Source organism: Pan troglodytes, chromosome 15, assembly GCF_028858775.2.
Source record: "Pan troglodytes isolate AG18354 chromosome 15, NHGRI_mPanTro3-v2.0_pri, whole genome shotgun sequence".
In the NCBI taxonomy this organism is placed as follows: domain Eukaryota; kingdom Metazoa; phylum Chordata; class Mammalia; order Primates; family Hominidae; genus Pan; species Pan troglodytes.
The window spans coordinates 100,327,058-100,602,644 of record NC_072413.2 but is presented as its reverse complement, the minus strand read 5'-3'; the positions used below and the strand labels follow the sequence as shown (position 1 = coordinate 100,602,644).

The following is a 275,587-nucleotide window of genomic DNA, read 5'->3' as shown; positions in this document are numbered from 1 at the left end:
CATCCTAAGAGTTCTGAACCTGGAATCCATGGATAGAATTCTGGAGACCATGAACCAGAGCTGGTAAATACATCTTTATTTAAATTAACCTTTAACACCAGGTGCGGTGGCACTCACTTATAATCCCAGGTACTCTGAGGCCTCCAGCAAGACCGCTGTCTCAAAAAAAAATCAACCTCTAACCAAAATCCAGCATTTTCTTCACTTATGAATGTAGGTGATATTCCATCTCAACACATTGCAGTCACTGGAAATATCTCAAAATAGCATTTATTTATTTATTTTATTTTTATTTTATTTTTTGAGACAGTCTTGTTCTGTCGCCCAGGCTGGAGTGCAGTGGCGTGATCTCAGCTCAGTGCAGCCTCCCGGGTTCCAACTATTTTCCTCCCTCAGGCTCTGAGTAGCTGGGATTACAGGCACGCACCACCACGCCCAGCTAATTTTTGTATTTTTAGTAGAGATGGGGTTTCACCATGTTGGCCAGACTGGTGTCGAACTCCTGACGTCGTGATCCGCCCACTTTGGCCTCCCAAAGTGCTGGGATTACAGGCATGAGCCACCGCGCCCAGCCTCAAAATAGCACGTATACTCATCCCAAAATCACAGAAGTTATTAGACCCACCGCTAGAACTTCTTACTTAATATGTTAATAACTAAGCAAGTAAATCATAGACCTAATTGTAAGACCTAATTGTAAAACTACAAAACTGTCAGATGAAAACCCAAATCTCTGTGACCATGAGGTAGGCAAAGTCTTCTTGATTACGATGCCAAAAGGATAAGGAACAAAAGAGAAAAATTGGAATTCATAAAAATTAAAACTTGTCTGGGTGAGCGTGGTGGCTCACGCCTGTAATCCCAGCACTTTGGGAGGCTGAAGCGGATGGATCACCTGAGGTCGGGAGTTCGAGACCAGCCTAACCAACATGGTGAAACCCCGTCTCTACTAAATACAAAAAATGAAAACTTGTCCTGCAAATTATACCATTTAAAAATTGCAAAGACAATCCACATAATGAGACAGGATATTTGAAAATCATATGTCTGATAAGAGACATTAAACCTGGCCAGTGTGGTGGCTCATGCCTGTAATCCCAGCACTTTGGGAGGCAAAGGCAGGCAGATCATGAGGTTAAGAGATTGAGACCATCCTGGCCAACATGGTGAAACTCTGTCTCTACTAAAAGTACAAAGAAATTAGCTGGGTGTGGTGGCAAGCACCTGTAATCCCAGCTACTCGGGAGGCTGAGGCAGGAGAATCACTTGAACCCAGAAGGCGGAGGTTGCAGTGAGCCAAGATCGTGCCACTGCACTCCAGCCTGGCGAAAGAGCAAGACTGCATCTCAAAAAAAAAAAAAGGAGGTTGGATGTGGTGACTCACACCTGTAATCCCAGCACTTTGGGAGGCTAAGGTGGGAGGATCACTTGAGGCCAAGCATTGGAAACTGCAGTGAGCTCTGATGGCACCTATGCACCCCAGCCTGGCCAACAGAGTGAGACTCCATCTCAAAGTAATAATAAAAAGATAACCTGATTTTTAAAGGGGTAAAATGTCTGAATAGACATTTCTTCAAAGAAAAGATACAAATGGCCAAGAAGGATCAGGCATGGTGGCTCACACCTGTAATTTCAGCATTTTGGGAGGCTGAGGCAAGGGGGATGGATCACTTGAGGTCAGGAGTTGGAGATGAGCCTGGCTAACATGATGAAACTCCGTCTCTACTGAAAATACAAAAAAGGCCGGGCACGGTGGCTCACACCTGTAATCCCAACACTTTGGGAGGCCGAGGAGGATGGATCACCTGATGTCAGCAGTTCAAGACCAGCCTGACCAACATGGTGAAACCCCTTCTCTATTAAAAATACAAAAAAAAAATAGCTGGGCGTGGTGGCTCACGCCTGTAATCCCAGCACTTTGGGAGGCCAAGGCAGGCGGATCACCTGAGGTCAGGAGTTCGAGACCAGCCTGACCAACATGGAGAAACCCCGTCTCTCCTACAGATATAAATTTTGCTGCAGATGGTGGCGGGCGCCTGTAATCCCAGCTACTCGGGAGGCTGAGGCAGGAGAATCACATGAATACAGGAGGCGGAGGTTGCAGTGAGCAGAGATTACGCCATTGCACTCCAGCCTGGGCGACAAGAGGAAAAACTCCGTCTCAAAAAAACAAACAAAAAAAAGATTAGCTGTGGCTGGATGCGGTGGCTCACGCCTGTAATCCCAGCACTTTGGGAGGCCAAAGCGGGCAGATCACGAGGTCAGAAGATCAAGGCCATCCTGGCCAACATGGTGAACCCCATCTCTACTAAAAATACAAAAATTAGCTGGGTATGGTGGTGCATTCCTGTAATCCCAGCTATGGGGTGGCTGAGGCAGGATAATCTCTTGAACCAGGTAGTCGGAAGTTGCAGTGAGCGGAGATCACGCCACGGCACTCTAGCCTGGCAACAGAGTGAGACTCCGTCTCAAAAAAAAAAAAAAAAAAGATTAGCCGGGCGCGGTGGTGGGTGCCTGTAATCCCAGCTACCTGGAGGCTGAGGCAGGAGCATCACTTGAACCTGGGAGGCAGAGGTTGCAGTGAGCCAATATCGCCCCCATTGCAGCCTGGGCAACAGAGCGAGACTCCTGTCTCAAAAAAAAAAAAAAAAGGCCAAGAAACTCATGCAAAGATGCTCAATGTTAGCCGTCAGGGAAATGAAAAAACCACAAAGAGATGCCACTTCTTGCCCACCAGGATAGCACTCATCAAAAAGATACAGTAACAAGTGCTGGAAGCCACTGCTGGTGGGAATGTAAAATGGTGCAGCTGCTTTGGAAAATAGTCTGGCAGTTTCTCAAGAAGTTAAACATAGAGTTGCCATTTGACCCAGAAATCCCACTCAGAGATATATACCCGAAACAACTGAAAACATATGTCCACACAAAAACTTGTGGGCAAATGTTCATAGCAGTATTATTCATACTTAATGTCCCTCATCTGATGAATGTTTAAACAAAGTGTGGTCTATCCACACTGGAATATGGGTCAGCCATAAAAAGGATGCTACAACATGGATGAATCCTGAACAGGTTAAATGAAGAAGCTAGTCACAAAAGACCACATAGTGTATGATTCCATTTCTATGAAATGTCCACAACAGGCAGAAAGCAGACTGTTGGTTGCTGAGGGAGAGAGGAATGTGGAGTGACTGCAAATGGGTACAGGGTTTCTTTCTGAGGTAATGAGATGTTCTTTTTTTTGTTGTTTTTTGTTTTTTTGTTTGTATGAGACAGAGTCTCACTCTGTCGCCAGGCTGGCGTACAGTGGCGCGTTCTCAGGGTGTGATTTCGACTCACTGCAACCTCCACTTCCTGGGTTCAAGCGATCCTCCTGCCTCAGTCTCTCAAGTAGCTGGGAATACAGGTGCGCACCACCATGCCCAGCTAATTTTTTGTAGAGACAGGGTTTCACCATGTTGGCCAGGATGGTCTCGATCTCTTGACCTCGTGATTCACCTCCCTCAGCTTCCCAAAGTGATGGGATTACAACCGTGAGCCACTTCACCCGGCGAGATGTTCTAACATTGATTGTGGTGATGGTTGCATGACTCTGGATATACTAAAACTGCTGTATCGGACACTTCCCATGGGTGAATTGTATGGCATGTACTATGAATTATATCTCAAGGAAGCTGTTTGGAAAATAGAGATAATTAAATAACAGAAAGAATGAGGAGGAAGAAGACACAGAAGAACACATCATTCAGGGTCTCCGTGTTTCTGTAGATTTCGCTTCCTTTGCATCCTTCATTTGCCAGGGTGTTGGAGGAGATGGCCTCCCTGCCAGGCCTTGAGACTTCAGGCCTGGCTTTCCACACCCACACCCACACCTTGGCTAGGGTGCCAAGGCCAGTGTGGGTGCCCCACCCCGTTCCCACAAGGCCACCCCGAGGAGTCCTCATCCCCATGCTCCTGGTGGGTCACGTCCGCACTTTACAGTTATGTCAATCCTAACTCCAGCCTTGCAGCCAGGGCACCCTCCCAGTCCAGATGAACAAATGGAGGCCAGGCTGGGAGCTTGTCATCGCGATAAGATTATCGAGGGGAAGTGTGGGCCAGGCCCTTTCCTGCCCAGCCGCCCCGCCCTTTCTTTACATTCCCTTAGGAATGCTTTTCACTCTGTCTAAGAAGCTTCCCGTGAGGCATGGGCGGACGGCAGCAGCAGGCCTGGGACCAGTGTGAGGCCTCCCTCAAGGGGCCGCAGGCATGTGGGAAGACCAGCTCGGGCAGAGCTCAGACCTAGGCTGAAGCAGGTCTCTGCCCAGGAGAGGAGAGGGCCTCCTGCCTAAGCTGGCCTCAAGATTCCCCACTTTTGGGACCTCTCTTCCCAGGATTGCCCAGGGGTGAGGCTCCCACCAGGCCACGCGACCCAGATCATGCCCCTTGGCCTTCACAGCTCAGCTCGCAGGCCCCCTTCTCCAGGGAGCCCTTCTGAACCTCCTGACTGCCTCAGCCCCCTGTCCCAGGCCCTGGTGTCCCCACTCCTGGCACTGATGACAGTTGTCATGAGCCATGCTTAGGGCTACTTGTGTTTCCCTCCCCCCTGCCCCCACCCCGAATTGTAAGCTCTGCAAGATAGAGTCTCACTCTTGTGTGTCTGGAATCCTGTGCCCAGCACAGAGCCTGCCACGCAGCAAGGGCTGCTTCAGTCACCACTGCTGACTTTGTCTTGGGGTCAGGCTGGGACATTTAAACCAGACCCCAGTAAGAGTGTAGATAATATTGGCAGGGATATAGATAATGAGCAGAGCACTGGCTTCCCAGCAGCCTCGCAGCAGACAGATACCGGCTACACCAACATTTAGACTCTCAGAGAAAAGGGTGTTCTTTTCTCTGTCTAGAAACTGCCTTCCAAGAGTGGTTTCCTGGGCTGGGCACAGTGGCTCACACCTGTAATCCTAGCATTTTGGGAGGCCGAGTCGGGCGGATCACTTGAGGTCAGGAGTTCGGGGTCAGCCTGGCCAACATGGTAAAGCCCCGTCTCTACTAAAAATACAAAAATTAGCCAGGCGTGATGGTGGGCGCCTGTCTTCCCAGCTACTCAGGAGGCTGAGGCAGGAGAATCGCTTGAACCCGAGAGGGGGAGGTTGCAATGAGCCTAGATCGTGCCACTGTACTCCAGCCTGGCGGACAGAACAAGACTCCATCTCAAAAAAAAAAAAAAGAAAGGTTTCCTGGCTGAGGACCTACCCCTTGTCCACAAGAGTGACAACTAGCCCTCCCCTCCCCCAGGATCTTTCAGTAAAAGACAAACCAGGGAACTCTCCCTGGGACAGACAAACAGAGACAGATGGCCCTAGTGGGCAGGGGTGGGATGTGGAAAGTCTTGCTGGCATTCAGTCCTGCGGATGGTCAGGCCTGGCCCAGCTAGATGGGCCTCCATTCACCTCTCGTTCACAGATAAGAGACACATGGGGCTTTTCCCCAGGACACTGCAAGTACTGGGCCAGTCAAGAGTGACACGAGGGTGCCCTGGGAGGTGGGATACCTGGGCTGTACTCTTTCCTCTACCAGCTTAGATACCACGACACCCTTCCAACTGCCATCCCCTAATCACATGACAGCCAGAGATCATCTTTCAAACAAGGGCTGGATCACTTCCTTCCTGGCTTACAACCCCCGCCACCCCCACCCCCACCCCCACCCCCGGTCCCTACCGGGATTTCCTGTGGGCCAAGGATGAAATTCCAAACACTCCACAGCTGGCCCCAGGCACATGAGGCATGGCCCTGCCTCCAGCCTCCACTTCGACTCCTGGCCTCATGTCTCCCCTCCCCTTCACACCCTGCACCTGCCTCAGGGCCTTTGCATAAGAGCGACAACTAGCCCTCCCCTCCTGCAGGATCTTTCAGTAAAAGACAAACCGGGGAACTCTCCCTGGAACAGACAGACAGACAGATGGATGGCCCTAGCAGGCAGGGGTGTGACACGGAGAGGCCTGCTGGCATTCGGCTGTTTCTAGGCCGGGAACACCTTTCCCCCCAATCTTCCCAGGCTTCCTCTGCCTTACCCCACCTACATGTCACCTCCTCCAGGAGCCTTCTGACCATCCCATCCATGGGAGGTCCCCACCCCTGCCCCCTCCGGGGCTGTGCCTCATTACCAGCCCTGTCTCAGCTGCAGCCCTGGGACTCTTGGTTCTTGTATCTCTCTCCCTCCCCAGACCCCACCCCGCCCAGGACCTCTTGGTGATGCCGTCCTGCTTGCACTGCTCCAGTGTTCAGCAGTGCCTGGTATAGAGGAGAATGTGTCTCAGAGTCTCCTCTGCTGCGCACACATCTTGGGGCTCCTGGGAGTGACACAGGGGATAGCCGAAGACCCGCTTCTCCTCCAGCCATCTCCCTCAACTTCCCCTAGCATCTGCCTTGCTGGCAGCCCCATATCATGTCTCTCCCTGCACTGGCCTAGCACACGGAGGGGAGAAGGGAGTGCCTGCTTCATGGACATGGGTTTCCTGCTGGAACTTCACTGTGGAGATGGTTGTGCAACATCGTGAATGTACTGTATGTCCCTGAATTGTACATTTGAAAATGATTTAAATGGCCAGGCATGCTGGCTCACACAGCTTTGGGAGGCTGAGGCAAGAGGATAGCTTGAGCCCAGGAGTTCTGGGCTGTAGTGCGCTATGCCGAGAGGGTGTCCGCACTAACTTTGGCATTAATATGGTGACTTCCCAGGAGCAGGGGACCACCACCTTGCTTAAGGAGGGGTGAACCAGCCCAGGTCGGAAATGGAGCAGGTCAAAACTCCCAGGCTGATCAGTAGCGGAACTGTGCCTGTGAATAGCCACTGCACTCCAGCCTGGGCAATACAGCAAGACCCTGTCTCTCTTTTTTCTTTTCTTTTTTTTTTTTTTTTTTTGAGACGGAGTCTCACTGTCACCCAGGCTGGAGTGCAGTGGTGCAATCTCGGCTCACTGCAACCTCCGCCCCCTGGGTTCAAGCAATTCTCCTGCCTCAGCCTCCCGAGTAGTTGGGATTACAGGGGTCTGCCACCTCACCCCTAAAATGTATGTAAAAATACAATACTAATCATTGTATTTTTAGTAGAGTTGGGGTTTCACCATCTTGACCAGGCTGGTCTTGAACTCCTGACCTCGTGATCCACCCGCCTCGGCCTCCCAAAGTGCTGGGATTACAGGCGTGAGCCACCGCGCCTGACAACACTGTCTCTTAAAAAAAAAAAAAAAAAATTATAGGCTGGGCGCGGTGGCTCACGCCCGTAATCCCGGCACTTTGGGAAGCCGAGGCGGGCGGATCACCTGAGGTCAGGAGTTCGAGACCAGCCTCAACATGGAGAAACCCTGTCTCTACTAAAAATACAAAATTAGCCGGGCGTGGTGGCGCATGCCTGTAATCCCAGCTACTCGGGAGGCTGAGGCAGGAGAATTGCTTGAACCCGGGAGGCAGAGGTTGCGGTGAGCCGAGATCACGCCATTGCACTCCAGCCTGGGCAACAAGAGTGAAACTCTGTCTCAAAAAAAATAATAAAGTAAAATAAAATAAATTACAGGGATGAGGCAGGGAGGACAAAAAAAAGAAAAATTTATTATTATTATTGTTGTTGTTGTTGAGATGGAGTCTCGCTCTGTCGCCCAGGCTGGAGTGCAGTGGTGCAATCTCAGCTCACTTCAAGCTCTGCCTCCCAGGTTCACGCATTTCTCCTGCCTCAGCCTCCCTAGTAGCTGGGACTACAGGCGCCTGCCACCATACCCGGCTAATCTTGTTTTTTGTATTTTTAGTAGAGACAGGGTTTCACCATGTTAGCCAGGATGGTCTCGATCTCCTGACCCCGTGATCCATCCGCCTCAGCCTCCCAAAGTGGTGGGATTACAGGCGTGAGCCACCGCACCCGGCCAACAAATTATTTTTTACAATTCCACACCCAATGTCAACTCTGCCTCCAGACACATCTGGAGTCCAGTCCTCTCTCGTTCCCCCACTGTCCCCACCATGGGGCAGGCCTCATCACATCTCACCTGTTCTCCTCGCTTCTATCTTTGAAGCATGGGGCACAGAAGAATACGGCTAATACAGAAACCATATCACGTCTGGTCCTGCTCTAGACCGTCACCCAGAACAAAAACATAGGCTTGGTCGGGCACAGTGGCTCTCTTTGGGAGGCTGAGGCGGGTGGATTGCCTGAGCTCAGGAGTTGAAGACCAGCCTGGGCAACAACGGTAAAACCCCGTCTCTGCTAAGATACAAAAAATTAGCCAGGCATGGCAGCATGCGCCTGTAATCCCAGCTACTCGGGAGGCAGAGACAGGAGAATTGCTTGATCCTGAAAGGCGGAGGTTGCAGTGAGCCGAGATATTGCGCCACTGAATTCCAGTCCAGGCGACAGAGCAAGAATCCATCTCAAAAAAGAAAAAACAAAACAACACCACCAAAAAAAAAACCATAGGTTTGGCTGGGTGTCATGGCTCACACCTGTAAGTCCAGTACTTTGGGAGGCTGAGGCAGACAAATCACTTGAGGCTATGAGTTCAAGACCTGTCTGGACAACATAGGGAGACTCCATTTCTGCAACAACAACAACAACAAAAATTTTAAATTAAATTTAAAAATTAAGGCCAGGTGCAGCTCACGCCTGTAATCCCAGCACTTTGGGAGGCGGGCGGATCACCTGAGGTCAGGGGCTCAAGACGAGCCTGGCCAACATAGCGCAATCCTGTCTTTACTAAAAATACAAAAAAAATTACCCGTGCAGGTGGCAGGCAGCTTTAATCCCAGCTACTCAGGAGGCTGAGGCAGGAGAATCGCTTGAACCCAGGAGGCGGAGGTTGCAGTGAGCAGAGATGGCGCCATTGCACTCCAGCCTGGGTGCAGAGCATGGTGGCACACACTTGAGCCCAGGAGTTTGAAGTAACAGCAAGCTCCAGCCACTGCACTCCAGCCTGGGAGATAGAGGGAGACCCTGTCAACAACAACAACAACAAAAATAGAAAGAAAAGAAAGGCTTTCCAGCAGTTTACAAGGCCCTCCACAAGCAGCAAGCAGGCCTCCAGTGGCCTTTTGTGACCCAGTCTTGTCATGTTGCCTCCCTGAGTCACCACCTGCTCTAGCCCGCCTGGCCTCCCTGATGCTCCTGGAACAACCCAGTCCTGCCCGAGTGCAGGGCCTTTGTGCCTGCCGCTCCCTGTGCTGGAGGGCTCTTCCCCTGACACCCCTTGGGCTCCCTCCTGCCCCCTTCAAATTCTCACTCGCATGTCACCTTCTCAGCAAGGCCATCCCTGACAGCCCCACCCCTGGGCTCTCCCTTCTATGTGTCACCCCTGGTGTATCTGATTTGATTTCTATGGTATGGCCCCCCTGGGGATGGCAGCCTGTGAGAGCAGAGATTTTTGTCTGTTTTGCTCCCCAGAGCCTACAGCAGTGCGTGGCACATAGCAACTTCATGCACACCTGAGAAATGAATGAGCCATTTTCCAGGGGAGGACACTGAGGCCCAGGGGGCCAGAGCCCTGTCTCGCAGGTCACACAGCTGTGACAGGCAGCGCGCGGGACTCCTCCGGCATCTCTCCCGGCTCCCAGGTCCTTCCAGCTCAAGCTGCTTGTGATTTTTGTTAGTATCCACCCCGTGGAAGACTGAGTGTCCTCACAGCTTTCTCATCTTCTTGCTGAGAAGGCAAATATTCAAAAATACTTTGACAATGACATTCTCCAGTTCCCGAGGCTGTGCGCGATGCCAAAAATGATGTGACTAATTAGCAGACCACGGGGCCCAGCAGCCCAAGAAGGGCGCCAATCCACACATCCTGGCATCTGTGCTCCCGGGGAAGGGGGCCTGGGCCAGGTCAGGTGCTGCCTCTGGCTGCCTGAGAGCCCCTGGACCTCTCAGGGCCTCAGTTTCCTTTTTTTTTTTTTTTTTTTTTGGGACAAGAGTTTCACTCTTGTTGCCCAGGCTGGAGTGCAATGACGCAATCCCGGCTCACCACAACCTCCGCCTCCCAGGTTCAAGCGATTTTCCTGCCTCAGCCTCCGAGTAGCTGGGATTACAGGCATGCGCCACCATGCCTGGCTGATTTTGTATTTTTAGTAGAGACAAGGTTTCTCCGTGTTGGTTAGGCTGGTCTCAAACTCCCAACCTCAGGTGATCCACCCGCCTCAGCCTCCCAAAGTGCTGGGATTACAGGCACGAGCCACTGCGCCTGGCCTGTTTTTATTTTTTATTTTTATTTTTTATTTTTGGATCAATGTGAGGTCATGTTTCCCCATTTATAAATGAGGGGGCTTTTGGCTCAGATCCAGATCCAAATTTTGTCTGCTGCAGGAAGCTTCAGTGCCCAGTCCCTAGAGGACAATGCGGTAACTCAGGGCAGGGTTTGGTGTTAATGTCATTCTTCCTGACAGTCTGGGAGCTCCCAGACACCTGAGGTTCATCTAGGTTCCTCGAGTCATCTCCAATACCCCCAAGTCTCATTTTGTCCCAGGTGCTGGGGACGCAGCAACAGGATTTTATGTCCCCACGCTGCATCCCCCTCTCAGCAGGGCCTGGGCTTTCTGCTCTTGGTCACTTCTGAAGGTGCCTAGCACAGGATGAGTGCCCCAAAACGAAATTCCAGTGGTGTCAGCCATTATCCTCCAAGGTCAGCTCTCTGCTGGTCATGGTTCCTTTGGGGCCAGCCTTATTCAACCCTCAGAACAACCTCAGGAGGCATCCAGGGCGGGAGACATTGCTCCCATCTGACAGACGTGGAGACTGAGGTCCCGAGAGAGGAAGTAACTTTTTCATTTTATTTTTTATTTTTATTTTTGAGAAGGGGTCTCATTTTGTCATCCAGGCTGGAGTGCAGTGGTGTGATCATGGCTCCTGGCAACCTCGACCTCCCAGGCTCAAGCAATCCTCCCTCCTCAGCTTCCCGAGTAGCTGAGACTACAGGTGCACATCATCACTCCCAGCTAATTTTTTGATTTTTAGTAAAGATCTTGTCTCACTATGTTACCCAGGATGGTCTCAAACTCTTGGACTCAAGTGATCCTCCCAGTCTTGGCCTCCCAAAATGCTATCACAGGCACGAGCCACCACACCCAGCCAGAAGTGACTTTTGCAACACCCCACGGGAACTAGTGTGTTATATGCTGATGTAACTGAATACCTGATATGCGTAACTTACAAAGAACAGAAATTTATTTCTCACTGCTCTGGAGGCTGAAAGTCCAAAATAGAGGGGCCTGCATCTGGTAAGACTTTGCACTTCATGAAGGGTGCAAAGAAGAGAAAAAGAGAGAGAAAGAAGGGGACTGAATGCGCCCTTATATCATGAACCCTCTCCCACAATAAAAAACCCACTCACTCAAAAATGGCATTAAACTATTCCCGAGAGCAAAGGCCTGTTGATCTGAACACTTCCCATTAGGCCCCATGTCCTAACACTGCTGCACTGGGGATCAAGTTTCTACACATGTGTTTCGGGGAATGTATTCAAACCCTAGCATTTCATCCCTGGAATTCATGCTCCAAATTCATGTCTTTCTCACATTCAAAATACATTCCATCCCGATAGCCCCAAAGTCATAGCTTGCTCCAGCACCAATTCAAAAGTTGAGACTTCAGAGTCTCACCTAAATCAGAGATGGGTGAGACGCAGGCACCGTTCATCCTGAGGTCAATTCTCTCCAGCCCCAAGCCTGTGAAATCAAAGAAGTTATCTACTTCCAAAATACAGGCATAGGCTAGACATTCCCATTCCAAGAGGGAGAAACAGGAAAGAAAGAAGAAGTAACTGGTCCTAAGTAAATCCAAAGCCGAGTAGGCAGACAACATTAAATCTTTTTTTTTTTTTTTTTTTTTTTGAGGCAGGGTTTCACTCCCGTTGCCTAGGCTAGAGTGCAATGGCATGATCACGGCTCACTGCAGCCTCTGCCTCCCAGGCTCAAGGAATCCTCTCCCACCTCAGCCTCCTCAGTAGTTGGGATTACAGGTGCCTGCCACCATGCCCAGCTAATTTTTTGTATTTTTTTTGTAGAGACTAGCTTTTGCCATGCTGCCCAGGCTGGTCTCAAACTCGTGAGCTCACGCCATCGACCCGCCTCTTCTGCCCAAAGTGTTGGGATTACAGGCATGAGCCACCGGGCCCAGCCTACAGTTCTTGTTTTGGGGACAGCCTCACTGTCCTCCATCTCCACAAGGCACTGCCCTGGTAGGGGTTCTCTGCAGTGGCTCCACCTCAACAAAATGTCTCTGCCTGGGCCCCCAGGCTGTAGGTAACATCCTTTGAAATCTCGGTGGAGGAGACCATGGCCCCGCAGCTCTTGCAATCTGCACCTGCAGAATTAGCAGCACATGGTTGCCACTAAGGTTTACAGGTTGTACTTTCCAGAGCAGTGAGTCGAGCGGCACCCGGGCCAGCCTGGGAGGCTGAGACAACCAGATCACGAGGTCAAGAGATGGAGACCATCCTGGTTAACATAGTGAAACCCCATCTCTACTAAAAATACAAAAAGTTAGCCAGTCATGGTGGCATGGTCCTATAGTCCCAGCTACTCGGGAGGCTGAGGCAGGAGAATTGCTTGAACCCAAGAGGTGGAGGTTGCAGGGCCCGAGAATATGCCACTGTACTCCAGCCTGGGCGACAGAGTGAGACTCCATCTCAAAAAAAAAAAAAAAAAAAAAAAAAAACCCGAAAGTGGCGGCTTGGCCACAGCCTTGATTTGCTCTCCTAAACATGCCTTTCATGCTTTATATGGCCAGGCTGCAAATTTTCCAAATCTCCCCATTTGGCTTCCCTGTTCATTATAATTTCATCTTTAAATCATTTTTCAGCTGGGCAGGGTGGCTCACGCCTGTAATCCCAGCACTTTGGGAGGCCGATGCAGGTGGATTACCTGAGGTCGGGAGTTCGAGACCAGCCTGACCAACATGGAGAAACACCATCTATACTAAAAATACAAAAAATTAGCCTGGCGTGGTGGCACATGCCTGTAATCCCAGCTACTCAGGAGGCTAAGGCAGGAGAATCGCTTGAACCCAAGAGGCAGAGGTTGCAGTGTGCCAAGATCATGCCACTGCACTCCAACGTGGGCGACAAGAGCAAAACCCTGTCAAAAAAAAAAAAAAAAAATCGGGCTGGGCGCATTGGCTCACGCCTGTAATCCCAGCACTTTGGGAGGCCGAGGCAGGCGGATCACATGAGGTCGGGAGTTCAAGACCAGCCTGACCAACGTGGAGAAACCCCATCTCTACTAAAAATACAAAATTAGCGGGGCGTGGTGGCACATGCCTGTAATCCCAACTACTCAGGAGGCTGAGGCTGGGAATTGCTTGAACCTGGGAGGCAGAGGTTGCCGTGAGCTGAGATCTCGCCATCGCACTCTACAGCCTGGGCAACAAAAGCGAAACTCTGTCTCAAAAAAAAAAAAAAAAAAAAAAAAACCCTTTCTCTTTTCTCTAATTTTGCTGTCCACAGTTAAAAGAAGCCAAGTGTCTCTTTCAGTGCTTTGCTGCGTAGAGATTTCAGTTCAAGGCTCTTCAATTCTGCCTTCCGGGTGGGCTTGGTGACTCATGCTTATAATCTCAGCACTTTGGGAGGCTTAGGTGGGAGGATTGTTTGAGCCCAGGAGTTTGAGACCAGCCTCGGCAACATAGGGAGACCCCAGTCTCTAAAGCAATACAAAAATTAGCTGGGCATGGTGGTGTGTACCTGTAGTCCCAGCTACTCGGGAGGCTGAGGTGGGAGGATCACCTGAACCAGGGAGGTCGAGAATGCAGTGAGCCATGATCGCACCACTGCACTCCAGCCTGGGCAATGGAGCGAGACCCTATCTCAAAAAAAAAAAAAAAAAGGAAAAATAATTCTGCCTTTCATAAAATCATCAGGCATAGACACAATATGGCCAAGTTTGTTGCCACTTTATATAATAACAAGGATGACCCCTCCTCTAATATCTAATACCTTGTTTCTCATTTTCATCTGAGACCTGTCAGAAGACTCCACTGTCCACATTCCCGCCAGCATTCTGGTCATTATCACTTAAGCAATCTCTAAGAAGTTTTCCACTCTCCCTGTAGCTGTTCTCTTCTGAGCCCTCACCAGAATCCTCCGAATGCTCCCTTTATGGCAATGTCGGCGGTTTCTAGCCTGCTCCTCCGAATTCTTCCAGGCTTAACCCATCACCCAGTTCCAAAGCCCTTCCACATATTCAGGTGTTTGTGACAGCAGCAGCCCCAGTTCTCCATACCAATTTTCTGTCTGAGTCAATGGTGTGTTGCTGTAACAGAATACCTGAGATGGGTAATTAATAAAGAACAGAAATAAATTTATTTTATTTTATTTTTTAATTTTTTTTCGAGATGGAGTTTCGCTCTTGTTACCCAGGTTGGAGTGCAGTGGCGCGATCTTGGCTCACTGCAACCTCCGCCTCCCGGTTTCAAGCGATTCTCCTGCCTCAGCCTCCAGAGTAACTGGGATTACAGGCACCCGCCACCACGCCCAGCTAATTTTTTTTCACGAGGGCAGAGCCCTCACGGCCTAAACACCTCTCATCAGGCCCCACGACCCAACACTGTTCCACTGGAAATTCAGTTTCCAACTTGTGCTTTTTTGGGGAAACATTCCAACGATAGCAGGCCTGGGGGATCAGAACTCAGGAGGCCAAGGTCCCCACCCTCCAGAAGCTCATGGTATGGCTGGGGAAGCAAACACATCTACAGAGCTCCAGAACACAGCACGGGGGTGGGGGGGCGGGGGGGCCGACTCTGCAGCGCCAGGAAGTGAGGGAGCCACCAGTGTCAGAAGCTCCAGATTCCTCCCAGATCAAGGGAGGCCCCACTGTTCCCAAGCAAAGCTGGGGACAGAAGAGCTGGAAGGACATTCCAGAAGGGGGAACAGACTGGGAAAAGGCCCCGAGAGTGAAAGAGTGTGATTTGATCCTAGAAAAACATCTGCCATGGCCATGCTTGAGCTCTGTGCGGAGACGTAGTAGACGATGGAACTGGGGAAGGTGACGGGGCTGGAATGCCAGGCAAAGGTGCTGGGACTCTGTCCTCTAGGACAAGGTGAGCAACCCACGGCTTGTGGGCCAAATCTCACCCACCACTTGTTTCTGTACAGTCCATGAGCTAAGAATGGTTTTTCACATTTATAAATGGTTGGAAAAAAATCAAAAGAAAAATAATATTTTGTGACACAGAAAAATTGTATGAAATTCACATTTTAGTGTCTATAAATAAAATGTTATTGGAACACAGGCACACCCATTCATTTACATATTACATACGGCGGCTCTTGCACTACAACAGCAGAATCGAGTAATTGGTCCATATGGTCTGAAAAACCTAAAATATTTACTTACTGGGCCGTTCCAAAAAGTTTGTCAACCCCTCCTTTAGGAAGTAGCCACCAGCCAAGACAGTGGGATTCCAGAGAACACATGTCCCATGAGATGCTCTAGGAGAAAAGGGTCCCCCAGGCTGGGCGCGGTGGCTCACGCTGGTAATCCCAGCACTTTGGGAAACCGAGGCGAGCGGATCATGAGGTCAGGCGATGAAGACCATATGGGCTAACACGGTGAAACCCCATCTCTACTAAAAATACAAAAAATTAGCCGGGCATGGTGGCGTGCGCCTGTAATCCCAGCTACTCAGGAGGCCGAGGCAGGAGAATCACTTGAACCCAGAAGGCAGAGGTGCAGTGAGCCGAGATCCCGCCACTGCACTCCAGCCTAGGTGACAGAGCGATACTCCATCTCAAAAAAAAAAGGAAAGAAAAAAAAGAGAAGGGTTCCCCAGTCAAGTATGTCGGCGCTACTCCAACTGCCGCCTGCCAGGTGGCCCAGGAAATGCAGTGACAAGTCCTGCACAAAAGAACCTTATTTAACTCCCGTGAGTCTTTAGGGGTGGCCACATATATTCAGACCCTCTCCTCCAGGTTCACGGGAGAATTTCACACCCCCTTAAAGTTAGGAATTGCTGAATGACTTGCTTTGCGACTGAAATGTGAGTAGAGGCGACCTGTTATCTCTGGCTGAAGGCTTAAAGAGTCAGTGGGGAACCTGCCACTTCCTCTTTCTCTTCCCCATACCATAGAAGAGAAACTTCATCAGCGTGTGTCCCGGAGTGAGGACGTTTGGAGCAGGAGCACTCACTGCCACCTGTGATGGGCATGAAGCTAGCATCCATGACCAGAGTTTTGTGCTGTGGCACCATTACAAAATGAGCACAGGAGGGTGGACGGGAGCTCTCTGTACCCTCCACGCAATTTTGCCGTGAACCTAAAACTGCTCTAAAAATAAAGTCTATTGAAAAAAAAAAAAAGAGCAGAGGATCCAAATTGACATTCTCCAAAGAAGATATACAAATGGCTAATAAACACATCAAAAGATATTCACCATTATTAGTCATCACAGAAATGCAAATAAAACCACAATGAGATACCACTTCGCACCCACTAGGATGGCTATTAGCAAAAAGACAGACGATAAGAAATATTGGGTCAGCCGGGCGCAGTGGCTCATGCCTGTAATCCCAGCACTTTGGGAGTCCAAGGCAGGAGGATCATGAGGTCAGGAGATCGAGACCATCCTGGCTAACACGGTGAAACCCTGTCTCTACTAAAAATACAAAAAAATTAGCCGAGCGTGATGGCGGGCGCCTGTAGTCCCAGCCACTGGGGAGGCTGAGGCAGGAGAATGGCGTGAACCCGGGAGGCGGAGCTTGCAGTGAGCCAAGATCGCGCCACTGCACTCCAGCCTGGGCGACAGAGCAAGACTCCGTCTCATAAATAAATAAATAAATAAATAAATAATAAAACATGCCCAGCCAGCTGTGGTGGCTGACACCTGTAATCCTAGCACTTTGGGAGGCCAAGATGGGAGGTTATCTTGAGCTCAGGAGTTCAACACCAGCCTGGGTGACATGGCAAGACCCCCATCTCTACAAAAAATACAAAAATTCCCTGGGCATGGTTGCTGTGCCTGTAGTCCAGCTACTCAGATGGCTGAGGTGGGAGGAATGCTTGAGCCTGGGAGGCAGGGCTGCAGTGAGCTGTGACCGTGTCCCTGCACTACAGCCTGGGTGACAGAGTGAGACTGTGTCTCAAAAAAAAAAAAAAGTCTGGGCACAGTGGTTCACTCCTCTCCTGTAATCCTAGCACTCTGGGAGGTTGAGGTGAGATCACTTGAGCCCAGGAGTTCCAGACCAGCAGGAGGCTGAGGTGGGAGGATTGTCTGAATCAAGGAAGCTGAGGCTGTAGCTTGCCATGATCACACCACTGCACTCCAGCCTCGGTAACAGTGAGACCTTGTCTCAAAACAAACAAACAAACAAACAAAAACAAACTGGCCAGGCACAGTGGCTCACACCTGTAATCCCAGCACTTTGGGAGACCGAGGGGTGGATCACGAGGTCAGGAGATCCAGACCATCCTGGCTAACATGGTGAAACCCCGTCTCTACTAAAAATACAAAAAACAAGGCCGAGCACAGTGGCTCACGCCTGTAATCCCAGCACTTTGAGAGGCTGAGGCGGGCAGATCACGAGGTCAGGAGTTCGAGACCAGCCTGGCCAATGCGGTGAAACCCCATCTCTACTAAAAAATACAAAAATTATCTGGGCATGGTGGTGGGTGCCTGTAATCCCAGCTACTCAGGAGGCTGAGGCAGGAGAATCACTTGAAACCAGAAGGTAGAGGTTGCAGTGAGCCGAGATCACGCCACTGCACTGTAACCTAGGAGCAAAAGCGAAACTCTCTCAAAAAAAAAAAAAATACAAAAAACATTAGCCGGGCACGGTGGCACGCGCCTGTTGTCCCAGCTACTCGGGAGGCTGAGGAGGGGGAATCACTTGAACCCGGGAGGTGGAGGTTGCAGTGAGCTGAGATCATGCCACTGTACTCCAGCCTGGGCCGCAGAGCGAGACCCCGTCTCAAAAATAAATAAATAAATAAATAAATAAATAAATAAAACAAGAAAACACATGTCCACAATTCACACAAAAATATATACACAAATGTTCATAGCTGCATTCATAACAGCCAAAAAGTAGAAACAACTTATGATCCATCAGCTGATGAATGATTAAACAAAATGTGGTATATGGATACAATTGGAACACTATTCAGCTATGAAAAGTAATGAAGGGCAATATGGATAAATCTTGAAAACATTATGCTAAAAAATATAATTGCTAAGCTGGCCTCCATTAAAAATAACCCCCACAAATCAATCAATCAATCAATAAAAACTGCTCTGCAAAAGATAATATCAAGATGGCAGAGAAGGAAACATCAGGAAATGGTCTTCCTGCCTAAACAATTACACTGGCAGAATCTGCCTGATGTGACTATTTTGAAACTCTGGAGTCTACTGAAGGCTTGTAACTTCCAGGGGAAGGCTTGGATGGTAAAGTGCAGTTAATTTTGCTCAATTTCAGCTCTTAGCAGTTTGGCAGCTACCCATTTCCCAGCCCAGCCTGCAAAGCAGGCAGTAGATGCAGGTGGTCCTGGACCGGCTTGCACACAGCTTGCAGGAGCCAGAGTGGGCAAATGCAGCCTGTCCTCCAGATAACAGGCATCTGTGCTGTGATAACTGACTGCTGCCTGTGGGGTTAGGATATATATTTGTGCACAGATCCTGGTTGATAACTCCCAAAGACCTTGTTATAGTCTCTTTTCAAATTTTTTTGTGACAGGGTCTGGCTCTGTCCAACAGGCTGGAGTGCAGTCGCAGAATGGGTCAAGGCAATCTCTGCCTCCCAGGCTCAAGCGATTGATCCTCCCACCTCAGCCTCCTGAGTAGCTGAAACTACAGGTACATGCCACCACACCTGGCTACTGTTTGTATTTTTTGTAGCTACAGGGTCTCACTTTATTGCCCAGGCTGGTCTTGAATTCCGGGATTCAAGTGATCCACCTGACTCGCTGTCTCAAAGCATTGGGATTACAGGCTGTGAGCTACTGAGACTGGCCTTTTATTTATTTATTTATTTATTTTAAATTTGAGATGAGATCTCCCTATCTTGCCTAGGCTGGTCTCGAACTGCTGGGCTGAGGGATTCTCCCTCAGTGCTAGGGTTACAAGCATGAGATACTGCAAAGTCCAGTCTTTTCATACAATGTTGGGAGTGTTCAGCCTCAAGGACAGACCTCTGACCTTCTCCTTCCCTCCTTTCATCTGCCCCAAGGCAGGACTTTAATCCTCCCCACCCTTCTCACTGTGAGGCTTTGGACCCTCCCCAGAGAGGCCCTATACCCTGGGGGAAGGAATGCTGAACTCTGAAGCTTCCATATGCTAACACTTTGGGAGGCCAGGTGGGGCAGATCACTTGAGGCCAGGAGCCTGGCTAACATACCAAAACCTTGTCTCTACTAAAAATACAAAAATAAGGCGGGGCATGATGGCTCACGCTTGTAATCCCAGCACTTTGGGAGGCCAAGGTGGGCACGTCACGAGGTCAAGAGATCGAAACCATCCTGGCCAAAATGGTGAAACCCCGTCTCTACTAAAAATACAAAAATTAGCTGGGCATGGTGGGGCACACCTGTAGTCCCAGCTACTCGGGAGGCTGAGGCCGGAGAATCTCTTGAACCCAGGAGGTGGAGGTTGCAGTGAGCCGAGATCGCGCCATTGCGCTCCAGCCTGGGTGACAGAGCGAGACTCCGTCTCAAAAATAAATAAATAAATAAGAGGGGCGTGGTGGTGTGCACCTATAATCCCAGCTACTCAGGTGGCTGAGGCAGGAGAATCGCGTGAGCCTGGGAGGCTGAGGTTGCAGTAAGCTGAGATCGCGCCACTGTTATCCACTATGGGTGACAGAGCCAGACCGTGTCTCAAAAACAAACGGCCAGGCGCCGTGGCTCATGCCTGTAATCCCAGCACTTTGGGAGGCAGAGGTGGGCGGATCACCAGGTCAGGAGTTCGAGACCAGCCTGGCCAACATGGTGAAACCCCGTCTCTACTAAAAATACAAAAAAAATTAGCTGGGCATAGTGGTGCGCGCCTATAGTGCCAGCTACTCAGGAGGCTGAGGCAGGAGAATCGCTTGAAACAGGGAGGCGGAGGTTGCAGTGAGCCGAGATAGCGCCACTGCATTCCAGCCTGGGCGACAGAGTGAGACTCCGTCTCAAAAAAAAATTAAAATTAAAATTAAAAAAACCCTAAGGACAAGATTCACAGAACTTCAACCCCTGGGGTAGGGCATGGAAGTGCCATACGTGTTCCCTATAGCTGTATTTATAGCTCTATAGCTATAGCTCTCTTTATCTGTATCCTCCTTTGTAATATGTATGAGGCTTGACTCTGAGACCTAACACACTCAACAGTCTTTTTTTTTTTTTTTTGAGACAGAGTCTCACTCTGCTGCCCAGGCTGGAGTCCAATGGCATGGCCCGATCTCGGCTCACTGCAACCTCTGCCTCCTGGGTTCAAGTGATTCTTCTGCCTCAGCCTCCCCAGTAGCTGGGATTACAGGCACACGCCACCATGCCTGACTAATTTTGTGTTTTTAGTAGAGATGGGGTTTCACCATGTTGGTCAGGCTGCTCTTGAACTCCTGACCTTAGATAATGATCTGCCTGCCTCGGCCTCCCAAAGTGCTGGGATTACAGGCGTGAGCCACCACGCCTGGCCCATTCTTTTATTTTTGAGACAGGGTCTGGCTGTATCGCCCAGGCTGGAGTGTAGTGGCTCGATCTCAGCTCACTGAAGCCTCCACCTCCCAGACTCAAGTGATCCTCCAGCCTCAGCCTCCCGAGTAGCTGGGATTAGAGGAGTGCACCACCACGCCGTGCCAGTTTTTGTATTTTTTGTAGAGACCGTGTTTTTCCAAGTTGCCCAGGCTGTCTCGAACTCCTGAGGTCAAGCAATCCACCAGCCTAGGCTTCCCAAAGTGCTGGAATTACAGGCATGAGCCACTGCGCCTGGCCACACCCAACATTCTATCCAAAGACTGTAACAAGGGCTATGGGAACTAAGAGCCAGGAACCAAGGATGAAACCCAAAATATATATATAATACCACAGATGTCTCCATCTGTATCCATTACAATGAACCAGTATATGTAAGGAAGTGTGTCTTCGTGTTCTGTGAGCTGCCCCAGTAAATTAACAGAACCCAAAGAGGGGGATGTGGGAACCCCAACTTGAAGCTTGTAGGTCACAAGTTCCAGGGGCCCCGACGTGGGACTGGTGTGTGGGGCTGTGACGGGGGAGGTTTGGGAAGTGCGCCCTCACTCCATGGGATCTGATGCTATCTCCAGTTAGCCTCAGAACTGGACTAGGGGACGCTCAACTGGCTCTTCTGCTTGGTGTATGGGGAAAACCCCACAAATTTGGCCACAGAAGCTTTCTTCTGTGTTGATGATTGTGGTGGTGGTATGAGAGGAGAGGACAAACAGGGTTTGAGAGACTTTCCGGAAACACTGCTTCAGATCCTGGAGGTGCAGAGGAAGAGGCAAGAAGCCACGGAGGTTGTGCTCCTCCCCACCTGGGGTAGGCTCCTCCCCTTCCAACTCAAGCCACCACCTGGTGATTTAAAGGGCCAGTGCCCTGCCCCCACTACTTCTTTTTTTTCCTTTTTGGGAGCCAGACATTAAAGATTAGAACATTCGGCCAGGCATGATGACTCACGCCTATAATACCAGCACTTTGGGAGGCCAAGGGAGATGGATCACCTGAGACCAGGAGTTCAACAGCCTCCTGGCTAACATGGTGAAACCCCCATCTCTACTAAAAATACAAAAATTAGCCAGGAGTGGTGGCAGACGCCTGTAATCCCAGTTACTAGAAGCAGGAGAATTGCTGCAACCTGGGAGGTGGAGGTTGCAGTGAACCGAGATTGCGCCACTGCACTCCAGCCTGGGACACAAAGCGAGACCTTGTCTCCAAAACAAAAAAAAGATTAGAAACTCAAAAAAAAAAACGCACATACAAGGAAAATTAGAAAGTGACTGCACAGTGCATGGCCAGAGAAAGGCACAGACTCAGAAAAGCCAGAGGGTTCATTAAGATGGTATTTCAGGCTGATCTTTGGCACAGAGACAGCTTACAAAAACAATAAACACAAATGCAAACAAACAAAAACAATAACAAAAAACTCCATGGAGCCCGTCGGGTGGCTCACGCCTGTAATCTCAGCACTGTGGGAGGCTGAGGTGGGCGGATCTGCAGGATCACCTGAGGTCGGGAGTTTGAGACCAGCCTGGCCAATGTGGAGAAACCCCATCTCTACTAAAAATAACAAAATTAGCCAGATGTGGTGGCACATGCCTGTAATCCCAGCTACTTGGGAGGCTGAGGCAGGAGAATGGCTTGAACCCGGGAGGCGGAGGCTGTGGTGAACTGAGATCATGCCACTGCACTCCAGCCTGGGCAACAAGAGTGAAACTCCATCTCAAAAAAACAAAACAAAACAAAACAAAAACAAAAAAAAACCATGGAAAAAGAGAAGAATCGGCCGGGCGCAGTGGCTCATGCCTGTAATCCCAGCACTTTGGGAGGCCGAGGCAGGCAGATCACGAGGTCAGGAGTTCGAGCTACTTGAGAGACTGAGGTGAGATGGTGGCTTGAGCCCAGAAAACAGGGGTTGCAGTGAGCTGAGATTGTGCCACTGCACTCCAGCCTGGGCAATAGAGCCAAACCCACCAAACCCTGTCCCAAAAAAGAAAAAAATAAATAAATTTACAAATTAGCTGTACATGGTGGTACACAGCTGTAATCCCAGCTTCTCAGAAGGCTGAGGTAGGAAAATCACTGGAGCCCAGGAATTTGAGGCAGCAGTGAGCTATGATCATGTCACTGCACCCTAGCCTGGGTGACAGAGGGAACCCTGTCTCATAAGAAAAAAAAAAAAACAGGCTGGGCACAGTGGCTCACGCCTGTAATCCCAGCACTTTGGGAGGCCGAGGCAGGCGGATCATGAGGTCAGGAAATTGAGACCATCTTGGCTAACACAGTGAAACCCTGTCTCTATTAAAAATACAAAAAAAAGAAAATTAGCCTGGCGTGGTGGCAGGCGCCTGTAGTCCCAGCTACATGGGAGGCTGAGGCAGGAGAATGGCATGAACCCTGGAGGTGGAGCTTGCAGTGAGCCGAGATCACCCACTGCACTCTAGCCTGGGCGACAGAGCGAGACTCTGTCTCAAAAAAGAAAAGAAAAAAAACAACAAAAAAAGAAAATTTCGCTAAAAGGATTCGAAGGTAGATTTGAGGAGGCAGAAGAATCAGTGAACTTGAATAAAGGACAGTGGGGCTGGGCATAGTGGCTCATGCCTGTAATCACAGAACTTTGGGAGGCTAAGGTGGGTGGATCACTTGAGGCCAGGAATTTGAGACCAGCCTGGTTAACATGGTGAAACCCCATCTCTATTACAAATATAAAAATTAGCTGGGCGTGGTGATGGGCGCCTATAATCCCAGCTACTCAAGAGGCTGCGGCAGGAGAATCGCTTGAACCTGGGAGGCGGAGTTTGCAGTGAGCTGAGATCTCAACACTGCACTCCGGCCTGGGCAACAGGGTGAGACTCCATCTCAAAAAAAAAATTAGCCAGGCTTGGTGGCACAGGCCCCAGCTACTTGAGGGGCCTAGGTGGATGATCATTTGAGCCTGGGAGGTCAAGGCTGCAGTGAGCTGTGGTGACACCTCTGCACTCCAGCGTGGGCAACAGAGCGGGAGACTGTATCTCAAAAACAAAACAAAACAAAAAATTTTTAAAAAGTCACAAGAGACATAGGACATTATATAGTAACAAAAGGTTTAACACAGCAAGAAAATATAACAATTCTATACATTTATGGACTGTGATGACTATTTTTAGGTGTCAATTTGACTGGATTAAGGGATTTCTAAATAGCTGATAAAGTATCATTTCTGGGTCTGTCTGTGATAGTATTTCCCCAGAAACTAGAGGAGGTTGGTAGTGAGTCAGTGGACTGAGTGGGGAAGATCTATCTACCTTCGATACAGGGTCGGGAGAGGGCACCATCCAATTGTCTGAAGGCCAGATGGGACCAGAGATGGATGACGGGTGTATTAGTCCATTCTCACTGCTATAAAGAAATACCTGAGACTGGGTAATTTATAAAGGAAAGAAGTGTAATTGATTCACAGTTCCGCCTGGCTGGGAAGCCACAGGAAACTTACAGTCATAGTGGAAGGCAAAGGGGAAGGAAGCTTGGACCTTCTCACATGGCGGCAAGAGAGAGAGGAGTGAGGAGCAAAGGGGGAAGAGCCCCTTGTGAAACCATCACCTCTCATTAGAACTCACTCACTATCTTTTTTTTTTTTTTGAGACGGAGGCTTGCTCTTTTGCCCAGGCTGGAGTGAAGTGGCGCAATCTCGGCTCACTGCAACCTCCGCCCTCCCCCGTGTTCAAGCTATTCTCCTGCCTCAGCCTACCAAGTAGCTGGGATTACAGGCACCCACCACCAAGCTTGGCTAACTTTCCTATTTTTAGTAGAGACAGGGTTTTGCCATGTTGGCCAGACTGATCTCAAACTCCTGACCTCAGGAGATCCACCCACCTCGGCCTCCCAAAGTGCTGGGATTACAGGCGTGAGCCACTGTGCCCAATCATCTGGGGCTAGGAGTTTGAGCCCGGCCAACATGGCAAACCCCATCTCTAATAAAAATACAAAAATTAGGCTCACGCCTGTAATCCCAGCCCTTTGGGAGGCCGAGGTGGGCAGATCACGAGGTCAGGAGTTGGAAACCAGCCTGGCCAACATGGTAAAACCCCATCTCTACTAAAAACACAAAACATTAGCTGGGTGTGGTGGTGGGCGCCTGTAATCCCAGCTACTTGGGAGTCTGAGGCAGGAGAATCACTTGAACCCGGGAGGCAGAAGTTGCAGTGAGCTGAGATTGTGCCACTCCACTCCAGCCTGGGCAACAGAGCGAGACTCCATCTCAAAAAAAAAAAAAAATTAGCCAGGCATGGTGGCACGCACCTGTGGTCCCAGCTACTTGGGAGGCTGAAGCAGGAGAATTGCTTGAGCCTGGGAAGCAGAAGTTGCAGTGAGCTGAGATCACACCACTGCATTCCAGCCTGGGCGAAAGAGCAAGACTGTTAAAAAAAGGATGGAAGGAAGGAAGGAAGGAAGGAAATCATTATCAGAAGGAAAACTGGAAAACTTACAAAACTCTGGAAATTAAACAACATACATCAAAGAAGAAATAACAAGGGACATTAGAAAATGTTTAGAGACAAATGAAAATAAAAACACACCCAGACATGGTGGCTCATGCCTGTAATCTCAACACTTTGGGAGGCTGAGAGGGGAGGATCACTTGAGGCCAGGAGTTTGAGACTGGCCTGGGCAATGAGGCAAGACCCTATCTCTATAAGAAATAAAGTAAAATAATAAACAACAACATAGGCGGGGTGCGGTGGCTCATGCGTGTAATCCCAGCACTTTGGGAGGCCAAGGCAAGCGGATTACAAGGTCAGGAGATCCAGACCATCCTGGTCAACATGGTGAAACTCTCTCTACTAAAAATACAAAATTAGCTGTGCGTGGTAGCACATGCCTGTAGTCTCAGCTATTTGGGAGGCTGAGAGGAAAATCGCTTGAACCTGGGAGGCAGAGGCTGCAGTGAGCCAAGATGATACCAGTGCACTCCAACCTGGGCGAGATAAAGCGAGACTCCATCTCGAAAAAAGAAAAAAAGAAAACAAATAACTTGATTGAGAAATGGACCAAAAACCTTAACAGATTTCTCAAGAAAAGATACACAGGTGGGCATACAAGCAAACGAAAAGACGTTCCACATTATATGTCATCAGGGAAATGCAAATTAAAACAACCGTAACACCACACACCTATTAGAGTGGCCAAAATTCAGAACATTGACAACACCAAATGCTGACAAGGAAGTGGAGCAACAGGAATTCTCATTCCCTGCTGGTGGGAATGCAAAATGGTCCAGCCACTCTTGAAGACAGTTTGACAGTTTCTTACAGAACGAAACTTACTCTCACTGGGCACGGTGGCTCACGCCTGTAATCCCAGCACTTTGGGAGGCCAAGGCAGGCAGATCACGAGGTCAGGAGTTTGAGACCAGCCTGACCAACATGGTGAAACCGTGTCTCTACTAAAAATACAAAAATTAGCCAGGTCTAGTGGCCGGCACCTGTAATCCCTGCTACTCATGAGGCTGAGGCAGGAGAATTGCTTGAACCTGGGAGGCGGAGGTTGCAGGGAGCCAAGATCACGCCACCGCCCTCCAGCCAGGGTGACAGAGCAAGACTCCGTCTCAAAATAAACAAACAAACAAACAAAAAACTAAACATACTCTTACCGTGTAGTCTAGCAACGGTGCTCCTTGGTATTCACCCAAAGGAGTGAAATATTTATGTTCACACAACCAAAGCACGTCTATTCATAACTGTCAAAACCTGGAAGCAACCAAGATGTCCTTTAGTAGTCAAATGGATAAATAACTCTAGGCCAGGTGTGGTGGCTTATGCCTGTAATCCCAGCACTTTGGGAGGCCGAGGCAGGTGGATCACTTGAGCTCAGGAGTTTGAGACCAGCCTGGCCAACATGGTGAAACCCCATCTCTGCTAAAAATACAAAAATTAGCCAGATGTGGGGGCGCACCCCTGTAGTCCCAGCTACTCAGGAGGCTGAGGCAGGAGGATCGCTTGAACCCAGGAGGCGGAGGTTGCAGTGAGCCATGATTGTGCCACTGCACTCCAGCCTGGGCGACAGAGCGAGACTCCGTCTCAAAAACAAAACAAAACAAAACAAAACAAAAACTATTCTGCATAAAACCCTAATGGTGGAGACAAGTCATTATACATTCGCCCGAATGCGTGAAGCATCCGGCAGGAAGAGGGAACCCTCATGGAAACCCTGGACTTCCGGTGATGATGTGGCCGTGTAGGTTCCTCAGTTGTAACAAATGTGCGGCTCCAGCGGGGGATGTTGATTGTGAGGGAGGCTGTGCATGTGTGGGGGCAGAAGTACATGGGAACTCTCTGTACCTTCTGCTTAATTTGGCCGTGAACCTCAGGCAGCTCTGAAAAAAAAAAGCTTTCTTTTTTTTTTTTGAGACGGAGTCTCGCTCTGTCCCCAGGCTGGTGCAATCTGGGCTCACTACAAACTCCGCCTCCCGGGTTCACACTATTCTCCCGCCTCAGCCTCCCAAATAGCTGGGACTACAGGCACCTGCCACCACGCCTGGATAATTTTTTGTATTTTGGTAGAGACGGGGTTTCACCATGTTAGCCAGGATGGTCTTGATCTCCTGACCTTGTGATCCACCCGCCTCGGCCTCCCAAAATGCTGGGATTACAGGCGTGAACCACCGCGCCCAGCCAGCTTTCTTTTTCTTTGAGACGGAGTCTCGCTCTGTCTCTAGGCTGGAGTGCAGTGGTGAGCTCTCGGCTCACTGCAACCTCCAACTCCCTGGTTCAAGCAATTCTCCTTCCTCAGCCTCCTGAGTAGCTGGGATTACAGGCATGCACCACCACGCCCGGATAATTTTTGTGCTTTTAGTAGAGACGGGGTTTCATCATGTTGGCCAGGATGTTCTGGATCTCCTGACCTCGTGATCGGCCCGCCTCGGCCTCCCAAAGTGCTGGGATTACAGGCACAAACAACTGCACCCAGCCAATAAAAGCTATTTTTAAAAAGTTTTGCTAAGTGAAAGAAGTCAGTCACAAAAGGCGGCGTCATATGGTTTCATTTATATGAAATGTCCAGAACACACAAACCCATAGAGATGGAAAGTGTGTGAGTGGTTGCCAGGGGCTGGGCAGAGCAGGTAAATGGAGAGTGGTTACTAATGGGTACATGGTGTGTTTGGAGGGTGATTAAAATGTTCTTTTTTTTTTTTTCTGAGACAGAGTCTCACTCTGTCGCCCAGGCTGGAGTGCCGTGGTGCAATCTCGGCTCACTGCAACCTCTGCCTCCTGGGTTCAAGCGATTCTCCTGCCTCAGCCTCCAGAGTAGCTGGGATTACAGGCGCCCTCCACCATGCCCAGCTAATTTTTGTATTTTTAGTAGAGGGGGGTTTCACCATGTTGCCCAGGCTGGTCTCAAACTCCTGACTTCAGGTGATCTGCCCGCCTTGGCCTCCCAAAGTGCTGGGATTACAGGCGTGAGCCACCGCGCCCGGCTCGAAAATGTTCTAAAATTGATTGTCGTGATGGTTGCACAACTCTGTGAATATTCCATCCACCACAGAGAGCTGCACGCTTTAAAATGAATTGTGTGATATGTGAATTAGATCTCAATAAAGCTGTTTTATCTAAAAAAATCTACAGGTTGGCCGGGTGCGGTGGCTCATGCCTGTAATCCCAACACTTTGGGAGGCCGAGGCGGGCGGATCACTTGAGGTCAGGAGTTCGAGACCAGCCTGGCCAATATGATGAAACCCCATCTCTACTAAAAGTACAAAAATTAGCCAGGTTTGGTGGTGCACGCCTGTAATCCCAGCTACTTGGGAGGCTGAGGCAAGAGAATAACTTGAACCTGGGAGGTGGGGGTTGCAGTGAGTTGAGATAGCACCACTGTGCTCCAGCCTTAGCAATTGAGCGATACTCTGCCTCAACAAGAACAAAAAAAAGTCTGTAGGAAATTATAAAAAAAGAGACTGGAGTTGTTTGTTACCACCACATATCCTAGTCCATCCTGCCTCACCTCACTCAGGGAAGAGGAAGAGACTTGCCCAGACCACGTGACTAGTGAGCAGCAAGGCTGGGTGTCCACCCCGGCTGCAGTGCCCCTGTCGTGGAGTGGGGACACTGGCCCTGGTGGGCCTGGGACTGGGGTGCCTCCTTGGCGGGGGTTCTGGCATCTGAGTGAGCTCCTGCATGAGCCGCTGGTGCATCTCCTCTACTGCACCTGGCCCCCTGCCTCCCAGAGGGCAGCTGTGGCTTCCTGGAGACATTGCTCAGCAGCTGGTGTGCAGGGCACAGCTGAATCCCCAAATAAAACCGCAGCCACCCCCAATGAGTTCCTAACTCGTCCAAGGACATAGAGCCAGCTTCCCCTTGGGGTCCGGCCTGGGGCAAGGCCCTTCTGGAGGTCATCTCAGCCAACCTCCTAGGTGACTCCAATCGGAGTACAGGCCTCAGTCAGCCACGCATCCTGTGCCTGCTTGCTGCAGTCCTGGGCTGGGTGCAGTCCTGGGTGCTGGGACCCACAGCGAGGGCTGCAGCTCACACCGGTGTCTCACTCTCCACCAGATGCTCCGGCCCAGCCCCCAAGCTAACTGACTGCACCCAACCTGGCTCCAAAACTTCAGTGAAAGACTGAAGCTTCTTAGTCAGGCATTTAGGGCCTTGCGGGCTGGTTTTCGCCAGCCTCTCCTATCTCTTCTCCCACCACCCATGTGCCTTGGACTCTGGAGAAGGGAGAGTGACCCCAGCCTGTTCCTGGAACAAGCCCTGCCCCATCCCATCCTCTTGTTGGCTCACTGTGTTCCCTCCTCTGGAACACCTTTCCCCCGCATGGCTAGTTTGTCCCAGTCTCCAAATCCCTGAGGCTGGACAATGGGGAGCCAGGGTTGGGGAAGCTGAGAGACCCCTGGCTCTGTCTCCACTGGGGGAGGGTGTGTGGCATTCGAGGTGGTGACCAAGGTGCAGTGCTAGTCAGAGCGAACCCAGCTGAGCACCAGCCACGAGCCAGGGGATTGCCAAGGACTTCCCACGGCTGAAGCTATCCACTGCCACGGAGCCGACATCTCGTGGCAAGCAGCTTGCTCAGGGTCACTGAGTGAGAAGGCGGCACGGCAGGGACTCCGACCAGGACCCAGAGCTGTCCTGTGAATCTTGGTGCCGCTTTCCCTCCAACTGAGGCAGCCACCCTGGCTTCTGCCCCATTACTTACCAGCACAGGGCCTCTGTTTCCCCATGCACAATGGGATTGAAGAACCTAAAGTTTTTTCCTACTTAGACACTCCCAAGTTACATTATCCCACAAATACCCCAGGCCCGCTCACTCGGAGCCAGCCCCAGCCTTTGTGTAGGAATTTATTTTATTTTATTTTTGAGACGGAGTCTCACTCTGTCTCTCAGGCTGAAGTGCAGTGGCTCAATCTTGGCTCACTGCAACCTCCACCTCCCGGGTTCAAGCGATTCTCCTGCCTCAGCCTCCTGAGTAGCTGGATTACAGGCACATGACACCATGCTCAGCTAACCTTTTGTGTTTTTAGTAGAGAGGGGGTTTCACCATGTTGGCCAGGATGGTCTCGATCTCTTGACCTCGTGATCTGCTCGTCTCAGCCTCCCAAAGTGCTGGGATTACAGGCTTGAGCCACTGCGCCTGGCCTCGTGTAGGAATTTAAAGCTGAAGGAGGCGACATGTGAACCGAGAGGTGAAGAACAATTTGCCAGGCATGTGAGGGTGGGAAGGGTGTTCCAGGCACTAGGAACAGGATATGCCTAGGCAGGGGAGAGACCAGTGTCAGCACAGTCCCCAGCCCTCAGGACCCTGCAGTGGGGAGAGACAAGCTCACTCCCTGTCCTCCTGGGCCACTTAAGAAGCAGGCAGGGCTGGGCACGGTGGCTCACGCCTGTAATCCCAGCACTTTGGGAGGCCGAGGCGGGCGGATCACGAGGTCAGGAGATCGAGACTATCCTGGCTAACATGCTGAAACCCCGTCTCTACTAAAAATACAAAAAAAAAAAAAAAAAAACTAGCCCGGCGTGGTGGCGGGCGCCTGTAGTCCCAGCTACTCAGGAGGCTGAGGCAGGAGAATGGCGTGAACCCAGGAGGCGGAGCTTGCAGTGAGCCGAGATTGCGCCACTGCACTCCAGACTGGGTGACAGAGCGAGATTCCATCTCAAAAAAAAAAAAAAAGAAGAAGCAGGCAGTGGGTGGGGAGCCAGGGTGAGGCTGGCAGGGCAGCCTTCCTCATGACCTGCCACTGAGGTCTTGAGCCCCTGTGACCCAGAGAGTTGGGTTAGCCTTGGCCCAGAGGCCCAGAGAGGGCAAGACACCCTGGAGCCACTCAACAGGCAGGGCCCTGAGGGTGCAGGCCCAGCTCACAGCCATCTCTGTCCTCCCGGCCCTGATGGCCTGTTTCCAGAGGCCACCACAGAACATGCCTGCTGCCTGAGGCTTGGGTATATAAGTGAGGGCCTCCTGGCTGCCTGATATACTCCGCTGTGATCACACAGTGAAGTTCCATAGTCCATTCTCATACCCTTCATGCCTCGACTGCCAGGAAACTCATAGCTAAGTTTTTGGGGTTTTTTTTTAATACGGGGCCTCACTGTGTCACTCAGGCTGGAGTGCAGTGGTGCAATCGCCGCTCACTGCAGCCTCGACCTCCGGCGTAAGCGATCCTTCCACCTCAGGCTCCCTGGTAGGTAGCTGGGACCACAGGCTAATTTGTTTATTTTATTTTATTTTTATTTTTTGTAGAGACAGGGTTTCACTCTGTTGCCCAGGCTGGTCTAGAACTCCTGGACTCAAGGGAGCCTTCTGTCTTGGCCTCCCAAAGTGCTGGGATTTCAGGTGTGAGCCACCATGGCTGACCACAGCTATGTCTGATGCCTGATTACTAATCATTAATGTCCTAGAATTGGGTAAATGCCTATCTCCCACTAATCTTGGTTGTTCAAAATTATCTATGTCTATTCTTACAAATTGATTGTTTCTGAATTTCTGTAGACTGCATCTTTCTGGAAGACTGAGAGGTATGAATCACAAATTATACGTAAGGCAGACCCAGCATATTCCTGTGACCTGTGTGAACAGGTCTTGGGCCTGTTTATTATGGCCGGGCAGGAGACCCCGCCACGCCCTTCTGTGCTCCTGCTGTCTAGAGGCTGAGCCCTACAGCCCAGGTCCTGACTGCACTCAATGCAGCCTCCCTTTCAGGTGGGCCCATCTTCCCGCAGCTGCCAAAGGTCAGGGCCCCGTTGCCCAGGCTGTGTCCCTACCTGAATGCCCTTCTACCCCTTCCAGTCTAGCTCGGTCTGGGCTGCAGGCTCGGCTGGAGGGCACTCTAACCACAACCCCCAGGTGACCAGGGTGCTCCCTCCATCCCCGTGTGAATGGGGTGGTCAGGCCATATCGTGGGCATTTCCTGAGCTTCCACAGAAGCAATGCCAAGGTTTGGTCTTCCACCTCAAAGCTGGGCCCCGCACACGTGATGTGAGTCCAGGGGTTCACAGAGAGGCTGGCCCTAGGTGAGAGTGGGGCTGGGGGCCCTAGGGCTACCCCTGATGGGGAGGGAACTCCCATCCCTGGGAGAGGGGCATGAGGATCTCTGAGCATGGAGGACCACACACATCTCCCCATTGTGTGGCCCTCCCTGCCTCCCGGCACCCACATCCATGAGCTGGGTGATCCCTGCGGTTTGTTGATTGGCTGACTGATCCTTGGCAGGGCTGACACCGATGCCCCCCACGGCTGGGCAGGGGATGCTGGGACCAATAGAGGTCCCCATGGTGTCACAGGCAGCTCCTTAGACACTCCAAGCGAGTTCAGGTGCCAAGGTACCAAGGAAAAAGGAGACAGCAGGCCGAGAGACCAGAATCTGGGGGGTCTGAGGGCTGCCAGGGAGAGGGGAGGCTTCAGGGCAGGAGGACGCCCACTGTCTGACAGGTTTTATCCACACCATGTCCCAGCTGCAGCGGACAAGGTCCTGTCTCCTGGCAAGAGAAAGCAGGCTCAGAGTGGCAGGCTTTACCTCAGGACACCGCAGGGAGGGCACTACACCTGGGGCCGGTCGTAGCACTCTCAGTGAACCCGTCAAGTCAACCAGTCTGTCCCCTGAGGGGTGGGCTGGACCAGCGGAGCCATCCGGACTCCCCACTCCTCTGCCTTTTTTGTTGTTGTTTTGGAGACAGTCTCGCTCTGTCACCCAGGCTAGAGTGCAATGGCATAATCTTGGCTCATTGCAACCTCCGCCTCCTGGGTTTGAGCAATTCTCCTGCCTCAGCCTCCCGAGTAGCTGGGATTACAGGTGCAAACCACCATGCCTGGCTAATTTTTGTATTTTTAGTAGAGATGGGGTTTTACCATGTTGGCCAGGCTGATCTTGAGCCCCTGACCTCAAGTGATCCACCTGCCTTGGCCTCCCAAAGTGCTGGGATTACAGGTGTGAGCCACCGTGCCCGGCCAAGCAATGTCCCTTCCACCTCACCCCATCCCCACTGGTCAGAACTGCAGGGAAACCCAGTCTCTGGCAGTGTGGTGGTTCTGACCAGTGGAGGTGGGGTGGTGAGGGGCGCCGGGGCCAGCAGCTGTAGAGAAGCCACTGACCCTATGCCTGCGACACGCCTGGTGGGCCCAGTCCTGGGTCCATGGGCTCTGGGGGGCAGAGATCAGGCCCAATCCTCCTTGGGCCCCACTGCACCCTAGAGCAGCTGATGGTGACTGAGACGAGGCCTTGGAGATCCTAGGCTGGGAGGGCCCAGGTTGGACCTGCCAGGTTCGCTGTCCTCAGCCAGGCCAGGTGTAGGGCTAACCACAGCACTGGCGGGATCATGGCCCTGCCCCACTGCCCAGCCCAAGCTGGGAGCAGCCAACCTGGGCCTGGACAGGTGCGGGTCACCCACCCTCACCCTCACCTCAGCCTCAGCCTCCTCCTCCAGATGCCAGATGCTGGAGGGGGAGGCGGCCCCTCACAACTCCTCAGGCCCCTCCGGGACACTGTGGGTTTTTTTTTTTTTTTTTCTTTTTTTGAGACGGAGTCTCCCTCTGTCGCCCAGGCTGGAGTGCAGTGGCACGATCTCGGCTCACTGACCTTAGCCTCCCGGGTCCAAGCAATTCTCCTATCTCAGCCTACCGAGTAGCTGGGATTACAGGCGCCGGCCACCACGTCCAGCTAATTTTTGTATTTTTAGTAGAGACGGGGTTTCACCAAGTTGGTAAGGCTGGTCTCGAACTCCTGACCTCAGGTGATCCACCTGCCTCGGCCTCCCAAAGTGCTGGGATTACAGGCGTGAGCCACCGCGCCCTGCCCTGTGGGGTTTTTTATTTTGGCAGAGGGAGGAGATTTAAGGAAAGAACAACCCGGCTATAAGCCCGAGGGGCTGCTGTGACCCCGCCCCCGTTGTCCAAATAAGGAAAATGAGGTCCCGGGAGAGCGGACCAGCACCAGGTCTTCCAGAGAAGCTTCCCTGGGGTCTCCGCGCTGGCGGGGTCTCTCCGCCGCCTCCCCCGCCGCCTCCCCCGCCGCCGGGTCTTTGTCTCGCGGTCACTATGGCTGCGCTTCCGCGCTCTCGCGGCCGCCGGCGGGGCTTTTCCCGGGGGAGCGAGGGCCAGGCCCGGCGTGGGTGGGCGCGGAGGCAGGGGCCGCGGCCTGGACGCCAATGTCAGCGCGAGGGTCGTCCCCGGGACCCGTAGGGCGGGACCGGCCTAGGCCTCCCGCAGGCTCTGCCGTCACCTTCAGGTCGGAGCACGGGGTCCCCTCCCGGCAAATGGGCGCGGAGGAAAGCGAAACGGCCTCGGCGCTGTCCTGCTGTTCCTCACGGGGCGGGGGCAGGACCCGGAAGCCTGGCGCCCCCCGCCCCCCGAGTCTGCGGCCCCACCGGCCGATCGTCCTGGGGGGTCCGAGCCTTTCTGCTGCGGCCCCGCCGGGCACGTGGATGCGAGTCCACGCGGTTGGGGAGGTCGCTGGAAACGGGGCGCAGCAGGTGCTGGTTGCCTGGGAGCGACTGTCGGTGTTCTGAACACAACGTGGCGGCCCGGGTTGAGTCGATTCATTCATCTAACGCCCAGGAGCCAGTCCATGGCAAGCCCGGGCTGGCGCTGGCCTGGGCGGACAAGACCCAAAGCGAGGTGGCCTCGCCCCAGCCAAGTGGCTGCCCCAGTGACTACCCGGTCCCGGATTTAAGCAGAACTCAGCCGGGATCCGAAGATGTAGGAGGCCACCAGGAAGGGCACCGAGCGCTGAGGGAACGTCCTGGACAAAGGCCCAGAGGTCCGAAGTCTGCGGCCTTTCACCAGCTGAAAGAAAAGCTCATCGCAGGAGTGAGGGGCCAGGAGACAAGTCCCAGAGAGGGAAGGGGCTGCGACCTGTGCAATCGCACAGGGTCCTGAGCCTAGAAGAGACCACACTTGGTTGTAATATGCTGCTGTTGCCATCTTGAAATTCTTAATAATTTTTTAACAAGAGTCCCTGTAGTTTCTTTCTCTCTCTTTCTTTCCTTCCTTCCTTTCTTCCTTTTTTTTTTTTTTTTGTGAGACAGAGTTTCGCTCTCGTCCCCCAGGCTGGAGTGCAATGGCATGCTATGATCTCGGCTCAACTGCAACCTCCGACTCCTGGGTTCAAGTGATTCTCCTGCCTCAGCCTCCCAAGTAGCTGGGATTACAGGCATGTGCCACCACACCCGACTAAATTTGTATTTTTAGTAGAGACGGGGTTTCTCCATATTGGTCAGGCTGGTCTCGAACTCCCGACCTCAGGTGATCCCCCATCTTGGCCTCCCAAAGTGCTGGGATTACAGGCATGAGCCACCGTGCCTGGCCCTGTAGTTTCATTTTACAGTGGGCCCTGCAAATTTTGTAGCCTGCCCTATAAGGAGCATGGCAGAGCCAAGGGAGAGTTTGTTATGTTTTTTTTAAAACACTGATAAAAATATACATAGCAAAATTTACGATTATAGTTTTTTTTTTCTTTTTTTTTGAGACAGTCTTGCTCTGTCGCCCAGGCTGGAACACAGTGGCATAAACTCGGTTTACTTTGCAACCTCTGCCTCCCAGTTTCAAGCAATTCTCGTGATTCAGCCTCCCGAGTAGCTGAGATTACAGGCGTGCGCCACCACGCATGGCTAACTTTTGTATTTTTAGTAGAGACAGGGTTTCACCATGTTGGCCAGGCTGATATTGAACTCCTGACCTCAGGTGATCCATCCACCTTGGCCTCCCAAAGTGTTGGGATTACAGACAGGCATGAGCCACCACACCTGGCCAGCATTCCTTTTAAATAATATACCACATTCAATTAAAAAAAAAAATTAGCCAGGTGTGCCTGAGGTGGGAAGATCACTTGAGCCCAAGAGGTTTAGGCTGTAGTTACCTGTGATCTCTCCACTGTACTCCAGCCTGGGCGACAGAGTGGGACCCTGTCTCAAAATTAAATAAACAAACAAAGATAACACATTAGTTTATTCCTTTACCAGTTGATGGATAATTGGGTTGTTTCTAGTTTGGGACAATTGTGCATAAAACAGCTGGCATTTAAAAAAATAAGACAGCCGGGTGTGGTGGCTCATGCCTGTAATCCCAACACTTTGGGAGGCCGAAGCGGGCAGATCATGAGGTCAGGAGTTCGAGACTAGCCTGACCAACATGGTGAAACCCTTTCTCTACTAAAAATAGAAAAACTAGCCGGGCATGGTGCTGTGTGCCTGTAATCCCAGCTACTCAGGAGGCTGAGGCGGGAGAATCGCTTGAACCTGGAAGGCAGAGGTTGCAGTGAGCCAAGATTGCACCACTGCACTCCAGCCTGGGCAATAGGGCAAGACTCCGTCTCAAAACAAAAACAAAAACGAAAACAAAAAACATAAGGAAGACTAAACAAGAGCATGGTGTGCTGTAAGGGCAGGCCTGTTCGTGGAGCCTTTGTTTCAGGTGTGTGTGTTTGAGCGTGCAGTGCTGGATGGAGCACAGTCTGTCCTGTGGCCACGTGGAGAAGCCCTCTCAAGAGTGCTTGCTCCGGGAGGCCTGCAGGACCCTGTGTCCCTGGTCTGGAACAAGTGGGAGTTCACCTTAGAACTCAGCAAGACTTGCTCTGGGCAAGGCTGGGAGTGGGGAAGTCACTCTGGGCTTAGAGAGAAAACCCCACCTGGCCCCAGACACCTGGAACCCGGTGGCTGGGACAACCAAGTGGTCTCAGAGTGGGTGTCTGTGCTGCCCCTGCTCTCAGGCCCCCACACTCTCAGACCCCACCCTTCCTTTAGGGCCAGGGAAAGCCAGAGTGGGGCCCCAGCCTCTGCTCCAGAGTCCTCAGCTGCCCTCCCCACCCCTGCCATCCATGTCAGAACTTCCTCCCATAGGCCGGGCGCGGTGGCTCATGCCTGTAATCCCAGCACTTTGGGAGGCCGAGGCGGGCGGATCATGAGGTCAGGAGTTCAGCCTGGCTAACACAGTGAAACCTCATCTCTACTAAAAAATACAAAAATTAGCCTGTGTAGTGACACGTACCTGTAGTCCCAGCAACTCGCAAGGCTGAGGCGGGAGAATCGCTTGAACCCAGGAGAGGGAGGTTGCAGTGAGCCGAGATCGTGCCACTGCACTCCAGCCTTGGTGACAGTGAGATGAGACTTCGTCTCAAAACAAAACAAAACAAAAAACTTCCTCCCCTGCTAAGTCCCAAGAGCCAGGGCTGAGGGAGGCAAGGGGCCTCCAGGAAGGGACCCAGACACCCGCTAGGGCCTCAGACCGGGCACCCACCTTGGCTCTGGAAATACACCAGTGCCAAAATCAGGCTCCCTGGCAGAAGAGCAAGTGGGACTTGGTCAGGCTGCTCCAGCCGGAAGAGAGGTGTGGCTTGACTTGGCCCATCTCAGGACTGCAGGGGCCCCTGGGCGTGGGAGGTGGGGAGTGAGTCAGGGTCATTAGACAATATGTCACTCCAAGGTTGGGGCTGCCATGCCCATTGCTGAGTCGAGGAAACTGAGGCTTGGAGGCCAGGTGCCTGGGCCCTGCCACGGGAGGGCCTGGAGTCATGGGGCAGGCAGCTCAGACCAGAATTCTGACCCATACCCTGTCCCACTCAATTCCTGAAGCCTTTCCTTCATAGCCCCTCCCCGGGATCCCCAGATGGGCTCTCTGCCCTGTCCAGCTGTTCCCTGCCTCTTCTCCTAGGAGAGGGGCTTTCGTTATCCCCATTTTTTAGAGGAGGAAACTGAGGCCCAGAGATGTAATGTAAGTTGCCCAAGGCCACCTTAAGGTATACCAAGGGGGTAAGAGGCCATATTACCAGAAAGGGGTCCTCATCCAGACCCCAAGAGAGGGAGGATTCTTGGATCTCACACAAGAAAGAATTCCAGGCGAGTCCATAGAGTAAACTGAAAGCAAGTTGATTAGGAAAAAAGAATTGCTACTTCACATACAGAGCAGCCCTGAGGGCTGCTGGTTGCCCTTTTTTTCTTTCTTTGAGACAGAGTTTCACTCTTGTTGCCCAGGCTGGAGTGCAATGGCACGGTCTCGGCTCACCACAACCTCCACCTCCTGGGTTCAAGCGATTCTCCTGACTTAGCCTCCCAAGTAGCTGGGATCAAACCTGGCTAATTTTTATATTTTTAGTAGAGACGGGGTTTCACCATGTTGGCCAGGCTGGTCTCTAACTCCTGGCCTCAAGTGATCCACCCACCTCAGCCTCCCAAAATGCTGGGATTATAGGCATGAGCCACCACACCCAAAGGTTATTTCTTGATTATATGCAAAACAAGGGGTGGATTATTCATGCCTCCCCTTTTCAGACCATACAGGGTAACTTCCTAACGTTGCCATGGCATTTGTAAATTGTTATGGTGCTGGTGGGAGTGTAGCAGTGAGGATGACCAGAGGTCACTCTTGTCACCATCTTGGTTTTGGTGGGTGTTGGCCGGCTTGTTTACTCCAAGTTGTTTTATCAGCAAGGTCTTTATGACCTGTATCTTGTGCCGACCTCCTATCTCATCCTGTCTTAGAATGCCTTAACCCTCTGGGAGTGCAGCCCATCTAGGTCTCAGCCTCACTTTACCCAGCCCCTATTCAAAATGGAGTTGTTCTGGTTCAAATGCCTCTGACAGCCAGAATCACCTTCCAGCCAGGGACTGTGCTCCAGACAGGGACTCTCAGCCATCTCCCCACCCCCCATCACCAGTGCCCAGGCCCACAGTGGCAGCCCCAGAGATAGCCCTGTGCCCTTGGGGAGTGCCACAACCAAGGAACCCCCAGAAGTCCCTTTCTTCTTCTTCTTTTTTTGAGACAGGGTCTCGCTATGTTCCCCAGGCTGGTCTTGAACTCCTAGGCTCAAGTGATTCCCCGCCTCAGCCTTCCAAAGTGCTGGGATTACAGGTGTGGGTCACTGCACCCAGCCCAGAAATCCCTTTCTGACCCAAAGTCACCAGCATTCTTCCTCCTTACTCTCCTTTCCTCACAGCTGTCCACACAGCTGCTGGGGCCTGGGACACCTGGCCTATGACGAGTGTACCTAGACGGACCTGGCATCCCAGGGCAGGTTCCCAGGGCATCCCAGGGCAAAAGAAAGCCTCGTAGGATGTGCTGAGGGGTTCCATCTGTCGCATAATTAATAAAAGCAAAGTTCTGCACCAAACTGAGCACCCATCACGGGGGACCAGGTGCAGGGGGTTCCTGCACAGGGGCCTGGAAAAGGAGGAAGACAGATCTTTCTGGATGTCTTGACATTGAAGGAGCTCCTGGACAGATTGCTGAGTGAGTGAAGCAGGGTGCAGACTTGGGTGCTGCGAGAGATCATTCCGTGGAGGAGAGAGGAAGGCAGGGAGAAAGTGACAGAGATAGGCTGGGGCGCAGTGGCTCATGCCTGTAATACCAGCCCTTTGGGAAGCCAAAGAGGGTGGACTGTCTGAGCTCAGGAGTTTGAAACCAGCCTGGCCAACAGGGCAAAACGCCATCTCTGCTAAGAATACAAAAAGTTAGCCAGGCATGGTGGTGCATGCCTGTGGTCCCAGCTACTTGGGAGGCTGAGGCGGGAGAATCACCTGAGCCTGGGAGGCAGAGGTTGCAGTGAGCTGAGATCACACCACTGCACTCCAATCTGAGTGAACGAGTGAGATCCCGTCTCAAAAAAAAAAAAAAAAAAAAAAAAGGCCAGGCACGGTGGCTCACACCTGTAATCCCAGCACTCTGGGAGGCTGAGGCGGGTGGATCACCTGAGGTCAGGAGTTTGAGACCGGCCTGGCCAACATGGTGAAACCCCGCTTCTACTAAAAATACAAAAAAAATTAGCTGGGCATGGTGGCAGGCACCTGTAATCCCAGCTACTCAGGAGGCTGAGGCAGGAGAATCACTTGAACCCAGGAGGTGGAGGTTGCAGTGAGCCGAGATCCTGCCACTGCACTCCAGCCTGGGTGAGGGAGTGAGACTGTTAAAAAAAAAAAATGAAACAAAATAGCCAGGCATGGTGGCAGGCACCTACAGTCCCAGCTACTCGGGAGGTTGAGGCAGAAGAATCGCTTGAACCCGGGAGGTGGAGGTTGCAGTGAGCTGAGATCGTGCCATTGCACTCCAGCCTGGGCGACAGAGTGAGACTCCGTCTGCCAAAAAAAAAAAAAAAAAAGCCAGGTGCTGCAGTGGTGCATGCCTGTAGTTCCAGCTACTTGAGAGACTGAAGTGGGAGGATCATGAGCCCAGGATTTCGTGGCTGCAGTGAGCTATGATCATGCCTGTGAATAGCCATTGTACTCCAGCCTGGGCAACATAGCGAGACCCCCTTTCTAACAACAAAACAAAACCTGGTCAGAGCCTTCAGAGTATCCCCAAGAAATGTCTATGGAGATGGGAGACTCCTAGGGTGGGGGAAACCCACTCTGGGCTTGGGGCTCCTTCTCCACCCCAAGGAGGATCCAAGCTCACCCCCACCACTATCCTCTCAAATGCCCCCAGCCCCAGGAACGCCCACCTCCCCCAGGCCCCAGGCAGTTACTATATTCTCCTGGTGCAAGCTCTGGTTACTGTAATTTCTGGTGTATGAGCCCCTGAGGGTTCCCAGGGGATATTGTTCCTCCCCCATCTCTGCCTCTAAATGGGAGCCTGTCCCCCAAGGAACTTCACTGTTCACTCTTCAAGGATGCTTCTCCTCCCCTACCCCTTTCTCTATTAATTACTGTATATTTTTATCCAAGTAATGCAATAAAGTATAGGCACATGATATGCATAGAATTTTAAAAGGCAAATAGACATAGTGAAAAGCAGCAGCCCCTCCCCACCTATCCCACTCTTAATCCTCCCCAGAGACAGCCACATTCAACTTTTTTGGCTTCTTTTTCTGGATTTTATCTCCATGTTTATAAATAACATTCTTGTGCTGCTGTTACTTGATTTAACAACCCAGCCATTATCTACTGGCTTTCCCTTACAGAAGATGAGTTTCACATTTTTTACACTCTTCCATGCAACACCCCCCCCCCCCCATACTCTCCCTGTGTCACCTCTCATTATCAATATAGAGCAATTTTGGATCAAATCAATATTCAGTTTCATTATAATGATTATATAAACATTGTTTGCTACTGAGCCAACTAATGCACTGTGGTTAAGTTTCCTTTCTGGTTTAACTTTCAGTTTTTCATGAAGTTAATAATTGCCTTTCATTTTAGTTGCTTAGTGTAGTTAGGCTCCTTCCAAAATAACTCCCAGGCTGGAGGCAGTGGCTTACGCCTATCATCTTAGCACTTTCGGAGGCTGAGGAGGGTGGATTGCCTGAGCTCAGGAGTTCGAGGTCAGCCTGGGCAACACGGTGAAATCTGTCTCTATTAAAATACAAAAAAAATTTAGCTGGGCGTGGTGGCATGTGCCTGTAGTCTCAGCTATGCGAGAGACTGAGGCAGGAGAATCGCTCGAACCCGGGAGGCAGAGGTTGCAGTGAGCCAAGATCACACCACTGCACTCCAGCCTGGGCGACAGAGCGAGACTCTGTCTCAAAAAAAAAAAAAAAAAAAAAAGTAGCTCCCAAAGGTCCCTGCCCTCGGTGTTTGCACCGTTTTGTAGTCCCTCCTGTTGAGTGTGGGAATGACCTGTGACTCGCTGGAACCAACAGGACAAACGTGATGGAATATATGGGATTCCATGACATAAGACTGTTGTGCCTATCTCGCTTGAGTCTCTTCCCCTCTCACTGGCTTAGAAGAAGGAAGCTGCTGCCGGGCGTGGTGGCTCACACCTGTAATCCCAGCACTTTGGGAGGCCGAGGTGGGTGGGTTGCCGGAGGTCAGGAGTTTGAGACCAGCCTGACCATCATGGAGAAACCCCGTCTCTACTAAAGATACAAAACTAGCCAGGCGTGGTGGCACATGCCTGTAATCCCAGCTACTTGGGAGGCTGAGGCAGGAGAATCACTTGAACCCAGAAGGCAGAGGTTTCGGTGAGCTGAGATCTCTCCACTGCACTCCAGCCTGGGTGACAGAGTGAGACTCTGTCTCAAAAAAAGAAAAAGAAGGAAGCTGCCATGCTGTTACACTGAAAGGCCCCCATGGCAAGGAACTGCCATGTGGAGATAACAGCTTGCCTCTAGGATCTAAGGACAGCCTCTAAATCCAATAGTTGGCAAAAAACAAACAAACAAAACAGAACTGAAGCCCTCAGTCCTACAGCAGCAAATAACTGAACTCCACCAGCAACTTCGGTGGCTCAGAAGGGTATCCTTCCCCAGCCAAATTCAACTGAAATCCCAGTGGGACACTTGATTGCAGCTTTGTGAGACCCTAAGCAAATGACCAGCTTAATCACGCGCAGACTCCTGATGTGGAGAAACTGTAAGATAAATATGTGTTCAGTTATTTATTTTTCTCCTTCCTTCCTCCCTCCCTTCCTTCCTTTCTCTCTCTCTCTCTTTCTTTCTTTCTTTCTTTCTCTCTTTTTTTCTTTCCAGTCTTGCTCTCTTGCCCAGGCTGGAGTGCAGTGGTGTGATCTCGGCTCACTGGCACCTCCGCCTCCCAGGCTCAAGCAATCCTCCTACCTCAACCTCCCGAGCCAGCTGGGACTACAGGTGCACACCACCATGCCTGGCTAGTTTTTGTATTTTTTTGTAGAGATTTTTTTTTTCAAGATGGAGTCCTGCTCTGTCGCCCAGGCTGGAGTGCAGTAGTGGAATTTCAGCTCACTGCAAACCTCCGCACCCCAGGTTCCAGCGATTCTCCTGCCTCAGCCTCCCAAGTAGCTGGGATTACAGGCGCCCACCACCACACCTGGCTAATTTTTGTATTTTTAATAAAGATGAGGTTTCACCACGTTGCCCAGGCTGCTCTTGAACTCCTGGACTCAAGCGATCCACCTGCCTCCGTCTCCCAAAGTGCTGGGATTACAGGCGTGAGCCACCATGCCCTACCCTGGTAATTTCTTTTTTTTTTTTTTTTGAGACAGAGTCTCACTCTGTCACCCAGGCTGGAGTGCACGATCTCGGCTCACTGCAACCTCTGCCTCTCAGGTTCAAGCAATTCTGCTGCCTCAGCCTCCCGAGTAGCTGGGACTACAGGCGCCTGCCACCACGCCCGGCTAATTTTTGTGTTTTTAGTAGAGACGGGGTTTCACCATATTGGCCAGGCTGGTCTCAAACTCCTGACCTTGTGATCTGCCTGCCTCGGCCTCCCAAAGTGCTGGGATTTACAGGCATGAGCCACTGTGCCCGGCCAGCGTGAGGTTTAGACTCAGAGTTTAACCAGATTCCCCCACTGTCCGCCGGTGAAGCCTGTCCATAGGACAGGTCCTAGTTTTCATAGGGTCTTCCCTGCCCCGTCGCCTGCCTGCCCCCCACCATCCGCCTCCTCCACCCATACACAGAGGCCCCTGACCGCTTCCTATCTGCACCTTAGCAGCCCCCAGCAGAGAGAGACGCTGGCAGACAGGTCGGGATGCCTTACACTCAGACTCCCATGGAGAGGGTGCTGGGCTCACTGCTGTCCCCTCTCTCGAGACTTCCTCCTCTACTGGCTCATCCCCAGCCTGGGCCACCTCGCCTAGGCAGTCTTCCTTAAGCGGCCCCGGCAGAATTCGGTTCTTCGTTCTGTTCGGCTCATCCCAGCCAAGAATCTTACTGTATTCCACAAACAACTGCAAAGCAGGCCTCACAACCACCTCCCTCCTCCTCCTCACCACCCGCACCAGGGTCGGGAAGCACCGTCTGGGAGTTGCAGGATGAAGCAACGATTCTTTTCTTCCCCGGCTTGCAGAGCCCTGGGAAGGCACAGAGGCCCGAGGGATCTAGTAAAATACGAATGAGCCACTCTGCACCCAGCTGTGGCTCCTCGGGCTGCTGGGCTGAGATCCAGAGGCTGCATGTGGCCCGCAGGCCTCCTTTCTGCTCCCCACCCCCACCCCGCTGTTCTTTCAAGGGAGCCCTGGAATCCTCTCTCAGGGCCAACCGCTGGGGGCACTTTCTTCCCCCAGCCCTGCCCCCTCCTCTAGTCCCGTCCAAACTCACCCTGCAGGTCTCCCCGTGTCTCCTACTGGGAATCTCTGGATACCCGCTTCCCCACAGTTCTGTGGCACATGTCACCCTTGGAACTGGCTCAGGTGTGGTTCCTGGCTGTAAACGCGGGGCAGACAGTGGGGCTGTGTCACCCCCGCCAGGCACCAGGCTGTCTCACAGAGCCCTGGAAGAGTCAGGCGCCTGGTCTCTGGTTAAAGCACTGCCCCGACCCTATGTGCCGTCTGTAAAATGCGTCAAGGATTCCCCCTTCCCCACAAGGCCGGGGGCTTGAAGGGGAGACGAGGCCCAGAGGCGGCGGCGGCCCGGCCGTCGGGGTGGGTTGGGGGTGGACAAGTTTGCAAGGCGAGGCCGGGTTTGGAAAGCAATCGGATTACTCCTCCCCATCAGGGCTGCAGACAGGGTTCAGAGTCCCCACTTAATCTCCTGGGGGAGGAGAGGTGCGCACGCGCGGGGTGGGGAACCGTCCGCACGCGACCCCCCTACCCCCCGCCCGGGGAGCCGGGACGCGGTGGGGAGGGGCGGGGAAGCCACTGAGGCCCGTCCGGGAGCCTTGAAGGGGCGCAGGCGGAACGGAGGCCGTCGGGTTCGGGTTCCCATCTCGGGGACACCCCGCCCCGGAGGCCTCGGGCCGCGCCTTCCTCCTGAACCTGCGGGGTGTGGGATCCCGGGGAGGAGACGGCGGGGCCGCCTCCGGGTGTTTCTGCGCCTCCCCTAGCTGTGTCCTCGACGACCGCGCCCGCCGGCAGCGGACGAGAACTCGCCGCCACGCCCAGGCCGTCGCCCCATTTCACAGACTGGAAGGCGAGGCGGGGCCTCCTGGGGCTGCGCGCAGGTCCTCCAGCCCCGACCCGGCAGGCGCCCCCCTCCCCGGCCGCGCAGCAGGAGGAGCCCGGGCCTCTCGGATTTCGCCCGCCGCGGCCCCCGGCCCCCGGCCCCCAGCCCCCGGCCCCCAGCCCCCGGCGCAGATGTTCTCCCGCGGGGCCTTCCAGGCAGCGTTTCAGGGGCCCCTAGCTGGTTTTGCGGGGCGGGAATGGGCCGCCCAAGGAGCCGTCACCACCTGGCAAGGCTTAGGGAGCCACTGGCCGGGATGGGGAGCCCCGCGGGCTGGGCGGATGCGGGGAGCCAGGCTCCCCACGGCCGCACCCTTTTCCCTCCTCCCAGTTCCCTGGCAAGGGAGGGGGGGAACTGAGGCTCAAAGAGGTTGGGTCACTTTCTCAGACTCAGCTATCCGGCTTTGAGCAGAGCCCTAAAGGATGGGAAAGATCTGGACGTTTGGAGAAGGGAGAGGGGCAGGTTAGGCAGGAGAATGACTCGGACAAAGGCTGGAAATGCGGGTGGAGGCCTGTGGCCAGCTAGACTGGACTAGGTGGTGGGGACGGCACACCCGCCCCTCTGGGGGGTGGTCAGTGGAGCCTTTGCTGGCATCTGGGGGCTGGGTGGATACATGCAGCTGGGAAGAGCCGGGCAGAGTGGTCCAGTGTTTAATGGAGAGATTCCGAGGCTGGTCGGGAGGGACAGAGACAGACACTGGGACAGGCAGACAGGCCTTGGCCAGGGCTTGTGGCCCCTGGAGAGTGCTGGACATTGATTCTGGGGAGACACCAAATATCTGCATTTGTTGGGTGGTGGTGGGGGCGGGGGAGGGCGGAGTAGGCAGGATTCTTGCGGCCCTCTGCAAAAAATTCCTCATCTGCACTCTCAAAGGTATGAGAGGCCAAATGCCGTGGCTCACGCCTGTAATCCCAGCACTTTGGGAGGCCGATGTGAGAGGACCGCTTGAGGCCAGGAGTTCAAGACCAACCTGGCCAACATAGCAAGACCCCATCTCTAATACGTGCATATATATATTTTTAAATAGAAAAAAAAAAAAGGTCTGGGAAAGGTTAGGATGCCTGTTGGGCTCCCTGGAGAGGGAGGTGCCCAGCAGTGTGACAGCCTGGCCTAAGGGTCAGGTTGCTTCATGAAGAGTGATGGCTCCCAGGGGCTGAGGGCAGAGGCTAGAGGGCAGGGTGCTGGGCACATAGGCTGGACTAGCTGGGGCAATGGATGGGGGGCACCGCCCCGGGTGGGGCACCTGGGACACGTGGCCTCAGGGCTGGTGAGCTGGCAGGCCACATCTGGGGCATCAGCCCAGACAGGGTCTGGGGCAGCACTGGCCCAATGAGAGGGTAAAGAATGTGGCCATGCTCCCACCCAGCCACCAGAACGGAAAGCTTGACCCCCGTGGGCCTTGACCCCACGCTGCCCTGCTCCTGTGCCATCACATGGCCAGGCCGCTCCCGCAGAGGAGTCCGCACCACTGCAGCCTCCCTTCCTGGCCTCCCCCACATTCCAGCTGACTCCCTCTTCTCCCGCAGAGGAGTCCACACCACTGCAGCCTCCCTTCCTGGCCTCCCCCACATTCCAGCTGACTCCCTCTTCTCCCGCAGAGGAGTCCGCACCACTGCAGCCTCCCTTCCTGGCCTCCCCCACATTCCAGCTGACTCCCTTTTCTCCTGCAGAGGAGTCCACACCACTGCAGCCTCCCTTCCTGGCCTCCCCCACACTCTAGCTGACTCCCTCTTCCCTGGGCCATCTTTAGACACAGAGCCCTTGGTCCCTGACCTTAGCCCTCTTCTGTCTAACCTCCAAACCCTCTCCTGGGGGTGAGCTCCTCTCCCCAGCCCTCTACCCTCCACCCCTGGCTTAGGCACCCACAGAGCCTCTTCTGATGTCACCTTTTCCTGAACTGATCCAATATCAGCTCCCATGGGGGACATAGTGCCATATCTTGCAGGCTCTGAGGCACAGCCTGCCCAGCCCAGCTTCCTCCTTGGGTACAAACCCATGTAGACTGGAATCCCAGCCAGCTCCAGAGCTCTTATGGGCTGAGGGATTTGAGAACAAGATACTTTTCCTCTCTCTCTCTTTTTTTAATTTTATTTATTTATTTATTTATTTTTGAGATAGAGTCTCGCTCTGTCACCCAGGCTGGAGTGCAGTGGCACGATCTTGGCTCACTGCAACCTCCATCTCTTGGATTCAGGCAGTTTTCTGCCTCTGCCTCCTGAGTAGCTGGGATTATAGGCGCCCGCCACCACGCCCCGCTAATTTTTGCATTTTTAGTAGAGACGGGGATTCACCTTGTTGGCCAGGCTAGTCTCGAACTCCTGACCTCACGATCCACCCACCTCGGCCTCCCAAAGTGCTGGGATTACAGGCGTGAACCACTGTGCCTGGCCACTTCTCTTCTCTTTAGTATTCCATAAAGTGAGGCTCACATGCCGAGCCCAAGGTGGTAGTGAGGGCTCAACATAAAGTTCTTGGAGCAGTGCCTGGACAGAGTAAGTGTTCAAGTATGACTACGATCCATTCCAAGAGCGGACCCCTTATCAACTTTGTAGGACTCCTCACCGGGCGCTCATCATACTCAGCCTCCAGGAAGGCCCCCAGCAATCCCTGCCTCCTGCTGTCTGTTCCCTTGTGTACTTCCCTGAGTGTGGGTAGGACTGGGTGACTTAGGAATAGAATACGACCCACATGGCCCAGCACAGTGGCTCACGCCTGTAATCCCAGAACTTTGGGAGGCTGAGATGGGCAGATCACAAGGTCAGGAGATTGAGACCAGCCTGGCCAACATGGTGAAACCATGTCTCTACTAAAAATACAAAAATCAGCCTGGGCGTGGTGGCAGGCGCCTGGACTCCCAGCTACTCGGGGGGCTGAGGCAGGAGAATCGCTGGGATTACAGGCGTGAGTCACCGCACCTGGCCAAAAAAAGACCAACTTTTGTTTTGGGTAGTGGTGGCCCCCCCTTCTTGCTCTCTTGCCCTGGGGAGAGTCAGCTGTCCCAGGCCGGAGAGGCGAAGGTGGCCAGGAGCTGAAGGCTTCCCCCTGTGGGTGAGCTTGGAAGAAATCCCTCCAAGTCACTGCTGTCCCCTCTGCAGCCTGCTGGAGACCCTGGGCCAGAGCCATGGGCTGGGCCACTTCTGAATTTCTAACCCACCTATGCTGCGAGATGGCGTTTGGTTTTCAGTTGCTAAGCTTTGAGGTAATTGACTATGCAGTAGTAAATAGACACCTAATACCAAAGTTGATTGAAAAAGCCTTTTACAGTAGAAAACAGTCTACTGTAAATGGGAGGCCGAGGTGGGCGGATCACAAGGTCAGGAGTTCGAGACCATCCTGGCTAACACAGTGAAACCCCGTCTCTACTAAAAATAAAAAAATTAGCTGGTCGTGGTGGCAGGTGCCTGGACTCCCAGCTACTCGGGAGGCTGAGGCAGGAGAATCGCTGGAACCCAGGAGGTGGAGGTTGCAGCAACTTGAGATCACGCCACTGCACTCCAGCCTGGGTGACATTGCTAGACTCCGTCTCAAAAAAAAAAAAAAGACCAGCCTGGATAACATGGCGAAACCCCATCTCTACAAAATATTAAAAAATTAGCCGGGTGTGGTGGTGCACACCTGTAGTAGTCTCAGCTACTTGGGAGGCTGAGGTGGGAGGATCGCTTGAGCCGAGGAGGTCGAGGCTACAGTGAGCTGTGATTGTGCCACTACACTCCAGCCTGGGTGACAGAGCGAGACTGTGGCTCATGCGTATAATCCCAGCACCTTGGGAGGCCGAGGCAGGCAGACCACCTGAGGTCAGGAGTTCAAGACCAGCCTGGCCAACGTGGTGAAACCCCGACGGAGGCTCTGTCCACAGAGCTGTCTGCCAGGTCCTTGCAACTGTACAGCGCAGCCAGCCCAGCCTCCAGGCCTAGTGCCTGGGTTAGTCATGGCCCCTCCATCACAGGCAACGCGTGGCTCTACCGGGAAGGTGCTCAGGTGGAGGAATTTCACACAAGGTGACGGGTGCCAGGGCATGCTTCCGGCAGGAAGTCAGCCCTGGAGATCTCAATACTCACATGTGTGTCTCAGTCACACTGTGTGTTTGTGTGTGCGGAACGTAGAGAGCTGATCACCTCAAGGGACATCCCAGCCCATAGCCCCCCACCGCACACACACCCCCAACGCACACACACAAACATGTTCCCAATGCAAAGCATGCAGTGTTGCCCAATGCGCTCATCCCGGAGGCAGGTGTCCGCTTCGACACCATGTGGTGACACATGCACGACGGGGGCAGATCCCCAGCACCCGCCTTCTCATTGTGAGCCGCCTTTGTTTTGCATTCAGACACATGGAGCCCCGGGAACCAAGCTGCAGGGCCAGTGCCTTCCAGCCTTCCAGGCCCGAAGCCTCCAGTCCCTCAGGAGCTCCTCAGGCCTTCAGGAGCCCCGGCAAGCACCCTCCGGCTCCCAAGCCCTTCCGGGCCTGCCAGCGGCCTGCTGTAGAGTGGGGTGGGAAGCCGTTGAGAGGGAGGAGCAGAGGAGTTCTGGTCTCCCCTAGCCGGGCCTCCTGCCGGGACACCTGCCAGCTGCTCCCCACCCCCGGCCTTGGCTCCAGGCCTGGCAGCCCCCGATTCCTCCCCTTCACACACTCAGGACTGCAAAGAAGGCCGGGGGAAGCCCCACTAAAGCACAGCCTCCAAGGTACACCTGGAGACTCAGGGACCTTGGGCGCCCTCAATCCCTCTGGGCCTCAGTTTCCCCCAGAAAGACAGGCCCAGAATCAAGAGGGATCTATGACAATGGGGGTGGGATTAGGCGTGTGTGTGCTTCCTGCGCATCCTGGCAGGCTGTGGGCGTTCTTGGCAGGCATCCACCAGTCCCCAGGCTCTGGAGGAGGAGGCCGGATGGGGGTGGGAGGCTGGGAGCCCCGGGGGAATGAGCTGCACCGCCCACACCGCCGTAGGAGCGGCCTCCACACACCCAGCCCAGAGAGGCTGGACCCACAGGACAGTGGCCTCAGAGGAGATGCTGGGCTCCCTTGCTGGTGTTGGGGAGGGTCGTCTTGGGTGGTCTTCCCCCTACCCTTCGCCCAAAGGTGCTCTGGGACAGACCCCTGACCACCTCCAAAGACTTGGGCCTCAGTCTCCATAGAACGAGGGGTTTCTGGACCACCTGCCAGCTGCCTGGGCAGGGCTGAGCACCAGCACTTTAGGTCCATTGAACTTTGGGGGCTGCCCAGTCCACCCCACTGCTTTCACCTCTGTCCCGGGTTACAAGAGGGGCTTCAAACCACAGACCCTACAACCCAAGACCTCAAAACCCAGATCCTGGAATCCTAGACTCCAGAACCCCCAGACAGGAACCCGGACCAAGAATGTTCCCCAGAGCTGCTCAGGGGCCATGTAGGGCCTTTCTGTCCTTCTGTGACAAAGACACTTGTCACTTGTGCTCCAGGGATGGGGCATGGAGTGCCTGCCTTCAGAATCTGAAAGGCCTTCTCCAGAAACTCCCGGTCTGCACCCCCGGCCCGCCGAGGGGCGGGTGCATCCCACCTGCTGTGGGCTGAACCTAGTCCTGGTGGCTCTTATCAGTGCCCTGAGAGGTCCCCGGGAGGGAGCCGCCTCCCACCAATGGATGAGGACACAGGAGCCCCACGGAGCTCACCCCCAACCCGGCCTTCCCAGAACAGAAAGATGGCAGCCCCCAGGAGGCCCTCCTGGCCCTGGCCCGGGTCGGCTGAGAGCAGGGCCTCGTAACAGTTTCTGGTGTGTCCTCTGCAACAGCCTTCTCAGGCTCTCACCCTCACCCCACCCCAGAGTCTCTGTACACCCCTGCTTGGACAGCTGGGGGGCACATAGAGCATGACCCCGGCCCACCAGGGCCAGGGTGGGGGCTGCACCCCAAATGCCTTTGGCCTGAGTCCTCTAGCGGTTGGGAGGAGCCACCCTGACAGGGGCATCAGGTGATGTCCTAATTGCATCCAGTTAGGATCCAGTAGGCCTCAGTGGGCTCCACATAGCAGCTGGGGCCAGGCCTGGAGGAGGGGATCTGAGCCCTCGGCTGGCCGGGCAGCTACACAGGACCCTGCGGGCCGGGCACGGCCTGGCGTTTCCCACGACCCAGTCCCATCCCTGGGCCTCAGTCTTCTGTGTGTGGAACAGGAACACCCCCTTGAGGGCTGTGGTGAGGACCCGATGATACTGGCGAAGTGCCCTGGGCCCAGCTGGCCCTCCTGTCTTGGTCCTGGGGCATGGTGGGAAGGGAGCTGGGGGGCAGAGTGTGGCAGAGTCATCCCCCTCCTGACTTCCTGGCGTGGCATTGAGTTGGGAAAGGTTGCAAAGGGGTGAGCTCTCCTGAACCGGTGGCCCAGGCAGCTGGGGAGGGGCAGCACAGACTGCCCCTGCTGGGTGCTGGGTGGGGCACCAGTGTCCAGAACGCTCAACACAGCCCTCCCCTTGGGGCTGCAAGGCCCCCACCCCATATTAGCCTGGCAGCACTGGGGATGTGGCACCAACACCTTCCAGTGGAAGTGTCTGTGATGGGAGGTGAAGGCTGGGTATTTAAACATCTGGAACCAGCTCTGAAGGCCAGGCCCGCTGTGGGGGGTTTGGGTTCCAGCCAGCCGCGCAGCGTGGGAAGGATCACAGCAGTGTGGGCCAGTGGAGAGTGGTGGCTGGCTCCAAGTACAGATTCTGCCTCAGTTTCTCCATGGGTGTCTTGGGGGCTGGTCTTCCTCAGCCCCAGCTGCCTGCCCTTCTCGCCCCCCCACAGCTCATTTCTGCAGGTGGCCCTCCCTCCAGCCCCGGCTGGGCCCCTTCCCTGTGGCTGAGTTACCCCCGGCCTGCCCCTGCCAGTGGGGCTCCTGCTCCCACGGGGGCATCCTTCACACATTTTTTCCCAAACCGCCCCTCTCCCGCGTCATCACAGCTCCTTGGATTTACATCGGCCAGAGCAGCAGGCCTGGGCCTCCTGTTCACCAGCCATCCCTGTCACTGAAGCTGGTGTGCCCTGGGGCAGGGTCAGGGATGTGGCACAGAAGGCTGCCCGGCAAGTGCCTGAGGAAAGAGGGAAAGTCTGAATGCACAGAAACAAACACATCAACAGATGCTATTCACAGCTCACGAGAATTCCATGATATCCCCATTTACAGAAGTAGTGGGCACAGAGAGGTTAAGCAACTTGCCTGGAGTCACACAGCCTGGAAGTGGCAGAGCTGGGATTTGAAGTCAGATGAGTGACAGCCTTCAGCAGCAGGCCCTTTCCCTGAAAAATGGGACCTCCTGGAGGCTGGATAAGGCCTCAGTGGAGACACTGTGGCCCTCACAGCAAGTCTGACAGACACACAAACAGAGACTTCAGGTCTTGCCCTGGGAGGAGAAGGAGCTGGCCCTGCTTCCTCTCCTGCCTGGGGAAGGATGTGCACACACCAGGAAGCCACCAAGAGGGGCTCAGATCCCAGCAGGTTTGCCCTTGGCCTGGGCCCCAGACCCCCCTGTGGTCCTAGGTCTGAGGACCTGCCTGGGGACAGGGCTGGGCTGCTGGTCCCAGGGCCTTGCAGCCCCAAGGGGAGGGCTGTGTTGGGCATCCCTGAAACTGGTGCCCCACCCAACACCCTGACGTACTCCCCTGGGGGTCAGCTCTCCACAGCCGCTGAGGTTGGAGGGCTTAGGGGCCCCAGAAGTGCCTTGCCGGTCAGTCACCCTCAGAGCACCAGGGAGGACTCTCCCAGGAGCTTATTAGAAATGGAGGGTCCAGCCGGGCGCGGTGGCTCACACCTGTAATCCCAGCACTTTGGGAGGCCGAGGCGGGAGGATCACGAGGTCAGGAAATCAAGAACATCCTGGCTAATACGGTGAAACCCCGTCTCTACTAAAAATACAAAAAATTAGCCGGGTGTGGTGGCAGGCGACTGTAGTCCCAGCTACTCGAGAGGCTGAGGCAGGAGAATGGCGTGAACCCGGGAGGCGGAGCTTGCAGTGAGCCGAGATCGCACCACTGCACTCCAGCCTGGGTGACAGAGCGAGACTCTATCTCAAAAAAAAAAAAAAAAAAAAAAAGAAATGGAGGGTCCTGGCCAGGCACCGTGGCTCACGCCTGTAATCCCAGCACTTTGGGAGGCCAAGGAGGGCAGATTACAAGGTCAGGAGTTCGAGACCAGCCTGGGCAACATGGTGAAACCCGTCTCTACTAAAAATACAAAAATTAGCCAGGCATGGTGGCGCAGGCCTGTAATCCCAGCTACTCAGGAGACTGAGGCAGGAGAATCACTTGAACCTGGGAGGCAGAGGTTGCAGTGAGCCGAGATTGCGCCACTGCACTCCAGCCTGGGCAACAGAATCGAAACTCCATCTCAAAAAGAAAAGAAAGAAAGAAACAAGCCCCTGAACTCTGCTCCCTCTCCTGTCTCCAACTCACGAGGAGGAACAGGCAGGCTCGTGGCTTATCTGCAAGGCTGTTGTAGTCGGGCGGGTCGGGGGACACAGGGTAATCCCTCCAGCGTCCTATCGATGTCCCTGGTCACCCTCCGCAGTGATTGCACGAAGAGCTTTCACTGAGCACTCCAGCTGTCCTGAGAGCTGTCAGGGGATCTCACCTGCTCAGGACTCCTCGTTTTGCAGTGGAGGAAAGTGAGGCACAGAGAAGTTATGTAATTTGTCTAGAAGTATGTAACACAGCTGGCATGCATAGGAGCCGGGATTCGAACCCAAGCCATCAGGCCCAGAACCCCTGCTCTTAACCATGAAAGTTATATGTCTTCTTGTGTAAAACAGCTGGAGCCCCCATCACGCGACAGGGAGAATGGCCATCTTTCTTCCCTGGGTCCTACAGGAAGTCCAGGCACCCCAGGGGCTCCCTCCATTCTGAAGAAAGACTAGGAAAACCTCTGTCCCAGGACACCCTTCTCTGCCGCCCACTGCCCGGCTGCTGGGGCTGCCTCACTGAGGTAGGTGTCAAGGGCACGGGAGGGGAGGGGTGCTCCCAGGGCTTGGCTGCCAGGGAATTTACATGCCCTAGAGTCACAATGCTTCATCTGGCTGGGAGCAGTGGCTCACGCCTGTAATCCCAGCACTTTGGGAGGCCGAGGCAGGTGGATCACGAGGTCAGGAGATCGAGACCATCCTGGCTAACAGGGTGAAACCCCGTCTCTACTAAAAATACAAAAAATTAGCCGGGCGTGATGGTGGGCGCCTGTAGTCCCAGCTACTTGGGAAGCTGAGGCAGGAGAATGGCATGAACCTGGGAGGCAGAGCTTGCAGTGAACTGAGATCATGCCACTGCACTCCAGCCTGGGCAACAGGGCGAGACTCCATCGCAAAAAAACAAAAAAAAAAAAAGAAAAGAAAAAAGGAAAAAACAATGCTTCATCTGCCCTTGCTGAAGTCTCCCCTTCCCCAGCACTCCCTCCACAGGCCTGGATCACAACCACATCTCCCTGCAGTTTCCCCAGTGCCTCTCCCCTCCCTGCCTGCCCCTCAGAGGGGTCAGGGCAGCAAGTAGCCTTGCAGGAAGGAACAGGGTGGCCTGGGGGCTCCTAGAGAGTCTCCCCCGAGCCACAGACTATCCACTCCAGCAAGGCATCCAGGCTCCCCTGTCACCAGAGGACAGATCGTTTTTTGTTTGTTTGTTTGAGACAAAGTCTTGTTCTGTCACCCAGGCTGGAGTGCAGTGGCGCAATCTCAGCTCACCGCAACCTCTGCCTCCTGGGTTCAAATGATTCTCCTGCCTCAGCCTCCCGAGTAGCTGGGATTACAGGCATGGGCCACCACACCTGGCTAATTTTTGTATTTTTAGTAGACACGGGGGTTTCACCATGTCGCCCAGGCTGGTCTCGAACTCCTGACCTTGTGATCTGCCCGCCTCGGCTTCCCAAAGTGCTGGGATTACAGGCGTGAGACAAAACACCTGCCCCCCCCCTTTCTTTTTTCTCTGAGATACAGTCTCTGTTGCCCAGGATGGAGTGCAGTGGTGCCATCTCGGCTCACTGCAACCTCCACCTCCCGGTTCAAGTGATTCTCCTGCCTCAGCCTCAAAAATAGCTGGGATTACAGGCACCTGCCACCATGCCCAGCTAATTTTTGTATTTTTAGTAGATACGGGGTTTCACCATGTTGGGCAGGCTGGTCTCGAACTCCCGACCTCAGGTGGGCCCACCTCAGCCTCACAAAGTGCTGGGATTACAGGCTAAGCCACCGCGTCTGGCCCAGTTTTTATGTTTGTTTGCTTTTGTTTTTGAGACTGAGTCTCACTCTGTCGCCCAGGCTGGAGCGCAGTGGCGCGATCTTGGCTCACTGCAAGATCTGCCTCCTGGGTTCACGCCATTCTCTTGCCTCAGTCTCCCGAGTAGCTGGGACTACATGTGTCCGCCACCACATCCGGCGAATTTTTTTTTTGTATTATTAGTAGAGACGGGGTTTCACTGTGTTAGCCAGGATGGTCTCGATCTGCTGACCTTGTGATCTACCCGTCTTGGCCTCCCAAAGTGCTGGGATTACAGGCGTGAGCCACCGCGCCCAGCCTGGCCCGGTTTTTGTAAATAAATAAATATACATTTTTTTTTTTTTTTTTTTGAGACAGAGTCTCGCTCTGTCGCCCAGGCTGGAGTGCAGTGGCGCGATCTCAACTCACCACAAGCTCTGCCTCCTGGGTTCACGCCATTCTCCTGCCTCAGCCTCCTGAGTAGCTGGGACTACAGGTGCCCGCCACCACGCCGGGCTGAGTTTTTGTATTTTTAGTAGAGACGGGGTTTCACCGTGTTAGCCAAGGTGGTCTCGATCTCCCGACCTTGTGATCCTCCCGCCTTGGCCTCCCAAAGTGCTGGGATTACAGGCCACCGTGCCCGGCAATTTACATATATTTTTTGCAGAGAGGGAGTATCGCCATGTTGCCCAGGCTGGTCTTGAACTCCTGTGCTGAAGGGATCCTCCCATCTCAGTCTCCCAAAGTGTTGAGTTGTATGAATCAGAGCAACTCCATCTTGAGCAGGGGCTGAGTAAAATGAAGCTGAGACCTACTGGGCTGCAATCCCAGGAGGTTAAGACATTCTAAGTCACAGGATGAGATAGGAGGTCGGCACAAGATACAGGTCACAAAGACTTTGCTGATGAAACAGGCTGCAGTAAAGAAGCTGGCCAACACCCACCAAAACCAAGATGGCGATTAAGAGTGACCTCAGGGCGTCCTCACTGCTACACTCCCACCAGCACCATGAAAGTTTACAAATGCCATGGCAACGTCAGGAAGTTACCCTATATGGTCTAAAATGGGGAGGCATGAATAATACACCCCCTATTTAGCATGTAATCAAGAAATAACCTTAAAAATGGGCAAGCTTGGCCAGGCATGGTGGCTCAGGCCTGTAATCCCAGCACTTTGGGAGGCCAAGGCAGGGAGATCATCTGAGGTCAGGAGTTCTAGACCAGACAGGCCAACATGGGGAAACCCCGTCTCTACTAAAAATACAAAAAGTTAGCCGGGCGTGGTGGCTCATGCCTGTAATCCCAACTGCTCTGGAGGCTGAGGCAGGAGAATCGCTTGAATACGGCAGGCAGAGGTTGCAGTGAGCCAAGATCATGCCACTGCACTCCAGCCTGGGAAACAGAGGGAGACTCCGTCTCAGAAACAAACAAACAAAAGGGCAACTAGCTGCCTTCAGACCTGCTCTGCCTACGGAGTAGCCATTCTTTTTTCTTTTTGAGATGGAGTCTTGGTCTGTTGCCCAGTCTGGAGTGCAGTGGCACAGTCTGGGCTCACTGCAACCTCTGTCCCTTGGGTTCAAGAGATTCTCCTGCCTCAGCCTCCCGAGTAGCTGGGATTACAGGTGCCTGCCACCATGCCCGGCTAATTTTTTGTATTTTTAGCAGAGGCATGATTTCTCCATGTTGGCCAGGCTCGTCTTGAACTCCTGACCTCGTGATCTGCCTGCCTCAGCCTCCCAAATTGTTAGGATTATAGGCATGAGCCACCGCGCCCAGCCCAGAACAGGCAACATTTTTTTTTTTTTGAGACGGAGTCTCACTCTGTCGCCAGGGCTGGAGTGCAGTGGCGCGATCTTGGCTCACTGCAACCTCCGCCTCTTGGGTTCAAGCGATTCTCCTGCCTCAGCCTCCCAAGTTGCTGGGATTACATGTGCCTGTCATTATGCCCAGGTAATTTTTTTGTATTTTTAGTAGAGACGGGGTTTCACCGTGTTGGCCAGGCTGCTCTCGAACTCCTGACCTGGAGATTCACTCGCCTCGGCCTCCTAAAGTGCTGGGATTACAGGCGTTAGCCACCGTGCCTGGCCAGGCAACTTTTAAACCCAAGCAGCTTCTGTTCTTGTCTTTGACCACCCTGGGCTCCCTGCGCCAGAGTCTCAAAATGTCAAGGCAGGGAGTGTCCTTGGAGATGATCTTTCTACATCCTCATTTCAAAGACAGGCAGGAGCTCAGAGAGGTGAAGGGATTTGCCCAAGGACACACAGCTTCTCAGTGATTACATCAGCTATTGCTCACGGTCCTCCACTTCCACTCCCCACCTCCACCTCCCACAGAGATCCAAGGGATTAGAAGCTGATATTTTATCAGGGCATTTGCTGCCTGGAATTAAGACATTTCCCAGCCTCCCTTACACATAGGTGTGGCCATGTGACTAATTTTTGGCCTCAATGTAAGGAGTGTGTTTGACTTCATAAAGAGTTCTTAAAGGGAAAGGCACACTCTACTCCCTTCTCACTTCTGGGAATGCAGATAAAATGGCAGGAGTTTCAGCAACCATTTTGAACACGAAGTGATCTCAGAAATGAAAACTATTCATGTGGCCCAGTGCAGTGGCTCATGCCTGTAATCCCAGCACTTTGGGAGGCTGAGGCGGGCGGATCACCTGAGGTCAGGAGTTCAAGACCAGCCTGGCCAACATGGCGAAACCCCGTCTCTACTAAAAATACAAAAATTAGCCGGGCATGGTGGTGGGCGCCTATAATCCCAGCTACTTGGGAGGCTGAGGCAGGAGAAACCCTTGAACCTGGGAGACAGAGGTTGCAGTGAAGCCTCGGCGACAGAGTGAGACTCCGTCTTAAAAAAGAAAACTAGGCCGGGCACGGTGGCTCACGCCTGTAATCCCAGCACTTTGGGAGGCCGAGGCGGGCGGATCATGAGGTCAGGAGATGGAGACCATCCTGGCTAACATGGTGAAATCCAGTCTCTACTAAAAATACAAAAAAATTAGCCAGGCGTAGTGGCAGGCGCCTGTAGTCCCAGCTACTCGGGAGGCTGAGGCAGGACAATGGCGTGAACCCGGGAGGCGGAGCTTGCAGTGAGCCAACATAGAGCCACTGCCCTCCAGCCTTGGCGACAGAGCGAGACTCTGTCTCAAAAAAAAAAAGAAATGGAGGGTCCAGGCCAGGCGCGGTGGTTCACACCTGTAATCCCAACACTTTGGGAGGCTGAGGCGGGCGGATCACAAGGTCAGGCGTTCCAGACCAGCCTGGGAAACCGAGGGAGACCTCCATCTCTACAAAAAGCACGAAAATCAGCCGGGCATGGCGGTGTGGGCCTGTAGTCCCAGCTACTTGAGAGGCTGAGGTGGGAGGATCACCTGGGCCCAGGAGAGGCTGCAGTGAGTTGTGATCGTGCCACTGTTAGTGTTGGAGGGTTTCCAGGATCTTGGTGTCTTGAACAAAGAATTGGACAAAACGTATAAACAAATCAAGGAAAGAATGAAGAAACAAAAGCAGAGTTTTATCGAAAACAAAAGTACAGTCGACTGCACAGAGTGGGAGCGGCCGGAGCACGTTGGCTCAAGAGCCCGTCACAGAATTTTCTGGAGTTTAAATACTCTCTAGAGGTTTCCATTGGTTATTTGGTGTGCACCCTATGTAAATGAAGAGGCTTAAAGTGAGTTACCGAAGTGAAGTTACAAAGCTATTTGCTGGGTGTACACCCTATGTAAATGAAGAGGATGAAGTTACAAAGTCATTTACTTGGTGAACGCCCTATGCAAATGAAGAGGATATTTCCTGTCGTAGCTGAAATGCCTCCTCTCTCCTCTCCATCTGATTTAGTTCTGGGAAGTCCTCAGGTTCCCTTCCTCCAGGACTTATTCTCCCGTCTCACCACTGCACTCAAGCCTGGGCCACAGAGCCAGACTCTGTGTCTAAAAAAAAGAAAAAAAGAGGCCAGGCACAGTGGCTCACACCTGTAATCCCAGTACTTTGGGAGGCTGAGGCAGGTGGATCACCTGAGGTCAGGAGTTGGAGACCAGCCTGGCCAACATGGTGAAACCCCGTCTCTACTAAAAATACAAAAAATCAGCCAGGCGTGGTGGCGTGCGCCTGTAGTCCCAGCTACTCTGGAGGCTGAGGCAGGAAAATCACTTGAACCCAGGAGGCAGAGGTTGCAGTGAGCCAAGATTGCGCCATTGCACTCCAGCCTGGGCTACAGGGCAAAACTCCATCTCAAAAAACAACAGCAAACAAAAAGAAAAAAAATAAAACTAGGTACGGCAGAGCCACAGGATGAAAGGAGTAAAGGCAGCCCAGGTTCCTGACACTGTGACACTCCTTGCCATACAAGCCCTGGGCCCCTCTAAACAGATTTTGTTTTTGTTTTTGAGACAGCATTTTGCTCTGTTGCCCAGGCTGGAGTGCAGTGGCACAATTCAGCTCACTGCAACCTCCACCTCCCGGGTTCAAGTGATTCTCCTGCCTCAGCCTCCCAAGTAGCTGGGATTACAGGCGCCTGCCACCACGCCCAGCTAATTTTTTTGTATTTTTAGTAGAGACGGGGTTTCACCATGTTGGCCAGGCTGGTCTCGAACTCCTGACCTCAAGCGATTCACTCCCCTTGGCCTCCCAAAGTACTGAGATTACAGGTGTGAGCCACCGCGCCCGGCCGACATCTTCACAATGAGAGAAAAATAAGCTTCCATTGAGTCTGAGCTGTCCTTTTCTGGGGTTTTCTACTGGGTCCGCTTGACTCTGAGTCTAACACTTTTCTTGCTCTTCCAGAGTTTCTTCTCTGAGGAGGTACAGTGAGGAACACAGAGGTCTTGGTTCAGAGTAGGCCCTGGGGTTTATGATTTGACATTTTATGTAGGGTGCAGGGACCCCAAATGATTTCTATCTTCATTATTCTATTTATTTATTTTTTGGGATCAGTTTCGCTCTGTCACCCAGACTGGAGTGTAGTGGCGCCATCTTGACTCACTGCAATCTCCGCCTCCCGGGTTCAAGCGATTCTCCTGCCTCAGCCTCCTGAGTAGCTGGGACTATAGGGGCGTGCAATCACGCCCGACTAATTTTCGTATTTTTAGTAGAGATGAGGTTTCACCATGTTGGTCAGGCTGGTCTCGAACTCCTGACCTTGTGATCTGCCTGCCTTGGCCTCCCAAGGTGCTGGGATTACAGGTGTGAGCCACAGCGCCCGGCTATTTTTTAATTTTATTTTATTTTTGAGATGGAGTTTCGCTTTTCTTGCCCAGGCTAGAGTGCAATGGCACGATCTTGGCTCACCACAGCCTCTGCCTCCCAGCTTCAAGCGATTCTCCTGCTTCAGCTCCCTGAGTAGCTGGAATTACAGGCATGTGCCACCACGCCTGGCTAATTTTGTATTTTTAGTAGAGACCGGGTTTCTCCATGTTGGTCAGGCTGGTCTCGAACTCTTGACTTCAGGTGATCCGACCACCTAGGCCTCCCAAAGTGCTGGGATTACAGGCATGATCCACTGCACCCGGGCTTTATTTTTAATTTATTATATTTTTTTCAGACAGGGTGTTGCTCCATTGTCCAGGCTGGAGTGCAGTGGCGTGATCACAGCTCACTGCAGACTTCACCTACAGAACTCAAATGATCCTCCCAACTCAGCCTCCAGAGTAGCTGGGACTCTGCCATTGCACCTGGCCCAGAAATGATTTTTAGTAGTTAACTCCTTTTTCTTTCTTTTTTTAATTTTTGTTTTTTTGAGACAATGTCTTGCTCTCTCACCCAGGTTGTAGTCCAATGGTGTGATCACCATTCACTGCAGCCTCAACCTCGTGGGCTCAAGTGATCCTCCCACCTCAGCCTCCCGAGTAGCTGAGACTACAGGTGCACGCCACAACCCCCAGCTAAATTTTTTTTTTTTTTTTTTGTAGAGAAGGTTTCACCATGCTGCCCTGACTGGTCTTGAACTCCTGGGTTCAAGCGATCCTCCTGCCTTGACCTCTCAAAGTGGTAGGATTACAGGCTTGAGCCACTGCGCCCGGCTGCTAAACCCCTTTTCACAGGAAATTTTACTCAGAAGCTCAACAACAACAATAACAAAATCACTTCCTGAACTGAGAATGTCCAGTTGAAGTGAGTGGGGTGGGAGCCCTACCCACGTGGCCTCCCCTCCTAGGTCCCCAGTTCCCTAAGACTCTCCCAGTTCCCTAAGCCTCTGGCACAGCTACGTATTTATTTATTTATTTATTATTTATTTATTTATGAGACAGAGTCTCGCTCTGTCTCCCAGACTGGAGTACAGTGGCACGATTTCAGCTCACTGCATCCTCTACCTCCCAGGTTCAAGCGATTCTCCCGCCTGAGCCTCTGAAGCAGCTGGGATTACAGGTGTGCACCACCACGCTCAGCTAATTTTTGTATTTTTAGTACTTTTTGTATTTAGTATTTTTTTTATTTAGTAATTTAGTATTTGTTGTATTTTTAGTGGTTTCACCATGTTGGCCAGGTTGGTCTCAAACTCCTGACCTCAGGTGATCTGCCCACCTCTGCCTCCCAAAGTGCTGGGATTACAGGCGTGAGCCACTGTGCCCGGCCAGGGCTACATTCTCGAAAGGACCTTCCTGCCCCCTGCCTTACCCCAGGATGGCAGGACCCAGTCTCTGGGTGTCAGAGAGAGTGACGGGAAGGCTACAGTGACTCAGCCTGGGAGCCACCAACAGCCATCACCCCTGGGCCTGAGGTCGGGCAGGGCTGCTTGTCACCCTCGGGAGTCTTTGGCTCCAGGGACTCAGGGCATAGCAGCACCTTCCCCAAGCCCTCCCCATCCCACAGGGCAGGCGTGGGAAGCAGCAGGTCCCACCTTTCCCCAGGATACTGCCTGGCAATGCCTGGGTAGCTGGAGTCCGGGTCAAACCCAGGGGAGCAGGAAGGCCCAGAGCCTCAGTCCCGCTGCCAGGCCCCTCAGGCTCCTCCTTCATCAACAAAGCAAATGAAGGCAACAAACTCAGAGTGCACCTCTCCACCCTTCCCTCTGCTCCATGAGTGGCCACGCCACACCCGGCCCTGCCCTGCCCTGCCCTGCCCTGCCCTGCCCCACGTCTTCCTCCCCACCGCTCTGTGACTCAGAGTTAAGAGATGAGACACTCTGAAATCACTCTAGGGTGAGGGGCTGGCATTTGTGTTGCCAACCTGATGTTCCCAGGAGGCACCCACAAACTACACCCTTGGTGGCTGAGGGTGCATCCTTCTGTTCAGCGAGTCATCAGGAAGCATGTCACAGTGGAGTGGTGCTTTCTCCATTGGTGGCAGGTGGAACACAAGCTTCTCGAAGTTTTCCACCATTGTTTCCCTAATTGTGCAGGCCAGTTGACCAGGATAATGGAGGCCTGCTGCTATCACAGAAGAACCTTGCTTTATCAAAAATCCACGTGAGGCTGGGTGTGGTGGCTCACGCCTGTAATCCTAGCACTTTGGGAGGCCAAAACAGGGAGATCACTTGAGGTCAGGAGTTCAAGACAAGCCTGGCCAACATGATGAAACCCCGTCTCTACTAAAAATACAAAATTAGCTGGGTCTGGTGGTGCAGGCCTGTAATCCCAGCTACTTGGGAGGCTGAGGCAGGAGAATCGCTTGAACTCGGGAGGCAGAGGTTGTAGTGAGCCGAGATCACGCCACTGCACTCCAGCCTGAGCAACAAGAGCGAAACTCTGTCTCAAAAAAAAAAAAAAAGAAAAAAAAAAAGAGCAAAACTCTGTCTCAACAAAACAAAACAAAACAAAAAAACAAAAAACCCAAACCAAAAAACTCCATGCGAGTGTTACGCTGTACCCCTGCAACATGGGAATCCTTGTGTGATGCAAAAGTTAGGTTTTATGCATTTGCTCAATTTTGCACCTCCCACTCCAAATGGCCACGGAAGGCTGGTGCGCCGGAAGCTGTTCTGTGTCTGTCCGGTGGCCTCTCCTCAACCTAGCCTGCACTCGCCAGGCTCTCATTCTTGTAGTTCAGAAGCAAAGTTTTAGAGAGAGTATGGATTTTGCCATTGGAATTGCTGGCTTCCGGTTGTGGCTGTGTGACCTTGGGCATGTCACTCGACCTCTCTAAGCCTCCATTTCCTCTCTGCTTTTAGTCCCCACTAAGGCCAACGTGTGTATGGAAGTGGGGGTGGGGGCTGGGGGTTGGGATGGCATTTTCTTCCTTGGCAGACAGGGCCCTTGAGAGCCTTAAAGAGGGGCCGGGCGCGTTGGCTCATGCCTGTAATCGCAGCACTTTGGGAAGCCAAGGCGGGTAGATCACCTGAGGTCAGGAGTTCAAGACCAGCCTGACCAACATGGTGAATCCCAGTCTCTACCAAAAATACTAAAATTAGCTGGGCATGGTGGCACATGCCTGTAGTCCCAGCTACTCAAGAGGCTGAGGCAGAGGCAGGAGAATCGCTTGAACCCGGGAGGCAGAGGTTGCAGTGAGCTGAGATGGCGCTACTACACTCCAGGCTGGGTGACAGAGTGAGACATGGTCTCAAAAAAAAAAAAAAAAAAAAAAAGAACCTTAAAGAGGACTGCTATGAGTTCTCCTTGCAGACGAGGAAAGTACCCCAGTTTGACCTGTCAGTCTCTTGCTCTGGCTGGGTAGGGCCATCCTGGCTTGGTACTTTTGCCCTAGCTCAGGCCACAGTGAGCCCCCCGGTGAGCAAATGCTCTTGGTCATGCCATGCAGAGGCTGGGCTGGGCGCTCTGTGGATCCCCAAGCAGGATGGGTTCTGGGGTGCACAGAAGAACCTTTTTCAAACATGGTGGTAAAACGCACATCACATAACACTTACCGTTTAAACCATGCTTAAGTGTACAGTTCACGTCCTTGCCATGGTCAGGGGAAAGAAGGAGGGAGGAATGGAAAGAAAGAAAAGAAAAAGAAAGAAAGAGAAAGAAAGGAAGAAAGGAAGGGAGGAAGGGAGGGAGGAAGGGAGGGAGGAAGGGAGGGAGGAAGGGAGGGAGGAAGGAAGGGAGGGAGGAAGGAAGGAAGGGAGGGAGGAAGGGAGGAAGGGAGGAAGGAAGGAAGGGAGGAAGGAAGGAAGGGAGGGAGGAAGGAAGGAAGGGAGGAAGGAAGGGAGGGAGGGAGGAAGGAAGGAAGGAAGGAAGGGAGGAAGGAAGGGAGGGAGGAAGGAAGGAAGGGAGGAAGGGAGGAAGGGAGGGAGGAAGGAAGGAAGGGAGGAAGGAAGGAAGGGAGGAAGGGAGGAAGGAAGGAAGGGAGGAAGGGAGGAAGGGAGGAAGGAAGGGAGGGAGGAAGGAAGGGAGGGAGGAAGGAAGGAAGGGAGGAAGGAAGGGAGGGAGGAAGGAAGGAAGGGAGGGAGGAAGGGAGGAAGGGAGGAAGGAAGGAAGGAAGGGAGGGAGGAAGGAAGGGAGGGAGGAAGGAAGGAAGGGAGGAAGGAAGGGAGGGAGGAAGGAAGGAAGGGAGGGAGGAAGGGAGGAAGGGAGGAAGGAAGGAAGGAAGGAAGGGAGGAAGGAAGGGAGGGAGGAAGGAAGGAAGGGAGGAAGGGAGGAAGGGAGGGAGGAAGGAAGGAAGGGAGGAAGGAAGGAAGGGAGGAAGGGAGGAAGGGAGGAAGGAAGGAAGGAAGGAAGGGAGGGAGGAAGGAAGGAAAAAAAAAGCGTACAGTTCAATCTTTCTAAGCCGAAACTCCATACCCATTAAACAATACCTCCCCATTCACGGCTCCTCCCAGCCCCTGGCAACCACTATTCTACTTCCTGTCTCTCTGAATTTGACTACTCTGGACACAGAATATAAGTGGAATCCTACAGTATTTGTCTTTTTGTGACTAGCTTATTGCACTCCGCATAATGTCAGGGTTCACCTTTCATCCGTGTTGCAGCATATGCAGAATTTCCTTCTTTCTGCGGTTAAAGAGCTCTCCACTGTCCGTATAGACTGTTTGCTCACCCCTTCACCCGTCCGTGGACCCGTGGGCTGCTCCCACCTTTTGGCTGTTGGGAACGCTGCTGCTGTGAAAGTGGGTGTGCAAATGGAAGAACATTATTTTGATGGTGTTGAATTTGGTTTAACCCATATTAGAGCAAACATAAGGAGCACAGCAAACATCACAGATATGAGATGAATGCTTAGGGTGCGGCTGCAGTGACGAAGTGATTTCAGGTCAATCACGAAAGGGTGACAGCGGACAGGATGAGAGTCGCCAGGAGCCAGCGAGAATGACTTCGGTTTGAGAAGGTCTAAGCTGGGTCAAGCCAAGGAGGAGCCCAGGCCTCTCGCCCCGCGTCTCCCTCGCCGGGATCCCCTCCTCGGACCTCCCCCTCCTGTCTCCGGGCTGGCCCTTCTGCCTGCGGCTACCACACCCCCCTGGGGCAGCTTTGGCCCCGGGTTCCAGGAAAGCATCTGATTGGCCGTGTTCTCACTAGGCCAGCCCTGATAGATCACTGGCCAGCCTATGGATAGGCTTCCCTCAGTCAGATGCCCATGCCTGGTCCAATCAGCGGTGGGAAGCCGGGAGGGTCGGGGAAGTAGCTGTGGCTGGCGGGGCTCCCAACTCCTGCAGGGACTCCTGGCGGGTCCAAGGTGAAGCCCGGCCAGTCTCAGGCTTCACAGCGCCCCCTGGTGGTCCGGGGCGGAGGCGGGGAGGAGCCCAGGCAGCCGCAGGGCCGAGGCTCAGGGCAGGCGTGGAGGCTCAGATCCGTAATCTCAGCACTTTGGAAGCCAAGGGGGGAGGATCGCTTGAGATTGGGAGTTTGAGACTAGCCTGGGCAACATAGTGAGAACCCCTATCTCTACTAAAAATTAAATTTAAAAAAAGGGGGTCAAGGTCTGAGGATGGCTGACTCCACTCTGGACTCCATACCTGAGGGTAACCAAGGGAAGGGTGTTGGGGAGCGGTCCTGCCTGGGGCTGACCCCCCAGAACCTGCCCAGCTCCCCTTCTATCTGGGGCTGGGGGAGTTGGTTAGTGCGGGGTGGGGTGCGGGGACCCAGAACCCCCCAAAGCTGCTCTTCTCTCCCGGGCAGCCTCTGCCTTCTCCCAGTCCCCCTTTCATCACTCAGGGAGCCCTGAAAGTGAGGACCGCAGGTACTGTGCGTTTCCTAACCTCGCCTCAATCCTGGGTGTCCTGTTTGGACTCTGGGGCCCTCTGCGCGGCTCTCAGCGAATCTCTCAGCACAGGGGTGCGTGGGTACCCCGCCCTTTGGTTCCAGGCTCAAGTCAGTGGCACCGTGTCCCCTCCAGGCCAGAGAGAGGGGTCTGCTCCCAGCGGTTCGTGGGCGGCTGGGGCTGGCGCACACCCTCTCTGCCTTTCCCTCCCGAAGCGCTGCCCTGGGCCAGGCCCCACCCGAACGGGGAGCGTCCCTAATTGCCCTGCACTAATTGCAGCTTCACCTGCGCAGCTGGGCTGGCCTCCCCTGAGCCTGGAGCTTGTTATTGGAAATAAGCCGATTTCTCCAGTTTGGGAGAATTCAGACTTGGGGGTTGAACTACTTGTGATTTGGGGCATTTATCATTGAAAATAGGCCTCGTTCCCTCACGGAGAGTTTTCTGTAAACAACTCGGCGCCACACATCCAGGCTCGCGTATCCGTGTGGGGTTTACAACCTAAGAAACACGAGGCGGCACCCCAGGGCCCTGGGACCACACACAGGCCCCAAGGGTTTGGGGGCTGAAACCGGGAAGGTTCAGGGCTCCTCAGCATTGACCGGGTCTCAGCTGAGCCACAGCCCATCTGAAGGCTTAACGCAAGCTCTGGCTCTTTTTCTCTCTCTCCCTTCCCTTCCCTTCCTTCCTCCCTCCGTCCCTCCCTTCCTTCCTTCTCTTTTTTTCTTTCTCCTTTCCTTCCTTCCTTCCTTCCTTCCAGCCACAGCCCATCTGAAGGCTTAGCCCAAGCTCTGGCTCTTTTTTTCTCTCTCCTTCCTTCCTTCCTTCCTTCCTTCCCCTCCCCTTTCCTTTCTTTTTGACAGAGTTTCACTCTTTCACCCAGGCTGGAGGGAAGTGGCTCACTGCCTCCCGGGCTCAGGCAATTCTGCCTCAGCCTCTCGAGTAGTTGGGATTACAGGCACCCACCACCACACCCAGCTAATTTTTTGGTACTTTTTAGTAGAGATGGGGTTTCACCATGTTGGCCAGGCTGGTCTCAAACTCCTGACGTCAAGTGATCCACCAGCCCCGGCCTCCCAAAGTGCTAGGATTACAGGCGTGAATCACAACACCTGGCCCTTTTTTTCTGTTTTTGAGATAGAGTCTCCCTCTGTCACCCAGGCTGGAGTGCAGTGGTGTGATCACAGCTCACTGAAGCCTCAAACTCCTGGGCTCAAGCGGTCCTCCCACCTCAGCCTTCCGAGTAGCTGGGACCACAGGCACGTGCCACTATGCCTGGCTAATTTTTAAAATTTTTGTAGAGAAGAGGTTGTGCCATGTTTCTCAGGCTGGCCTGGGACTCTTGGGCTCAAGTGATCCTCCTGTCTTAACCTCCCAAAGTGCTGGGATTCCAGGTGTGAGCCACCCACACCTGGCCTTCTCTGAGAGTTTTATTGATGTAGGCCATGAGTGGTGGCTCACACCTGGAATCCCAGCACTTTGGGAGGCTGAGGCAGGTGGGTCACTTGAGACAAGCCTGGGCAGATGGCGAGAATAATTATTGCTGAATAATTTCCATTGTATGGAAATCCCACACTTTATACATCTATTCACCAGTTAATGGATATGTCTTTCCATTTTGAGGGTATTATGAATAATGCTGCTATGGATGTTGACTAAAGAAATAAAATGCAGCTGGGCATGGTGGCTCACACCTGTAATCCCAGCACGTTGGGAGGCCGAGGTGGGCGAATCAAGAGGTCAGGAGTTTGAGTCCAGCCTGGCCAATATGGTGAAACCCCGTCTCCACTTAAAAAAAAAAAAAAAAAAAAGGGCTGGGCGCAGTGGCTCACGCCCGTAATCCCAGCACTTTGGGAGGCCAAGATGGGCAGATCATGAGGTCAGGAGATCAAGACCATCCTGGCTAACACGGTGAAACCCTGTCTCTACTAAAAATACAAAAAATTACCCGGGCATGGTGGTGGACACCCGAGGCTGAGGCAGGAGAATGGCGTGAACCTGGGAGGTGGAGCTTGCAGTGAACCGAGATCACGCCACTGCACTCCAACCTGGGTGACAGAGGGAGACTCCATCTCAAAAAATAAAAACAAAAACAAACAAAAAAGCCAGGCCTGGTGGCGCACACCTGTAGTACCAGTTACTTGGGAGGCTGAGGCAGAAGAATGGCTTGAACCTGGGAGGTGGAGGTTGAGGTGAGCCAAGATGACACCACTGCACTCCAGCCTGGGTGACAGAGCGAGACTCCGTCTCAAAAAAAAAAAAAAAAGAAAAAAAAAAAAAGGCTGAGTGCAGTGGCTCATGCCTGTAATCCATCCCAGCACTTTGGGAGGCTGAGGCAGGTGGATCACCTGAGGTCAGGGGTTCGAGATCAGCCTGGCCAACATGGTGAAATCCCGTCTTTACTAAAAATAGAAAAATTAGCTGGATGCAGTGGTGAATGCCTGTAATCCCAGCTACTCAGGAGGCTGAGGCTGGAGAATAGCTTGAACCTGGCAGGCAGAGGTTGCAGTGAGCCGAGATCGCACCACTGCACTCCAGACCAGGCAACAGAGCGAGACTCCATCTCAAAAAAAAAAAAAAAAAAAAAAAGAAAGAAAAAAAGAAATAAAGCTTTTAAAGATATGAGTTTGGGCCGGGCGCGGTGGCTCACGCCTGTAATCCCAGCACTTTGGGAGGCCGAGGCAGGTGGATCACGAAGTCAGGAGATCGAGACCATCCTGGCTAACATGGTGAAACCCCGTCTCTACTAAAAATACAAAAATTAGCCGGGTGTGGTGGCAGGTACCTGTAGTCCCAGCTACTCAGGAGGCTGAGGCAGGAGAATGGTGTGAACCCGGGAGGTGGAGATTGCAGTGAGCCAAGATAGCGCCACTGCACTCCAGCCTGGGCGACAGAGCAAGATTCCGTCTCAAAAAAAAAAAAAAAAAAAAAAAAAGATATGAGTTTGATGGCTGGGCACCATGGCTCACGCCTGTAATCCCAGCACTTTGGAAGGCCGAGGTGGGCGGATCACCTGAGGTCGGGAGTTCAAGACCAGCCTGACCAACATGGAGAAACCCCATCTCTACTAAAAATACAAAAATCAGCCGGGCGTGGTTTCGCATGCCTGTAATCACAACTACTCAAGAGGCTGAGGCAGGAGAATCACTTGAACCCGGGAGGCAGAGGTTGTGGTGAGTCGAGATCGTGCCATTGTACTCCAGCCTGGGCAACAAGAGTGAAACTCCGTCTCAAAAAACAAAAAAGAGTGAGTTTGATTCAGAAGCCTCCTGAGGACATTACCCAGAGGCTGATAGCCCAGAACATTTCCTTGGTGAGGTTTTCTTAGATTGCTCCAAAATAGTTTCAGCTCACAGTTATACATGAATTGTGGGAGTTCAATACGTGCAAAATCACATCAGACTTGCTCAGAAGTTACACTGAGGCAGAGTTACATCAAGGTTTGGGTAAGAATACATCTGGTTATAGATCACAGAAGCATCATCACTAACCAGATGTTTTTTTTTTTTTTTTGAGACAGAGTCTCGCTCTGTCGCCCAGGCTGGAGTGCAGTGGCGCGATCTCGGCTCACTGCAAGCTCCGCCTCCCAGGTTCACGCCATTCTCCTGCCTCAGCCTCTCGAGTAGCTGGGACCACAGGCGCCCGCCACCACGCCCGGCTACTTTTTTTGTATTTTTAGTAGAGACGGGGTTTCACCATGTTAGCCAGGATGGTCTGGATCTCCTGGCCTCGTGATCCGCCTGCCTCGGCCTCCCAAAGTGCTGGGATTACAGGCGTGAGCCACCACGCCCGGCCCTAACCAGATGTTATGAGGAGGGAAAGGCAAGGCTAGGGTCATGGATCTTTCAGAGAATGTAGCAACTCAAACCAGAGGCGTGGGGATGGGGACTGTGTGCTCTGTCGCGTTTTGTCTTCAAAGCAACTTTCTGGAGAGCTGCAGGTGGTCACAGAGGTAGGGCTTTGTGAAACTGTGCTGCAAACAGAAACGAGCATGCATGGCTTCCTAGGTGTGCTACTTTATCTCACAGAACGTTCACATACAGATCTTTGTGTTAGAGATGTTTTCAGGCCAGGCATGGTGGCTCACGCTTGTAATCCCAGCATTTTGGGAGGCTGAGGCGGGAGGATTGCTTGAACCCAGTTCGAGTCAGCCTGGGCAACATAGTGAGACCCTGTTTCCACAAAAATAAAAATAAAAAAATCAGCCAGGTGTTGTGTCGCTCCCTGTAGTCCCAGCTACTTGAGAGGCTGAGGTGGAAGGATCACTTGAGCCTGGGAGGTTGAGGCTGCAGTGAGCTGTGATCATGCCACTGCACTCTAGCCTGGGTGACAGAGCGAGATCCTAACTCTAAGAAAATAAAAGAAAAAAAAAGAATATTGTTTTCATTTCTTGGGCAGGTACCTAGGAGTGGAACTGCTGGTTCCTATGATGAGTTTAGGAAATGGCCAAGCTTTTCCAAGTTGTTGCATCATTTTGCATTCCCACTGGGGGATTGTATGAGAGTTCCAGTTGCTCCATGTTCTTGTCAACAGTCGGTATGTTGGGATTTTTTTCTTTTCTTTTTTTTGTGAGACAGGGTCTTGCTCTGTCACCCAGACTGGAGTGCAGTGGCATGATCACGGCTCATTGCAACCTTGACCTCCCAGGCTCAGGTGATCCATTCACCTCAGCCTTCTGAGTATCTGGGACCACAGGCAGGCACCATCATGCCCGGCTAATTTATTTTATTTTATTTTATTTTTGAGATGGAGTTTCACTCTGTCACTCAGGCTGGAGTGCAATGGCACCATCTCGGCTCACTGCAACCTCTGCCTCCCGGGTTCAAGCAATTCTCCTGCCCCAGCCTCCCGAGTAGCTGGGATTACAGGCACCTGCTATCAAGCCCAGCTAATTTTTTTTTTTTTTTTTTTTTTTTGTATTTTTTGCAGAGATGGGGTTTCACCACGTTGGCCAGGCTGGTCTCAAACTCCTAACCTCAGGCAATCTGCCTGTCTTGGGCTTCCAAGGTGCTGGGATTACAGGCATGAGCCACCGCGCCTGGCCACGCCCGGCTAACTTTTTTATTTTTATTTTTTGTAGAGATGAGGTCTCACTATATTTCCCAGGCTGGTCTCAAACTCCTGAACTCAGGTGATCCGCCTTGAGTTCAGGAGTTTGAGCCTTGAGCGTTTGTATCTTGATTTAGTGGTTGGTGCTCCTCCAACCTCCCCAGGGCCCTGAGGATTTGGAGCTTCAGGGAGAAGGAAGAGAGTTCCCAGCCCCTCCTTAGCCAGTCCCATCCTCCTCCAGTAGCCTTCCCTGCTTGTTCTGGCCCTGGAAGGTCTGCTGTCTACCATCTGTCCCCACTGCTTCCCCATCATTGTGCTAAGCTGTGATGCCCATAATAATAAACCAGGCTTCCTGAGATTCATGCCTTTGTGAGTCTCATTCCACGTGAACTCTGGGCTTGTCTTGGAGAATGAGGTATTAGAAAGCATGATGGAAGCAGAGGTTTAATGAGCTCTTGCACATTGGGGCTTGTCCTGCCATGCTGTGAGGAAGACCAAGTTAGCCACGTGGAGAAGCCAAGCAAAGGAGCACCGAAGTAGGGTGGCAGCCCATGCTGGAGGCAGCCGAGCTCCCACTGGCAACCAGCACCAACTGTAGCCATGTGGATGAACCACTTGGACATTTCACTCCAGTTGGGCCTCCAGATCCCTACAGCTGTAGAGTGATCCCAGCGGACACCACAGGAAGCAAAAGAGCCATCCAGTCAATCCAGAGAACCGCAAACAATCCTACATCGTTGCTGTTTAAAGCCACCCTGGCAGGGTTGTTTGTTGCACAGCAGAAGAGAACTGATACACTGTGGAGATCTCCTTGTCTCTCAGGGGTCACCGGCATAACCTGCAGCTCCTCCACCCTCCACCTTTCCCCTTCCTGTCCATCACTTTTGAAGGGTGGGCAGTTTACCTAATCACTGCCCTCCTGGGGCCAGGAAGCCCCTTCCAGTTCAGCCCTCTGCTCCCTTCACAATGGGCATTGAGGAAAGCATCTCCTGGCAGGGCCTCCGCACCCCTCCAGGCCCTCAGCTCCCTGCTGGACATACGGACATAGGGTGGCATAGTGAGGGGTGGCTCCTGGGAATCCTGATGCCGCCACCTGGACAGCACTGGACCCTCAGTGGGCTCTGCTGACAGTGTCCTGGGGGTTCCTGGATGGGGACAGATGACAGGCCGAGGGGGTGGCGCAGCAGGGATAGGAGCTGCAATGGAAGGCTAGGCCGAGTCCCTCCCCACACTGCCCGCACGCTCTCCCCTGCATCCAGCTCCTGAGGCGCTCTGGCCTCAGCATCTGCACCTGTGAAGTGGGCCTGGAGTATGCGGAAGTCCCAGCCAGGCAGACACACAGGAGCCTGGTAGACGTGCGGCTGGGGAAGGCAAGGGAAGTGGCAGTTGGGACGCGCGAGCAGGCCGGGCTGCGTGGACGGCCACCAGGTGGAGGGTACAGGAGCGCTGGGGTCCGCTCTCCTAGGGAGATGGGGCTCGGACCGGGGACCCTGTCACCCGCAGTCCGCGGGCCGCGGGCGGGCAGAAGCAGAGCCTGGGACCTTGAGGGCGTCTCCCGACTGGGCGGGGGTCGGCGCTCGTCCCCGCTGGGAAGGCCGGGAAGCGGAGGAGCGCACAGCCCCCTCCCTGCGCCCAGCGCGGTCCGCGGACTCCGGCTGGGGGAGGGGAACCCGGAAGGGGCCCGCCGGACCACCTGCCTCGCCCGCCCCGCTGGGACCTCCGATCGGCCCAGCCAGGGGCAGGCGCAGTGGCCGCGGCGCGGATGGCGGGACTGTGGCCATTTCACCCGGGGGGAGGTGGAGACCCTGGTGGGCGGGGGGCCCGCCGAGGCCGCGGGGCGAGGGGAGAGCGGAGTGGGCACTCAGCCCGCGAACCCCGCCCCCGGGGCCAGGGCGCTGGGCGTCCCCGCCCCCGCAGCCTGGTGCGCCCGGGTCGGGGGTCCCTCGCCCGGCTTCGGCGGAGGCTGCGGGTCGCAGTGACGTCCGCGGCCGCCAGGGGGCGGTGTCGGGCCGCGCTGGGCGCTGGGCGCTGGGGTCGGGCTCCGGGCTGCCGCCCGCTTTCCCCTGAGCGGATGGGGATACTGAGGCCCGGACCCAGCCGTCACGGGCCAGGGCCTCGCCTCTCCCCGAGGGCGGTCGGCAGGGTCCGACCAGGGAACACCTCCGCCCCTGCAAACTCTCTCCGACCATGGCGCAGTTCAGCGGTGCTCAGTCCCCAACCCATGTCCCGGCCCCTTCCCCGCCTCGGGCCCGGAAAGTGATCTTGCGGACGCAGGGACCCGGCGGGTCGGGCATGTGGGTAGAGGGCGCGCCCGCGCACTGGCCGCTGTCACCCTTGGGACTGCCCTGCACTGTGCGACCTGGGCCGGGCCAGGCCCTCCGGTCTCCGTTGCCCCTTCTGACTCACTGCTCTTCAAGCTGCAGCAAAGTCACAGCAGGCTTCGCCATGACCATGTCAGCCATACCCCTTCTGATGGTCACCTAGGTAGTTTCCAGCTTTTCCTTATTAAAGATGCAGCAGTGACTCTATCTCCCTAGTACTTGGTATGCACTTGTATTCTCTTCAAAGCTTTAATAATGAAATAGACATGAAATATAAGGCTGGGCGCGGTGACTCGCGCCTGTAATCCCAGCACTTTGGGAGGCCTAGGCGGGCGGATCACGAGGTCAGGAGATCGAGACCATCCTGGTTAACATGGTGAAACCCCGTCTCTACTAAAAATACAAAAAAAATTAGCCGGGCGTGGTGGCGGGCGCCTGTAGTCCCAGCTACTCGGGAGGCTGAGGCAGGAGAATGGCGTGACCCGGGGAGGCAGAGCTTCCAGCCTGGGCGACTCCGTCTCAAAAAAAAAAGAAAGAAAGAAAGAAAGAAAATACAAAATTCAGCTAAATTCTTTTTTTTTTTTTTTTTGAGATGGAGTCTCGTTCTGTCACCCAGGCTGGAGTGCAGTAGCGCCATCTCGGCTCACTGCAACCTCTGCCTCCCGGGTGCAGGTGATTCTCCTGCTTCAGCCTCCCGAGTAGCTGGGATTACAGGTGCCCACCACCATGCCTGGCTAATTTTTTTTTTGTATTTTTAGTAAAGACGGGGTTTCACCATGTTGGCCAGGCTGGTCTCAAACTCCTGACCTCAGGTGACCTGCCTGTCTCAGCCTACCGAAGTGCTGGGATTCCAGGTGTGAGCCACTGCCCCCGGCTGCTAAATTATTTTATGAAACATTAAAGAATTAGGTCAGTTGAGGTGGCTCACACCTGTAATTCCAGCACTTTGGGAGGTTGAGGCAGGAGGATCGCTTAAGCTCAGGAGTTCAAGACCAGCCTGAGCAACATAGCAAGACCTGGTGTCATGTCTACAAAAATAAAAATTAAAAAATTTATTTTTTGTGTGTGGTGGCCATGTGCCTATAGTCCCAGCTACCTGGGAGGCTGAGGTGAGAGGATCACTTGAGCCCAGGAGAGTGAGCCTGCAGTGAGCTATGATTGCACCACTGCACTCCAGCCTGGGCAACAGAGCAAGACCCTGTCTCAAAAAAAAAAAAAAAAAGCAAGAGAACAAAATCCACAGCAGTGAGCATTGTATTGTATATGTAACTTAGTACACAGGCAGGTATTCACCTGTGATAAGATGCCTACAGAAGGATCTGCCGGGCCCCCAAGCATGCGAGTTTTCCCTGCCGGTGGGGCAAGTGCCTGAGTCCTAACCCGGCCAGCACAGGCTTTCCCAGGCTACTCAGTTTTCACCAGGAGCCTGTACACGTGCTGATTCCTGGCAAAGCTGAATGTCTATCTCCACGTGTCTGTTGGCCAGCATGTGGATAACCTATGGTGCCCTCGCCCATCTTCCCCCGGGCCGATCTTCCAGCTATGTTGGGGGCTCCCTGCACACTTGAGACGCCACTCCTTGGCTGTACATGCTGGACCCTTCGGCTCCCAGGATGTCCCTTGTCTCCACTGGTTTTGTCCTGTCTTTGGTCTGTACTGGCATCCCAAAGCTAAGCCTTGAGAGACCAGCTGATGGGGCTGCAGACGCGGTGGGGCAGAGCCCAGCCTGCCACCGTAGGAGGGAGTAGTAGTGGCTCCTGGTGCAGGTGCCAGTCTTAAAGGCCAGGTGAGCTTTGGTCTGGTCTGGCCAGGCAGTGGAAGGACAGAACCTGCATGAGGTGGGGCAAGTGTTGGGACACCCCCAGGCTCTCACCCGGTCCTAGCCACTCCGCATGCTGGCCTTGCCAGTCTTGCCACATGAAACACCTTCCCTCTGACACCCAAAATCCACCTGACCCATGTCACAGATAAGTGACTGGTGCTCAGCCCAGTCCCACCACTGGTGGGTGGCTGATTAGGGGGGATCCAGCATGTCTGGTGCCAGCCCCTCCCTGAGGAAGCTGCCTGCCCTCCTGCCTGCACCTGTGGTGCCTTCCTGGCCGCGGCCACCTGTCCCATCCCAGTTGCGCAGATGGCAGGCTCCGCAGGCCTGGCTGGGTGGCAGGGGCTCAGGTCAGAGAGGATCTCAGTATAGTCAGCAAATGAAGCCCTCTCCTCCAGCCCCCTCCCCACCCTCCACCCCTTCCTATTCTCAGCAGATGGCCTTGAAAATAGAAGCCACCAGAGCAGATGTCTCCGAGCACCTTTACCTGTGCCCTCCTCTGTGTCTGTGCCCAACATGCTGCCCCCCCCAAGAAGAACTGCCCATGCCGCCAGCCCAGGGTACCCCTCACGTGTGGCAGGCCCCACTCCAGCCGGCCTCCTCCAGGTTATCAGCTGGCCTGCATCGTCAGTGTTTTTGCCCATCAGCGCACTGCACACATAATGGACACACAGGACACACAAATGCAGGCTGCAGCATGCTGCCCACGCACACGCATGCACACACAGCGTGCTGCCCATGATGCACAGATGTATGTGTGGGCCTACCCACGTGTCTGAGTGCACATACATGCATGTGCACGTGTGTTACCTCCACCGTTTCATTCTTTAAGCCTGCCCCTTCCTCTCCTGTCCTCACAGCTCTATCCCGCTCCCTGCTTGCTCCTGAACTCTCTCCAAACAGGTTTCTCCCCTAACCCCATGACATTCTGTAAAGGGCACTGTGACCTATGTGTTGCCACATCTGAATCTGTCCCAGCTGACCGCTCCCTTATTTTTGGGACACCTTGGCTTCGGGGAGCCCTGTGCCTTCTTGGCCCCAAGACCCTCTCCCACCTCCTTTCCTGGAAGCCCCGGCTGGGGCCTCGGGCCTCTCACCTCCCATCCCTGGTGCCTCACACTCCAAGCGCCCTCTTTATACTCATGCCCCCCATCTCCAGGGCCATGGACACCTCTTGGCTCTGCCATCTTCCAGGTGCTCAGCTTTCCCCTAATACCCGGGAGGCCTCCTAGATTCTCCTCTTCTGCTCACACCCTCACCTATAGGTCAGGGGCCTGGCAGGAGGCGGCACTTCTCTCCAGGGACCCCTGGTGCCCTCCGCCTGCTCCAGCACAGTTGGCTTCAGTGGCTGCGGCCTCTCAGTCTCCCTGCAGTGCATTCTCAACTAGAGTTGCGGAGAAAACCTAAGCCGGCCATACCACCCCTCCGAGGGCCCTTCCCACTCCCCAGCGTCCTCACACACTTTCCGGGGCCTCTGTGCTTGCAGCCCCAGCCTCCCCCTACTGCCTGTGGCTCCCTGCCTGGGCACACACAGACCCCTGCCCTGGTGGGACAAGCCCTCCCAGAGGAAGAGGAGTGTGCCTGGGTCAGGTCCCAGCAGGAGCATGATGGGGTCAAAGGTCAACTCCCATCCCAAGATGGCAAGACCCCCCTCCGCCCTCCACCTGGGGCTTCCTAGGTGTTTGGAAGTCATGCTCTGCCCATTCCCCTGCCCCAGCCACCCTCCCCGCAGCCCATCCTCCCTCCCTGAGGAACCTGCCCCTTCACAGCTGTTCACACGTCCCTGGGCAGCCTCTAGTGCAGCAGCGATGCCATGAAACCACCGTGGAGGGCACCATCAGCCTTGGCACTGCTGCCTTAGGAGGTGCAGCATGTCCACACTCGTGCCCACAGGGGACAGCTTTCATCAGAAGACACTGCAGCAGAGATGGCAGCTGCAACCCAAAGCAGGGGGTTCCCCTGGGGCTGGATCTAAAAGTGACCTCAGGAGAAAAAGGCAAGAGGCTGAGGTGAGGCAGTGCTGTGGAGCCCCATGGCAGGGAGTGTTACTATGTCTGCTGCCACTTGCACTTACAGTGGGAAAGACGCATGCGGACTCACACTGAGGCTGGCTGGGGAGGGAGGGGACAGGCACGCAGGGCTTCCGATCTCCCGTGTGTTGCTCCTTCAACTGGGTCCCGGGCTCCCAGGCATCATGATGCTCTTTGTATGTGTGTCTAAAATAATTCACTAGTGAAACCACTTCCCAACCCCTCCACTTGGGCCTCAGGGGAAAATCCAGGATCCTTGCCGGGCATTCCAGGCCCCATGGGACCTGGCCAGTCAGGTGGCCTCTGCAGCCTTTGTGTCACACTCCAGACCTTGGCCCCTGCTTTGCCCTCTGCCAGAAATGCCTCTTTCTGCCCATCTGGACTTTGTGGCTATGTCCATGTCCACAGGAAGCTTCTAGGCAGCAGAGAAACAGGGTCAGACTTGGCTTTTAGAAAAAGGTCTCTGGGGCAGGCAGATCACTTGAGGCCAAGAGTTCGAGACCAGCCTGGCCAACATGGCAAAACCCCGTCTCTACTAAAAATACAAAAACTAGCTGTGAGTGCTGGTGCATGCCTGTAATTGCAGCTACTTGGGAGGCTGCGGCATGACAATTGCTTGAACCTGGGAAGTGGAGGTTGCAGTGAGCTGAGATTGCGCCACTGCACTCCAGTCTGGGTGACAGAATGAGACTTTGTCTTGGGAAAAAAAAAAACCCTCTGGGATCCCCAGTGAGGAGGGCAGGTCAGGGCACGGGGGCAGGGAAGACATCAAGGGGTGGAGAGAGACCCGCCCTGAGGCCCAGTGCACAGCCTGGCATCCACTGGTGCCCTTTCACCCTCATTCCACCAGTAGCCATGGAGACGGCTGTATCTCAACTCCAGCCTTCGAAGAGGGCAAGAGAGCAGGGGAGCCTTGAGCCACAGACAGCCCACCTGGGCACCATCTCCCCAAGATGTCCCCCAGGGTCTGGGGCTCCCAAAGGCCGATTGTTGACTCCAGGACCTTCACTCACTTTGCTCTCCCCGCCATCGTACTCAGAGGCATCCAGAACTGGCAGATGGGAGAAGCCCTAGGGAGATAGGCCTAGATACAGGAGGAGACATGTGGAGCTGAGGCAAAGGCGGGTGCGGATGCCAGGCCCAGTGCCCTCTGTACCCCTACTCCTGCTGACAACCTGGCTGCTGTAAGCTTGGCAGTTGCCATGGACTCCCTGGGAGAGATGGCGTGGCCTGGAACGTCCCCCGCCCTGAGGTGGGGCAGGGCTGGTGGGGTCTGGTCATCCCCCTGGTGGGTCCATGCATGGCAGCCTGGGCAGGATACATGTGAGTGCCTACCTGCGCTGGGGTGGCCTGACCCTCTCTGGGCCTCACAGCTTTGTCTGCCTCATGGTACTGTCCACCTGGCCTCTCAGGACTGCTCTGTGGCGTGTGTGCTTAAGGGATTGAGCTCGTTGGGCTGGGGACAGGGGCCTGCCTAGGTCTGTTGAGAGGGCCCAGGTAAGACTTCCACCCAGACTGACTGGCTGGGGCACACAGAGAAGCCAGGACAGGGCTGATTGTGTGTGCAGGGGCGTGCCCTCTGGACGAGGCCCCTCCCACCGGGGCGAGGCAGAGGCCTTGCTTGGTTGGAGCGGAGTGGGGGAGTGGGAGGGTCTCCCTGGTGAGATAGTACTGGAAGGGCAGGGACAGCATTCTAGGGAAGGAACCAGAAAGAGCCCCTGCATGGAATGTGGGGATTTCACCATGAGACCCCGGCTGCCTGGCCTCTGAGAACGTGTGTGCGGGGATTCCAGGTGGCAGGTCGTGTCTGGGAGGATGGGTGGGGGGCTGAGCAGTCATTGCCCCTCTCCAGATCTGCGTCCACATCTGTAAAATGGGCCTAGAATTCCCAGCCGCTGGGGGCGAGTGAGGCCATAAATTAGTTGAGATGGACCCAGGCTCCTAAGCCCCCTAGGTCATGACCCCAAACCTTGGAACCCCCGACGGAGACGGTGGGGGTGGCCGAGGCCCAATCGAATCTATCCCGCCCAGATGTGGGAAGAACCGCAGGGCAAACCCCCGGCTTCCCTCCTGGCCGCTCCTCTCTTTGAGGCCACCTCTCTGAGCCCTGATTTCCTGGCGGGTGAACTGGGGATCATCGTGTCCACTGTGGCTGGTGGTCGTGAAACGAAGTGGAAACATGAGTGTTGAGGCCGAGATGGGCGCAGTGCGCGCTCCTAAACAGCTGTCCCCATCCGTCCGCCCCTCCCTCCCTTGCGCGGGTCAGCTGGAGCGGGGGCGCGCCAGGCACGACCCTGGCCGGGCAGAAGGCGGTGGAGCCCTTAGGGGTCGCGGCTCCTACCCCCGGCCCTCCCATGTGCAGATGGGGTAGCAGCCCGGAGGTTTTTCCCAAGGTCACGGAAGGTCAGAGAAAAGGGGAGCTGGACGCGACGAGGAAAGTCACGCACGGCGGAGGGCGGGCCACCTACGCGCGCGCCCGAGTTCGCAGAGCAGCGGCGCCCTCCCGGGCTGGGGCAGCTCGGAGCTCGGAGCCTTTCTTCGCCCGCAGCTCGGGTTCCGGGAGCCCCGCCCCCGCCCATCAACGCCCCGCCCCTTTCGCCACGGCCCCGCCCCTCCTCTCCGTTCTCCCCGCCGGCGCTCCCTCAAGTTTCTCCGAAGTTTTCCGCGGGTCCAGCGGTGCGCCCCGCCCGCCGGCCGGTGACGTAACAATGGTGCAGCGCGGCGGCCAATGGGTGGTGGCGGGGGCCGGCGGCGCGGGCCAATGGCGGCGGCGGACGGTCCCGCTGTCCTGCCTGGCCGGGGCCGCACTGCGCCGCCCGCCGCCCGCCGCCCGCCCGCCCGCCCGCCGCCGGCGACGGCACCGCCGCCCTGCGATCCGGCCGCGGCGGCTCAGAGCGCGGCTGCGGCGGGCGCGGGCGGCGGTGGCTCCCTCCCGTGCGTCCGTCGTGGGACCTTTGCCCGCTCGCCCGCGGGGGACAGCGCGCGCTCCGGTCCGCGGCAGGGGCGGGGACGCCCGGCCTGTGGCCCCGCGCCCCCCATGGTGAGTCCCCGTCCCCCGCGCCGCGCCCGCGGCCGCCGCCCCCTCCTCCTCCGGCACACGCGCACGCAGGTGCAGCCCTCGCTGCGCCGGCCACCTGCGCACGGACGCCCCGCTCGGCCCCGCGACCCTCCGCCGCCCGACGTCTGGCCGTGCAGGCCGGGAGGGGACGGGTAGGAGGTGGGGGGTGGCCCCGGGCGCGGCGCTGCCTTCGATGGCCCAACCCCCTTATTCACGAGCCGCGGCCGTGACTCTGCCCGGTGACGTGGGGAGGCCGAACTTTACGTAACCCGCCCGGCGCCCCACGCGTGCCGGCACAGGGCATATCTGGGGCCCGGAGGCCCAGGCTTGGGGAAGGGGCTCCAGTCACGGTGTTGCCCACGGGCCACAGCCTACCCGCACCGCGCCGCTCTCTTTAACTCAGTTACTGCCAGTGATAGTGACCCAGTCAGTGTGTGTGGACGCGGCCTGCCTTCTGTCCCAGGCCCCTTGTGACCAAGGGCTTACCCTTGAAAGAAGGCAGTAGGGAGGCTGGGACGGAGCCAGAGGTCAGACGCCTAGGCTCAGGTCGGGGCTGGGGACTCAGAGGGCAGGGTCAGGGCTCAAGCTCGATTGCCTGTGGGCTGGGGGTCCCCACCAATTCTGGAATGAGCCCAAACTGAGACGCAGGGGACCTGAGTTCTAGGCCTGGCTCTGCCGTGGCTTGCTGACCTTGGAGAATTGGAGAAGCTTGTGCCCTGCTGGAAAGTGGGATGGCAGTACCCGCTTCATCTAGTAGTCGGGGAGATCAAGAGAGGTATGGGACCTGAAGAGGATGGCAGACTGTGCAGTGCGGTGCACACCGGTCTCCAGGTTGTTTTCACCCTCCTGTCTCCTCCTAGGAGCTAACGTGTAAGCAAACATGTTTGGATAGAGGGCTGGTGCCACGCCCCAGGCTCACCCCGCCCGCACAGCCGTCGTCCACCCCTCCCCTTTCTTACAGATGAAGCTGAGGCTCGGCCAGGGACTGTGATATACCCACATCCCCGGAACTAGGTGATCGCGGTGCAGGAACCAGGTAGGTCTGAGTCTGGATCATGCCTCTGAACAGCCCAGGAAGAGGCTCCAGGGGCCTCCAAGTGGTCTGGGGTCGGAGGTCAGGGTCAGGGTTGCGCTTGGGCTGGAGAGTGGATTTGCCTCAGCTTGAGATGTGGGCCCAAGCTTTCTGATCCCCTCCCTGGCCTTTTCTTTATTTGGGGTCGTATGAACCTGGCTTAGGTGGGAACAGAAGCTCTTCCAGTGGGTCCCTGGGTTGGAGAGGGGAGGGGAGATTTGAGGGCATGGGCAGCAAGGGCATTTCCAGCAGAGGTGCCAGAGAGCAAGTCAGTTTCAAGGAGGGAGAACAGGTACAGCTAGATCAAGGATGGAGGCGGTGGTTCTGGGCGTCGGAGAGATGGAGCTCTGTAGGGTGACTGGAAGGGCCTGGCCGAGGCTGGAGGTAGGTACGAAGGCCTGGTGGGCCAGGACCAGAGGGGCTGTGTGAGGGGCAGAGGGGAGTCCCCGGGCCTCCCCAGTTTCCCCGCGCCTCACCGTGGCCTCTTCCTTTCCCCGCAGGTGTGCCTTCGCGGGATCCATGCCTTGAGGCCCAGGAACGCCCCGCCGACAGCATGCCGTGGGACGCGCGGCGGCCTGGGGGTGGCGCGGACGGCGGGCCCGAGGGCTCGGGCGCGGCGCGCTCGCGAGCGCAGAAGCAGTGCCGCAAGTCGTCGTTCGCCTTCTACCAGGCGGTGCGCGACCTGCTACCCGTGTGGCTGCTGGAGGATATGCGCGCCAGCGAGGCCTTCCACTGGGACGAGCGCGGGCGCGCCGCCGCCTACTCGCCCTCTGAGGCGCTGCTCTACGCGCTCGTGCACGACCACCAAGCGTACGCTCATTACCTGCTGGCCACGTTCCCGCGGCGCGCGCTCGCACCGCCCAGTGCCGGCTTCCGCTGCTGCGCGGCTCCCGGGCCGCACGTGGCGCTGGCAGTGCGCTACAACCGCGTGGGCATTCTGCGCCGCATCCTGCGCACCTTGCGCGACTTCCCGGCCGAGGAGCGGGCGCGCGTGCTGGACCGGCGTGGCTGCAGCCGCGTGGAGGGCGGTGGCACGTCGCTGCACGTGGCGTGTGAGCTGGCGCGCCCCGAGTGCCTCTTCCTGCTGCTGGGCCACGGCGCCTCGCCCGGTCTGCGCGACGGCGGCGGCCTCACGCCTCTCGAGCTGCTGCTGCGCCAGCTGGGCCGCGACGCCGGGGCCACTCCCTCCGCCGCCGGAGACCCCGCCTCAGCTCCAGGGGAGCCGCGCCAGCGCCGCCTGCTGCTGCTGGACCTCCTGGCGCTGTACACCCCGGTGGGTGCCGCCGGCTCGGCCCGCCAGGAGCTGCTGGGCGACCGGCCGCGCTGGCAGCGGCTGCTGGGTGAGGACAAGTTCCAGTGGCTGGCGGGCCTGGCGCCGCCCTCGCTCTTCGCGCGCGCTATGCAGGTGCTGGTCACCGCCATCTCTCCAGGCCGCTTCCCCGAGGCCCTGGACGAGCTGCCGCTGCCCCCATTCCTGCAGCCGTTGGACCTCACTGGCAAAGGCTAGGCCCGGAGCACCCTAGGCGCTGGATTTTGGGACAAAACTATTTTTCAGAGCGTTGTACCGGCACTTTATATATATTGATCTCTGTACGGCACAATCTCTGCCTCATCTGTCGCATGCACTGGGGGCTGGGCTTGGATGGTCAGGTGAGTTCCAAATGGCAGGTTTTCTGGGTGCAGCTGGGCTCGGGCCTTCAGCTCGCTGTCCAGCCCCTGAAAGGAGTGAGGACTAACCTCCCACCTTGATCTAGAGCCTCGGACAGGTGTGCGTCCCAGATGGGTGACAGCTGAGTGCCGCAGGAGCTGGGTAGGTGCAGGGGTGGGGACTGGCATGTCCAAGCAGCAGGACAGCGTATAAAAAGGCCTGGAAGCCAAGAGAACGAGCTCTGCAGCGTAGGGTTCTCACGGGAGGTCCTGTGCGGTCAGCCTTTTGCGCCCTGTGGACTCCGGGCCAGGGAGGGCACACAGGGCTGGCAGGCCCGCGGTGGCTGGTGTTGAGGCATGAACAAATTGCACCGGGTGTCCCCCACCCCACTCTGACCACCAGTTCCTCCTTGGATATCACTCCCCCTGACAGGCAGCCCACCCAGGCCTGGATTTGTCCCTGTCTCCCCCTTTTGCTTTTCCCCCATGACTAATGGGCACCAGGTCTTGCTGCTCCTGCTTCTCACCTCTGCAGTGGCAGCAGGCCCCTGGCCCCAGGTGCATGCCGGTCAGTGGGGTTGGATGTGCCTTCCTCCAGGCCTGCCCTCTATCCAAGCCCGGAGTGGGCTTGGTGGGCTCCCTGGTGGCCCCCAGTGGGTGCCAGGTGGTGCCCGGGGTTATTGAGGGGTGGTTGTATCACTGTAGGGACAGGCTTCTTGCCCCATCCTGGAGAGCTGTTTTCTTCAGGAAGGTTCTGGAGATGGAGACTTGTTCGTGAATTCACCACAACTCCAGGCTGAGAGGCTGGGTCTATGCTCTCAGAGCCGAGAGAGCAGGGAGGATAGCCAGGCTGCCCTGCCTGGGAATTCTGCTGGGCCGTGAAATTCAACTCGCACCAACGTGGGCAGGAGGGCCACAGTGTCCTGCCAGGAGCAGAGGGCTGAAGGTCTGCCGGAGGAAGAGCCACTATCCTGGCGGGGGGCACCTGCTGCCCACCCTGCCCCCAGCGTGCCTGGGGGGAGCACACCTGGGCATGGAGGAGTCCAGGGTGCTGGGCCACACGAGAGGTGGGGGAGAGGCCTGGACAGTAGGAAGATCTTGCCCAGGGTCCTGGATCTGCCACTCTGGGGGTGACCTTGGACAAACCTCTGCCTTGGCCCTCAGTCTCCCCATCAAGGTTTTTCCATTCAGGAGGTTTTGGGCCATCTTCAGCCACCCTACCAGCCCTGAAAAGGATGTGACTCCTGTTTCTGGGAAGTGTGTGGTGTGTTAGGTGGGCACACAGCCCTGGTTGTGGGGAGGGAAAGATGGAGAGACAGCACAGTGACAGAGCCCAGACTGCAGGCTGGAGTGAGGGCTCCACTTCCCCGCTGCTGTGTGTCCTGGACTAGTGCCTCTGAACCTTGGCACTTGGGGCAGTGGATATTAACCTCTTTCCAAGCCCAATTCTTGGGGCATCAGGGCCTCCGGTCCTCTGGGAGGTGGCAGGTCCTCAGATCGGAGATGCCATGGGACGGGGGAGGTGCCTCTCCTTTGGATGGTATGGAAGTGGAGACAGGAGTGGCCTGGCGCAGCTGCCGTGGTTCTTAGGGGCTGGGCCCGGGGAGCCCATGGGGCTTGTGCCTAGAAAGCCTGGGCTCCTCACTGGGGTCTAGACGTGCAGACTTCATGTCTCCCCAGCTCCAGCTCTGTTCTCTATAGGTCAGCCTCCACAATGCCAGAGGCCCAGGGCTAGCCCCCTCCACGTCCCTCCTAGATCTACAGCTGCCCCTTTGATGACAGCGCCATTGAGTCCCCTGGGCTGGGGGGTCATGCAGGGGTGAGGCAGCTGCCTGTCGCCGGTACTCATTGCCTGGCCAGGCAGGACACAGGCTGGCGGGCACTGAGAGTGGGCCCCACGAAATCCATTGTCAGGTTACCAGGATGAGGAACCCAGGCTGGTCGTGGAGTGCAGGGCGGGGCCTGCCGGAAGAATTATGGGCACTGCAGCAGGAGGGCAGCCTGGGCCATTAGCTCCTGATGTCATCGATTTGGGTGAGGGGACAGGGAAGTCAGAGGAAGCTGGCCAGTGGCTCTCACGTAGACTTACGGCAGCGGAGTGGTGCCTGATTCCTGGTACAGCTGCTCCCACTGAGTCTCCAGGGATCTGTGGTTCAGGACCCCCTGCAACCCCCTCCCAGACCCCTGTACTGGTGGGAGAAGAGGACCTAGAGGAAAGGTGCCGGGCAGATAAGCAGCCGAGGGCGGCCCTGGGTTTGGCTTATCAGTCTTCTGGGCCCTCCTGCCCCAGGAAGGGCAGCGAGGACCATGGTGTTGCCCCTGTCATCGTTATCGTCCTGGCCATGAGCTTGCAGGACTGGGAGGGCCGGAGTCAGCCAGGCAGACGGCAGCACAGCATTTGCCTGTTGGCAGGTGGCCTTGGTGGCTTCCCAAAGGCAATCGCTCCAGGCAGAACAAAACTCACTTTTTTGGGGGGTGAAGCACCTTGGTTCATTTGTTTAGTTCGTTAATTCCAGCAGTCTGTTTCTAAGGGAAACATGGCTGCGGCCGGTCCTGCCCCTCCACCCACACACCAGGTGCCCAGTGTTCCCAAGGGCCCCGAATCCCAACCTTATTCAGGCGTCAGCATCTCTGCACCCCAAATGCCTGTTAGGGAGGATAGTGAAGGCTGAGCCCTCCTGGGCTCATCAAAAGCCAGCAGTGAGAGACCACCCCCATCTCTCTGAGGTGACCTTGTAGGGCAGTCCGTGCTGTCTGGCTGGCCTGGGTGAGGTGGGCAGGGACCAAGGCCTGGCGCCTGGGCCTCGCTGGCCTTGCTCTGCGTGCTGACTTCATCCCGATAGTACCTTGATTTTCCTACTGTGACTTCCCCTTCTGTCGACTTCCTCACCAACTTTAAAATTCCATATTGAGAGCAGTTTCCTAAGTTACCTCAAATCCTATTCAGAAGAAGCTTCTTCCTGGAAGTTGGGAGGGCGGAAAACAAGTTTAGTCACAGAAGACTACTCCATGTTTGAGCTTCTGTTTCAAGGGAAGTGAGTAACTGCCGGAGGAGCCCTGCCCCTCTGCAGTGTGTGGTGTTGCCCTGATACTTTTCAGATTGAGGTGTTACTTACATGTAATAAAATGCACAGACTTAAGTGTATACTTTGATGAGTTCTGATGAATGTCTACATGTGTGTAATCACCACTGCAATCAAGATGGAAGGAAAGGCTGGGCGCGGTGGCTCACACCTGTAATCCCAGCACTTTGGGAGGCCAAGGTGGGTGGATCATGAGGTCAGGAGTTCAAGACCAGCCTGACCAACATGATGAAACCCCGTCTCTACTAAAAATAAAAAAATTAGCCAGGCGTGGTGGCAGGCACCTGTACTCCCAGCTACTCAGGAGGCTGAGGCAGGAGAATTGCTTGAACCCAGGAGGCGGAGGTTGCAGTGAGCCAAGATTGCACCATTGCACTCCAGCCTGGGCGACAGAGCAAGACTCTGTCTCAAAAAAAAAAAAAAAAAAGATGGAAAGACAGATTTCTATTGGTGATTCTTAAAAGTAATTTATTTATTTATGTATTTATTTATTTATTTGAGATGTAGTCTCGCTCTGTCATCCAGACTGGAGTGCAATGGTGTGGTCTCAGCTCACTGTAACTTCCGCCTCCCGGGTTCAAGCGATTCTCCTGCCTCAGCCTCTGGAATAGCTGGGATTACAGGCGCTCGCCACCACGCCCGGCTAATTTTTGTATTTGTAGTAGAGACTGGGTTTCAGCATGTTGGCCAGGCAGGTCTCGAACTCCTGACCTTGTGATCCGCCTGCCTCAGCCTCCCAAAGTGCTGGGGTTACAAGTGTGAGCCACTGCGCCTGGCTCTTGAAAGTAATTTCTTTCTGCTTATAAAATTCATGCTCACTGTAGAACACTGGGGATTGAGTAGAGAGGTCCGGCCACGATGCAGGGAAACACTGTCTCAAGCGCCCCACCGCCCCACGTGGTCCCCGGAGACAGGGCCCCTAAGCGCTCACATACAAGTAAAGGCGCTGACTGACTGCGTCATCTGCACACATACAAGCACTGCTAGCATTCTGGCATGTTTCTTTCAGGTTTTTTCTGTGCAGATATATATTACATTTTTTTCTGTGCATATTTATATATATATGAAACCAGATCAGTTACACAATTTATTTTTTTAACCTTACTGTAGTATAAGCATTTCCCCCATTGTACTTTGTAAATATGATTTTTAAGAAGTCATTGGTGTCTACTTTGTGATATTTGACTCAACCAGCCTTGATAACAAAGAGTAGTTAGAGACAACTGAATTTTTAAAATGTAAATCTGATTTATTTTTGGAATAAATAATACATTTACATGGCTGGAAATTCAAAGGATACAAAAAGGCATATACTCCAGGCAACCACTATGACCAGCTGCTGATCACAAGTAGAGAACTTGTTTCTTTTCACCCCTCTTGCTCCTCCCCGGAGTTATGAAAAATTTCAAACCTGCCAAAAGTTTGAAGTTTACAACAAATACCCTCCAACCTTTGGGTTGTCTCCCTCCCCCTTCTCTCCCTCTCTCCCTCTGATTTCTTACAGAACCACGCTTTCATGACCATGCCCGGGAACTTCACGCTGGCGCGGTGAGGTCCTGCGCCTCCGCTTCCTGCACACACGTGCTTCTTAATAGCTGCAGGCTATTTCATGAGAGGAATTTGCTCACGTTAACATGGCTGTTCCCAAATGCCAGGCTGTTTTAAGTGTTTCCTAATTATAAACAGGCTGTGCTGTTTCCCTTGACCTAGGACTTGTTCTTGAGGACAGAAGTGGAGGTGGCGAGATGCAAAGCCTACGTACGGACCGGCTTCCCCAGTAGGGCGGCGCCAATGGGCGGCTCCCAAGCTGCTCCCGTCTCACCTCTGCTTCCGGGGTGCTGGGGGTTTGGGCCAGTGTTCCTTCTGCTTTTGTGAAGGGCCCTTACACTCGACTCGAAGTGCTCCTCCTATTGGTTTTTAATAAATATATTTATGGAAAGCTTTATGAATTTGCGAGTCATCCTTGTGCAGGGGCCATGCTAATCTCTGTATCGTTGCAATTTTTGTATACATGCTGCTGAAGGGCGCACTCCTCTTATTGTTGTATAAGTTTTTAAGGTAAATATTCAACATCAATTCCCATTTGTTGCAATTATTTCCCTTCTTTGAGGTTTTTAATTTGCAGCATTTTTACATTTATTTCCTTCTATTTATTTATTTTTGAGAAACAAGGTCTTGCTCTGTCGCCGAGGCTGGAGTGCAGTGGTGTGATCATAGTTCATTGCAGCCTCAAACTCCTGGGCTCAAGTAATCCTCCTGCCTTGGCCTCCCAAGTAGCTGGGACTATAACTGCACATCACTGTGCCCAGCAGCATTTCTATATTTTGGAGAAATCAAATCTATGTACTTATTTTCCTCTGTAGCTTGTCCTATCACTTTTGAGTTTAGAAAGCCTTTGCCATCCAGAAATCAGACAGTTTTCCCACTGGTTTTAGATTCTTTAATCCATTTAATATTATTTTGCCCAGAGAATGAAGCAGTGGCCACATTAGTTGTGACACCCCCCATGCCCCGCCCCCGCCGCTCCTTAAGTGCATCTGAGATACCCTCTCCATTCTGCTCCCTCCCTGTGGGCCTTGCTAGGCTGCTGCCTGGCCCTCCGAGGGTCTGGGCCATGCCATTCAATAGAGTGGCCCCTGCTGGGGCTCCACCTGTCATCACTTAGCAGTTCTCACCCGTTTCTTCTTCCCAGGAGTGACGGGACAGTGAGGAGGCATCAAACAGCACAGGTCTGCAGTTCTACAGAGCTGGCTTCCAGTCCCAGTGCTGTGTGACCTTGAGCAAGTTACCTAACCTCTCTGAGTCTCAAGGGGCTAATGAGACTTCACCTTGCAGGGCTCTGGTGAGAAGCACATTGGGCACAGTCATGGGCATTTGTGGGTACTAACATTATTCCTCCCTGCCTGCCCCAACAAAACAATCCCAGTGGGGATTTGAACTGAAATCAAGCTACACCTATAAATTCCTTTGGAAAGAATGAGGTCTTTCCATAATGTGTGTAGTCCTCCATCCAGGAATGTGGAACATATCTTCCTTTATTAAAGTTTCCTTTTATGCCTTCTGGAAAGCTTTGCCGCTCTTCACACGGCCTGAGGTTTCTTGCTGAGGTCATTTCCTGGCACATGGTGTGTCTGTCCTGCTGCTGTGCTGGGCGTCATCTTTTGCGTGTGCTGGTTTCCAGCAGGGCACTTCTGCGATATGGTTTCGTTTGCTGGCTGAAGATACAGAACCAGGGGCTCGAACCCCTCCAACGCCTGCTCACACACAGCTCCATGAGGAGGCAGCCCTGGACCTCACCCCACAGTGTCCTCCTCAGAGGCTACCATGGGGTGCAGCCAGCTCTGGAGTGGCCATTCCCCCATAACAGCCACTTGGGCAAACCAGTGTGTATTTCAACACCAGCCAGGCCAAGACAGGTCTGCTGACGCACTCTCCCTGTGGTGGGGCTGGGCTGGCAGGTTCTCCCTTGCACTGCCCTCGTGAGTGTCAGCTGAGGGCACTTCTCACAGCTCAGGCACCACACTCGGCCAGGTTTGGAAAAAGTCTAGTTTATTGCACTGACTCAAAGCACAACTAAAAATTAAAACCAGAAAGAAAACTGTACAAAGCATGAAGCTACAAGTTTAAAAGCATCACCTAGACGCGGGTTTAATTGCACTACAGTCCCATGGGTGAGGAGAGCTTTGCCATCCGTGAGGCGCCGGGCAAGGCACAACAGACACAGAGAGATGCAGCCCGGCCTGGGGCTGCCTCTACTGCCACCAACTTTTACAAAAGGTTCTAGAAAAGGGAAGTGTGAAGTCAGATCTGGGATTTCGGCATCTTGACCTCATTTGGACATGGAAAACCTCCACCTATGTGGCTGGCTGGGTCCTGTCAGAGAACATATTTTATCACCCTCCACCTGCGGCCTGGGGGCTCCCTGACACCAAGGCCTGGGCCTGGGCCAGAGGCAGGCTAAAAAAAGCAGCCAGCCTGGTGTCCTGTCCTGAAGCTGCCTCCGGGAGGGGGCGGGATGTGTGGCAGGGCGGCCTAGCCCTCACACGCAGATGCCAGTGGGCGGGGTGGGCACTGCCCATTGTCTGAAGGGGCCACAGCAGCCGTCCATAGAGGCACTGGTTTCAACCTGTCGAGTGTCAACCCATACCCTGCAGAAGGCATGGGCTGCCACTCAGAGCCAGCCCACAGGTCCCGTGACCGCCCTGCCAGTCAAGTCTGTGCGGGGATGCCTGCCCCTCTGAGGCTGCAGGCGAGGACAGTGCAGGCTCAGGACAAACCCGGGAAGGAACAAAGGCCTTCCACTGTTTTCGGAAAACACATATCTCTTCTAAATTTGTAAGATTTGATTTGAAATGAGGTATTTTATGCAGATTTGTAATACAACAAAAAAGGCAATAATTAGTAGACTCGTCCTCTGAGGATGCATCTGGTTTTAGGATGTCCGCCAGCAGCATTAGTTAAATACCATTCCAAAGACATTTCTAAGGGAGCGACCCTTGCTCAGCTCCCCCACGCCCCATGCACCCTCCTGTGCCGTCCCTACCTGGGACACACGTGCACACATCCAGGTTCCATTTGCACCCATCAGGCTTTACTGTTTCAGCTGAAGTGTGCTCTCCAGGAGGCGGGCAGCCTGCGCCGTGTGTGGGCAGTGAGGTGTGGTGTGGTGTGGTGAGATGTGGCGAGGTACGGTACGGTGCGGTGCGGTGCGGTGCGGTGTGGGGTGTGGTGTGTTGTGTGGTGCGGTGCGGTGTGGTGTGGTGAGGTGCAGTGCGGTGTGGGGTGTGGTGTATTGTGTGGTGCGGTGTGGTGAGGTGAGGTGCGGTGCGGTGTGGTGTGGTGAGGTGTGCTGTGCTGTGGTGTGGTGAGGTGTGGGGTGTGTTGTGTGGTGAGGTGTGCTGTGGTGTGGTGAGGTGTGGTGAGGTATGGTGCAGTGCGGTGTGCTGTGCTGTGGTGAGGTGTACTGTGGTGTGGTGAGGTGAGGTGTGTTGTGGTGTGCATGTGCGTGGGTTCTCTCCTGGCATGGCCAGTGCTCTCCTCTCAAGCCCGGCCTCGGCTTGCTGGCCAGAGCGTCTGGCGTGGAATGTGCTCTGCAGCTTTGTCTCTGGGGGGACACCCCCCTATGATGGGACAAAGCCATCACCGAGCACATCCCGCGCTGCAGAGAGCTGACCTTTGGCTCCATCTGGCCCTGGGGCTACTAATGTGGAAGGAGGCCCTGGGCCAAACCAGCTGCCCGGCTACCCTTGGTTCTGGGAGGCCTCCGGAGACCACTCCCACCAACAAAAGCTGGAGCTATCTGTGGATGAGACCAGGACGGCAGCACGTGGGTAATCGGAGTGCATGCAGCCGGGCGGTCGCCACTGTCCTGAGCTAGGAGGCGCCACTGCTGCAGCAATCACGCCAGCCACGGGTGGAGGCTGTGGGTTCTGGAACGAGACAGAAACCAACATAGATGAAAGTAAGTGTGCGGGTCCAACCTGGCCAGAGGTGTCTGGACACGTGTGGAGGCAGCACGTCCACCAGGGAGTGACTCCGAAGCCACTGTGCCCACCACAGACGCCGGGCCCCTCCGCGTGACTCTGCCAGGGCTCCTTCAGATGACCTCCCACTCGTCCTCCAGGTCCTCAGGGTGGGGCATGGCGGCCTGGCTGCTCTTCTGGGTGCCGTGCGAGTGGCTGAACGTCTTCCTCAGCCGTTGGAGGAGGTAGCCGGGCGGGCCCACAGCCCACAGCTCATCTGACGCAGTCACTGCAGGGACAAGAGCCAATCACATACTTGTCAATCACACAGCCTGTGGGGTGGCCACAGATGGAGCTGGGAGCTTGGGCACAGGTCTGGGCTTGCCACATTCTAGGTGGGGGACACTGGACAAGCCACCATCTCCATGTGAACTTCGTACCCTCAGCTGTAAGTGGATGTCAACAGCACCTTGTCCTTGCCCAGGAGACTCTGGCAGAGCCCAGGTGTCCAGCCCCTTCCCTCCCTGGAACACACTCCTGGCTTTGCCCTCAGTTCTTGCTTTGAGAGATTGGAGCCCAGTGGGGTCGGCTTCTTTGAGAGCCCCCCGACATGGTCCACAGGAGCCCTGGGAACCCCAAGGGGCCTTAAGCCCACTGGCCCCAGGCACCTGCCTGTGAAACACGACACGCTGCCGGGAATTTTCTTCCAGTAGTCCCCGGCGGGGTTCTTGTCTGTGACGCCGTACCGCCGGGCGAGGTCTCCGTTTGGACAGCGGGCCCACACGGTCCTGGTGCTCAGCGCCAGCTGGCAGGCCTGCAACCCTGTGGGCAGACAGGGTCCCTCCTGAGCCCCTGCCATGGACGGGATGGGCCGCTGCTTCCCGAGCCCACTCTTGTGACGCTGCACACCTCCACCAGGGTCCCTGCGGGGACGGAGTGCCCATGATGGACTGGGCTTGGGGCAGGAGCCGAGGGAAAGGACGCCCAGTTGGCAGGGCCAGCAAAGCCACCGAAAGCCAGAAGTCAAAGGACAGAAGGGCCTGGGCAGTGTGCAAACTGCCCTCCCACAAAAGCACCAGCAGGACGGCCTGGGTTCCCCTAACAAGGAACATGACGGGAGGCTTGTCCCCTGGCCCAGGAAGCAGCGGCGACAGCACAGCCCCAGCACAAAGGCTGCCTCACAGACAGCAGCCTGGAGGGAGCGCCCAGCAGCCCCCAGTGATGGTAGCCCCGGCTGGCCGGCACCACAGGCCCTGTCTGCAGGCTCCTACCTGGCACATGCTCCCAGGCGGTCCCCACAGGCATCTCCTCGGTGATCCCGGTCCGCACGTGCACGTTCCACCTGCTGTCAAGCACCCACAGCATCTGGTCGTTGGGGCTGGAATGGACGCTGACCAAGCTGACCCCGGCGGGCTGGAAGCGGGAAGGGACTTTCAGGGAAGGCAGGAGTTGGGTGACAAGAGAAAGGACAGGAGACTTCCGGAACTGGGGACATGTTAGTGGCAGCATGCAGCAGCCAGTGTGGGCCCCGCAGGAGGCAGAGAGGCCACGTCCTGCCCCTGGTGCCAGTCTCACGGGGGAGATGGTCACTTGTCTCCAGAATGTCAGGTGGGCCAGACTGAGGGACAGCCCAGCAGATACCAGCATGGACTCCAGCAGGCGGCCAAGAAGGGCAGGGATGGCCCAGGTGAACAGAGAGTGGAGGAATGAGACGAGAGGTGCGGCGGACCTGGCTGTGAAGGACCATGGTGGGCACTGTGAGAAACAAAAACGCCAGCCCAGGAGCCCCCGCCACCTGCCTGTGCTGCTCTCACCATCCTGGCTCAGCTGAGGCCCCTCTCCTCTAGGCACAGCTGTCCTCCTGAATGTGCTGCCGGGCAGGCAACATCTGCGTTGACCAGGCCGCGGCACAAGACTGCCGCCCTGCCCTGGTCCTTGGGCAGCCTCTGTCCATGCTCAGCATCTCCAGTCCTTTGTCTGCTCTTCACAGGACAGGAGGAAGTCCCTCCAGTGTCCTGTTTGCTGTCTACCGGCAACTCCAGTTTGCCTCAGGGCTGCCCACCCCTCAGTTGAACCAGGCCTCCGTGCCCGAGAGCACAGCACTGTCTGGAGGATCTGGGCCTCTGGTCACCAGCAGTGCTGGTGGGTGACCCGAGCCCCGAGGGGCTGGCTGTCCCCCACTGCCTGGCACTGCCTGCTTTTCTGGAACCCACAGTCTTCCCTGCTACATCTGTGGTCTTGGGTCCCTGCCCTCCTGGTCGGCCTCCATGGGACCGAGTGGGCCACCCAGTGGAAACTGGCAGATCCCTCGCTGCCGCCACACATCTCCTGCTCCTTGCTTTGTGCTCAGGGCTGCCGTGAATACAATCACACTGGATGCCCTGTGCCACACTCTGGCCGCACAGTGCTCCTGTCATAGTGCCCGTGTCACACACTTGCCGGGGCCACTCTCAGGGCCGTCAGGCAGTGGGACCTCCCTCCACCTGCACCTCCCCGATCGAGGTGCCCTCTCCAGGCTGCCCGCATCCTCACCCGCCGGCTGCTCTGGGCAGGGGCCCCTAACTGTGGGCTGATGAACACATGTATGAAATGCCTCCCGTGGGCACCAAGTCTCACACCTCAGCCCCAGGGCCAGTCCCAGTGGATCAGGACATGGAGGATGGAGAGACAGAGCAGCAAGGAGGACGGGGCGGTGGCCGCTCTTGTTGGCACATCACCACCAGTCACCACCGCCTGAGCCAGTGTTTGCCTTTGCTGCTGCTAGGTCCTCTAAGGACCAACCGGTCTTCCCAGACATGGCAGGCTTCTTCCCCAGCCGCCCGCCCTCCCCACCCAGCCCTGCTTTGCAGAGTGATCACAGGCCTCTCCCCTCCCTTCCCTGGAGTCCCTGCATCCCCCTGGAATGGGGGCTTAGCCTAGAACAGTGCTTCCCCAAATCTGCGCCTCTGAATCCCAGGTCCATGGAATGGAAATAGGTGTGATGTATAGAAAGGGGGTTCCATAGCCAAACAAGTTAAGCTAAGCTCAGAGGGAAGGTGGTGAATAGAAATCCCAAACACATCCAGACTTGGTTGCAGCTCCACAGCTAAAACACTGACAGGCACAGGGCCACCCCCTCCCTCCTGCCCCCACCTGATTCTGGCTGTCAGAAAGTTCTCTTTTAAAAAAATTTTTTTAAGACAGGGTCTCGCTCTGTCACCCAGGCTGGAGTGCCCTGGCACAATCCCGGCTCACTGCAACCTCCATCTCCCTGGCTCAAGTGATCCTCCCACCTCAGCTTCCCAAGAATCTGGGACTACAGGTGCACACCACCACAACCACACCAGGCTAATTTCTGTATTTTGTTGTAGACACTGGGTTTCACCATGTTGCCCAGGCTGGTCTTGAACTCCTGGGTTCAAGTGAGCCATTCCCCTTGGCCTCCCAAAGTGCTGAGATTACAGGCGTGAGCCACCGTGCCTGCAAAGTTCTCTCTTGTGTGAGCTCACTCAGGGTGCCGCTGGAGTGACTGCAGGTCTCAGCCTGCCAGTGAGGTGAATGAGCTAGTTTAGTTTTTTTTTTTTTTTTTTTTTTTGAGACGGAGTTTCGCTCTTGTTACCCAGGCTGGAGTGCAATGGTGTGATCTTGGCTCACCGCAACCTCCGCCTCCCAGGTTCAAGCAATTCTCCTGCCTCAGCCTCCCGAGTAGCTGAGATTACAGGCATGCACCACCACGCCAGGCTAATTTTGTATTTTTAGTAGTGACGGGGTTTCTCCATGTTGAGGCTGCTCTCGAACTCCTGACCTCAGGTGATCTGCCCACCTCGGCCTCCCAAAAGTGCTGGGATTACAGGCGTGAGCCACCGCACCCGGCCGAGCTAGTTTTTTTTTGAGTCTCACTGTGTCTGGAGTGCAGTGGCGTGATCTTGGCTCACTGCAACCTCTCCTTCCGGTTTCAAGGGATTCTCCTGCCTCAGCCTCCCAAGTAGCTGGGATTACGGGTGCCCACCTCCAAGCCCAGCTAATTTTTGTATTTTTAGTAGACACGGGGTTTCACCATGTTGGCCAGGCTGATCTAGAACTCCTGACCTCCAGCGATCTGCCTGCCTCGGCTTCCCAAGGTGCTGGGATTACAGGTGTGAGCCACTGCGCCCAGCCATGAGTGAGCTATTTTAAGAGACACAGAGAGAACAGAGTCCTAGAGTCCTAGCGAGGGGCTCCCTTCGCTGCTCCCTCAGCCCTTTGGTCGCTCACTCCACACATTCGCCCAAGTTACAGGCACAGGCTCTGGAAGCCTTCGTGAGTGGGCTGGATGGGGCTCTTAGCACCAGAGCAGGCAATTGGACGTAAGCACCAGGCTAGGTTCAGATATGGGAGGCACCACCAGGAAATAAAATGAGCAACTGGCAGTGGGTGGTCAGGTGAGGAGGTGGCATTAGGGTTGATGCCCAGAGGACACAGGGCCGCTGAGGGGAGAGAGGGAAGGGTTGGATGGCAGATGCCAGAAGGCTGGGCACCACCCTGGACAGCGGTCCCAGCTTAAAGCAGAGCGGCACTGGAAGCCCGAGCCACTTTCCACGCAGAACCCCAGATGCACCGGTGAGATCCGAGGGATCCGAGGGAGCCGCGCCTGTGCTGCAGGGTCACCGCAGCCCCTGCCCCTGTCACAGCAGGGAGGCTGGGGCGGGGCGGCCAGCAGGGCTGTGGGATGCAATCCAGGAGGGCAGGGGTGCCAGGACCGAGTCCCAGGGACCACCTGGAGCGCACTCAGGCAGGTCCCCACCGCTGGCTGTGCTGGGATCAGATGTTTGGGATTTCTATTCACCACCTTCCCTCTGAGCTTAGCTTAACTTGTTTGGCTATGGAACCCCCTTTCCATACATCACATCCATTTCCATTCCATGGACCTGGGGTTCAGAGGTGCAGATTTGGGGAAGCGCTGCTCTAGGCTAAGCCCCCATTCCAGGGGATGCAGGGGCTCCAGGGAAGGGAGGGGAGAGGCCTGCTAGCTGAGGCCGAGGCTGAGGCCACCAGGCTGTGTGGAGGAGAGGCTCCCGCCAGGCTCCCGCCTTCCCCACTCAGAAGGCCGCGTGGAGGAGACAGAAAAGCGGCCCAGGCCTCGCCATTCAGCCCGCTGGCCACGGCCCCGACGTGGTGGAGCAGAGCCAGGACTCCCCCACACACTGCCCGTAGTCCTGGTCCAGAGCTGAGACGCGCTGTGGTTTGAAGCAGCTAGCTTTTGAATAGTAAGTCAAGGACAACGGGAATGATGGAGAGAGGAGGAGACGACTGTGCTTCAGGGGAAGGGCAAGAACAGCAAGGACCAAAGTGGAGTCTCTGAGGGGTCTCCAGATAGAGAAAGATGGGCGCTGGAAGCAGCACGGTGGCAGGCGGAGAAGTGCTCGTGAGCGGGCAGAGGACGGCTACCCCGCATCCCTTTCCTCTTCTCTCCATCACCTCGCAACGTCTCTGGAACATAAAACTTCCCTGTCTCCCTTGGCTCTCTCGCTTCCGGGCTCTGCCCCCTGACGTGAGCCTCCGCCCATTAACAGCCTTTACTAGAAGCCGCTAGAACAGAACATGGTGGGAAGAGCAAGCGGGGCCCAGCCTCACCCTGGCCTTGCCAGTCGTCCCTTCCGGACACACACGCCCCCTCACGCGTTGCTCACCTGGCACGCTGCTGCCCACCCTTCACAACCCCACTCACGCTGCCTGCCAGGCCTCTGGGAAGGGCCCCTGTGCTGCCTGGGAGCTCCCTGCAGGAGGAGGCCACGTCTGCCCAGCTCCAGCCCAGCCCGATGCTGAGGAGGTGCATGGAGGATGGACCCTGGCCACCTGCTTCCCTCAGAAACATTCTGCGTCCCCAGCCCCTCACCCACTTTTATCCAATAAAAAGAAACTCTATTTTGTATTACTGGAGGAAAATATACATTTGAAAACTACACAAATCCTAAGTGCACAGCATGACAGAGCTTCCCAATTTGAGCGCACCTGTGTGACCAGTGGCTGGCCCAAGAAGGAGAAGGAGAGCCCCGGCCCTGGCTGCTGCCACACTCCTGACACCAGGGCCTGGGCTGTCTGGGTCTGACTTTACACGACGGAAGCTCATGGCATAGTGGCTTCTCTCCGAAAGGAGGACTGGCACTCCCTGGCAGGGCCCTCACTCTAGGTGGGAGGCCAGCCTGCAGACAGCCCAGGAGGGCTTCAGGAAGGGGTAGGGATGGAGGCCAGGTCTCAGAGGGTGGGAGAGCACAGTCTGACGAAAAGCACATGGGGACACCAGTAAATGCTCTTTAAAAGAGGAAGAGGAAGTCACTCTGGACACATCTTTCCGGGTTTATCATCTTGCCTCATGCCTTTACCCAGTATTTCCCAGACTGGGTTCCATGGTACACCATACCACCCCTACCACTGGCAGGGCTCATGTGGCCCAAGGCCTCGCACCAGCTGTCTCCTGGACACCTCTAATTGGAGGCATGTGATCATTTGTTCGACAAATGAGCACCCACACATGCTGGGTTTTGGGGAAACCTCAACTGCAAACAAAACACTTGTTTCTGCCCACCCAGAGCTGCCATCCTACTGGGGAGGGTGGGGCACAACCCGGACAAACCAATGCCATACTGCGTAACAGAGAGAAGGGCCAGAGGGACACCCTGACTCTGCCCGGAGTGGAGGGGCAGTGATCCTGCCAACACCTAGGGAAGGTACCCAGCAGCCCCAGCAAGTGTAGAACTGAGGGTAGCTCAGGGTTGCAGCAAGGAGGCTGGGAGGCTGCAGCCCAGTGGTGAGGCCAGAGTGGCTGCTAGGGCTGATGGCAGGCTTCAGGCTGAGGGAAGAAGTATGATTTCATTCTGAGTGACGTGGGAAGCTGCCAGAAGGGTGTGAAAAGAGGAAAGGGCTGGGCATGGTGTCTCACACCTGTAATGCCAGCACTTTGGAAGACCAAGGAGGGAGGACTGCTTGAGCCAAGGAGTTTGAGACGAGCCTGGGCAACAGCAAGACCTTGTCTCTACCAAAATTTAAAAAATTATCTGGGCATGGTGGCATGTGCCTATAGTCCCAGCTACTTAGGAATCTCAGGCAGGAGGATTACTTGAGCACAGGAGTTTGAGGCTGCAGTAAGCCATATTCGTGCCATTGCACTCTAGCTTGGGCAACAGAGCAAGACCCTCTGTAATAATAAACAAAATAAAAGTAAAAAAAGAGGAGAGATGTGGGCTGAGCGCGGTGGCTCACACCTGTAATCCCAGCACTTTGGGAGGCCCAGGCGTGCGGATCATCTGAGGTCAGGAGTTTGAGACCAGCCTGACCAATATGATGAAACCCCATCTCTACTAAAAGTACAAAATTAATCGGGCATGGTGGCATGCGCCTGTAATTCCAGCAACTTGGGAGGCTGAGACAGGAGAATCACTTGAACCCAGGAGGCAGAGGTTGCAGAGGGCTGAGATCGTGCCATTGCACTCTAGCCTGGGCAATAAGAGTGAGACTCTGTCTCAAAAAAAAAAAACCCAAAAAAACAAAAAAAAGAGGAGAGATGTGAACTAGCGCATGTCGTCTGAGGACCCTTCTGGCTGCAGTGAGGACAAGCTGCAGGGAAGGGCAGGTAGAACAAGAACCCCGTTCCGGATGCTGGTGCAATAAGCCAGGGGCTGGTGGTACAGGCAGGCCCTAAGAGGCCGATGGAACAGGCTTTGGAGGAGGAGCCCATGGCGCCTGCTGAAGGACTGGCAAAGTGGCCCTGGGGTGTCTGCTCTGCCTGAGTCCGGACCTTTTCAGAGCAGACGCCAGGCCGGGGCGGAGCTCAGCACCCCGGGTGGTCGCAGCAATCATGACCCCGAGCCACAGATGTCGGGTGACTCGGGAAGGCGCCTCTGCTAAAATACACCGAGGTTTCAACAGACAAAAAAACCAACGCTTGAAAAGCTGGCAAACTCGGGGGTTGCTTTGCTGACTGCTCTCTAGGTTAGTAACAGAGAGGCCTGGTCCTAGCCCTGCCTGGCAGTCCTGCCTGCTGGGGCTCTGGGCACACCCTGGGTGTCATGACATGATGCCTGTGAGGGGCTTCGAGACCAGCAGGGCTGGGCATCAGTGAGGGATGATTTTCTATTAGGTCAGAAACAATGATAATCACTGGACCTCAAAGCAAACGACTTCATCATCTTCCTCTGGAGCAAACCGATTTCTTACGGTCTGAGAGTGGTGCCAGTGGGAAGCAGCACAGGATCTTGGGAGCAGGGAATTCCACTGTTTGCTCACAGTGAGCAAGGAAGGTGCCGCGTGGGGTTAACACTCAGACCTGCTGCGCGGCTTTCATCACAGTGACCTGATTCACTGGCGGTCTCAACACACCTTTGCTGTATTTATTTTATAAACTCACTGTATTTTTTTTTTTGTAACTGTCACCTGGATTTGCTTGTTTTTGCTTTATTTTTAGTGGAGGCACTGATGTAAGTGCCTCCACTAAAGTTAGTGTAGATTCTTCTCGAGCCTTTCTTTGGAGGCAAAAGAACTCCCGGCTGAGCCTGGCACTGCTGGTTTGTTAGCTGTGCTGAGTGCAAGAGCAGCTAGCTGTCCCCTGGTTTGTACCAGAAGTCTGGGGCTGAATAAACCCTCATTTAAACAGACAAAACCCAGACACACTCAGGGGCTGTCAGAGAGAGCACGTATGACTCAGGGCCACACACTGTAGGATTCCTTTTTTTTTTTTTTTTTGACACAGTTTTGCTCTTGTCGCCCGGGCTGGAGTGTAATGGTGTGATGTTGGCTCACTGCAACCACTGCCTCTCAGGTTCAAGTGATTCTCCTGCCTCAGCCTCCCGAGTAGCTGGGATTACAGGGGCCTGCCACCATGCCCGGCTAATTTTTGTATTTTTAGTAGAGACAAGGTTTCACCATCTTGGCCAGGCTGGTCTTGAACTCCTGACCTTGTGATCCACCCGCCTTGGCCTCCCAAAGTACTGGGATAGAGACAGGGTTTCACCATTTTGGCCAGGCTGGTTTTGAACTCCTGACCTTGTGACCCACCCACCTCAGCCTCCCAAAGTACTGGGATTACAGGTGTGAGCCACTGCGCCCAGCCAGGATTCCATTTCTATGAAACATCCAGAAGAGGAAAATCCCAGGTAGAAATCAGGTGAGCAGCTGCTACAGGCTGGGAGAGAGGAGGAGGGAGGAGGAATGGGGAGTGGCTTCGCATTGGTAGGGGCTTTCTTGAGGGATAAGAATGTTCTGGAACTAGGTTGGGCACGGTGGCTCATGCCTGTAATCCCAGCACTTTGGGAGGCCGAGGTGGGCAGATCACTTGAGGTTAGGAGTTTGAGACCAGCCTGGCCAACATGGTGAAACTCCATCTGTACTAAAAATACAAAATTAGCCGGGCATGGTGGCGCATGCCTGTAGTCCTAGTGTCTCGGGAGGCTGAGGCAGGAGAATCACTTGAACCTGGGAGGCGGAGGTTGCAGTGAGCCCAGATTGTGCCACTGCATTCCAGCCTGGGCAACAAGAGCAAAACTCCATCTCAAAAAAGAAAAAAAAAAAAAGAATGTTCTGGAACTATATAGTGACAATGGTTGCACAACATTGCAAATGTACTGTCACTAGCAGTCAATCTCATGTGTATTTTATCACAATTTAGAAAAAAAGAAAAAGTAGACAAGCCTTGGTTGTGACAGTGTACTATAGTTTTGCAGTTACCATTGCGGTGAACTGGGTAAAGGGTACTCAGGATTTCTTATAAATACAAGTGCAGTGACCATTATCTCAATAAAAATTTCAATTAGGCCGGGCACAGTGGCTCATGCCTGTAATCCCAGCACTTCGGGAGGCTGAGGCAGGCGGACCACCTGAGGTCGGGAGTTTGAGACCAGCCTGACCAATATGGAGAAACCTCGTCTCTACTAAAAAAAAGTACAAAATTAGCCGGACGTGGTGGCGGGCGCCTGTAATCCCAGCTACTCAGGAGGCTGAGGCAGAAGAATTGCTTGAACCCAGGAGGCAGAGGTTGTGGTGAGACAAGATTGCGCCATTGAGCTCCAGCCTGGGCAACAAGAGTGAAACTATGTATCAAAAAAACAAAAAAAAATTCAATTAAAAAAAAAAAAGCAGGCCGAGCACAGTGGCTTACACCTATAATCCCAGCTCTATGAGAGACGGAGGCAGGAGAATTGCCTGAGCCCAGTAGCTCGAGACCTAATTTCTACTAAAAAAACAAAAAAAAAGTAGTAGGTGATCTAAAATTTTGGCTTATTCACATTAAAAACTTCATAAAAATGCAAAAGAGGCTGGGCGTGGTGGCTCACACCTGTAATCCCAGCCCTTTGGGAGGCTGAGGCAGGCCTATCACCTGAGGTCCGGAGTTCAAGACAAGCCTGACCAAGATGGAGAAACCCCGTCTCTACTAAAAAAAATACAAAATTAGCCAGGTGTGGTGGCTCATGCCTGTAATCCCAGCTACTCAGGAGGCTGAGGCAGGAGAATCGCTTGAACCCGGGAGGCAGAGGTTGTGGTGAGCCGAGATCACGCCATTGCACTCCAGCCTTGGCAACAAGAGTGAAACTCCATATCAAAAACAAACAAACAAACAGGCCGGGCGCGGTGGCTCATGCCTGTAATCACAGCAGTTTGGGAGGCCGAGGTGGGCGGATCACGAGGTCAGGAGATTGAGACCATCCTGGCTAACACGGTGAAACCCCGTCTCTACTAAAAATACAAAAAATTAGCCGGGCATGGTGGTGGGCGCCTGTAGTCCCAGCTACTTGGAAGGCTGAGGCAGGAGAATGGTGTGAACCTGGGAGGCGGAGCTTGCAGTGAGCCCAGATTGCGCCACTGCACTCCAGCCTCGGGGACAGAGCGAGACTCCGTCTCAAAAAAAATAAACAAAAACAAAACAAAAAACAAAAAACAAACAAACAAACAAAAAAGTAGGCCAGGCACAGTGGCTTACACCTGTAATCCCAGCACTATAGGAGGCTGAGGCAGGAGAATTGCCTAAGCCCAGGAGCTCGAGACCTAATCTCTACTAAAAAAACAAAAAAGTAGTAGTAGGTGGTCTAAAATTTTGGCTTATTCATATTCAAAACTTCATAAAAATGCAAAAGAGGCTGGGCGTGGTGGCTCACACCTGTAATCCCAGCACTTTGGGAGGCCCGAGGCAGGCGGATCACGAGGTCAGAAGTTCAAGACCAGCCTGGCCAATATGGTGAAACCCCGTCTTTACTAAAAAAATACAAAAATTAGCCAGGCATGGTGGCACACGCCTTTAGTCCCAGCTACTCGGGAGGCTGAGGCAGGAGAATGGTGTGAACCTGGGAGGCAGAGCTTGCAGTGAGTGGAGATCGCGCCACTGCACTCTGGCCTGGGTGACAGAGTGAAACTCCGTCTCGAAAAAAAAAAAAAAGAAATGAAGGATGCAACTTGTAAGATGGAATAAATAAGGAATTTGAGAGTTAAAATGCTTTGGAAATGCTAAAAAAAATACACAAAGTTTGGTGAGCTGAAAGAGAGAGGAGATAGGGAGGGAGGGAGGAAGTATGTGTGTGTGTGCACAGCAGGCAAATGGTGTGTGCTTGTTTTTTTGTTTTTAAGTTCAAAATCCAGCTCCTGCAAGAAGGTTTGCTTTTTGTTTTTGGGGCAGGGTCTTGCTGTGCTGCCCAAGCTGGAGTGCAGCGGTGCGATCACAGGTCACTGCAGCCTCGACCTCTTGGGGCTCAAGTGATCCTCCCACCTTATCTTCCTGAATAGCTGGGACTATAGGTGAATGCTACCACACCTGGCTAATTAATTTTTTTTTTTTGGTAGAGATGGGGTCTCACTATGTTGCCCAGGCTGGTCTCAAACTCCTGGGCTTAACTGATCCTCCTGCCTCGGCTTCCCAAAATGCTGGGATTACAGGTGTGAGCCACCACACCTGGCCTAAGTGTCCTTTAAAGATGGTTTGCAGGGTGGTGATGGGGAGGGAGCCACGCTTCCTTTCTGGGAGTGCCCAAATTATTTAATTATAACTCTTGGATACTTACTGACCAAAGGGGCTGCTCAGGGCTGTAAAGTTTCCCTTAAGCAAGACCTCATGCGGGAAGAGACAAGCTGCTATCCTATGTCCTCAAAAGGCAACAGCTCCAGGATCATTCCTGATTATTATGAACACCTAAGGCTGTGTTTTCTTTCTTTTTTTTTTAACCCCTGAGACGGAGTCTTGCTCTGTCGCCCAGGCTGGAGTGCAGTGGTGTGATCTCGGCTTACTGTAACCTCCTGCCTCCCGGGTTCATGCCATTCTCCTGCCTCAGCCTCTTGAGTAGCTGAGATTAAAGGCACATGCCACCACGCCCGGCTAACTTTTGTATTCTTAGTAGAGATGGGGTTTCACCATGTGGGCCAGGCTGGTCATGAACTCTTGACCTCATGATCCGCCCGCCTCGCCCTCCTAAAGTGCTGGGATTATAGGCGTGAGCCACCGCACCTGGCCCAGGCTGTGTTTTCTTTACTCCAAGCTGCCAACATTACAGGATAAACCATTTCTCCTTTCCAGTGTCGAGAGACTCTCTTGACAGAATGTATTGAGACCTGACTAGACATAAAATTCAAGTTAAGAAGCAAAGTTTTCATGGACGACTTCAATACAGGGTGCTGATGCTGTGGGCAGCCCCCTGCTCAGGGCCCTGAGTGGCTGTTCTCAGGTGCAGGGATTCCTTTCAGCAGTCAGGCGCAGTGACAGCACTGCCTCATTGAGACAATGTGACCTACACACATGACACGTTGTTTCCTGGGATCAAGGCAACCTTGTTTTTGGGTCACTATTCAGTACTTGTGAATTCTGACTCCAATGTGCTCATCCCGTCTACTCCCCAAGAAGAACTCCGTGTGACCACCACCCTGAGATTAGCGTAAGCCCCTGCATTCCTAGGAGAAGCGAGTTGGTTACCTGCAGACACTGGGAAGACTGTAGCCAGCACCTCTGCTGCCTCGTGCTGAGGACACACACTGCCACCTTTGCTAGAGGAACTGTGTACAATCCAGAAGTCGTCCCAGCCCCACTCACCCAGCGATTTTCACTCCAGTCCACTTTCTGTTTTTACCAGACTGCAAGTTCCATGAGGGCAGAACTGTGCTTGCCTCATCTAGTGCCACACCTGGAGCCTGGTGCACAGTAGGTCTTTTATATCTATTCATTCAGGGGCTAGGCTGCTCCAGGGATCTAGCCCCATGCCTAACCACCCTATGTGGGGCTGCCAGAATCATCTGCACCAGGCACTGCACCTCCACACCCACTCTTTCTAGGCTGGGTGGGCTCGGAGGGAAAACATGGTGCTTTCCATTCTCACCACCCTTGGAGCGCCAAGTGCTGTGGGTTTTCAAAGTCACCACTCAATAAATGTAAATGGCCGGGACTGGTGGCTCACGCCTGTAATCCCAACGCTGTGGAGGCCGAGGCGGGCGGATCACCTGAGGTCAGGAGTTTGAGACCAGCTTGGCCAACATGATGAAACCCCATCTCTACTAAAAATACAAAAATTAGCCAGGCGTGGTGGTGGGCGCCTGTAGTCCCAGCTACTCAGGAGGCTCAGGCAGGAGAATCGCTTGAACCCAGGAGGCGGAGGTTGTAGTGAGCTGAGATCGCACCATTGCACTCCAGCCTAGGCAACAGAGCAAGGCTCTGTCTCAAAAAAAAATAAAAAGAGGTCGGGTGCAGTGGCTCACGCCTGTAATCGCAGCACTTTGGGAGGCCAAGGCGGGCAGATCACGAGGTCAGGAGATCGAGACCATCCTGGCTAACACGTTGAAACCCCATCTCTACTAAAAATACAAAAAAATTAGCTGCGTGTGGTGGCGGGCGCCTGTAGTCCCAGCTACTCGGGAGGCTGAGGCAGGAGAATGGCGTGAACCCGGGAGGCGGAGCTTGCAGTGAGCCCAGATCGCGCCACTGCACTCCAGCCTGGGGGAGAGAGCGAGACTCCATCTCAAAAAAAAGAAAAGAAAAGAAAAAGAAAACACAAATGTCTGGGGCTCAGATCACAGTTCTTCAAACTTCTTGTAGCTGAGCTTTTATCATAGCTTTTATCAACACACGTGTGCGCACGCACACACACACTCACACATGTTCCTCAGTCAGAATGTGGTAAACCCAGGCTGAAAAACAAAAACATGCTGAAGATTTCACAGCCAAAGGAAACATGTATCTAGACAGACCATTTTGGCATGGACTTATCAGAACTTGGAAGAAATTCAGCAGGAATGTTTCAGGAATACCAGGGTGGACCGAGGGTTTTTGAAGCGGCAGCACAAATCCCCCAGGAAAGACGCCTCTGGAAATAATTCTAACCCAAACAAACCACGGTTATCCAGGCGGCCGTTTGTGCTTTCCACACTGCCTTTTCTTTTCCCTCCAAGTCTCTCTCCCTCCGTTTTAACCTTGAATCCCCGTAAAGGCTGACACATGCTGAGCTTTACTTTCCCTCAAGGATTCATGGTGCTGCTGTGTGTCTGTCCGTCTATCCGTGCAGCCTCAGGGGCCGCTGGGGCGTGTGGGTTGGTTGGGCTATTTGTCACATGGCCCCATGGTAGCTGTACTTTCTGACTTCTGTTTGGTCTTTCTAGTTCTTTTTTCCCTGTAGCAGACCCTCTTCCTGCTTCTGGTCTATTCTTCCCAATTTCAGATGGGCTTAAAAACCCGATACCCATGTTAATAGGTCTAGAATTAAATTAAAGGTAAATTCTCAGGGCCAGGGCTGACACACTAGGAGGGCCTCCTCTTCGTGGTCTGTGTCCTTAGCTGGAGGAGCCGGGGACCATGATCTCTGAGGCTCCTCGAGACTCTGACCCCAGTACGAGGTGGGTATGGCTGCCCGGGGCCTGCTGTGTTGAGCTCTCTCTCTGTCCTCACTGGCCTGAAGACCAGCAGTTTTCCAGCAGCGCCTGTGGGGCCCTGGCCTTGCAGAGGTGCCTCAGGGCCCCTGTGGAAGGGGCAGTTTCATGGGACCAGTTTTGCTGTTACTTGTTGAACACATCTGGCTTATGTACAAGATTTTATTTAAGGCTGGACAGCTGGGAGTGTTTTTTGTATTTTGTACACACACCTGTAGTCCCAGGTACTCAGGAGGATGAGGTAAGAGGATCACTTGAGCCCAGGAGGTCGAGGTTACAGTGAACTGAGATTGTGTCACTGCACTCCAGCCTGGGTGACGGAACAAGAGCCTAACTTAAAAAAATTTTTTTTAATTTGAAGAATGGGTCCCACTGCTAAAAAACATTTGGAAACTTCTGGCTCAGCAGAGCAGGGCTCCAGACGCTGGGCTCTGGACAGAAACAGGCTCCACTGCTGCTCTCTTCTGGCCTGTCAGAGGCCTCTCCCTCTCCCTGGTGGGTCCTTCTGCACTGACTCCAGATACTGCTGGGCCTCTGCATCTGGTCTGAGGTGTGACCTCAGAATCCAGCAAGAAGCTGCATCTGCTAATTGTAGGGGGTGTGCTAAAGAAAACGCTCAGAAGCAGGTTTCCTGGGTGCCTGTCACATTCTGTCCTTCCTGAGCAGGGGCTGGTGGAGCCAACTGGCCACTCTTCCTGTCCTACCCTCCAGACCTTGTCACTGATACCAGCCCAATGACTGCGCCATGGCTAGCACCAGGACTCAAACATTGCTGTGAGACAAGAAGAGCAGAAGCTGGACCCGGTGGCACACACCCTGGTCTCTGATAGCTCATCGCTCTGCTCTGTGGCTGACTCAACAGACAGGCTCTGGGAAGCACCTTCTGGATGAGTGCAGCCCAGAGGGAGAGGTCCCTAAAGATGATCTCTGGGCTCTGCTCCTCTAGGGTCACGGCAAGCATCGCAAGGGGCTCCCCTTCCTGCCGCTCATGGTTTTACTGGGGGCACACGCAGGGCAGGCTGGGACAAGCTTCCCTAGGTCGTTGTTTAAACTACTGGGTCATAAGTTGTTAAAGCATGATGAGGGGACTGCTGCAGGACCCAGGGCACCCCGTTAGAACCCTGTGGTCTACTTCTAGGTATCATGGCCTTCCAGAATGAGAGAAAAGACTTAGAGTTCAGTATGGTGAAGAGGGGTAATAGTTCCTAGAAGCAAGTTTTGAAGAAGAGAGCTCAAAAACAATAGATGTTTAAATGGAGGTATAGGAAAAAAAAGGCAACATGGAAAAAATTAAAGGAAGTGGCAAAAAACAATTTAGTTTCCCTCAAAGGGAGCTGGTTCCATCCCACACCATTAGACAGCAGTCTGGGGAGGTTTCATACCTTCATTTGCAGGCAGCATAGTTGTGCTGACGGAACAACTTACAGTGTAACAGGCAGCCCCACCAGCACCTAAATACCACTCAAAGATGTTCAGAGGCTTAGAGGAAAATAGTGGCTATACTCTGAAGACTGTGATACCAGAACCGAGGAGGTGAAGGGGATGAGCTGCACCATGGTGCTCAGCGCTGGGTATGTGCAAGAGTCACCTGCAGGGCACTGAAGAAGCCAGAAGCTTCTGGGCGGTGATGATAATGAGCACACAATTACTCTTTCACTCCCTTCTCAAGCACCACTACCATGAGAGGGAATGGGTTAAACAAAGAAAAACCGGGCGGGCGCAGTGGCTCGCGCCTGTAATCCCAGCACTTTGGGAAGCCGAGGCAGACCGGATCACCTGAGGCCAGGAGTTCGAGACCAGCCTGACTAACATGGCGAAACCCTGTCTCTACCAAAAATACAAAAATTAGCCAGGCATGGTGGCATGCGCCTGTAATCCCAGCTACTCGGGAGGCTGAGGCAGAGAATTGCTTGAACACAGGAGGGGGAGGCTGCAGTGAGCTGAGATCGGGCCACTGCACTCCAGCCTGGGTGACAAAGCAAGACTCCATCTCAAAGAAAAAAGGTTCAAATCTCCTAAGGACAGAGAGAATGAGGGGAGGAAGCAGCCATACAATTCTGGAAGCTGGAAAGTGGGGGATGCATGGCAAGGACTCAGCGGGCCCTGGAAGGCTAAAAGCAACGACTCCCCACCCAGCAGCCCAGCCAGATTGCTGTCAGAGACCCGCGGGGCCCACAGGCTCCATGCATGTGCTCAGGGCTTCCAGTCAGCCTTGCTGGGCCTCACTCTTCCAACCAGGGGACTGCCAACATCTGAAGAAAGCCTCTGCCATGTAAAAGGCGAACTAGACAGAAAACACACAACTTGGGACACACAAAGACCAGGCAGGGAGAAGAAACTTCCAAAACATCCTTAGGGAGATGAGAGAAGACTGACTCTACAGCCATCAAACAACAACAGGAACTTTCAGAAATTAAACATGTGATCATGGAAATAATCTGACAGAGGGTTGGAGAAATAAGGTTGAGAATGTCTTCTAGAAAGTAGGATAAAAGCATAAAAAGACAGAAACAGGAGAGAAAAGAAAAGTGGAGGCCAGCTTAGAAAGTCCACAATACAAAAGGAAGCCTCCAGGCTGGGCACAGTAGCTAATGCCTGTAATCCCAGCACTTTGGGAGGCCAAGGCAGGTGGATCACCTGAGGTCAGGAGTTCGAAACCAGCCTGACCAACATGGTGAAACCCCATTTCTACCAAAAATACAAAATTAGCCGGGTGTGGTGGTGGGTGCCTGTAATCCCAGCTACTTGGGAGGCTGAGGCAGGAGAATCGCTTGAACCCAGGGGGCAGAGGCTGTAGTGAGCCCAGATTGCACCACTGCACTCTAGCCTGGGCAACAAGGGCAAAAACACCAACTCAAAAAAAAAAAAAAAAAAAAAAAAGAAAAGAAAAAGGAGGCCTTCAGCCAGAGCAAACAGAAAACAGGAGGGGCGCCAGGTGCAGTGGCTCATGCCTGGAATCCAGCACTTTGGGAGGCCAAGGTGGCAGGATTGCTGGAGCCCAGGAGTTCAAAAGCAGCCTGGGCAATATAGTGAGACTCCATCTCTACAAAAAATAATAAAAAAATTAGCTGAACATGGTGCATATGCCTGTGGTCTCAGCTACTTGGGAGGCTGTGGTGGGAGGATTGCTTGAGCCCAGAAGTTTAAAGCTACAATGAGCTGTGATTGCACCATTGTGCTCCAGCCTGGGTGACAGAGTGAGAGACCCTGTCTCAAAAAAAAAAAAAAACAACAAAACCCCACAACAACAAAAAACCCTACAACAACAACAACAACAACAACACACAAAAACATAACAACAAAAAAAGGAAAACAAGAGAGGCGGGGCAGAAGAGGACCCCAGCAGAGGACCCAGACACCCACCAGCACATAGGCTGCAACCACCTGGCTGCAAGGATGAACACAGCCCTCACCAAGGCATACCACTATGTATCTGTTCTTATAACACTAGGAACAAAGAGACCTTACAAACTTTCAGAAAGAAAAACAGGTCAAGTATCAAGGATCAGGTGTTAGAATGGCTTCTGGGCCGGGCGCGGTGGCTCACGCCTGTAATTCCAGCACTTTGAGAGGCCGAGACGGGCAGATCACAAGGTCAGGAGATCGAGACCATCCTGGCTAACACGGTGAAACCCCATCTCTACTAAAAGTACAAAAAAAAAAAAATTAGCCAGGCGCGGTGGCGGGCGCCTGTAGTCCCAGCTACTCGGGAGGCTGAGGCAGGAGAATGGCGTGAACCTGGGAGGCAGAGCTTGCAGTGAGCCGAGATCGTGCCACTGCACTCCAGCCTGGGCGACAGAGCGAGACTCCGTCTCAAAAAAAAAAGAAAGGCTTCTGGCTTCTCAGTAGCAATCCTGGAAGCTGAGAGACAATGGAGGAAGACCCTCAAAATCCTAAAGGAAAATGGTTTCCAACCTAGACTGCTATATCCAGCAAGGTCAAGGGTGAACACAGATGAAAGACTTTTCAGACATGCAATACCTCCAAAAAGTCACCAACCATGAACCCTTCCTTGGGAACCGACTGGAAGATAAACTCCACCCAAACAAACACAGACACAGAGAGAGGAAGACCCGGGATCCGGGAGAAAGGGGCTCTAACATGAGGGGAGGTCAGAGGTGACGCTAGGACAACAGCTGGGTCCTGGGTAGAGAGAGGAATGAGGCCAGACTGGAGCTGGCCAAGAGGGTGCAGGAGAGATCTCTGCAGGGGGAAGAAATGGAGAGGACACATTCCTAATGTGTGAGACAACTGGCAGAGAGTTTGGGATTGAATGTGTGGAACTGCACTTAGAAAACTAGATGAGCAGGCTGGGTGTAGTGGCTCATGCCTGTAATCCCAGCACTTTGGGAGGCCAAGGCAGGTGGCTCACCTGAGGTCAGGAGTTTGAGACCAGGCTGGCCAATGTGGTGAAACCCCGTCTCTATTAAAAATACAAAAAATTAGCTGGGCGTGGTGGCACACGCCTGTTAAGCCCAGCTACTCGGGAGGCTGAGGCAGAAGAATCACTTGGACCCAGGAGTTGGAGGTTGCAGTGAGCAGAGATTGATCGCACCATTGCACACCAGCCTGGGCAACAGAGCAAGGCTCTGTCTCAAAAAAAAAAAAAAAAAAAAAAAAACTAGATGAGCAAACAAGATGATTATCAAGTCCAGGGAAAACAAAGAGTCACACAGACAAGGAACTGCAGGTGTGATTCATCCCCTGCCTCCGCTGTGAAGAGCTCCTCTGTCCTCACAGCAAGGCCCGTGCCCAGGAAGCGCTGCAGCTCTGGCAGGGTGGAAGCAGGAAGGGAGGTGGGTGGCTGGGGGAATGGGGGACGGGGGATGCAAGAGCTCTGCATGCTTCTCTTCCCGCAGAGAGTCAACCAGAAACACCTGAAGTCAGGGGACCAAACACAGCTCCCGAAGCAGCATTCAGAGACAGGCAGCGAAAAGAACTGAAAGGAGCTCTCCAGAGAGGGCAAAATTGGTAGGAGAGACATGTTTCTTACAGCACATCTTACAGAACCCACTGACATGTCAACCTACTGATTTTCACATGTGACTCTGTTTTCTTTCTTTTACAGACGGAGGCTCACTCTGTTGCCCAGGCTGGCGTGCGGTGGATGATCCTGGTCTCCAGTGATCCTCCCACCCAGCCTCCTGAGTAGGTGGGACTAGAGGCACATACCACCACACTTGGCATTTCATGTATGACTTTCATGAAAAATAAAAACCAGGCTCGGTGTGGTGGCTCCTATCTGAAATCCCAACACTTTGGGATGCCAAGACAGGTGGATCACTTGAGGTCAGGAGTTCCAGACCAGCCTGGCCAACACAGTGAAACCCCATCTCTACTAAAAATACAAAAATTAGCTGGGTGTGGCTGGGCACAGTGGCTCACGCATGCAATCCCAGCACTTTGGCAGGCCGAGGCGGGCAGATCACCTGAGATCAGGAGTTCGAGACCAGCCTGGCCAACATGGAGAAACCCTGTCTCTACTAAAAATACAAATACATAGTGGCACTCACCTGTAGCCCCAGCTACTCAAGAGGCTGAGGTGGGAGGATCACTTGAACCCAGGAGGCAGAGGTTGTAGTGAGCTGATATTGTGCCACTGCACTACAGCCTGGGTGACAGAGTGAGACCCTGTCTCAAAAAAAAAAAAAAAAATTAGCCAGGCGTGGTGGCGGGTGCCTGTATTCCCAGCTACTCAGGAGGCTGAGGCAGGAGAATCACTTGAACCCAAGAGGCGGGGGTTGCAGTGAGCCAAGATCACCCCACTGAACTCCAGTGGGCGACAGAGCAAGACTCCATCTCAAAAAAAAAAAAACAAAAAAAAACACCCAAAACCAAAAAACAAAACTGGCCGGGCACAGTGGCACACGCCCGCAATCCCAGCACTTTGGGAGGCTGAGGGGTGGGAGGATCACTTGAGACCAGTAGTTTGACACCAGCCTGGACAACACAGCAAGACCTCATCTCTACAAAATAAAAATTAAAAAATGAGCCAGGTGTGATGGTGCATACCCCTAGCCATTTTGGAGGCTGAGGCAGGAGTATTGTTTGAGCCCAGGGGTTTGTGGTTATAGTGAGCTATGATCGCACCACTGCACTTCAGCTTGAATGACAGACTGAGACTCTGTCTCAAAAATAAAAAATAGGCCGGGCATGGTGGCTCACGCCTGTAATCCCAGCACTTTGGGAGGCCAAGGCAGGCGGATCACAAGGTCAGGAGATCGAGACCATCCTGGCTAACACAGTGAAAACCCATCTCTACTAAAAACACAAAACATTAGCCAGGTGTGGTGGTGGGCGCCTGTAGTCCCAGCTACTCGGGAGGCTGAGGCAGGAGAATGGCGTGAACCCGGGAGGTGGAGCTTGCAGTGAGCCGAGATCATGCCACTGCACTCCAGCCTGGGCGACAGAGCGAGACTCCGTCTCAAATAAATCAATAAAAAAAAAAAAAAAAAAAAAACCAACCAAGATGCCTGGGCCTCACCCCAGACCTGCTGAATTCATATCTCCAGGGAGGGCCGAGGCCTGGACATTTTTAATAAGCTCCTCTGATGGCTCTAATGTGGATATGACCCTTCACTTTACTGATAGGAAAATGAAAGTGAAAGGCGAGTTTAAGCAACATTCCCAAGGTCAATTGAATTCACAGGCAAAAAACAAGTATTAGTTGAAGTTCTTCTGATTGCAAGTAACAGATTCTGCCCGCAATGGGAACAGTCCCTCCTGGCTGGCAGGGCTCCAGGATGCTGCAGTCTCCCTGAGCACTGTGCCCCACTGCTGGAAATGGCCACGTGCCATCTGCCCAATGCCTCTCCAAGGCACCTGCGTGCAGGCCAGCTGGGAAGGAAGTCTTGCAGTTATCATGCATACAAGCGACGCTGGCTCAGTGAGGTTGGATCAAGGAGACCAAGAGGCACTTGTACAGGCAACTGGTCCAGTCACCAAAAGGAGATTAATGAGATTACAGACCCAGGCTGGGACGCCAGCATGGATTGGCTTCCTCTGCCCCAAAACAATCCATGTCAGAGTCCCCATGTCCACTCCATCCCAATCTCACATCTCACAGATGTGCACCACAAATCCAGCGAATCAGGCCAAAGAATTTCCACAGCTCACTGCAGACCTTCCCCATTTGGGTCCTGTCCGGCCCTGCTCAAGAGCCTCCAACAGCCCCCACTGCCCATGGAATTAGCCACAAACCCTCCAGCCTCAGAGTCAAGATCCTCCAAAGATGACCCAAAGGACATCTCAGATCTTCTCTTTCCCACAACATCCTTTGTGCATCCTTCACTCCCAGAGGTTCACTGCCAGGAGCCTAGAAGCCCACGGAGCTAATGTCTCACAGTCCTCAGGGTGGTCCAGCAGCAGATAGTCCTCCCAAGGCAGCAGGGAGGAGCACTCTTCCCTACTCAGAAACACTAGGCCAAGCCTCTTTACCTGCTGGTCACTGAAAATGCCCATTGAGTCTCAAGTCCAAGTTCAAACACTACCCATCCTCGGAAACCAGGTTTGGGACCCTGGGGATCTGTATTTTTTTCATGATTGCTTCTATAACCTCCTGCCTCGCTCTTCTTTTAGTCATTTAACTTTTGGTCAGTTAACTCCAAAAACAGCTTCACTCATTTCCTTTTTTTTTTTTTTTTTTTTTTTGAGACAGGGCCTTACTCTTTCGCCCAGGCTGGAGTGCAGTGGCATGATCTCAGCCCACTGCAACCTCCGCCTCCTGGGCTCAAGCAATCCTCCCATCTCAGCCTCCCGAGTAGCTGAAATTACAGGCATGTGCCACCATGCCCAGCTAATTTTTTGTATTTTTGGTAGAGATGGGGTTTTACCATGTTTCTCAGGCTGGTCCTGAACTCCTGAGCTCAGGTGATCCACCTGCCTCGGCCTCCCATAGTGCTGGGATTACAGGTGTGAGCCACCATGCTTAGGCAGCTTCACTCATTTCTGTTCCCTCTGCAAACCAAACACAATGTAGGGTACCCTATAATCTTCATTTAAAACTTCTTTTTTTTTTTTGTTTTTGAGACAGGGTCTCATTCTGTCACCCAGGCTGGAGCGCACTGACATGATCACAGCTCACTGCAGCCTCAACCTCCCTAGTAGCTGGAACTACAGGCACATGCCACCACACCTGGCTAACTTTTGTATTTTTCATAGAGATGGGATTTCACAATAATACCCAGGCTGGTCTTGAACTCCTGAGCTCAAGCAATCTACCCGCCTCGACCTCCCAAAGTGCTGGGATTATAGGCATGAGCCACCACACCCGGCTCATTAAAATTTTTTTTTTTTACACTTTAATATTTAAAACAACTCTACAGAGGCCAGGCATGGTGGCTCACATCTGTAATCCCAGTACTTTGGGAGGCTAAGGTGGGAGGCTTGCTTGAGGCCAGGAGTCCAAGACCAGCCTGGGCAACATAGCAAGACTATGCCTCTACAAATTTTTTTAAAAATTAGCTAGGTGCGGTGGTGCATGCCTGTAGTGTCCTAGCTGGTTGGGAGGCTGAGGTGGGAGGATGGCTTGACCCAGGGGTTTGAGGTTACAGTGAGCCACGATCACTCCACTGCACTCCAGCATGGGCAATGGAGTGAGACTCTGTCTCTAAAAAACAAAAACAGGCCGGGTGCGGTGGCTCACGCCTGTAATCCCAGCACTTTGGGAGGTGGGCAGATCACGAGGCCAGGAGATCTAGACCGTCCTGGTTACCTCTTTTTTTTTTTTTTTTTTTTTTGAGACGGAGTCTCGCTCTGTCACCCAGGCTGGAGTGCAGTGGTGCGATCTCGGCTCACTGCAAGTTCCGCCTCCTGGGTTCACACCATTCTCCTGCCTCGGCCTCCTGAGTAGCTGGGACTACAGGCGCCCGCCACCACGCCTGGCTAATGTTTTGTATGTCCTGGCTAACATGGTAAAACCCTGTCTCTACAAAAAATACAAAAAAAAAAAAAAAAAATTTGCCGGGCATGGTGGCGGGCGCCTGTAGTCCCAGCTACTTGGGAGGCTGAGGCAGGAGAATGGTATGAACCCAGGAGGCGGAGCTTGCAGTGAGCCGAGATCGCGCCACTGTACCCCAGCCTGGGCTACAGAGCAAGATTCTGTCTCAAAAAAAAAAAACCCCAGCTCTACAGGGGTATGTTGACATACAATGAAATGCACACATTTAAAGTACATAATTGGGTAAGCTTTGACATATGCATACACTCTTGAAGCCACTGCCACACCTCCCCTTTGAAATTTCTGCCAGGCCTTGAGTAAGCACTGATCTGTGTTAGCATTTTCTTTCCTTTTTTTTTTTTTTGAGACGGAGTCTCGCTCTGTTGCCCAGGCTGGAGTGCAATGGCGTCATCACGGTTCACCACAACCTCTGCCTCTCAGGTTCAAGCAATTCTCCTGCTTCAGCTTCCCAAGTAGCTGGGATTACAGGTGTGCACCACCACACTCAGCTGACTTTTGTAGTTTTAATAGAGACGGGGTTTCACCACGTTGGCCAGGCTGGTCTTGAACTACTGACCTCAGGTCATCCACCTGCCCTGGCCTCCCAAAGTGCTAGGATTACAGGCATGAGCCACAGCACCTGGCCTGTGTTAGCATTTTCTAGTATTTTATATAAATAAGTTTGTTTTTGAGACAGGGTCCCGCTCTATCACCCAGGCTGGAGTGAGGTGGCAGCCATCATGGCTCACTGCAGCCTCTGCCTCCTGGGCTCAAGGGATCCTCCCACCTCAGCTTCTTGAGCAGCTGGGACTACAGGTGTGCACCATCACACCCAGCTAATTTTTGTATTTTTTGTACAGACGGGGTTTTGCCATGTTGCTTAGGCTGGTCTTGAACTCCTGGGCTCAGGCAATCTGCTCGCCTCAGCCTCCTAAAGTGTTGGGATTACAGGCATGAGCCACTGTACCTGGCCAAATTTTATATAAATGAAATGATAACAGTATGTATTCTTTGGCTTCTTGACTCAGCCTAATTATTTCATCAAATTTGGACAACTTTCAGCTGTATTTCTTCTTCACATCTTTTTTTCCTGTCACCCTTCTTCCCTCTTCTTTTAAGACTTGGATTTCATTTCCGTGAGGCCACTTGAAGGGGTCTGTGCTCACTGATTCTCTGAACATTTTCCAGCCTGTTTTCCCTCTGGGCTTCAGTGTGGATGGTTTTTCACTGCTGTGTCTTCAAGCTCACTAGTCTTTTCTTCTGCAATTTCTATGCTGCCATTAATCTCATCCAGTGTATTTTTCAGCTCAGACATTGCAATTTTAATCCCTACAAATTTGATTTGAGTTGTTGTTTTTTTGTTTTTTATTTTTGTTTTTTTTTTTTTTAGAGGCAGGGTCTTGCCATCTTGCCCAGGCTCATCTTGAACTCCTAAGCTTAAGCAATTCTCCCAGCTCAGCGTCCCAAAGTTCTGGGATTGCAGGCGCGAGCCACCACACCCAGCCTGGAGTTTTTTGTTATTGTTTTTTTTTTGTTTTTTTTTTTTGAGACAGAGTCTGGCTCTGTTGCCCAGGCTGGAGTGCAGTGGTGCAATCTTTGCTCACTGCAACCTTCACCTCCCAGGTTCAAGTGATTCTCCTGCCTCAGCCTCCTGAGTAGCTACGATTACAGGTGTGTGCCACCACACTTGGCTAATTTTTGTATTTTTAGTAGAGATGAGGTTTTGCCATGTTGGCCAGGCAACTCCTGACCTCAGGTGGTCTGCCCACCTCAGCCTCCCAATGTGCTGGGATTACAGGTGTATGTGCTGGGATTACAGGTGTGAGCCGTTGCATGCCTGGCCTAGCCTGGAGTTTTTATATCTCTCATTTTCTACTTAACAGGCTGAATCTCTCTACTAGCTTCTTGAACACATAAAGGTGTGACAACTGTTTTAATGTCCTGTCTATGAATTTTACCATCTGTATCATTTCTGGGTCAGCTCCTATTGATGGATTTCTTCCCCTTTCATTGCAGGTTGTATTTTCCTGCTTCTCTGCTTGTTGGGTAAATGTTAATTGGTTGCCCATGTGAATTTTATCTTGCTGATGTTGGATATTTTTGCAATCTGTAAATATTCTTGAGCTTTGTTCTAAGATGCTGGTAAGTTACTCTGAAACAGTTTGATTCTTCGGAGTCTTGCTTTAAGCTCTAGTAGGTAGGACCAGAGCTGCATTTAGTGTCAGGCTAATTTTGCTCCATATCTGAGGCAAAACACTTCTGGGCATCTGACCAACTTATGGGTGCATGTGATCTGTCCAGCAGAAGACCCTCTGACTGGTCACAGGGAATTGTGACACAGGCTCCTTCCTCAAACATGGTCTGACCAGGCCACCTGCCTGGCTTCAAACTCTCCAAGAACGATGCCAATGCCTTAGCCCAGCCCTCCCTGCCCCGGCCTGTGCCAGTCTCCCAATACAGCCCCTTTCTGCACCCTGGGCAAGGGTGCCTTCTGCTCAGTGCCTATACTTCATGTCCCCTCTGCTTAGAACACCCTCTGTCCTGCCTGCCTGCCACACTCCTACTTGCCTTTCTTGTACCAGTGCCACCTCTTGTGAGATCCTCTGACCACTCCAAGGCCCTGACAGCACTTCCCTCTCCAGCTGGCTCCATGGCACTCTGCCCACAGCTCTGGAAGCACAGGCGCCAGTGGTTTGCGTGTGTCTCTACGGTAGCCTGTGAGTGTCCCTGGATGGGACTGTTCTTGCCGCTGCTCTGTTGTGGGCCTTGAGGATGAGGGGCTGAGGAGGCCCGGCACAACCACTGACTACCCTGAGACCAGGAACCTTGCTTTTGCCAGGCCTTGCTTTCCTCATCTGCAGAAGGAAGTGGCAAGGTTATGTGTTTTCCAGTCTCCTTCTAGCTCTAAAATCTTTGTGTGGGGCAGGGGGAAGGGGGGACAACCTACTGGGGTTCAGATTTATATGGGCTGGGTAGGTCAGAGACGTGCCTCGGAGAAGAAAGGTTGCTCACTGACCCACAAAAGATGGGTCCCTTGTAAAATATACCTATTTTTCTCCCTGATCATGAAAAAGTTTTCCTACCCATTATGGGAAAACATGGTAAATTTTAATCACTTATAATCCCTGGATCAAAATAGTCTTTTTTTTGAGATGGAGTTTCGCTCTTGTTGTCCAGGCTAGAGTGCAATGGCGCGATCTCGGCTCATCACAACCTCCGCCTCCCGGGTTTAAGCAATTCTCCTGCCTCAGCCTCCTGAGTAGCTGGGATTACAGGCATGCACCACCACACCCAGCTAATTTTGTATTTTTAGTAGAGACGGGGTTTCTCCATATTGGTCAGGCTGGTCTTGAACTCCCGACCTCAGGTGATCTGCCCACATGGGCCTCCCAAAGTGCTGGCATTACAGGCATGAGCCACCGTGCCCGGCCCCATAACAGTCACCTTTGTTGTAGTTTCTTCTAGGTTTTCAGTGGGAAATTATTTTTTATTTTTATTAATTGATTAAGACAGGGTCTTGCTCTGTTGCCCAGTCTGGAGTGCAGTGGTACAAACATGGCTCACTGCAGCCTTGACCTCCTGGGCTCAAGTGATCCTCCCACCTCAGCCTCCTGAGTAGCTGGAGTAGCTGAGACCACAGGTGCACGCCACCACACCTGGCTAATTTTAAAAATTACCTGTAGAGACGGGGTCTCACTATGCTGCCTAGGCTGATTTTGAACTCCTGGGTTCAAGTGATCCTCCCACTTTGGCCTCCCAAAGTGCTGGGATTATAGGCATGAGCCACTGCACCCAGCCTAGTGGGATTTTATAGTTTTGTTTTACAAAACTGGAACCACACCATAGACACCATTTCAGAGTCCACTGTAAGCACAGTAAGAACAGACACCTCTTCTACTCAAGCACATGGGGCACACAGAATGTGAAACTTCACACCAACTATGCTTGCGTTAGAGGTACCTCTAACACAGACAGAAAATTCTCTAACTCAAACAGCAAACTCCAGACTATGAAGATGCTAAACACAACTATAAATATTTTCTCCAAACCCTTGCAAGTGTTAGCAAATCTGAAAACTGAGTCATTTGTTTTGAGTACTTTGTTAAAACTTTACCGCAAAACTACTACAGGAGGGGTATCTTCCCAGAGAAGAGAATAGGACAACAGAACTAAATAGAGAAGCTGATGCTAATTTTAAAAGATTTCTGTGGCTTCACTTCATGTGCCCTTGAGCATCTATCCCCTGCCTCCATTTCCTTTTCCACTGCAAATACATCCTCTACGCAGATGAAGAAGCTCAAGTCGAAGAACAAATAAAACAAAGTGGAAAGATGTACAACATAATCAAAATACATAAACCCCGCTTGTTCTCCAATTCTCAGCTTCAACCAACTCTTCTGACGTTCCAGTCCTCAGAGTGAACCCCCGTCTCCCCTCACTCCTGGGCTCATTTGCAGGACCCTCTGCAATTTAAAGATTCGTATGTGTAGGCTTTGTCCTAAAATACGACGTGTGAGGCCACTAAGCCTATGACATGTCGCCACAACCTGGTGCTTGCTGCCATCCTGCAGTTGGTCCTGGCCCAGGCTTTGGACCTCAGAGCCACAGGAGAGGCAGAGGCGGGTGTCACACACCTGGGTCTATGTCCCACCCCTGCCGCCTGCCCGCTATGAGGCCTCAGGCAACTTTCTGAACCTCTGAGCCAGGGTTTTCTCCTCTGTCAAATGGGGAAAGACGCAGTCACTTCCCAGGTTGTTGTGAGGACTGAGGGAAAGATGTGCTTCAGGCATTAGCCTGGCACAAGGCGAGCGCCTGGCAGCAGAGCTTGTCTTCACTTCTGATCTCAGCAAACAATCGTCAGTGCCAGCAGCCCGGGAGAAGCGCCTTCCTCAGCCCAGGGGAGCCTCGGCAGGGGCAGCACCTGGGAGCTGGGGGCCTGGGTCCCCGCCTGGGCTTGGCACACACCAGAGTTGGGATCCTGGGCAAATTGCTCAACTGTTCTGGGTAACAGATTTCCTCGTAAAGTAGGGGGAACTACGGACTTTTCTATTTCCTGGGGCAATAAAAGGGTTAAGGATAAGGCAGTGCTTGGCAAAGTGCAGTAGAAAGGCCTGTGTACATGTGAAGCCTGATTTCTTTCCCACAGAAACCAACTTGAAAAGCATTTTGTATCTACAGAATCCATGGCAAACTGAATGTCTTCCATAGCATACTAAAAGCTAACTCAATGAGAAAATGTGGCTCTATTCAGCAGAACTACTTGAAATAGTTCATGCTTAACATCCCATTTAGCAATCACTACTTTATTCAGAGCAGAGCTTTGAGGTCCTTTCATGTGAATTTGTTCTATTTTGGCCATTTTCCTGGCAAAGCTGTTGATCACCACAGTCAATAGAGCACTTTAAGCAAAGCTCTCTTCCCCATTTTAGCTTTGCTTCCTAGAGGTTATTCTAGAGTCTACATGGAGACAGGAACAGGAAATTGTGGTTGCACACCGTTCTCCATGTAACCCTTTTGCCAGGTACCTGTGTGGCCCCATGGCTGCAGAGAGGTGCACACAGCAGAGGCAAGGGTGGCTCCAGCCCCACTGAGGACTGAGCCCGGCAGCTTCCTGCTTGCCCTACTCTCCAGCATCCTGGCCTCTGGCTTGCTGGGAAAAGGAGGAGGCAAGGCACATGGGCGCTCAACCCACTCAAGGACGTTCTTTCCACAACACATCCTGCAAATCTCGCTCTTGCACTCAGCAGCCCTTTACTAACACCGGCCTGCCTCTGCACTGGGATCCTACAAACTTTACAGTCCAGTGTTACCACAGGTCTTCCACATGTACGTGATAATTGTGACAAATATTCCTTGGAGCTACCAGAGGAATATCACTATCAAGCAATGCACTGTGCACAAGAATGTGTGGAGGAAGTAACAGACTGGAAATAGAAGAAATAGAGGATAGAAAAACAACAGAGAAAAAGCAAGAAAACCAAAAGGAGGTGTTTTGAAAAGAGCAACAAAACTGACAAACCTTTAGCTAGACTGACTAAGAAAAAATGAGAGAAGATTCAAATTATTATTATTATTATTATTATTATTATTAGAGTTGTGCTCTGTTGCCCAGGCTGGAGTATAGTGGCAATTGGCAATAAAACTGGCAATCATAGCTCACTGCAGCCTTGAACTCCTGGGCTCAAGCAATTCTCCTACCTGAGTCTTCTGAGTAGCTGGGACTACAGGTGCACTACCAGGTCCAGGTAATTTTTTTTTTTTTGGTAGAGATGATGTCTTGCTATGTTGCCCAGGCTGGTCTTGAACTCCTAGGCTCAAGTGGTCTTCCTGCCTCAACCTTCCAAAGTGGGATTACAGACATGAGCCACTGTGCCCAGCCAATTCAAATTATAAAATCAGAAAGAGGAGACATTACTACCAATTTCACAGAAATAAAAAGTATTACAGAAGAATACTGTGAACAATTGGATGCCAACAAATTAGATAAAATAGATGAAATGAACAAATTCCTAGAAAGAATAAACTACTTAGATTGAATCAAGAAGAAAGAGAGGCAGGGTGCAGTGGCTCACACCTGTAATCCCAGCACTTTGGGAGGCCGAGGTGGGAAGATCACTTGAGGTCAGGAGTTCGAGACCAGCCTGGCCAACACAGTGAAACCCCATCTCTACTAAAAATATAAAATTAGGCTGGGCACAGTGATTCACGTCTGTAATCCCAGCACTTTGGGAGGCCGAGGCAGGTGGATCACGAGGTCAGGAGATCAAGACCATCCTATTCAACATAGTGAAACCCCATCTCTACTAAAAATACAAAAATTAGCTGGGTGTGGCGGTGCATGCCTGTAATCCCAGCTACTCATGAGGCTGAGGCAGGAGAACTGCTTGAACCCAGGAGGCGGAGGCTGCAGTGAGCTGAGATCGTGCCACTGCACTCCAGCCTGGGCGACAGAGCGAGACTCCGTCTCAAAAAAAAAAAAAACCACAAGAAACAAAATTAGCTGGGCATGGTGGTGCACGCCTGTAACCCCAGTTACTTGGGAGGCTGAGGCAGGAGAATTGCTTGAACCTGGGAGGTGGAGGTTTCAGTGAGCTGAGATTGTGCCATTGCCCTCCAGTCTGGGCAACAAGAGCAAAACTCCGTCTCAAAAAAAAAAAAAAAGAAGAAGAAGAAATAGAAAATTCTGAATAGGCTGGGTGCAGTGGCTCATGCCTGTAATCCTAGCACTTTGGGAGGCTGTGGAGGGTGGATCATTTGAGGTCAGGAGTTCAAGACAAGCCTGGCCAACATGGTGAAACCTCGTCTCTACTAAAAATAGAAAAATTAGCTGCGTGTGGTGGTACGTGCCTGTAGTCCCAGCTACTAGGGAGGCCAAGGCAGGAGAATTGCAAGAACCCAGGAGACGGAGGTTGCAGTGGGCCGAGATCGCACCAACATCCTCTAGCCTGGGTGACAGAGTGAGACTCCATGTCAGAAAAAAAAAAAAAAATTCTGAATAGACCTATAATGAATAAAGAGATTGAACCAGTAGTCAAAAAAACTTCCCACAAAAAAAGTTCAGGCCTACATGGCTACATGAATTCATGGATGGGATGACGAATTCTAACAAATGGGGTGTAAAAAATAAAACCAATCTTTCAAAAACTCTTCCAAAAAGTAGAAAAGAAGAAAACACTTCCCAGTGCATTCTATGAGGCCAGCAGCATTCCCTTGATACCAAATCCAGACAAACACATGACAAGAAAACCAAAGACCAATATCTCTCATGAATATAGACACAAAAATCCTCAACAAAACTTTAGCAAACCAAATCCAGCAACATATACACACAAAGGATTTCACATCATGACCAACTGGGATTTAACCCAGGAATGAAACTGTGTTTCAACATATAAAACTCCATCAGTATAATGTATCATATTAATAAAGGAAAAAAACCAGATGACCGTCTCAATAGGCATAGAAAAAGCATTTGACAAAACCCAACACTCTTTCATCATAACAAACACTGAACAAACTAGGAACAGAAAGAACTCCTAGAATTCCTTCTAGGAATAGAAGGGAAGTTCAACCTAATAAAGGGAGCCTAAGAAAACACAAAGCTCACATCATATTTAATGGTAAAAGACTGAATGCCTTCCCCTTAAGATCAGAAACAAGACTAGGAGGCCCATTCTCGTCACTTCTACTCAACATTTTACTAGAAGTTCCAGCCAGGGCAATCAGGCAAGACAGTAGAATAAAAGACATACAGATAGAAAGGAAGAAGTAAAATTATCTCTATTGGCAGACCATGTCAGAAGCCATGATCTCATCTATAGAAAATGCAAAAGAATCTACAAAAACCTGTTAGACCCAATAAACAAGTTTAGCAAGGTTGCCAGACACAAGATCAATATACAAAAATCTATACTAGCAATGGGCAATCTGAAAATGAAGAAAACAGCTCCATTTACAATAGTATCAAAGGGAATACAGAACTTAGAAATAAACCTAACAAAAGCAGTATAAAACATATACTCTGAAAACTACAAAACATTGGTGAAGGAAAGTAAAGAAGATCTAAATAAATGGGAAGACATCCCATGTTCACAGACTGGAAGATTTTCCAAATTTATCTACTGATTCGACACAATTCCTTTCAAAATTCCAGTTAGTATTTTTTTTTGCAGAAATTGACATACTTATCCTAAAATTCACATGGATGTAGGAGGGGCTCCATGTAGCTGAAAAAATCTTGAAAAAGAAAAAGTTAGAGGATTCATACTTCCTGATTTCAAAATTTACGACAAAGCTAAGTAATCAGGACAGTGTAGTTTAAGGATAGATACACAGATCACTGGGATATAACTAAGAGTCCAGTAGCAACCCTTTATATTTACAATCAATTGATTTTGACAAGGGTGTTGAAATAATTTAATGTGGACAGAATAGTCTTTTCAATAAATGGTGCTGGTACAATTGGATACCCACATGTAAAAGAATGCATTTGGACACCTATCTCATACCATATTCAAAAATCAACTCAAAATGGATGAAGCACTTAATGTAAGAGCTAAAACTACAAAACTGCTAGAAGAAAACATAGAGGTAAATCTTTGTGACCTTGGATTAGGCAACTAAAAGCAGAAGCAAATGAATAAAAAATTAATAAACTGGACTTCATCAAAATAAAAATATTTGTGCATCAAAGAACATCATAAAGAAAGTAAAAGACAATGCACAGAATGGAAGAAAATACTTGTAAATCATGTGTCTGATAAAGGTCTAGTACCCAGAATACATAAAGAACTCATATATAAAACTCAACAGGCTGGGCACGGTGGCTCACATCTGTAATCTCAGCACTTTGAGAGACTCAGGTAGGCGGATCACAAGGTCAGGAGTTCGAGACCAGCCTGGCCAACATGGTGAAACCCCCATCTCTACTAAAAATACAAAAATTAGCCAGGCATGGTGGCGCATGCCTGTAATCCTAGCTACTCAGGAGACTGAGGCAGTAGAATCACTTGAATCCAGGAGGCAGAAGTTGCAGTGAGCTGAGATCATGCCACTGCACTCCAGCCTGGGCGACAGAGCAAGACTCCATCTCAAAACAAACAAACAAACTCAGTAAAAGATAACACAATTTAAAAATGAGCAAAAGATTTGAGGCTGGGCGTGGTGGCACACGCCTGTAATCCAAGCACTTTGGGAGGCCGAGGTGGGCGGATCACCTGAGGCCAGGAGTTTGAGACCAGCCTGGCCAACATGGTGAAACCCTGCCTCTACTAAAAAAAATATGGAAAAAAAAAATAGCCAGGCGTGGAGGCACATGTCTGTAATTCCAGCTACTCAGGAGGCTGAGGCAAGAGAATCGCTTGAACCCAGGAGGCAGAGATTGCAGTGAGCAGAGATTGCGCCACTGCACTCCAGCCTGGGCAACAGAGTGAGACTCCATCTTAAAAAAAAAAAAAAGGAACACACAGTTCTTGAAAGAAGATACACAAATAACCAATAAACACATGAAAAGAGGGATGTTCAATATCATTAGTTGTTAGGTCAATGCAAATCAAACCCACAGTGAGATACCACTTTCCAACTACTATGATGACTAGTATTAAAAAATTAGACATATGAGGCAGTTTCTGAGACCAGAAAAATAAAATAACAACAAAAAATTGGAAAGGCCAGGCGCAGTGGCTCATGCCTATAATCCCAGCACTTTGGGAGGCCAGGGTAGGGTGGATTACCTGAGGTCAGGAGTTCGAGACCAGCCTGACCAATATGGTGAAACTCCGTCTCTACTAAAAATACAAAAATCACCTGGGCATGGTGGTGCATGCCTGTAATCTCAGCTACTCAGGAGGCTGAGGCAGGATAATTGCTTGAACCCGGTAGGCGGAGGTTGTAGTGAGCCAAGATGGCGCCATTGCACTCCAGACTAGGCAATAAGAGCGAAACTCTGGCTCAAAAAAAAAAAAAAAAAAAAAATTGGTGAGGATGGGAAAAACTAGAACCCTCATATCTTGCTGGTGGAACACAAATGGTGCAGCCACTGTGAAAAACACTTTGACATCCTTAAAAAGTTCAACACAGAATCGCCACATGACCTGCAGTTCCACTTACAGACAGATACCCAATAGAACTGGGAACACACATCCTCCCTAAAGACTTGCACACATATGTTGACAGCAGCATTATTCACAGTAGCCAATAAGCAGAAACAATCCAAATGTCCATCCACTGGTGAAATGATAAACCGATGTGGCCTATCCATACAACAGAGCTGTGATGTAGTCGTAAAAAGGAATTAAGAACTGATACACCTACAACGTGGATGAACTCCGAAACATGATACAAAGTGAAAGATGTCAGATAAAAAAGGCCACATATTATATGATCCAATTTATATAAAATGTCCAGAATAGGCAAAGCCATAGAAACAGAAAGCAGATGAGTGGCTGCCATGGGCGGAGGGGCTGGTTCTGTGAGAACAGGAAGTGACTGCTAATGGGTAAGGGTGTTCTCTCTGTTTTGGAGTGATGGAAACCCTCTGGAATTGGATGGTGCTAACTGCTGCTAACTGATGCTAAAGCCACTGAGCTGCACACTGTAGAAGGCTGAAATTTTATGTTATGCGGGTTGTAACTTAAAAGGAAAAATATAAAGTTGTTAGAAGGAAAAAAGGAACGTATTGACAGTGGTGTGTCAAAGGAGTCCACCTGGGTGCGGGCAACCAGAGAATTTAAGGACAATAATGAAACTAATGACAGGCGGCTTGCTTTTCATAATCACTGTGCCCCAGCAGTGCTAAACATGGCAGTGAGGAAGGCTCCTCTCTGCAGGGTGGACTCTCCCTCTGTGCCACTATGAGTACGTCACCGTGTGCAGAGGGAAAACAGAGCATGTGTTATAATTCGTTATGTGCAACCTCATGTTTGACAGTGCCGTATCATTCACAAAGTGTTGTCATAGACAATATCATCCCCATCACCCTCTGGAGGAGGAAGACCCACCAAGGAGGACGAGAAGCCTCCCTGTGGCCATGACCGCTAGTGGTGGCCTCCACAGAGCTCTGGAGCCAAATGCTGATTTCAGTAAAGGTTCTCCCACCACCACACTCCCCAGGGCTGGTGGACACCACTGGTGTCCTCATCCTTGAGGCCTCACCATGACCAAAATGTAGACAGTTATGCACAGAGGCATTTACCCTACTCTTTACCTCTTTCCTGACTCCACTGAAGGTTTCTCTGCCCAACAACGAACCATCCCCCCTGCCCCACTGCTGCCTCCACAATTGGCAACTTCACCTGTTTCCCAACAGAGTCACCAAATGGGGGCTGGCAGGAGTCTGGGCAAATAAGTCTCAAAAAACTACAGCCCCCAGTTATAAACTTCAACAGAAATCTATTCAGCACAGGAACCAAGCCTGTGGGATCTTTAAGGGTAACTAGATAGTACATTCAAATCAGACTTCTCCTTGTGAGCTGAGTGCTGGAGGTCAGGAGAACACAGACTCTGTGTTGGGATGCACGGTCAGCTGAAACATGGCAGGAGCTGGCCAGCAGTGGGCTGGACAGGAAACGGAATTTCTTCAACAAACCAGGAGAGGTACTCAGCATTTTCTCCATGACAAGATTCAAAGTAACTTTTACCTTCTTTATACTTCTGGGTACTGATTTATTATCATTATTATTATAAAATAGAGGTTCCAATATATAGGCAGATTTAAAAGATAATATTCACTTAGTAAAAAGTCAAAAACGAAATATTATTATTTTGAAAGAGAAAATATACGTGTTGACTCATAATCTGTAACAGTCTGTTCAGCTCTAAACTTCACAAATCCCGAATTCCAGTTGTGATGTTGATGAATGAGAGTGTGTAGACCCTCGGGGCATGGCTCCCCGCATTTGCTGGGAGGCCTCTAGAGGCTGTGCGGATCCTTTTTCCCAGTACCAGCATCCTCACAGTTTCTGTCTTACTGAAGAGTGAGTTCCACCAGCTAACTTCTGCTTACCTGGACAGGTGGCTCAATCATTATCCAGGCTGGAAGCATGAGACTGGGATTGAGAGGCTGAGTCCCTACACGGAAGTAAACTCCACCCCTGGAATCACAGGCCCAGATGTGCTGATTTCCACATGCCAAGCTTGTCAATTTTACAGCTCCTGTAGACAAAGAAAAGTACACACACTATAATTACTTTTGTACAATGACTATTCTTTCATCTAATCTATGAACTTTGATTTTCTACTTCAAAGAAAGAAATGAGGCTGCATTTGCAACTGAACTTGGACGCTGAGTCATCGGATCTGTCCTAGTCCGTCCACATCGGCTGTGTGGACTCAGCTGGGCTTGAGAACACCGTAACTCAAGAGAGTAATAATGGCCTCTGGCCACTCTGCCACCTGCCAGGCGCCACACGGCACCCCTTCCAGGCAACAGGCAAAGCAGTCAAGATGCTGTCAGTACAGTGCCCTGAACCACCAAGCCCTGGGATTAGTATCTCAATGTGGGTCCCATCGTCAGCTTCCTCAGACATGTGACTAATGCCAGCAAATTCTAGATTTGGAGAGAGGGAACTCGTATTTACAGATAATCTTGATCTTAATTAGAATTAAACTGACTGGGCACAGTGGCACACACCTGTAATCTTAGCACTTTCAGAGGCCATGGCGGGTGGATCGGTTGAGCCCAGAAGTTCAAGACCAGCTTGGGCAGCATAGTGAGACCCTGTCTCTACAAAATACACAGAAATTAGTTGGGTGTGGTGGCACACACCTGTAGTCCCAGCTACTCGGGAGGCTGAGATCGCTTGGGCCCAGGAAGTCGAGGTTGCAGTGACCCGTGATGGTGCCACTGCACTCCAGCCTGGGCAACAGAGCGAGGCCCCATCTCAAAAAAAACAACAAAAAACAAAACTAAGTCTCCCAAAGAATCTTCATTTTTATTTATTTCTTACTGCTATTGAGACTGATTGCAAGAGGAAAGGAAATGAGAAGAGTTTTTTAAAAATAGAAATTACATTTGATAATAGTCTGGCTAAAAGAACAGCAGTCAACAGTTCCTGAGCAGCTGCTGTGGACAGGCTGTCAGCCAGGTCTTCATATACTCATCTCAAACCCACAACAATGATACACGATTAGTATCATCCCACTTCACCCATGAGACCATCGGGACTCAGCCAGAAAGAGATCTGCTGAGGGCCACACAGCAGGAGGTGGCCAGGCCAGGAGGCAAAGGAGGATCTAAGGTTTGGACCTGGGTCGGCCTGGGTCCTCTGCATCAGCAACCTCTGACCTCTGAGACTTTACCTACAGCACAATGCACAGATCTTCAGGGCTAAGTTGAATTGTTTGTTTTTGTTTTTTGTTCTGTTTGTTTTTGAGATGGAGTCTCGCTCTGTCATCCAGGCTGGTGTACAGGGGTGCAATCTTGGCTCACTGCAACCTCTGCCTCCTGGGTTCAAGTGATTCTCGTGCCTCAGCCTCCTGAGTAGCTGGGATTACAGGCGCGTGCCACCACGCCCAGCTAATTTTTGTATTTTTAGTAGAGATGGAGTTTAATCATGTTGGCCAGGCTGATCTCGAACTCCTGACCTCAAGTGATCCACCCACCTCAGCCTCCCGAAGTGCTGAGATTACAGGTGTGAGCCACTGCGCCTGTCCCAATTGGTTTTAAACAACTTAGTCACCCCAAAAAGTTCCCTCAACTCCCTTCTGGCCAATGCCCTCTACCCTGAGGTAACTGCTGAACTGACTTCTTTTTTATTTTTTTTGAGACAGAATCTCGTTCTGTTGCCCAGGCTGGAGTGCAGTGGCGTGATCTTGGCTCACTGCAACCTCTGCCTCCTGTTTTTTTGTTTTTTTCTTTTCTTTTTTTTTTTTTTTTTAAGACAGAGTCTAGCTCTGTCACCCAGGCTGGAGTGCAATGGTACAATCTCGGTTCACTGCAACCTCTGTCTCCCAGCTTCAAGCAATTCTCCTGCTTCAGCCTTCCAAGTAGCTGGGATTACAGGCACCTGCTACCACGTCCAGCTAATTTTTGTATTTTTAGTAGAGACGGGGTTTTGCCATGTTGGCCAAGCTGGTCTTGAACTCCTGACCTCAGGTGATCCGTCTCGGCCTCCCAAAGTGCTGGGATTACAGGCGTGAGCCACTGCGCCGTGCCTGTTTCATTTTTAAAGAAACCGCCAGTTTCCCCAGTGGAGATCCTGTGCTCCACACCCACAGCCGTGTCTGCGGGTTCTGGCTGCCCGCACCCCTGAACCTTTTCCACGACAGCCATTCTAGGAGAGGTGAAGTTGTATCATGTCGTGGCTTTAATTTGTATTTCCTGCTAAGGAATGACGCTGGGAATCTTTTAATATGCTTATGGGCATCTGTATATCTTCTTTTGTGAAGTGCCTGTTCAAGTCTTGCTCATTTTAAAATGAACTGTCTCCTGACTGCTGAGTTAGAGGAGTTCTCTGCACATTGTAGGTACTAGTCTTTTGTCAGATACGTGCATTGTAAATCTAGTCTGTGGTTTGCTTTTTCATTTTCCTAATAGTGTTTTTGGATGAGAAGTTTTTAATTTTGATGGGTTATTTTGACTTTCAACCGGGGAATAAAAGGTGTGCAGCTCCATTAGCTGGTGGTGCTGCTGGAGAGGGGCAGGTGGAGGACGCCCCACACTGGGTGCAGAATCGGGAGGTACCGCCCTTGCACAGTTGTCACTGGTATCAGATGACAGCCCACGGAGTGTAGCAAAACACAGAGGCATGACTCTGCCATGTGAAAATCTCATGTGTCTTCAGTTATGACATCAACTTAAAGCTATTCATTCACTGCTACACAAAAAATTATCATTATTCCTCTTTGCATTTTCTAAAGATGACAATTTCTCTATTCCAAAAATTCACTGTATTTTCTCCTTCCTTGATCTTGTACAGAATGTTTTACCGGGGAGTTTAAACAGAATTCCCTGGAACTCTAACATTACATATGCAAAGATCTGTACCAGTCAAAATAAAGTACCTTCAACAGTAACTCTAGAAATAGCTGAGAAACAAATGCTAATTAAAAGACAATTTTACATTAGAGTCTTCAACCTGCCTCTAAGAGAAACTACAGGCAGCAGTGATCATGCTAACAGAGTCACATGGTGACAAAAACACACCAGGCCAGCATCTCAGAGTTGGCAGCAACAACAATGCTCACAGAACACGGAGTTCACATTACACAGTGAACAACCTTTCAGAACACATATAAAAGACTGCTAGATGATGTACTTCCAGTGCATAAACCAGCTTATTCCGAATTGAAGAGACAGGTGAAAGATGACAAAGTTGAACTGAGGGCTTTCCTGCAGACTTTTACCCCAGAGTGTCACCCAGGCCGCCTGGATGAATGAGGTTTGTGAACCTGTTCCATGGAAGAAGTGGTCAGGATGTGGTGAACGCGGTGGCAGAGACCACAGCCCTCCCCAAGCACTCCATGGCTCCCTCACATTCCCTTAGAGTTAGGCAGGACCCACGACCAGTTCTGGCAACAGGCTCTGAGCAGAAGGAACCGAGATGGTGGAGACGCAGAGCAAAGCAAGCGGGATCAGGAAGCCACCACCTGGAGGACCACTGCCCAAGAAGAGGACAGATGCAGGGCCAGCTGCGTGGAGCGGGGGCCACGGTTCACTGTGTGAAGTCGCTGATATCTGGGGCTTGCTACCGAAGCACAGCCCAGCCTGGCTGATGCAAACACACTGACATTTTCCTGTCTGTCCCTGCTTTGTCCTTATTTTTTTCTCTTGTTTTTAAAAAATGCTTTAATTACTTTATTCGACAAAGCAGACATTTTCCCTTTAGGATTATTTCTTAAACATATTATTTTAAAACAAAAAGTGGCATTTATTTGACGTTTTATTTATAAAATACTTTTCTGTATAAATTACTGCATAACATAATCCTGTTTGTTACCTAACAGCATAAAGTGACACTGAATAGTTCTTCATTAAATGCTGTGACCTGATAAATTAAATTACAAATTTCATTAGTTTGCTAAACATTCCAATGCCTGACATAATGCATATTTATGTGTACTGGGAAATGAAATGTTACAAGCATCTTAAATATCTGCTAAGTGATGCAAATTTTCTTCCAAAAACTAGGATTATAATAAATCACTACAAAATTCCATATTCAACTGCTACAACTTGGTTCAGCAGCCAACCATTTAATTTAAGAATTCCTTTAATTTAATCCTATAGCAGTAATTGCTCTGGTAATTTGTATAGGGACAGAAAGAAGAGGGAAGCTGTATTTTAAAAAAAAATTGAAGCTGGGCGCGGTGGCTCACACCTGTAATCCCAGCACTTTGGGAGGCTGAGGCAGGTGGATCACAAGATCAGGAGATCGAGATCATCCTGGCTAACACGGTGAAGCCCCGTCTCTACTAAAAATACAAAAAAATTAGCTGGGCATGGCAGCGGGCGCCTGTAGTCCCAGCTACTCAGGAGGCTGAGGCAGGAGGATGGCGTGAAGCTGGGAGGTGGAGCTTGCAGTGAGCGGAGATCGTGCCACTGCACTCCAGCCTGGGCGACAGAGCGAGACTCTGTCTCAAAAAAAAAAAAAAAAAAAAAAAAGAGCGAGAGGGAAACAGGAACAAGTCCACCCTGAGTCCAAGATGGCCTCGGGCCCTCCAGTGTTCAGCAGATACTCGTTGACGGGATGGGTGCATGTGCAGAGGAACAGCCTGGGAGTCCTGGTCGCCTGTTCACCTCCCTTGCCCCAACACAAAGCTGCCAACCCTGGACTTGCTGCATTTTCTCAGGATGTGTAGGAAACAGGAAAGGAGTCTTAATCTGACATTTCAAGATCAACCAGATAACTCAAATAAACAAAATCTAAAGTTCAGGGCAGGATAAGGACTAAGCGAGGTGGTGCTTTAACAAGAGATGCTGGATTTGCCCTCCCTGTGGCACAAACTGGGGCAACACAAGCAAAAGCCCCACCACCAGCAGCTAACAAAGACTAGAGAGCACCCCCGAGCAAGACGTGTCACAGCCTTAGGATGACCACACCGCCCGGAGATGGCCGACATTTAGACGGGATACCCCGTGCATCCTCCAGGGGGTTGGGCTTGGGGGTTGCTGCTCCCATTAGAAAGGAGAGGAAACCAAGGCCGGGCATGGTGGCTCACACTTGTAATCCCAGCACGTTGGGAGGACAAGGCAGGTGGATCACTTGAGGTCAGGAGTTCAAGACTAGCCTGGCCAACATGATAAAACCCCATCTCTACCCAAAATACAAAAGTTAGCAGGGACTGTACGTGGTGGCTCACGCCTGTAATCCCAGCACTTTGGGAGGCGGAGGCAGGCGGACCACCTGAGGTCAGGAGTTCAGGACCAGACTGGCCAACATGGCGAAACCCTGTCTCTACTAAAAATACAAAAAATTAGCCAGGTGTGGTGGTGGGTGCCTGTAATCTCAGCTACTCGGGAGGTTGAGACAGGGAGAATTGCTTGAACCTGGGAGGCAGAGGCTGCAGTGAGCTGAGATCGTGCCACTGCACTCCAGCCTGGGCGACAGAGCGAAACTCCGTCTCAAAAAACAAAAAAATTAGGTGGGCATGGTGGCACATGTCTGTGGTCCCAGCTACTTGGGAGGCTGAGGTGCGAGGATTGCTTAAGCCTGGGAAGGCAGAGGTTGCAGTGAGCCAAGATCGTGCCACTGCACTCTAGCCTGGATGACAGAGTGAGACCCCACCTGGAAAAAAAAGAAAGGAGAGGAAATTGCGGTTCAAGGTGACAGCAGCTTGCCCAGAGTCCAGAGCCCGCCTGGGGCCCAGCTCTGTCCTGCCTCTGCCATGAGTCCCCACACCTCTGCCTGTGACCTCCTTGCACCCACTGCTGTCTGATTCATTTCGGGGTCAGCCAGATACTGACATTGATTTGCTAATGATTTTGCAGGCAGAACACAGGAGGTCAGTGAAAACCTGCCCATCCACAGCGACCAGGATCCCCAGGCCATCCCTCTGTTCACACACCCAACCCCTCAATGAGTATCTGCTGAACACCAGACGGCCCAAGGCCATCTTGGACTCAGGATGGACTTGTTCCTGTTTCCCTCACACTCTTGAGACTCAATCCCACTCAAGCCAGGTTTCTCCCCTAGAGAAACCTCCCAGTGAAGCCCAAATACACACCTTAGAGACCTGCACCACTTTGGCCAGCTAGCCGGTGCTGGGAGAACTGGATCGAGCCAGGAGGGAGGCATGGGCTGTGCTGGAGGCAGGAGGCCCAGGCAGGGCTGGCTCCAGCAGTGCAGAACCTGGCATGATGCCCATTCACTCTGAATCCCACCACGGTGCAGCAGCCTTCCTGGAGGGGCTGGGAAGGGGATGTGCAAGGGAAGCAGTTCTGCTTCTCACCCAAATGGTGCAGGTGAACACAGCCTCCCACAGTGCTCAAGATTCAGGAACAGGGAGAATACACACCAAGCCCTGGACTTTTTACCCTCAGAGGGAACTAGCGGCATTTTCCAGTTAGTCTGGTTAGGAGCTGCTGGAGAACGGCTCAGGACCAGTAGGGTCTCTGAACAAATGAAAGGCTTTCCAGGGCAGGCGGCAGGTCAGCCAGCACCAATGTTCAGGCCACTCTCAGCCTCAGCCTTGTCTATCAGTCACTGTCAGTGATGTGGAGAGGCGGGTATTCTCAAAAAGCTAGATGGTAACTGGTGGGTCCAAAAGGCAGGTGGGGAGGCCCAAAGCATAAAGAACAAAAGTTGCCCTGGACAAACCTTCAGTCCCCAAGCCTTGGAACAGAACTTGCTTCTTCAGCTGAGTTAGTGTTCAGGGGCCTTTTCAGGCAAAAGAATGGGTGATGTCTACTCAGCACCCTGTAGGAGCCCCCGGGGCTGAGCACGCCAACCACCACCAGGCGGCCTAGGACGATGCTTGCTTCACGGAATGGCAAAAGGCTCTCATCAGCTGGTAGCATACAGACTGCAATGCAGCCAGGGGCTTGGGGAGAAGGGGTTAAGCCCTTCTCTTCCTGCTTTCTTTTTTTTTTTTTTTCTTTTGAGACAGAGTCTTGCTCTGTCACCCAGGCTGGAGTGCAATGGCATGGATCTCAGCTCAAGGCAACCTCTGCCTACCAAGTTCAAGTGATTCTCGTGCCTCAGCCTCCCAACCAACTAGCTGGGATTACAGGCATGTGCCACCACACCCAGGTAATTTTTGTATTTTTAGTAAAGACGGGGTTTCACCATGTTGGCCAGGCTGGTCTTGAACTCCTGACCTCAGGTGATCCGCCCTCCTTGGCCTCCCAAAGTGCTGGGATTATAGGCATTAGCCACTGTGCCCAGCCCTCTTCTTGCTTTCTTTCTCCCCATCCTTTTTTTTTTTTTTTGGTGAGTACATGTGGTTGAGTTCTCAAACATTAAATGCTTATACAATTCAAGTCTACCACATAACCAAATGCTGGTTCTAAGTTAAAAAAACTGGGAAGCCTTGCAGCCAGGAAGTTCCTAAGTCAGTCCTGCTGCAAGTGCAGGGCTCATCCGGGCCCTGGGGGCCATCTGCACAACTCCACCTTCAGGCAAACCACACCTATGCTGCCTGATCCACCAAGAATCTACTTAGAGAGAAATCTAATGTTGTGGGCTTATGTTATTATTTCTTGGAACATGAATGAATTATTTACAAATAGCAGCACTACATTTCTTTCTTTCTTCTTCTTTTTTTTTTTTTTTTGAAACAGAATCTCGCTCTCTTGCCTGGGCTGGAGTGCAATGGCATGATCTCGGCTCACTGCAACCCCTGCCTCCCGGGTTCAAGCAATTCTCCTGCCTCAGCCTCCCGAGTAGCTGAGACTACAGGCGTGCACTGCCATGCCCACCTAATTTTTTTTTGTATTTTTAGTAGAGACAGGGTGTCACCATGTTGGCCAGGCTGGTCTCGAACTCTTGATCTCAGGTGATCCACCCACCTCAGCCTCCTAAAGTGCTGGGATGACAAGTGTGAGCCACTGCGCCCGGCCTACAAATAGCACTACATTTCTTAGCCTACTCCACAGCTTTTGATAGAAGATTCAGAGAAAAGCAGGAGCTAGTGGATGCAGGTCCACCTATATCTGGCTGAGCTGAAGGAGAGCTAGCACCTGTGTGCTGAGCCACTCTCCTCCGCCAGGTACTGTCCTGAGGAGATGGACAAACGTGGCACTGATCCTGTCATAGGGAACACCCAGCTTTTCAGCTTTTCAGGTCATAAAGCTATGTTCCATATTCAGAAAGACTGACGGGGCAGCTGCATCACCAGTATCCTTCAAGCCGCTCACAGCGAGTGGCCCCTTGACCTGAGGACGCACACCCTCCTCGGGTTCTGACAGCCCTGCAAACTCTAAGGGGCAGGAGAAGGGACAAAATCCAGAGCCTGTCTAGTCTGAAAGAGTGGCCAACTGAGCTCCTGAAATTCAGCAGCTTATAAACACCCCCTCAGAACTCTTACAGGTTGGACACAGGCCGGGCAGTTTTGTCCGACGTCACGTTGTGATGCGGGTTTAGGGCAGTCAGGGCACCAGCAGGTGTACTCACGAGGTGGCCATACCTAGCTGGGAGAGGTCCAGCCTGGTCCAGTGCATGCCCGTGGGGCAGCTCTTGGAGAGCGTCCTGATGAACACCTGGCCGAGGCTGTCCAGCGCCCACAGCGCATCCTGGCAGGCGGCATAGGCGCGCATCTCGGCGTCAGGAGGCAGCTGCACCGTGGAGGGCCGCGACTGTGCGCTCTGGGCGCTGACGCTGCACAGGTCCTTGCTGCTCTGGCACAGCCACAGGAAGCTTCCTGCAGAAGGGGGTCATGTTTGTCATCGAGGTGTTGTCTGCACCGAGCCGCCTGCCCTAAACGCACAAGGCAGCCTTTGCCTTTCGGCAGACGCCAGCCACCTGGCCACAGATGCCAGCTCACTCACCCGCCCATTCCCACACGGGCAGGAGCGGTGTAGCACTTTAAGGTAGAAGGCAGAGGGAAACACCGTGACTAAAAAGAAACACACCTGAGATGTTGGAAAGAAATGGAAAGAAGGCAAGGCTTAGGAGATTTTATGAAGGCCATAATGTTGGCTTAGTGGCTTTGACCTCCCGTTTTTCATGGGCTGGGAAGTTTTTCACTTGAACAAAGGCACCAAAGCATTTTTAATATAGAAAGTTAATTTTACCAAGAGGAGAAGACTATCAACTCAGCGCCCTGGAGGGAGGGAGGGTTGGCAGTTCCTAGGAAGGGTGGCGCCATGGTGCTCTCCCGGGCCTTCTGGGGATGGGGCCGGGGGGTGGGGCAGCTGCTGGAGAAGGCTTAGGAAGCTGGAAGTGCTTCTCTTCCCACCCTTGCCTCAAAATCATGTCCTTTCATTCCCTACAGCATTTTTAAAAAGTCTTTTAGGTTTAACAGATTCTGTTTAAAATGCAAATAATCCTTAGGGCAGTTAAAATCTTGGTCACAGTACGTTATATGAAATATTATCTACAACTTGTGGCCACGTTTTGGAATTCAAACTTTTTCTGGATTTTTGAAAACTTAAGCAAATGGGTATGCCAGAGGTTTACAAAACAACCACGGAGGGGCCAGGCGCTCCCCGGTGAAGTGCGGTAACATCCCTGCAACATGGATGCGGTCACAGCCAACAGATCAACCAAGGCTGGAGGCAGCTATGTGAGATCCGGTCAGGTTTTGCTGCCAAATTAATTTATGCCAGACTCAAGAAATAACATTGTTTTCAGAGATTTCTGGGTTCCAGAACTGTGGTCCGAACAATCTGGTGAGTAAGAAGTTATTGTACTGACCCAGTCACCCGCATCCTAGTGGGACTAATGGTTTGAACTAAGCAAACGATTCCCTCTTCACCACAGATTTCACAGCATCTTTGCGTTTCATCCTCATGCAATCCTGGGAGGAGGTACAGCTACTTCCCAGAGAGGTCACCTGACTGCCGGGGCTCCCAGCTAAGCGGGTGGGGGAAGTGCCCCTCCTGGCCACAGATGCCAGCTCCCTCACCCTCTGGTGCCCTGGCTCCCTCACAAACCCTGTGCTCCGCAGGGACACTGAGTTCTGCCCAGAATGTGGTTGGCAGGAGCACCCCGCTGCAGGGCAGGTCTGCCTAATGGGGTGCAAATGTGGGACTTAGGTTATCCGGAGGCTGTGAACAAGACAAGGAAGCTGCTGGGAGGTGACAGAAGGATTCTCGAGGGGAGATGGGAAGGTGCCCAAAGAAGCTGTGGCCCCTGCCATGTGCCACTGGAAGTCACCAGCTGCCAGCCCCGGTAGCTGCACTGTGTGAGCCCCTCCTTCAGAAGGACACTTTCCCTCATCTTCACCACGCTCGGTCCCTCTCAGAGGCTCTCCTGGTCAGGCCTATCCCGATTCAGGGCCCTCGGCTCAGCTAACAAGGGCTACTGGCCTCTGACACCCTCATGTGGTCAGTCTCCGAGGCATGCCCCATAATCAACGAGGCCACAGTCCGACTGTGGTTTGAACCTTTCCAATGGCCAAGCTGTGCTCTAGATTCTTCAGTGAGGCTAAGACTGACCCACCTTCCTTCGTGGGAGCCGCAGAAGCCAACACAAAGGCCCATTTTGTAGCAGAAGCTGTCCCACGGGGAACCACATGATTCCAGTAGGTGCCTGGAAAGAGTAAATAGGAAGAATGTGTTAAAGAAAGAAAACATAGACAAAACCACTTCAGATCTTAGTTCTGGATGACAGCTGGCCTTCAAACCCTTTCTCCAGATAATTCTAGAGTGTCCCTAAATAAAGCGACATGAGCAATCACAGCCTGCCATTCATCTCCCTCTGAATACTGCCAGGCAGAGCCACACCCAGTCCAGGGTCGTGGAGGCCATGCAGCAGGGAGAGGGCTGGAGAAAAGCAAGGGGTTCACTCACAGAAACAAACCCCAGGATGTGTAGACTGGCATCTACATTCACAGACCTGGCCAGAGCCTTGCATTTCCAACAGTGGCGATCACCTTCCCTCCAGGAAGTGGACCATTCTCTCTCACTAGGTTTGGGTGGATTTTTTCATTTAAAATGTGAAATTGTTAACATAAAAATGACCTCCATTTGCTTTTCTTATGTCATAAAAGGTTTCCAGGGGAAACACTATCCAGAAACAGGGATACGAGTTTTAGGAATGACAGATTTTTTAAAAAGGAGAGAAACTGATCACAAAGCATAGAATGCCTCCACTAGACACTTCATACCGCTGGCACTAAATTATCTTTTCAAGTTGAGATCTTAAAGCTTTTCTTTAAATGTTGGCTTTAAAGTGAGGCTGCCTATAAAGCCAGTGTGAAAATTACAGCAATTCACCCACCTATGAGACTTCCCTTAGCGACGTGGAATTCATTCTTGCCCGAGGAGATCCAGACACCGCTGTTATTGACCCCGAGAAGGCTTGGCTGGCACTGAAGCTGCTGGGACCAAAACGCCATGCGCAGCTTATCTGCCACCTTTTCTACGGGGGCTTGGGCTGCTGTGGCCACCGAGTGAGTGGCATGGATTATCGTCTGAAATAAGCTGCACTGGTCAAACACCACATAGTCTGTGATGCTCACCTGGAAGGAGGAGACAAGCAAAAGCCCTGCTGTCAGAGCAGTTACAAGTGTAGACTCTCCGCCTTGAGGGAAGGTTCTAGCTCAGGTCCACACCTCTGCATTTCTAGTAACAAGATGACCATCCAAACACAAATGTGCACGTGTGCGCTTGTGAAAGGACCAAAAAAATGCGGCAGGATGCCATCAAACTGCTAATGCTAACTCCAGCTCCTTCATAGGGTTGGATTTAAAGGTATGGAAGAATATATTCACATTTTATACACTTTTATACAACATGGATCTGTTACAAGCATGTATTACTTTTGTGATTAAGTATCACCCCCTCACACCCCTTCTAAGAAGACTTTCATTCTAATCAGAGTGAGAAAGAATAATTTTGCCATCTTTTCTGAGACAGTCTTGCTCTGGCATCCAGGCTGGAATGCAGTGGCACAATCATACTCAGCCTTGACTTCCAGGATCAAGCAATCCTCCCACCTCAGCCTCCCAAATACAGGCGAATGCTACTACATGTAGCCAATTTTTAAATTTTTTGTAGAGACAGGTCTCCCTATGTTGCCCAGGCTGGTCTTGAACTTCTGGGCTCAAGTGATCTCCCTGCCTTGGCCTCCCAAAGTGTTGGGATTACCGGCATGAACCACTATGCCCGGCTTTAATTTTGCTTTTAAATCAGGTATTTCCAATGGACAATAGTATACGGTACTTAGAAACATAATATGCATTTAAAAAGGTATCACAAGTAGAGTGATGAACTTTTTTGTTTTTGAGACATAGTCTTGCCCTGCCACCCAGGCTGGAGTGCAGTGGTGCAATTTTGGCTCACCACAACCTCTGCCTCCTGGGTTCAAGAGATTCTCGTGCCTCAGCCTCCCGAGTAGCTGGGACTACAGGCGCACGCCACAACACCCGGCTAATTTTTTATATTTTTAGTAAAGATGGGGTTTCACCATGTTGGCCAGGCTGGTCTTGAACTCCTGACCTCAGGTGATCCGCCCGCCCAGGCCTCCCAAAGTGCTGGGATTACAGGTGTGAGCCACCATGCAAGGCTGTGATGAACTAATTTATGATCTGAATTGGGACTACTAATAATTACTCCAGGGCAAGAGCATCAACTAGGACCATCCTGGGTATCTAGACTCTAACCCTAGCTCAGAAGAGTAGCTTGCTTCTATAACATTCCTGAAAAGCATTCATATACCTCAGACATTTCTCCAACCACCCCTCCCTGCAGGAAGCTCTTCTCTTCTTGGGCAGCTTGATGTAAGGCAAATTCTTTATGAGTGAAAATCTGATTCTCCATGATGTTCACTCACATTTCTTCCCTGCTGGGTTTGATTACATAAAACATCACTGGCATAAATGCCCTACTCCTGGTCGGGCACAGTGGCTCACGCCTGTAATCCCAGCACTTTGGGAGGCCAAGGCAGGTGGATTACTTGAGGTCAGGAGTTCCAGATCAGCCTGCCAACATGGTGAAACCCTGTCTCTACAAAAATACATATATGTGTATTTTTACATGTATATGTATATATATGGTTACAAGTACACAAAAGGTATTTTAAAATCATTTGCATGACTATCAAATATTACCTAGTATATAAATTAGATACATCTGTATACAATGTACACATTATATAGAATACATATTTTATCAAAGAGTAAACACAACTCATTTTTCTACATTCTCATCGGAAAGACCTCAGAGCAGTCAATGCAAGACAAGCCTTCAACAAAGCAAGTCTGAGGTGACAATAAAACATAAACCAATGGGACAAGATACTTCAGAAACATCAAATACTGGCCGGGCGCGGTGGTTCACGCCTATAATCCCAGCACTTTGGGAGGCTGAGGCAGGCAGATCACAAGGTCAAGACATTGAGACCAACCTGGCCAACATGGTGAAACCCTGTCTCTACCAAAAATACACAAATTAGCTGGGCCTGGTGGTGCGTGCCTGTAGTCCCAGCTACTCAGGAGGCTGAGGCAGGAGAATTGCTTGAACCCAGGAGGCGGAGGTTGCAGTGTGCCGAGATTGCGCCATTGCACTCCAGACTGGGTGACAGAGCAAGACTCTGTCTCAAAAAAAAGAAACATCAAATATTTCATGACCATCGACTATCAGTGCAATCTTACCTACCACAGTGGGAGACTGTGGGAGCAACACTAACACTAAACTATACCAAAGAAGGGGAAAGTAGACACTCCTTTGAAAATCCATTCTAGGGCCGAGGGTGGTGGTTCACACCTGTAATCCCAGTGCTTTGGGAGGTCAAGGTGGGAGGATTGCTTGAGCCAAGGAGTTCAAGACCAGCCTGGGTAACAGCAAGACCTTGTCTCTATCAAAATAATTAGCCGGGCATGGTGGCATGTGCCTGTGGTCCCAGCTACTTGGGAGGCTGAGGTGGGTCGTGATCCTGCCACCACACTCCAGTGTGGGCAAAAGAGTGAGACCCTGCCCCAGAAAAAAAAGAAAAGAGAAATTCATTCTAGGTGCTCTTGCTGGGACCAAATCACACACAGTGAACTTGATTATACCCTCATCCTGTTTCTTAAAGTGTTTCCTTTTCTGGAAGCACGTGGGAAAATTCTCCTATCTTTGCTGAAATACCATCTACTTAGAGGCCTTCTGAATAAGCAGAGACAGCTCAATTTTAATTCTGGGTTGGGCTTTCAAACCTATTATCTGGGCTCTTTTCTCAGCACATTTGTTCATAATTAAACATCATTATTACCTAGGTCTTCAAATGGATGTCACTGGGTTTATTTAGCCTATAATAATAAATATATAAACAATATCAAAATAAATAAATTAAGTGCATTATTTACACAAAGAGTTTTGCAAATTATTTCCTATGATGAAAAGTCCTTTATGTTTCTAATGTACTCAAACACAGCAAAGTCTAATCCATCAAATAGAAAAAAGGAATACTATTGGCTGGGAGTGGTAGCTCCACTTGTAATCCCAGCACTTTGGGAGGCGGAGCAGGTGGATTTCTCTCTCTCTCTCTTTTTTATTTTTATTTATTTTGAGACAAGGTCTAGCTCTGTTGCCCAGGTTGGAGTGTGGTGGTGTGATCTTGGCTGAAACCTTTGTCTCCTGGGCTCAAACTATTCTCCCACCTCAGCCTTCCGAGTAGTTGGGACCAACGGCGTGTGCCACCATGTCCAACTAATTTTTGTATTTTTGGTAGAGACAGGGTTTCACCATGTTGCCCAGGCTGGCTTTGAACTCCTGGACTCGAGTGATCTGCCTGCCTTGGCCTCTCAAATTGCTGGGATTACAGGTGTGAGCCACTCTGCCCAGTCTGGGTGGATCTCTTGAGCTCAGGAGTTTGAGACCAGCCTGCGCAACATGCCAAAACCCTGTCTCTACAAACAAATACAAAAAACTAGCCAGGCGTGGTGGCACACGCCTGTAGTCCCAGCTACCTGGGAGGCTGAGGTGGGAGAATCACCTGAGCCCAGGAAGTCAAGACTGCAGTGAGCCGTGACTGCACCACTGCCCTTCCGCCTGGATGACGGAAGGAGATCTTGTTTCAAAACAAACAAACAAACAATAAAAAAGCAAATATTTTAAATTTAATCCAGTATCTTTAAGGAAAAGAGAGAAGTAAGAAAAGGGGAAGCAGAAAAGGTCGGGAGACCTCAGCACGTGGCGCAGAGCTGAACACCTACTTGCCACCAATGGTCGTCATCTCCTTGGGGCTTCTTGGAAATAATGCCAGTTCTGAACCACAGGTTCCCATGGATGTCCAGGGCCCAGAGAGTCTGCTGATCCCCGAGCGTTATGCAGACGGGTTCTAAAGCTTGCCTTTCACTGAAAATAAGGAGGAGAACAGGGGGGTCAGCACCCATAGGCAGAGTGCCCAGTGTGTCTGGACTGCGGACATCCAGGGTCTCCCGGCAGGCGTGGCTGGGAGAAGAGACGTGGCCCTGGAGCGAATCAGCAGGTGCCAGGGAAGGAAGTTTGGGCCTGAGTTAAATTACTGTGCAAGAGATATGGTTCAAGTGGGTGGCAGCTTTTGAAAGACGCACTGATGACCCAGAATGGCCGGGAACACTCTTAAGAGAGAAAATAACCTAAGAAAAAAGCGAGTAGGCACAAAAGGAATCCAAGGCCCCTGAGCGCCTTCATCTCTCTACTCCTTCCCCCGCCAATCCAAGGCCCCTGAGTGCCTCCATCTCTCTACTCCCTCCCTCACCAAGGGAGTGACTGTAAACTCCCCCGATGTGCCAGGCTATTCTGTGCAGCTGGACCTAGGCAGACACTGCCCTCTTTGCTGGAGATGCCCTCCCCCTCCTTCCATATGGGGAAGTCCTCGTCAGCTTCAAGGCTTAGCTGTTGGTCCACTCTGCATGCTGCCTTCCTGATCTCTGCATGGAGTCCATGGTTCCCTCAGTGCTGCACGCTCCACACTCCTGTTTAGGGCCATCTGTGCTAATGGGTGTCCATCCATGCATGGGGCCCCCATGAGACCTGGAACTGATGAGAGCAGGGCCAGTCTCAGCCCTCTTGGCGCACCCAGCCCCTAGCACCATTCTGGCTTTTTGTTGTTGTTGCTTTTTTTTGTCTGTCTGTTTTTTGAGATGGAGTCTTGCTCTGTCACCCAGGCTGGAGTGCAATGGTGCGATCTCGGCTCTCTGCAACTTCCGCCTCCCAGGTTCAAGTGATTCTCCTGCCTCAGCCTCCTGAGATGCCCGGTTAATTTTTGTATTTTTAATAGAGACGGGATTTCACTATGTTGGTCAGTCTGGTCTCGAACTCTTGACCTCATGATCCGCCTGCCTTGGCCTTCCAAAGTGTTGGGATTACAGGCGTGAGCCACCACACCTGGACCATTCTGGCTCTTAATAGATATTCACTGAAAGTTTATTGGCTTGCTAAATTCAAACCAAGAATATCCTAATCTAGTTTTTCAAAGGACTATTAATACTTCCATATTAGTAAAATGATCTGATGGCAATTCTATAACTAACATCTTGAATGGTAAAAAAAAAATAGCTTAATAAATTACAGTTCAGAGATCGGGCCAGGCATAGTGGCTCATGTCTGTAATCCCAGCACTTTGGGAGGCCAAGGCAGGAGAATTGCTTGAGCCCAAGAGTTCGAGATGAGTCTGGGCAACATGATGAAAACCCAAAACTCATCTCTACAAAAAATACAAAAATTAGCTGGGCATGGTGGCATGCACCTGTAGTCCCAGCTATTCAGGAGGCTGAGGCAGGAGGATCACCTGAGCCCGGAGGTCAAGGCTGCAGTGAGCCGTGATCGTGGCACTGCACCCCAGCCTGGGTGACAGAGTGAGAACCTGTATCAAAAAAAAAAAAAAAAAAAAGCTACAGTTCAGAGATCAACTTCGATTAGCATGAAAATAAAGAAAAATATTTGGACCTAAGCCGTCACAGACACTAAACCAGAACTACCTGACGGTGGGCAATTCTGAATAGAGACCGTCATGACAGACTCATGACGCTGTGATGCTCAGGGCTGCGCAGAGGGCGGCAGCATTTTTAAAAAGCGAGCTCTGACTCAACGTCCAGTTTGCTGGTCAGAATTAGGCAGAGATTCAAGCTTAGCCTATAGCCACGGAGGCTGCGGGTGCTGCCTCCCAGGAACGGCCTCATGGTGCCTTGTGGTGTCAAGTGGACAAGAACGAAGGGTAGGACAAGCACGACATGAAAGGAGTCTCTGGCCCGCCAGTACCTGACAATGTCACACTTCCACTGCTCGCCTTCCGGACAGAAGCTGCTCACGCCCTCCCGGTACAGGAGGGCCCTCTGCTCTGTCAGCGCCCACACCACATTGTTCTGGGCTGTGATCTGGGACAGCGGGTAGGGACAGTCCACCTTTACGGCTCTGGCACAAGGGCGATCCACGCTCAGACCTGCCAGGAAGATGGGAAGAAGCCCCAAAGACACACAGTCAGAACTCCACACCTCATTTTGACTTGGTTATTGGCTTATTTTTCCTTTTTTGGTATTTTGCTATGTTCTTTCATGATGAGTGCTTTAAAAAAAAACTTTAATTAATTAATTAATTAAAAATATAGACGGGGCCTTTCTACGTTGCCCAGGCTGATCTCAAACTCCTGGGCTCAAGAGATCCTCCCACCTCAGCCTCCCAAAGTGCTGGGATTACAGGCAGGAGCTGCCCTGTCCGGCCGCTTTTTTGTTGTCAAGTTTAATCAACATAAAGTGGTTAAATTCTGCCTAAATGTAACATCTATCTGAAAACAGTTCTAGACACTCTTTGAAAACTGAACAATTCAGAAGTATCTGGTGTCCCAATGTAGCTTAAGAAGTTCTAAGAGAAGAACACAAAAGCCAAGAGCAGGAGAGTGGCCAGATGGAGGCCCAAAGGCTGCAGGGCAGAGCAGCTCTTCCAGGCAGAGGGCTGCAGCGCTGCTGGAGTTGGCAGGGACCTGAGGCCTGCAGTCGTTCCTGCAGAGAGCTCCAGCACGGCAGCTCCTCTCTGCTCTGACTGGGTGTGAGGTTCCACTAATAAAATGAAACCCCGAATTTCCCAGATGAAATCTGAGGTCTGTCAAACTGCAAGGCAGTGGCAGGCCAAAGCTCAGGGTCCCTGGCTCCCTGTCCAGGGCTCTCCCTTTGCCTCCTTGTGTCCTGTCAATAAAGTATGTCTAAATGAGCTCAAAGGCTATTCCCAGGGGAGCAGACAGACCAACTGTCGCCTACAACCCTGTATTCTTTGACCTTAGGCCTGCAATTAGGTCTCAGTACTCAAATATGCTCCGTGACTAATCACAGACGCACCTATAGTATTGCAGTCCTTGGGTGATATTTCCTTCCACTAAACTAGGTGGGAATCACCGGCAGGACTTCTTACACGACACACTCCTGAGCAGTCTCCAGAGGGATTGGACCTAATCCAACAGGTCTGGGTGGGGCCACCTCATGTGAAATCACTGTCCTGGTGATTCCTCTGGCACTACTGGTTTAGAGGTCACTCGCTCCTCACCCCCAGGCCAGAAGCACCTCCTGTCTTCCCCATGACCAAAGCTCAAATGTCCTGGCAGCTTAGATGTGCATGTGCCTTGTCAGAGCTACTTTCATTTAAAGAAAGACACAGGAACTAGGCTGGAGAGACCTGGGCCAGCTTATGGCCTATGAAGCCAGCATGGCTGTGCACCCAGGCCAGAGGTTCTTACACAGCTAGGAGAGAGCCAGCTGTGCAAGGGCTTCAACCTGAAGACTCATCCCCAGCTGACGACTCACAGCAGAGATTAAAACATGCTCCTGAGGCCCGTGGCTCACGCCTATAATGCCAGCATTTTGGGAGGCTGAGGCGGGCAGATCACAAGGTCAGGAGTTCAAGACCAGACTGGCCAACATAGTGAAACCCTGCCTCTACTAAAAATACAAAAGTGAGCTGGACATGGTGGCATGTGCCTGTAGTCCCAGCTACTCGGGAGGCTGAGGTAGGAGAATCGCTTGAACCCAGGAAGTGGAGGTTGCAGTGAGCCGAGATCGTGCCACTACACTCCAGCTTGGGCAACAGAGCGAGATTCCGTCTCAAAACAACAACAACAACAACAACAACAACATTCTCCTGGAATCAACAACATTAAACGCCTGGAAGACTGATCTTTACATAAATCCAACGTGGCCTCTGGACAACTGACGATAACTCCTGCCCCACAGTCCTTCCAGATACTGATAAATCACATTGCTGGTGGAAGATCCTTTCCCATTCTGCTGACAGTAAACACTGACTGTCATTACAGCTTATTTTTAATAAGCAAGTCCCACTGTGCCCTTCCATCAGCTAAAAAACTTCCCTGAGGGCAGCTTCCTGTGACTTGCTGAACTGCTATTTTTGTTTTGTTTTGTTTTGTTTTGAGACGGAGTCTCGCTCTGTCACCAGGCTGGAGAGTGCAGTGGCGCGATCTCAGCTCACTGCAAGCTCTGCCTCCCAGGTTCAAGTGATTCTTGTGCCTCAGGCTCCCAAGTAGCTGGGATTACAGGAAAGCGCCACCACGCCCAGCTGATTTTTTGTATTTTTTTTTTTTTTTTTAGTAGAGACAGAGTTTCACCATGTTGGCCAGGTTGGTCTTGAACTCCTGACCTCAGGTGATCTGCTCGTCTAGGCCTCCCAAAGTGTTGGGATTACAGGCATGAGCCACCACACCTGGCCTGAACTGCTATTTAGAGCAAATTATGGCCTGGTGTGGTGGCTCACACCTGTAATCCCAGCACTTTGGGAGGCTGAGGCGGGCAGATCACTTGAGGTCAGAAGTTCAAGACCAGCCTGGCCGACATAGTGAAACTCCATCTCTACTAAAAATACAAAAAAATTAGCTGGGCGTGGTGGTGGGCACCTGTAATCCCAGCCTGTGATCAGGAAGCTGAGGCAGGAAGATCACTTGAACCCAGGAGGCAGAGGTTGCAGTCAGTCAAGATGGCACCACTGCACGCCAGCCTGGGCAAGAGAGCGAGACTCCGTCTCAAAATAAAAAAGAGCAAATTATTTCTTCTTTTTTCCTGGCCTACAGGTAAGTAAGTATATAGGAGCCGGGCTTTGATATGGCTGGAAAAAAAAATGCAGCCACTTAAACTTTAGCTTAAAGGGGGAAATGAATTTTATGTCCTTCCTCTGTATTCTTACCTCTTAAGATCTAACATTGTAGGATACGTGATATGCGGTGGTTGGCCATAGGAGAATAAGATTCTGTTTCTGTATCTCACCAAATAATCCTATTCATTTTTGCCCTAAATTTGTCCTGGGTTGAGTTTGTGTCAATGCAGGAAACTGCTAATACATGCCAAATGGCAAATACTCTCTTCCCAGAAGTGTCTTAATTCGAATGGATTTAGCCTCTTAATCATAGCGATTGTGGTAAGCATGTTACTAGCAAAGCAGGGTGCAGCAGAGGCAGTGACGGCAGAGCTGGCAGGCCCCTAAGCGCAGCCCGCGGTTACCTGTCTGCAAGTATAGGTCCCCACTGGTCCTGATGATCCAGGCCGTGTCATCGCTCAGGGCCACAAACACTGCCTGGGGCAGGGCTTCGTACCAGTGCCGCTTCCCCTTGATGGTGACTTTCCCACAAGCAAAAGCCCGGTTAGATTTCTGTTCAATCTTCCAGAGAAGGGCTCCTATGGAAATAAAAATTCTATTCACTGTCCAATAAATACTAGAATATATTTCTATACAAAAGTCTTCATGTTGGGCATTGAGGGGAGAAAGATTTCTAAAACACATCCTGTTCTGTCCCCCCAAGTGGGGAAAGAGGCCACCAGACCCAGGTTTGGGCCCTTGGCCACCACCCAGTGGCTATGCAGCTTGAGGCTCCATGTCACCGCCCGTCTCCAAGCTTCACTTTCCTCCTGGGCAGTGGGGATCATCTCCACCTTACAGGGCTGCTCTAAAGACTGCAGACGGAAGCAGATCAACCACATGGCCACAGAGCTGGGCACATGACAGGCGCTCCTCACACGGGAGGAGAAACACTGATGACATTATTAGGTTTGATAAGTCTCCAAATAAACATCCTAAGCACAACTAGTGCCCTAGGAGAGGCTGAAAAAGTCCTTTAGGGATTCAAAGAGAAGGATCAGTTCTGGATGAGCTGAATGGAAAAGGTGCACAGAAGGAACACACTTGCACTGAGTTGGCCTGTTTTCACTGTGAAGGGGACTTTGATGAAGAGATGGAGGAGGAGAGAGGAGAGGGAAGGCAGGATAGCGCTGCAGCTGGAGGCCTGGAGCAGGCCGACGCAGGCAAGGCGAGGGGCCACCAGTGATCACCGAGTGTCAGCTGGGCTGGACTAGAGTGCCTGTTGGGCATCTCTGCCTGTGGTGCCCCCGGCACAAGGGCTCTGCTGCCCACCAAGGACATGGGACTGGGCCCTGAAGGACACCTCAACTGAGCAGGTGAATCTCATGGAGATACAGAGTTCCCACTAGCACAGTGAGGGACCAAGGGGCCTGGGAATACAAGTAACTAATATAATCAGGAATAGAACCGAAGTTCTAAAAGGCTAAGGAGACAAACCTGAAGGTAAATGACACCAACGAGAAATGAATTAAAACACACAACTGTGTAATGACAGCTTGTGGAGTGGGTTGTTAGCCAGTCTCTAAAGAAAAATATTTTTCAAACAAACAGTGAAAGCAAGCAAGAAAAACAACGCTGAACAAACTAATATTTTAAACAGTGACAGAGACCAGGGAGAATTAAGGGAAATTCATCCCGAAACACAGTGAAGTTACAGAGAACAGACAGGTCCCAAGCCACAGACTCAGCTTCGGCTTCGTCTGACTTCTATTCCAATGTCCTGACAGTAAACCAGGCTGCTTCAAGGCAAAAGTGTCCCCACTGGCGTAGGTGCCGACGTGGCCAACACAACCTTAAGAAAATACAAGCAAAGCCGGGCGTAGTGGCTCGCACCTGTAATCCCAGCATTTTGGGAGGCCGAGGTGGGCGGATCATGAGGTCAGGAGATCAAGACCATCCTGGCTACCACAGTGAAACCCCGTGTCCATTAAAAAAATACAAAAAAATTAGCTGGGCGTGGTGGCGGGTGCCTGTAGTCCCAGCTACTGGGGAGGCTGAGGCAGGAGAATGGTGTGAACCCGAGAGGTGGAGCTCGCAGTGAGCTGAGATTGTACCACTGCACTCCAGCCTGGGCAACACGGCAAGACTCTGTCTCAAAAAAAAAAAAAAAAAAAAAAAAAGAAAGAAAGAAAAAGCAAGCAAATGATTCCATGCAGATATGGGAGGTCTTCCAGCTCAGGAGAACATCGTTCAGGAAACACCAGCTCCAGTTCACTAACAATGGCCTAACAGCAGCATGAAAGAATGAATGGACTTTCCTTTTAGAGTCAGGGAGTAGACTGTTCACCCATAGCAGAGAGCTCATTAAAACAGAATTCCTAAAGAGGAAGCCAAATAATTGGAATATATCCAACATATCCATAGGCCCGTCTTCGTTAGTTCGGTTGCTTTAAAGCAACAATGAGAAAGAGAAACACGTATTATTTTTATGAAGAGTTAGTATATTAATATCCCTAAAAAAGTCCCTCAATTTTCAAACTTTTTGTCTAGCTTACAAAAATACGATCAGAGCTTACCATTGCAATTAATAAAGAAAACAAAAACTCAAACTGAACACCCATTTACACTATGAATTGACATCCAATGAAGCAATTCACGTTCTTTGGAGACAACCCCTCAAACGTTCCGGAAGAGGCAAACCTGGTGAACGCACGGCAGCGTGAGCCCAGAGCTGCTGCAAGGGAGCCCTGGACTAAGATGTCTGCACCCCGGGGGCGGGGAGCAGGAGCGGCGAGCGGGAGCAGGGAGCGGGGAGGCGAACCTGAGGGCGAGACTGCCACCTGCTGGACAGCATCTTCAAACTTCTGCCAGCGCAGCCCGGCGCCCGGCAACGCGCTGCAGAACAGGCCGCCTTTGTAGTCCAGGCACCAGATATACTTCTCGGAGACCACCAAGCTGAGGATGCCATAGCCGGGACCCGAGTAGCCCATCCAGCTTTCTGCAAACTAACAAGGGAAGAGCCAGTGAGTTCTGTGGCAGAGGACACAGCCACATTTGGCTTACTGTCCTCAGTAAGAAAGGTGAGAGGATATCATTAACACGAGACGGTAGAAGGGGTCAGCAAGACGCCAAGTCAACCCTTCTCCCAACCCCTGCTATCTGTGGACACCCCTCTACTACAAACGTTCTGAGACGTGTGCTGCTGTCTCCCTACAAAGACTCCCTGGAGTCCCTGGATGACATTTTCTCCTGTTCTAACACCTTTGCAAATGTAACGCTTAGAGCATCACATCACATTACGAAGGAGCTGCTATTATTCTGCAGGCATACCTCACCTTACACAAAGAGCCAGGTTCTTCAACATTTGGATGCAAGTCAATTTTTTGTAGTCTAATCATTACAGAGGCACTGGATATATGGCACTACCACTGTCTTTCTTTTTTCCACCATATTTTCTGTTTTTTTTTTTTTTTCCTTTTTGAGACAGAGACTCGCTCTGTCGCCCAGGCTGGAGTACAGGGGCACAATCTCGGCTCACTGCAACCTCGGCCTCCTGGGTTCAAGCAATTCGCAATTCTCCTGCCTCAGGCTCCTGAGTACTTGGGATTACAGGCATCTGCCACCACACCCGGCTATTTTTTGTATTTTTAGTAGAGACGGGGTTTCGCCATGTTGGCCAGGCTGGTCTCGAACTCCTGACCTCAGGTGATTCGCCCACCTTGGCCTCCCAAAGTGCTGGGATTACAGGCGTGAGCCACTGTGCCCGACCTTGCTAGAATTCTTTTAAAAATCAAAGCTAAATAAAGTCTTTGTACTTTAACACTTTTCAATAAATGCAAAGAAGATAAATGTATTTGTACAGATGCCCACATAGAAGTTAACTACTTCAAAGAAAATGGTGCCCAACTCTTCTCAATCCAGCCCTGCTCACCATGGCAAGTCTTACTTCCACACCGAACCTCCAAATAAAAACACACCATAAAATTTCTTGGCTTCCCAGCTACCTGGAGTGGGATGAGGAAGGGAGGAAGTTAGAGAGTCGGGGGCTCAAAGGGCCAGGATCCCTGTCACCTAAGTGAGGGCTTTCCTAAATTTCTGGCCTAGAATTCCAATACCCCACCCCACCGACAGTCTGCCTGGCTAACGCCCAGACATTAGGGGGCCATGCTGCTTGCGCTTCCTGCAGCCCTGTACTTTGCTCAGTACCCTCACCTGAGTCCCACTCAACTGCGAGGATGTGAACATATACCTGGCTCCCCCTCAAGACTCTGAGGCTCAGGAAGATGGAATCCACAACTAGCTGCCATCTGCACTGTGGTCCCCAGCATAATCACAGAGGCTGACAGTCAAGGCCACTCAAGAACCACTGGGTTGAAAAGATAAATGCCGGATGACTGAATAAAAGGCCACCCTTGGCCAGGCACAGCAGCTCACACCTGTAATCCCAGCACTTTGGGAAGCCGAGGCAGGCAGATTGCTTGAGCTCAGGAGTTCGAGACCAGCTTGGGCAATATGGCAAAACCCCTTCTCTACAAAAAATACAAAAATTAGCTGGGCATGGTGGCACATGCCTGTAGTCCCAGTGACTCAGGAAGCTGAGGCAGGTGGATCACTTGAGCTTGGGGAGGTCGAGGCAGCAATGAGCCATGATTGCGCCACTGCGCTCCATCCTGGGTGACAGAGTGAGACCCTGTCTCAAAAAAAAAAAAAAAAAAAAGAAAGAAAGAAGAAAAAAAAGCCAGACTTATGGCGTTTTGTCTCAAAACAAGTAAGCAGCATGTTTCACTTCTGAGGCATGACAGCACAGAGGGTGAGTGAGGGGGTCCTGGGGCCCGCCCTTCATTTGCTATGTGACCTTGTGCAAGCTGTCTAGCTGTTCTGTGCTTCCACTTTCTCCTCTGTAAAATGGGGGCAAGGAGAGTGCCTATTTTATAGTTCGTGTTTAGAGAAGTAAAAGAGTTAAACCTGTAAAGTGCTTCGTGGGATACCTGCACATGGTGAGCACTGACAAAGCGTCACACTGCTAGCACTGACAGAAGCCAGTGTAGACTGTGGAAAGCACACGTGGCTGTAAGTGCGCAGCCATAATTCATACCTCACATCGACAGTAGTAGGAGATAGGGCAAGACACAGTTTTGAAACAAATATATCTAGTAATAATTACTTGCTAAGGGAAGTAGGCACTTTTAAAAAAATCACTTTTAATATAAAATGCTCAAGGACAGTTAAAAGTCATCTCCTAGTTACATGTGCTGGGTGGACCTACAAAGACTGGTTACTCCAAACTGGTTCCTGTACAGCTCACAGGGGAGCCTTGGAGCCACTGTTCGGAGGTTGAGGAGACAGCAGTTCTGGAAATGGCCTTGTGCTCTTGCAGATGGTTCCCTGGAGGGGTGTGAGGAGAAGGACAGGAGACTCCCTGCCTCCAAACTGCTCAGAGCTTTCTCTACTCCACAGGTGGACAGTCCTCTGCCCACTGGTTTTCTGAGATGGCCCCAGGCCAATTCAGCCCTGCCCTACGATGGCTAACAGTAAGTGCCTACACCAGCCTGCACTTGTGGGGTCAGAGGAAACAGCAAGACGCTACCTTGGTTGGGGAGGCAGGTTACTGAGCAGGGTAGAACAGGTCAGAAGTAGTTCAAGCCATTCATAGTCCCTGTGCTGGAAATCCCCTGAAACCCAGACTTGAAAACAGAGTTGGCCTACGGATTTTGCAGTAGGAATAGAATTTCTTTCCATGAGAAGGAAAATAATCAGTCTTGACAATTATTACCCTTAAGAAAGAAGCCTCAGCTACTTTTCCCACCACCCGAACCCACATACCTGATCTGGCTTGAGCAGCCCGGCGTCCTCTGCACCCAGCTGGCTCAGGTCCTGCTGGGAGCAACTAGGTCCGAGCTCTGTCACACTCGTCTCTGAGGATGAAGAAGGAAGCCCGTGGGCATAGATGTCCTCCTCATCACTGGACGTCAATGTCTGATCCCGTGGAGGCTGCTCAGGCCAGGGCTTGTGAGTGCTGGCTGCCAAGGCAGAGACCAGAGTCAGCTGTCCTCCCACACTCCCCAAGACACGTTCAGAAATGGGTATTTCTTTCTGACCTGTGTCATCATCAGTGACAGCATGCCAGAGATTTGTGCTGAGGTGGCCAGAGGCCTCCATGCTGGTTAGGACGTCCTGCTCTTGGCTGGGCTCCACGGGGCTGCCTTCATCAGCTCTGGTCCCAGGCAGCCACTGTTCAGCACTTGGGGCCCAGCTGAGGCTGGAAGGCACAGTGAGTGAGTTCAGCAGGGGGACTTCACAAAAAGTGCTTTGGGGGCCAATGGGTTGGACGTCTTCCCCATCATGCGCCCCAGGAGAGCTGTCCTGTTCTTGGAAGGGTAACTGTGTGCTATTTGGTCCATCGTCTGCAGGACACGGCTCATCTTCGAGTCCTGTGACATCACTGCCTCCCACATCTTCCCTCGCTCCATTGAGCAGCTCCCGCCCATGTGCATGGTGACAGTGTGGCATTTCAGTTCTAATGTCATCTTCCTCAGCCAGAGAATCAGGCACTGATCCTGACACCTCCAGGACATTAAACGTTTCTGGGTCAGTATTTTCCTGCGGGACACCGTTCACTTCACCATTGAAGCCGCTTTCCTGGTCTGGAGACTCTGCACTTAACTGATCCACGCTACTGCCCAGGACACTTGAGGTCATCGACAGCAAGTCTGTGTTCAAGGACTGGGGACTGCCCCCAGGAAATTCGGAGCAGGGTGTTGATTCCAGGGAGCTGTGACAGGTGCTTCTGCTTCCACCTTCTAATTCAGAATAAGAACATTCAAAATAAGGCACGGTTCTATATGATTAGTAAGAGACTAACTTGCACACATATTTTTGGCTCAAGAAAAAAATATTTTAAATAAAGGATATTTGGTGAATGAAGAATAAACCTCTTAAGTACAAATAATCCCAAAAAAGAGATGCTTTCTATGCATGCAAGTACTGAACAAATCCATGGGTTTGAGGGCAGCTAAGAAAAACCAGGGGACAAACTGAGATGTTCACCTGGGTCACAAACCAATTCCTTATAGTTATTAAAATGCTTAGAAATCTAATAACATTTCCTTCAGTGTTGCAGTCATCTTAGCTAGAGAGGATTAACAGGAACCAAGGAGTAAAAGGTTTGAAAAATTCAGTGTTACACAGCCATAACAAAGAATGAAATCCGGGCTGTGCACGGTGGTTCACACTCATAAGCCATCCTAGCACTTTGGGAGGCCGAGGCGGGTGGGCCACCTTAGGTCAGGAGTTCAAGACCAGCCTGTCCAACATGGTAAACCCCTGCCTCTACTAAAAATACAAAAACTTAGCTGGGCGTGGTAGTGGGCACCTGTAATCCCAGCTACTCGGGAGGCTGAGGCAGGAGAATTGCTTGAACTTGGGAGGCGGAGGTTGCAGTGAGCCAAGATCGCACCATTGCACTCTAGCCTGGGTGACAACAGTGAAACTCTGTCTCCAATAAATAAATAAATAAAAATAAAGAATGAAATCTTGTCCTTTACAGCAACATGGATGGAACCGCTGGCCGTAATCCTAAGCAAATTAATGCAGCAGGAACAGAAAACCAACAGCATGTTCTGACTTGTAAGTGGGAGCCAAACACTGAGCACGCATGGACATAAACATGGGAAGGACAGACACTGTGGACCTCCAGAGCGGGAGAGGAGGCGGCATGGGTCAAAAACCACCTACTGCATACTGTGCTCACTACCTGGGTGCTGTATACCCATGTAACAAACCTGCGCATGGACCCCCTGTATTTAAAATAAAAGTTGAAAAAAAAAAAAGAAAAAAATTCAATGTTAAATCCCATATTTGGTAGCATATTCAACACTAAACATAAAATGTCCCAAGTATTTACCAGCATAGATCTTCTGGTTTCCACGACTTTCCACCCAGGCTCACAGAATCTCTGGTTTAATCAATGGTATACATGGATAAACCAACACTTTTTTTTTTTTTTTTTTTTGAGACGGAGTCTTGCTTTGTTGCGAGGCTGGAGTGCAGTGGCGTGACCTCGGCTCACTGCATCCTCTGCCTCCCGGGTTCAAGTGATTCTCCTGCCTCAGCCTCCCGAGTGACTGAGATTACAGGCACATGCCACCAAGCCCAGCTAATTTATGTGTTTTTAGTAGAGACGGGGTTTCACCATGTTGGCCAGGATGGTCTCAATCTCTTGACCTCGTGATCCGCCTGCCTCGGCCTCCCAAAGTGTTGGGATTACAGGCATGAGCCACTGCGCCCGGCCCCGACATTTTAAATACTGAAAACTATGCCAGGCGCGGTGGCTCACGCTGTAACCCAGCACTTTGGGAGGCCGAGGCGGGCAGATCACCTGAGTTTGGGAGTTCGAGACCAGCCTGACCAACATGGAGAAACCCTGTATCTACTAAAAATACAAAATTTGCTGGGCATGCATACTCGGGAGGCTGAGGCAGGAGAATCGCTTGAACTCAGGAAGCGAGGTTGCAGTGAGCCGAGATCGTCCCATTGCACTCCAGCCTGGGCGACGAGCGAAACTCTGTCGCAAAAAATAAATAAATAATATAAATACATAAATAAATATTGAAAAGTACAAAACTGAGACCCTTTAAGCAGGGTGGTGAGTACACACAGGTGTTCTGTCATCATTTAGACCTTACAGTGTGTGTGTGTGTGTGTGTGTGTGTGTGTGTGTGTGTGTGTGTGTGTATTTTCCATTAATGTGAAGTATTTTGCAGTAAAACTCCTTTGGGGAAGAAATGTATGTGTTCTCTGCTTTTGGATGTATGGAGCACTGCTCACTCAGTGAGCAGCAGCACTCCCAGAGAATCTGGAAAGACTGCAACCCCAGATGGGTGTGTGCCAGCTACAGAGGGTACCTGTCTTCTTCTTCTTCTTCTTCCTTTTCACTTTGATAGGCTTCACGACAAGCTCCTGGTCAAAGTCCTCTGAGCTGATGGCGTTGAATCTCTGTGACGGGGGCTGGCTGCCCTTGCCCAGCTCAGGGGTGGCCTGGAGCCCAGGGGGCAGGAGCCCGGAGCCGCTGTCGGTGGAGTTGAGCGAGCTGCTCCTGCTCCTTGGCTCGCTGGCCACGGAGCTGGCCATGGAAGAGCCTCTGAGCCTCGTCTCAGAAACTGTGGCCCCTGGCAGCTTCTCCGCTTGCTGCACGTGGACACGCTCTGAGCATCCAGACATCTCCAGACCATCTCTCACTAAGAAAGAAGAGTCTGGTTTTACCACTGGTGATCCAAGAGAGAGCTGATGTGCACTTATCCACGTTTGCTAGCCCTAAATACCAGTTGTCACAGAGGCACTAGCCAGCTAAAGAACTGAATGATTCTAAATTCATAGAAACCAGCAAAACTAGGATGGGCGCGGTGACTCACACCTGTAATCCCAGCACTTTGGGAGGCCGAGGCGGGCGGATCACAAGGTCAGGAGATCAAGACCATCCTGGCTAACACAGTGAAACCCCGTCTCTACTAAAAATACAAAAAATTAGCCGGGCATGGTGGCGGGCGCCGGGGGTCCCAGCTACTCGGGAGGCTGAGGCAGGAGAATGGCGTGAACCTGGGAGGCAAAGCTTGCAGTGAGCCGAGATTGCGTCACTGCACTCCAGCCTGGGCGACACAGCAAGACTCCGTCTCAAAAAAAAAAAAAAAAAAAGAAAAATCCACCAAAACTAAAAGAATCACACAAAAGAGTCTAAGAAATAGTTTTTGTTCTTCAAGAAGCTCATATATTAAAATCAGTAAAATAATTTGCCATAGCTGTCTTTTTATATTTATTTATTTATTTATTTTTGAGATGGAGTCTCAAAATTTAATAGGGTGTGGTGGTGCACGCCCATAGTCCCAGCTACTTGGGAGGCTGAGGTGGGAGAATCATTTGAGCCTGGGAGGTGGAGGTTGCAGTGAGCTGAGATCATGCCACTGCACTCCAGCCTGCATGACAGAGTGAAACCTGTCTCAAAAAAAAAAAAAAAAAAAGTAAAAAAATACTAAGAATACAGCATTTCTCGCTTCAATTTACAAATTATTTACAAATGAGAGATGCCTGTGTATAACAAAACAGCTTAGTTATACTTCATACTAAGACTCTGCCTTGAATATACTTTAAGATTACTCAAAGGGCATTTGAAAAATACATGTATACCTGTAATTAAGTTTCCTGGAAGAGGGAAAGGTAATTTTCCATTAGAACAAACTCAAGACAGAGAAGTCCATTACCACACAGCATCAAGGCCAGTAGACCGCAGAGTGAGAGCAGGCATGTGAGTCCCTGTCTCCTGTCCCCAAGCCCAAGGGCCAGTGAGCTTCCCACTGCAGTGGACTCATCTTTCCTGCAACACGACACCACAGGGCACCAGGCCAGAGCAGTTCCGGCTACAGTACCCTCAACACAAGACCACAGCCCACTTTGATCCATTCGCCATCCTCTCTTTATCGAGGATCCTCCGTGTGCCAGACACAGGGCTAGCTGCTGGGACACGGCAGTCCATAAGACACAGGAATTCCTGCCCTTGAAGCACCCACATTCTATTGAGGGCATGTGTTCGGGGCAGACTGCAGGCAATGAAGTGTACACTGGAGACTGGAGGGGAGGACTCTGCTGTGAAGCGACTTGCTGAAGATTACATAAGTTAATGGCAGATCTTGCCTAGAGCTCCCTGTCCAATAGGCAGCCACCAGCTACTTGTAAGTACTGAAATTCAAATTGATCAAAATTGAACAAAATTTAGGCTGGGCGCAGTGGCTCATGCCTGTAATCCCATCATTTTGGGAGGCTAAGGTGGGAGGACTGCCTGAGCTCAGGAGTTCAAGACCAGCCTGGGCAACATGGTGCATGGTGAAACCCCCTTTCTACTAAAATACAAAATATTAGCCTGGTGTGGTGGTGCACACCTGTAATCCTGGCTATTCGGGAGGCTAAGGCAGGAGAATCATTTGAACCCAGGAGGTGGAGGTTGCAGTGACCAGAGACTGCCCCACTGCACTCTAGCCTGGGATACAGAGCAAGACTCTGTCTCAAAAAAAAAATAAAAATTAAAATTAAAATTAAACAAAATGTAAAATTCATCTCTCAGCTGCACTTGCTATATTGCAAGTACTCAGCAGCCACACATGGACAGGGACTGCCTACCAGACAGGGCAGATGGGAGCATCTTCATCACTGCAGAAAGCTCTCTGGGCAGCAGAGGTCCAGAGCTTAGCCTGGTGGCTCCAAGTCACCACCCTTCCTGAAAGCCATGCTGCCCCTTTGATGACACTGTCTGAGGGGCCCCCAGCTCATAAACTCAAGAGTCAGAGCTTATTCACTTCTTATACAAATTATGTTTTGGAATATTCACCCCAATTTGCCCTCTCTGACATCAGAGGTAATGGTAGTGAGGAGGAGGGTGATGGGGCCCACATGGCTGTTGTTGCCACCATTAGGAACAAGTTCCCTGAGGAACCCAAATATATAAAGTATGTGGATGTCCGCAAGAGGACACATATTAGGATTCTTTGCTCATTAAAATTTGGGCTTGTATGAATTACCAAAAAATGTCAAAAGCACAGAGAAAAATAAATCCTACAAGGAAGAACTGAGTTAAGGGTAAACGGTATGTCCCAGATGACAGATTTAAATATTCTAAAACTTTATGCAAATCTATGTCTTTTGGAGCATTAATCCCACATACTGTCTCAGACGGAGAGCAGGGATCAGTAAAGTGGTCTCTGATTTTTCCTTCCTCCTTTCTCAATCTCCCCATCGTCCACAACCATGAAAGCAACTCCACTAAATGTGAGACTATCTGATGTAAGCCTTAAAGTAGGTGACTTTCAAGAAATGTACTGTAAACGCTATTTTAACAATCAGAGGAGCAGCCGGGCACAGTGGCTCACGCCTTTAATCCCGGCACTTTGGGAGGCGGAGGCAGGCGGATCGCCTGAGGTCGGGAGTTTGAGACCTGCCTGACCAACATGGAGAAACCCTGTCTCTACTAAAAATACAAAATTAGCCTGGCGTAATGGTGCATGCCTGTAATCCCAGCTACTCAGGAGGCTGAGGCAGGAGAATAGCTTGAACCTGGGAGGCAGAGGTTGCGGTGAGCTGAGATCGCATCATTGCACTCCAGCTTGAGCAACAAGAGCGAAACTCCGTCTCAAAAAAAAAAAAGAATCAGAGGAAACCCTCCAAATCCTCCATGTTCAAATAAAGTTGCAATAGTTTAGCAAAATAATGGTAAGTTTTTGGTTTTGTTTTTGAGATGAGGTCTCACTCTGTCATCCAGGCTGGAGTGCAGTGGTGCAATCTTAGCTTACAGCAACCTTTGCCTCCCAGGCTCAAGCGATCCTCCCACCTCAGCCTCCCGAGTACTTGAGACCACAGGCACATGCCACCACGCCTGGCTCGTTTTTTGTATTTTTGGTAGAGACAGGGTTTTACCATGTTGCCCAGGCTGGTCTTAAACTCCTGAGCTTAAGCAATCTACCCACCTCGGCCTCCCAAAGTGCTGGGATTACAGGCGTGAGCCACCGTGCCTGGCCCAATGGTAAGTTTGATCAATTATTAACTGCAATTACAAACAACAGAGTATAGTACTTCCCATCATATACATGGTACATTTTATAATAAATACAAACCTGTTGATGTTAATCCTTCAGGCCTGCTTGAAATTCTTATAATGTTCCTATCTCCTTTCAAGAAAAATATTTCATTTTCTGTGCACGAAACAGACACAATATCACCGGATCCTTCCAAACCAGCAATTGTGGCCTGTCAAAAAAAAAAAAAAATCACAAAACTAAACAACGGTAACAGCTCAAAGCATAAAAATGCATGTGTGAGAGTCCAAATCAGTCAAATGATAACTGCACTTTACTATGGCAACTTTCTGAAAATTCCAGTTCAATCCAAAGTTAGGTAACATCTCACAGATTGGTAAGCAGGATCTGAGGGGTCCCCTGGCATGGTGGGGCCTCGGTCATCTCCGACCCACGTGCCACCCTGCCCTCGTCCCTGCTGCAGGTGCACCGGCCCTGCCAGCCCAGTCCCAGCCCTGTTCCTCCATGGTGAATGCACGTGCTTCTCTTTCTGCTCAAATTCCTTTCCTATCCATGTTTGCTGGGGAAGTTCCAGTTCTCTCCAGACGCCACCTCTGTGAGAAGCGGCCTCTGACAAGCTCGTCCTCTGCTGCAACACCCAGGGCTCTCAGGGCTTGCAGCACTTCATCCAAACTTCCGCTTGGCGCCCCATTCCTGGGCTGAAATAACGTGCAGACACATCTAGTCCCCCTACTATGTGCATTCCTGCAGGAGAGGCCAGTGTGCACTGCAACTCATGGGTTTTGAATGAATACATGAAGGGAGGGGAGGTTCCTCCAGCATTATCTGAAAGCGGGTGGCAACAAAACACAGGACATCCTGAGCCCATACTGACTTACAGCAAGTCCTTGCTTTGCTGTCGACAGTGCAAATAAAGAGACTAGTCTGTTGTAGAAGGAGAGTCTATGTTTTGGGCTAATTTTAAATAACTGATGGACTGCTGCAAACATAACATTTGTTTCCGAAAGCTGCCAGTCATGCTGCCACTGGGTGGTCCAGTCTCTGAGGGTGACTGTGACATCTGTCCCAGATGGTCCCGTCTCCATTTCTCTACCTATAAAATGAAGTTAATTATACCTACTGGGTAAAGCATCGGGTAAGTGCTCAGATGAAAGAACCAATGCACAGTTACAAAGCATCTTGATGCTACTAATTAATAAGTGCACATAAGTTCAAAAGGTATCCAGGGAAAGAAGTTCTCTGTAACTGAGGAAAGGGTGCAAAAATACCTTTCAGAGTATCCCTTATAAAATGAACAAACTCAAGGCACCTTGGTGATTCCCCTAAGTCGATGCTTCTTCCACCCCCACCCATTTTACAGGAAAACAAACCAGGCTCCGGCCGATAAGAGACTCTTGGTTGAAGGCGGAACCAGGCTAGAAGAGTCGAGTCTAGTTCTGCCCCCCACCCCGGGCCAGTTTTCTTTCTGCCAAACCAGTGTTACCAGGCACGGCTGATAATAATTCATAAGACTTCCATGAGGAGAAGATGAACTTCATGTTCTGCTGACACACACCAAAGAAGAAAACCCTTCCTTTTCTTTTTTTTTTTTCAAATGAAGTCTTGCTCTGTCACCCAGGCTGGAGTGCAGTGGTGTGATCTTGGCTCACTGCAACCTCCGCCTCCCAGGTTCAAGCAATTCTCCTGCCTCAGCCTCACGAGTAGCCAGGACTACAGGCGCCCACCACCATGCCTGGCTAATTTTTGTATTTTTAGTAGAGACAGAGTTTCACCATGTTGGCCAGGCTGGTCTTGAACTCCTGACCTCAGGTGATCCACCTACCTCGGCCTCCCAAAGTGCTGGGATTACAGGCGTGAGCCACTGCGCCTGGCCGAAAACCGTTTATTTTCTACAGTGAGGCTCTGCTTATAAAAGAAAGAGGTGCCTGTCAGAGGCCCACTGAGCTCAGAATGGAAGAACGTGAACAGGACAGGGCCTGGTCTAGAGTCTGGGGGTGAGGAGTCGGGAGGGTGAGGCAGGGAGATTATTTTTAAAAGAGCAAAAGCTCTGCTCTTAAGACAAGGAGAAACAAACTAAACAGCTTTGTTTAAAGTTTCTAAATCTGTCTCTGATGATAATCTGTTATCATCTTGGTTTAAGCAGAAATTATTTCCTACCATGATTTTAATGATGTTGGAAATTTGCCCAAGATATATTGCTAAGTAAAGAAAACTGAAAATAAAAAACAAAAAACAAAAAAAAAACAAGTGGCAGCCGGGCGCGGCGGTTCACGCCTGTAACCCCAGCACTTTGGGAGGCCGAGGCAGGTGGATCACCTGAGTCAGGAGTTCGAGACCAGCCTGGCCAACATGGTGAAACCCTGTCTCTACTAAAAATACAAAAAAATTAGCCAGGTGTGGTGGTGCGCACCTGTAATCCCAGCTACTTGGGAGGCTGAGGCAGGAGAATCGCTTGAACTCGGGAGGTGGAGGTTGCAGTGAGCCCAGACTGCACCACTGCACACTACACTCCAGCCTGGGTGACATACTAGGACTCCATCTCAAAAACAAAACAAAACAAAAAAAAAACCAGGCATGGTGGCTCACGCCTGTAATCCCAGCACTTTGGGAGGCCAAGGCGGGCAGATCACGAGGTCAGGAGTTCAAGACCAGCCTGACCAACATTGTGAAACCCTGTCTCTACTAAAAATACAAAAATTAGCCGGGCATGGTGGCATGCGTCTGTAATCCCAGCTACTCAGGAGGCTGAGGCAGGAGAATCGCTTGAACCTGGGAGGTGGAGGTTGCAGTGAGCCGAGATCATGCCACTGCACTCCAGCCTGGATGACAGAGCGAGACTCTTTCTCAACAACAACAACAACAACAACAACAACAACAACAACAAAAAGAACAAGTTTAATTTTGTGTTTACATACAAAAAACATACATAATTTCTCGGCAGAAAATTGGACCTAAATGTCAAAACCAAATTTTTTTTTTCAAATCTATAAAAATTACCAAACCTTCATTTGATTTCCTTGACTGGCCCAAAGGAAAAAGTAAAGTGTAAGTCAATACTGCTCCTGGTAGCATTCTGAGGGCCCTGAGTAGAACAGTTTATAGAGATACATTCTCTTGCCTATAGACACAGAAGATATGGCGGCGTCCCTTCACTTACCTGGTTGACTGTGTCTAGGAGATAGATACTATATTCATTCCAACTCAGCACCCAGCCTTCTTGAAAGAAACATGAAACAAGCCCCAGGTGCCTCTCAGGTAAGCTGCAACTTCCACTGTTGGGGGATTCCAGACGCGGGTGCAGTTCAAAAGGCTTGACTCCCCCGGCAAAAGCATCTTTTAAGATAAATGTGGCTTGAACAGTCCCGTGGACATCAGCCTTCCATAGCCGGAGCCCGGGCCGTGACGCATACAAGGTTAGATCACTTTGCTTACAAAGTCCTGGTATAAAACAAGCACCAAATTTCCCAGTACTAAAATTAGAAGAAAGAAAGAAAGAAAGAACAAAAAACAGACATGGACCGATTTAAAGTAATGCAGTTGTCAACCCTTAATATTAAGTACAGCAAGAATTTTTTGGCTAAGACAATAATTGATTTTTCACCCTTTCTACTGTTTGTTTTTTGTCAAACCACACTGTCATCCCTGTACCAACAGAGGCCCGACCACACCCTCACAGGTGTGTGCCCCATTAGCACACAGGGAACCATTCACTAAGTACTCACACAGCCTGCACTGTGCCTGGCACTTGATCCCACTCTCATGTCTAATCCTTACAACAACCATGTGTGGCAGATATAGTCACGCACCACACAACATTGTATTCAGGCTGGATGCATCATGCCTGCAATCTCAGCACTTTGGGAGGCCAAGGCGGTGGATCATCTGAGGTCAGGAGTTTGAGACTAGCCTGGCCAACATGGTGAAACCATGCCTCTACTAAAAATACAAAAATTAGCCAGGCATGGTGGCACATGCCTGTAGTCCCAGCTACTCGGGAGGCTGAGGCAGGAGAATCGCTTGAACCTGGGAGGCAGAGTTTGCAGTGAGCTGAGATAGTGCCACTACTGTACTCCAACCTGGGTGACAGAGCAAGACTCTGCTTCAAAAACAACAACAACAAACCATTTTAGTCAACGATGGACCGCAAATACAACAGTGGTCCCATAAGATTATAATACCATATTTTTATGGTACCTTTTCTATGTTTAGACATACAAATACTTACCGTTGTGCTACAGCTGCCTAAAGTATTCAGTACAGTCACATGTGGTGCAGGTCTGTAGCCCAGGAGCAATATGCTGTACCATTTAGCCCAGGTGTGAAGTAGGCTGTACCTACCACCTACGCTTGTCAGTACACTCAATGCTGTTCATACAACAAAGATGTCACCTAACAATGCATTTCTCAGAATATATCCCTGTTGTTAGGTGACACATGACTGTATTACAACTCCTGTTTTGGAGGAGAGGAAACTGAGGCAGAAGGTGAAGAATCCAGGTCTGCTCATCCTTTCCCTGCTCTGATTCTGTTGCTTCTGACGTCTGATTGCTGTGCTCACTCCACATCCTGAATGGATGAGCTTCACAGCAACCCATCTGTATTGTTGCCTTTTCAGAATTTCTCTAAACCCATCAGAGGCACCAATGTCCCTTCCTGCCCCCAAGCTTGATATTTTTTCTTTCTGAAATTATGAAATATCTGACACAAACAAAAGAATATGCTATATATAGAGTCACAGGTCACTTAGTGACGGGGATGTTTGAGAAATATGTCATTAGGCGATGTCTTCGTTGTGTGAACATCATAGAGCGTACTTACACAAACCTAGATGGCACAGCCTATTACACACCCACATAGTCTAGCCCAGGGCTGTCCAATCTTTTGGCTTCCCTGGGCCACATTGGAAGAAGAATTGTCTTCGGCCACACATAAAATACACTAACGATAACTGATGAGCTAAAAATAATAATAATAATAGTCACAAAAAAAACCCTCTTTTTTTTTGAGACAGAGTTTTGCTCTTGTTGTCCAGGCTGGAGTGCAATGGTGCAATCTGGGCTCAATACAATGGAACCTCTGCCTCTTGGGTTCAAGTGATTCTCCTGCCTCAGCCTCCCAAGTAGCTGGGATTATAGGTGTGAACCGCCATGCCCAGCTAACCTGTGTATTTTTAGTAGAGATGGGGTTTTACCATGTTGGCCAGGCTGGTCTCGAACTCCTGACCTCAAGTGATCCACCTGCCTTGGCTTCCCAAAGTGCTGGGATTACAGGCATGAGCCACCGCGCCTGGCCAAAAAATCTCATTTTAAGAAAGTTTACAAATTTGTGTTGGGCTGTGGGTTGGACAAGCTTAGTCTAGCCTATTGCCCCTGGACTGCAAACCTGTACTCCATATGACTGTACTTAACACTGTAGGCACCTGTAACATAATGATGACTGTTTGTCTATCTAAAAACAGAACACGTAATGTGTGGCACTAAGACACCACCTGATAGGAATTTTTTCAGCTCCATTATAATCTTCTGCGACCACTGTCATACATGCAGTCCGTCAAAGACTGAAATGTTGTTATGCAGTGCACCACTGTGTATATGTACATATATCCATGCAGTTATGAAGCCTAGCAAGGAAAGGTACACCTGGGAACCCATCCCCAAACTTAGGGAAGAAATCATCAGTCACCCAATCAGTGTTCTCCTGTGCTCCTAACACTTCCTGCCCCCTTGTGCCCCAGATGGAACCACTGGACTGCATTTTGCCTTTATCATTTCCTCACTTTTTTGTTGGTTTAATCACATATCTATGTATCTCTAAAGACAATATAATTTAGTATTGTTTATCTTTCATTTTTATTAAAATGTATGATGCTAATTGTACTCTTTTGCTTTTTTTCACTTAACACTATGTTTCTCAGATTTATCCTTCTTGATAAAAAGAAGCTGTCGCACTAATTCGTTTCTACTGCTGAATGGTACAGTACGTCCTACTCAGCGTCCACAGGTTCTTGGAAACTACAACTGTAAGCGAAATGACATAGAGCAGCTCCTCAGATAACACCATCTCCTTCAACAACATTGGTGAGGGAAAAACACTGGTTTTGTTATATGTTGTTTTGCTAATGTCGCAGTTTCCAAGAACCTTATCAATGACATTAAACGAGGACTTAATGTATTCCACAATTCATTTATTCATTTTCTTGTTGATGGATATTTCAATTATTATTTTTTAAAGCTATTTTGAGCAATTGTGCTGTGAGCATTTCTGTGCATACCCCTTAGCCCACAGGTGTCAGAGTCTGTCACGGACACTCAGGATGCAGTTGGTGGGCTGTGGGGTAATCGCTGGGTTGCTGAGAGCATATTCAAGTTTAGAAGACAACTTCAAGCTTTTTAAACGTGATTATACCAATCTACACTCCCACTGGCAATCTGAGTTCTCGTTATTTCTCAGGATGCTAACAGAGTTCACATGTAAGCATTTCAGTTCAGCCCTATGCCTGGCTGATTCCTTCTCCCAAATACTTCTCAGATTGTGAAAAGCAAAAACAGCACTGGTTTTAGAGCTAGCCTGGGCTCGATGTCCAGCCCTGACACTTAGTGGGTACGTGGTACGTGCAATTATTGAACTTTTCTGGACCCGTTTCCCATTCTGTAAACCAGGCAGAGTAACTCCCATCTCAAAGGCTGAAGTGAGGAATTAATGAGATTACTTACGTGCAGCACAAAAGCAATGCTTGTGACACTAAGTCCCCATAAGTGCTCAACTGTCCTGAATGAGGCTACAGGTAGGTCACAGTTGAGAGCTGCCTCCGTGCCACTGCTTCCCCACCAGACCTCGGCCAACTTGTGCTGTGCCTGTTCCCACACTCCCTGCACACAGCAGCACACCCAACCCTAGAGGCCACCCCCAGGGCCCAACCACATAGGCAAACAGATAGTTATTTGCGGGGTTTCTTCGCACACCAGAATCTCACTAGGTCCCTCTGGCACCTCAGTAACTAAATCCCTTTGGATAGGGTCCAAGGAGGATATTATATATCAAATTCAGCTTTGAAACAATGATCATTAGCACGAACCAAGGGTGTTTTGACATCGTGGATCTTTTATGGACAACTCTATCAACAGCATCGTATCTGATTACTGCCTTTGGTGGGTTTGTTCTGGAGAGGTCCTCTAAATAGAGCTGGAATAGGGAATTCCAGCAAGGGAGCCCATAATCTCTTCCTCCTGCCTTTCCTGTCAATCAGTTTCTCTTGGCGATCCAATTTTTAAATGTTTTCCTTCTATTTGTAGGACCCCTGAAAAATCTCTTGTCATTTCCATTTTGACTGGTTCATCTTATGTAACTAAAGCACTCATGTTAACAAACATTTAGTGATTCCTACATTCTGTAAGACATCGTGTTTGATGCTCTGGGTAAAACAAAAAATAAATAAGATGAGGTCCTCAGCCTGTCTCATAACACTGTGCTGACCTGTGGGAACAATCACATCAGCATCTGGAAGCGCCATCTGAGGCTCAAAGAGCTGCTCAAAGAGCTCAGATCAAGGTGGTGCATCTGAGTGGGCATGAGAAGGCGAGGTCCTGAACACCAGGTGGACTCTTACCCTGGAGGAAGGGAAAGGAGCCCTGCTGAGCAAGGTCCTGGGAGTGGCTGCCTCTAAAACTGCTGAATAGCTGGGCATGGTGGCTCACACCTGTAATCCCAGCACTTTTGGAGGCCAAGGAGGGAGGACTGCTTGAGCCCAGGAGTTTGACAACAGCCTGGGTGACCTAGAGAGACTCCATCTCTACAAATTAAAAAATTTAGCCAGGCATGGTGGTGCGTGCCTGTAGTCCTAGTTACTCGGGAGGCTGAGGGAGGAGGATCGCCTGAACCCAGCTGTTCAAGGCTGCAGTGAGCTGTGATCACACCACTGCACCCCAGCCTTGGTGACACAGCAAGACCCTGTCTCTAAAAAGGAAAAAGAACGGAAATGTCTGATGAGTGGGTTGGTCAAAGGCAGTGAAGTTGTGAAGAACCAGCTAGAGCCAGGTACAAATTGTCCTAAGCCCCCGACTCAGCCACCATCCACTTGCAGTGCGATTCTGCAGTACTTGGTGGTGCTTTCTGAGTTTGACACTAAAGCTCCAACTTTTAAGGTCTAAGTATTGCAGGATTCTAAAATCATAAACAAATTAATATAATTTCTTAATTTCGGTAGAGACGATTTCCAAAAACCTCATTGATTACCTAAAAAAATTTTAATTCCCTTTATAGACCACGTTGATATGTAAGGAGTGTGTTCTGGCTAACAAATTCTAGCTATAAAATAGTGTTTTATGATTTTGTGCATAATGTATGGTGCCACAGACCTGATACGCTCAAAGCTGACAGCACCCAAAATGGGAGCCTGAAAGTCTAAGCTGAGTGAGAAGAAGGATCCACAGAAGCCCTGCCAGAGATCTCAACAGCTAACACCCACTGGCCATCCAAACAGATGTGCTAGTCGCGGGGTTCCAGAACCGGCTGCTGGCTCTTACCCACATGCGGGCGCCACACCTACAGATTGCTGCGTCTCCTTCTCCTTCCCCAGGGCAAAGTGCTACTGCCAGGGAGGGCTTCCCTGAGTACTAGACTCACAGGGGACACAGTAACAGGTCTGCAGAGGGCTCTGACACATGAAACAATGCAACATAAATACACAGGACAGCAAACCCACGGTTGCAGAAGGCTAGGGCCTCTGAGGTTTTCTGGATGTAACACACGTCATCCAGTCTGAAGAGGTTCACGGACTCGATGGGAAGAGGACCCCTCGCCTTCTACCTCTGGGCCTCCTGACCTGCCTGCACCTGCCCTGTGCTCAGTGCCCTGCCCTTTCTCTGGAAGAGAGTCTCTGTCCCGGTTTCTGGTCAACCCTACACTGCTGCCCATGAGAGGGCCCAACTGAGGCCACTGCCTGCACTCTGTCCCCACCAGCACTGTGTTCCCTCCACAGGCACCCGCGTCACACACCAATGTGCTGCCACACGGCCCCTCTCCCAAAACTCCCACCAGGCCACATGGTTCCCCACTGGGCACCACCTATTTCTCTTTCTTTGTTCTCTTCTACAACAACACTCCTCCTAAAAGCTCTCCATACTCGCCGTCAACTCCTCTTTCAGCCCTTCCAATCCCTTGGCCCTGCTGATGAGGAGGGCTGTGCACAGCCTCCATGCTACAGACTCAGGCCCGTCGAAGCTGCCTCAGCCCCCGGTCTCGCAGCAGCTGCTATGTCCCTCCATATGGCCTCCGACTCCTCTGACCCCCCAACTCCTGTTCTCTCCTGATGCCGTTTCCTCTTCAGAACACAAGCCTCCCCAAATCTCCCTAGGCGAGCTCCTGTCTGCATGCCAGTGGCTGCCAGCGCACAGCTCCCTGAGAGGCACACCCGCCGCCCGCCTCCACGCCAGCTCTCCACTGCAGGGAGAGGACATGGCGGGGCCACAGCAGGCTGTTTCATCTCCTCCTTCTCCCCGTGCCTCCAGGATTCTCTGCGTCAATCCACGGCATGTCCACTCACCCAGCTGCATAGACCACAGACCTAGGAATCATCTCCAACTCATCCCTCTCACACCTCAGAACCAACGTGGCAGCAAATCTGCCAGCTCTGCCTTGGAAGCAGTCCCACCACCAACCCCGCCCCATCCTGTCTTCTCCTACTTGGATCACCCAGAATCCTTGCTGGCCCTGCTGAGCTGCCACACCTGCCCCCTCCAGTATATTCCAAGCAGCAGTCAGAGTGACCTCCCTGGCTTGGCCACAGCCCTCTGTGACTGGCCACAGCACTGGACTGAAAGAGCCCCATGGGCAGGGCCCACAAAGCCGACGGGAGGGGGCTCCCCGCACCGTGCTCCACACAGCCAGCCTGGCTGCTCAGATCCTCGGTGCGCAGGGCCCTCTGCCTCCAGAGCCTCTCTCTAAGGTCTTCTCGCACTAGTTGCCTCTTTGCTTCAGGAATCAGCCCAGGCTACCTCCTCAGAGGAGCCTTCCCTGTCATCCTATTAAAGAGACACCTGTGTCTCCTGCTCCTCCCTCTCTGGCTCTGCACCCTCTGACATGTTTATCTGTTCACTACTCTGCACACAGCTCCCTGAGATTAGAGATCTGTTCTGCCTTGTTCACAGATATCCCCCGATGAGGAGTACTGGAGCAGGGCAGAGGCTTGGTGCAAAGCTCCAGCGCTGAATGAACCGACATTCCCTGCGTGGATTCATCCAATGTCAGGGTGTCAGTGTCACCTGCATCTGGTGACCTCATTTTCCCCTCTGGTCAAGACTTCTTCCCTGGGCTCCAGACCGGTCCACAGAACTCTCTTCTGCGACTCCCACGCGGCCACCTGACAGGCCTGTCAAACCCCTTATGTCCACAGCAGAGGTCCTGATGTCCTGACCTCCGGCCCAGCCTTCCCCAGTCTCCAGTCTCCATCTCAGTCAATGGTTTCCCTGGACTCCCAAGGCAGCCTCCCTGCGGCTCCCCTGGACTCCTGCAGCAGCCTCCCCGTGGCTCCCCTGGACTCCCGTGCCAGCCTCCCCACAGCTCCCCTGGACTCCCGTGGCAGCCTCCCCACGGCTCCCCTGGACTCCCATGCCAGGCTCCCCTGGACTCCCGTGCCAGCCTTCTCGCAGCTCCCCTGGACTCCCATGGCAGCCTCCCCACGGCTCCCCTGGACTCCCGTGTCAGCCTCCCCACGGCTCCCCTGGACTCCAGCCATAGCCACTGCCCTAGTCACTTCTGGCTTCTTGAACATCTAAGCTCTTGCCCAATTGAGGTCTTGGCATATGCTGTGTCCTGAGCCTGGAATGCTCTTTCAGCAGCTCTTCCCAGGCTTCAGCTCAAAGATCACTGCCCTTGTAGAGGCTTTCCTGACCATCCTATCCAAATGCAACTTCCTGCCCCATGCCTAGCACTCCCTAATGCTTCACCCAGCCCGCTCCTTTACAGCACTGACAGCCTCTACTCTCCTCCTGCTGACCGACAGTCTCTCTCATTGTGTTTGAGGGCAGAGGCCTTGTCTCCTTGGATGCCTCCATACTTGCTGTCACGCCTCCACGTGTACATGCCTAGCTCCGCTCACTAAACAGTTGTGAGGGAAGCACTGCTTCCAGGGATAGACGCACACAATAGTCTACAGCAGAAAGCAAGTCTTTAAGACACAGATGTTAAAAACATTTCCTCTTATTCTGTTAGCCCTCATTTCCCCAAGGCTCAATAAAATCTCTCTCCTTCTGAGAAGGGGACACATTGATTTGTTTCTGCATCCTAAAACGTTCCTGGTGCAGAGCACGCTTTCAATCAATGTTCCCTAAAGACTTGACTGCACAGACGCACTAGGAGAGGTTTACAGAAACTGCCTGGGTCTCCACACAAGAGGTTAAAGGGCCAGGTTTGTTTTTTGTTTTTTTGTTTTTGATTTTTTTGAGATGGAGTCTCGCTCTGTCACCCAGGCTGGAGTGCGGTGGTGCAGTCTCAGCTCACTGCAACCTTTGTCTCCCCGGTTCAAGCGATTCTCCTGCCTCAGCCTCCTGAGTAGCTGGGATTACAGGCGCCTGCTACCCTGCCTGGCAAACTTTTGTGTTTTTAGTAGAGAGGAGGTTTCACCATGTTGGCCAGGCTGTTCTTGAACTCCTGACCTCAAGTGACCCGCCCACCTTGGCCTCCCAAAGTGTTGGGATTACAGGCGTGAGCCACTGCGTCCGGCCAAGGGCCAGGTTTTAAGAGAGATTGTTGGGAATAGGACCCACATGTAAAGTAATTGGTTTTCAATGCCTCTCTTTACACTCTGCCTTCCTTCCAAGACAGTGCAGTAAAACATTGACAGACGAACCAGGATAAAATGCCAGAGGAGTAGGATACTGGCAGAGAGAGCAGCAGAACTAAGATCTGCAGGGCCATAAATTCCACTGAGTTCTCCAGGGACCGAAAGGGAGACTGCAGATATAAAAAGGCCAGATTGTTGATGGGATTAAGAAAGTGTTCAGCAGGCCGCGTGCTGTGGCTCACGTCTGTAATCCCAGCACTTTGGGAGGCCAAGGCAGGCGGATCACCTGAGGTTGGGAGTTTGAGACCAGCCTGACCAACATGGTGAAACCCTGTCTCTACTAAAAATACAAAATTAGCCGGGTGTGATGGCACATGCCTGTAATCTCAGCTACTCAGGAGAATCGCTTGAACCCAGGAGGCAGATGTTGCAGTGAGCCGAGATCACGCCACTGCACTCCAGCCTGGGCAAGAAGAGCAAAACTCTGTCTCAAACAAAAAAGAAAAAGAAAAAAGAAGGTGTTCAGCATCGAAAATAGAAGTCAAAGGGGAGGTTTGAGCGTGTCTTTTAACAGCTGGAGGGCTGCCATGCAGAAAAGAGAATAAACTTGTGTGTTGCCGCAAAGCCCAGAACACAGAATAACGGACGGTGACTACGACCACAGGGGCTGGCTCCGCCCATCTGCCTCACCCGACTCTCCAGGACGGCCTGTCACCAACGGCACCACCAGCCGCAGGGCTTCATCAACGCCTGCCAATCTCACCATGTTTCCCAGTCCCTGCTGTCACTCTCCACAGGGCCAGCCTCAAGCCCTCCCCACATGCCGTGACCATCAGCTGCCCTGCCCCTGATTCTATGCAGGCAAACAGTGCCCTTTCCTGGGAGACACAAGACAGGAACTCTTCCAGCTCCCATCGGCCAATCGACAATCCATGACTGTAGACTCATCAACGCATGATCTGTACTAATGCCGCCCTCTGCTCCCCACCCCCACGTTGGCCCCAGTCTACCTCCTCCTTGGCATAGGAGGGGTCAGCTCCACTGCTCTACCTACCCCTCCTCACCCCATCCCCACGCAAACTCGCTGCAGAGTCCTACAAGAGTGCTTTACAGGCTAGGGTGGGATGATGAATTACAGGTTCCCCAGGTGTTCCAGTTGCCTTTTCCCACACGGCTGGTATGGCTGGTGGACTTCTCGCTGCCCTTCCTCCACATCACTGGTCAAAGGAGGAATGATCTCTCAACCTGGAACCCATGCCTTCAGGATGTCTTCCCTGACCCTTCACCTGGACAAAAGTGTGTCTAAACTCACACAGCATCCTGTGTATTTTGGTCCATAGCAGCTGACACAATGGTCAACAAGTGTTCTATCTGTGTTTCCATTTCCACAACGGAGGGCTCAGATCTGCTGTGTTTACCATGTCACTGCTGAGCCTGCCACAGTGCACAGGGGTGCATGGTAAACATGTGCTGAATAACGAGTGAGCCCCACAACCCTGACCCCTCACCAGGGCTGTGTGGAGGAGGTGGCTCCACAAGGAACAGATAGACCAGGCCACCCCTGAGGCTTCTCCGCGCTGACCGTGGCACCCTGAGAGGCAGAGTGGCTGTGCGTGCAGGCTCCTACAGCTCTGCGACAAGAAGAACCCACTCTTCTTGTCTGCCTCTGGGAGGAGAAATCCTAGGCAGGCACAGGGCCCCACCAGGAACCCCAGGCTTTGAGGTGCTGTGGGTTTGCAAACAGGAGGTCTCCGGCAAACAGGAGACCTAAGAAACCCTAAAGCACCTTCTACAACAAGGCCCAGCATTTAGGCCAAACTGGCAAACTTGTGAAACTTACCTTTTCCTTGGTTGTGTTCCAATTTGCCTTACAGACTTTTCTTCAGTGTAAAAGAGCAGACTTCTTTGCAGAGTAGAGACCAGCAGCACCTTCTGGCTATAATCCAGCTGCACAATGGAAGACGGCTCCTCCAACACCAGCTGGGAGTTACAGAGCCCCTGGCAGAGAAAGTCTGGTTACACCTCACATCAGCGCCAGGCTAAAGAATGGACCTCCCTTAGGACAAGTCAGTGTCCTTCCCGCTAGCTGTGCTTAGGTCAGCTTGCACCTTACTTTAACGCATGCTTTCACTCTCTGCAGATTCACTCTCAACCCACCATAGCGAGATTATCTGACGGATGGGAAAAGAGTCCATACTAACGTCTCCCTCATGCTGCATCCAGTTTGACAGGAAACATTTTAAAATCTGCATAATTTTTAAAAACATGTCCTCAGTAGATACATTCTTTACTGTGCACCATAGCAGGCTCAGGGATGATGCAGTAAACATGCAGAGAGTTCAAAGAAGAATCCATAAAGATTTAAACAGAAATCTGTTGCACTGTGTGTATTGCTTATTCTATTATAAAACAATGGAATGGAACCTTCTATAAAATTATTGCGACAATAATCAGCTCTGTAAGTTCATATTATAGTCTCCCCTCGCAAAGGGTTCAAAGCAGCTTTGAGGACATTATATCCTCGCCAACTGAAAGGGTAATAGAAAACAGAAGGTTAGAAGAAATTAAATGATATTAAATATATAAAATGCTATTAACATAAAATGATATTTTACAAGACCAGCCTGGGCAACATTGTGTGATCGTGTCTCTACAAAACAATTTTTTTTTATTAGCCAGGCATGTTGGCACGTGCCTGTGGTCCCTGCTACTTGGGAGGCTGAGACAGAAGGATCATTTGAGCCCAGGAGTTCAGGTTACAGTGAGTTGTGATCACACCACTGCACTCTAGCCCAGGTAGCAGAGTGAGACTCTGTCTTTAAAAAAGAAAAAAAAAACATATTTTATATATAAACACAAAATAAAATTCTAGAAGGCATATGACTGCTAACACAAAGCATATTTCATTGTATAAAAAATCTGATTCTATAAGTTACTCTTACAGAAAAGTGTCATCAGGCTGGGTGCAGTGGCTCACACTTGTAATCCCTATATTTTGGTAGGCCAAGGTGGGTAGATCGTTTGAGGTCAGGAGATCGAGACCAGCCTGGCCAACATGGTGAAACCTCGTCTCTACTAAAAATACAAAATTTAGCTGGGCGAGGTGGCGCATGCCTGTAATCCCAGCTACTTGGGAGGCTGCGGCAGGAGAATCACTTGAACCCAGAGGCAAGGGTTGCAGTGAGCCAAGATCACACCGCTGCACTCCAGCCTGGGCAACACAGTGAGACTCTGTCTCAAAAAAAAAAAATATATATATATATAATATATATATATGATATCTATGTATATTTCATATATATGAAATCCAATATATATATGAAAAGTTTCATCAATTATTTCAGAAATACTGCTGTAACATCACTGACATTTTGTGAGGGAAGCAGGGGGCAGTGATCAGATTTGTTGGTAAAACTTACAGTAAATTTCGTCCTTTTTTGGGTATACAATTCTATGAATTTTGACAAATTTATAGTCATGTAACCAACACCAAAATCAAGATAAAGAAATTTCCATTACATGAAAATGTTGCAAACCTTTTTTTTGAGACAGGTTCTGGCTCTTGGCCTAGGCTGGAGTGTAGTGGTGCAATCTCAGCTCACTGCAATCTCCACCTCCAAGGCTCAACTGATCCTCCAACCTCAGCCTCCAGAGTAGCGGGGATTACAGGTGTGCATCACCATACCTGGCTAATTTTTATATGTTTTTTGGTAGAAATGGGGTTTTGCCATGTTGCCCAGACTGGTCTCAAACTCCTGGGCTCAAGTGATCATCCTGCCTTGGCCTCCCAAAGTGCTGGGATTATGGGTGTGAGCCACCACACCTGGCCAGAGGATAGGTACTTTTGTATTCTCCCTTCTGCTGCACACTGAAATACACTCAGTGGTTCTCTCAAGGAAAGCACTTGTGCAACTGTTGCAGCTATGAGCTGAGCCAGCTGCTTTTTTCACAAAACACTATTTTTATTTGAAATGCTGTAATCATTCAAATTTGGGTATTTAGCAGACATTTTCTCAAAAAAAAAAAAAAGCCTGCCACTTCAAGGAAAACAAGTAATGATATTTGTTGCTCTCACACAAAGATTAGCAATCTGACAACCTGTATCTGTCCCTGTGAACTTGACATGATTCCTTATAGCTAGACTTTCCCGATTACAACGATGTTGATGTTAATGAAGGTATTTTTTTGATATTGTATTAGAAAATTTATCAGCTGGCACAGTGGCTCAAACCTGTAATCCAAGAACTTTGGAAGACTGTGGTGAGCAGATTGCTTGAGCCCAGATGTTCAAGACCAGCCTGTGCAACATGGCAAAGCCCTGTCTCTATAAAAATACAAAAAATCAGCTGGGCATGGTGGCGTGCACCTGTAGTCCCAGCTACTCAGGAGGCCAAGGTGGGGGAATCACCTGAACCTGGGAAGTCAAAGCTGCAGTGAGCCGTGATTGCACCACTGTGCACCAGCCTGGGTGAGAGGATTAAGACCATGTCTCAAAAAAAAAAAAAAAAAAAGTGTCAACATTTGGAAGATCTGCATCACTCTGTGAATGGTATTTTCTAAGTGACCAATACATAATGTTACAAAATCCAACATGGGTAAAGTAGATTTTAATGTAACAGAGTAGGAAAAATTCATCCATGTGGTTTCAGATTCCACATTTTTACTAACCTTTAAAGAAACTACCATTTGTCATTTGTCACCGTAACCTTTAAAGCAACTACCGTTTGCTTTATGAGGTAGTCATATGAGGATATTATTAAAGAATGTCCACAATTATCTGAAAAGGCTATCAAAATACTCCTCCCATTTCCAACTACATGTCTGTGTAAGGCCAGTTTTTCTTTATACACTTCAATCAAAACTATGTATGGCAACAGATTGAATGCAGAATCCAGCCATCTTCTATTAAGCCAGATAATAAAGAAATTTGTAAAAATATAAATCAATGCCACTCACTCTTCTCACCTGTTTTGAAAATAGAGCTATAGAGATATTTTCTCAAAATATGTCACTTATGTTCAGATGTTATGGATTTATTATTTCAAAGTAAAATATTTTTAAATTTCAGCCGGGTGCAGTGGCTCACGCCTGTAATCCCAGCACTTTGGGAGGCTGAGGTGGGAGGATCACAGCGTCAGGAGATTGAAACCATCCTGGCTAAAACGGTGAAACACTGTCTCTACAAAAAATACAAAAAAGTAGTCGGACGTGGTGGTGGGTGCCTGTAGTCCCAGCTACTTGGGAGGCTGAGGCATGAGAATCCCTTGAACCCAGGAGGCAGAGGTTGCAGTGAGCCGAGATCGCGCCACTGCACTCCAGCCTGGGCAACAGAGCGAGACTCCATCTCAAAAAAATATGTATATTTTTAAATTTCTCAGTTGTAACTTCTAACATGGTGTACTCGGTAGAGATAACCCATATGAACAAAAATGCTTTGGGGTCCTCTTTCTAAGAGTGTAAAGGGATCCTGTGACTACAAAGCTTGAGAACTACTACTAGAGAATATTTGTACTAGGTCAGTCTTGGATCAGAGGGACTGAAAGTCATGTAGCTAATAATTGCTGAATTCTTGGCCGGGCGTGGTGGCTCACGCCTGTAATCCCAGCACTTTGGAAGGCCGAGGCAGGCAGATCACCTGAGGTCAGGAGTTCAAGACCAGCCTGACCAACATGGTGAAATTCCGTCTCTACAAAAATACAAAAATTAGTCGGGCATGATGGCAGGTCCCTGTAATCCCAGCTACTTGCGAGGCTGAGGTGGCAGAATCGCTTGAACCCGGGAGGTGGAGGTTGTAACAAGCCGAGATTGGGCCACTGCACTCCAGCCTGGGCGACAAGAGCGAGACTGTCTCAAAAAAAAAAAAATTGCTGAATTCCTATAGTGCTCTAGGAATGAAGGCTACAAATAAGAAAAAGAAAGGACTGTGACACCAAGGAGTTCAGCTTGGTTGCAGACACATGACAAAACAAATAAAACCCAGCAGATCATCAAGCCATACGTGCAGTGGAAAAGGCACAGGCGTCGAAGCAGAAGCACGGTTTGAAAGCAGGCTCTGTGAGGTGCAAGCCTGCACCCCTGGACTAGTTCCTGGATCTCTTGGCACTCCAGTTTCTTCATCTTCACCATACTGCCACCTAACCTCCTCTGCCACTTCCTGTCACATGAGGTCATCTCACACAGGCCAGGTGGCTGGCAGAGTCCTCCATCCATTGAAATCACTGACTTGTCCACAGTTAGGATTCAGAAGTGCTTGGCATCACTCCTACTAACCTTTCAAGGAAGTAGGAACGATAATAGCTTCTTTTCCAAGTAGAAGTAATACACAACAGTGGAATGAAAAAAGTGAATGTTCCAGTAGGCCAACTCCTTAGTCATAGAAGTGGGAGCTTATAAAACATAAGTCTATAAAAGTAAATGTTACAAATAACAATTGAGATTATAAAGGGATGATGATCAAGAATACAAGCTGACTAAAAATACAATTATAAATATAGTTTTTCCAAATGTAAGAAGGTAAGAGCCAACAGTATTTCTGAAAATAATTTTACCTGGTCTAGATCCAGAGAAGAATAAACAATTTTGCCTTTGTCATCTCCAGAGAACAATTTCATTCCATTGGGGCTCCAAGCCAGAGCTGTAATGCTATTTTTGTGAATACCAGTGACATCAAATCTCCGAAGCTATGAACAAGGGATAAAAATATACACAAGAAAAAAAAAGGATAAATGCTGTGAGCTGGGGCTACATGGAAAAGGTATACAATCGCTCCTAGTTAGGGAAGAGCTGGTTTTCCCAATCTGGTTTTCCAAGCAGAACCCTGCACAAAGTTCCATCTGTCTAGTCACCTTCAAAACCCACAGAGAGCATACCTTGAGAATATTAAGCAAAAATGAAATGACCCACATGTACTTTATGCCAAGTGTCCAACCCAGCACAAAAATGTTCTCCAATTATAAACAGCACAGTGTTAAGCTTCTCTGAGCATTTTTTTTTTTTTTTTTTGAGACAGAGTCTCGCTCCGTCAGGCTGGAGTGCAGTAGCGTGGTACAATCTCAGCTCACTGCGACCTCTGCCTCCCGGGTTCAAGTGATTCTCCTGCCTCAGCCTCCTGAGTAGCTGGGACTACAGGCACGCACCACCACGCCCAGCTAATTTTTGTATTTTTTTTCTTCTTTTAGATGGAGTCTCCCTCTGTCGCCCAGGCTGGAGTACAGTGGCGTGATCTCCGCTCACTGCAAGCTCCGTCTCCCGGGTTCACGCCATTCTCCTGCCTCAGCCTCCCTAGTAGCTGGGACTACAGGCACCCGCCACCACACCCGGCTAATTTTTTGTATTTTTTAGTAGAGACAGAGTTTCACCGTGTTAGTCAGGATGGTCTTGATCTCCTGACCTCGTGATCTGCCTGCCTCGGCCTCCCAAAGTGCTGGGATTACAGGCATGAGCCACTGCGCCCGGCCAAATTTTGTATTTTTAGTAGAGATGGGGTTTCACCATGTTGGCCAGGATGGTCTTGATCTCTTGACCTCGTGATCAGCCCGCCTTGGCCTTCCAAAGTACTGGGATTACAGCCATGTGCCCGGCTTTCTCTGAGCATAAACTTTCTAAGCAGATGAGGATTTCTCATTTTAAAAATCCATGAGGAATTTGCCAAGAAGTTAACACGTGTTAAGATCATGAGTACTCACCTGTTTATTTCTCCCTGGCAATGAAGATACAAGTTGAAAAACTGCAACCCTGCCAGAGGCTGTGCCTGCTGCCACCAGGTCATCAAAGCAGCTCAGCAGCTTCACCACAGTGATAGATTCCGTCTTCCCCTGGGGAAACGTTGAAAACAAATGAATCTGTAACTATGCAGGCTTTGAAAATGTAAAACAAGGAGGACATTACTAAAGGAGTGAAAAACTTCATCAGGCTGCAGTCCATACATATTCTTGATTGAAAAGGTATACAAGTCAGAAATTACATCTGTTGAAAAAACAAAAACAAAAACAGGGCTGGGCATGGTGGATCACGCCTGTAATCCCAGCACTTTGGGAGGCCAAGGCAAGCAGATCACCTGAGGTCAGGAGTTCGAGACCAGCCTGGCCAACGTGGCGAAACCCCGTCTCTACTAAAAACACAAAAATTAGCTGGGCGTGGTGGCAGATGCCTGTAATCCCAGCTATTTGGGAGGCTGAGGCAGGAAGAATCACTTGAACCCAGGAGGCGGAGGTTGCAGTGAGCCGAGATCATGCCATTGCATCCAGCCTGGGCGACAGAGCAAGACTCTGTCTCAAAAAACAAGAAACAACAACAAAAAAAAACCCAAAAAACAAATATACCTAGGTAGGAGGGCAGTGGTGCAATCACAGTTCACTGCAGCCTCAACCTCCCAGGCTCAAGCGATCCTCGCACCTCAGCCTCCCAAGTAGCTGGGACTACAGACGTGTGCCCCATACCCAGGTAATTTAAAATTTTTTTTTGTAGAGACAAGGTCTCACTATATTGCCCAGGCTGGTCTCAATCTCCTGGGCACAAGGGATCTTCCTGCCTGGGCCTCCCAAAGTGCTGGGATTACAGATGTGAGCCACTGCACCCTGCCCTCATGCCCCAATTTTAATTTTTTTTTTGAGACGGAATCTCACTCTATCGCCAGGCTGGAGTGCAGTGGCGCCATCTCGGCTCACTGCAACCTCCACCTCCTGGGTTCAAGTGATTCTCCTGCCTCAGCCTACTGAGCAGCTGGGACCACAGGCGCCCGCCACCACGCCCCGCTTTTTTTGTATTTTTAGTAGAGACGGGGTTTCACCGTGTTAGGCAGGATGGTCTCGATCTCCTGACCTCGTGATCTGCCCACCTTGGCCTCCCAAAGTGCTGGGATTACAAGTGTGGGCCACCATGCCCAGCCCTCATCCCCCAATTTTTTAATGTTAAAATACACATAACATAAAATTACCAGTATCCCTTTTTAAAGTATACATTTCAGTGGTATTCAATACATTCATAATGCTCTGCAATCATCACCATTATCCATCTCCACGACTATTTAATCTTGTAAAACTGAAACTCTATTAAACAATAATTCCCCATTCATCCCTCCCCCCAGCCCCTGGCAACTACCATTCTACTTTCCGTCTTTATGATTTTGACTACTCTTTTTTTTTTTAATCTCCTCAGATTCCTTTTACCGTGATTTTGAATACTCTAAATACCTCATACAAATGGAACCATACAGTATTTGCCTTTTTTCTGACTGGCTTATCTCCTTAACACAGTATCTTCAAGGTTCATCCGTGTTATAGCACATATCAGAACTCCTTCCTTTTTAAGGCTTACTCATATTCTCTTGTATGTACATACTACATTTTGTTTATCCATTCATCCGTTGATGGACGCACATGGGTTGCTTCCCCATTTTAACTACTGTGAATGAGGCTCCTATGAATATGAGTGTACAAACATCTCTTTGAGATACTGCTTTCAATTATTTTGGGTACATACTGTACTCAGGACTGAATTTTGGTATCATATGGTAATTCTATTTTTAATTTTTTGAGCAACCACCATACTGTTTTCTAGTACTGGCTGCATCATCTCATTCCTGTGAACAATGCACCAGGGTTCCGATTTCTCACATCCTTACCAACCCTTGTTATTTCCTTTTTTTTTTTTTTTTTTTTTGACAGTAGCCACCCTAATGGGTGTGGGGTATAGTTTTGACATGCATGCCCTAATAATTAGTGATGGTCATTTTTCATGTGCTTATTGGCCATTTGTTTACCTTCTCTGGGGAAACATCTATTCAAGTCCTTTGCCCATTTTTGAATTGGGTTTTTTCATTGTTGAGTTTTTTGTCTGTTTGTTTCTTTTTGAGATGGAGCCTCGCTCTGTTGCCCAGGCTGGAGTGCAATGGTGCCACCTTGGCTCACTGCAACCTCCACCTCCCGGGTTCAAGTGATTCTCATGCCTCAGCCTCCAGAGTAGCTGGGACTACAGGCATGCATCACCACACCTGGCTAATTTTTTATATTTTTAGTAGAGACAGTTTCCCCATGTTGGCCCCGCTGGTCTCAAACTCCTGGCCTCAAGTGATCCGCCTGCCTGGGCCTCCCAAGTGCTGGGATTACAGGTGTGAGCCACCAGGCCCTGGCCATTTTGAGTTAATTTTTGAATGTAGTATTAGGTAAGGGTCCAACTTCATTCTTTTGCATGTGAATATCCAGTTTCCCCTATACCATTTGTTGAAAAGACTGTCCTTTCCCTGTGGAACAATCTTCACGTCCTTATCAAAAATCACTTGACTAGGCCAGGTACAGTGGCTCACACCTGTAATCCCAGCACTTTGGGAGGCTGATGCAGGCGAATCACTTGAGGTCAAGAGTTCAAGACCAGCCTGGCTAACACGAAATCCTGTCTCTACTAAAAATACACAAATTAGCCAGGTGTGGTGCCACACGCCTGTAGTCCCAGCTTCTCGGGAGGCTGAGGCAGGAGCATCACTTGAACCTAGGAGGTGGAGGTTGCAGTGAGCCGAGATCACGCCATTGCACTGCAGCCTGGGCAACAGAGTGACAGTCTGTCTCAAAAAAAAAAAAAAAAAAAAAATTTTTCACTTGACTATATAAGAGGATTTATTTCTGGGCTATTGATTTCATCAGTCTCTATGTCTATTTTTATGTATCATGCTGTTCTCTTCTTTTTCTTATTTCTTCATAACACAGCCAAGTCCAATACACTGTTTCAATGACTGCATTTTTGCAGTTAAGTTTTAAGTTCAGGAAGTATGAGATCTCCAGCTTTGTTCTTTTTCAGGTTTGTTGGGGCTTTTCAGGTTCTCCTGAGATCCCATATGAATTTTAGAATAAATTTTTATATTCTGAAACTCCCAAGCCAAAAAATGGCCTTGGGAGTTTGATAGAAATTGTATTGAATTAACTTATAAATTACTTTGGCTGGTATGGACAGCTTAACAAGATTAAGTCAGGCTAGTCGGGGTGACTCATGCCTGTAATCCCACAATTTTGGGAGGCCAAGGCAGGAGGATCACTTGAGCCCAGGAGTTCAAGACCAGCCTGAGCAACATAATGAGACCCCATCTCTACAAAAAATTAAAAAAAAAAAAAAAAGCCAGGCATAGTTGTGCATGCCTGTAGTCCTAGCTACTTGGGAGTCTGAGGTGGGAGGATCACTTGAGCCTAGGAGATTGAGGCTGCAGTGAGCTGTGATTGTGCCACTGCACTCCAGCCTAGGTGACAGAGCAAGACCCTGTCTCCAAAAAACAAACACACAATGTTAAGTCTTCCAATTTCTCAACATACAATGTGTTTCTATTTACCTATGTCTTTAATTTCTTTCAGCAATGTTTCATGTTTCATTGTATGAGTCTTTCACCTCCTTATTCTTTTTAATGCCATTTTAAGTGGAATTTTCCTCTTAATTTCTTTTTCATATTATTCATTGTTGGTGTTTAGAAATGCAACTGATTTTTGTGCATTGACTTTGTATGCTGCTACTATGCCAGTTTCATGTATTAGTTCAAACAATTTTTTGTGGAATCTTTAGGGTTTCTACATACAAGATCATGTCATCTGCAAACAGAGATACTTTTACTTCTTCCTTCCCAATTTTGATGCCTCTTAATTTCTTTTTCTTGGCTAATGACTCTGGCTAAAATTTCCAGCACTGTGTTGAACTGAAGTGACAAAAGTAGGCATTTTGCCTTGTTTCTAATCTTAGAGGAAAAGCTTTCCGTTTTTTACCATTAAGTATAATTGTTCACTGTTTTTCATATATGGCTTTTATTATGTTGGGGTAGTTTCTATTCCCAGTTTGTTGAGTGTTTTTACCATAAAAGGGTGTTGAATTTTGTCAAGTGCTTTTTATGGACCAGTGGAGTGACCACGTGATTTTGTCCCTCATTTTGTTAAAACAGCATATTAGGTAACTGACTTTCATATGTTGAACCATCCTTGCATTCCAGAAATATATCCCACTTTGGTTATGGTGTATAATCCTTTTAATATGCTGCTGAATTTACTTGCTAGTATTTTCTTGAAGATTTTTGCATCAATGTTCATGAGGGATACTGATGTGTATTTTTCTTGTGGTATCTTTTCTAGTTTTGATATCAGCATAATTCTGGCCTCATAGAGTGAATTCAGAAGTATTCCCTCCTCTTCAACTGTTTGGAAAAATTTGAGAAGAAATAGTGTTAGTTCTTCTTTAAATGCTTGGTTAAATTCACTGGTGAAGGCTTCGTGTCTAGGGCTTTTCTTTAAAAGGAGATATTTGATTATTGATTCTATCCTCTTACTACCTATAGATCTACTTGGGTATTCTATTTTTTCACGGTTTAGTCTCAGTAGGTTTTGTGTTTCTAGAGGTTTGTCCATTTCATCTAGGTTATCCAATTTGTTGGTATTCAACAGATCACCATCCTGTCATAATCCTTTTTGTTTCTGTTGAATCAATAGTAAGGGTCTACTTTGTTTCTGGTTTTAATCATTTGTGTCTTCTCTCATTTCTTCTTGATCCATCTGGCTAAAGGTTTGTCAATTCTGTTTATCTTTACAAAAATTCAACTTTTGGTTTCATTGATTTTCTCTATTGTTTTCTAGTCTGTATTTCCTTTACCTCTGTTCTAATCTTATTATTTCCTTCCTTCTGCTAGTTTTGAGTTTAGTTTTTCTTCCTTTTCTAGTTCCTTAAATGGTAAAGTTTAGGTTGTTGATTTGAGATTTTTCTTATTTTTTAATGTATATATTTAAAGCTATAAATTTCTCCTTTAGCACTGTTTTCACTGTCCCATAAATTTTGGTATGTGTGTTTTCATTGTCAATCATCTTTAAGTATTTTTAAATTTCTCTTGTCATTTCTTTATTTACCCTTTGGTTGACTAAGAGTATATGGTTAATCTGCACAAATTTGTGGATTCTCCAATTTTCCTTCTGTTACTGATTTCTAACTTTATCCTGTTGTGGTTGCAATAAGAACATACTTTGTATATCTTTTAAAATCTATTGACACTAATTTGTGGCTTAACATATGGCCTATCCTGGAACACATCCCATCTACATTTGAGAAAATGTATGCTATTGTTATTGGGTAGAGTGTTCTATAAATGTCTGTTAAATCTAGTTGGTTTATCATGTAAAGTTTCTTTATTTTTCTATCCATTATTGATAGTGGGATATTAAAGCTTCCAACTTTTATTGTAGAACTGTCTATTTCTTCCTGCAATTCTGTAACTCTTTTTGTCTGATAGTAGAATAGCCACCCCGATCCCTTTTCATTACTATTTGCATGGAATATCTTTTTCTATCCTTTCACCAGCAACATTTGGATCTAAAGTGAGTCTCTCTTTTTTTTTGGAGACGGAGTCTCGCTCTTTTGCCCAGGCTGGAGTACAGTGGTGCGATCTCGGCTCACTGCAAGCTCCGCCTCCCGGGTTCACGCCATTCTCCTGCCTCAGCCTCCTGAGTACCTGGGACTACAGGCACCCACCACCAAGCATGGCTAATTTTTTTGTATTTTTTAATAGAGACAGGGTTCCACTTTTCAGTAGAGACAGGGTTCCACCATGTTAACCAGGATGGTCTCGATCTCCTGACCTTGTCATCCGCTGGCCTCGGCCTCCCAAACTGCTGGGATTACAGGCTTGAGCCACTGCACCTGGCCGTGAGTCTCTTATATATAGCATATAGTAGGATTGTTTTTTGTTTTTGTTTTTTTTTGAGATGGAGTTTTGCTCTTGTTGCCCAGGCTGGAGTGCAATGGTGCAATCTCAGCTCACTACAACCTCTGTCTCCCAGGTTCAAGCATTTCTCCTGCCTCAGCCTCCTGGGTAGCTGGGATTACAGGCATGCACCACTACACCCAGCTAATGTTTGTATTTTTAGTAGAGTTGGGGTTTCACCATGTTACCCAGGCTGGTCTCGAACTCCTGACCTCAGGTGATCCACCCACCTTGGCCTCCCAAAGTGCTGGGATTACAGGTGTGAGCCACTGCGTCCAGTCCAGATTGGTTTTAAAAACCATTTTGACAATCTTTGTCTTTTGATTGGAGAGTTTAATCCATTTACATTTAAGGTAATTAACCAATAAACAGGGACTTATTTCTATCATTTTGTTCCTTTTTTTTTTTGAGACGAGTCTCACTCTGTTGCCCAGGCTGGAGTGCAATGGTGTGACCTTGGCTCACTGCAACCTCTGTCTCCTGGGTTCAACCAATTCCCTGCTTCAGCCTCCCGGGTGGCTGGGATTACAGGTCCCCGCCACCACGCCTGGCTAATTTTTCTGTTTTTTTTTAGTAGAGACGGGGTTACACCATCTTGGCCAGGCTAGTCTTGAACTCCTGACCTCGTGATCCACCCGCCTCGGCCTCCCAAAGTGCTGGGGTTATAGGCGTGAGCCACCGCGCCTGGCTTGTCATTTTGTTTTGTATATGCCTTAAGGTTTTTGTCCCTAGTTTCCTGCATTACTGTCTACTCCTGTGTTTAGTTGATTTTTGGGGGTACATTAAAATATTTAAATTCCTTTCTCATGTCCTTTTGTGTATATTCTACAGTGATTTTCTCTGTCATTACCATGAGGATTACATTTAACATCCTAAAGTTATAACACTAATTTAAATTTCTATCAGCTTAATTTCAGTAACACAGAAAAGCTCCACTCCATTACAGCTGGGTCCTCAACCTTTTTGCTTACTGATACCACAAAATTATACCTTTACAAACTGTGTGCCCCAAACCATAAAGTAAATAATTATTTTAAATGCTTTAGAAATTCTTTTACCAAAAAAATTATTTTAAATTATGTAGAAAACAAAATGTGGGCTGGGCACGGTGGCTCACGTCTATAATCCCAGCACTTTGGGAGGCCAAGGCGGGCAGATCAACTGAGGTCAGAGTTCAACACCAGCCCGGCCAACATGGAGAAACCCCGTCTCTACTAAAAATACAAAAATTAGCTGGGTGTGGTGGCACACACCTGTAATCCCAGCTACTTGGGAGGCTGAGGCACAAGAATCACTTGAACCCGGGAGGCAGATGTTGCAGTGAGCCCATATCGCACCACTGTACTCCGGCCTGGGTGACAGAGCAAGACACCATCTAAAAAAAAAAAAAAAAAAAAGAAAAGAAAAGAAAATGTGGATTTACAAACCAACATTACAATACTACTAGCTTTTAGACTAATTTTAAAAAAGCATTTTAGTCTCTTAAATCATGTAGAACACAAAAATGCAATTATAAACCATTGTTACAGTAATATTAGCTTTTATAATTGCACATATCCTTCACTTTTGAGATCTTCATTTCTTTTTCTTTTTTTTTTTTCTTCATTTCTTTTTTTGAGACGGAGTCTTGCTCTGTTACCAGGCTGGAGCGCAGTGGCCAGATCTCAGTTCACTACAACCTCCACCTCCCGGGTTCAAGCGATTCTCCTGCCTCAGCCTCCTTGAGTAGCTGGGACTACAGGCACAAGCCACCACACTTAGGTAATTCTTGTATTTTTAGTAGAGATGGGGTTTCACCATGTTGGCCAAGATGGTCTCCATCTCTTGACCTCATGATTCACCCACCTTGGCCTCCCAAAGTGATGGGATTACAGGCGTGAGCCACCGCGCCCAGCCGAAATCTTCATTTCTTTATATGGCTTTGAGTAACTGTTTAATATCCTTTAATTTCCCCCTGCAGGACTCACTTGAGTATTTCTTGCGGGGCAGGTCTTGTGGCTAATGAACTCCCTCCATTTTTGTTCACCTGGGAATATCTTAATTTCTTTCTCATTTCTGAAGGACAGTTTTGCTGGGTATTAGATGGTTAGTTGACAGGTTTTCTTTCTTTTTAACACTCTGAATATATCAGCCCACTGTATTCTTGCCTCCAAACTTTGTTTTTTTGTTTTGTTTTGTTTTTTGAGACAGATTCTCACTCTGTCATCCAGGCTGGAGTGCAGTGTCCTGATCTCAGCTCACTGCAACCTCTGCCTCCCAGGTTCAAGCGATTCTTGTGCCTCAGGCACCCAGATGGCTGGGATTACAGGCACATATGCCACCATCCCTGGCTAATTTTTGTATTTTTAGAGACAGAGTTTCGCCATGTTGGCCAGGCTGGTCTCAAACTCCTGGCCTCAAGAGATCCACCTGCCTCAGCCTCCCAAAGTGCTGGGATTATGGATGTGAGCCACTGCACCTGGCCCCTCCAAAGTTTTTGATGAGAAATCTGCTTATAATCTTATTGGGGGTCCCTTGTATATGAGGAGGCATTTCTCTCCTCTCTGAAGTTTGTTTTTTTAGTCAGCTTCCTCAGGTTGAATCCTTTTTTGAGACAGGGTCTCATTCGGTAGGCCAGGCTGGAGTGCAGTGCCTCAATCATAGCTCACTGCAGCCTCGACCTTCCAGGCTCAAGCAATTTTCCCACCTTAGCCTCCCGAGGACCTGAGACTACAGGCAAATGCCACCTCTCCCGGCTAATTTTTTTGATTTTTAGTAGAGATGAGGTCTTACTATATTGCCCAGGCTGAGCTTGAACTCAAGTGATCCTCCTGCCTTGTCCTCCCAAAGTGCTGGGATTACAGGTGTGAGCCACTGAACCCAGCCCAAAGGTTCTTTGGTTTTCGCTTTTGGGAGTTTGATTGTAATGTGTCTTGGTGTGGGTGTCCTTGAGTTCATCTTACTTGGAGGTCGTTTAACTTCCTAGATGTTTATATCCATGTCTCTCGTCAAATCTGGGAAGCTTCCAGATACTATTTCTTCAAATAATCTCTCTCCCCCTTTCATTTCTTTCTATAACTCCCAGAAAACATGTTAGTCTCTTTGTTGATGACCCTTAGGCTCTGTTCATGTTTCTTCAAACATTTTTCTGTTTGTCAGACTTGATAATTTTAATATCTTATCTTCAAATTCACTGATTCTTTCATCTGCCTGCTCAAATCTGCCTTTGAATCCCTCCAGTGAATTTCTCATTTCAGTTATTGTATTTTTCAGTTCCAGAATTATTTTCAGTTTCTTTTTAGGGTTTCTATCTCTTTATTTATATTTACATTTTATTTGTACACTGTTTTCCTTTTTCTTTTCTTTCTTTTTTTTTTTTTGAGACAGAATCTGTCTCTGTTGCCCAGGCTGGAGTGCAGTGGCATGATCTTGGCTCAGTGCAACCTCCATCTCCCGGGTACAAGTGATTCTCCTGCCTCAGCCTCCTGAGTAGCTGAGACTACATGCTTGTGCCACCATGCCCAGCTAATTTTTGTCTTATTTACTAGCGATGACCCAGGTTTCAACATGTTGGCCAGGCTGGTCTTGAACTCTTGGACTCAACTGATCTGCCTCTCAAAATGCTGGGATTACAGGCGTAAGCCACCACACCCAGCCTTCATATGCTGTTTTACCTTTTCCCACATCTTATTTATTTATTTATTTAGAGAAGGAGTCTCACTCTGTTACCCAGGCTGGAGTGCAATGGCACAATCTCGGCTCACTGCAACCTCTGCCTCCCAGGTTCAAGTGATTCTCTTGCCTCAGCCTCCCAAGTAGCTGAGATTACCAGTGCACACCACCACACCCAGCTAGTTTTTGTATTTTTAGTAGAGACAGGGTATCCCCATGTTGGCCAGGCTGGTCTCAAACTCCTGACCTCAAGTGATCCACCTGCCTTGGCCTCCCCAAGTGCTGGGTTTACAGGCATGAGCTACCGCGCCCAGTGCCACATCTTCTTTAGTTGTTTGCGTATCTTTAAGACAGTTGTTTTAAAATCTTTTTCTAGTAGGTCTACTATGTGGTCTCACAGTTTCAGTTGGTTTTTTTTTCCTTGGAAGAGCATACTTTCCTGTTTCTTTGTGTGCCTCCTGATTTGTTTTGTTGAAAACTGAACATTTGAATCTAATACTGTGGTAATTCAGAAAATCAGATCCTCCCCTTTTCAAGTTTACTGGGTTTTGTTATTCTGTGTGTGGATTTGTGTGTGATTCTTTTTGATTACTGTAGGCCATCTGTGCCAAAGATCAGTCTTGGGTATAAACTCAGGGTCTTCTCAGGTGTTTACTGTGCCTATACCTTTTCCTAGGCATGCACAGTCACTTCTTAATTCTCCCCCTTATATGCAGTTGCTTTTCAATGTCATATTCTCTAACATCTGGCTCCCAAATGGGAAAAAATAAAAGTGAAGCAAGGGAGCAGGACCATTAGCTCTTTAAATCCCCTGGAAGTCTTGTTAATTGGAGGGGGAAGAACTTGCAATAATGAGGAGGTGTAACGACAATGGCCACCCATCTCTTTGTCTGCACCTCTACGATTAGAAGTAGCAATCAGCAGTCAGAGCACAGACCCCAAATATTTAGAGGACAAGATGCTTTTTGCCTATTCTGGCTCCTAAGCTGTGTGCAAGCTCTAGGAACACCCACGTAGCCACCTTCCACAGAACTGGGGTTGGGGAGTGCATAGCTGCTACTGTGCTAGGAGTTGAAACTGAGCAAAATTAACCACAGTTTGCCATCCAAGCAAGAATGTGTAAGCCTCAGTAGACTTCCGAGTTCCAAAATAGTTAGATCAGACAGATCCTGCCAGTACAATTGATGTCTAGGTGTGGAGACAGATGACTGGTGCTCCCTCTTCCACCATTTTCCCCAAATACTCTCCTTCCTCTCTAGGTTTTTAATCTTTGAAATGAAAACACAAAAACAAAAACAAAAAAACCCCACCTCATTTCTAATGAAGAAAATGCTGATCAATCAAGTATGAATATGCTGAGCTCTTATTAAAAGATGGGCCGGGTGCAGTGGCTTATGCCTGTAATCCCAGCATTTTGGGAGGCCAAGGTGGGCAGATCACCTGAGGTCAGGAGTTTAAGACCAGCCTGGCCAACACGGCGAAACTCCGTCTCTACTAAAAATACAAAAATTAGCCTGGCGTGGTGGTGTGTGCCTGTAATCCCAGCTGTTCGGGAGGCTGAGGCAGGAGAGCAGCTTGAACCCAGGAGGCAGAGGTTGCAATGAGCTGAGATCGCACCACTGCACTCCAGCCTGGGCAACAGAGCAAGACTCCATCTCAAAAAAAAAAAAAAAAAAAAAAGAGTACTAAAGAACTTCAACAAGAAAGGTATTTCCCCCAACACCTGCTCAAAAACCAAGAATCTGGAGTCACAAGAGCTGCCCCAGATCCAAGTTCTACTTCACCTGATCAACAGGGACAATTCATGAAGTGAACACTTGTTATCCATAATCTACCTGCCCCACAGGTTTTGCTGAGAGGGTTGTAAGATGATGCGTCTAAATATGACTTATAAACTAATTCCTACCATGTTTTGGTTTTCAGATCAATAATCCTATTAAAGTTTAATATGTTGGTTTATTTTAGTTTAGTTTAGTTTAGTTTTTTGAGACAGAGTCTCCCTCTGTCGCCCAGGCCGGAGTGCAACGGTGTGATCTTGGGTCACTGCAACCTCTGCCTCCCGGGTTCAAGCAAATCTCCTGCCTCAGCCTCCTGAGTCGATGGGATTACAGGCAGACGCCACCATGCCCAGCTAATTTTTGTATTTTTAGTAGAGACGGGGTTTCACCATGTTGGTCAGGCTGGTCTCAAACTCCTGACCTTGTGATCCACCTGCCTCAACCTTCCAAAGTGTTGGGATTACAGGCGTGAGCCACCGTGCCCGGCCCAACATGTTGGTTTATTAAAAAGCACATGCATAAGCATTGCTCACAGATGTTCAGGCTTCTGGTCTATCTGAGTGGTCTTTTTTATTTTGAAAGTATTCATTCAGAAAAATTACACAACTGTTTTGACCTTGCTAAGATATATGGCGACATTTTCAGTAAACCATTTTAATCTTCAATAGAGTAATTTATATAGTAATCAATCTGCCAAATATGCAAGAAACAAATATACCTCCTTGCTCTGGGTACCAAGTGAGCTGCTATAACAATACAAAATAAAGTAGGTCACAGTCCCAGCCCTCTTAAAGCTTAGCTGTTGCACATGAAAAGCCACCTACAGTGCGTGGAGGTGGTAATGAAGGAGCTCATTTTCATCTGGTACTTGAAAGCTTTCAGGGTATTTTCATGGACTATAAATATATCTAGTGTCAGATCGTGATCTAGGTTAAGAGATTTAGATCTTAAGCTACAGCAAGAAAAAGGGGGATCCCTTGAAGATTTCTGATTTTGCCAGTGTATCAGTCAGAGGCATTTCTGACAAACACGATTAGGAGCAGGACAGGACGGCGGAAGGAGGGAGTGGGGCAAGTCAGGAAGCCGCTGGGAGTGTTTCACAATAGCTCAGGCTAAGGTAAGTAAGGGCCCAGTCTAGAAAAGGGGTAAACAGAACAGGCATGAGGGCAGTGAAATCTTGATGGAGACAGACTCCATCGAGACCTTGTGAGAAGGATGACAGCAACAAAGAAAACAGGACAGCAGCTTGTCTTTGTTTTCCTGTGCCAGGTAATGTGTTAAGCCCTTTAAATGTATAACTGGATCCTCAAACAACTTTCTATAAGGGAAGGTGCTGTAGTTAGCCACATTTTACAAATATGGGACTGAGCTCCAGACAGGTTAACTAATTTGTTTTTTGGTTTGTTTTGAGACAGGGTCTAGCTCTATCAGCCAGGCTGAGTGCAGTGGCCCGATCATGGCTCACTGCAGCCTTGACCTCTCAGGCTCAAGTGATCCTCCCACCTCAGCCCCCACAGGTAGCTGGGAATACAAGTGTGTGCCACCACACCCAGCTAATTTTTTATTTTTTGTAGAGACAGGATCTTGCTATGTTGCCTAGGCTGGTCTCAAACTCCTGGACTCCAGTGATCCTGCCTCAGCCTCCCAAAGTGCTGGGATTACAGGTGTGAGCCACCGTGCCTGGTAGTAAATTGTCTAAGGTTACAAAGCTAGTGAAAATCAAGAGTCAGGATTCACACACAAATGTGACACTCTCCAGAGGCCCTGTTCTGCCTCTGTGCTCGATACTTTCTCCGTGAATTAACCCAAAGGACTTGGCGATAGAGGATTTGGTAGGTTTGTGGAAAGGAAGGAGAATGAGGGAAACTTTATGATCTGGAGTTGGGTAACATGAGATGAATGATACCATTAACAGAATTCACTGGCATTGCTTTGAAGGGAAAATGTGATGTAATATGTTTTAAAATGCAGAGTCTTGACATAGTGGCAAGAGGTTGAAAACAAAATATTTTCCTTAGAAATTTATCATTATAAAAATGAACTCATCAGGAATTAAAATGATTTACTAGAGATTTTGCCATGTCATAGCACAAGTTCAAAATGGCTGTGAAATTTTTCTGAATGAATGGTTCCAAAATAAAAATGATCATGACCAGGCGCGGTGGCTCATGCCTATAATCCCAGCACTTTGGGAGGCCGAGGCGGGTGGATCATTTGAAGTCAGGAGTTCGATACCAGCCTGGCCCACATGGAGAAACCCCATCTCTACTAAAAGTACAAAAATTAGCCAGGTGGTAGTGGTGCACACCTGTAATCTCAGCTACTTGGGAGGCTGAGGCAGGAGAATCGCTTGAGCCTGGGAGGCGGAGGTTGCAGTGAGCCAAGATCATGCCACTGCACTCCAGTCTGGGCAACAGAGTGAGACTCCGTCTCAAAAATAAATAAATAAATAAATGATCATGTAGAGGGGGCTGGAAGCCTCAATACTGGTGTGCAGTGCTTGTATGTGTGCTTTGTAATGTATCAATGTCCTTTGTAATGTAACCAATGAGCTTGAGTTAATGTTATTTAATATGATTATTAATAAATGTCATAGTTGTTGATGTAAGAATCAAAACATCCCAGACATCAGATTATTAACACTTAACTACAGTTCATATAGAAATAGAATATGAGGCTTCAATTTTGCACAATACAATAGCCTAGCTATCCCCAAACACCCCTCTCCAAACACCTGGCAATGCTGAGTGCAATATATAACAAAGCCTTTCAAATGCACAGCTGAATTTTCAAGAAAGTATGGAAAATCCACAGGACCCCAAAACCAAAAAGAATGCCCCCAAACTAAAACAGAAGCTAGCCCTGAAGCTACAGGCTGCCCTGTAACTATCTGGCACACCTCTGGAGCCTTGGTTTTCAGAGCGGAGTAGATGGTGGGGAGCTGGAGCTGATATTCTCTGCCAAGCCAGAATCCCAAGGACCTAACCCTAAGTGAAGGAGTAAGCTAGGGAAAAATCGATTTGCTGGCAAATGGAGCTGGCAAGGAAATCTGTCTTATCTCAAGCATTGATTGGAATGAATAAAAAAGAATCTTTCCGAAGAATGTGTCATCATAAGCCTGCCCCATTCAGCATCAGAGTTTGAATTTATTCTCTTTCCAAGCAAAGCTCTATGCAGATGGTTAATCTGAAGTGCTTCTATGTTGGTAGCACTCCAAGGTGCCTGGCATTGGTAAACATAAACCCCATCTGTGGAGCAGTCCTGATCCAGGTCCCCCAGGGTTCTCATACATTAGGATCAGCCACATTGCTCGTAATTAGAAATTACGATAGGGAAGTAGGCCCATGAATGAGTCAAGTAAAACAAGCCATAACAGCACTGAACAACCCCAAGTATTTCATTTAGATTGAAGAACACAGAACATAAAAGAAAAATGATTAAAATGTTTTAAAAATAAAACAGGAAACTGAAATGTAAGCAAAGAACAACTACTATTGGAAATAGAAATGAAAAAATCCAAGAGAATTTAAAATGTCACTGGGTGGAATGAACAGCAAATTAGTCACAGCTGGAAAAAAAAGTATTGAACTAGATGACAGATCTGAGGAAATTACCTACCATGCAACAAAGAGATGAAAAGATTCAAAACATGAAAGAGAAGTTTAGAGACATAGAAGAGAGAACATAAAGGTCCAAGCTACACATAAGTGGGTTCTCAGCCAGGCGCGGTGGCTCACGCCTGTAATCCCAGCACTTTGGGAGGCTGAGGCGGGTGAATCACCTGAGGTCCAGGAGTTCATGACCAGCCTGGCCAACACAGTGAAACCCCGTCCCTACTAAAAATACAAAAAAATCAGCTGGGTGTGGTGGCGAGCACCTGTAATCCCTGCTACTTGGGAGGCTGAGGCAGGAGAATCACTTGAACGTGGGAGGCAGAGGTTGCGGTGAGCCGAGATCACACCATTGCACTCCAGCCTGGGCAACAAGAGTGAAACTCTGTCTAAAACAAAACAAAACAAAAAACAAACAAAAAAAGGGGTTTCAGTAGGAAATGAAAAGAGAGGGTAATGAAAAGTGGTATCTTCAGAGATAAAGGCTAAACATTTTCCAAAATTCACCAAAGACATATCCTCAGAAGCTCAACTTTTTCATAAGACAAGGGTGCTGCCTTCAGGAGGCCTCACAATTTAGGAAAAGGAGCAAGACTCATCAATAATACAAGAGCAAAGCACTATTGTCACTGACACCCATGTATAGTGGGTAATGGGGAGGATGTGATCAACTCTGCCAGGTGCAGAGAGGGGAGGGCAGGAAAGGTGCTTAGGATGCCAGCTGGTTAAATATGAAGTACCTCATTTTATGGTATCCTCCTTGCCTTCATTTTTAAAATAATGATTATATATCCATGACTATATATAACATGTACAGCTTAAATTAGAGTTACTAAAAAATGAGCACCCATGGAATCCCCATCTAGCTTGGGAAAGGGACCATTAACAGCACCTTTGAAGCTCTTGTGTGCCTCTCCCTGACTACATACCCCACCCCACCAAAACCACTCTCCTAACATTGAGATGAAATATTCTCTTGCTTTGATTCATAGCTTTACCACATGCACGTATATCTTTAAAAACCATAGTTTTAGGCCTGGCACAGTGGCTCATGCCTGTAATCCCAGCACTTTGGGAGGCCGAGGTGGGCGGATCACTTGAGGTCAGGAGTTCGAGACCAGCCTCACCAACATGGTGAAACTCCCGTCTCTATTAAAAATACAAAAAATTGGCTGGGCGTGGTGGTGCACACCTGTAATCCCAGCTATTTGGGAGGCTGAGGCAGGAGAATCTCTTGGACCCAGAGGCAAAGGTTGCAGTGAGCTGAGATCATGTCACTGTACTCCAGCCTGGGCAACAGGGTGAGAATCTGTCTCAAAAAACAAAAAACAAATCCATAGTTTTACCTAACATGCAGATTCACAATGGTGAATTAGCTACATGTAGGGTCTGGCCCTCTACCTTCCTGACTCAGATACTCAATCTTTTTAGCGTCCTGCTGTTGATCAGCCCAGGGAGGTTGTCTCATGATCATATAATATACAAGAAATTGAAGTTTAAGCTGGAAAGCCAATTTATTATTTTACATTTAAGTAATGGTCATACAAATCAGATGCTAAGATAGGTACTATATATATATACATATTCTTCCCCTGATATACGTGGGCAGCAACTTTTAGTCCAAAAGTTGCTTGGCAAGCAGGGTGCAATTTCTGATCAAACCACTGTAAGTGTTAGATCTCAGGAAGGGTCCCACAGCATGAGTCATTTCAGATACAAATATCTGCCCAGAGCCAGCCACACCAGCGGGATCACAGCTCTCAAAAGCTATCTCTCCCACTAAACAGGCAATTTGGCCCAATTTCTGGTTTTCCTAACTAACACAGTGTAGAGTCCACTTTCTTCCTTCTGCCACACACATTCTCTTCTTTTTTTGATCTAGGGACAATTCAGTCTTATTCCAGCCAGGGAGCCATTCTGTCTCTTTAAGATAACTTTGCCCATTTCTGATCTCATCTATTGTGTTTAACTCTCCTTTGCCTTTATTTCCAACTTCCCAGGAGGCATTTATTGCTACCCTCATTGTAGCAACATAACTTCCTCAAACAGAAATCCAGCAATCAAAAAGTTTAAGGAAAAAAAAAAAAGGCTTTTGATTTGAAAGGTGCCAGGAATGGTTTTCTGGACAAACATCTCACCATTACAATAGCATTCAGCTAACCTTCTTAGCCTCCTTGGCAGGCAGTTTTCCTTTCATACACAAGACAAAACTACATTGGGAAAAAGTGTTCTTTGTGAGCAGGTTCATGGGAACTGAAGTCTGACAAAGCTTTCTTTATGAGCTGCTTTTAGTAGGTCAAAGCTTAACCTTCAGTAGAAACCACTAGCATACCAAAGAATTGATCTGAAATATTTTGAAATATTTAAGACCAAATATGAATTCATTCAATTATTAAGAATGGTTACACTATTTTCCTCCTTTTACTAACAAAGAACATCTGTTTAATGTTTGAATACTAACACAACTTTTTAATGATCTGGAAGTTAAACAAAGATATCTGCTTTTCTGGAATAATTTTCTTAACTCCATAGGACAAAACAAAGTAGGGAATATCCACTGGAGTTGAAGGAAGAAGCCTAAAGCCAGGGACTCTATCATTAGAGAAGATCTGAAGGAGAAACAGACAAGGCAAATTCCCGGTAAAGGAAACAATTACACTGCCAGCAGAATCTCAGCAGTCAAGAGACATGGCATTAACACTTTAAAGTGCTCAAAATCACCACCATATGAAGTGAGGTAGGGATCCAGTTTCATTTTTCTCCCCATTCATATCCAGCTGTCTGTCCCACACCATTTACTGAAAAAGACTTTGTCATATCACCTTTGCAATTACTCAAGTATCCATATACATGTTGGTCTTCTGACTTCTCTAATCTGTTCCAGTGATCTATGTGTCTTTTCTTGTGCTAATACCACACTCCCTTAATTACTAAAGCTTTATAAGTCTTGTTACCTAATAGCAACTTCTCCCATTTGCTTCCTCTTTTCCACTAGTATGACTATTCCACCCACTATAATTTCATATGCATTTTTAAATCAGCTTATCATTTTTATTTATGTATTTATTAAGACGGAGACTTTCTCTGTCACCCAGGCTGGAGTGTAGTGCCATAATCTCGGCTCACTGCAACCTCTGCCTCCCAGGTTCAAATGATTCTCCTGCCTCAGCCTCCCAAGTAGCTGGGATTACAGGTGTGTGCCACCACACCCGGCTAATTTTTGTATTTTTATTATTTATTTATTTATTTTTATTTTTTTGAGATGGAATTTCACTCTTGTTGCCCAGGCTGGAGTGCAGTGGCACAATCTCGGCTCACTGCAACCTCCACCTCCCAGGTTCAAGCAATTCTCCTGCCTCAGCCTCCTGAGTAGCTGGGACTACAGGCACGTGCCACCACACCCAGCTAATTTTTTTTTTTTTTTTTTTTTTTTTTTGAGACAGAGTCTTGCTCTGTCGCCCAGGCTGGAGTGCAGTGGCGCAATCTCGGCTCACTGCAAGCTCCGCCTCCTGGATTCACGCCATTCTCCTGCCTCAGCCTCCCGAGTAGCTGGGACTACAGGTGCCCGCCATCTCACCTGGCTAATTTTTTGTATTTTTAGCAGAGACGGGGTTTCACCATGTTAGCCCGATGGCCTCGATCTCCTGATCTCATGATCCGCCCGCCTCGGCCTCCCAAAGTGCTGGGATTACAGGTGTGAGCCACCGCGCCCGGCCTTTTTTTTGTATTTTTAGTAGAGACAGGGTTTCACCGTGTTAGCCAGGATGGTCTCGATCTCCTGACCTCGTGATCCTCCCGCCTCGGCCTCCCAAAGTGTTGGGTTTACAGGCGTGAGCCACTGCGCCCAGCCAATTTTTGTATTTTTAGTAGAGATGGGGTTTCACCATACTGGCCAGGCTGGTCTCAAACTCCTGACCTTAAGTGATCTGCCCACCTTGGCCTCCCAAAGTGCTGGGATTACAGGCATGAGCCATCACACCTGGACAGCTTGTTTTTTTAAATTAACATTTAAAAAAAACCTATTGGAATTCAGTTGAACTTAGGAAAATTTAGGGAGAATGGACATCTAATAAAATGTATTTTTTTCCCCTAAGAGTCACTGTTAAAAACATTTGAAAGCAAATTTTCCAGCAACCAATGAATGAAAGCAATCCATGCTAAGAAGGACACCCGTGAAGCCCTGTACGGTAATGTTATCAACAAACCAGAACACAGACATCACAGGCTCCTCATCACTGGACCTAAAAGTTACTCCCACAGGGAAAGACAATGGAAGGCACTGGGCAAATGCACCTTGGCTGCTATGGTGAGACAAAAACTGTCCTTTCTGCACCTCTTTAAAATATGTCTATAAAGTATAAGCCAATGAAATACTTGTAACATTCTGAAGCATGACTTTTCTGAATGCGAAATATCCAAGACATGTTTCAGGCTCAGGGCCTTTCCCTTCCGTCTTCTTGGAATACAGACATGTCAGCATGGCGTGTTGGTCATGCTCTTTACGTCTTTGTTCAACTGTCACCTTCTCAGTCAGACCTTCCCTGGAATGCTATTTAAAACTGCAACCACCCAGCCGGGTGTGGTGGCTCACGCCTGTAATCCCAGCACTTTGGGAGGCTGAGGCGAGCGGATCACGAGGTCAGGAGATCAAGACCATCCTGGCTAACACAGTGAAACCCTGTCTCTATTAAAAATACAAAAAATTAGCCAGGCTTGGTGGTGGGCGCCTGTGGTCCCAGCTACTCGGGAGTCTGAGGCAGGAGAATGGCGTGAACCCGGGAGGCGGAGCTTGCAGTGAGCCGAGATGGCGCCGCTGCACTCCAGCCTGGGGGACAGAGCAAGACTCCGTCTCAAAAAAAAAAAAAAAAGACAGCTCTGAAGGCAAATCCATGAAATCTCATTGGCTTGTTGAATGCTAAGGAAAAGGGATCATATGTTTAATTTCAAAACAGAACATTAGAAACTCAGGTCAGGTAGTCTTTTTGGTCTATGCTTACACATGTCAGACCTATATATTTAACACATTTCTAACATTTTTGTACTTGTTATTAGCTCCTTGCAACATTTCCTCAGTGCTTTTGGCACTAGGTAGGAAGAATCTGTGTTTCCATCTGCCCTCTCCCACTAACTTCTGTAGAAAAAAATGGTTTCCAAAGCACCATTCTTGAAAACACATGCAAGGCTATATTTACCACAGAAAAGGTCTGCTTTCCTCTTTAGGAAACATAACTTCATTTAAAAACATAATCTTTCAATCATGCCATACATGGATTTATTTGAGCATAAACTTTTTTATTTATCTTCCCATAAAATCTTAAGATTTTCCCTAAACTAGTTAATGCACCTTTAACTTTCGACTTGGACATTCCAAAGAGACCATGCATCTGTATTCCATAACCTTGAAATCCACAGACTGCACAGAGGGCCTATCTCCTCTCACAAGAAGTAAGCACACTGGTTAGGCAATCAGAGATACGTGCCTTGAAGCAGGAATCTTAGAATTTCTTTATCTATAAAAAGTGGGGATTGTACCAAATGATTCTAAGACCCAGCCAGCTCTCATGATGAAAATGACAACAACAACAACAACATAAATATTTAATTCATCTCTGGGGTTAAACCACTAATAACTGGCAGCCAAAGCTCAAAACAAATCTTTGTGTTGCTGTGTTTATGCGTGTAATATGTACCAAAAATTTCTAGTAATTCCTCAGTAAAGTTAAAAAAATACATAATTCCCTTTCACTCTTCCTCCCTCAGCCCATCCCATTCTTAATCCCTACCTAGAGTTAAGTAATCATGTGAAAATTCCTGCAGACCTTTTCCTATGTGTTTACATATAGGTATACAGCTTTGTTTCCAAGCTCTAAATCTTCTAACTCTAAATTCTACATTCTTGCCAAAAAAAAATTTTCATTTTATTTTATTTTTGAGACAGAGTCTTGCTCTGTCGCCCAGGCTGTAGTGCAGTGGCGCAATCTCTACTCACTGCAACCTCCACCTCCTGGGTTCAAGCAATTCTCCAGCCTCAGTCTCCTGAGTAGCTGGGATTACAGGTGCCCGCCACCACACCTGGGTAATTTTTATATTTTTAGTAGAGATGGGGTTTTGCCATGTTGCTCAGGCTGCTCTCAAACTCCTGAGCTCAAAATGATCTGCCTGCCTCAGCCTACCAAAGTGCTGGGATTATAGGCGTGAGCCACCGTGCCTGGACAAGAAATTTATTTTATACCTCCCTTGTGATTCTCCACAATTATAAGTTTGATATCCTATATATAATGGGCACTCAAAAAATGCTGTTGATACTCAGGGCTACCAAGTATGGATTTTGGCCCCAGCAAAATACATTTTTTTCCCAAATGTTAATATTTTAGATTTAAAAAGTTTTTGTAGGTACACAGCAGGCATATGCATGTATGGGTGAAATACATTTAAAGGATAACTAGCTAAATTTTTTTTTTTTTTTTGAGGCAGGGTCTCACTTTGATGCCCAGGTTAGGGTGCAGTGGCTCGATCTCGGCTCACTACGACCTCGACCTCCTGGGCTCAAATGATCCTCCCACCTGAGCCTCCTGAGTAGCTGGGACTACAGGTACACGCCATCACGCCTGAATAATTTTTGTATTCTTTCGTAGAGATGGGGGTCTTGCTGTATTGCCAAGGCTAGTCTCGAACTCCTGAGCTCAAGCTATCTGTCCGCCTTGGCCTCCCAAAGTGCTGGGATTACAGGTGTGTGCCACTATGCTCGGACTAGCTAAAATCTTTACATGGGATTCTCCCAGAGTCCCCTTCTATGGTGCTGGATCCAGTAATTTGTACCAGCTTCCCTCAATCTCTGGTACAGCCTGTGGATGCTGTTCCCTCAAACTCTGGTAGAGCCTGTGGATGCTGTTCCCTCAAACTCTGGTAGAGCCGGTGGATGCTGTTCCACCAAACTCTGGTAGAGCCTGTGGATGCTGTTCTACCATGTCACAGTCCTTCAAAGCTCACGTGACTTATCATATCTGCTATGGTTTAGATGTGGTTTGTCTTTGCCAAAATTTATGTTGAAGTCTGATCCCCAAAGTGGCAGTGCTGGGAGGTGGGGCCTAGTAGGAGGTGTTTGGGCCATGGGGGTAGATCCCTCATGAATAGATTAATGCCCTCCTCATGGGTGAATGAGTGCTCACTCTCCAAGGACTGGATTAGTTTCCAAGACAGCAGGTTGTTAAAAAGAGTCTGGCTTCCTTGCACAAGGATGGCACACAAATTTGTGAAGCACTCCATACTAAAAGAAAAAGAGCCGGGTGCCGTGGCTCATGCCTGTAATTCCAGCACTTTGGGAGGGTGAGGCATGTGGATCACCTGAGGTCAGGAGTTTGAGACCAGCCTGGCCAACATGGTGAAACCCTGTCTCTACTAAACATACAAAAATTAGCCAGATGTGGTGGCGCACACCTGTAGTCCTGGCCACTCGGAAGGCTGAGGCAGGAGAATTGCTGGAACCTAGGAGGCAGAGGTCGCAGTGAGCCGAGATTGCACCACTGCACTCCAGCCAGGGCAACAAGAGTGAAACTCTGTCTCAAAAAAAAAAAAAAAAAAAAAGGAAAAGAAAATGAGTCTGGCATCCTTGGTTCCTGTCTTGCTTCCTCTCTTGCCATGTGACCATGTGAGATATATATATATATATATACACATACATACATACATATACATATATATGTGTATATATATATACACACACACACACACACACACACATATATATATATATATATATTTTTTTTTTTTTTTTTTTGAGGTGGTGTCTTGCTCCATCACCCAGGCTGGAGTGCAGTGGTGCAGTCTTGGCTCACTGCAATCTCCGCCTCCCGGGTTCAAGCGATTCTCCTGCCTTAGCCTCCTGAGTAGCTGGGATTACAGGCATGGGCCACCATGCCTGGCTAATTTTTCTAATTTTAGTAGAGATGGGGTTTCACCACGTTGTCCAGGCTGATCTCAAACTCCTGACCTCGTGATCCGCCTGCCTTGGCCTCCCGAAGTGCTGGGATTACAGGCCTGAGCCACCATGCCCGGCCTACCATGTGATCTCTTGATACACACCTGGTCCCCTTCCAATTCCCACCATGAGTGGAAGCAGCATGAGGTCCCCACCATATGCAGCTGCCCAATCTTGGACTTTCCAGCTACAGAACTGTGGGCCAAATAAACCTCTTTAAAAAAATTAAAAATAGTAAAAAAATAAAAACAACTTCCGGCCGGATGCAGTGGCTCACACCTGTAATCCCAGCACTTTGGGAGGCCGAGGCAGGTGGATCACCTGGGGTCGGGAGTTCGAGACCAGCCTGGCCAACATGGAGAAACCCTGTTTCTACTAAAAATACAAAATTAGCCAGATGGGGTGGCACATGCCTGTAATCCCAGCTACTCGGGAGACTAAGGCAGAAGAATCGCTTGAATCCGGGAGGCAGAGGTTGCAGTGAGCCGAGGTTGCACCACTGCACTCCAGGCTAGGCAACAAGAGCGAAACTCCATCTCAAAAAAAAAAAAAAGAACAACTACTAGTCTTAGGTATTCTGTTAAAGGAAAACAAAACAAAGATAATATGATAGAGAACTAATTACTGGTTAAACTGTAAAAATGGCCATCAGATGTAATTTGTAGTTTCATTCTGGGGAGCAATAAACTTCAACTTTAGTATTTGTTTTTTAGTTTGGTGACTGAAAATATTTAAATAGTTATACAGTTTTTCTAAAAGACAATACGGGGCCGGGCGCAGTGGCTCATGCTTGTAATCCCAGCACTTTAGGAGGCCGAGGCAAGTGGATTACTTGCGATCAGGAGTTTGAATCCAGCCTGGCCAACATGGTAAAACCCTGTCTCTACTAAAAATACAAAAAGTAGCCAGGTATGGTGGCGGGCACCTGTAATTCCAGCTACTCAGGAGGCTGAAGCAGGAGAATCACTTGAACCCAGGAGGCGGAGATTGCAGTGAGCCGAGATCGCTCCACTGCACTCCAGCCTGGGAGACAGAGTGAGACTCTGCCTCAAAAAAAAAAAACAAAAAAACAAAAAAGACAATACAATGGTGATCAATGAGACACATGTGCTTCATAAAAGAAAACTGGGTTGTAACTGCAACCTGAGTAAGGAGTCCAAATTCCGCTAACGCATATAAACCTTACTGCCAGAGGTTACTTAATAGTGAATTAAAACCCAAGGAGCTAGCAAAACTACTCTGTAGAAGTCAAAACTACTCTGTGTTAGAAGTCAGAATAGTTACCTTGGGGAGGGGTAATGATTAGGAGGTAGCACAAGAGAATCTTCTGGGGTGCTGGAAATGTTCTGTATCTTGAACTGGGTGATTAAACAGACATACACATATAAATTCATCACATTGTACTATTAAGATTTGCAGGCTGGGCACAGTGGCTCACGCCTGTCATCCCAGCACTTTGGGAGGCCGAGGTGGATGGATCACCTGAAGTCTGGCGTTCGAGACCAGCCTGGCCAACGTGGTGAAACCCCATCTCTACTAAAAATACAAAAAATTAGCCAGGCGTGGTGGCAGGCGCCTGTAATCCCAGCTACTTGGGAGGCTGAGGCAAGAATCACTTGAACCCGGGGGACGGAGGTTGCAGTGAGCCGAGATCACACCATTGCACTCCAGCTGGGGCAACAAGAGCAAAACTCCGTCTCAAAAAAAAAAAAAAGATTTGCAAACTTTGTGTAAATTATATTTTAAAGAAAAGTGAAAAAACAAAGTAAAACACAAGGGCCTGGAAAGCCTAGTCTAGTCTAAATGTGTTGAGGTATGTTTTCTAACTCAGGACATGGTCTATATTGATGAATGTTCCATGTGCACTTGCAAAGAATGTATATTCAGCTGCTGTTGGGCAGAGTGTTCTATAAATGTGAATTAGACCAAGTTGGCTGATGGTGTTGTTCAGTTCTTCTACATCCTGTTGGTTTTCTGTCTACTACTTCTATTATTGAGAGAGGAATACTGAAGTCTCCACACGTAATTGCAGATTTGTCCATTTCTGCTTCGTGTGTTGTGTGAAGCTATGTTGTTAAGGGACATATACGAATCTGTTATTATGTAATGTCTTTTTTATCCCTGGTTATTTCTTTGCACAGAAGAAAACCTTGATATTAATACAGCCACTCCAACTTTCTTTCTTTTTTTTTTTGAGACGGAGTTTCACTCTCATTGCCCAGGCTGGAGTGCAATGGTGCGATCTTGGCTCACTGCAACCTCTGCCTCCTGGGTTCAAGCAATTCTCCTGCCTCAGTCTCCCACATAGCTGGGATTACAGGAGCCCCCCACCACACCTGGCTAATTTTTTGTATTTTTAGTAGAGACAGGGTTTCACCGTGTTAGCCAGGATGGTCTCGATCTCCTGACCTCGTGATCCACCCACCTCGGCCTCCCAAAGTGCTGGGATTACAGGCGTGAGCCACCGCGCCCGGCCTATACGTAATTTTTCAAAATCTACTTAGAATCAATATTGTACCTCTTCAAGAAGAATGTACAAATGTATAGGATACCTTACTCTCCCTTACTTATGTTGTACTCGTCTTAGATATTACTACATCTACATCTGTTAAAACTTGATCAGTTATAATTTTTGTTTTCAACTGTCAAATATATTTTAAAGAACTCAATAGGGGAAAAATCATCTATTGTATTTATTACCCAGGTATTTACTATTCTTCATTCTTGATGTACAAAGTTCCCTTCTGTCTAAAGAACTTCATTTAGCAATGACTTTAGAGCAGGTCGGTTGGCAACGAACCCTCTTAAGTTTTCCTTCATCTGATAATACTTTCATTTCACCTTCTTTCTTGATAGGTATTTTCACTGAGTAAAGAATTCTGGGTTGACAATTCTCTCAGAACTTCATTTTATTTTTCAGATGGAGTCTCACTCTGTCGCCTAGGCTGGAGTGCACTGGCACGATCTTAGCTCACTGCAGCCTCCGCCTCCCGGATTCAAGCGATTCTCATGCCTCAGCCTTCTCAGTAGCTGGGATTACAGGCATGAGCCACTACTCCTGGCTAATTTTTGTATTTTTAGTAGAGATGGGGCTCTCGCCATGTTGGCCAGGTTGGTCTCGAATTCCCGACCTCAAGTGATCCACCTGCCTCAGCCTCCCAAAGTTCTGGAATTACAGGTGTGAGCCACCATGCCCGGCCTCTCAGCCACTTTAAAAATGTGCTACTATCGGCCAGGCGCAGTGGCTCACAGCTGTAATCTCAGCATTTTGGGAGGCCGAAGCGAGTGGATCACCTGACATCAGGAGTTTGAGACCAGCCTGGACAACATGGTGAAACCCCGTCTCTACTAAAAATAGAAAAATTAGCTGAGCTTGGTGGCGTGTGCCTGTAATCCCAGCTACAAGGGAGGCTGAGGCAGGAGAATCGTTTGAACCCAGGAGGTGGAGGTTGCAGCCACTGCGCTCCAGCCTGGGCAACAAGAGCGAAACTCTGCCAAAAAAAAAAAAAAACAAGCTTGGTGCAGTGGTTCACGCCTGTAATCCCAGCACTTTGGGAGGCCGAGGCGGGCAGATCACGAGGTCAGGAGATCGAGACCATCCTGGCGAACATGGTGAAACCCTGTCTCTACTAAAAATACCAAAAAATTAGCCGGGTGTGGTGGCGGGCACCTGTAGTCCCAGCTACTCGGGAGGCTGAGGCATGAGAATTGCTTGAACCCGGGAGGCGGAGGTTGCAGTGAGCCGAGATCGCGCCACTGCACTCTAGCCTGGGCGACAGAGCGAGACTCCATCTCAAAACAAAACAAAAACAAAAAACCAAAAAAATGCTACTGTCTTCCAGCTTCCATTGTTTCTGATATAGTTTGGCTGTGTCCTCACCCAAATTTCATCTTGAATTGTAGTTCCCATAATCCCCACATGTCGTAGGAGGGACCAGGTAGAGATAACTGAATCATGGGCATGGTTTCCCCCCTCTTGTTCTTGTGACAGTGAGCCCTGTGAAGAGGTGCCTTCCACCATGACTGTAAGTTTCCTGAGGCCTCCCCAGCCATGCGTAACTGAGAGTCAATAAAACCTCTTTCCTTTATAAATTATACAGGCTTGGGTATTTCTTCATAGCAGCGTGAGAACGGGCTAATACAGTTTCTGATGAGAAATTCACAGTCATTTAAATCATTGTTCCTCTACAGGTAATACGTCATTGTTCTCTGGCTATTTTTAAGATCGTGATCTTTAGCAGTGTGACTAGGATGCCTCTGTGCATGGATTTTAAGACTGTGATCTTCAGCAGTGTGACTAGGACACCTCTGTGCATGGATTTTAAGATCGTGATCTTCAGCAGTGTGACTAAGACACCTCTGTGCATGGATTTTAAGATCGTGATCTTCAGCAGTGTGACTAGGACACCTCTGTGCATGGATTTTAAGATTGTGATCTTTAGCAGTGTGACTAGGGTGCCTCTGTGCATGGATTTTAAGATTGTGATCTTTAGCAGTGTGACTAGGGTGCCTCTGGGCATGGATTTTAAGACTGTGATCTTCAGCAGTGTGACTAGGGTACCTCTGTGCATGGATTTTAAGATTGTGATCTTTAGCAATGTGACTAGGGTGCCTCTGTGCATGGATTTTAAGACTGTGATCTTTAGCAGTGTGACTAGGGTGCCTCTGTGCATGGATTTCTCTGATAGATCTTGTTGGGGTTCATCGTCGGATTCACGAGTCTTCCTTATAAGTGTCTGAAGCATTTGAGAGATTTCAGACTATTAAACTCCTAACTACAGTTTGAAAGATTACGTAACGGTTTTAAATGTTTGGGGAATTTGATCAGTCAAATCCATGAGCTATTACTCAAAGAGAAGAAATAGCAGTAGTTCTAATTTTTATACAAAAAATATTAAAACACGGGCAGGTGTGGTGGCTCACGCCTGTAATCACAGCACTTTGGGAGGCTGAGGCAGATGGATCACCTGACGTCAGGAGTTCGAGACCAGCCTGGCCAACATGGTGAAATACCGTCTCTACTAAAAATACAAAAATTAGCTGGGTGTGATAGCGGGTGCCTGTAATCCCAGCTGCTCTGGAAGCTGAGGCAGGAAAATTGCTTGAACCTGGGAGGTGGAGGTTGCAGTGAGCCGAGATCATGTCATTGCACTCCAGCCTGGGCGACAAGAGTGAAACTCCATCTCAAAAAAATATATATATATTAATACAGACCCTAGAGACAGTCTGCCCAAGTTCACATGATGGTGCTGCCATTTACTACCAGCCAACCTCAGGCAAGTCACCTACCCTCTCTTCACCAGCTGTCTCCTTAGTAAATGAGGAAGATCATAATAACATCTGCCTCAGAGAGCTTTTGTGAGGATAAAATGAGTTAATATATGTCTGTCCAAGAAGCATAGTGAGAAGGAAAAAATAATGTTTTAAAAATTTTAAAAAATATATTTTTAAAGAATAATGTCTGACACATAGAAAGGGCTGTTATGTGTATGAACCATTTTGATTATTTTAAAATGAGCACAGAGGCTTAAGTTAGTTACGTTTTAAATGAAAACTTTAATATATTGAATATTGATTAAAACACAAGTATTTGTAAACATTTCTCTTAGATACAAAAGCTGTATCTTGGTCCATAAAAGCCCCCTAACCACAGACAGAATAGAGTCCCATGTGGTGGAAGCCACAACTCAGTCAACTTTGAGTCTCTCACAAAAGTGACGTACTCAATAAACTACAGATATTGACTAAGTGGGTGAATTACATTACAGTTCACCAATAGTTGGTGCCAGCCACAACACAGTCAAATAACATCTCCACCAATATCTACAATACACAGAAATGCCTGAGTCCACAGCACTGCAGAAACAGATTGGTCAGGATCCCAATGCTATAGAAGAGACCTCAGCTCAGCTAAGAGGTGCATATTCTGGCAATGAGCCAATATTCATATACATCCTTTTTTCATCATAATTTCAAGAGAAGAACTAGAGATTATTCAAAACTTCGAAAAACAGGCATGTGCCTCCTCCTGTAAACACTTAGGAAAAAAATATCTGCTTTCAAAGTGTTGTAGTAAGTTTTAAATCCTAAAATGTTCTCTTTTTTTCTTTCTTTCTTTTTTTTAAGATGGAGTCTCACTCTGTCACCCAGGCTGGAGTGCAGTGGTGTGATCTTGGCTCACTGCAACCTCCATCTCCCAGGTTCAAGCAATTCTCCTGTCTCAGCCTCCTGAGTAGCTGGGAGTACAGGTGCATGCCACCACGCCCAGCTAATTTTTGTATTTTTAGTAGAGACAGGGTTTCACCATATTGGTCAAGGCTGGTCTCGAACTCCTGACCTCAGGTGATATTCTCTTTTAAAGTGATGTTAGGCCAGGTGTGGTGGCTCATGCCTGTAATCCGAGTACTTTAGGAGGCCAAGGCAGGAGGACTGCTTGAGCCGAGGAGTTCAAGACCAGCCTGGGCAACATAGCGAAATCATGTCTCTACAGACAAAACAAAACAAAAACTAGCTGGGTGTGGCAGTCATCCCTGTGGTCCTAGCTACTCAGGAAGTTGAAGCAAAAGGATCACTTGACCCCAGGAGTTTGAGGCTACAATGAGCTATGATTGTCCCACTGCACTCTAGGCTGGACAACAGAGCGAGACTCGGTCTCAAATAAATAAATAAAGTGATGTTAGATTTTTGGAGGCAGGAAAAAGTTAAAAACACCAATGTTTTTAGTTATATTCCACTTCAGCTAAAGATGGTTTTAAAGTATTGTTTGGGTGAGGTATTAAGGCCATATTCTGGCAAATCAGAAGTAAATTATCTCATCCTAGAACACAAGCATGTTAAGCGTCAGCTATGGCTCGTGCCCCCTCAGGTGAAAAGCAAAGCAAGGCTCACCTCAAAGTTGTACTTCCTCATCTGGTTGAGGTGCCGGCAGTACAGATAGAGCATGCCGATGCTGCTGCCCACCGCGATGTAGTCCCCGTTGGTGTCGAGGGCCGTGAGATAGACCACGATAGAGCGGAAACCCTTCTGGATCTTTGTCGGAATGGCATTGAGGAGATAGTACAACGGGCAGAACTCTCTGAATGTAACAGGCTCTGATATCGATGCCATGGCCAAGGTTTCCACAAACGATCTTCACGCAGGAAAAGGAATGTTTATTTGTCATCTAGGGAAACCTGGGGGCTACAGAACAAAGCATTACAGTCCTTTCAATGCCTAGTCATGGCAAAAAGAAGTATGTTTAATAATGGCAACATGGAACTTTAAGGCAGGTAAACATTATAGCTGGAGCTTAAATAAACAGAGAAAGTAAACACGTGTCACTAAGATCACTTTTGAGCATTTTAACTCAAAATGCACTTCAGTATGTTCTGACCTCTATGATTTATGTTGTAGTGAATGCCATGGAGGAGTGGAAAGAATACAAAAAACAAAACAGTTCTTACTCCCAAATAGCTTATGATCTAGACAGGGAGGCAGATGAAATAGTGAAAAGACACAAATCCACAAGTAATGAGGTGATAATTTGTGGGTTTTCATGAGGAGAGAGAGATCAGTGGGGATTAGAGTGAGTGTAGACATGGCTTCACTGAACACATCCTGAACTATGAAGCCCACCAGGTTGGACAGGATATGGAAAAGAGAAACAGGAAAGACACTCTAGTAGGAGAATAGTGGGCCAATCTCAGACGCAGATATGCTGGCTGTGTTAATGAGATGGTGAAGAACAGGTGCTCTGGCCTGGTTGGATCCCACAGCCTCCTCAGTGCTCAAGAGTCCAGCCACACAGCACCTTACTCTGTTCCACATGGAGACCCACCCACTTGCACTTTGGCTTCAAAGCTTCCCTTACTAAAGATATGCAACCCTTCCATGCACGCCATCTTTCACAAAGTGCTCACTCACTGATTTAATCCTGACCCTACCTTATAAGGCAGGTAGCATCATCCCTAACTTTTAGAAGGGACTGGGGGCCAGAGGGTCATGAGACTCACTCAAGATCAAACAGCCAAGACTTGACTCTAGGTCTTTTCCCTCCAAGTCCTAGGCTCTTGCCAACAGCACAGTCACAGCTCTGACAGGCAGGCTGTAACAGTCCAGGTAGATGCTCTGTACCTGATTACACCTGGAGGGATATTTTAGCTCTACAGGTTCTATGGAGACTTCCAAGCTCCTCTCATAGAAACTTCTTGCATCATGGATTTATGGTCTCTTTGAACTGTAGGTTTTCTATTTCTACATAGTGGACTGACCAACTTCCAGTCCCTCTTCTGATCAAATTAATCCAGCTCGTTCTCACCCCAGGGCCCTTGCACTGGCTGTTCCGTCCACTTGGAATGTTCTTCCTCTACTGAGCTCTTCCTCCTTCTCAATTGTGCCCTCTTTCATGAGGCCGTACTTGATTTCTCCTCCCCCTACTGAGTTCTCTCTCTGTTACCTCTCCCAGTTTTACTTTCTCTACACAGCCCCTTTCTTCTTCTTTTTTTTTTGAGACACAGTCTCACTCTGTGACCCAGGCTGGAAAGCAGTAGCAAGATCATGACTCACTGAAGCCTCAAACTCCTGGGCTCAAGTGAACCTCCTGCCTCCACCTCCCACGTAGCTGGGACTACAGGAATATGCCACCATGCCTGGCTAACTTTTAAATTATTTTGTAGAGATGAGGTCTCGCTGTGTTGCCCAGGCTGGTCTCAATCATGGCTTACTACAGCCTCAAGCTCCTGGGCTCAAGAGATCCTGCCATCTCAGCCTCCCAAAGTGCTTGGATTACAGGTGTGAGCCACCGTGTCCGGCCTATCCACACATCTCCTTTCTTTTCTCTGACTGGTTATCTGCCTGCCTGCCACTCCGACACACACACTGGTCTGTAAGGCCCATAACAGCAGAGCCCATATCTGCCTCACTCACCCCTCTTCCCCCCGCAGGGAGAAAAGGGCTAGGCACATCAGAGGCATTCAGCAAGTATTTGTTGCATAAATGAATGAATGATGAAACAGAAAATTTGGCCCAGGAACAGTGGCTTATGCCTGTAATCCTAGTGCTTTGGGAGGCCAAGGTGGGAGAACTGTTTGAGACCAGGAGTTCACAACCAGCCTGGGCAACATAGCAAGACTCCCGCCTCAACAAAAAATATTTTTAAAAATTAGTCAGGCATGGTGCTACATGCCTGTAGTCCTAGCTACTCATGAGGCTGAGGTGGGAAGATCACGCTTTTAAAACAAATATTTCATTTTATAAAATAGAGAGGGTTTCACTATGTTGCCTAGGCTGGTCTCCAACTCCTGGGCTCAAGTGATCCTTCCTCCTCAGCTTCCCCAAGTGCTGGGATTACAGGTATGAGCCACTGCACTCAGCCAGGAAGATCACTTGAGCCTAGGAATTTGAGGCTGCAGTGAGCTATGACTGTGTCACTGCACTCTAGCCCGAGTGACAGAGTGAGACACTGTCTCTTAAATGAATAAATAAATAAAAGGAAAATATGCAAGGAAGGAATGAGTGACAAGAACAGAAGAACAAAGGCTGTGCTTTCTGGGATCATTTCTATAGTTCATTACTAGAGAAGTTTCTCTGAATGTGTAGAGCAAAAGAAAAAATATTAAATATAAAATTCTAAAAAATGGAATGGAAGAGCAGCAAAGTATCATTTTTTCTTCAATATGACCCCAATTCAATGCTGGAATAATAATTCCCTAAATCTGTATAGCATATCCAGTTTTCCAAGCATTTTTAGATTCTATTTCTTTTCTTTTCTTTTTTTTTTTTTTTTTTTGAGACGGAATCTCGCTCTGTCCCCCAAGCTGGAGTGCAGTGGTGCGATCTCGGCTCACTGCAACACTCGCCTCCTGGGTTCTTCTGCCTCAGCCTCCCGAGTAGGTGGGACTACAGGCGTGTGCCACCAAGCCCGGATAATTTTTATATTTTTTAGTAGAGATGGGGGTTTCACCATATTGGCCAGGCTGGTCTCGAACTCCTGACCTCATGATCTGCCCACCTGAGCCTCCCAAAGTGCTGGGATTATAGGTGTGAGCCATCGCGCCCAGCCTTAGATTCCCATTTCATCTGATAGTCACAATAGCCAATACAGGCAGAACATATTCACGTATGAGAACTTTCTTAAAGGTAAGTAAATAACAATAATAATAATAATTGCATTCCTCTGTGATACTTAAGAACCCAATCCACCCTCTTTTGCAGTAATAATAATGGGAATAGCTAATGTTTTTACAGATGCTCCTCAACTTACAATGGGGTTATGTCCCAATGAAACCGTCATAAGCTGAAAATATAAGTCACAATACATTTAATACACCTAACCTGCCGAACATCTTAGCTGAGCCTAGCCTAACCTAAATGTGCTTAGAATACTTACGTTAGCCTACAGCTGGGCAAAATCATCTAATGAAAGCCTATTTTATCACAAAGTGTTGAATATCTCAGGTAATTTATTTAATACCACATTGAAAGTGAAAAACAGAATGGTTGTATGGTTACTGGAAATACAGTTTCTACTGAATGGTATCGTTTTCGCTCAGTCTTAAAGTCAAAAAATAGTAAGTTGAAACTTTGTAAGTTGAAAACCGTCTGTACTTAATACAAACTGTTCTTAGCACACAAACCCATTAAATCCTCACCAAAAAGAGAGGAAAAAAAAAACAAAACATGAAGTAGGCATCATAGTTACTTCCATTTTTTTTTTCCTGCAATCCCCAAACATTAGACATGAATGTTACCTCCACTTCATGGATGCAGAAACTTCTTATTCTTCTTTCCAAGGCACAGAAATAGTAAAAGGCTTTGTTTCCTTAAAGAGTGCATACATACATACTCATACACACATTGATGTGCCATAATTTATTTAACTTTTTAAAAATAAAGGTTTCTTTTTATAACAGTTATAAATGCTCACTATCAAAAAGTTGCTTTTTTTTTTTGAGACTTGCTCCGTCGCCCATGCTGAAGTGCAGTGGCATGATCTTGGCTCACTGCAACCTCCGCCTCCTGGGTTCAAGCGATTCTTGTGCCTCAGCCTCCCAAGTAGCTGGGATTACAGGTGCCTGCCACCAGGCCTGGCTAATTTTTGTATTTTTAATAGAGATGGGGTTTCACCATGTTGATCATGCTGGTCTTGAACTCCTGATCTCAGGTGATCCACCCACCTTGGCCTCCCAAAGTGCTGGGATTACAGGCTTGAGCTACCACGCCCAGACTTGCTGGGATTACAGGTGTGAACCACCATGCCCGGCCTCAAAAATTTGTTAATATAGAAAAGCACAAAGAAGGCTGGGCGTGGTGGCTCACACCTGTAAACCCCAGCACTTTGGGAGACTGAGTCGGGGCAGATCACCTGAGGTTGGGAGTTCAAAACCAGCCTGACCAACATGGAGAAACCCCATCTCTACTAAAAATACAAAATTAGCTGGGCATGGTGGCGCATGCCTGTAATCCCAGCCACTTGGGAGGCTGAGGCAGGAGAATCGCTTGAACCCAGAAGGCGGAGGTTGTGGTGAGCCAAGATTGTGCCATTGCACTCCAGCCTGGGCAACAAGAGTGAAACTCAACCTCAAAAAAAAAAAAGAAAAGAAAAGTACAAAGGCAGCTGGGTGCAGTGGGTCACACCTGTAATCCTAGCACTTTGGGAGGCCAAGGTGGGTAGATCACTTGAGGCCAGAAATTTGAGACCAGCCTGGGAAAGACGGCAAGATCCTGACTCTGCAAAAAATAGAAAAATTAGCCAGGTGTGGTGGCACACAGAGATCGCCTGAGCCCAGGAGACCAAGGCTGCAGTGAGCCGATTATACCACTGTACTCCAGCCTGGGTGACAGAGTCAGACCCTATCTCAAAATAAAAGGACAAAGAAGTAAAGAAAAGTCACAATCTCATCATACTGAGATATGCCATGGACACAGATAGCTACAGATATATGTATATAAACATATATGCACACACACAGATTTTTCACTTAATAAATCATGAGTATTTTCCATGTCATTAAATATTCCCCTAGAATGTGATTTTTAGTGACTATACAGAAAAACTGCAGAGAACACACTGTATGGATAAACCAAAATTTTCTCAACCAAAAGATTTTAATTTTGCCATCATAAACAACAGAAATATATCCAAGCATATTCTTGGAGTACACTGCAAGAAGTGAAAATGTTGATTTAAAAAAAAATGTATTGCCAAACTGCCTTGAAGAATGTTCATATCAATTTATGCCTCACACGTTTTTCCAAAGAATATCTAGAGGCCTGTAAGCCATAGCACCCAGATGAGTCAGGACAGCCATGCCTGGGGGCCAGGTGCCCAAGAAGTCCCCAGCGGGCACAAGAGAATCCATGCTATTTCACTATCTGGGGGCCTCTGGATGAGCTTAGCACCAGGCTTACCTGTCCTTCACCCACCATTCAGATAGGAGGAGCAGGTTGAGGCCAACTCCCAGCAAAACTGTCCTGACAGAAACAGTGTCTAGGACGGGCTGAGGAAAAGGCATAGAGCCGCTGTCTCACTGTCCTGCGCTAGGTTTGGGAAAAACAATGCAGACACAACAAACATTTCTGCTAAGACTTTCTGCTCCTCCTCCTTACCCAATTTTCACCCAACTCCATGTTCCACCTCACCCAACCCCCAGGTCTCAGACCCACAGCCACAGAACTGACCCTCTTTCCACCGAGGAAGAACTGCATAATGAGTGGCTAATGATACTGAAGTGAAAAAGACCCAAGTTCAAATCCCAATGCCCCTAAAACTACCTGAGGCACCCTGGAATAACTGCTCAACCTCTCTAGATCTCCAATTACCATCTGAAATGGGATTAGTAAAACTTACATCCTAGCTATAAACACAGAGTAAATGAACAATGTCAAAAACACTTACCTATCTTGTATCTTCTACCAGTTGCCTGGGCCATGCTGACCAAGCCAGAAAAGGAGCATCATCCCTGATCCCTCCTCCTCTCCTCTCCATGTCCCCGATTCTCCATTCAGTACATCTCCCACACACCTCAGTGTGTCACCCCTAGCTCGGGCCACCATTACCTCTCACCTGCAGCTCTCTCTGATGCCCAGCTCATCTGCCTGCCTCTCCCTCCCCGTCATCCACGTGGCAAACAGAGGGATTTTCCTGATGTGCAAAGCTGATGTCATCACTCCCTTGCTTAACACTCTGCAGTGGTCCCCATCTTCCTCCTGCTAAAGCCCAAGTGTTGCTGGCTTACAAGAACCTTGGTGATCTGGCCTCTGCCACCCCAGGATCTCTCACTTGTCCTCCAGCCACACTGAATTGCTTCTAATTACAACAGGCCTGGCCTCTCACGTCCTGGCCTTCACACCTTCTACTCCCTATCTCTGGCAGGCACTTTGGTATCTGCTTTAGCTGATGAGATCTCCTAGCAAGCAAGCGGAAGTACTGAGCTCTTCACCAGTAAGTATTGCCTAATGTTATTTCCTCCTTTAAAAATCTTATTACCGGCCGGGTGTGGTGGTTCACGCGTGTAATCCCAGCACTTTGGGAGCCTGAGGTGGGTGGATCACCTGAGGTCAGGAGTTTGAGACCAGCATGACCAACTTGGTGAAACCTCGTCTCTATTAAAACACAAAAATTAGCTGGGCATGGTGGGAGGTGCCCGTAATCTCAGCTACTCAGGAGGCTGAGGCAGGAGAATCGCTTGAACCCAGGAGGCAGAGGTTCCAGTGAACCAAGATTGCGCCATTGCACTCCAGCCTGGGCAACAAGAGTGAAACTCCGTTTCAAAAAAAAAAAAAAAGTTATTCCTCAGCCAGGCACAGTGGCTCACATCTGTAATCCCAGTACTTTGGGAGGCTGAGGTGGGCAGATCACTTGAGCCCAGGGGTTTGTTTGTTTGTTTATTTATTTATTTTTTTGAGACGGAGTCTCACTCTGTCGCCCAGGCTGGAGTGCAGTGATGCGATCTCGGCTCACTGCAAGCTCCGCCTCCCGGGTTCATGCCATTCTGCCTCAGCCTCCTGAGTAGCTGGGACTACAGGCACCTGCCACCACGCCTGGCTAATTTTTTTTTTTTTTTTTTTTTTTTTTTTTTTTTTAGTAGAGACGGGGTTTCACTGTGTTAGCCAGGATGGTCTCAATCTCCTGATCTTGTGATCCACCCGCCTCGGCCTACCAAAGTGCTGGGATTACAGGTGTAAGCCACCGCGCTTGGCCGAGCCCAGGGGTTTGACATCAGCCTGGGCAACATGACAAAACTCTGTCTCTACAAAAAATACAAAAACTTAGCCAGGTGTGGTGGTGTGTGCCTGTAGTACCATCTACTCAGGAGGCTGAGGCACAAGAATCAATTGAGCCCGGAGGATCGACTGAACCTGGAGGATCCATTGAGCCCGGGAGTTCGAGGCTGCAGTGAGCCATGATCAAGCCACTGCACTCCAGCCTAGGCGACAGAGCAAGATCCCCATCTCAAATCAATCGATCAATAAAAATTTTTTAAAAATAAAAATATTTTTCCTCATAGTAGCTCTGTCAAATGATGACATTTAGCTTTCAAGAATCCATCCGCTTGATTTGATGCTATCCACTGACGGCTCGCAGGCTCTACACAAGAAGGGCTTTGAGACTGCAGTCTAGCTAGAAGGGAGTCAAGAGATTTGCCTCAAAAGTGCATTTGCAGAGCAAGTGCACTATTCTACTCAGATAATATGTTTATTTGTGGTGGCTTAGGAGGTCTTAGTGGGTATTACAAAAGGTCAGAATCCCTGACCATCTCCTTGGCACACTCAGTGATAATCCTACCAAAAGCAACTTCAGAACCCAGGGAGGGAGCGCAGGGCTGCCCTTGCTAGGCTCCAGCAGGTATTAGAAACTGTCACAATTGTCCGGCAGGTAACAGCATAATCACACTTTGAATCAAAAGTGTTGTTCAAGCTGAAATCCTAGTATTCACCCTCAATTCCTCTGTTTCTCTCACCCGTACAACAATCTCTCAACTCAGTCCATCAGCCCTATCTCCAAGCCTCCCTCAAGCCTGGCACCTCCTCACCAACTCTGTGGCCATGCCACAGTACAAGCTATCATATCCCTTGCCTACACTGCTGCCATGGTCTTCCACGCCTGCCCCCAGAAGCCAGGCTCATTCAACCATCAAAATTAGCTCTTTGACTTCACTGAAATGAAAAACGCTTGTGCTCCAAAGGGCACCATCAAGAAAGTAAAAATACATCTAATCCACACCACCACCAAAAAAAAAAAAAAAAAAAAAAACCCACAAAATGGAAGAAAATATCTCCTGGTTATATATCTGATAAAGAGATTTTACCCAGAATATATAAAGAGCTCTTATAACTCAATAATAAAAAGACAATTTTAAAAGCTGGGTGCAGTGGCACGTGGCTATAGTCTCAGCTACTTGGGAGGCTGGGGTGGGAAGATCGCTTGAACCCAGGAATTTGAGACCAGCCTGATCAACACAGCAAGACTTCATCTCAAAACAACAACAAAAGACAATTTTACAATGGGCAAAGTCTAAGAAACATTTCTCCAAAGAAGACACACAAATGCCCAGTAAGGCCGGGCACGGTGGCTCACATCTGTAATCCCAGCACTTTGGGAGGCCAACGCAGGTGGATCACCTGAGGTTGGGAGTTCGAGACCAGCCTGGCCAACATGGTGAAACCCTGTCTCTACCAAAAATACAAAAATTAGGTGGGCATAGTGGCGCACATCTGTAATCCCAGCTACTCAGGAGGCCGAAGGAACAAGAATCACTTGAACCCGAGAGGTGGAGGTTGTAGTGAGCCAAGATCGCACCACTGCACTCCAGCCTGGGCAACAGAGCGAGACTTTATTTCAAAAAAAAAAAAAAAAAAAAAAAAGGCCAATAAGCACATAAAAAGATGCTCAGCATCATTACTCATCAGGAAAATGCAAATCGAAACCACAAGGAGATACCACTTCATACCCACTAGGGTATGAACAAGTGTTAGCAAGGATGTGGAAAAAACTGTATACATTGCTGGTGAAAAATAAAATGGTGTAGCCACCAGTGGGCAGTTCTTCAAAAGGTTACAGAGTTACCATATGACCCAGAAGTTCTACTCCTAGGTTTATGCCCAATAGAAATGATAACATATCTACAAAGAATTTGTAGATAAATGTTCATAATATCACCACTCATAATAGCCAAAATGTCAAAACAACCTAACTGTCCATCAACTGATGAATGGACAAACAAAATGTGGTCTATCCACACAATGGAAGCCTGTTCAGCAATAAAAAGGAATGAAGTACTGATTCATGCTACAACACGGAGGAATCCTGAGAATATTATGCTAAGTGAAAGCAACCAGGCACAAAACACCACATATTATATGATTCCATGTATACGAAATGTCTAGAATAGGCAAGCTGTAGACAGAGTAGGTCAGTGGTTGCCCAGGGCTGGGAGAAGAAGGGGTTAGAGCATATTGCTGAAGGGTACGGAGTTTTCTTTTAGGGTGATGAGAAAGTTCTAAAATTGACGTAGTGACGGTTGCATAGCTGTGAATACAGTAAAAACCATTGAATTGTATATAAATGGGTGAACTGTGTGGCATGTAAATTATATCTCAATAAAGCTGTTACCCCCCAAAAAACAAAGGAAAAAATCAGCTCCTTCAAAGAGAAATCAGACCATACTACCCATTCTACTCAAAACTCCTCACTGGTTGCCCAGTGCTCTAAGAATAAAAACCAAATGCCCCGTGTGGTCTAAGCCCTTTGCAGCTCCCCTGTCACCTCTCTACCCGTCTCCACTTGTCCTCCAAGTTCTAGCTCCACTGACCCACTCTGTCCCACTCAGATGTCATAATTATTTCCTCTATGCAGAATAAATGATCTTCTCACTCCATTTATCTGGCTTCTTCTCAACCGTGGGGTCTCAGCTTAAATATCACCACCACAGAAAGGCCTTCTCTGACCAGATCACTCAAGAGTACCCAACTGTCCCTTCTTTCCTCTATCATATGTGCTTCATAATCCTCATTACAACCTCTAATTGCTTTATTTGCTAAACCATTTAAAAATCATCTCTCCTACGAGAATGTAAGCAACATGAATTCTCTCTTGCTTACCAAGGTAAATCCTAGTATCTAATAATATCTTTGGCACAGAGTAGATGCTCAGTAAAGATTTGTTAACTTCGGGTCTTACTGCAAAACAATAGTCTCAATCCAATTTTTAAAATTGGACTGGGCATGATGGCTCATGCCTGTAATCCCAGCACTTTGAGAGGCCGAGGTGGGAGGATCGCTTGAGGCCAGGAGTTCGAGACCAGTCTGGCCAACATGGCGAAACCCATCTCTACTAAAAAATACAAAAATTAGCCAGGTGTGGTGGCGCACACCTGTAATCCCAGCTACTTGGGAGGCTGAGGCAGGAGAATCACTTGAACCTGGGAGGTGGAGGCTGCAGTGAACCAAGATCGTGCCACTGCACTCCAGCCTGGGTGACAGAGTGATATTTCATCTCAAAAATAAATAAATAAATAAAAATATAATGAATAATGCTTCCTTAGTCATGACTATTTCAGTTAAAAAAATACAAAACACCACCCTATGGCATCCTTCAAGTTACGATGCTTCCTTTCCCCACTAGCCCTGTCAATCTCATAACCCTGGAAGGTGGCAGCTAGCCTTCACTGCTGACTACTAACACCCAACTGCCACCCAGATGGACGATTTCTCAAACTGGAGCTAGGACTAATATAGAGTCTAAGTCATCCACTTCGCTGTACAATAACCATGTTATCAGAGTGCTCTGAGTACACTAATGGTTTCAGGATTCTCTCCAAAATCCCTAGGAAGAAACAATTTGTATCCCTATTGTAGAATCTATGTTTGAAATCTGGCTACGACATCTATTAATTATTCGAGTATTAAATTATTAAGGAGGAACGTAATGAGACTGAGGCAGTCATTTATCTTCCAGACAAAATTTTGTCACTTCCTTGCTCCCATCCCCATTGGCTACCCAATGGTCACAAGCTAAAGCCTAACACAAGCATGGAAATTAGACACTATGACAAAAGAGTCTATATCTAACTTCATCTCAGGCCACTCTTCCATCCACACACTGTGCACTCCCTACCCTTTAGCAATCACCCCTCTACCCGCTTCTTCTCTCAGCCCTGGGCAACCACTGATCTCCTCTCTGTCTACAGCTCGCCTATTCTGGAGATTTCATTAAAATTGAATCATATAATATGTGGTATTTTGTGTCTGGTTGCTTTCACTTAGCATAATGTTCTCAAGGTTCCTCCATGTTGCAGCACAAATCAGTACTTCGTTCCTTTTTATTGCTGGACAGCCTTCCATTGTCTAGACAGGCCACGTTTTGTTTGTGCATCCATCAGCTTTCCATCACAGTCCCTGCACACACCATAACCTGTATGTCTCTGCAGAACAAAGTCCCTTTCCACTCTTCCCTATTCCCCCACATGTGCCCTGTAAGAACTAGTCCTCCGCCACCAGGAAGCCTTCATAAATTCCCTCAGATACTTGGTTGGTCTTTCTCTGCTTTCACAGAACTCCATGATGGCAGTTATCGCACAGCACCATCATTATCTGTTTTCTCTCCCCTTCAATGGACTCTTTCTCATCTTCACCTATGTTCTTCTAGTCTGTATACTTTGTGGTGCTTTAAAAGACCAATAAAGAGTATGGTACAATCAATGCTCAATACACGTTTGCTGAATGAATCTCTCTCTCAAAGCACTGTGCTAGGTTCACCCAAGTATGACAGCCCTAAATATAAAATAGTGGCAAAAAGTCAATGGAACTCTTATGTCCAGGTCCAAAGAATACATTCATTTTAAATTGAACACGCATCTTAAGTAACAGCTCCCTTCTACCTTAGCAATTCGCAAAGCCATCAACTACTCCCTTCTAATTTTACTGATCTCTCTGTGCATTACTGAATCTAGAAATCTCTTCGTGCTTGACACCAAAGCTTTTCATTATAACCCTTTCCTGATCTATTCCTCATCTTCCCAAGTTCAATCAACTGCCTCTGCCTGATGCCTGTTTCCTTCCTTTTCTTCCCACTAAGTTCCAGTAGCCATTTTTTTCAACTCCTACAGCGGCTAGTATGAAATGAAATTCTCCCCAAACTTAAGTGTAACTTCTTTAAGAAAAAATTGGAAAAAAAAATCCAGTAGATGCCAGTCTTCTATTGAAAAAGATACGTGGTGTTAATATAGCTGATGCCTAACAAAAGCTACTTCCTAGTCACTCCTTCAGAAGAGGGTTATCCTCATTCCATCTTCCCCACCACTGGTTTTCCAAGGCAGTCCTGAAAATTCAATTTGTGTGTCCCCTACACCTGCACTTAGTTCTCCCTTTTAAAGTTCAAGGGCCAGACCATGATCTTTCTGAGGCAGTGACCTCAGGAAGGGTCTGTCTGGTTCACCATAGCATCCCTAGAGCCAGCCTGGCACAGTGCTGGCACACGATGGCCAAATAACCACCAATATGGGACGTAAGTCAGGTTAACAACAACAACAACAAAAACAAGGTCAGAGGTTTATCAAGGTACATTATAGCTGGGTGTGAGAAAACACAAAGTCCTGCAGCTTAAAAGACCAGGAATCGCTGGTGATCACAAGGAGCTACAGTGGCTTCATTCCCAGATTCTACCTATGCCTGGGATTTGGGTTTTGAGATTTCCCAGAACTCTGTCTACAAGACCTCGGCTGCAAGGAGGCAGTCAACAAGTGCAACTGATCACTCCAGTAGATGAGAAAAGGATGCACCCAGGCTGGTATCCCACATTCTGCCAACACATGGAACATAAGTCACAGAACAGAATAAAATTCCTGAATCCCAATAAGAGAGGAAGAAAAAAGTGCAGGGAAGAGAAATGGAAGTAGAGAAGGAGAAACTAAAGTCATGAGAAGTCAGAGACATATCAGAAGGGACTAGAGGGCGAGAACGCAGGCTAGCACAGATGACAGCAGGGGCTCCCCTTTACTGAAATGTATAGCGGCAGGCACCGTGCTTAAGTTTACATGCACTGACCCATTTAATCCTCTTACCAAGCCAGAGGTAGAAACTATTCTCATCTCCATTCCACTGGTGATGAAACTGGAGCGGAGTGAGGTAGGGCACTTGCCCCAGCACAGAGCTAGGAAGGGGCCGCTGGGACCTGCCCGGCTCTGACTCCAGGACACCCCATCCTTTAACACTTACTACCTATTCTGCCTCCCAGGCCTTCAAATAGGATTGGGAAAGGAGTCATTCGCTTATCCATTCATCGAACACTGAACACCAACTGGATGAGTGTCAAGGCCTGGGGCCAGGCGCCGGTGGGCGGATGTAAGGGACGCGGGCTGCGAGTGGGGGACAGAACACGACGTCAATCTTAAGGCGAAGGAGCAGAGCCCGCGGCCAGACCGGCAGCCGGGATGCAGGGTGGGGCCGGGGGCCGAGGGCGCGGGACGCGCAGCGGAGGCCTGAGGAGGGGCGGGCGGCCCCTGCTCCCCGCTGCGGACCGCCGGCTTCTGCGGGCGGCGAGCCAGGCGCTCCGTGTGTTGTGGCATTTAGTGTCCGCCACTCCGCGCGGGCGAGACCGCGGGCGAGGGAGACGGGGCGGACGGGCATGGAGACCTTGCGGGGCTGAGGCAAGGGAAGAGTGGCCCGGGGGAGGCCGAGGAGGGGCTCGGGGCCAGGCGTCGGGGGCGTCGGGGCCGCTTGCGGCGTCGCCGGACTCACCTCCCGCGGCAGCCCCTCCGGACTCGTCGGCCCCGCCGGGCCGGAGGAGGCGGGGATGGACTCCGGGCCGCGGGGGCTGCCGGGAGCCTGTTCCCTGGGCAACGGGGCCGGCACCGGGGCCAGCACCGAAGAGCAGCAGCTGGCTCCGCCGGGGGATAGAGCGGCAGAGCCACAAGTGGCGGCGGGCGGGGCGGACGTGACGCAAATGCGTTTCCGGTGGGGTGGGCGGGGCTTCGCGTCTCCTTCTACGGATATCTGTGGACCTTATGGAAGGTGCGTGAGATCGGTTCCTTTCCCGGGGTGGGGTGGCTGTGAATGTTACTGCTTAGGCCGCAGGTTGGACCAGAAGCTCAGGAGCTCCCCGGATTACATGAGGTTAAATGGAGGTACTCTGTCTTGCCCCAGCCTAGCCCGCAGGCCCCTCGCAGCCTCTGCGAGCTGCTCGGGAGACAGTTTTGCCGAGCCTCCGTTTTTTCACATGTGCAGTGACAGATGAACGGGACGATATACGCAAATGAGTGTCAGCAGATCCGACATCCAAATTGTAATTATTGTCACTATAAATTAGTACTAACAGAGTTCACTGGGTGCCAAGCCTTGCATGCTCATCTCGTCCAGAAACTCCTCTCTGAACTGCCCTCAGTCAGAACATTCTGCTTGTAATGAAAGCTGGCTTTCGCCTAGTGCTCAGTTTGCTGAGTACTGCTCCAAGCACTTTAAGTGGATCATCTCATTTGAACCTCACAGTGGTCCCATGAAGTAATGTCAACCCCATTTTGCAGATGGGGAATCGAGGCTCAGAGGGGATAAGTAACTTAGCCACTGTGCCCTTACCCTACCCTGTCCTGTGACGCTGATGACTGGTCTGTCTTTACCAGCCCTTGAGTTTCTTGAAGTCAGTTATGTTTTTGGTTCCTAAATATGTGCCCCGTATGAGTCAGGCTGACCATGAATCAGATGTGATCCTGCCCTCAGAATCTCCTGTTAGGGGGAAAACCCTTAGACAATTATAGAACAGGTGGTAAGAGCTATTCCTCCATTTACCTCATTTTATGCAAAGCCTCCTATGTGTGGAAGGTTTGAAAGAGAACAAGACATAGTTCCTACCCTAGTCGAATTTCCAGTTTAGCAGGGAATATAGACATTAAACAAGCAAATACACTCCACTGGTGAATGTCATGATAGCAGAATTATAGGGTGTACCACATATCTAGTGGTGAGTCGTAACCCAACCTGGGGGATCCAGGAATACTTCTCTGTGGAAATGACTTTCTAAAAACCTAAATCAGATAATTTCACTGCCCTATCCAGAGCTCATTGCTCACTCCCCATTGTATTAGGTTGGTGCAAAAGTAATGGCAATTTTGGCTGTTAAAAGTAATGGCAAAATCTGTTACTTTTGCACCAAGCTAATACTTAGAAGTCCAAACTTCATTTTTTTTTATTTTGTTTCGTTTTTGAGACGGAGTCTCGCTCTGTCACCCAGGCTGGAGTGCAGTGGCGCGATCTGGGCTCACTGCAAGCTCCGCCTCCCGGGTTCACGCCATTCTCCTGCCTCAGCCTCCTGAGTAGCTGGGACTACAGGCGCCCGCCACCACGCCCGGCTGATTTTTTGTATTTTTTTAGTAGAGGTGAGGTTTCACTGTGTTAGCCAGGATGGTCTCGATCTCCTGACCTCGTGATCCGCCCGCCTTGGCCTCCTGAAGTGCTGGGATTACAGGCGTGAGCCACTGCCCTCGGTCCAACTTCTTATCTTGGCCTATTAGGTTCTAGTTGTCTGATCACCTACTCACGCACTAGTCCTTTTCTGTCTATTTCATTCCAGCACACTGGTTTTTTTGTTTGCTTGTTTTGTTTTGTTTTCTGTTTTTTGAACTCACCAACCTCATTATCATAATTAGGGCACATACTACTGACCTACCCTATTTCTGGCTTTTCATCATTCAAATCTCAGCCTAAACGACACCTTCTCAGGGGATCACACTAACACAAGACACTGTTTTATTTTCCACACACACTTATCATGATCTGAACTGATCGTGGTCATTTAATTGTTTATTATCTGCCTCCCCTTTGGAAAGTAAGTTCCATGAAAACGGTCCTGGTCCGTCTCATTCAATCACTTCATTCCCCCATGCCTGGCGTATTGTAGGCAGTAAGCAAATATTTGTTGTTTAAGTAAAGAATGAATGATAAATCAAGATGATATTTTAAAGTGAGGATACTAAGTATGAGGCAGGGGAGTGGGGACACACACAGATAGGAAAAATATTCCAGGTCAAAGTCAGAACTTGTACAGAGCCAGCTCTGATGCACAGAGAGCAAGTGGGAAAGGGTAGAAGCTGAAGTGGTGGGCAGAGCTTGGATAGTAGAGGCCCTTGAGCTAACAGGTGAGATACTGGGTTTTTGCCTTGTGCGAGGCCTCACAGCTTCACATATATTATCTAATCTCAGCAATCCTATGAAATAGATACTATTTTTATTCCCATTTTACAGATGAAAATGTTGAGGCTCTGAAAGGTACATTAAGTTGCCCAAGATCTCACAGCTGGCGAGCTGGGGTTCAGATGCAGGCAGTGTGGTCTTCTGACTTGAGGCATCAAACCATCCAGCTGTTGTGTGTCCTGGATTCCTCAAGAGGACTTTATCCTGTGGGCAATGAGAAGCCTTTGTGGGGTTCAAAGTAGAGAAGGCAAGAGGGCACAGTTGGGGGAGAACAAACAACCTGAGTTGGCTCTTGGTGGTCTGGGGGTTGCTTCCTACAGGCAGTGGGATCCGGGTGCATCTTGGAGGATGGGCATCGTGAGCCTGAGGAAGGAAGGAGCTTTCCTGCAGAGAGAACACGTGTAAAGGCCTGCAGGCACCTCAGCTTTTCAAGAGCTGCCAGTAGTTCATTTTCGCTGGATATTGACGGGGGGCCAAGGTGTGGGTTGATGTACGTGATGATGTGGAGGGGTAGCTAGGTCTGGAAGGATTTTGGACTTCCTCCTGATTACCAAGAAGGGCAGTGGCAGCATCGTGATCAACTCTGCATCTCTGTTGTCTCAGTGTCTTGAAATGATTAGCACTCATGGGCCACGCTACTCTGAGCAAATTTAAAGTATCAGAGTGCCTGAGACTAGATAGTGGAAGTACTCGGGAGTCAGGGCTAGATTATCCTGTAGGGAAGGGAACGTGAGCCATTGAAGAGTTTTAGCAGACAGTCACAACTTTACCTTATTTCCAATCTTTGGAAAACAAAGGGCTTAAGGTAAAAACTTTGTGGAGCCATTAAGCTGGAAGAGGATTCAGCTATATCTGGTGAATTTTAAAATGTTAAAAATATTCTATATTGTCTTCTTCCAGGAACTTTCACATTCATTCAGACTTTGTAGTTTCCACATTTATTTGTCCAGTTGATACAGCATTTCAGATAGTTTTACTGTTGAAAATTATAAGGACATTTGCCCTCCAACTATGATTGTATATTCCATGATAATAATTTTGTTTCTTTTATACCCTATCAGCAAAGACTCTTGGAATTGTAACGCCCAGAAAACCTGTCTTATCTGTCAGTGCAAGAAAAATTAAGGACAATGCGGCTGATTGGCACAATTTAATCCTGAAGTGGGAAACCCTCAATGATGCAGGTTTTACCACTGCAAATAATATTGCCAACTTGAAAATCAGTTTATTGTAAGTACATATTGGTTTTTCATGCTCTAAGTTTTTCACCCTTAATAACTGGGGAAATAATGTGAATAAATTTTAAAATAAAATATTAAGCAAAAAAAGCAAGTGGTAAGATGATACATGTAAGTATAAATTGTATTGTATGTTTTAAATACAAAATTATATTCCATATATATATATATTTATTTATTTATTTATTTATTTATTTGGAGACGAAGTCTCACTCTGTTGCCTAGGCTGGAGTGTGATGGCGCGATCTCAGCTCACTGCAACCTCTACCGCCTGGGTTCAAGCAATTCTCCTACCTCAGCCTCCGGAGTAGCTGGGATTACAGGCGCCTGTCACCACACCCAGATAATTTTTGTATTTTTAGTAGAGACGGGCTTTCACCATGTTAGGCTGGTCTCGAACTCCTGACCTTACGTGATCCACCCGCCTCAGCCTCCCAAAGTGCTGGGATTACAGGTGTGAGCCACCGTGCCTGGCTATTCTGATTTTTAAAACCACAGATTCTTTGATTCTTTTGTAGTTCATAGGCGTAATGATTGGGTTTTCATGCTCATGTATGACCTGTGCCTTCCTCAAACTTTGCTATGATGTTGGCACATTACCTAGCTGATATGGAAAAAACTACCATGAATTCTTTTCATCCATTTTTGGATTTTACATAAACAAAAAACATATGTTATTGTTTCCTTTATATCTCACTTTCTTTTTCTATTTTTTATTTTTTATTTTTGGAGACGAGTCTCACTCTATCCCCCAGGCTGGAGTGCAATGGCGTGATCTTGGCTCACTCTAACTTCTGCCTGTCAGGTTCAAGTGGTTCTCCTGTCTCAGCCTCCTGAGTAGCTAGAATTACAGATACCTGCCACCATGCCCGGCTAATTTTTGTATCTTTAGTAGAGACAGAGTTTCACCATGTTGGCCAGGCTAGTCTCAAACTCCTGACCTCAAGTGATCTGCCCACCTCGGCCTCCCTAAATGCCGGTATTACAGGCATGAGCCACTGCGCCCAGCCATGTCTCACTGTCTTTCAACATGGAAGCCATGCGTGTAATGTAGAGCCACTATTCTGGTTCTGTTCTTTCTCATTGCTGTTTAATAGTGTTTACCCACATTAGACCTCTCACACTGGTTTATCAACTAAGTTATATAATATTCTCAATCTTTTGTTGTCATTTCAACAGTGTGCACAGCGTCTTTCCCAGGAATAGATTCCATCTCAAGAAACCACCTTCTTTGCTCATCCATAAGAAACAATTCCTTATCTGTTCAAGTTTTCTCATGAGATTGCAGCAATTCAGTTCCATCTTCAGACCCCACTTCCAGTTCTGGTTCTCTTGCTTTTTCCACTGGCAGAGTAGATTTAACATCATTCTTAAGGGCCCTAGGAATTTGAGAATGGTAAATGAGCATTGGATTCAACTTAAAGTCACTAACTGCAATATCCCCTAATAAGAGAGTCAGCCTGTCTCTTGAAGCTTTGAAGCCTGTCATTGACTTCTCTGTAGTTGTGAATGTCTTGGATGGCATGTTCTTCTAAGAAAGCTGTTTCATCTACACTGAAAATCTGTTGTATCATGTAGCCACCTTCATCACTGATCTTAAGTAGATCTTCTGGATAACTTGCTCCAGCTTCTACATTAGCGCTTGCAGCTTCACCTTGCACTTTTATGTTATGGAGATGGCTTTTGTCCTTAAACCTCATGAACCAAATCCTGCTATCTCAAACTTTTCTTCTGTAACTTCCTCATATCTCTCAGCCTTCACAGAATTGAAGAGAGTTAGGGTCCTGCTGTGGATTAGGCTTTGACTTAAGGGAATGCTGTGTCTGGTTTGATCTTCTATCCAGACCACTCAAACTTTCTCCATATCCACACTAAGGCTGTTTCACTCATCATTCACATGTTCACTGGAGTAGCACCTTTAATTTTCTTCAATAACTTTTCCTTTGCCTTCACAACTTGGCCAACTGGCACAAGAGGCCTGGTTTTCAGCTTATCTTAGCTTTTTTTTTTTTTTTTTGTAGAGATGGAGTCTCGCTCTGTCGCTCAGGCTGGAGTGCAATGGTGCAATCTTGGCTCACTGCAACCTCTGCCTCCCGGGTTCAAGCAATTCTCCTGCCTTTGCCTCCCAAGTAGCTGGGACTACAGGTGCACACCGCCACGCCCAGCTAATTTATTTTGTATTTTAGTAGAGACGGAGTTTCACATGTTTCCCAGGCTGGTCTTGAATTCCTGAGCTCAGGCAATCTGCCCGCCTTGGCCTCCCAAAGTGCTAGGATTACAGGCGTGAGCCACCGCACCTGGCCCCTTATCTGAGCTTTTGACATGCCTTCCTCACTAAGCTTAATCATTTCTAGCTTTTAATTTTTTTGTTTCTTAAATTGGCCAAAGTATAGCTTTTGATTTAAAATGAGAGATATGCAACTCTTCCTTTCACTTGTACACTTAGAGGCCAATGTAGGGCTATTAATTGGGTTGATTTCAGTATCCTCCTATTTCAGGGAACAGGGAGGCCCAAGGAGATGGGGAGAAAGGGGAGCAGCCGGTCAGTGGAGCAGTCAGAACACACAACATCCATTCATTAAGCTTGCCGTTATATATGCACATGGTTCATGGCACCTCAAAACAATTAAACTAGCAATATCAAAGATTACCAATCACAGATCATAGACATAATAATGAAAAAGTTTGAAATACTGTAAGAATTACCAAAATATGATACAGAGACATGAAGTAAGCACATGCTGTTGGCAAAATGGCGCTGATTGACTTGCTCTACATACAGAGGGTTGCCACAAACCTTCAATTTGTAAAAAATGCATTATCTATGAAACTCAATAAGGTGAAGCACAATAAAATGAGGCGTGCCTATATTCCTGGATTGTGAACTCTTTGAGGAAATGATCCATGTCTTATTCATCTTTGTACATCCAGCACCATGCCCTATGCCAAGGATGCCACACCGCTGAATGGTGTTTTTTTTTTTGAGACAGTCTTGCTCTTTTGTGCAGGCTGAATGCAGTGGTGCTATAATGGCTCACTGCAGCCTTGACTTCCTGGGCTTAAGTGATCCTCCCACCTGAGCCTCCTAAGTAGCTGGGACCACATACGTGTCCCACCATGCCCAGCTAATTTTTACTTTTAATTTTTGTGGAGATGAGGTCTCACTATGTTGCCCAGGCTGGACTCAGACTCCTGGACTCAAGCAGTCCTCCTGCGTCCACCCCTCAAAGTGTTGGGATTACAGGCATGAGCCACCAAAACCGGCTGTCACATGGCTGAATTTACCTGACTTATTTTGGTGCAAAATTGAGTGACCAATGGACATATTCATTGCACATATAAATAATAACTGCATTTGTATCATAATGATATGAAAGAACAATGCTTATGCAAAATGTCCCACGTAACTATGTGGATATAGAGGTTTGTAGAATTTATTATAAGGAAATAAGGCAAGCTTAAAGAGTATATTTTGTACACATTATTTTCTATTTTGTTTAGGAATAAAGACAAGATAGAACTAGACAGCAGCAGCCCATCCTCGAAGGAAAATGAAGAAAAGGTGTGTCTGGAATATAACGAGGAACTGGAGAAGCTGTGTGAGGAACTGCAGGCCACCTTGGATGGGTTGGTAAGACATAAAGACGCAGGCCACTTGTGGTCACTGTCACTGAATCCGATGGACGTATTTGGGGTTTGCTTGACCATTGGCCATCACTTCCTCCTTCTCAGTCTCCTCTGATGTTCTCTTCCTCCGCCTGCTGCGTAAACCTTAATGTTGCCCAAGATGCTGTCTTAGACACTCACTCCTCCTGTGTGTCATCTGGGGAAATGTCACCCACTTTCAGGGCTCATCACATAGTAAATTTTTTTTTTTTCCATGATATGGAGTCTTGCTTTGTCGCCCAGGCTGGAGTGCAATGGCGTGATCTTGGCTCACCGCAACCTCCGCCTCCTGGGCTCAAGCGATTCTCCTGTCTCAGCCTCCAGAGTAGCTGGGACTACAGGCGTCCGCCACCATGCCTGGCTAATTTTTGCATTTTTAGTTGAGACAGGGTTTCACCATATTGGTCAGGCTGATCTCAAACTCCTGACCTCAGGTGATCCACCTGCTGGCCTCCCAAAGGGCTGGGATTACAGGCATGAGCTACCACGCCCAGCCACAGAGTAAATATTTTAGGCTTCTAGGGCCAGCCAGTCTCTGTCTCAGCTACTCATCTCTGCCACATAGGACTAAACAGCCATAGATAATATATGCGTAAATGGATGTGGCTGCATTCCATGAAAACTTTATCTCTGTTTTTTGGATTTTTTTTTTTTTTTTTTTTTGAGATGGAGTCTCATTCTGATACCCAGGGTGGAGTACAGTAGCACGATCTTGGCTCACTGCAAACGCCGCCTCCCAGGTACAAGTGATTCTGCTGCCTTAGCCTCCCAGGTAGCTGGGATTACAGGCTCGCGCCACCACATGAGCTAATTTTTGTATTTTTAGTAGAGACAGCATTTCACCATGTTGACCAGGCTGGTCTCGAACTCCTGACCTCAAGTGATCCGCCTGCCTCGGCCTCCCAAACTGCTGGGATTACAGGCGTGAGTCACCGCACCTGGCCGTTTTTGTTTTTGTTTTTGTTTTTTTTGAGACAGGGTCTCACTCTGCCACTGAGGCTGGATGGAGTGCAGTGGCGAGATCTTGGCTCACTGCAACCTCCGCCTCCTGGGTTCAAGCAATTCTTGTGCCTCAACCTTCCACATAGCTGGGATCGCAGGTGTGCGCCACCATGCCCAGCTAATTGTTGTATTTTTAGTAGAGATGGGGTTTCGCCATGTTGGCCAGGCTGGTCTCGAAGTCCTGGCCTCAAGTGATCCACCCACCTCAGCCTCCCAAAGTGTTGGGATTACAGGCGTGAGCCACCATGTTCGTCCAGGAAATCTTTATCTTTGGACACCGAAATTAGAATTTTGTATAATTTTTATGAGTCACAATCACTATTGTCCTTTTGGTTATTTTCAACCATTTAAAAATGTAAAAACCATCTTAGCTTATGGGCCATACAGAAATAGGCTATGGGCCAGAATTGACCTGTGTTCCAGGGATAGTTTGCCCATCCCTGATACAGCACGTAAGAGACTAAAGTGTTTGTTTAATGAACTAATAACTAAATTTCAATACCTACCATACTGGCCACCAGATGTGAAGATAACACCACCTTATTTCTTTGCTAGGCACAGGAAATCAGGTTTTACACATATTTGAACTTGGATAACTGAAGCTTACCCATAAACATTTAAGATCTTTATATTTTCACCTTTTTGTTTGTTTGTTTGGAGACAAGGTCTCGCTGTGGAATGCAGTAGTATGATCACAGCTCACTGCAGCCTTTACTTCCTGGGCTTAAGTGATCTTCTTGCCTCAGCCTCCCGAGTAGCTGGGACTACAAGCATGAACCATCATGCCCGGCTAAGTTTTAAAATTCGTTTGTACAGACGGGGTTCTCATGTTGGCCAGGCTGGTCTCGAACTCCTGACATGAAGTGATCTTCCCACCTTGGCCTCCCAAAGTGCTGGGATCACAGGCGTGAGCCCTGGCGCCCTGCCTTAGCTTTTCCGTCATGTCTTGTTTTGGCTTCAGGATCCCGTATGACATCGAGTCCCCTTGTTTCCTCAGGCTCCTTTTGGCCGTGACAGTTTCTCAGACTTCCCTGTTTTTGATGACTTTGACAATGTTGAGGGATACTGGTCAGGTATTTTGTAGAACATCATGAGATTTCTCTGATGTTTTTCTCCTAATTAGACTGAGGTTACGGGTTTTGTTCAGAGGAGGACCACAGAAGTAAAGTGCCATTTCTATCACGTCATATCAAGGGCACGTACTGGATATACTGTCATCAGGACTTTTCTTTGGGTCCCACCTATTGCCCGGGCTGGTCTCAAACTCCTGGGCTCAAGCAGTGCTCCCACCTCAGCCTCCCAAAGTGCTGGGATTCCAGGCGTGAGCCACTGTGCACAGCCAGGACTTTCCACTGCTGAAGTTGACCTTGATCACCTGGCTGGGCAGTGTTTCCAGGTTCCTCTGCTGTGACATTGCTCTTTCTCCTCCTCCCACGCTGTGCTCTTTGGCAGGAAGTCACTATGCATAGCCCACACCTGGGGGTAGGGACGTATTCACCACCTGCTTGAGGGTGCAGTATCTACATAAATTATTTGGAATTATTCTGCGTGGGAGATTTGTTCCCTCCCTCCCATTTGTTAATTTTTTTTTTTTTTTGAGATGGAGTTTCACTCTTGTTGCCCAGGCTGGAGTGCAGTGGGGCGATCTCTGCCCACTGCAACCTCTGCCTCCTGGGTTCAAGTGATGCTTCTGTCTCAGCTTCCCAAGTAGCTGGGATTACAGGTGCCTGCCACCACACCCAGCTAATTGTTGTATTTTTATTTATTTTTTTTTTATTTTTGTTTTGGCCAGGCGCAGTGGCTCATGCCTGTAATCCCAGCACTCTAGGAGGCCGAGGCAGGTGGATCACCTGAGGTCAGGAGTTTGAGACCAGCATGGCCAACATAGTGAAACCCCATCTCTACTAAAAATACAAAAAATTAGCTGGGGGTGGTGGCAGGTGCCTGCAATCCCAGCTACTTGGGAGGCTGAGGCAGGAGAATCACTTTCGGAGGTTGCAGTTAGCCGAGATCAAGCCACTGCACTCCAGTCCGGGCCACAGAGTGAGACTCCGTGTGAAAAAAAAGAAAAAAAGAAAAAGAAAAGTGGTTTGGGAATAAGTTCTCATTCTATGTTCAAAACCAAAAGTTGATTTTATAGGGTATTATTATTATTATTTTTCCTATTTTCCTCTATCCGTTATAGAGAATGGTTTCCAGACCTGCTCTGTGTCTTTCATAACTTTGACCTTCTGGGGGTTTCATGCACCGTTCTTCCTAAGCCGGGCTAACGTTTCACTGTGGTCTGTGTTTGCTGTGGGAAGAAGCCACCGATGTTGAAATGTAAGGGCCTGCTGTTTATGCACTGTTCATTCAGGGCTGCACGTGCCTATGTGACTTGAATTCTTTATTGATGGCTGAGCTGCAGGATTGAGCATGACTTCTTGCCTGGGGTCAAGGCTCCAGAATTTTCCTTAGTCTCCTGTTATCAGCTTTTCTTAGAATCAGGTGGCACCAGGGAGCTGCTGCAGGACTCAGAGGAAAGAGCAGAGGATTGGGTGTTAAAACTTGGTGTCGGCCGGGCGCGGTGGCTCACGCCTGTAATCCCAACACTTTGGGAGGCTGAGGTGGGTGGATCACAAGGTCAGGAGATCGAGACCATCCTGGCTAACACAGTGAAACCCCATCTCTGCTAAAAGTACCAAAAAAATTAGCCAGGCACGGTGGCGGGCGCCTGTAGTCCCAGCTACTCGGGAGGCTGAGGCAGGAGAATGGCATGAACCTGGGAGGCGGAGGTTGCAGTGAGCGGAGATCGCGCTACTGCACTCCAGCCTGGGTGACAAAGCGAGACTCTGTCTCAAAAAAAACAAAAAAAACAAAAACAAAAAAACTTGGTGTCAGAAGGCATGGTATCGAGTACTGGCCTCATCCTTCCTCAGCTCAACCTTGAGCAATTTCCCAGCTGTGAAACGGAAATGACAAGTCCTGCCTCTTGGGGTTGGGCCAAATAAAATATCAAACCTTAAAAGATTTGGGAAACTACTTAAGTAAAGTCCTTTAAAAATTAACATTAGCTGAATTTAGTGCTTGCCACTTCCAATGTAATTGGAGGGTGGTTGGAAGGACCAAGTAAAGGAATTAAGATATTTGACAATTTATATATCTTTTCTTATTTCCCCTTTTTCATATTTATGTATGTAAAGTCAACTATACTTAGGAGTTCAAAATTTGGTCTTTATAGACCTATGCTACTTAAATCTGAAATCCTAGTTACTTCACCCATTAATTTTCTTTATCAAACCCTTATATATCTCCAAGTAGGTGCTTCACAAATACTAACTCACTTAATCCTCTTCACCAAGCTGTGAAAGTAAGCCCGCCATTGCCCCTGTTCTGTGCTGCCTGGTGTGTGCAGTGGGGTTGGTTTAGTGTCTCCCACAAGTAGCCGTGCACATCATGCAGTTACAGGGCTTAGGACAGAGCCTGGTCCACGCTGAGGGACCGTCAATGACAGCTCGCCACGTTTCCTTCCTTCCTGCGTGAAGTGTGTAGGGCTCCCTTTCTGTGTTGCCATTTTATAAACAAGGAAGTCAAGGAGGTTTCCATAAATAAAGGCAGTTAATAAGAGTCAGGCCTGGTGCGGTGTCTCATGCCTATAATCCCAGCACTTTGGGCGGCCGAGGTGGGCGGATCACAAGTTCAGGAGATCAAGACCAGCCTGGCCAACATGGTGAAACCCCGTCTCTACTAAAAATACACAAATTAGCTGGGCCTGGTGGCACATGCCTGCAATCCCAGCTACTTGGGAGGCTGAGGCAGGAGAATCGCTTGAACCAGGGAGTCAGAGGTTGTAGTGAACCGAGATCTCGCCACTCCACTCCAGCCTGTCACTGCACTCCAGCTTGGCAACAGAGCAAGACTCCGTCTCAAAAAAAAAAAAAAAGAGAGAGAGAGAGAACATCAGAAATGAGCTCATTTGATAGAGCGAGAGCATCAGAAACGAGCTCATTTGATAAAAGAGAGAGAGAGCATCAGAAACGAGCTCATTTGATGCCTTTCTCTCTCACTTCTTAAAAGCAGCAAGAGCCAGCCAGGCGCGGTGGCACATGCCTGTATAATCCCAGCACTTTGGGAGGCTGAGGCGGGAGGATTGCTGGAGCCCAGGAGTTAGAGACCAGCCTGGGCAACATAACGAGACCCTGTCTCTACAAATTAAAAAAATTAGCTGGGTGTGGTGGTGCACACCTGTGATCCCAGCTACTTGGGAGGCTGAGGTGCCGGCAGTTGAGGCTGCATAAGGCATGATCATGCCACACAGAATGAGACCCTGTCGCCAAAAAAAAAAAAAAAAAGGCAGCAAGAGCCTGCCTTGGGATTCCTCCAGGTCTTTGGGTCTAAGACATTAATGCTGTTTGGAAATCCTAGTGAAATGGCACTCGGAAACCTTTCTTGCTCTAGGACTGGAAATCTGGGGTTTATTACCAAAGTCATTCAAATTAATGAAATCATAGCAACTGTCCACCTTCATCTCCCTGGGAATTTGCTGTACGTAGAGTTAACAGTGTTTAGTTATTGGAATTTTTATCATAATAGACTTACACTTTTTAGCTTTGAAATCTTAGAGTTATTAAATCTGAGACTGGAGATTTCAAATAATATTATCATATTCCAAATGGATATCTTTCAGACCAAAATACAGGTGAAAATGGAAAAGCTGTCTTCAACTACCAAGGGAATTTGTGAACTAGAAAACTACCATTATGGGGAGGAGAGTAAACGACCCCCTCTGTTCCACACGTGGCCTACAACCCATTTCTGTAAGTAGTTCCTTCTCAGTTGATTTTCAGGAGGGTAAAGGTTATTAAGGGCATTTAGTATCATTTTCATCTGGTACTTTAAGAAGCTGACAAGGCTTTCAAATTCAATGCAAAAGTATCGGGAGGAAAGGAGACAGAGGCATCTTAAGCATTTCTTCTTGGCTTTAATTACCTGGTTATCAGCAGAGTATATGAAACATAGAGACCCGTGAAGCAAGCTGCTGTTATTAGGCCTCTAAAACCAATGGGCAGAGTGAATTCCACCTCCTCTGTGGAAGAAGATATCTCTCATTTTGAGGGGGGAAAAGGAAGAAAGGAGTTTTTTTGGTTTGTTGAGGTTTTTCTTTTGTTTTAATTAAAAAACAAATTGAGGGTCACTGCAGCCAACCTCATGGAAGGTGACTGGGAGAAATGAAACCCATGGCTTCAGTAAACTCTATGAGGCGCTTCTTAAAGGGTTACTTTTAGCTTTATTAGTTCAAGACAAAGGTAAGCTATTTGATGTTGACCTGAGACTTTTTAAATAAGGCAGGAAAGGGTAAAATCACCTCGTGGAATGTGTTTAGTGAAATATTGTCAGTTTGAGGGGAATCTCCTACTGATAATCACTGTAGGTCACCTAAGAGTCAAGTAGAAAAGGTTATATATACTTTTTTTGAGACAGAGTCTCGCTCTGTCATGCCTGCTGGAGTGTAGTGGTGCAATCTTGGCTCACTACAGCCTCCGCCTCCCAGGCACAAGCAATTCTCGTGCCTCAGCCTCCCAAGTAGCTGAGATTACAGGTGCGTGCCACCACACCTGGCTAGTTTTTGTATTTTTTAGTAGAGACAGGGTTTCGCCACGATGGCCAGGCTGGTCTCAAACTCCTGAACTCAGGTGATCCACCCACTTGGGCCTCCCAAAGTGCTGGGATTACAGGTGTGGGCCACCACGCTCGGCCTGTATACACTTTTTATTTCACTCTGCTGACCATGTTATTGAATTGTACTAATCTGCACCAGCTAGAGTAATAAACTCCATCGGGCCCTTCTTCCCCTCAGTGCTGTTGCTGATTCTGGTTTTTAATCAAGAGCTGTTAAAATGTGGTTCTTCCCAAGTCGAGACTATGTTCTTGAATCACTGCCATTAAGGGAGATTCACGTTTCTTTCAGATGAGGTTTCGCATAAGCTCTTGGAGATGTACAGGAAGGAGCTGCTCCTGAAGCGCACGGTGGCCAAGGAGCTTGCCCACACCGGGGATCCCGACCTCACCCTGAGCTACTTGTCCATGTGGCTGCACCAGCCCTACGTGGAAAGCGACAGCAGGCTGCATCTGGAGAGCATGCTGCTGGAGACAGGCCACCGAGCTCTCTGACGTCCTGAGACGGCTGCGGACACTGGCTCCTTCCACGTCTCACCAGGCAGACAGTCTGCCTAGGACACAGTGCCGCAGGCCTAGATCAGACCCCAGGATCAGACCTTCTTGGGGTCTTCTGGCCAGAGCTTGTCACCAGCCCCGTGGCCTCTCCAGGCGTGCCCATGCCCACAACCCGCGGCCAGCCCCACGTGGTGCCGCTCAGCCTTCTCTGCCCCTCCTGGGAATCCGTCACTCGTGGGTGCTTTGGAATAAAATCAATGAGTTTCTGAGCAGAATGAGTGAGTGATCTAGTTTCTATAAATTAGGCATGCTTTATATATTACGTTTGTGTAGAAAATCCCTGGTTTAATATTTTCACTTTATGCCTATCTGATTGTTGAAGTTTTTATGAGACTATATTAGTTTTTGGGCCAGGTGCGGTGGCTCATGCCTGTAATCCCAGCACTTTGGGAGGCCGAGGAGGTGGGTGGATCACTTTAGGTTCGGAGTTCAAGTCCAGCCTGGCCAACATGATGAAACCCTGTCTCTACTAAAAATACAAAAATCAGCTGGTGTGGTGGTACGTGCCTGCAATCCCAGCTACTTGAGAGGCTGAGGCAGGAGAATGGCTTGAACTGGGAGGTAGAGGCTGCTGTGAGCCATTGCACTCCAGCCTGGGCGACAGAGTGAGACTTCGTCTTAAATAATAAGATCCCATGGAGTTAAAATGAAGTTTGACATCATGAAAATGAAAATAACCTACAAAAAAATTGCCGCTGTCTGCATACTGGGGACATGACAAGCGATGTAAACTGTCTTCCCTGGCATTCTTCTGACACAAATCCTCGAGTTTCACAATGTTTGCAGCCATTTCCAGAGTTAACATACTAGGTTAGAATGAGGGAAAGGTGACAGTTTTGAAACAGACTGAAGAGACTGGCCAAAAGCTAGGGCGTGGGGAGAATGTGAAGGTATGCAAAAGCCTACTTTGTTTTTTTTTTTTTAATGGAGTCTCGCTCTGTCACCAAGCTGGTGTGCAGTGGCACGATCTCAGCTCACTGCAACCTCCACCTCCTGGGTTCAGGCGATTCTCATGCCTCAGCCTCCAGAGTAGTTGGGACTACAGGCACACGCCGCCACACCCAGCTAATGTTTGTATTTTTAGTAGAGACGGGGTTTCACCACATTGGCCAAGATGGTCTCCATCTCCTGACCTCGTGATCCACCCACCTTGCCCTCCCAAAATGCTAGGATTACAGGCGTGAGCCACTGCGCCGAGCCTGCAAAAGCCTAAACTCTTCTTTTTTGTGGCATTACTTGTTACATGGTTTCTACATCTGTGTTTGCCTTTTTGTAAGTTCTCTGATCCCAAACTGTTTATATTCTGTGGGACTGTGTATAGAGTGATACTTAATAAATAGCAGTTTTAGTTTTTTGGTTTTTTATGAGATAGGCTCTTACCATGTGGCCCAAGTAGTGTCAAACTCCTGAGGTCAAGTGATGCTCCCTACTTAGTCTCCTCAGAGACTACAGTCATGCACTGCCCAGCCCAGCAATAATGTTGTTGGTGTTGTTTTTAGATACAGAGTCTTGCTCTGTTGTCCAGGCTAGAATGCAGTGGCATGATTGTAGCTCACTGTAATCTCAACCTCAAACTCCTGTGCTCAGGTGATCCTCCTGCCTCAGCCTCCAGAGTAGCTGGGACTGTAGGCATGCATAACCACGTCCGGCTAATTTTTTTATTTTTACTTTTTAGAGATGGGGGTCTTACTATGTTGCCCTGGCTTGCCTTGAACTCCTGGCCTCAAGTGATCCTCCTGCCTCGGCTTCCCAAAGTGCTGGGATTATAGGTGTGAGCCACTGCACCTGGCCAAGTATACTTTTTAATTGTGTCATTTTAGTATTTAACTATAAATACTATTTATCTAAGTTTATTAAGACTATTGTAACTTTATTTTTTGAGACAGAGTCTCGCTCTTGTTGCCCAGGCTGGAGTGCAGTGGTGCAATCTCGGCTCATCACAACCTCCACCTCCTGGGTTCAAGCAATTCTCTCCGCTCAGCCTCCCAAGTAGCTGGGATTACAGGCACCTGCCACCATGCCTGGCTGATTTTTACAGGCATGCACCACCACACTCAGCTAATACCGTATTTTCAGTGAGATGGGGTTTCACCATGTTGGTCAGGCTGGTCTTGAACTACTGACCTCAGGTGACCCACCCACCTTGGCCTCCCCAAGTGCTGGGATTACAGGTGTGAGCCACCGTGCCTGGCCAAAAGCATTTAAAGGCAACATTTCTTAGGATTTCTCTTTCCTCTGCCTTTGCTATATTTATTAAGATCTGACTATCGGCTGGATGCAGTGGCTCATGCCTGTAATCCCGGCACTTTGGGAGGCTGAGGCTGGCGGATCTCAAGGTCAAGAGATTGAGACCATCCTGGCCAACATGGTGAAACCCCGTCTCTACTAAAAATACAATAATTAGCCGGGCGTGGTGGTGGGAGCTTGTAGTCGCAGCTACTCGGGAGGCTGAGGCAGGAGAATTGCTTGAACCCAGGAGGCAGAGGTTGTAGTGAGCCAAGATCGCGCCACTGCACTCCAGCCTGGTAACAGAGCAAGACTCCGTCTCAAAAAAAAAAAGAACTGACTATCATCAAAGTAGGCACTCGGGCATCTTGCAGTCGAGACCACATGGTCAGCCTTTGACAGGAATGGTGGTGTCCACTACGGCCTCCCCTGCATGCTGAGGAAGCGGCTACTGCAGTGAGCTGCAGAGGCAGATGAGCTGGGAGAGGCAGGACCCCAGAGGCGTCACTCACCCAGACCTGCCTGGGAGAGGCCTTGGCATCAAGTCCACAGGCAGTCACTTTTATGTTGGGGGGTACTTAGAGAATAAATGCTCTTCAGAGGAGATGTTGAAGGATTTCGTACCTGCACAGGATTTCTAGGACAACTCACGCGTCCCTGATGGTGCACTTCCCGGACACCCTGCAGCAAGTTCCTCAGGAAGACTAATGGAAAGGATCAGTACTGCTAAGGACAATCAGAAGTAAAAGACCTAAGTGATGAACAAAAACAATGAATCTGCCAAGCAACTTCTATCTGAAAGGAACAATGAAGTAGATTGATTTGGGACATCTAGCTGAACCCACTGGATGAATCATATACAGTTATGCCCTCCACCTCCAGAAATCCTGCCAATTTGAATATGAAAAGCCAGAAAGCCACAAAATCAAAGAGAACAGGATTGGGGGAGGAATTCATAATAAGTACATTTTTTAAACACCTTTAACAATTTTTTTTGACAGAGTCTGGCTCTGTCGCCCAGGCTGGAGTACAATGGCACAATCTCGGCTCACTGCAACCTCTGCCTCCCGGGTTCAAGCAGTTCTTCCACCTCAGCCTCCTGAGTATCCGGGATTACCGGCACCCGCCACCACGCCCGGCTAATTTTTGTATTTTTGTAGAGATGGGGTTTCACCAGCACTCGGCTTCCCAAAGTGCTGGAATTACAGGCGTGAGCCACCCCGTATGACCTAAAAAACCTTTAAAATTTATGACTTCAGGCCAGGCACGGTGACTCACGCCTGTAATTCCACACTTTGGGCGGTAAAAGCAGGTGGATCACCTGAGGTCAGGAGTTCAAGACCAGCCTGGCCAACGTGGCGAAACCCTGCTCTACTAAAAATACAAAAATTATTTGGGTGTGGTGGCGCGTGCCTGTAGTCCCAGCTACTAGGGAGGCCAAGGTGGGAGAATCACATGAACCTGGGAGGTAGAGGTTGCAGTGCACCGAGATCGCACAACTGCACTCCAGCCTGGGCAACAGGGCAAGACTCTGTCTCAAAAAAAATAAATAAATAATAACTTCAGGAAATACAAAAGCTAAAAAGTAATCACAGTGTATCACACATAGATGTGAATAGCATTTGCATGTCATCAATAATAATATGACCTTGGCTGGGTGTGGTGACTCACACCTGTAATCCCAGCACTTTGGGAGGCTGAGGTGGGTGGATCACCTGAGGTCAGGAGTTTGAGACCAGCCTGGCCAACATGGTGAAATCTCATGTCTACTAAAAATACAAAAATTAGGCTGGGCGCACTAGCTCAATGCCTGTAATCCCAGCACTTTGGGAGGCCAAGGTGGGTGGATGACCTGAGGTCAGGAGTTCAAGACCATCCTGGCCAACATGGTGAAACTCCATCTCTACTAAAAATACAAAAATTAGCCGGGCATGGTGGTGCATGCCTGTAATCCCAACTACTCAGGAGCCTGAGGCAGGAGAATCCCTTGAACCCGGAAGGCAGAGGTTGCAGTGAGCCGGGATCGTGCCACTGCACTTCAGCCTGGTGACAGCGAGACTCTGCCTCAAAAAATAATAATAATGATAATAATATGACCTGGCTAGGCATGAGTCATTACGGGCTCACACCTGTAATTCCAGCACTTTGGTGGCTGAGGCAAGCAGATTGCTTGAGCCTACCAGGAGGTTGAGACCAGCCTGGGCAACATCTAAAAAAAAATACAAAAAACTAACCAGGTGTCATGGTGCATGCCTGTGGTCCCAACTACTCAGGAGGCTGAGGTGGGAGGATCACCTGAGCCTGGGACATTGAGGCTGCAGTGAGCCACGACTGCACCACTGCACTGCAGCCTGGGCGACAGAGCAAAACCCTGTGGAAAAAAAAAAAAAGTGCCTCAGAGGGCATTAAAGATCCACTCTGCCCTGGCTCCTTTCTCTCCTGCTGGTTCAGCTCTCCCTACTCCTGTGACCATTTGGGAGGTGCCAGGGCTGCAGTGCCGTGGGTGCCTGACCAGGGGTACCCAACCAGGGTTGCAGCCACAGGAATCCTCATGGTTTCCAGGGAACACAAGGGAATTTTCTTTCTTTGCCTTTAGTAATAATAACTGAACATGGACCAGGTGCCAGGGATCACGACAAATGCTGAAACCACGTGTCCTCATTGAAGCCCCAGCCAGCCACCCCTGGGAGTCATTTGGGTGTCCTTGTCCCCTGGTCTGTACTCTAATGTCTTTTCACACTTGCTCTTAATCTGAGTATTTGAAAATAAAAGTACTATGTATACAAAACAAAGTTCTTCATGAGAAAAGGAAATTTCCATTTATCATTCTTTTCATAAATAAGGTTATGTCTGTTTCTTTTTTTCTTTCTTTTTCTCTACAGGTGTGCACTACCACACTGGGCTAATTTTTTTTTTTTTAATTTTTAGTAGAGATGGGGTCTCACTGAGTTGTCCAGGCTGGTCTTGAACACCTGGGCTCAAGCGATCCTCCCGCCTCAGCCTCCTAGTTTACGTCTATTAGAAGGGGGTTGTAATGTGGAAGCTGTGCATACATCTGTCTCTATGCTGTATTGGGGAACTCTGCAAAGGCCAAGCTGGAAGAGAGGATAAGGCACAGGGCTCCCAAAGAGTAGGGCCCATGAGTCCCCCTCACTGCCGTCAGTCCTGTGCCTGGCACACAGCAGCACTCGACAGGCACGTGGCCGATTCACAAGGACACTGCTCTCAGAGCCTCCTGTGTCTTCAGTTCTGTCCAGTGGAACAAAGGTTTATTTGTTGTGGGTTTTTTTTACGTCAGTTACATTGCCCATCCATTCATAGTAGCACATACACAGTGGTGAAACTAAGATGTGTTGGGATATTCACTAGTGTCCTATAGATAGAAAATAAATGTATATTTACCAGGGCCTCATCCAGACCATGGTCATACTCGAGTCAGCATGTTGTGTCAGTTACCTGACAGTGGTTATGAATGATCCTCAAGAGGGCTCTGTCTCCATCTCCAGGATCCCAGGAGGGCACTCATGGTGGTTTATGGGACTCTGGACTCCTGAGAAGCGGCCTTGAATCTACAGGATACATCTACAGCCTGACCTGACCACCTGACACTCCCAGGCAGCCGCGGCTTGCTCCCCTGCTGGCCATTTCCAGCCTGCTAGAAAACCCACCTTTCTGTTCCTACCGACCCTGGCTTTGAGATCAAGTGAGGGTAGGGAATGCCCCTGGTCACTAAAAGGGCTATAGGAAAGGCTGGCTCTCTGAGAATACAGCTGCCCTCCAGGGCAGGACCTGGAAGGAGCACAGCGCCAGGGCGACACATGGTCACAAGCCCAGCTCTGTCCCTGAGCAGCGTGCTCTCTGCTTGGGGTCTCTCCTGACCGTCTCTGCAAGGCGTGGGGAGAGACGTGCTGCTCCCTTTGAATGCTTTCTTCCACGTGTGGACAAATGGCCCTTCCCTTCCTTCCCCGTAACACAGCCCATGGAAATATTGAAGACATGCCACTAAGTGACTTTCCAAGTGGGACATCAAAGAACTGGGCTTCTACCCTGAGCAGCATCTTGCTGTGGACCTCAAGTAAGTCACCCCATCATTTATGCCTCACCTTCCTCATCTGTAAAATGTGAGGAGAGCCAGGCACCGTGGCGCACGCCTGTAGTCCCAGCTACTCAGGAGGCCGAGGCAGGAGGATCGCTTAAGCCTGGGAGTTAAAGGCTGCGATGAGCTATGATTGCACCACTGCACTCCAGCCTGGGCAACAGAGTGAAAACTCATCTCTAAAAAAAAAAAATCAGGCCGGGGCCGGGCGCAGTGGCTCACGCCTGTAATCCCAGCACTTTGGGAGGCCGAGGCAGGTGGATCACGAGGTCAAGAGATCGAGACCATCCTGGCCAACATGGTGAAACCTCATCTCTACTAAAAATACAAAAATTAGCCGGGTGTGGTGGCGGACACCTGTAGTCCTAGCTACTCGGGAGGCTGAGGCAGGAGAATCACTTGAACCCAGGAAGCGGAGGTTGCACTGAGCCGAGATTGCACCATTGCACTTCAGCCTGGCGACAGCAAGACTCCATCTCAAAAAAAAAATCAGGCCCAGTGCAGTGGCTCACGCCTATAATCCCAGCACTTTGGGATGCTGAGGCGTGTGGATCACCTGAGGTCAGGAGTTCGAGACCAGCCTGACCACCATGGAGAAACCCCGTCTCTACTAAAAATACAAAATGATCCAGGTGTGATGGCACATGCCTGTAATCCCAGCTACTTGGGAGGCTGAGGCAGGAAAATCGCTTGAACCCTGTGGTGGAGGTTGCGGTGAGCCAAGATCGAGCCATTGCACTCCAGCTTGGGCAACAAGACCAAAACTCCATCTCAAAAAAAAAAAAAAAATCATTGGCCAGGTGCAGTGGCTCATGCCTGTACTGTAATCCCAGCACTTTGGGAGGCTGAGGTGGGCGGATTGCCTGAGCTCAAGAGTTTGAGACCACCCTGGGCAACATGGTGAAACCCCGTATCTACTAAAATACAAAAAAAAAAAATTAGCTGGGCATGGTGGCATGCTCCTGTAGTCACAGCTACTCAGGAGGCTGAGGCACGAGAATCGCTTGAGCCCAGGCGGCAGAGGTTGCAGTGAGCCAAGATCGCGCCACTGCCCTCCAGCTTGGGCTACAGAGTGAGACTTGGTCTCAAAAATAATTAAATTAATTTAATTTAATTTAAAAAATCATGCAAGTAGAAATGACTTTTTCCCCCTTCTATCAATAAAATGCTGCCCAGAATGACTAGCTTATTTTCTTTTTAATTGAACCCAAAAGAAGCTTCTAGTATGGAGCAAGTCTGGTGGAAAAGCAGCATATCTCCCAGGAGAGAAGGGAAACGGAGCAGGGCCAATCATCAGGTGACACTGCAGTGCTACTCATCACCATCATGAAAAACTCACGAGCGTCAGACGCGCCACAGGGATTCCTGATCAGGTAATAGCTGCTATTATTATGACAAGCTCTGTAGAAAAATGTAGACAGCAGGGTAGAAAGACATTATTCTTTATAAATAAAAGGTTCATCTGTGCAGTATTCACATTAGAAAAATATACATTGCTTGCCATAGACCTTCTCTGGATAAAATCAGACGAATCTAGGATCTGACTCCACTTCACTGTGAGGGCTCCGGCTCCACGGTGACGACCGACTCCACAGCTTCTAGAGGAACTCCTTCTGGCGGGCCCATCCGCAGGCACGCCCCTCTACATCAGTCACTATGACAATGTCCTCCTCCTGAGACACTATTGTACCTGGAGGGGACAAGATAAGCCCATCGGAAGTCTGAATAAAAATCTGCTTCTGTCCCTGAGACAGTAACTCATGGCTCCCATTGGAAATTTCAAAAGCCATGGCTTCGCTGACAGCAACCACGCTCTCCAGTTCTCTCTGGCCAGAGTGCACCTCCATCCCACAGGGGAACCGGTTCAAGTCCCCCGAAAGGCTTCTGAGACGCCCTTCAGTCAATAGTGATCCATGTGGGCCGGGCTGAGGCCCTGGCTTGGGCACAGTCCTGTAGGCACAGTCCACTGCCACGCTATCCACAGACAAAATTTTCTCAAGCGGAGGGGCTGCCACCTCTGCAGGCAGGACGCTGCTGGGGCTGGGCTGCTGGTGGTTCAGGTGGAAGTCACAAACCTTGCCGAGGTGTCCTGCCTCTGCATGTCCAGGCCCCCCAGGCGGCAGAGACTCTGCTCCACCACCAGATGACAAAGGGCTGCAGAAACCCGGGCTCCTCAGGCTGTCCCAGGTGTCCTGGTTTGAAGAGTGTTCCAAAGCATTCTCTCCAGGAAACGCTGCCACCTGTGCCTGGGTCAGCCTCCTAGGCTCTCCTGACTGAGCATAAACAGGCAGCCCACTGACATCCCGGGATGAGAGAGCAGCACCTATAGACCCCCTCCTGGCTTCTAAGTTAGCCAGTGCCTGAAGCTGCGGGCCCGCCTGGAACACGCTCCCATTGCTACCAGAAACCATCGTTGTATGGCTTTCTTCAGAACGGGGAGAGACAGTCACATTTACTGGAGGGGAAAAACCTAAACATTTTGGGAAACAGGTGAACATGGCGTGTACTGTGTCATGGCCCACTCACTGCACTCACCACCCAAAACCAGCTAGGCCAAGTCACCTGCCCTGCAGAAAAGTCAAAGCATCAATGCTCCTTGCTCCTTGGGATTGGTAGCAATTTTAAAAAATACGTCCCTATTCTCTATTCACAAAGACAGATTTTGTATTAAAAATATGCTCTAAGAGCCATTCGACACTGTGCTTTTTTTTTTTTTTTTTTTTTTTGAGATGGAGTCTCGCTCTGTCACCCAGGCTGGAGTGCAGTGGCACGATTTCAGCTCACTGCAGCCTCCACCTCCTGGGTTCAAGCAATTCTCCTGCCTCAGCCTCCTGATAGCTGGGATTACAGGCGTGCACCACCATGCCCAGCTAATTTTTGTATTTTTAGTAGAGACAAGGTTTCACCATGTAGGTCAGGCTGGTCTCAAACTCCTCACCTTGTGAGCCACCCGACTCAGCCTCCCAAAGTGCTGGGATTACAGGCATGAGCCACCACACCCAGCAACAGTGATTTTATGCCAATACTGAATGAATGATTGGTGGTTATTCATCAGAGTGAGCTGGAGAATCACCCAAAGAGGCCTTTCCAAATACTCACATCCACACCCTCCCAACAACCCTACCTGCAGACCTGGAATTCCCAGAGGTCCAGGCCCCTGTATTTCACAATAACCTCCCCAGGTGGTTCCAACACATGCCCCAATTAAGAATCACCATCAGGCTGGGCACGGTGGCTGCTCACGCCTGTAATCCTAGCACTATGGGAGGCTGAGGCGGGCAGATCATTTGAGGTCAGGAGTTCAAGACCAGCCTGGCCAACATGGGGAAACCCTATCTCTACTAAAAATACAAAAATTAGCCAGATGTGGTGGTGGGCGCCTGTAATCCCAGCTACTCAGGAGGCTGAGGCAGGAGAATTGCTTGAGCCTGGGAGGCGGAGGTTGCAGTGAGCAGAGATCACGCCATTGCACTCCAGCCTGGGTGACAGAGCAAGACTCCATCTCAAAAAAAAAAAAAAAAAAAAGGCTGGCGTAGTGGCTCATGCCTGTAATCCCAGCACTTTGGGAGGCCGAGGTGGGCAGATCACCTGCGGTCAGGAGTTTCAGACCAGCCTGACCAAAATGGTAAAACCCCATCTCTACAAAAATACAAAAAAAAATTAGCCGGGCATGATGGCGGGTGCCTGTAATCCCAGCTACTGGGGAGGCTGAGTCAGTAGAATTGCTTGAACCCAGGAGGCAGAGGTTGCAGTGAGCCGAGATTGTGCCACTGCACTCCAGCCTGGGTGACAAAGTGCGACTCCCGTCTCAAAAAAAACATTTATATATATAATTTTTTAAGTGCCTAGTTGACAGGTTCTGGCTAGAGCCAGAATAAAAGCCAGGACCTGTCTTGTTTTCAAATGTTAAATCTCAGCTGGCATGTACAGCGAAGTCTCATGAAAGCCAAGCCATAGATGGATGTGTCCTTGGGACCCATCTCAGCCTAACCTCTTGGGACCCTCCTGGTATAGCCTGTTTACTACCATTTGGTGGCTCTCCTTTTTTTTTTGAGATGGAGTCTCACTCTGTTACCCAGGCTGGAGTGCAGTGGTGCAATCTCGGCTCACTGCAACCTCCTGCCTCCCAGGTTCAAGCAATTCTCCTGCCTCAGCCTCCGAAGTAGCTGGGATTACAGGCACACGCCACCACACCCAGCTAGTTTTTTTTGTATTTTTAGTAGAGACGGGGTTTTGCCATGTTGGCCAGGCTGGTCTCGAACTCCCGACGTCAGGTGATCCGGCCGCCTCGGCCTCCCAAAGTGTTGGGATTATAGGCGTGAGCCACTGCACCTGGCCTGTGGCTCTCCATTTTAACAAGGCACTCTAGAAAACCCTGAAGACCTCAAGACTCGCAGGGAATGAATCTGGAATGATAGAACACTGGGAGGCTGGAATGAAACTTGAGAAACTAGAGGGTCCCCTTAAATCCAGCACAGGTCACCCAACCTGAAAAATGGCAATCCTGGGCACATCTGTGCATGTCAGCAGGGCTGCCAGGCCATGTATACACCCCACAAACAGCATTTTACCCTCACCAGTGGCCAAAGCATGCAAAGGCCTGGGCTTCTCCCGGCCTCTGCTGTTGGCAGCAAGAGATTCAGTGGTATCGTTGGACAGGGCTTCTCTTCTGGGCCTTTTCACTGAGGCCAGTCCCTCCTCCGCAGCCTGTGAAGAGAAGAGCCAATCAGCTAGAATAGGAAGGAACAGGCAAACCGCTACCTCCTCTTCCTGGTGTGAACAGAAGAAGCCAAACCACGCTAATTCACCGTGCACAGAGTCACCTGGCACCCACTTCAGCCATGCCCACCTCACGTTCCCTCTTCTCGCTGCTAGCTCCCTCTAGCTGCTCCCCATCCATGTCTCGGCTGAGGTGCTTGGGTCCAAGGTTGTCTGGGTGTATTTCTTTCTTCCGTAGGAATTCTGTGATTCCTAATGACTCAGCAACCTGAAAAGAAATGGGCCAAGAGAATAAACTTCACCCAAACAGCACACACCCCCAGAAGCACATTCACATGCAAGAATTAAATGACTTCATAGAATTAAATCTACAAAGTTCCTCACCTACTGTGAGATGCCATCTCAACAATGAGAAAGATGAAGATCAATATAATGTTAGATGGACTAGCTGATGATAAAAATGGATTATAAAAACTAGAAGGTTCTATGTGAGCACAATTTAGAGGAGGAGACCAATCTTTTTTTTTTTTTTTTTTTTTTCTGAGACAGAGTCTGGCTCTGTCGCTCAGGCTGGAGTGCAGTGGCATGATCTTGGCTCACCACAACCTCCGCCTCCCAGATTCAAGTGATTCTCCTGCTTCAGCCTCCTGAGTAGCTGGGATTACAGGCATGCACCACCATGCCTGGCTAATTTTTGTATTTTTAGTAAAGATGGAGTTTCACCATGTTGGCCAGGCTGGTCTTGAACTCCTGGCCTCAAGTGATCCGCCCGCCTCAGCCTCCCAAAGTGTTGGGATTACAGGCGTGAGCCACTGTGCTCAGCCCAGAACAGTCTTTACAAAACATTTAAAACACTCTCTTTAATGCTATCACAAGCTTAATAATGTTAGCTGATACCATGGTAACTTTCTTTCCCACTATCCCTCCTTTACTGACTTCTCACTGGTCTCTTGAGAAAAACGATCCTGCCTATCCCACACCCAGATCTCCCTTCCCAGCTGGTAAAAAGGCATGGGCTTGGGGGCCTGAGCTGGATCCCAGCTTCTCTGCCCATGGCCTGGGTGATCTTGGTGAGCCACCATCTCCTGAGTCTCCCTTGTCCATCTCCCTGACTTATCCAGACAAGAGGTTACAGCTACCTGGAAAGGCTTTTGTGAAGATGAGATTTGACTCCATATGCAATGCCTACGTAAACACCAGATGTGAAAGTGTTAAGAGACAGCTGTGATCATTTATACATGGATGTTATAAAGAGAACCCCACAGAGCATGAGATGGGGGTGGGCACAGCAGGAAGGGCGGCAGAATAAGGTTAAAGGAGAAAACGGGCCATGTGGGTTCTGCGCAGACCAACCTGGATGGTGTCCCCTCACAAACTGAGCCACTGTCATGCTCCCAAGAGGCGATGGCACAGTCTGAGCTGCTGAAAAAGCCGGATTCTGTAGGGCAGGCACAGTGTGTGTGTGCCGAGTTCCGCCTCAAAGCAGGATGATACCCACACTTGCTAAACTCGAGAGTTTAAAAAACACACAGGTGACTGCTGTGGAGGGCAGCTACATGAGGCTTAGCAAAAACCTTTTACATTTTCATCATATATAATTTAAGAAAATAAGGCAGGGCATGGTGGCTTATGCCTGTAATCCCAGCACTTTGGAAGGCTGAGGCGGGCGGATCACTTGAGGTCAGGAGTTCGAGACCAGCCTGGCCAATACGGTGAAACCCTGTCTCTACTAAAAATACAAAAATTAGCTGGGCATGGTGGTGCACACCTGTAGTCCCAGCTACTCAGGAGGCTGAGGTGGGAGAATCGCTTGAACCCAGGAGGGGAGGTTGCAGTGAGCCAAGATGGCACCATTGCACTCAAGCCTGGCTGACAGCGAGACTCTGTCTCAAAAAAACAAAAACACCCAAAAAAATCCAATGTAGCTAAAGGCAATTTGATAATAACAATGACACTGAAATGAGAATTGTGTCAGAACCACCACAAACAAAAATGAATGGCCCCTATATAATCCATCCCCAAAAACCCACATAAGGAAGAAAACAGGGCTGGGCGTGGTGGTTCATGCCTGTAATCCCAGCACTTTGGGAGGCCAAGAAGGGAGGATCAGTTGAGCCCTGGAGTTCAAGACCAGAGTGGACGACACAGCGAGACCCCTTCTCTACGCAAAATTTAAAAATTAGCTGGGCATGGTGACACACGGCGGTAGTCCCAGCTACTCAGGAGGCTTATGTGGGAGGATTGTTTGGGACCAGAAGGTTGAGGCTGCGGTGAGCTGTGATTGTGCCACTGCACTCCAGTCTGGGAGACAGAGGGAAACCCTGTTTCAAAACAAAAAAAAAAAAGAAGAAAATGATACCTGAGGTTTTAACTCTGATCATCAGTGAGTGGGAAGATTATGGTGTTTTCCATTTTCTTTTAGCTTATCTTCATTTTTGAGTTTTCTGGAAGAGCATTTATTGCTTTAAGAAAAAAAAAACTGGGGACCGGATGTGGTGGCTCACACCTGTAATCCTAGCACTTCGGGAGGCTGAGGCAGGCAGACTGCCTGAGCTCAGGAGTTCGAGACCAGCCTGGGCAACACGGTGAAACCCTGTCTCTACTAAAATACAAAAAATCAGCTGGGCATGGTGGTGTGCGCCTCTAATCCCAGCTACTTGGGAGGCAGAGGCAGGAGAATTGCTTGAACCTGGGAGGCGGCGGTTACAGTGAGCTGAGATCACACCACTGCACTCTAGCCTGGGTGACAGAGCAAGACTCCATCTCCCAAAAAAACAAAAAGAAAAAAAATTTTCACTTGATGGGAAAAAGCTAAAATGAGGTCGAACAGGAAAATGTCATTACTAAAAACATTCTCCTTCATACATGGAGGTTTTTTTTTTTTGGTTTTGTTTTGTTTTTTGAGACAGAGTCTCTGTCACCTAGGCTGGAGTGCAATGGTGCAATCTCAGCTCACTGCAACCTCCGCCTCCTAGGTTCAAATGATTCTTGTGCCTCAGCTTCCTGAATAACTGGAATTAGAGGCATGTGCCACCACGCCCAGCTAATTTTTGTATTTTTAGTAGAGACTGAGTTTTGTCATGTTGGCCAGGCTGGTCTCAAACTCCTGACCTCAAGTGATCCACCTGCCTCAGTCTCCCAAAGCACTGGGACTACAAGCATAAGCCACTGCACGTGGCCCTTCTTTCTTTTGGCTAACTCTATGAGCAAAACTCTTTCTGCCATGGGAGATTGTTACCTTATCATTGTTTATTTCCAGGGTCTCCTGGGAACACAGACCAGAACTACTGAGGTAATCTTGGCACATTTTCTTAACCATTTTATGCAACTCTTCAAATTCCTTATATATAGCTGGGAAAAAAGGCTTTGCTAGATGATCTTTTTCAACCTTCGTGAAGATAAGACCAAAAAAAAAGTTTAAACTCGAGGCACTGATATGGAAAATACAGAAGAAAATCTAAACAAAGTTTCGGTTCCTTAACCCCTCAGCAGCCCTCAGTGGTGTGCGTTTCCTTCAGTCCCCAGTGAGCACCTACTGTGTGCCCCGCATGGTGCAGAGAAGCCAGGATGGGCATGGGAGGAGCAGGCCAAGAAACAAACAAGCCTTGGGTGGGGGCCATGTAGGGCATGGGTGAGCTCCTGGACAGGGTGGGAAGGGAAGGCAGAAAGGCCCTGAGCCCCGGCTGGACTGTCAGCTCCGGAGGGAGTGTGGGGCACAGGCAGCCTGGGCTGCAGCCTCAGAGCGGGCTCAGAGGGAGCAGAGCCCCGGGCAGAAGAGGCCAGCTGGGGCGAGTGGGTTCTAGGAGAGCCCAGGATGGCCATTATTTGTGGCTGCCACTTCCATTCCTCCCGTACCAAGTTAAAAGTCAAGGGAGTGAATGGGCACATGCCCGAGACACCCAGCTACCCAGGCAGCAGCCCCCACACCAGGCACGGTGTGTGACCAGCAGGCTCACTTCAGCTGTCCTGGAAAAGGAAAACGATTCCAAATGGCCTGGCTCTTTCCAAAACAACTATGAGCTGGGCACGGTAGCTCACACCTATAATCCCATCACTTTGGGAGGCTGAGGCAGGAGGATTACTTGAGGCCAGGAGTTTGAGACCAGCCTGGGCAACAAAGCTAGATCCCATCTCTACAAAAAAAAATGTTTTAAATAAATTAAAAATTAGCCGGGTATGATGGTGCATGCCTGTAGTCCCAGCTACTTGGAAGGCTGAGGTGGAAGGATTGCTGGAGACCAGCAGTCTGAGGCTGCAGTGAGCTATGATGGCACCACTGCACTCCAGCTGGGTGACAGAGCAAGACCCTGTCTCAAAAATAAAATTAACAACTATGCAGGCTATTGAAAAATAATTAATAAATAATAATATTATTTCTAAATAACTTCTAATCATCCCGCTATCATTTAGAAACACTAAGAGTACTCACCTTCATCAGAAGAAACTCATACACGGTCACAACCTGAGCCAGCTGAGGCAGAGCCAATTCCACCAGCTCCTCCCGGTCACACTGCTGGAGGAACTACCAAGGGAAAGCGTTTCATGCCTTTGAATGTCCCGCAAGAATTTCCCAATAGCCAACAAGGTGGTGCAATATACAACATAAAAAGCAGAAAGTTCTCCAAAAATTTCAGTGACCAAGTAACTCTAAACACTCTGCTTTATTAACTATTTCACTTGTTTGCTCCTTAATGAAGTACTATGATCCATTCTGGGTCCCCCATGACAAGCTCTGGGCACTGTCCTGGGCAAGGCCCTGGAATAAGGACACGGTGATAAGGAGAGGTGTGTCCTGCCCTCCAGGACTCACCCAGGCTGTGCCGCAGACTCAGGTGAGGGGGTGGCACAGCTGGAGGCGGCGCCTGGAGACGGGCAGGCCAGAAGGGCTGAAAGGCAACCCAGGCCCAGGCTGAGAGGGGCCAAGGTTTGGATTCCCTTCTCCAGGCAGCTGTGGAGGGAGGTTTTAGGAAGGTGCCTCGGGTGGTGGTGCAGAGGATGGGGCAGGGCTGGAAGCCTGGCAGGCAGTCAAGACTACCCCCACAGTACAGTCAGGAAAAGATGAGGACTCAGGTAAGGAGAGGGATGTGGGTGGCAGGGGAGGGAGATGAGGGGAGAGCACAGCCCTCCAGGCTTAGCGACCACAGGACATGGGGAGGGGTGAGTGAAGGAGAAAGTCAAGAATGGCTCTGGGTTCCCAGCTTGAGCCTGGGGTAGGCGAAGCAGCCCCTGACAATGCAGGGGTGGACAGAAAGCCAGCTTGTGGGCTCTGCTCAGACATGAAAGGCAGAGGGGTTCACAGGACAGCCAGGTGGAGATGTTTCAATGAAGAGATCTGAGGCACCAGAGAGAGGTCTGAACGGGAAGCGTGGGAGTCTGTAGAGGGAAGAAGGCCTGGGAAACCAGGAGGACAGTGAGATCCCCAGGGAAGCAATAAAGTGAGGGGGAAGCTGAGGAAGTCCTAGAAACAGGAAGTCTTCTGAGGTCCAGGGAGATCACAAGATCAGTGGTTAGAAGGCCAGACGCAGTGGCTCACGCCTGTAATCCCTGCAATTTGGGAGGCCAAGCCAGGAGGATTACTTCAGGGTAGGAGTTTGAGACCAGCTTGGACAACATAATGAGACCCTGTCTCTAAAAAAAATTAAATATTAGCTGGGTGTGGGGGTGTGCGCCTGTGGGTCCAGCTACTAGGCAGGCTGATGCAGGAAGATCAATTGAGCCTGGAAGGTGGAGGCTGCAGTGAGCCATGATTGAGCCACTACGCTCCTGGGTGACAGAATGAGACCCTCTCTCAAAAAAAAAAAAAAAAAAGATTGGCATTTAGGGAGAGAGCAAGAGATTGAGTAGGAGCTGCAAAGGGCTGGAAGGGCTTCAGAGGAGGGCCACAGATGCTCGCAAAACAAGCAGAAAAGCTACAGAAAAATCTTTTCATTATAAGACAAAAATGTTTAATTAAGACTTTCAAAATCTTTTGAAAGAAGTGGCCAGCTGACTTTCAACTCCACAGGAAGTGAGAGAAGGTGGGAATATGGGATATTACCTTGCCATGGCCTGACCTAAATTCTGTATGAGCTTAATAACAGCAGACAGGGAAACTCCACAATTTTCTGCTTAACACTTAGGTTCAACTGACAGTTTTTTTTGTTTTTGTTTTTGTTTTTTTGAGACGAAGTCTCGTTCTTGTCCCCCAGGCTGGAGTGCAATGGCACGATCTTGGCTCACTGCATCCTCCGCCTCCTGGGTTCAAGCGATTCTCCTCCCTCAGCCTCCCAAGTGGCTGGGATTACAGGCGCCTGCCACCATGCCCAGCTAATTTTTGTATTTTTAGTAGAGACAGGGTTTCACTATGTTGGTCAGGCTGGTCTCAAACTCCTGACTTCAGGTGATCCACCCGCCTCGGCCTCCCAAAGTGCTGGGATTACAGGTGTGAGCCACCGTGCTCAGCCTCAACTGACAGTTTTGTCAGATGACTGGTTTGACTGTCCTGTTTCTCCCCTAAGAGCCGAGCCCTGTCTATCTTGTGCACACTGTCCCCTCCATCCCTAGAACAGGGACTGATACTTGATGGACACCCAGTAAATATATAAATTAATATCCATTTCTGGAGAAATTATCATCTGTAAGTCAAGAATGGTTCTGAAGGCCGGGCATGGTGGCTCATGCCTGTAATCCCAGCACTTTGGGAAGCCAAGGCAGGTGGATCACAAGGTCAGGAGTTTGAGACCAGCCTGACCAACAAGGTGAAACCCTATTTCTACTAAAAATACAAAAATTAGCTGGGTGTGGTTGGCAGGCGCTTGTAATCCAAGCTACCCAGGAGGCTAAGGAAGGAGAATCGCTTGAACCTGGGAGGTGGAGGAGCACAGTGAGCCGGGATGGCACCACTGCACTCCAGCCTGGATGACAATGTGAGACTCCGTCTAAAAAAAAGAATGGTTTTGAAAACCACTTCCGTTGTTTTCTAAACTGCTTCCATATAAACACAGGTTATAATTATTCCAAAACTTATCAAGTCAAGCAGCTTTTGGAGCTACACCAAAGGCCGTATAGTCACTTTAAACAGGTAAGAGTATGAATTAGTTCAGATATTACTGTCCTTGGCATCATCACACACTTAATGCAATGACATTTCAGGTGAACTGTTTAGGTGATTCAGAAACTGATAGTGATTGCCACATCCATGCTAAAGACACGGGTTTCAAGCACAGGGTTTAAGAGTGAGGTACCTCCTTGAGCTTGGCTTTGCTTGGCGACGCCCTCTGCTCCCCTGCCATAGCAGAGCCACCAGGTAGCTGAGCGGCTCTTCTCTGCTGGAGGACAGCTGTGCGGGACTCTGCAGGGGTCTCTGAGCATGCGCGTCTTCTAGGTCCTTGGTATCTCTCTGATCGCAAAAGAGCTCCATTTTCTGGTTCAGATGGCAATGTCTCTTCAACGTCTACAGACTGACCATTCTAGACAGTGTTGCACACCCAAAAGTAAAATAAAACAATCATGCTTTATATACCCCATAAAAACCTTTTAGTGGCCGGGCGCCGTGGCTCACACCTGAAATCCCAGCACTTTGGGAGCCCAAGGCGGGTGGATCATTTGAGGTTAGGAGTTTGAGACCGACCTGGCCAGCATGGTGAAACCCCATCTCTACTAAGAATATAAAAAATTAGCCAGGCGTGGTGGCGCGTGCCTGTAGTCCTGGCTACTTGGGAGGTTGAAGCAGGAGAATCACCTGAACCTGGGAGGCAGAGGTTGCAGTGAGCCAAGATGGTGCCACTGCACTCCAGCCTGGGTGACAAGAGGGAAACTCTGTCTCAAAAAAAAAAAAAAAAAAAAGATTTCTCTGATGTGACTGTCATTTTAAAACCTGACCTGAATTTTGTTCCTAATTCATTACGTATCCATGACTTTTTAAACTTTTAAATTATTTTACTGGATAGATTTAAAATACCATAAAATTCATCCTTTGAAAGTATATAATTCAGTGGATACAAAATATTCGCGAAATTGTGTAACCATAACCACTATCTAATTCCAACACAGTTTCATCAGCTCAGAAAGAAACTGTACCCATTAGCAGTCACTCCTCCTTCCTCCCTCCCGACAGGCCCTGGTAACCACCAGTCTACCTTCTGTCTCCATGCATCTGCATGGCTTTTGAAGAGAACCCTAGATCTGGCCTTGTCCTCATGTCCTATTTCCTCATTCCCTGACAATTCCCTCCTCTGAAAATAGGAATAATAACGTAGAAAAATAAAATAAAGGCCAGGTGTGCCCGGTGGCTCATGCCTGTAATCCCAGCACTTTGGGAGGCCGAGGCGGGTGGATCACCTGAGGTCAGGAGTTTGAGACCAGCCTAGACAACACGGTGAAACCCTGTCTCTACTAAAATTACAAAAATTGGCCAGGTGTGATGGTGCACGCCTGAAGGCTGAGGCAGAAGAATCACTGGAACCCAGGAGGTGGAGGTTGCAGTGAGCTGAGATCGCACCACTGCACTCCAGCCAGGGCAACACAGTGAGACTCTATCGCCAAAAAAAAAAAAAAGAGCGGGGAGCAGTGGCTCCTGCCTGTAATGCCAGCACTTTCGGGGACTGAGGCAGGTGGATTGCCTGAGGTTAGGAGTTTGAGACTAGCCTGGCCAACATAGTAAAACCCCGTCTCTACTAAAAATACAAAAAATTAGCTGGGCATGGTGGCAGATGCCTGTAATCTCAGCTACTAGGGAGGCTGAGGCAGGAGAATCCCTTGAACCCAGGAGGCAGAAGTTGCAGTGAGCTGAGATCATGCCATTGCACTCCAGACTGGGCAACAAGAGCAAACCTCCGTCTCAAAAAATAATAATAAAAATTTTAAAAAAGAGAGAGAATTAGAATACTAAATACTACAACTACTGAACAACATGAATAACCTAAATGAAATGGACAAATTCCTACATACACAAAACCTGCCAAAACTAAATCACAAAGAAGTAGAAAATCTGAGGCCGGGCGCAATGGCTCACGCCTGTAATCCTAGCACTTTGGGAGGCCGAGGCGGGCAGATCACCTGAGGTCAGGAGTTCAAGACCAGCCTGGCCAACATGGTAAAACCCTGTCTCTACTAAAAATATAAAAAATTAGCTGGGCATGATGGTGGGCACCTGTAATCCCAGCTACTCGGGAGGCTGAGGCAGGAGAATCGCCTGAACCCAGGAGATGGAGGTTGCAGTGAGCTGATACTACGCCATTATACTCCAGCCTGGGTGACAGAGCAAAACTTCGTCTCAAAAAAAAAAAAAAAAAAAAAAAGGAAAGAAGTAAAATTATCTCTATTTGCAGATATGATCTTATATGTAGAAATGCCTAAAGATTAGACACACACATACACACACACACACAAAAATATATTAGAATTAATAAATGAGGCCAGGTGCAGTGGCTCATGCCTATAATCCCAGCATTTTGGGAGGCTGAGGTGGGCAGATCACTTGAGGCCAGAAACTGGACACCAGCCTGGCCAATATGGCGAAACCCCGTCTCTACTAAAAGTACAAAAATTAGCCAGGCATGGTAGCACACACCTGTAAATCCAGCTACTAAAAAGGCTGAGGCAGGAGAATTGCTTGAAACGAGGGGGCAGAGGTTGCAGTGAGCTGAGATCACACCACTGCACTCCAGCCTGGGCAACAGAGTCAGACTGAAAAAAAAAAAAGTAAATACACAAAATCAGCTGCATTTCTAAACACTAACAATGAACAATTTGAAAAGAAAATAAAGACAATAATTCCACTTAAAATCTAGCAATTCCACTTCTGGATATATACCCAAAGAAATTGGGCCAGGCGTGGTGGCTCACGCCTGTAATCCCAGCACTTTGGGTGGCCAAGGCGGTGGATCACAAGGTCAAGAGATCGAGACCATCCTGGCTAACATGGTGAAACCCCGTCTCTACTAAAAATATAAAAACTTAGCTGGGCGTGGTGGCTCGTGCCTGTAGTCCCAGCTACTCGGGAGGCTGAGGCAGGAGAACGACTTGAACCCGGGAGGTAGAGGTTGCAGTGAACTGAGATCGTGCCACTGCACTCCAGCCTGGCGACAGAGCGAGACTCCATCTCAAAAAAAAAAAAAAAAAAAATAGAAAGCAGGGTCTCAAAGATGTAATTGAACATCTGTGTTCATAGCAGCATCATTCACAATAGCCAGAAGGTGAAAGCAACCCAAGTGTCCACCGACAGATGAATAAGCAACGTGTGATACGTACACACGGTGAGATATTACTCAGTCTTACAAAGGGAGGACGTTCTGACACTTGCTACAACATAAACCTCGGATATCGTGCAAAGTGAAATAAGCCAGCCACAGAAAGACAAATACCCTGTGACTCCACTTCTATACGGAAATTAGAGTAGTCAAGATCATAGAAGACACAAAGTCGAATAGTGGCTGCCAGGGTTGGGGGAAAAGGGAATGGAGAGTTGGTGTTTACAGGGACAGAGTTTTAGTTTTTTGTTTCTTTTTCACTTAGCCCAACGTGAAGCTCGGAGTTTTAGTTTTAGAAGATGAAGAGAGTTCTGGAGATGTGTGGGGGTGATGGTTGCGCAACACTGTGAGTGTATTTAATACCCCTGAACCACACACTTAAATATGGTTAAGATGGTAAATGTCATGCTATGTGTTTTTTACTACTGTGTGTGTGTGTGTGTGTGTGTGTGTGTGTGTGTGTGTGTGTGTATATACATATATATATATATTTTTTTTTTTTTTTTGAGATGGAGTTTCACTCTTGTTGCCCAGGCTGGAGTGCAATGGCACGATCTCGGCTCACTGCAACCTCCGCCTCACAAGTTCAAGCAAATCTCCTGCCTCAGCCTCTCAAGTAGTTGGGATTACAGGCATGTGCTACCATACCCAGCTTATTTTGTATTTTTAATAGAGATGGGGTTTCACCATGTTGGCCAGGCTGGTCTCGAACTCGTCACCTCAGGTGATCCGCCCACCTCGGCCTCCCAAAGTGCTGGGATTACAGGTGTGAGCCACTGCACCCAGCTCAATAAAATATTTTAGAAAAAAAATTTTTGATGTGATAATGCAAATTCATAGCGACTCACACCTACTTTATCAGTAGTTGCAGAAGCAGCAGAAGGGGGAGAGGACACACTAAGCAGCCAGGGGCTGTTGACACTCCAGAAGCACCCCCGGGGACTCCTTTTCTCAACAACACCCTCTGTAATGGCAACATCAGCCAAGAGCGCACTGCCATTGGTTTTACTGACCAAACCTAGAGCTGATGGATGCATTCCCATCAGATGTGCTCACTAAATCATCCTGGCACACAGAAGACACACATCTCCTGGCCTGTTTGGCAGCAGTGCAGACAACGTGGGGGTCTCAGATCCTCCACTAGAATGATTCTGGTCCCGCTACAGCCTTCGCCTGAATCCCCATCAGATCAGATGCCATAAAGGTCAATGTAAGGATGATGAGCAGGCAGGGGCAGGAACTGGGACTGATTTGGTTTGAATCTGTGTCCCCACCAAATCTCATGTTGAAGTGTAATCTCCAAAGTTAGAGGTGGGACCTGGTGGGAGGTGACTGCTGGATCATGGGGGCAGAAGAACCCTCATGGCTGGTTTAGCATGACAGTGAGTGAGTTCTCATGATATCTGGTTGTTTAAAAGTGTGTGGTGGCCAGGCGTGGTGGCTCACACCTGTACTCTCAGCATTTTGGGAGGCTGAGGCAGGCGGATCACCTGAGGTCAGGAGTTCAAGACCAGCCTGGCCAACATGGTGAAACCCTGTCTCTACCAAAAATACAAAAATTAGCCAGGTGTGGTGGTGGGCGCCTGTAATCCCAGCTACTTGGGAGGCTGAGGCAGGAGAATCACTTGAACTGGGGAGGCAGAGGTTGCAGTGAGCCAAGATCAGGCCACTGTGCTCCAGCCTGGATGACAGAGCAAGATCCATCTCAAAAAAAATAAATGAGTGTGTGGTACCTCCCCCTGCCCCTTGTTCCTGCTGTGGCCATATGAGGCGCCTGCTCCCACTCTGCCTTCACCGTGACTCTGTTTCCCAAGGCCTCCCCAGAAGCTAAGCAGATGCCAGCACCATGCTTCCTGTACAGTCTATGGAACCGTGAGCCAACTAAACCTCTTTTCTTTATAAAATACCTGGTCTCAGGTATTTCTTTGTAGCAATCCGAGAACGGCCAAATAAAAAGACACATACCCAGACAGAAACATTACCTGCAGGCCACCGCGTGCTGACTCTGTCACCAAGCAGGAGCGGGCCCCTCCCTCACATGGAGCCGCTGGCGTGGACAGCCCCAGGGAGGTCAGGCTGAGCATCCTTTCCTCCGTGCACCCCCGTAGGGTGCTTCCATTGGCTTTCTCAGACAGCACCATCTCGGGGTCCAGCTGGCCATGCCCTGGGTTAAGTTTAAAATGTCGGGCCAGTCCCCCCTTCCCTATATATGACTTTTCACAAGTCTGACACTTAAAGCTTTTGGGCCTCAGGGAGCAGCTTGATAAGTCAAAGAGTGCGTGCCTCTCCCTCTGATCTTCATCTTCTTCCACACAGAGTTCTGAATAATCATCAGAATCTGACAGATGACCATCCGCCAAATCCTCTGTTTTTATGAACTTATAATCTTTAGCTTTATATTTGGGAGGTCGAGATACCCGTCCAGAACGTGTCTTTACTTTTAACGATTTTTTTAGTTTCTCAGTATGTCTTGTATGCAAGTTGGAAATAAATGGATGTGCTGAACTGGATGAAAGAGATGTTACTGCCAGTGGGTCAGAGGCAGACAAAGGGGTCAACATGGAGCCCTGTTCATTTGGAGCCTTGGGGGCTGGGACTCTCTTTGCAGGGACCACCTGGAGGGGTGGCAGTGGTCTCTGTACAAACCCTTGAGCAGGAGGTTGGCATAAGTCACTTAGGAAGCAGGACTGTGGCTCGGTTCTCACAAGCGGCTGTACCCTGAGCAGCTGAGGGCTGGCGATGTGGAGCCCCACCAGGCAGGAATTCCCCCAGGGCGGCTGGCTCTTTCTTGCAGTTTGGGGCTGGATTGTGGTCGGTAGGGGCATTGGCCTTTCCTGACCTTTTGTTTCTCCAGACGTTACCTTGACACAAATGGCTTCTAGTTGCTTGGGTACAGAAAGACAAGAAAGAGAAAAGAAGCATTGTGCTTATGAATATGTCTGCAATTTCACTCTCGTCATAAACCCATTATTGACATTTTTTCTAAATTACATCTTACATATAAAAATTGATGTAATGTGTTTGTACTAAGGTGGTATTTTCCAGACCTTTCTGAGCAGAGACCACAGTGATATAAGCTGGGCTTGGTGGCTCACACCTGTAATCCCAGCACTTTGGGAGGCCAAGGCAGGCCAATTACTTGAGGTCAGGAGTTCGAGACCAACCTGGCCAACATGGTGAAACCCCATCTCTACTAAAAATACAAAAATGAGCTGGGCGTGGTGATGCACTCCTGTAGTCCCAGCTACTCAGGAGGCTGAGGCATGAGAATCACTTGAACCCGGGAGGAGGTTGCAGTAAGCTGAGATCGCACCACTGCACTCCAGCCTGGGCAACAGAGTGAGACTCCATCTGAAAAAAACAAAAACAAAAACAGGGACCACAGTGATACATTTTACATTATGACCTAGTACACGTGTATATAAATATCTGCATACATAAATAAAATAAAAAGTTGATGGAACTACTTACCATCCCTATATAAATGCCCGCTGATTGTATCTATTCTACATCATTTTTTTTTTTTTTCCGAGATTAGGGTCTCACTCTGTCACCCAGGCTAGAGTGCAGTGGCGTGATCTCAGTTCACTGTAACCTCTGCCTTCCAGTTTCAGCGATTCTCTCATCTCAGCCTCCCGAGTAGCTGCCACCACACCCAGCTAATTTTTGTATTTTTTGGTAGAGACGGGTTTCACCATGTTGGCCAGGCTGGTCTCAAACTCCTGACGTCAAGTGATTGATCCACCTGCCTTGGCCTCCCGAAGTGCTGGGATTTCCAGCGTGAGACACCACGCCCAGCCCTATTCTACATCACTTTTTAAAAAATACTAGTCATAATCCAGTAAGTTGATTTCATGAACAGTTAAGAGATAAGAGCCTTCTTAACAGTTTTACCCATGTGAGGCTTTTCTTTTTCTTTTGAGACGGACCCTTGCTCTGTCGCCCAGGCTGGAGTGGAGCGACACTATCTCGGCTCACTGCAACCTCCGCCTCCCGAGTTCAAGTGATTTTCCTGCCTCAGTCTCCCAAGTATCTGGGATTACAGGCGCGTACCACCACGCCCCGGCTAATTTTTGTATTTTTAGTAGAGACAGGGTTTCACCATTCAGGCTGGTCTCGAAATCCTGACCTCTGGCGATCCACCTGCCTCACCACACCCGGCTAGTTTTTTGTTTGTTTTTTTGTTTTGAGATGGAGTCTCGTTCTGTCGCCCAGGCTGGAGTGCCACCGCAACCTCCACTTCCCAGGTTCAAATGATTCTCCTGCCTCAGCCTACTGAATAGCTGGGATCACAGGTGTGTGCCACCGTGACCAGCTAATTTTTTTTTTTTTTTTAAGATGAAGTCTCGCTCTGTCGTCCAGGCTGGAATGCAGTGGCGCTATCTCAGCTCAGTGCAACCTCTGCCTCCCAGGTTCAAGCAATTCTCCTGCCTCAGCCTCCTGAGTAGCCCGGATTACAGGCGCTTGCCACCACGCCCGGCTAATTTTTGTATTTTTAGTAGAGACGGGGTTTCACCATGTTGGTCAGGGTGGTCTCAAACTCCTGACCTCATGATCTGTCCGCCTCAGCCTCCCAAAGTGCTGAGATTACAGGCATGAACCACCGTGCCCGGCGTTACCCATGTGTTTTTGCTTGGAGTTTTTAGTACTCTAAAAGCAGACGTAATTCATAATGTGGGCCCATGTTTTTTAAAAAGTTTTTAATGAAATTCTGGAAGCCACAACAAAGCCATAAGGAACAATGTTACCCAGCTTCCTACTGCACAACCTGCATGCCTGTTTCTTCACCCTGTCCTGAATGTGCTGTTTAGCATTCTTATGCTTTTTAAAAATTTATGTGGCATATGCAGATATTTCTAAAAATATATAGTTCAGTTCTGAAATGTTTTTAAACTTTATATAAATGATATCATCTCCTGCAACTTGAAAGGGCTTTTCTGGGTTTCTTTACTTCATTTTGCTTCGTGAATTTTATCCACATTAACATGGGTAGGTCTCACGGGTTCATTTTCTCTGCAGTATGAGTATACCAGTCTCCTATTGATGGACAGGTGGTTTCCAACCTTCTGTTCCTAAGTTCTGCTCTGAATCTTCACGATGTATGTGTGTACATGTGTGACTTTCTCCAGGGGCATGTACCTAGGCGTAGGGCTGAGTATCTTCAATAACTTTTTACAAATATATCTAACAAAATTTCAAATACATGTGCTTTTTGACCCAGTAATTCCATTTCCTGGATTGTATAAAAAAAAACACGCAGGTGGCCACAAAGATGTTCTGTTCTACGAAGTTCAAGGCAGCACTGTCTTAATAGCAAAACACCTACCAAAGGGGAGAACTACCTTCAATAACATCCCACAAATATTTATTGAGCACTGACCGCGTGCCAGAAACACTGTTACAGGTGTCAGGGAAACAGCTGTCTTACAGCTTAGGGGAGAAGGACGGGGAAGCAAAAGAAACAAGGCTCCCGCCCTCACAGAGCAGAAATAATGAGCATTTTCCTCCAGGGAGAAAAAGAGGCAAACCTCATCATCCAGAGCACGATTTCCCAACCAACATTTCAGAACATAATCCTTTGACATGGGTGGCTGGAGGATGGCCAGCAGCATCTCTGCCTCTACCCACTAGATGCCAGTAGTGATCCCAAGTCCTAACAATGAAGACATTGCCAAGTGCCCCCTGTGGGGCAAAACTGCCCTCGGTTGAGAATCACTTATTTGGGACCACCAACTGGCCCTCTTTGGACTCAACCTTCTGGTGTGACCCTCAAACAGTGGAGCATCAACAAAAATGTCACACAGGACAGAATAAAGATCCTCACTGAGATCAAGCTGGAGTGTGTCTCTCGTCTGTCTGTTATACTAGTACAAATAGCAGAGGTCAGCCAACACTTTGTATGAAGAATTGTAGAGAGGTGGCACCATAGCCCTGGGAGTCCCCAACTCCTGGGCTACTTGTGAAACAAATGACAACGAGATTGACTGCGCATATCCTTCAAGAACCCCATCTCTTTCATTTTACTGCCAGTCACACCTGTAATCGCAGTGCTTTGGGATGCTGAGGCGGGAGGACTGCTTGAGGCCAGGAGTTCAGGGCCAGCCTGGGTAACATAGCGGGACCCTGTCTCTACAAAACATTTTTAAATTAGCCAGGCATGATGGTGCATACATGTAGCCCCAGCTACTTGGGAGGCTGAGGTGGGAGGATCATTTGAGCCTGGGAGTTCGAGGCTGTAGTGAGCCGAGATCAGTCCAGCCTGGGTGAGAAAGAAAGACCCTGTCTCAACAAAACCCCAAAACAAAAACATAATACATATACATACATACACTAAACCCTACCGTTTGAGGATAACCACAGCGGCAAAGCCAGACTAATAATGTATTTATCCTCTATCCTGACTGGCTTACCCTGTGGGTATTATGCTTGATACTTTGTTTAGTTAGTTCAGCTAATGTTAACTCAGTATTTCTGGGTGGAATACATACACAGGAGCCAAGTCCTAGCCTCACCCTTGAGATGGGGGCGGTTTCCCCTGCCATGCCTCAGTCCCCGCAGACCTGCTGAATCGGATCTCCTGGGGTGAGGCCCCAAGATCTGCCCTTTCAAAAGCTCCACTGATGATTCTGAAGGCAGACAAGCTTCCCTAAGGAATGCAGACAGGTGAGGCAGACAGGAAAAATGTCATCATGGTACAACAGGTGCAATCAAGAGGCAGGAACGGCCCAGAGGTGGTGGGCTGCCCAGAAGCAGTGATCTCTGAGGGGCATTTTGAAGGCTGGGAATTTTTGCCAGGTGAAAAAGGGCACACATCCATGTGTAAATGCACGGATGCATGAAAAGGGGCACAGCATGTTGGATGGAACTGGAAATTTCTGTGGGGTGGGGAACAGGGAGGATGGGGGGAGAGACAGGGGCCTCGATCTGACCCAAGTGTGTCCATTGGTCTGTGCTTCTGATCCACACCACCCCCACAGCAAACACTGGGCCTTCTGCTGTGGTTGTTGAAATGCACCCCCAACCGCCCCAGAACCTGCCTCTCCCCTTCTGCCTTTTCAACTCAGACGCACCCTTTCAAATCTAGTTCAGATACCACTTCTTCAACAAAGCTGCTTCTGATGTCCTCAGCCAGGAACAATCTCCCTTTCTCTAAATACATTCAGTTCTTTTTCACTATCTTTAGCTTTCTGGCCTTGACTAGAAGTTATCTGGGTCTTGTTTCATCTCCTGTTAGTTCATAAACTACTGAGGGGCAAAGTACGCATCCGGTTTGCCTTTGTGGCCTCCATGACACAGCTGGGGCTGAAAGAGTATTAAAAGAATGTGCTGCAAAGGTATATTATTGCAGGTAGAATTTATATCGTCTCCATTAGATTAGCTACAAAATACAATCCCATCATGCTGCCTAAGCTCGAGTAAGTTTGCTTTTGCTTTACGAAAAATATGTCATTTTTGGATTCCAAACCCAAAAAGCTGCGGCCATATTCAGCAGGGTATGGTGAGGAGTACAGGGGCTAGGGAGAGCAGCCACACCTGAGGGACCTTGGGCAAAGCCACGCAACCTCCCTGAGCTTGTTTCCCACCTGAAAAATGCCGGTACAAAAACACTGCTGAAAACTGAGCGGCCCAGCACAGTGCCGGGCGCAGAGCAGAGGCTTTGCAGATGGCTGCCCCCAGATGGCACCTTGCAGCCTTCTGACCCAGACCAAAGTCCAAAAAGGTTGACTTACCCAAGGTCACACCTCTAGATAGTGATAGTGTGGCATCTGGACAGAATCACACTCGTCTTCCTAAACCTTAGCAAGACAACTCTCCAGTCTCGATGATTAACTGGATACAACCCTAAGCAGCTAACATCAGTCAAAAAAACTCAACGAGTGAAGGTTCCTGATTCTATTCCCTAACCCGTTTCTTCTAGTGGAAAAAGCTGTCTTCTTTTGGCAATTTTGGGGTGAGACTAATTTTGTTTACAACCCCAGCGCTGAAATGGGGTGGAATTTTACAGATGCCGTGTAGGCCCTCTGGCTTCAGGCGCTATGCTACACCCTCCGGAGGTGGGCGACCGTCTTCTAGTTATCACTCCCCTAGCCCACTAGGGGAGTGGCCCAGGAAATAAACCCACCGGGAAAGGATGTTTTGTAGTATACAGAGTGCTTTCACATATTCCAAACATTGTGTATCAGGCACTGTGCTGGGTACTGCGGTTACAAATCAGTCACTATCACCCAGGATGTTAAGTCCTGCAGCGAACTAGTGTATTGTGCTTAACTTTGTTCCAAGCCTGGGCCTTGGCACCTTACAACTGAAAAGCTAAGTTGGTTCCTTTTAATTCATTTATGTTTCAGCTCCAGTGTCTGGCCTACGGGACCACCCAATCTAAAGCAGCCCCCGTCAATCCTAGAACCTGCCTTATGTTCGTTCTTCACCAAGTGTGTTCAAGGCTTCACTTCCTGCACATAGTGGGGAGTGCTGGGAACACGGTCTCTAAGTGCTCCACAAAGGCTGAACCAGCGGTGAAAGGCCTGTAAGAAGAGCTAGGGAGCACGCAAAAGCCCCCAGCAGGGCTGTGAAGGCAGAGAAGGCACGAGGGCGTTCCAGGCACAGGGCCCAGCGTGAGCAACCGCTCCTAGAGTGAGGCTCCTGGGGTGAAAATGCCAGGGTGGTGACAGGTGGGGGCCGAACGCCGTCCCTAAGAAGCTCAGCCTGGGGACGCCCTGAGTCTTAACCCGGGCGGATACTGGCCTCCCCGGACAAGCAGCTAGCCCCGCCGCGGGGCGTCGGCCCTCTTCGGGCCTCAGTTTCCCCACGTCCCTCCCGACGCCTCACCTGGGGCGGGAGCAAGCGCGGGGACTCGGTGCCCCGGCCCCGCTGCAGGGCGGCCTGTTGGGCCGCGTCCCGCAGCCGCCGCGCCGCGTCCTGCAGCACGAAGTGGGGCGGCGGCGGCGGCGGCGGCTGCGCCTTCGTCACCTGCTCCTGGACCTGCCGCAGCTGCTCGGGGCCCAGCGGGGCCACACGTGCGACGCTGCCGCTCTGGCCCGGAGGAGCCGGGCCGCCGCCGCCGCCGCCGCCGCCACCATCCTCGCTGCCGCCCCCAGCCTCCGGCTCCGCATCCGCCATGGCGGCCGAGGCGGGGACTCGAACCGGGGTCGCTGAGCGACGGCGTCTCCAATGTACGTCACCTAGGAGAGGGGCAGGCTACGAGTGCCTCGCAGGCCAAGACACCTCGGAAGGCGACCGTGTCTGGCCGGGAAAGTCGTGGAGTGCCCCGCCCCAGCCGACAACCGCCGCGGCTCCTAGGGCTGATCAGCAGAGCGGACCCCCCTTATTTTCCTTATTGCCTGTCACGGATGTGTTTAAGACTCACCTTCTCCGGGAGCTGTCCCGGATCTCCCAGGGGGAGGTCTTCGGTGTTCCAGAGCCCCTGGCCCAAAAGTTACCACACTATCCAAGTGTTCTGACGTCATCATGCATCCGAATCAGCGGAGGATGCTGTCTGGAGATGCAGAGTACTGTGCCCACCCCTAAACATTTGGATTTATACATCTGAGAGGGGACCACAGTTTGAATTGTTAACGAGAGTGTTTCCCAAATTTTTGCCTTGTCACCCTAGCTTCTCTCTACCCACCCACCCAGATTGGGTGCAGCTTGAAGGGAGAGATGATATATTACACAATCGGTGCTCAGCACAGGCCCTGCCCAGAACACAACGCACGCTCAGGGCATGAATGATGGATGGACGAATATGAATAAACGAATGAGTGAACGAATGAATGAACCCACCCTCTCTCTATCCATCCAGCTCCACTGCCCCATCTTCCTCAGCCTGATCGCCTCTCCTTCTTACGGTTGAGGCTCTGTGCGCCCTCCGAATCTTGTAGCTGCAGGTGTGTACACATGTCCCAGCTCCTTTCCCCAGGGAGAGCAGGAGGTCCACTGGTCCACAAACCCTTATTAAGCACCTGGTGGGTGAACCGCTGTTTCCGCCCTGGGGGGTATACAGTCTAGGTGCCGACCCCCAAGGAGGAAACTTCCCAAGGGGGAAGGAGGAAACTGGCATTTGCAGCACAGTGTGATGAGCGCTGAAGCCGGTAAAGTAAGGCTGGCGGCCTGGGTGGCGTCAGAGAAGGTTCTGGAAGATCACCATCATCCTCATCAATACTCACATTGCATTCACGATGATCCCTTCCGTGTTATTTTTTAATGGTGAATTTTATATTATGGGTATCTTACCACAATTTTTTTTTTTTTTTTTTTTTGAGACAAGATCTCACTCTGTCACCCAGGCTGGAGTGCAGTGGCACGATCTCGGCTCACTGCAACCTCCATCGCCTGGGTTCATACGGTTCTCCTGCCTCAGCCTCTTGAGTAGCTGGGATTACAGGCGTCCGCCACCATGCCTGGCTAATTTTTGTATTTTTAGTAGAGACGGGGTTTCATCATGTTGGTCAGGCTGGTCTTGAAACCCTGACCTTAGGTGATCCACCCGCCTCGGCCTTCCCAAGTGCTGAGATTACAGGTGTGAGCCACCACACCCGACCAGATTTCAGGAATTCACATGCCTTCTGTTCAAAATAATTTTCATGCCACCGTGGCATATTCTAAACCCCTTCAAGCTCAGGAAACTTGAGGGCAGCAACCTCCACCGATTCCTCCATGCTGTGTCCCTGCATCTAACAACGTGCCTGGCACGACTATTAAACGATGTGACATCCATCCTGTGTACAGGTGTCTATTTTAAGTGTCAGCTGCCCCAGGCTCTCCTAACTTTGCTTATAATAGCAGCAGCGCCATCGGCTGGCATTTATTGAGAACTTTTACTACACCCTGGGCACATACCAAGGTCTGCAGATGTTGAGCTGCTTCTTATTTAGGTCAGAACTAGTAGCTGTTTCCACTGTAGAATTTTCAAAAACAGGTGGAGCCCTTGCCGGATCCTGACATAAAATGGCATCAACCTTATACAACCGGCTTTTGTTCAGCTGAGCACACCTGACCACCCTAGAAACGAACCGAGTGAGAAATTCATCCACTTGCTCTGGCTTCAAAATGTAGAACCAAGAGGAAGAAATGTGAAGCCTAAGATGTCTCCGAAAAGAAAAGAGGGGGGATAAAAAGCAAGAGAAGGTTTCCAGAGGCTTCCACAACCTGAACGCCTCACTAAAAACATGGCAGTCATCTAGTGGTTGTCACTGTCTCCAGCGGGTTGGGGTTTGTGTCTCACCGTTTTGCTCCCAGCCTAGAACGGTGCTGGGCATGCAGTAGCTCTCCTTATGCATCTGTGGAATGCATTCATTCCAGACCTGGATTTTCACCTCCAAGACTTCCCCGCAAGGGGGCCCAGGGAACACTAGGCGGTGATATCTGCGAGCACCTGTCTTCACTGGGCGGTTCCTCCAGGCCAGACGCAGCCTCAGGAAACGTGGGGGGTGGGGGCGGGGGATGTGCATCTGTTTGGATGTCCAGAGTGTCCTTTAAAACGACAAAAGTAAAAGGCCTAACCAATGGCATTCTAAAACAGACCCTTCAGGTGGCGGCGCGGGGACTCGGGGTGAGGAGCCACCGCCCCAGCGCGCTCTGAGTTCCTCCCGCTCTCCCCAGCAGGTAGCCTTGGACAACCTCTGGGCCCAGTCCAAAAGATTCCGCAATTCTCTCCTGCCTGCACGCCGGTTACAGTATCAGAAAGGAACATTGGGGGGACCGAAAAAAAAAAAAAGCTAGACTGGCCCGTACGGGGATCGAACCCGCGACCTTGGCGTTATTAGCACCACGCTCTAACCAACTGAGCTAACCGGCCGCTTGATGCTGGGCCCCCACGGGAGCGCCTAAGAGGGCTCCAAGCCCGCGCCCGCCCCCTAGCGACTCCCTGCCGAGCCCGCGCCACTGGCTGCATTCCGCTTCGCCACAGCCGCGACTTTCGACCTCTTCACAGTCATCCCCATTGGCCCGATGCAGAAACTAAGACCTAGGGGACTTCAAGGAGAAGGGAGGCGGCTCCCTACAGCGAAGGCGGCTTTTTTTCACAGGAAAAATGCAAATTGCACATGGGAGGCTTAGCTCCGCAGTGAGAAGGTTTTCAAACATGCCAACTCAGTGTTGTTTTTATCTCCGAAAATCCTGCAGCGTGGAAACTTCGTGTAACAGAGGCCTTTAGCATGGTTAAATCAAGCTTGGAAAATACAGAAAACCGGACAAAAGAACCACCGAATTCCCTATCGCCCAATAAACAAGGGCCGCTGGGGTCTTGGCTTCCTTCCTGCTGGTTTTTTTCCTACAGTACACGTGTATTTATATATATATACACACACACACACACGGAATCCAAAGCCTTGTATGAAGCAGTCTTTTTTTTGAGACGGAATCTCCCTCTGTCGCCCAGGCTGGAGTGCAGTGGCGCGATTTCGGCTCAATGAAGCAGTCTATTTTTTATCTTTCTTTTTGCATTTAATATTCTAGAATAAGCATATCCCTAAACAATTGCAAATGTCACTTTAAATGATTCCTCAGTGTTTCATTGACTGGACAAACCACCATGGCTTTCTCCTTTTTTTTTTAGTGTCGGAAAAAATGTTTTCATTTTGCTCTCTCTCTCGTTAACTGAGCACATAAATAAATCACATGGTACAGGCAGAAGGGTTGAAACAGTCACTGAGTAGGCAACGATGGTACCCACCCCTAAAAGCGTAGGATCTGTATGCAAAAAAAGAGAGAAAGAAAAGGCTGGGAAGACAAACCACCACCGTGTCCACCACCCAGCCTGCATGTCCCAGAGGCCTGCTGTTCTCCTACAGGGCCTGACTATGGTGTGCTGCGTGGCCCTCCCACTCCAGGAACACCAGCTTTTTTTTTTTTTTTGAGACAGGGTCTCGCTCTGTCACCCAGGCTGGAGTCCAGTGGTGCAATCTCAGCTCACTGCAACCTCTGCTTCCTGGGTTCAAGCGATTCTCCTGCCTCAGCCTCCCAAGTAGCTGGGACTACAGGCGCGTGCCATGTCCGGTTACTTTGTGTGTGTGTGTGTGTGTGTATTTTTAGTAGAGATGGGGTTTCACCATGTTGGCCAGGCTGGTCTCGAACTCCTGACCTCAAGTGATCCGCCTGCCTCGGCCTCCCAGAGTGCTAGGATTACAGTCGTGAGCCACCGCATCGGGCCAGCTTTTTAACATTATACATTCTGCTCTGATTACTCCACTAAACTGCTTGGACTGAGGTATCGTCAGGGTTCTATGTCACGAGCAGCAGAAACCGAGTCTAGCTGATTCGAACAGATTTTATGTAAAGGATGTTAGGTAGGTCACCCTCCACGAGTAAGGCTAGAGGACCAGGTTTAGAAAAACGGACACTCAGTGAAGACATACTCATTCAGCCCGGCAGTGCCCTGGCCCCCAATCAGCTGTGAGTCAAAGAAACCTAATCCCCATCCTGATGGAGCTCACCGCATAACAAGGAAGGCGGATATTATAGGGAACGGAGAAGATTAGGTGGTGTGCTGGGAGGCTGGGCAAGCGTCCTGAAGTCTGGAGCACTTTACTGTGTCCAAAGGACAAGGATAGATGAGCAGGCCAAAGGGGTAAAGCCCTCTCACAGAGCACTGGTGGGGGTGCAGGCATCCTGTCCATTTTGCTTACAGCTGAATGAATGCCCAGAACCTAGCACACTCTCTGGCATAGCAATAGGTAAGAGTCACATGGGTTTAAAACAGTCAGATCATTTCTCTGCTCACACTCTCTCCTTTTGTTGCAGCCCTAACAGGACTGCCAAATTTAGCAAATATAGATCAAGATGCCAGGTTAAAATTGAATTGCAAAAGGACAATGAAACATTTTTTTAGTGTAAGTATGCCCCACGCCATATTTGGGGCATACTTATACTAAAAGAATACATGTGCTGTATCTGACAACCCTACGCCCAGGGTAACATCCCGTTGAAAGGCACCACCGGACCTGCGCCTTTCCCCTCTGCCCTCCTGCACCCCTGCCCGGCTCCCTCCGCGGCAGCCCCTCCGCCTCCTCCCTGGCCCTTGCTCCTGTGCTGGGGCTTTTGAGCTTCTGTTCCTCTTCCTGGACCACTCTTCCTGCAGACAATGTCAAAGCTCCTCCTCCTCGTCGTGGTCGCTGCTTAAATGTCACTTACTCAGCGAGGTTTACCCGATGCCCCCATTTGCAATCGCAACCCGCACCCAGGATCCCTGCGGTTCCCGGCCCGACCCCCCCTCCATCGCTTATTCCCGCTGCTAATCGTCGGCCTCCCACCGCTAGAGCGAACTCCAGGAGCAGTGGGCTCTATTTTACCAGCACCTAAACAGTGCTTGGCACACAGCGGGTGGTCAGTCCAGGTCTCCTGAAGGAAGCCGAGTTGATCGACCCTTGTGGGTGCAACCGTGGCATTCCCGGGACTTCAAGCCACGCGTCCCGAGTGGGCAGAGTGGACGGGGCGCGCCGGGGCCGGGGCGCCGTGACTGACGTCAGCCGCTAGAGGGCACCTGAGACCTGAGCCATCAGCTCCGAACCCAGGCTTAGGGCGACCCACGTGCAGCTGTAGGGCGGGCGCGGGCGAGCAGTTTTCTTTCCTCCTCTGGACCTCTCCCTCCACTTCTCACCCCGTCTTAGAGCTCTTCTTAGACAAACAAACCCTAATTTTCATTCTCTGAGTGACGAAAACACGAATCTACATACTTTCAGAAGTAAGCGGTACAGAATACCATTCGGGCTTGTTTTCTTGCTTTTGTTTTGGTTTTTGAGACGGAGTCTCGCTCTTGTCGCCCAGACTGGAGCGCAGTGGCGCGATTTCGGCTCACTGCAACCTCCGCCTTGTATTTGTTTTTTGTTTTTTTAATGTGGGGCGGGGGGCCCATGTGCATTTTAAATAATCCATTTTCTTTAAACTCAACTTACGAAATGTTTCATTCTGTTTATAAGTTGGAACCTTTGGTCTGACAGTAACGACCCGCTGTGTTAGTTTCCCAGGTCGTCCACAGCAGAGTATTATAAGGTAGGTGGCCACACAACAGAATATATGGCCTCACAGTTCTAGTAGGCAGACGTCCAAAGTCAGGGTGTCGGGAAGGTCGCTTCCTTCGGAGGCTCCCACGGAGACCGCCCCAGGCTGTCTCCTGGCTTCTGGTGGATTTCGGGCCAACTTTGGCCTTCCTTCGCTTGTAGAAGCTTCACCCTGATCTCTGCCTGCATCTTCACATACTGTTCTTCCTGTTTGTCCCTATGTCCAAATCGCCCCTTTTGTGTAGACGCCAGTCATAATGGACTAAAGTCACTCTGAAGACCTCTTTTTTTTTTTTTTTTTTTTTTTTTTTTTTTTTTTTTTGAAGACGGAGTTTCCCTCTTGTTGCCCAGGCTGGAGCGCAATGGCGCGATCTTGGCTCGGCTCACTGCAACCTCCGCCTCCCAGGTTCAAGTAATTCTCCTGCCTCAGCCTCCTGAGTAGCTGGGATTACAGGCATTCACCACCACGCCCGGCTAATTTTGTCTTTTTAGTAGAGATGGGGTTTCACCATGTTGGCCTGCCTGGTCTTGAAGTCGTGACCTCAAGTGATCCACCTGCCTTGGCCTGGAAGCACGTACATTATTGCGAAGTTTTGACAAAGTCTCAAAAGTCTTTTTTCTTTTGTTTTTGAGATGGAGTTTTGCTCTTGCCACCCAGGCAGGAGTGCAATGGCGTGATCTTGGCTCACTGCAACCTCTGCCTCCTAGGTTCAAGCAATTCTCCTGCCTCAGCCTCCCAAGTAACTGGGATTACAAGCGCCCACCACCAAGCCCAGCTAATTTTTGTATTTTTAGTAGAGACGGGGCTTCACCACATTGGCAAGGCTGATCTTGAACTCCTGACCTCAGGTGATTTGCTCGCCTCAGCCTCCCAAAGTGCCGGGATTTTGGGCGTGAGTCACCGCGCCAGGCCCAAAG

General features: G+C 49.7%; 4 protein-coding genes, 3 non-coding genes and 1 pseudogene across 19 annotated transcripts; 4 read left to right on the top strand and 4 right to left on the bottom strand.

The window, feature by feature from the left end:
* The first annotated feature begins 80,153 nt into the window (after nt 1-80,153).
* Nucleotides 80,154-83,096, top strand: ANKRD9 (ankyrin repeat domain 9). 3 transcript variants are annotated; one of them, XM_009428495.5, is made up of 4 exons: nt 80,154-80,405; nt 81,088-81,293; nt 81,385-81,459; nt 81,996-83,096. In XM_009428495.5, the coding sequence occupies exon 4, from the start codon at nt 82,049-82,051 to the stop codon at nt 83,000-83,002; it is 954 nt and encodes a 317-aa protein (XP_009426770.1). In that variant the 5' UTR covers nt 80,154-80,405; nt 81,088-81,293; nt 81,385-81,459; nt 81,996-82,048; the 3' UTR covers nt 83,003-83,096. The 3 variants fall into 3 exon arrangements, with proteins under 3 accessions (XP_009426770.1, XP_009426771.1, XP_063649967.1); XM_009428496.5 differs by lacking the exon at nt 81,088-81,293; XM_063793897.1 differs by lacking the exon at nt 80,154-80,405 and having other exon boundaries at nt 80,721-81,293.
* Nucleotides 83,097-88,151: 5,055 nt separating this feature from the next.
* Nucleotides 88,152-88,255, bottom strand: LOC112205547 (U6 spliceosomal RNA). Its single transcript, XR_002939484.1, has one exon. It is a non-coding gene; the product is annotated as a U6 spliceosomal RNA (small nuclear RNA).
* Nucleotides 88,256-89,757: 1,502 nt separating this feature from the next.
* TECPR2 (tectonin beta-propeller repeat containing 2) lies at nt 89,758-224,040 on the bottom strand. Of its 4 annotated transcripts, none has more exons than XM_016926979.4 (20): nt 223,843-224,040; nt 210,016-210,306; nt 180,081-180,209; nt 178,944-179,075; nt 174,236-174,393; nt 163,774-164,086; nt 160,695-160,827; nt 156,945-157,277; nt 153,865-154,841; nt 150,863-151,046; nt 148,467-148,640; nt 145,231-145,411; nt 143,202-143,343; nt 139,286-139,526; nt 138,506-138,595; nt 136,530-136,763; nt 127,969-128,117; nt 92,959-93,100; nt 92,360-92,509; nt 89,758-91,976 (listed from the first exon to the last, which is right to left on the bottom strand). In XM_016926979.4, exons 2-20 carry the CDS (start codon nt 210,232-210,234, stop codon nt 91,822-91,824), a joined length of 4,236 nt encoding a protein of 1,411 aa, XP_016782468.3. In that variant the 5' UTR covers nt 210,235-210,306; nt 223,843-224,040; the 3' UTR covers nt 89,758-91,821. The 4 variants fall into 4 exon arrangements, with proteins under 4 accessions (XP_016782468.3, XP_016782469.3, XP_016782471.3 ...); XM_016926980.4 differs by lacking the exon at nt 223,843-224,040 and adding an exon at nt 223,167-223,289; XM_016926982.4 differs by lacking the exon at nt 92,360-92,509.
* Nucleotides 212,640-212,721, top strand: LOC112205523 (small nucleolar RNA U3; annotated as a pseudogene).
* On the top strand, nt 223,939-238,621 carry CINP (cyclin dependent kinase 2 interacting protein). Of its 2 annotated transcripts, XM_001164253.6 has the most exons (5): nt 223,939-224,115; nt 227,349-227,517; nt 231,027-231,156; nt 236,860-236,989; nt 238,141-238,621. In XM_001164253.6, the coding sequence occupies exons 1-5, from the start codon at nt 224,109-224,111 to the stop codon at nt 238,341-238,343; spliced, it is 639 nt and encodes a 212-aa protein (XP_001164253.1). In that variant the 5' UTR covers nt 223,939-224,108; the 3' UTR covers nt 238,344-238,621. The 2 variants fall into 2 exon arrangements, with proteins under 2 accessions (XP_001164253.1, XP_016782473.1); XM_016926984.3 differs by lacking the exon at nt 236,860-236,989 and having other exon boundaries at nt 224,056-224,115.
* LOC112205507 (small nucleolar RNA U13) lies at nt 228,032-228,135 on the top strand. The gene has a single exon (XR_002939457.1). It is a non-coding gene; the product is annotated as a small nucleolar RNA U13 (small nucleolar RNA).
* Nucleotides 238,622-246,154: 7,533 nt separating the features above from the next.
* Nucleotides 246,155-269,611, bottom strand: ZNF839 (zinc finger protein 839). Of its 7 annotated transcripts, none has more exons than XM_063793896.1 (8): nt 269,041-269,611; nt 261,659-262,561; nt 256,671-256,895; nt 253,877-253,969; nt 252,686-252,835; nt 249,578-249,715; nt 249,306-249,435; nt 246,155-246,418 (listed from the first exon to the last, which is right to left on the bottom strand). In XM_063793896.1, exons 2-8 carry the CDS (start codon nt 262,499-262,501, stop codon nt 246,327-246,329), a joined length of 1,671 nt encoding a protein of 556 aa, XP_063649966.1. In that variant the 5' UTR covers nt 262,502-262,561; nt 269,041-269,611; the 3' UTR covers nt 246,155-246,326. The 7 variants fall into 7 exon arrangements, with proteins under 7 accessions (XP_063649966.1, XP_024204700.1, XP_024204697.2 ...); XM_024348932.3 differs by having other exon boundaries at nt 246,155-247,198; nt 269,041-269,219; XM_024348929.3 differs by lacking the exon at nt 269,041-269,611 and adding an exon at nt 268,503-268,814 and having other exon boundaries at nt 246,155-247,198.
* Nucleotides 269,612-271,396: 1,785 nt separating this feature from the next.
* On the bottom strand, nt 271,397-271,470 carry TRNAI-AAU (transfer RNA isoleucine (anticodon AAU)). Its single transcript has one exon. It is a non-coding gene; the product is annotated as a tRNA-Ile (tRNA).
* Between the last annotated feature and the right edge of the window lie 4,117 nt (nt 271,471-275,587).

What these genes read in the sequence shown, in the direction of transcription:
- ZNF839 (XM_024348929.3), bottom strand. Translation starts at nt 268,793, where the DNA reads ATGGCGGATGCGGAGCCGGAGGCTGGGGGCGGCAGCGAGGATGGTGGC. An exon ending in CGCGCTTGCTCCCGCCCCAG is followed by an intron (nt 262,562 to 268,502) that starts GTGAGGCGTCGG and finishes TCTGTACCCAAG; the next exon opens with CAACTAGAAGCCATTTGTGT. An exon ending in GCAAAGCCAAGCTCAAGGAG is followed by an intron (nt 253,970 to 256,670) that starts GTACCTCACTCT and finishes TTCCCTTGGTAG; the next exon opens with TTCCTCCAGCAGTGTGACCG.
- TECPR2 (XM_016926979.4), bottom strand. Translation starts at nt 210,234, where the DNA reads ATGGCATCGATATCAGAGCCTGTTACATTCAGAGAGTTCTGCCCGTTG. An exon ending in GGAACACAACCAAGGAAAAG is followed by an intron (nt 164,087 to 174,235) that starts GTAAGTTTCACA and finishes TTCTAATTTTAG; the next exon opens with TACTGGGAAATTTGGTGCTT. An exon ending in TGGAAGTGTGACATTGTCAG is followed by an intron (nt 143,344 to 145,230) that starts GTACTGGCGGGC and finishes CCTTATTTTCAG; the next exon opens with TGAAAGGCAAGCTTTAGAAC.
- CINP (XM_001164253.6), top strand. An exon ending in AGGCCACCTTGGATGGGTTG is followed by an intron (nt 231,157 to 236,859) that starts GTAAGACATAAA and finishes GATATCTTTCAG; the next exon opens with ACCAAAATACAGGTGAAAAT. An exon ending in GTGGCCTACAACCCATTTCT is followed by an intron (nt 236,990 to 238,140) that starts GTAAGTAGTTCC and finishes CGTTTCTTTCAG; the next exon opens with ATGAGGTTTCGCATAAGCTC.
- ANKRD9 (XM_009428496.5), top strand. Translation starts at nt 82,049, where the DNA reads ATGCCGTGGGACGCGCGGCGGCCTGGGGGTGGCGCGGACGGCGGGCCC.